The 288358-nt window shown below is 39.7% G+C and overlaps 1 protein-coding gene across 1 annotated transcript; it reads left to right on the forward strand.

Moving 5' to 3' along the window:
- Window positions 1-9268: 9268 nt before the first annotated feature.
- epha4b (eph receptor A4b) lies at window positions 9269-179741 on the forward strand. The gene is made up of 17 exons (XM_079818802.1): window positions 9269-9514; window positions 29821-29885; window positions 38675-39335; window positions 94597-94752; window positions 99841-100176; window positions 111071-111183; window positions 114572-114734; window positions 119239-119347; window positions 144665-144732; window positions 145025-145150; window positions 146726-146911; window positions 165469-165530; window positions 167798-168007; window positions 170305-170454; window positions 173126-173319; window positions 175465-175602; window positions 177007-179741. Exons 1-17 carry the CDS (start codon window positions 9421-9423, stop codon window positions 177104-177106), a joined length of 2931 nt encoding a protein of 976 aa, XP_079674928.1. The 5' UTR covers window positions 9269-9420; the 3' UTR covers window positions 177107-179741.
- The last annotated feature ends 108617 nt before the right edge of the window (window positions 179742-288358 follow it).

The raw sequence follows: 288358 nt of genomic DNA on the forward strand, positions 1-288358 counted from the left end.
GGCTGTCAATAGATTTAAAAAAAAAAAATTTGATTAATCATACTTTTGTTGTGCGATTAATCATGCTTAAATGCACACTTATCGTGAAATTAAGCATATGACATTTATCTCATTAAACACATTCATTTTGTCATAATTTGGTATATCCGAAGTAAACAATCAGATTGAAGGGTGATTCTCAATAAAACTGTATTTTCTGCAAGCTTCAAGGATCATTGGAGACTCTAAAAGGACACCAAATAACCAAATATAAGGAGTCCATATAATTCTATTATATAATAAATGTATACACACCTAAGCACCCATGAAAAAAACTCACAGTGTATAGACTTGGTCGGCATTACTGGGAACGCCCACAAAAACGTCATATCCACCATATGCCGTGGGGGAAAACACGCCATTAGAATGAATGCAGGCAGACCTTGTTAGACGCTTTATCTTTACTCTTTGTAATGATTACGATTTATATTTGCTTGGTGCAGTCCCAAAAAAGTTGCCATGTGGCGTTCTGCACCTCTAGTAAGTTAAAAAAAACCCTGATCTGAAGTTTTATTTTGCTAAATAAATAGACGGAGCCGTTCGTCAATTCCGAAAGCCTGCAATACGTCCATTACAATTAAACACTCTACATGATGCTGGTAATATTGTAAAGATTAAAAAAGAGATTTCATTAATTGCAATGGCAAAAGTTTGTTGAACAAAACGCCAATAAAGTCATACTTGTCACGGGACTCATTAAAGCAGTTTTTCACGATGAGCGATCACATAGCCACATAATGTGTGAGGTTATTAATGTACATAACATTCAAAAGTCTTCTTTATTTCATGATGGGAAGGGCTGGGCTGCTTGTGCTTCAAGCTGATAGTCACAATATATGTAGGACACATTTTCTCGTCAAAATGCAGCCACAAATATTACACAATATAATAGCTACTTCATAAATCACCCAGTCTTTTGATGAAGACGGTTGCTATAAAAAAGTTAATAAACAAACTTTGCTATTATCAGTAATTCTAATAATACTGTGACAGTGACATGTCTACTACAAATATCAATTTCATAGCACAAGACACATTTTATGATAATTTTTAAACGTTAAATGTATGTATTACATACTTTTAATCCATTACATTCAGGAACTCTGAATTAATGTCTTCATCGAAAGGATGGGTGATTTATGAAGTATGTCATACCTATATGGGGGTCAGCGGAGCAGCATGTATTTTGATGAGAAAATGACACTCTGGCCATTGATTCCGTTGGGTCGTTTATCAGTCACAGATACTGTACGGACAATCTGACCCAATATTGCTCAGTTTTTCTATAGATCATGCTCTGTCGAGCGGCAAAAGTGATTCTACACAGGCTAAACTGGGTTAACCCCATGCATTTACATTGTGGGGGAATGGACTGTTTTCCCCCACGTCGACTCCGCCCCCATGCCACGCCCCCAGCTATGACACGACGCCTATTGTGTGTGTACAGAGCAACTACAACGAGATTGTTTTAATTTTAGACGAGTCAAGCTGCGATACCAAACAGGACCACACGGAGATGCCAAAAACTCCTAAATCAACCACTTTATCTGCATAAACCTAAGATTACTAAACACAACAACATACACAAGACAAATCAAACATTATCCTTCCTAAGTGTGTGGAAAAAACGCAAATGTACTGAAATGTGTCTGTACATGAACGCAGCGTGCGATCAGTGATCAAGAGTGTGCGCATACACGGTTTGTTCTTTGTGCATCAATATAACAGACTCCCACGCACTTACTGTACGACTCCTTTACGTCACCAAAATTGCGCTCTTCAGAAACAATCACAGAATACAAAGGAGCTCGTGTTTTAAAGCAAATCACACTGGAACAAACAATTTACTAAAAACCCAATGTCAGTCTCTATTCTCTCTGATATCTCTGATGTAATCCGCCTGGCCTTCTTTACATTAGCGCTGTTTTGGACTGTTTGAATGATTTCGATTACTGGATCACTAAACACCTTCCCAGAGTTTAACGGTTTAAAATGGCCTGATTTAACCTGAAGCAGAATCGGGTTAAAGAGTTAGAGTGGACATTTCCTCCTACCAGGGTTACAGGTGCTTGTAGATGCTCAGTGTGATTGTGATAAACTCCCGACTTCTAAGATCATCTAAAGCCCCGTTTCCACCTAAATTTGTACCAGGATATATGTTGCAATACTGTCTGCAACAATAACAAGTATGGAGGATGGAAGCGCTGCTTTTGCTAGTTATGTATTGGTTTACTAAAGAGGTAATTAACAAAACGGCGGAAAAGAGACGAGCACTGATACTAAAGCGTATTCTGAAAGCTCGTAAAGCTAATTTTAAAATAAGACTACCAGCTTTTACGGACATTGACCGTGCGATTACTGAGACAATGCGCGCCATCGGACAGAAGGAGCAAGAGTGATATTTACTGAACGCGGAACGAACCTCACCAAAGACTTTTAAAAATGCCGGTAGAAATGAAATTCTGCGTGGAGTCAACCAATCAGCATGTTCAGCGCCCAAGTCCCACCCCCGAAAGTTCCTGAACTTTGAAAAAGTACTAGCTCACGAGCAGGGACGTTTGGAGGGGGAAATGCAGTCAAAACACACCGAGTACCACCCCAAAGTTCCTAGTTCCTGGGGAAAGTTTCTGCGGTGGAAACGCGGCTTAACTGCGTGAAGAAAATTATGTTAATGACGCAGCTTCACGAAGGCCTACTTCTGTAATTCATTTGCGTTAATTGCGTTAAATTATAACAGGTAAAGGATTTAAATTAATCGCATACTTTAACACGTTAACGTTGACAGCACTAGTATATTGAATTTGGTCTTTTAATATCACTGTCTCACTACATTAAAACTTACTACAAACCTGGTAAAATTTACTGCCGTGCAATGGAGGAAAGCCTTGTTTTGCCCTCCAGGTGGGCCTTCCTATAATGGTGTGACGTCACGTGAAAACTATGAATTGTAATGTAATTGATATGTTCAAAATATTAAAAAAAGTGTTCTATCAAACGATACCTACCTTTTGACTCTCCTTGCTATAATTTTGGAGTTATGAGCCTTTACTTTTGTGTGTGTCACTCAGAAAAAAACAACTCTAAAAATGCCTTCAGGGGCCTCATTTATAAACGTTGCATATGCACAAAAGAAGGCGTACGCCGCTCTCTACGCAATAATTGGTATTTATAAAAAGCAAACTTGACGGGAAAATGTACGGTCCTTCACGCAAGCTCTGACCCAGGCGTACGCACAAAAACGGGTGAAATGAGAAATGGCGACACATTCGGCAGATGGAAGAAACACGTGAAAGTGTGTGAAACTGTAGACCGTTGTGTAAAAGAAATGGCTATAGGCTACTGCCTCTCATAAATAACATGAAGACTTCACAAAGCAAGTCTTACAATTAACAGTCTACACAAACACCCGTTTGATCGATCTGCAGTGTAAAACAAACAAAATCAAACGAAAATTACAACAGAAATGCAAATGAACACATATTTGCAAAAAGAAAAGTGAAATAGCCTATGTTCTGCAATAATATTGGCATGTTATGCAATTAATCCTCATAAATAATATGGTAAACATAACGAAATAGCTAATGTACAAAACTGATATTCTCGTCAATGTGTCCGTCTGGCGGAACAGATATAGATGCAATTAGATAGACAGATAGATAGATAATTAGGGAGATATATAGATAGATATATAATAGATAGATAGATAGATAGATAGATAGATAGATAGATAGATAGATAGATAGATAGATAGATAGATAGATAGATAGATAGATAGATAGATAGATAGATAGATAGATAGATAGATAGATAGATAGATAGATATAGATAGATAGATAGATAGATAGATAGATAGATAGATAGATAGATAGATAGATAGATAGATAGATAGATAGATAGATAGATAGATAGATAGATAGATAGATAGATAGATAGATAGATAGATGTAGGCAAATAGATAGATAGATAGATAGATAGATAGATAGATAGATAGATAGATAGATAGATAGATAGATAGATAGATAGATAGATAGATAGATAGATAGATAGATAGATAGATAGATAGATAGATAGATAGATAGATAGATAGATAGATAGATATAGATAGATAGATAGATAGATAGATAGATAGATAGATAGATAGATAGATAGATAGATAGATAGATAGATAGATGTAGGCAAATAGATAGATAGATAGATAGATAGATAGATAGATAGATAGATAGATAGATAGATAGATAGATAGATAGATAGATAGATAGATAGATAGATAGATAGATAGATAGATAGATAGATAGATAGATAGATAGATAGATAGATAGATAGATAGATAGATAGATAGATAGATAGATAGATAGATAGATAGATAGATGTAGGCCTATTAATTGTCCAATGGGGAAAGTTGTTTTCATAGTAAAATTTCTTCATCAGCTACGGAATCATGGTATTCATGCATATACCTTTAGTTTTATTTTTGATAAAATAACGTATGACGTATATCTCAACCATTCAGAAAGCTGCAAGACATTACATTTGCACTGAACTATTTCCCATTTCCACGTAGATTATAACCGACATCTGTAGCTTGTCAGATGCAATTAAATGGATGGAAATAAAATGCCCCATCACAATGCGTAATGACGCACAATGGCTGATCTTGCGCTCTTAGAAGATGTGGCAAATGGAAGGATTCGGAGTGAACGCATCTTCAGACAGCAAGAAGACTTGCTGGCAAACGAGGACACACTCTGGCGATGGAGTGCTAGACGCTTTTTTGCCTCGACTTTGATGTCCGACCATTTCTTTTTTATTTCGGCCATGGTACGAGGTTGTGAGGCTACAGCATTTACGGCGTCTGCAACCTTTTGCCATTCAAGTGCCTTTTTGGCATTAGTAATGCCCACACTTTGCCCTCCAAAACAAAAATGTTCTCCTCTTTTCAACCTCGCCAATGATAACTTCTACTTCACATTGAGTGAAGTTAAGTTTTTTTCATTTCCTCTCTGTGTTTGCCATGATTTCGCAATCGATGAATATTAACTTGTGGGCGTTTCACAGACTATTTTTGGGCAACTATGGGCGTGACATGAAGCCGCAAAAGCTGCGCTACATTTAGAATTGATTGTGATTTATTAAGGGAAAACTGCTCGGGTTATGTATATAACCCTTGTTCCCTGAGATAGGGAACGAGCACTGCGTCGGAACGACGATTTGGGGACACTCTCTAAGCAACAGCGTATCTGAAGTCTGAATGAAACTATCCCAATCCTGATTTGTGTTGCGTCATGACGTAGCTATGACGGCATAACCGGAAGATACATAAGGGGAGCCAGCGCATAGTAAGGGCAATTATCGCGATGAAGCATGTTCCCTTTCGAGGGAACTCGCACTGCGTCGGAACGACGATTTGGGGAACGAGTACCTACTAGGCCACACCGAGGGTAGCGCCTGCCCTAGTGTGAAGCCGGAGACCGGGCACAGCTAGGACTGGAGCACCCTAGCGCCAGGCGTCGCAGGGAGGTGCAAACTATAAAACCTTATAAAGGTGTGTGGGGTAGCCCACCCAGCCGCCTCGCAGATGTCCTGCAGATGGACTCCGGAAAGGAGGGCCACCTAGGACGCCATGCCCCTGGTGGAATGTGCCCTCACGGCCATCGGTGAAGGCAGATGCGCACCTGATAGGCCGTGGCTATTGCCTGGACAATCCAGTTACTGATTGTCTGTGTAGATGCAGGCAGCCCCTTCTTGGGTGAACCGAAGCACACTAGTAGCTACTCAGATTTCCTCCACTGTGCAGACTTCTCCAGATATATTTTAAGGGCTCTGACCGGGCAGAGCAGGTGAAGTCTCCCTTCTTCCGCTGTCGCGTGAGGCGGAGGATGGAATGCCTGAAGAACCAAAGGCCTGACCACACTAGATGGTACCTTGGGCACGTAGCCCGCCCTAGGATGTAAGATGGCCTTTACTCCGCCAGGGGCAAACTCCAGGCAAGTCGCCGTAAGCGCCAAGGCCTGAAGGTCCCCCACTCTCCTCAGAGAAGTGATAGCTAAGAGAAAGGCAAACTTAAGGGTCAGGCTCTTTGGGTCAGCCGACTCTAGTGGCTCGAAGGGGGCCTCAGCCAATCCTTCAAGTACCACTGCCAGATCCGATTTTGGAGGAACTCCAGCACTGAAGCCACTGGGCAGTTAACTGGGTCCACCTCACGCTCCCTGCACCAAGTGGAAACTCCTCAGAGGGATCTGCCATGGAAGACCCGCCAGCAGAACTATGATGTCTGAGAACCAAACTCGATTCGGCCAACGCGGTGCCACCAGAAGCAGGCTGGCGCCTTGTCGACGAACCCTCTCCAGGACTCCCGGGAGCAGAGCGATCGGGGGAAATGCGTACAGACGCAGCCTCGGCCACGTCTGAACCATGGCATCTAGCCCCAGCGGACAACAATTTCCCTTGGGACCACAGGAGGATCTGATGCGCCAGTCTGTATAGAGGGCGCGACTTCAGACACCCCTGCCGATTGAGGTACGATACGACAGCTGTGTTGTCTGTTCGTACCAGGACATGGTGACCGCGGAGGTCCGGGAAAAAGCTCCTGAGAGCCTTGTAGACCGCCATCATCTCCAGGCAGTTTATGTGCCAGGAGGAATGACGGCCCTCCCACGGGCCCCTCGCAAAGCGGCCGTCCATGACCGCGTCCCAACCAGTGAGGGAGGCGTCTGTTGAAACGGATTTCCGGCAACAGGACGCTCCCAACACTGGCCCATGGGACAGAAACCAAGGTTTCTTCCATATGACTAGGGAACGTAGGCATTTACGCGTTACCCTGATCATACCCTGATCACTGCAGCGGGTGGTGAAAACTGCCCAGCGCATCACAGGGACTCCACTACCTGCCATCGAGCACATCCAGAGGAAACGCTGTCTGCATCGAGCTCGCAGCATCCTCAAGGACTCCTCTCACCCAGCCCACAGACTGTTTTCTCTCCTGCCCTCCGGCAGGCGTTTCAGGATCCACTGGACCAGGACCAGCAGACTAAAGAACAGTTTTTTCCCCAGAGCTGTCTCTTTATTGAACTCAAACCCCCGTTGATCCACTTCCCTCATAAACTGATAACTCTCCTACCTCACATCTTCCTTCACTTTGTTATTTGCACTACCGACTGTTTATCACAGTAACAACTGTTTACATATGCATCTTACACTGCCATATCTTAACTGGATTATGCTCATTTGCACTGCCGACTGTATTTATAGTACCAATGTTTACATTTGCATTTTTGCACTGTACTTCTAACTGTAATATGCAACCACTTTCCACTGCACTTTACACTTTTTTTTCCGGATAGCTCTGTCCATAATTTATTGCACTACCCTAATCCACTGCTATTCCTCATATTAGCCTAACATATTATTGTATACCTCTATCTGTAAAATTCTGTTATAGTAATAGCCATCTGTATATTGTATTCATAGTACATATTCACCTGTAAATTCTGTTTATAGTAATAGCCATCTGTATATTTATTCACTGTACATATTCACCTGTAAATTCAGTTCTGTTTATAGTAATAACGTCTCTCTATTTATACATATTTATACATATTCAGTACATATCCATGTCCTGCACTTACGCATCCATTGTATATCCTGCACTTGCTGCTATTGCACTTCTGGTTAGACCTAAACTGCATTTCGTTGCCTTGTACTTGTACTTGTGTAATGACAATAAAGTTGAATCTAATCTAATCTAATACGGAACGGATTCCCTCTGGGGGAAAACCCCTTGGTTTTCAGCCACCACTGTAGGGGTCGCATGTGCAGCAGGCCAAAAGGTATGCGCCATGTGCCCCAGCAACTTCTGAAAGTGCTTTACAGTGATGCTGTGGCCTAGACTTATTTCTGAGACCATCGCCAGTATGGTCTCAACTGGCACGGGAGACAATCAGGAGACAATCAGGATTGGGATAGTTTCATTCAGACTTCAGATACACTGTTGCTTAGGGAGTGTCCCCAAATCGTCGTTCCGACGCAGTGCGAGTTCCCTCGAAAGGGAACTGCGTAGGATGTGCGTGCGCACAGTTTTATAAATCCAAAAATTTCTGTGCGTACGCACGTCCTATGTTTCATCCGTACGCCACTTCTGACGCAAATCCTACGCAAAGTTTTATAAATGAGGCCCCAGGTCTTTAAAGGCGATTTTCTCAATATTTAGATTTTTTTGCACCCTCAGATTCCAGATTTTCAAAGAGCTGTATCTCGGCCAAATATTGTCCTATCCTAACAAACAAAGGAGTCCGAGAGCCTTGTCATGTCATTGATAGTGTTGCCATGATGAAACAGAGCTTAGTTATTCAGCTTTCAGATCTCAGAATCTCGATTTAAAAAAATTGACCCTTATGACTGGTTTTGTGGTCCAAGGTCACATTAACTGTATGTTGGTGCATGCATCTCTTCCACTCATGCAGTGCTGTTTCTAATGCCGTGTCTATTTAAACATTTCTCCTCCTAATCATCTCGCTATAATATAGCATTGTAGAATTCAAATGGGTCCGGTACGTTTTATATTGTGCGCCGGCTTGTGCGTATGATCCACTCTGTGCCTCTGGAATCGATTACCAATGGAATCGTTTCCTATCAAGTTCGCTATGTGGTTTTCACCATATATAAAATTGTAATATTGTGAACAAGTGACCGAATTCAGCCGCAGCTTCAGCATCTACTTGTAATGCAGTGGGTGGGACCATTCAGATTCTAGAGAGCATTTGATTGGAGAAGCTGAAGTGCAATGTGATGTCATCAAAATCATTGATCCATATTTGCGGAAGTGAAAGACTGTAAGTTTGAAATGCTAGGATATATCTTCTAAATGCTAATTGTATCATTGTTTTGGAGCACACTAGCTTATATATAACCGTAAGGCTAACATATTCACACTAAAAGCCAAAAAAAAAAAATTTTGATTTCATGGGACTTTAAATTATTGCATGTTTGCTTCATTTTGTCCAAATACGAGACGTTTTCTCTTTCCCGCCTACTATAGCTTACTTAAAAAAAACTTAAACTATCAAACAAAGTGTATGTACCTTAATAAGAAGTTTAAAGACACTCTAAAATGAACTTTGGCAGCTGTCATCGTCTGCGCTTCCTTCAGTTTCTGTGTGGCGGTTGAGATCTTTATCGAGCTCGCGCCTTTAAAAGCACCCGCGCGCCTCCCGCTGTCCTCCGTTTCCCTGGCAGCCCAGGATGATTGACACGCCGAGGCTAGTCCCGGACCCTCCCTCTCCTCTCTTCTCCTCCGCTCTCCTCTCCTCACTTGAGCTCTGATCGCGAGCCTCAGTAACTTTCTACAGCGAGAGGGATGCAGCGCGCGCTCAGCGCAGCCTGAAAATGGCAACCCTTTGGATTTATCCGTCCCTTCTTTTCTTTCTCTTTCCCTCCCTCACGCCGAGTCAAGCCTTACGGAATTACCCAGAGAATGAAGGTAAGAGGACTTTGTGTTTAACAAGTAAAGGATAGGGTTAATTAATGGCTGAGGTTTGCGGGAGACACAGTTTACTGAAGTGCGCTCTGGATGATGTGGTTCATATAAATCTTGCATAAGGTGGGAAGCAGAGAATAAAATAGCAAGTGCATGCGTTTTTACCTAGGCTTTAGTGAAATATTAGTGTACAACATGCCTGTCAAGTAGAACTCGCTCCTGAAGTGTTCCCGGTGGATTGCAGCTGGACGTTTATTATATTTTACATGCATGTGCCAGTGATTAATGAAAATGATGGCACATGATCACTAGTGTGACTTTTAAGAATTATTATCAATGCACATCTTTGCTATAGTTTGTTGTATGGAGAATATGAAAATCATTTTTAAATATTCAAAAATAAGCAGTAAACTATGGTTCCTCATATATTGGAAAGTCACTGAAAAAAGTGCAGCAATATTTAAAAAAACAATGGTTTGAATTTTAAATATTTAAAAAAACAATGGTTTGAATTTTAAATATTTAAAAAATAATCAGTAAACTATGGTTCCTCTTATATTGGAAAGTCACTGAAAAAAGTGCAACATATATATATATATATATATATATATATATATATATATATATATATATATATATATATATATATATATATATATATATATATATATATTTATATAATAGTTATGGTATTAGAAAGTTATTTAATGTTATATTAAAGTATACAAGTTATTTGAAAACATATCAACTTGCTATGGATTGTATAAAAATGAATAAAAGAAAATTAAGAACTTGACGTGAGTCGACTCCAGAATTGATGCATGTGTTGTGAGCAATGTGCCGTATGGCAAGCAGGATAGAGAGGACTGAAAGTCTCTATAAGCCTGCTCATTTATCAGTGACCATAAGGTGATTTGTTAATGGTGTGTGCATCTTTTCTGTATAGCAGTTTCAATGCACACAAGAAAAATCTGTTCCACAATCTGTTAAATAAATAAAAAAATCCTAAAATAGCCTACGAGTACCAGTTTCCTGCCACAAGAATGAAAACACACAGAACTGGCCAATTTAGCACTTTATTTGAAAATAAATGTAGAATTGTAATTTATGCTTATATTAGGTTATATTATAATTTTTTTATCTATGTGTGCCAGAGCTGTGAGTTGCAGCAAATATTTCAATATGGTTATTTGTCAAATGTGTGTGTGTGTGTGTGTGTGTGTGTGTATGCCAATCAGACCTAGCTTCTTTTTTGGCACAGCTTAGCCTTTAAATGTCAAATGTTGGAATTTGAGTTCAGGAAAATGCATCCTAGATAGACAATGAAGATAATGATTCCATCGAGATGGAGAGCTTTTGCGGTAATTTCCTATCCCGAGTAGAAGAGTGCAATAACTTTTGTTTTGGTCCTTTCAGTGAATTCAGTCAATTGAGATAAAAAATTAAATCTGCTTTTTGAATCGTGGAAGCATTTAGATTGCACCCATGCCAACCCTCAAAACCTGAGGAAAATGCCTTTTGTTAGAGGAAAATACATTTGAGTGGATGACGAAACAGTGGAACAGTTTTTAACAGTGGAAATAGGAGACAAATCATTTTGTGCCCAATAGAAGGACTAAATAGTGCTTTTCTAGTGGTTGGTGTCTCTGTGGCAGTCCGGTGACTGTGAACTGCTTTCATTCTCTCTCTCTCTTTCTCTCCCAGCAGGGCTTGTTCTTCTAGCCTCTTTCTTTCTTTATAATGCTTTCTGCTTTCTCCTGAACCTTCCCCTCTGTTATCGGCCTAATTGGCTGACTTTAGTCGACTGCCCCATGTCATGTTTTCGCAGTGGTATGTGTGTTTTTGTGTGTGTGAGCGGAGTGCGTAACCGCTCATCGAGTGGCTTCCAGCAGCAAAGCACGGTCTCTTCTGCTTTGTCTCTGTTATGCTCCACCGTGCTCTATGTGACTGTAAATAACGTCTTCTCATCTGGAGGACGCCCGCTGTGCTTGCTCGCCGAGCCGTAAGACTGACCAACGTTTGTTATTTTAAGCCGCAGTGGGAGAGCGGGTGCCATGTTACACTGGAGCAATGTGAACACAATGACACGGGAGTCATTTGCCACATATGGACCAAAATGTGGAAGTCATCTGAGGAGGAATGTGTGAGGTCAGGGGACAGTGCAGTAGCTAATGTGAACAGCAGAGGGTGTCTTGTAGCACTAGAATTCTTTTGTGAAGCTTTTGTTTTGTGGTGGTTCTTAGGACAATTTTAGGAAATAAACAAAAATGGGGCATGAACGGAAAAATCTGTTTTGATTTCACTCTATTGGACAGGGTTTTCAGATCTTAACGCTATTATGCTGAGACATCACAGGTGTGTTTTGCAGTTTTAACAAGCACACAACTGGACACAGATTCAAATTGTTCAAACCTAAATTTGCAATAAAATAAAGAAGAGCTCTAACAGCAGAGGGTTCATACCACCTGCTTGAGAAAAGATTAAATTGAGTCTGATCCGGGTTGGCGAGCTTAATTCGGTTTAATGGCTTAAAAAGAACATTTAATCTTTTTTGCTGAACCCCTGGAATGGTCATCGATTTTATGTTTTTTTCTTCTTCTTCTTTTGCTCTGGATTAGTATTCTACATCTGCCATGGGCTCTGATATTCCTCTCTCTTTCCTCCCTTCTAGTGAGTTTGGGTGACCTGTCCCTGTTGCATGCTTTCATTTACTGGGCAGCAGGATTAGTGGTTCAGCTTCCCCCCAGGGGAACAGAGTCTGTTTGTGAAGGAGCCTCTGTTCTCTGCCTTTTCTCCAGGTTTAAACAGTCTGGATTAGAGTGCCCCCATGGCCAAATGCCTCAGCTAAAACAAGCAAGAGAGAGACACAAAATATTTGTATGATATATTTGATTTGCTTACTGCAAGTCAAGATATTCTGAAATGTTATGAATTTAATATCTATCTATCTATCTATCTATCTATCTATCTATCTATCTATCTATCTATCTATCTATCTATCTATCTATCTATCTATCTATCTATCTATCTATCTATCTATCTATCTATCTATCTATCTATCTATCTATTTATCTATCTATCTATCTATCTATCTATCTATCTATCTATCTATCTATCTATCTATCTATCTATCTATCTATCTATCTATCTATCTATCTATCTATCTATCTATCTATCTATCTATCTAATCTTGGAGCTGTTGGATATATAGATAGACATCCATCTTATTTCTCTTTGCTGAACTTTAGTGGACATAATGGAGTTCTCAGTATTTTTTTAATCTCAGACTTTTTCTCAAATTTCTCTGGAGAAATAAAAAACAAACAAACACTGTAACAGTGTAACACTGTTACAACTACCCAGCATTTTAGAGTCTATAGAACAATAATATTAATGTGAATAGCACATCTCAGATAATCTTGTTTTGGAAAAAAAAATTAATAGAAATTAGTTTGTATTGAAATATGTGAATTTAGATTGATTCTGGTCTCATCTGGTTCCAAACAGGACATTATTTGTGTGTGTGTGTGTGTGTGTGTTAGCGTACAGTGAACAGAACCTCTATGGGCTCAGATGTTCTTTTGGGTCCATACATTCTTCAAATATCATCTTTTATGTTCTCCAGAACAAAGAAAGTCATGTTTGGAACGACATGAGGGTGAGTCATCATTACCGCTGACAGAATTGATCTAAATTTTTCCATTTTAATTTCCTTGAGATCTTTTTCGAAAACTCTTGACTACATGTATTTGAGATTAGAGCCTTTCTCATAGGAGACTATAGATCTATTTATTGATTATGCTTGTTTAACTATCTAATTGGAACGGGAATCATAATATATATTATTCTATGATTAATCACATCAGTGTAATTGGATTGCTTTTATCACCATCATTATTTTGTTCATGACCTTGAGCTGACGTAGGCATTGATCGGCCGCCCCACAGAACTGATTCACCTCTATTACTGGGATTACTGATGGCTTTGCGCTGTGGGTCGCACACCAATGTGCAATCATAAAAAAAAGACCTTTGAAGGCCTCTTAATTTCCCACCATACACACTATTATCACCAGAAACGACCAAAGGCTGAGGGCTAATGATTTTCTGGACGCACAATGGCTCAAGCCATATAATGGATTGCCAATAGTATTAGCAGTGAAATTAAAATCGGTGAAAAAAGGTAGGGGTAGACGTATAGTTATTGATTTTAGGACATCATCAGCCTTGAATTTTGCACAACGGCCTGCAAACAGCATGAATTGCCAGACTGCAGAATATAAAGAGATCATTTTACGTGATCAGTTATTTGTTTTGGATGAGCTTGGGTCGTTGTTTGGGGTTCTGTCTATTGTTTTTGTAAAGTAACCCTTCCTGTGACGTGCTGGGTTGGTGACCTATATTCACTAGGATGCCCCCTGTTCTGAGGGCACAAAGCATTGGCCTGTCAGCTACAACTACTTGTGTCTCCAACAAATGAGCTGAACTGTCCCCCCTTTTTAGCTCTCTTGCTCTTTCCTTTCGGTTTCTACAAATTAACGCCTCTGACACTCATGTTCAGCTACCGGTTCTCTCACTGGAAGCTCATTAGCAGGCTAGTCAACACAATGGAGCCCGACTCTAAACGTCACGCTGTGCGCTCCGCTCTCCCTGCGGTCTTGCTGGGTCCCAGTCTTGACCTTTTATTTGTTTTAATTGAATTCATCTGCCTGCCTTTGGCCTCGGATTCTCTCTCTCTTTTTTTGTGCGGTTTGGAGAGGCGATTGTGCTGGGAAAATCGCCGTCTTACCGCAGAACTAAACAAACAGCAGGGTTTTTCAATTTGCTCTGCTCTGTGTTATTGACCGGGTGAAATCTCTCACTGCCTCCGTCCCGTATGCTCCGAGTCTGTTTTCTGTTTGTCGGAGCTGATGGTGGGCTGTTTGCTCAGCTCGTCTGTGTGCTGGGTCAAACGACGGCTGCATTTACATTTCGATGCAATGCGACCTTGCCACCGACTTCTCCCCGCTCACCCGAGGAGCATCTTTTTTCACAAGCCAAAACCAACATCCTGCTCCGGACGGCCTGCTTCCTGGGTCACTCTGATATCACATGCTGTCTTTGTGACCTGATCCAGTCTTATGCGGTTCTTGAGACGGCACTTTAGACGGTCAACACACAGTGATAAAAGAGGTGTAATTTAAGTAATGCGCCTCTTAACTGGAAAATAATACAGCCTGGTCATGTTATAAAGATGGGGCAGCATTTTTTGTAGGGAAAATAGTTAAAGTGATACGATAATGTACCACAAAACTATTGGTGGTCACAAGTAAGTGCTCTGAAAATGGATGGAATGAGGTTTGTGAGAAGATAATGGTGAAAATTAATTCTCGTTTTCCTTTTCAGATTTAGGTTTTAATGTCATACGACCCACTTATACAACCACAATGTCACAGAACTACTGTGTCATTGGTCAAGAACTGAAAAATGTCATTTTGGTAATAATGTTTCTAAAGTGAAGTCATTTATTTTAATATTTAATTCAATTAAATTGGGCAGTTCCCTTTCGAAAGGGAACTCTCGCTGCGTCTAGCTGACGCTATGGGGAACGCCTCCAGCGTGACAGGTGTCTGAAGCTACTATCGAATCACGTCAATCCTATTGACCGACGACAACCCATGACGTCATCACTATGCGACCCGGAAGTATATAAGGGCGCTGTGCCAACACATACACATCTTTCTCGTCTTCAGGGACTGTCTGTTTGAAGTGCTATACGAGTTAAGGTAATACAAATTCATTATTTAATACACACAAGTGTGTATTTACTGCCTGGGATCAAGAGCATGCACAGTCAGTTCATTTGAAGTTGAATTTGTGTGTAAGTGTGAGCGGTTTTCAATCTGAGATCGCTCCACTCTAGTCTGGCTTTCTTCTTGAGGGAAGAGAGTTTGGCATCTGGGGCTGGATGATGCTGTTCCGCTCACGCTGAGGCTGAGCGCTGGCATGCATCATGGGTTCTCAGATGCAGCTCGCCGATCGTCGCGAGAGGTTATATTCCTCTCGAGCGATCTGGCGGCTAGCGAGACTAATCAGCAAGTGCTCTTAGGGATGGCTGGTGAGAGTGTATGATTCCTCTCAGCCACCCTGACCGTGTATGCTGAGCTGGTGAATGTTATGGAACACGCTGCAGGCAGGCTGCGGCTGCCATGTTGGCGCTTTAAGAGGAGAGATCGCTCGTGATAGATTGCACGATCAATTTCTCCTTGGCCATAAACCATCAGCTCAGATGAGCCTTCCATTCCTTCCTGATCTTCTTACAGAGATCGAGAGGGCATGGAAGAATCCATATTCAACCCGATGTTCATCGACATCAGCGTTTTAACTTCGCTGATGTCGAGGGGATATGGGAATATGGATATGTGTTGATGCTACCGACTGGCGAGGAAAGTTTGCGAACTTTTCTCGCGTGTTGTGGGCATCAACACTGAGAGCTCAAACTTTGCCATCCACCTTTCCAAATCACGTTGTGCTTTAATGGCAGGGCATACACGGCAGCAGGTCAGGCTGGTGCTGCTTTTCACACCATGGCGGTGTTTCAGGCGTACCAGGCAGATCTGCTGGGGGATCTCGATCAGGGGGTTAACCCCTGATGCGGTAGTCGAACTGCGCTGCACCACAGGTCTAACTCTCCGCGCCACCGAGCAAAGCAGCTGCCGCGATCGGCTGATCGTGGGCGGCGATGGTGGCCTAGGAGAGACATCTGTGGTTGAACTCGGCGGATAACGTGGAGAAAGTAAAGAGCTTTCTCCACGATTCACCGGTCTTGCCTTGCAAACTTTTCAATAAAAGTTTGGAGAGGCGAAGGCGCGTTCGGCAGCATTGAACCTGCTTACCGCTGAGATCCGGATCCGCGCCCAGGCAGGCGGGAGGGCCCGTCTTGGCCCGAGGGCTGGAGACAGGGCCAGAGTACCAGTATTGCTTTTTCTTGCGCCCTCTCATAGGAGTAGGTCGCAGAAGAGGCCGGTCTCCCGTAGGAGGAGGGATCCCTCATAGTGTTTCTTCATAGAGCGTTTCTCCAGGCGCTTCTTACATCAGGCCTGGGGCGGCCCGCCTTGGCTTGATCAGTGAGAGCGCCCCTTTCAGGCATGCAAGGGCGGTAGAACACCGCGGTCATATGAGAACCGTGTGGTGAGTCTTCGCTCTACACGCCGCAGGTGAGAGTGGTCTATTTTGTGTGATAACACTAAAATATGTATTTCTTACAGATCTTTGTTCCCTGTATAGAGTGTGGGTTTACGCAACCATTAGGAAGGAGGAGTTAACTGAAGTTCCCCCCTGTAGGTGGCTTATTGCAGCACCAGGAAATGGGCTGTGGAGGTGAGCGTGTTGGCTTTTCCTTGGTGGTCAAGATATCGCGAGGCAGGCCATCGCTCATGGTAGCATATGTATGTAATTAGGGCCTCCTCTCAGGGTGAGAGTGGTGTTTAGGCCGCCGCTCTTCTCTTTGAAATGTTTGCGGAATACTAAGCGGTAGCACACCCTTCTGGGAGAATGGAGTGTTTCTTTCTACCGCTTAGGGTTTTTACTATATGCCTTCGGTAAGCCACCGCAGTTTAGAGTAGTTGTCTCTCTCAGAGTGTTCGTTAGAGACTGATGCTGGAGCTTCAGTTGGGCATGTGGCCTAGGCTATGTTGATGAGGGAGCTGCATTGCTGAGGCACTGTCACCTCTGGCCGTTCACTTCGTGATTCTGAGCCTTTTGTACCATCCCTGTGGTAGCCTCCTCTCACTTGAGAGTCGTTTGGTCAAAGCAGTTATTAGTCAGCCAGTGGTCTAACTGTCAAGGGTTTCATAGCAGTCAGTTAAACTTGCTACCAGGTGGTAGGCCTCACCAGGCCTCCTTGGAGGCGAGTTCCTGAGTGGGATACTCGGGGAGCTAGCATGGCTTGCTATCAGGTAGTAGGCCTCTTCAAGCCTCCTTGAGGACAAGGGCCGATGTGTGATTTTGATATGGCTAGCCTGACGGCTATCAAGTGGTAGGCCTCGTCAGGCCTCCTTGGAGACGAGCCCCTAGGGTCTTTTTTACTCTCACATTGTGCAAAATGTTTGTTATCAGTTGGCAGGCCTTTGAAGCTAGGCCTCGCTGGAGGAGTGCTCTGAGTCTCAGTCACTTGACGGCTAGCACGGCTGAGTTAGTGCTAGCAGGTGGTAGGCCTCACTAGGCCTCCCTAGTAGGCTTGTGATCAGATAGAAGGCCTCATCAGGCTTCTTTTTGAGGGTGAGCTTCTGGAAGAGTTTTCCCAGGCAGCTAGCATGACTTGCTATCAAGGTAGGCCTCACCAGGCCTCCTGGGAGGGCAAGTATCGATGCAGGGCATCGTGAAAAAATAGCCCGGTTGGCTATCAGGGTATAGGCCACAAACTAAGCCTCCCTGACGGTCGGCTGTTAGGTGGAAGGCCTCAGTCAGGCCTCCCGGGAGGCGAGTACCGATGTGTGGGCATCGGGAGTATTCTAGCTTGGCAAGCTGTTCAGGTGGTAGGCCTTATCAGGCCTCCCCGAAGGCAGGTACCAATGTTTTGGCATCAAGGTAGAGCCTGCCTAGCTGGCTATCAGGTTGTAAAGAGCCATTACGCTCCCCTGAGGGTCGGCTGTCAAGTAGGCCTCAATAGGCCTCTTGATCAAGGCACATTATCAGTTGGAAGGCCTCGCCCAGGCCTCACTGGAGGAAGTACCGATGGTCACATCGGGACAACTGGCCTGCCGGCTAGCAGGTTGCAGGCCTCATCAGGCCTCCCTGAAGGCCTGTTGTAGTTGGAAGGCCTTAACCAGGTCTTTCCAAAGGCGAGCACCAGCGCACGGCGTCCAAGTCTACGCCCTAGCAGGCTAAACAGGTGGAAGGCTTTACAAAAGCCTCCCTGAAGGGGAGTGCCCAGGTCATGGTCACTGGATCAGTAGTATAAATTGCTATCTGACAGTAGGCCTGTACCGGGTTTATCCCAGAGGCCGGTAGTAGGCCTCATTAGGCCTCCCTAAGGGGTTCTTGGGGCCCACTCACTTGAGAAACAGTTAGGAACGAAGGAAACCTCAAACAGGTAGTAGGCCTCTCCAGGCCTCCCTAAAGGCTGGCTATCAGGTAGTAGGCCTCAATAGGCCTCCCTTGAGGGCGAGTTCCTGAGTCAGGATGCTCGGCTAGCCTGCGTAGCTTGACTGTCAGGTAGTAGGCCTTCATTTGGCCTCCTTGAGAAAACAAGTTCAGTTTTCCAGCCTTGACAGACAGCTTCAACTGTTATCAGGTGGCCCACGGGACCTCCCTAGATGTAACCTCAGCAGTAAGCATGCTTCGCTGGCAGGTGGTAGGCCTCTCTAGGCCTCCCTGAAGGTGAGCTTGAACGCTCTGTAAGTTGGCATATATTGCTGTTAGGTAGTAGGCCTCACTAGGCCTCCCTGAGGGTGGATTCCCGAGCCAGGATGCTCGGGTTGCCAGCATGGCGTGCTGTTAGGTAGTAGGCCTTTATAGGCCTCCCTGGGGGATAAACCTATTATCAGGTAGTAGGCCCACCGGGCCTCCTTGAAGGCGAAGTTCCCGAGGTAGGCACTTCTTGGTTACCAGTTCTCTGTCTTAGAACTGGTCATAGTTGGCCTACAGCTGGAGGTTACCCGCCAGGCAGGCTCAGCTGCTCCCCTCACTGAGGGTCGTCTATGAGCACACAGCCGCCTGAGCCTGGTCAGACGGTTGTAGGCCTCTCGTGAGGCCTCCCTGTTAGATCAGTCCGTAGGCCTTTTCGGCCTCCTTATTGCTTTGAAACACAAGCACCTGATAGATCCTTGATTGAGCAGGCAGACTCCCCTCGCTAGCAAGGGTTGTAAAGCGCTATGCTGAGTATTGCTCTCTTGGATAACCCGTCTCTGAGTTCCGGGCTGAGTAGGACTGCCAGTTTTCAGTCCCTTAGTTTGGATGCCTCCTGGGCACCATCCAGAGGCTCTGTCTCTGAACAGACAGGGTTGGCTAAACCGAAGTGTCCATAACTCTTAGGGCACCAGGTCAGGCCTCCCTGGTGGCATTCGGGAGAACTTGTTTCCCGAGTAGTGACTGGCTAGGGTTCCTTTGGGTCCCCTAGCCACATTCCCTTAAAGTGACCCCTTCTGTTGAAGTAGTGGTCTCGGGCCTTTGAGCAGTCTGGATAAGAACCTCACGCAGTTGCGTTAAGGTTCCGTTTAGATGTATAGCTTGGGCTATGACCGTAGGGAATGCTGTCGCTGACAGCCCAGTGTGACCTGAGGGAGTGGCTCAGGTTTTTTTTCAGTTGAATTTACTTGTGTTGACAGTGGTCACTGCCACTAGGCAGACACTCCCCTCAGCATGGCGGCGTTGGTATATCGTTCCCCATAGCGTCAGCTAGACGCAGCGAGAGTTCCCTTTCGAAAGGGAACGTTCTAAGGTTACGTATGTAACCTCTGTTCCCTGAGAACAGGGAACGAACGCTGCGTCGCTTTGCCATGCTTCAGGGCCAATCTGCCATACAGTCCCTTCAGACGAGAAGATGTGTATGTGTTGGCACAGCGCCCTTATATACTTCCGGGTCGCATAGTGATGACGTCATGGGTTGTCGTCGGTCAATAGGATTGACGTGATTCGATAGTAGCTTCAGACACCTGTCACGCTGGAGGCGTTCCCCATAGCGTCAGCTAGACGCAGCGTTCGTTCCCTGTTCTCAGGGAACAGAGGTTACATACGTAACCTTAGAACGTTCTAAAAATATATAAATTTTTTTTAACAATTTGGGCTACATCTGTTAAAGGGATAGTTTACCCAAAAATGATCATTTCATTTACTCACCCTCAAGTTGTTCTAAACCTGTATGAAATTCTTTCTTCTACTGAACACAAAGGAAGATATTTTGAAGAATGTCAGTAACAGGTAAAAGTTGATGGACCCCATTGACTTTTATAGTATTTTTTTCCCATACTGTGGAGGTCAATGTGGTCCATCAATTGTTTGGTTACCCATACTCTTCAAAATGTCCTCTTTTTGTTCAGCAGAAAAAATACATTAATACAGGTTTGGAAGAACTTGAGGGTGAGTAAATGCGTAATGTGTAACGGGTGAACTAGCCTATCCCTTTAAGCTAAATATTTATCTGAAATATTTACCTCATGCATTCATCACAAATCAGGGATACTCGGATTTGTGAATGGAATCAAACCTTTTCCATCTAGCAGCCAGGTCATTATGGGAATTTTTGTGGTCTTTTTGTTCAGTCCGTGTAGAGTCTGATGGCCAGTGGGAAATGGCAGAGGAAAATGAGAATGAAAGAGATGAAAAGGAGAGGAAAAGAGTGGTCATTGTCTGAGGGCTTCATTCTCCATGCACTCTCCAGGCCGGGGCTGATGTTGGCAGCACAATAGCAGGATGACCTGGCAGCTGATGGGGGAAAAAAGAGGCAGAATGGAGATGTGTTTGTGGGAAGGATTTGTATGCCAATGAGCTTTAGCCTGGACTGACTGAAAGTCTCTCTCTTTCTCTCTCAGTCACTCACACTCTTTTCTTTTCCAGCTTTCTCTCACTCTTTCCCTCCTGTGGCCAATTTGGTGCCGAGGGACTTGAGGATGCTGTCATTCAAAAATCTTGTCTTCTAAAGCTTTGTGTTCCCGTGACTCCAAGCTTTGTCCTCCTGTGTGATTGTCAGAGTGCATGTGTGTGCGTAAGCGAGTGTATTCAGTTTTCCTTCTCTCCTGTCCTCAGTTTTGTGTGTGTGTCAGTGCTTGTCTTGGTTTGCGGTGCTCTAAATAAATTCTAAAGTACTTTCATGGGACAAACAGTCAACATTGGTAATAATAGTAAAAATAGTTTCTTGAGCATATTAGAATATCACACTATCACAAGTTTTATATGCTGTTAATTTTGTTTAATGTACAATTAGTAAATATGGAAAATAGATCAAATATATAGAAAATATAAGTGTTAAGTACTAATGAAAACTGTAATAGAAAATTAAAGGGGTACTTCACCGCTGGAAAGATGAATGTGTATTTAAATTGGGTCATATGTATTAGAAATGTGATATTATTTTAGTAGTTGGTGCCTTCTAGACTGAGAAAAGCCAGAACATTTATTTTTGGCTCATATGGATGAAAGACAACAACTCCCAGAATGCACTTGCTTCGCTGCCTACGAGGCCACTCCCAAGCCACACCTACCGGTTTCATCACTTGCCCACCGCGGCACCGCCCCATGGTCGTTTTGATTTTTATAGTAATAAAAGCATTTAGTTCAGTTAGAGAACAGACACTACAATTAAAAACTGGACGTGTCTGTTCAATACAGCGTGAGCCGAACGAGAGTCGCAGCACAAACGCAGCAGGAGTCAGATTTAATTCATCACGAGAGCTAATAGCTGACAGACAAGATGATTGCCCAAGATTTGGTTTCAAAGTGAAATGTAAAAGCGCCTATTTAAGGGAGTTTGTCATTGTACCGTTTTGTTGTTGTGTTTTTCATCAAGAATAATAGGCTAATGAACCCACAATTCAAGCAACCCTCAACCCGAATTGGTTTTAATTGGTGCCCGAAACTAAAATGAGCATGGCCGCCTGGCATTCATTCACTGCCTCACAGTCATTCACGGTGCGTGTCCAGTCTGGCGTGTTTTCAGTTCATGCCTATGGAAGCTTAACTTTCATAGGAATTCATTGAGAACACTCGCTTTGCTTTGCTTTCAGTGGGCATTTACATTCTGTGAGTGAGATCCCACCCCTATGGACGGGTTGAAAACACGCGGAACTAACTCCTACTACTGGCTGTAGTCTCTAGCCTTTGGCCAAAAAAGCCTCCCATGACGCAAAATGACGATATTTGCGTCATCGTAGGCTTTTTTTCAGACATAAAATACATAAAACTCTCGTCTCTGGGGGGGGGGGCACGATCATTCGAATATACTACCTGGTTTCTAATGATACATAGCTTAATGCTAATCGCTGAAGTACCCCTTTAAGCATTGATATTATCTTTAATCAGGCAGATTAAAACGCTAACAGTGGTCAATACTGATATAGTCACTGATATATCAGGCGTCTTTATCTAATATGCTTTTATAGATCTCGGTCCAAGCCAGCTGCGAGTTTGGAAGAGGAAGCAGTCTTTTCCATATGCTTTTCTGACGACTTTGGCTCATTAGGGATGCAGCCCATGTTGCTGGTAGCTGCTCGCAGGTACACTGATTTGGCCCTCAGCAGTGATTATGTGCTCACTAATGTGCCATTGGCTGCCGAGTGACCCAGCGTGGAGAGGGCTGACCGAACCGCACTGACTCCAGCATTCCTTAATATCTTACTGGAGCAAGATGCACAAATCTTCAATTTCCCCCTTGCGGTACCCCTGTACCTCCCTGTTACCACGACAACACCATGGCCCCGGCCACTGAGAGCGGAACGAAAGACCTTAAGCACCATTGATGGCCTCATTCAGATGGAGAAATCCATCAGAGAGGATGAAAGGTGTGTGTGTGTGCACTTTTGTATTTCATCTGTATATAAACTTTGTTTTGAGACCTAATGTATTCTATAGGTAGGCTTTTGCAGTATATCTTTTGATCTTCATATCGATTCTGCTTTTCAGTAAGCAATCTATAGATTCATACCTGTGACAAATTGTGTGTTTTTTGGCTGCTGGCCTCATTGTGAAGTCGGGCGGCTCTGCCCAAGGTATTGGAAGAGATGGCAGGGCGTTTGATTGCTGGCAGGTAGATTAAAGCAGCTCTTCCGCCGGGATTAGAAAGCGAAAGAGGATGGAAGTGGAGATCACAGCCAGAGGAACACTGAGCTCTCCCCACTCAAAGCGTCTGGAATCACCTCTGGCCTGGACTCAAGCACTTCAACAGCAGGCGAGAGCATCATGGGGGATCTGGATAAAGAGAGAGAACGAGAATAATAAAAAGAACAGGCTTGGTGTTGGCTCAATTTTTGGATATGCGGATATGGCCAGTGATTGAGCGAGTGGAATTGAGTTTGCAGTGATGCCAGATGACAGCCAGAGAATTTAGTAGAAAGAATGAAGATTACAGAAGAATTCAAAGGCCTTGAATAATATTTATTGATATTAAAATAGATTTAAAAGATGTGCTTATCAAGGCTGCATTTTATACAAAATACAGTAAAAACTGTGATATTATGAAATGCTACCATTCAAATGTACTATTTTCTATTTTATTTTTTAATGTAATTCATTTCTGTGAGGGCAAAGCTGAATTTTCAGCAGACATTACTCCAGTCTTCAGTGTCACGTGATCCTTCAGAAATCATTCTGATATGCTGATTTGGTGTCCAAGAAACATTTCTTTTATTATCAATATTGAAAACAGTTCCACATTTTTGGGGGATTTTTTTCCGGGATTATTTGATGAATAGACAGTTCAAAATAGACAAAAAAATGTTTTGTCCAGCATGGGAGGCGGGCGTGCTAACAAGGATGCTAAAGACCGCAGCCTCTAACGTCAGTCGCTAGCACACCTCTTAAAGGTCCTCTGTGTAATATTTAGGAGGATCTATTGACAGAAATGCAATATAATATAACTATGTTTTCGATTTCTGGATTGGGAGGCGGGCGCGCTAACAAGGATCCTAGGCTCTAGCGCCACACTCTAAAAAATGCTGGGATAAAAATAACCCAATTTGGGTTGAAAATGGACTAACCCAGCATTTGGGTTGTTTTAAGCAAACATTTAACCAAACCGATGGGTTAAAACAACCCAACCGCTGGGTTAGTCCATTTTCAACCCAACTTGGGTTATTTTTAACCCAGCATTTTTTCGAGTGCAGTCGCTAGTGCTTGTTACAAATGCAGCCTTGCCGAATTAAAGGCACAATATCTGATTTTCACCACTAGAGGTTGCTTGTTCAAAACAAAGGCTTCGTTTGATGACCCCTTGATTTCGCGGGATCATGGGAGTTTTTCCCATGGGAGTGTCTTCACTTCTACAGTCGGTGGAAAAGAATCTGATGAGACTCGGGCAAAAAATCATATACATGGATGAGCTAATGTATTAAAGATACTGTAGTATGAAGCAGGGTGGGGCTGATAGCTTTCGGAGCGGAATGAGGCCGCTAGAGCAATTGCTAATGAGAGAAAAACGCGACACACGGCTCGAGAGCAGTGGAGCTTTTATTATGCCGCAGTAAACTAGATTGATAATAGGCATGGTAAAACCTGGTACTCGCGGTAAATCAAGAAAACGAGATTTAAACAATAAGACTAACTGTGTTGAGCTTTATAACAATGATTCGTTTTCTGTCAATGAATGTATCCAAACAGTTGCTCAACTGTCTAATAAAACACATAACATATTAAAGCGTCTTTGGTGTTTCCATGGTTTCTACAAAATAAAACCAGAAATCGAGGGTAGCGTGGGTATGATGCCATTGATAGGCGACACACAGACAGTCCATGTACTGGTTAAAATTCCTGGTTTCTTTGGATTTAAACATTCTTGGAAACATTTGGAATAATGCAAGTACACAATTATCTTAAAAATCTTACATATTGTGCCTTTTAAGTAAAAAAATAAAAAAACCTTACTGATTTCAAACATTTGAACAGTTGTTTTGTGTATAATATTATAATTGAATGAGACATACATAAATGTGCTTAAGTTAAATTCATTTAAATATGTGAAAAGAAAAAGAAGAAGAAAATGTGTATTAGCCATTTGTGACAAGCTACTATTTTAGCAATTCAAGTGCTGGTGTGGACTGCCCATTATCGTCCAATGTCGATAATCTCAAAATGCCCAAATGTCAGCCTGGCCTCTACGACTCATTTCATGTATATCAGACAATAACAAACATTTACCTCTCCCTATGTTTCTGCAGAGATTCACTAATGCAAGCGACTAAAAGTGCAACAGATCAATGGATTATGATAAAAGTGTTGTATTTAATGATTTATCACAATAAAATCCTGGAGTGGACTCTATCTCGTCTCTGGGGCGTCCTGTTCCAGTAACATGGTCCCATAGTCTTTCTGCTTTTCTTCCCCATGTGAAAACGCTGCCCACCGATGATAATCGATAAATGAGCATGCCTGTTTGAAACCAAACCCTGCGAAGAGCCCATGCAGTCTGCTCCGAGCAGACAACAGCAGTGATCATGGGAAAATTATTCACATGTTGTGTCGAGAGAAAACTTCATGTCGGCAGATATATCAGATCTCTTATCAGACACATCATACGCAAGGCAATGATAATGCGAGATGAGGCTGTGTTTTATTTGTCATAAGTGTGAGATGAGGCGAGATATGAATCTTACTGTAAAGTGTTTTGCTGGGTTTAATCTGGTATTGACATTGATGGTGTTTTGTGTCCGTTTTAATTGGATGATGAATATGAGCTGGGCTGCGACACAAATAGGCAAGTGAGAAGTCCAAGTCAAGTTAGAGTTACATGTGTTGAATGAATTCACTTCTCCAGGGACAGAGAAACAGAACGAGAAAAGAAGAGTGAGAGGGAATTGAAGAGAGAAAGAGAAAAGAAAGTATATGTCTGTCTATCTTTAAAGATCTATCTATGTAAATCAAGATAATCTGAATCTATCTATCTATCTATCTATCTATCTATCTATCTATCTATCTATCTATCTATCTATCTATCTATCTATCTATCTATCTATCTATCTATCTATCTATCTATCTATCTATCTATCTATCTATCTATCTATCTGTCTGTCTGTCCGTCCGTCCGTCCGTCCGTCCGTCCGTCCGTCCGTCCGTCCGTCCATCCATCCATCCATCCATCCATCCATCCATCCATCCATCCATCCATCCATCCATCCATCCATCCATCCATCCATCCATCCATCCATCCATCCATCCATCCATCCATCCATCCATCCATCCATCCATCCATCTATCTATCTATCTATCTATCTATCTATCTATCTATCTATCTATCTATCTATCTATCTATTGATCACTCTATCTATATGTATAGCTCTATCAATCGGTCGATCGCTCTATCTATATCTATAGCTCTATCAATCGGTCGATCGCTCTATCTATATCTATAGATCTATCTATAGATTGCTCTAACTGTCGCATTATCTATCGCTCTATCTATATCTATAGATCTATCTATCGATTGCTCTAACTGTCGCATTATCTATCGCTCTATCTAGATCAAGCGTTCTATCTATTTCTATCGCATCGCTCTATCTATCGATCGATCTATCTATTTATCTATATCTACAGCTCCATCGTTCTATCCATTGTTTTATCAATTGCTCTATCTATCGCTCTAACGCTATATCTATCGACATGACTACAACAATAAAACTTTGTCAAGGCAAAATTGTACCTTTGCTTTTCTAGAATTACTATTTTAGAGTTTCTTTGAATTTCAATTCATGCTAATTCCACTTCATTACATTCCATTTTGAGTTGTGTGTGTGTGAAGCCTCAGAGCAGAAGTGCGAGGTGTGGTGTCTAGTTAAATAAAGGTCTTTTTTTTGTTTCACCCCTCAGGCTTTATCAGCAGTTATTTGAGTAATTGATTATAACACTCATCAACCTGTGTTATCAGCATTATTGCTGCCTTCCTCTTTCCCCCTCTGCCATTTCAGAATTGTTTATCCTGCTTTAAAGCATCCAGATTAGTGGTTCTCATCCACACGGCGATTGTATTGGGTCAGTTTCAGCCCTCTATTAGCCGCTGTGCTATTAAATACATTAGTAATCAGTAGGTTTAACCAAACAGAGACCACAGAAAGGCTTTTTATCCGTTGTGTGTGCTTTTAAAGAGCGACCTTTCCTCAGCGAAAAGGGTACCTGTTCACTGAGCAAATGGCCTCAGCAAATACTCTGACACACTTTCGCTGCAACTTTATTTATTTACAAATGTCACCGTCACCGGGGCGTAATGTGTTGCATCAGGCGAAGGGCTCTTTAGAAAAGCGCTCCTCATCAATCCAGAGGATTTAGATGGAGGCTGGAGAGAGGAGGAGGAGGAGGAGGAGGGGAGATGAATATGGTTTATGGAGTGATTCAGTGAAGAACACTCTTTTTAGACTTTAGGCTATATATAGTTTCATTTCTATATAATATAATTTAATTTACTTTTTAATAGTTTACTCCAACTATTAAACTAAAATTTTGCATTCGGTCTTTATATATTTTTTTTACACTAAAACCAGTTCCAACTTACAGTATTTTTTCATCTTTTCTACCCATCTTTGGCCCTTAGAATTACTAAAAAAGCTATTTTGCTACTGTACCTTAATAATTATGATCAGCTAACCTCTTTGCATGTGAAATGAGTAATTTACATTCCCAGCTCGCTGTATAGTTGTTTGGACATCTTATGTGTGCTGTGCAGTATGCGAGGTAGAGCAGATCTCTCTCACCGCTTAAGGATTACAGTCAGTCTGCAGGAAAATATTTATGAAATATGACTCCATTAATCTTACACCAACACTGTACTGTCACTATAAATCAAACACACATCCTACTCCACCTCATACACAACGGCTAAGGATATACCTTCGTCATATTCTCATTCTTTTTACCTTTTGTTTGACCGAATCCAGTTAAAACATTGACTTTCGAGAGGGTGAAAGACAAAAGGCCATTAAACCACTTAAGATCAGCATGCCAATAACTTGCATGTCTGCTGATATGTCAAACACACTGTGCTCAGCATTTATTTATGCAAATATACTGAAGTATTGACTGGAAGAAGTGTCTGTCTGTCTATCTATTTATCTATCTGTTTATCCGTCTGTCTGTTGTTATTATATACATAGTATTTATGTGGGTAACACTTTACAATAAGGTTGTATGAGTTAACATTAGTTAATGCAATAGTTAACATGAACTAACCATGAACAACACCTCTGTTCAGCATTAGTAAATCTTTGTTAACGTTAGTTAATAAAAACATGGTTTGTTCATGTTAGTTCACAGTGCATTAACTAATGTTAACAAGATTTTAATAATACATTACTAAATGTTGAAATTAACATTAAAAAAGATGAATAAATGCTTTATAAGTGCAGTTCATTATTAGATCATGTTAACTAATGTAGTTAACTAATGTTAACTAATGAACTTTATTGTAAAGTTTTACCTTTATATGTATATATATTATTTAAAGTTGCAGTCAATGTGTACATTTTAGCGGCATCTAGAGGTGAGGTTGTGAATTGCAATCACCCACTGCTCACCCCTCCCTTTCGAAGCACATAGTGAAGCTACAGTGGCCGACACAGGACACAAATGACATAGTCGGAGAGAGCAGAGAGTGACTAGCGCTCTTTAGAGTAGTTTTTCCGTTTAGGGCTACTGTAGAAACATGGTGGCGCAAAATGCCGACTTCACTGTAAGGGGACCCGCTGTGTATGATGATTAAAATGGCTCATTCTTAGGTAATACAAACATAACGGTACATTATGTATAGTCTTTATACACCACTGAAAACATAGTCATGTATATTATATTGCATTTCTGTCAATAGATCCTCATAAATACTACCCACTGCACCTTTAAATGTATAATATAAATATATGAAATTTGAATGGTCATGTTTTAAATTCCGGTTTTGTTCATTTCAGTTCTGTGACGTCACTGCGATCAAATCTAGTGTTTTGATCATTTTGTCTTTTGATTCCATCTTTTAATTCATGAAATGTAGAATTTAAAACCTAAAACATGGTTTGCAGCTCTTTATCAAATATTTTCCTCAGTGTGAAACGTAACATCAGAGATGATTAAAAATTAAAAGCCGTCAATGCCAAAACCTAATTTTCCCTGGAATGTAGATCATAGCAGAAAAACACAGTTTGCCACCCTCCGTGCGTGGGGGAGAGAGGCTAGCATAAGAAATTAAATAGCCTCTTAGATGGTTTGTTGACCCATTCCCCTTGGCATATACACACATACTCATACATACTCCAGAAATGAAAATGAAAACCATCAATACAGCGATCGAGGGCAAACGCTGTTTTGATGGTAATGCTGTGTAAGACATGAATGTGTTTTTATTGATATATCTGATTTACAAAACAGCCTTTCCCTCGTAATGGGTTCCCAGCATTGGGTTTCGCCGCTGGATGAACGAGGGCATTGTGGGAGTGATTTAAACCGCGGGGCTAGACTCTCGTCCCTCAGGCTACGGACCTGATTGTCTGCAACTGCTCTGTGATTTACTTGCCAAATATGCAATCTCATCTAACCAGCTTGTTTTGCTCACAATATGTCACGAGGTTGAGTGAACTTTAACAAATCATTACTTTTTTCTCTCTCCCCCGTGTGCTCTTTTTCTTTCTCTACTCCTTTCTTTCTCTCTAGTTACATTGCTGGACACTATGTCTGCTCTGGGAGACCTTGGCTGGGAGGCCTACCCAGCTGAAGGGGTGAGTAACACAACCAATCAAAATCAAGACACAAACACACAAGCCCCCACAAACCTCTTTAATCAATTCTAAGTTTTGCAACCAGCCAAAATTTTGGTGCGTTTGTCTCAACGCTTGTTTTACACAAAATGTTTTGAACCGTGCAGGGACAACTTTTTAAAATTAAAATGAATCTGTGCTCTTGGGCTCCGACACACTTTTGAACCCCTCTAGCATATTTTTCCTATTTGAAACCCTCTTGCATATTTTTCCTTTTTTCATTAAAACATGCTTTTTCCTTGAGCAGAACTCTAAGTTATTAAGCCACGTTTGTACTGTACATTATAAGGTTATGATGTCGTCTTAAACATAACATCACTGATTTGACTATTGATTTTTTTCTTCTTGACAAAATGGAGTGCTGCAGGGATGAAGGATTTTTGTATGGAGGTTTGTTTTCACCACAGAATAAAAAATAAAAAAGGTAATTGCGACTTTTTATCTCACAATTCTGACTTTTTATCTCAGAATTGCGTGATATAAAGTTGCAATTGCGTGTTATAAAGTCAGAATTGTGAGACATAAACTCGCAATTCTGACTTTTTTTCTCACAATTGCAAGTTTATATCTCACAATTCTGACTTTATAACACACAATTGTGAATTATAAAGTCAGAATTGTGAGATATAAACTCAATTCGGAGAAAAAAAGTCAGAATTGCGAGTTTATGTCTCACAATTCTGATTTTATAACACGCAATTGCAACTTTATATCACGCAAATGTGAGATAAAAAGTCAGAATTGTGAGATAAAAAGTCACAATTACCTTTTTTATTTTTTATTCTGTGGTGAAAACAAACCTCCATACAAAAATCATTCATCCCTGCAGCACTCTTTTTTTCCTCAGAATTGGACTTTTTAACGCGCAATTGCAACTTTATATCACGCAATTCTAAGAAAATAAGTCAAAATTGCGAGATATAAACCCGCAATTGCGTGTTATAAAGTATTTAGGCATATATCTCGCAATTGTGAGAAAAAAATTCAGAATTGTGAGATGTAAACTCAATTGCGAGATAAAAAGTTGCAATTATCTTTTAAAATGTTTTATTCTGTGGTGCAAACAACCTTCCATATTTTTGTAAGCCAGTCCAGAAGTAAGAATCACACTGGTTCCTTCGACAAAAAGCCAGTAGGATTTTTTCATTGGCTTTAAGATTATTGCATAAAATGAGCTCTAATTTTTCAAGATAATCTTCAGCGCTTCTTTTACAGAAAACGGTTTGAACTGTAGAGGGACATCTTTTATGTAAAAAATATTTCCCCCCCTGCTAACAATTATCGGTAATCACACCATTGCATCTTAAATGTGCTGGAATTGCATATGGTTAGACCCGACCTACGCATATGTATGCATAGAGTGAATACAGCATACTTTGAGTCTATGTGAAAGGAAGGCTGTATGAGCACGTTCTGTAGTTCTTATAAATAGGAGCCACTGTTTTTTGCACATGCAAATTGTAGGATGTGGTGTCAAGGTCATCTGTGAAGTCTAGTGAGCTTATACCCATTTTCAGCCAAGAGGCATTCATGTTCGGCTTAACACCAACTTACCCGGTCGCTTACTTCCAATTTATTTGAGGAAGACGTCAAGATTAAGAGTCTCTAAAGCAGGAACACAATCCCCTGTGCCAGAGAACAGAAGAAGGAGCTGTTCTGTCTTTTTCGATGCACCCAAAGTGGTCTAAAAATAATCAAGTTTGCAAAAACCATGGTGAGCTTAAAAGAAAATCAATCTTGGGGATTTCACAGCTGCCTTTTAAATGATTTAATAGAGACGTCAGGAACTAGATCAGATTGCCCGTGCCCCACACGCGTATCTACGAGATGTGTCGTGTAGCAGCTAACTCTGGAGATGAACAGAAATTACAAATTATTTTAGTGCGACAGACATGTACTCCTCCCAAACCGAGAAATATTAGACTTGCATAACAGAGTATGGTGTTGCATAACAGGCTGATATGTTGTCAATAACCCAAACCCGCCACCTCTCCCTAAGAGAGCAGGTGAATACTGAATGACATTTCAAATCAGTCGTGGAAGACAAAGCAAACGCTGCAGAGCAAGATCCTCAAAACAGATGCATCCTGTAAATAGTTTTTCATATTTAATAGTCACAGTATTTCATTCAGGTCTCACACATTAAATATTAGCTTGAGTAAACGGCTTGGAGTGTTTGGATTTCTGTAGTGTGAGTGAGCATATCACCAGCTCCTCAGCAGGTTTTCTGTTTTCTTTAACCCTTAAACACATGCCTCGAGTCTTTAGTGACCCAGTTCGTCATTAACCCTCCTCCTCATTCATTTTTTTTAAAGTTAGACATCAACCTTCTTAGTATTCCTCAATCAATTCAATATAAAAATATAACAAGTAAATACAATTATAAAAGAATGCCTGTTTTCCCTTTCCCATTCCTATTCGCTAACGACGCAAGGTGTGTAACAGTCTAAGTATATTTTTTAATTGAATCTTTGAAGACCGAATAAGTGCAATTCACATTTATTCCACAAGGTGGCAATGTCTGATACACAATGATGTAGTGACGTTTCACTCATAGTTACCGCAGGCAGAAAACTAAATAATAGGAAGTATCATCAGCAAACCTTGAAATAGCTCAGTGATTTACTGCAGAGCAATACTGAACACAATCTAATATTAGTGTCCCTGTCACTTGATGGTGGTTCTGGTGAATAAGTGATCAAAAGATGTTGAAAATGATGGTTTTGAGAGTATGTTTGAGATCAAGAATATGAGCCAGATGCTGAATATATCAGGAGAGTATTATAGTACTGCGACCGATAGAGATCCATCTGTGTTAGATATAGATCTGGGTCACTAAAGACCCGAATATGTAATAATGATTGGTAAAACATTCATGCATTTAAGGGTTAACTGTGAATGCTTATTTCTGACTTTTTTACATTGTAGATTACATTTGTTATTGTATAACGCTAAAATAATTAAATGTATTTTGCACAAGATCCACAAATGCTAATAATTGTTTTTTTTTTGTTTTTTTTTGTATTAAAAATACGTTTTTCTTTAGCAGAACTCAAAATTAATAACCCATATATTTTACTGTACATTATTAACAAAAATCTTAATTGTTTTCAACCCATGTTTGGGTCAAATATGGACAAAACCAACCGTTGGTTTAAATTTTAAAATTAAAATGATTAAACCCAACAGTTGGGTTTGTCCAAATTTGACCCAAACATGGGTTGAAACAACCCAACAAGTTATGATGGAATCTTAAGCATCACATCACTTATTTGACTGTTGATTTTCTGTAAAGCTGCTTTGAAACAATATGTATTGTGAAAAATGCTACACAAATAATCTTGAAATTAATTGAATGTTTCTGAAATTATTGTTTTAGACAAAATAATGCTGCAGGGACAATGTATTTTTGTAGGCCAAACTGAAAGCTAGCATCACATCAACAAAAAGGATTACTAAAAAAAGTTCTGTGATCAACAAACGTTTATGATTCTTACACGTTTTGTTCATCAAGATATACTTCATAAATTACATTTTATGAATTTTAAAGCCTAAATAAATTGAAGTCGCAGGACTTCAACATCACCACCATTAAGCTTCCAGCAACTATTTCAATCTTTATTTAAAATCTACATGTTTGGAATTTTTTGTTAGAATAATTTGCAAGAGCATGAGTATAAACAACATCTTTGGTCCCATTTATCCACTTTTTAACCACAGACATTATTTAACCAAAAGACCCATTGACTTTGGAACAATTTGACTAGAAGTTCAAAAATGCTTAAAATGCTTTTAGGACTCATTCCTGCAGCACTCTATAATATATATATTTTTTTATATTTAGCTATTCATTTGAACTCTTTCCCTGCCATTGATGGAAATGTTCATCATTTATGAGACAACGCTTCCCCGCCATTGACACAGATTTCCGGCTTTCTTTTGTGTTTTTAAACTGTTATACGGTAGGGAGCACTATGACACGTCTTCTAAAAGAGTACATAATCTCCAGTTAAAAACACATGCAAAAAAGAAGAAGAAAGAAGCAATACTGTAACCAGATGTATATGTAAAAATAACGCAATCATCAACATTAGACAGCATATAAATCAAAACTGCCTAATGTTACAGAATGAAATGTCAACCCAGGACAAGCTATAGGACTTGATGGACTCTATCTACTCTATCTATGTTTTGATAATTGTTCTGAATCCGATCCAGGTGTAGTCTCTTTGACAATAATGTGATTTTCTTAGCCTTTTGCTCAAAATGTGCCTTTTTTATAAAGATTACCCACATTCAAGTGTTGATAAATATATATAAATATTTTTTTCTTTTTTTTTAAGCAATGGGTTGGTTCTTTCTTTTTATATATTGCATGTTCAGATATTCATACAACAAAATACATGGTGGTGGTGGCTGTCAATTTTCTTTTTTAAACGCTGCCGCGGAAAGAGTTAAGTTCGGCTAATGAAAAACGTCTTATTAAATGTATCTAAATGCTACATAAAAACAGCTTGTGCAAACGGAAACTTTGTAGATATCTCAATGCTTTCTTATTGTGTATTCAAAAGTATGTGCTTTCCCATCAGTAGACATCAACAGCTATTAAAGGGATAGTTCACCCAAAAATGAAAATTCTGTCATAATTTACTCACCCTCAAGTTGTTCCAAACCTGTATGAGTTTATTTGTTCTGCTGAACACAAAAGAAGATAGAGTGAAGATTGTTTGTAACCAAGCAGATAGGAAAAAAATACTATGGTAATAGTTGCTCTATCTGCTTTGTTACAAACATTCTTCTCTCTATCTTTTGTGTTCAGCAGAACAAAGAAACTCATACAGGTTTGGAACAACTTGAGGGTGAGTAAATGATGACAGAATTTTCATTTTTGGGTGAATTATCCCTTTAAATGGATAGTATTTCCCTTTTTATTTATTTTTTAATTTTACAGCAAACCTCTAACTACATTTATCCATTCATGATCAGTTTAAGAATCCAAATTTAGAGATTTTTGTTGCTGGAATGAGTGATACTCCTACATAGCTACAGTTCTGTGAGAGTCTCTTCCAATTAGCCCGTTTCCACATTACATCTGTTAAACTCTTCAGAGAACATTCCCCCCTCTCCTTGTACTGTTTACCTTAGATTCAGTGATAGTAGGAGTATCTTTGTTTTGCTGGTATTGCAGTTATTTAATGGGAGTGAACTGTAAGGCTAAATCAGGTCTCGCAGCTGCGGCTTGCGTTTCATACTTGGGGATTATCGCGGCAACCCGTGACCCACTGAACCCGCCAATGGTGCACCGTTGTGGAGCGGCTCACAGGAAAGCCAACGTGTTCCCAAAGCAGTCGCTTCACCTCCGCTGGATATTTACCTTACTGACTCGATCGGCTGCCACTTGACCCTCGCAGGTCAAGACTAATACAGCTTTCCCTGTCCCAGATGTGGAAGGTTTGTTTTGGATTGCCTCTCAAATAGCCATAGTCGTTTAGGTTATGTGTGCATGTCTGTTACTAAAATAGAAGGGAGCAATTCACCTAGAGTGATAGAAAACAGGTAGCCCTAATAACATGTCCTCCAAAAGGGGCCTTCTCCCCCCAAAAAACAGACGTTCTTTTAGGGATTTAAAGTCAATTGCATTTAAGTATCTTAAACTACCAGATGATTGTGGGCCTGCAATTAAGTTAAGCCAATGAAGGGCTAAGCAGTCCCCCTGATCTGACATACTTGCCTGGCTTCAAAGCGGCCATAGCCTGTGAAGGGTGACTGGGGAATGGAGTTAAGGTATTTCAGAAGAGACTCTAGGGGAAGCGGCCAGCTGGAGACGCTAATTAACAAGACGCCCACGTCACACTTATGACCGCTACGTTGATTGAGAGTGGCTAAGCTTTACCTCCTGTCCAAATAACCTGTTCTTTTCTTAACAATTGTGAGTGTGTGTTAAACTATCTGTACGTAGGCGGATTTATGAACGTTTCGGTGTATGCTTTTGCTAGAGGTTAGATAGTTTAGTTCACGAATATCAACTGCACATGGCCAATTTCCTTTGGACGGCTGTGCCCAATCGTGGCAATGTGTAACTAAATTGTTTATGTGCGTCTGGAGATCTGGGGTGTGTAACTTAACTCTTTAGACTTTTGTGTAACCACCCATCTGTGGTAAAATACTTCATGAATTCAGACAATGCATTTCCAAAGAAACTTTCCGTAGCAGTTGGGTTGAGGCAGACTCTTGAAAATAAATAAACAGAAAGGCATAAACCTACCTTTATCCCTACATAAATATTCCTTCAAATGTCGTAATTATTGCATTTGAAGGGAAAGAACGTACCCAAGACGTTTAGTGGCTGTCACTTTGATCTGTAATGTCCACCCATTCCCACCAGTCAGCATATGGCTCAGTTTAAAGCCAAACTGCTCAAACAATTGACCCTGAGCCTCTATCACTTTTTATTTTTTGAAGCTCTAAGCTAATGGCAATGTGTCATAAACGTTCTCATTGTCGCTATGACATCATGCCATGGCTGGCAAGTGATGTGCACTCCAGACTGTGCTGACACATGGTATAAAATACTTCAAATGCTATATGCGCTGATGTGGAAAATGGCTCTTTTGGAGACATTCTGATGTACTCTTTCTCCTTAATCATTTGCTTAAATGTGCACCCATATTCACTGCCAATCAGTTTAAGGGTTGTTAAAGGATTAGTTCACCCAAAAATGCTGTCATCATTTACTCACCCTTTTGTCATTCCAAACCCATTTGACTTTTTTTCTTTGGAACACAAAAGGAGATATTTTATGTACTCGTTGCTCTTTGCCATTATTGAGGACTGGAGCTTTTAAACTTTTAAAGGAAACGAAAGCGCCATTAAAATAATCAAATGATTATGCTGTCTCAAGTACATGATAGCTTTGCATGATGAACAGATTAAAAGTTGTTATTTACTCCAGTGATCTGTTAACTGTGTTAACTGGATCATTGAGTCAAATCATTCTGATTGGTTTTGTATGAACTAATACATTGAAAAGATCCTAATCAAAGAGTCCAACCCCAGCAAGCAATTTTGTGTTTAAAAGATATCTAATAGCTGTTCAAACACAGCCCTGACATCTAGGCTAAAACAAGGCAAAATTTGGGCTGTCAGTGAAAATGTAATAGACGTCTAACCATAGCCCAAGAATAGACTAGTCATCTAGAACATGAACATGTCCAAAAAATGAGACCAAACACCTTGCAATCACTGTTGACTTTGCTTACATGATGGAATATCATACATCTCGCAAGGTATTTTGGCAAAAACGACATGCAACCAAATTCAAGGTTATTTTGGCGAGAAGTAATAATAATAATAATTATAATAATAATACATTTTATTTGTACTGCACTTTACATTTGGAACAAATCTCAAAGTGCTACAGTTAAGATAATTTAAGAAGGATAAAATACTTATAGATTGAATAGTTAAAAGTCATAAGTTATTTTTTAAAAGTCTCAGTAGTTTGAGGTGCCCTCAGATGGTCGGGGAGGGCATTCCAAATCCGAGGAGCGGCAGAACAGAAAGCCCGATCACCCATAGTGCTGAGCTTTGTCTTGGGGAGAAGGAGGCGGTTTGAGTTTGTTGATCGAGTTGTAGTTGAAGTGAGAAGTGGGTTGCTCATAGCTGGACTATATTGGGTCTACAGTTAACCGAGATGGTGAAATGATGGCTATTGCTTGCTGGGACATAGCTACTTTCTGTTTCTCAGACATTAAGCCATTGTATCGCTTTAGGAAAATTGGAATATAGAGCACAAGTCATTATTGATCATTTTTATGATACTTGTATGGTGTTTTTGCATCCTTTTTGAGGCTTAAAAGCTCCAGTGTCCATTCACTGTAAATGGAAAAATCAGTGAGTACTCTCATTTTGTGTTGCACGGAAGAAAAAAGTCAAATGGGTTTGGAACAGCATGAGGGTGAGTAAAAGATGACAGAGTTTTTATTTTTGGGTGAACTAATCCTTCAAAAGAACACGGAGCTCTTTAAAAACTTTCTGTCTTCTTGCAGTGAATTGCTCCCATCATGCACTGATCAAGAAATCTCGAGAGGAAATGATGATGAATGCCTTGGAGTGGCAACTCAAGTGGTCAAGCAATGATTCCTGAATGCTTAGTATTTGAAGTCTAATACATTACACGTTGATTGATCAGAAGCTCGAATGAATCACTAAAATCATTTAGGACTGAGCCGGTGGTCCTCCAGCTCATCTCCGCTGCAAATTATACAGAGAAGGAATAGAATTTATTGAAGCAAATCAGAATCTTTTTTTCAGAACCAGCCGTTCAAGAAATTGCCCACCCCTCTAAGACTCCCTGGATGGTTTATTTTCTCTCCCTTTAAGGAGTGAAATGTTACTTATGCATGAAGTGTTCCAAATGAAGGAACCTTAGACAAGTGGAAGCAGATGGCAAGAGATGATGGGAGACGAGTCCCTTACACATACTCTATCGCTGCCTATGGAGACATACACACTCACACATATTAACCGAGGCATACTATGTGTTTCATAAGTGTACATGAAATAGAAATAATACATAGCAAATGTTTGCATAGTATACATAGAGAGTTCAGGGCTGGCAAACTTGCATCCTCACATATACAGTGTGATACCAAGCTGAATTGAAGCTTCTAAAACATAATAGGTTTTTGAAAAAAAAAAAGAAGCATTTTACACATTTTTGCAACGATAACAGTTGTTCTCTTTTGCAGTGGGAGGAAATCAGTGTGATGGATGAGAGGAACACCCCCATGCGCTCCTACCAGGTGTGTAATGTGATGGAGGCTAATCAGAACAACTGGCTACGCACGCGCCACATCCCACGAGATGGAGCGCAGCGCGTCTACATCGAGATTAAGTTCACCCTGCGTGACTGCAACAGTCTGCCTGGAGTCCCTGGCACCTGCAAAGAAACTTTCAATATGTACTACTACGAGTCCAACAACCCCAACCTGTGGTTCATCAAGGAGAGCCAGTACATAAAGATCGACACTATCGCAGCCGACGAGAGCTTCACGCAGACAGACGTGGGCGATCGCGTCATGAAGCTAAACACAGAAGTGAGGGACATCAGTAACCTGAGCAAGAAGGGTTTCTACCTGGCTTTCCAAGATGTTGGAGCCTGCATCGCTTTGGTGTCCCTGAGGGTCTTCTATAAGAAGTGTCCTCTTGCCGTTCTGAACTTGGCCCAGTTTCCCGACACGGTGACAGGGGGAGATTCGGCTTTGGTGGAGGTTAGGGGATCTTGTGTGAATGACTCTGAGGAGTTTGAGGCGCCGAGGATGTACTGCAGTGGAGATGGTGGATGGCTGGTGCCCATTGGACGCTGTGTCTGCAAGCCAGGCTTTGAAGAGAACAAGGACTACTGTCAGCGTGAGTTTTCTATGCAGCTTATTGTGTTTGTGTGTTGCCAACTTTAGAAATACAGTGGTGATAAAAAGTATTTAGACACTTCTGTACTCTCAAGTTACACTTTAAAATGTAGGGATGCACATGGTAAATTGGGACACTTTTCCCAGTCATCCCAATGGCAGTTGCCCTATTGTTTGGTTATCGGCCAATACTAAGTTTTATTCTTTATTGGTTGATATTAGATATATTTAATTGTGCGTGCATGCTCATTCCTACTATTTTACATGTAGATTACCTTGGCCATCATCTAAATCTCAAAATTAACAATATTTAATAACACTGTTAAATGTAATCTTAAATGTAGCAAATCTCAAAATCAGTATGTTTTTTCATACTGTAGATTATAATATTGTGATGCCTTAATTCACTTAGTATTCACGAGCATTTAAAACAAATGATTTTAGTTTTTTTGTATTTTATTTTTCATTTATTTAGACAAAATAGTACACATTCTAATATCCGCCATTTAACAGTTATCAGCCATAACATGATAATAATTTTCAGCTTATCAGTATTGGCCAACATTTTAATATTTGTGCATCCCTATTAATATGTTTGAATGTCATTGCATTCCATACAAAATATCAATCCGACTGGCATCTGCAAATGATGTTAGGCCAAACAGAACTAACCTTTCTCTTCTGTTTCATATACTTTTAAATGCATTGATTTGGCTACCGTGTTCAAATACTTTGAGGCCACTGTATAACAAAACCCAAATTTTTCTGACTTTATTAGGGGATTTATTGGTTAATATGGAATGTTCTGTAGTGATGAAACTGAGAAAAAATCCACAATCTGTTTGTTTAGCAGTTGCAGTCCCTTTGTTTGCTTCTGAAGTGAGCGTGTATTTGTGTATTTGTGAGCAAATGCAAATAAGTTTGCAATGAAAGTAGCTGAGGGCTTCAGTGACTTATTCAGATTCACTCTATGCCTTGTTTCCCTGTGTTGGGGAAGGTAGTTGTGCTCCAGGATACAAATTATTGAGACATAGCATTCCAAAGACTATCTGTTTTGTTTACTTGCTCTGCAAATCCATAGGCCTCCAGCAGACAGTCTTGCTTTTATTCAAGAGTGTGTTTGTGTGTGTGTGTGTGTGTGTGTGTGTGTGTGTGTGTGTGTGTGTGTGTGTGTGTGTGTGTGTGTGTGTGTGTGTGTGTGTGTGTGTGTGTGTGTGTGTGTGTGTGTGTGTGTGTGTGTGTGTGTGTGTGTGTGTATGTGTGTGTGTATGTGTGCATTCGTTAGATGAGTTTGTAGAAGTTTTCTCCAAAGAAGTCTAAGCCAGCTGTTGAATTAAATTATGTTCAAGTCTCCTTACTTTTTGCCTCACTTAAAGGTAGTGTAATACTAGCTCAAACCCCACATTCCGTGTCTAAAGGGTGTTCAGCACAACAATATTCGCAATAACTTTCTTATTTTATTTGAGCAAATACTACATTTTAAATAGCAATTTCATTATTCAAAGCAAGTTCATTATTCAAATGCTATATGATATATTTTAGAACAGTTCGTTTTTTATTCATTTATTTTTTGATCCGCTGGGATCAAACTAGCTTTAAATTATTCTTTTGCTGTTTAGATTTCTGCATAGCCTGCAAACACGTCGAAACATAAAAAAAGTAAATATCTTGCAACCTTAGATAGCTCGCACAGGTTCAAACCTCTCGTTGATTGAATTCTGCAAACTCCTACTGATCTTTATTTATTTGCATGTAGCATCATTATGCAGTGTACTTTCTTTTTTTAACCTTGAGCTCTCAGACGGCTTTGGAAAGTGAAGTGGAACTTAGTAAAACATGATGGGCACCTGTGAGTGTACTTCTGGGGCTGTTGTTCTCTTTCTTTGTGCGTTTGGCTGCTTCCCATCTAATGGTTGCTGAGGGGCTTCATGTTGTTTGCTAATAGGCAGGCTAGAGCAACACAGAGGAACCTGCTGAGGAGTTAATGACAACACCTTCATGATGAAACGCTAACAGACTTCATACTGATATCATCTCCATTTTTCTGTGTTAAATACATTGATTTTGTGCTTTTTTGCTCCGTTGCTATGGATATTGTCTTAGTTAGCTTAGTTTATGCTAATTTAAAGGTGCCAATATCTACTTCCTGATATTTGTGAATGAGAGTAGTGTGGTATTTTGTTGTTACATGACCGCTTGTTAAATTCTGCAAGTGGCATCCAGTTAAAATAACAGAATTTTTGGAATTAATATTTTTTGGAATCCCAGAGGATTAATCAAGATATTGATATTTGAATTGTTGATATTGCATCCAGATCATTTATCGCTCTAGATATGAATGGTCAAATTGAGAACATTGCATTCTAGGATAAAGCATCCTGCATAACATTACATTTACGCATTTGGCAGACGCTTTTATCCAAAGCGACTTACATTGCAATCAAGGTACACATTTTACATTTTATCAGTTCTTGCTTTCCCTGGGAATCGAACCCATGACCTTGGCATTGCTAACGCCATGCTCTACTGTTTGAGCTACAGGAAAGCATAGTTTTTCTCTGTTGGTATTGCAAAAATACCAATATGGTATTCCATTTCAATGCCCTCTAATTTCACAAAATGCATTAAAACCAAAAATACTGTTTTGAAACTAATGTGCCTGAAGTCAAATTCCAAATTCAGAAAGGCATGGAAAATGAATAACACATTCTACGGAGGTTGCTGCGGTAGTCGGTTACAGAACATCAGAAGAGAGTAGGGAGAGATGATTGACAGGACAACGGAACAGGTTTGCGCAACAGACCCTAAACGACATGTACATGTGATCGTGAAGTCCCATTTTAGGTTTCAGAAGGGTGTTTGCGAGCGCCCCCTTCTTCCCGACAGTCAAAGCGACGTTATATCGCGAAAATGCAGACTCGTTGGAAGACCGACGTATTTAGGGTGCCATTTGGGACAAAGTAAGTAGCAGCTCCCTGATGCCCACAAATTGTATAAAATATAACTATATAATTGTGAGAAAACGCAAAAGCAATGAAATACAGTATATATTTTTCCTTCACCATGTCCCTATAGGAGCTCCATAGAATCCGTTATCTCCTTTCCGAATTCGGCTTTGGGCACATCCCTATTTGAAACCTCCCATCCTTCTCATGCAGCAGGTCAAGGAATGGTCACTCTTTGCAAAATAATCTTATCAGAACGTGCCAATGTAATGAATTGCTTTCTGCCGGTCAATTAACCTTATTCAAGACAAAGCTAGCTGTATCTTTTCCGGTCGAATCATTCAATCAATCATGCGAGAGGTCAGTGGAAAAGAGAAATAGGAACTCACCGAAGGCCTTGCTAACAGGGCGCAATACTCAATAAATAGAGATTGACCGTGTTGAGCTATTTCTCAGTGTGGTGGTCCGCAGGCCGGCATGACGAAATGGCTAATCATGGAGGTCTATTGGCAGCACAAGGCCAGAGGTCGCCTAATATATGGCCTTATCCTTCATCTCAGGCAGTGAATTATAGCTAGATGTGTGTGGGTATGTGTAAGCACAGGCTTTTTTATTTTCACCATAGTAACTGCATTACACATCAGGCCGGCAGATGGCTTTTTATATTTAGTACATGAGTTATCCCTGTAAGCTCTGATTATATTGAGGATTTGTGAATGATCCTCCATCTGTATTAAGCTGACATGCTCTCTAGAAATGGTTTCTGCTAGTAGTACAATAGCTGCCTTGGAGACCATGCGGTTGTTTAATCGACAGGTAGAGAACTCACAGCTATTGGAAAGCTTAGCATGGGATTAGGAATCACGGATCTATTGCTTTGTGCCATAGGCCACTTTGGGTTAGCGTGGAGCCTTATCGTAGTGGTGGGAGATAATCGACCACGATAGAACAGCATAATTAGAAACTCGAATCATTTTCAGTTCTAGAAAAAAACAAAACATTTAAGGCTATAGTTCACTGAGGCCTTGTCCATACTAATATGTTTTTGTTTGTTTGGCCTTCCATCCATACTGAGACTGCATTTTTGTCCTGAGCTTTTTGAAAACGCTTTCCCAGGTGGATAAATTTGAAAAGGCTGCTGTGGTGTTAAAACTGAGGTATTTGAAATGTATCTGAGGCATTTTTAGACCGCTATTGTGCCTTTTATGTGCTATTCACTTTCACACTGTTGCTAAAGATGTGTAACTTTGTACAATCTCCATATCACAGTCCTGCAAATATTACAAAAAAATTTACTTGCATTTGCTGTCCCTTGGCAAAACATGAGAGCAGTTGCGTTTTAGAACAAGCATATTATGGTGAATGAGTGCGACCTGGACGCATCAGTCAATGGTGATATACTGTATTTTGTTAAATAAAGTGATCCTGCCAGAAGAATAGCATGGAAACTTTATTATGCCTGTTCCGTCTGTATCATCTCAGTGAGCTTTTATAAGGTTTAACACATGTAAAGTAAGGTGAATTGTGCATTTTCTGAAGGTGCAGTGTGGATGAGAAACTTTTAGAAAATGTTTGCAAACGAGCGTTATGGCACGAAAAGGCCGCTTTCAAATGTATCCAGATAAATGTAGATGTTGCCTTAAAATTCAGTCATTATTTACTCATCCTCATGTTGTTTTGCATAAGTTTGACAAAAATAACTGATAAAGTGTAAAGTGTCATCTTGGTAACACTTTATATATAATATACTATATACTTTTATATACTTATACATCATTTTATTCATCAATAATGCATTACATTGATCTAAAGTGACAGTAAAGACATGCATAATGTTACAAAACGCTTCTATTTCAAGTCAGTTCTTTGATTATTTGAATAAATTCATGATTTCCACTAAAATTATTAAGCAGCACACCCGTTTTAACATATTTTAGCATAATATAATGACTTCTGTAGGATCATGTGACACTGAAGACTGGAGTAATGTCCGCTGAAAATTCAGCTTTGGAAAATAAATTACATTTTAAAATATATTAAAATAGAAAATATTTATTTTAAATTGTGATTTGCAATATTACTGTTTTTACTGTTTTGGTCAAATAAATGCAGCCTAAGTGAGCATAATACATTTCATTCAAAAATGTTGAAAAGAGACTAATATGTACTAAAATATCTGAAAATCCCCTCCGCATTACCTCTCAAATCTCATGTGTTTGTGTGTTTTCAAATAGATCACAGAGACGCATCTCAAGTTTGAATGTGCAGGAATTTAAATGAGATTATTAGCAAACAATGACTTAAATTCCAGTCTTTTTGCTTTTATGATGCTTTTTTTCTTGCACTTGAAAACCGTTTGTCACTGTTAATTTCCGTTGTATGGAAAAGAGTAGTATGAGCATTCTGCTAAACGTCTCCTTTTTGTGCAACAGAAACTCATACAGAAACTCATGCAGGTTTGGAATTCCATTGAGGGTGCGTAAATTATGACAGAGTTTTCATTTTTGGGTGAACTAAGCAATTAGGTATGTGGGCAAGGATATTTAGAGTATTTAGAGAGCAGTGGGAGTGAAAGGATTGCAGTGTGAAATCCAGGGTTTTGTTGGTTGTGGACCAAGGTGAAATGTGTATTCACCTAAATGGCAAGCTTTATGATTGTTTTCGAGGACTTGAGTGAATGGCTAAATTTGAAAATATTGCTTGATTAATGCCCACATGGGCAGTTGGGTTAACTCTTCTGTACGGTTAGTAACCGAAAATGCTTTGAGCTGCTGATATTCTCAATGAGTCAGTGAAAGCAAAATGTGTTGGTTTCTCACATTTTCTCCTGTGTTTATGCCCAGGAGAGCCGAATCCACTCTCTCCTCTGAGCCAGCGCTCAGCAAACAAAAGGTCAGAGCCCTTGGAAAAGCGTGTCAGCTGCGCTGAATAGCCTCCGCGGTGAAACTGTCAGCAGGCTAATGTATTAAAATGAGGCTTTTTTGCTTGTCTTCTTTATGCAAGGAAGGTGCTAATGGACTCATTAGCCTGGCCCGCTCTGCCTCTGAAATGGCAGCCAGTTCTAATTACTGACATTTTCCATAGTGCTGTTTTTGTAATATCCGTGTTTTTCTTCAGCTGTTCCGTGGTTGAGTTTCGGTAATGGTCACCCCTCCTTCCCGACGCAGGCTCTAGCGACGCTCAGAGACCACTCAGGAGATGAGACTGCTCGTCCCTGTTTAAATATTCATTAGGACTCATGGATCCAACTGTCTCTGAGAAACGTGAATAAAAAAGGCTAAGTGCTTTCATTTAAAAAAGGCAACAAATAATGGAAAATGATGACATTCAATTAGGCTTGGCTACATGCTGCCCGTCAACACTTCTCATTTGGAAATCAGCAAGGAAGTCCATTTGAATGCTGATCAGCGTATGTTTGTTCAAGTCTGCGTTTTTTGACAGCCGTGCATAAATGTGTTTTAAAAGGTGCAAGCGTGTGTTGGGTTGAGCCGTGTTGTCCTCTGTCCCGGGGCAGAGAGGCAGGGTAGAGTGCTTGTACATTTCCATAGAGACCTCTGGATGTAGCACATTCCCTCTATGGTTTTCTCAGATGACGCATACGGTGTTGTTTATGAAATATTAATATCCTCGTAGCCATTATAAAAGTTTTTCATGCACTTTTTTGGGTATAATGACATTTATCAGAAATATGGCATGTCTGTGTACGTGGCCGGTGAGTAGATTGTGATATAGGGCACTGCTACAGTTTCAGCAGCCACTATATCGAGCAGAACTACATCAAATTATACTGCCTCCTTTAGTTTCGGATGATTAAATTAAGGTTTTATTATAATTGTTTAAATCACTTATACTTAACAGATCATTTTGTAGTAAAGGAACACTCAAACATTAAAACGTAGTCATTATTACCTCACCCTCATGCTAATTCAAACCTGTATAACAAAAAAAGTGTTTTATGAAAAAAATGATATATCGGTCACTCTTTTTCTATTAACTTACGATAAATCAGGACTAGAGGTTTCAAGATCCAAAAAGCATCATAAAATAAGGCAGTACGATGCAATATTCCAAATCTTCTGAAGTCATGCAATAGCTTTTAGTGAAAATTGATGCCGTTATTTAATGATAATCTTTTCATCAGACAAACTGTGACTGGATGATTGAGTCGGTGAGTTGAACTCAAGAACTGAATCAGTTTGTGAACTGATTCATTAAAAAGACTTTTCGTTAACAGTTCACAACTAGCCAAGTATCATAGAATTTCAGTAAATAATGACTTTTATTTCTCACGCAAAGCTATAGAGCAGTTCGGAACACTTTCATGATACATTTAAAGGTGCACTGTGTAAATGTTAGAGGCATCTAGCGGTGAGGTTTGCGAATTGCAACCGTCCACCGCTCACCCCTCTCTTTCGAAGAACATAGAGAAGCTACGGTGGCTGACACAGGACAAAGATGTCATCGACAGCAGAGAGTAGCTAGCGCTCTGTAGAGCAGTTTGTCCGTTTAAGGCTACTGTAGAAACATGGCGGCGCAAAATGGTGACTTCACTGTAAGGTGTATGCAGATAAAAATGGCTCATTCTAAGGTAATAAAAACATAACGGTTCATTATGTATAGTCTTTATACACCACTGAAAACATAGTTATGCACCTTTAAGGTGTTTTTTGGCATTATTGAAGCTTGAAAATCTCAGTCCCCATAGACAGAATAGACAGAATATTGTTCGAAAATTCATGTTTTGTTTTGTTTTTTTTTTCTGCAGAAAAGAGGATTTTAAATGGTGATTTTGAATGATATGAGGTCGAGTAAATAATGACACAATTAAAATGTTTGGGTGAACTATCCCTTTAAATGAATGGTATGAGAATTCGTCAGCAGTTTTACCAGGGATGTAAGACAGCAGGTCATCATTTACTAAGGCCAGCTTAACACACCTTGAATGCTGTTTTTATTATTGATTTCTTAATGCATATTTAATGCTGGATCGGATGTGGAATTTAGTGATTTGAATCGGCTGAAATATACTGAGATGCACTTAATGAGTTTACTGTAAATCTAAATCTTACCAGAACGGCCCATCTCCTGAAGCTCAGATGAGTTCTTGTCAACCAAGGCAGTGGTTTTTTCTTAGTGGTTCAACCTGTGTGCCTTTTTTTTTTTTACGTACGTGGCATTATGAAATGGGTTCTGGTCCATAACCTTCACACCCTTGTAGGTAATTAACATGCTCGGGCTGTGTCTTTAGTCTCATGAGAGCTCTCATTAGCACAGACCTCTTTCAGTGGGCTTCATTCACAGCGTTGGGGGTCATTCACAGCGATCTGATAAGAGCCGCCTGTTCTCAGGTCGGTTATTGTGTTGCTGCTGCCTGCTCTTATCAGCTGGATGAATAAGGCTGTTACTCTCTTGGTTTGAAGTGTTTAGGATGGGTAGACAGGGCTTATTTCTGTTGAGCTCTCACTGCCTATATGAATAGAAAAGTGGTCATTTGTCTCTGCATTATGTCATGTTGAAGGTAATCTCATAGAGCCAGACTTCTGAATATCAACAACGTCTGGGCCATATATCAGTACTGTACTGGTCATCGACTGATTTTAATTGAACATTTATTTGTATTAGTTGATATTGAATATCTAATTGAGCATTCTCATTTCCCCCCCTTATTTTTAGATTACTTTTGCTGTCATCTAATAATTTACTAACACTGTTAAAGGTGCTGTATGTAAGTTTTTGACTGCCCTAAAACATAAAAATACCAAAATTATGTTTGCAGATATTTAGGAAACATGCTGAGTTCACATACTCATTTCTCCAAAAAACAATGCTACAGCCAGTTATTTTACTTTGAAATGTGCGTTACGTGTCGGAATGTCTGTTTTTGTTTTGGTCTGTGCGATTACGCACGTTGCCAATTTATTAGGGCTGGGTATTGACACAAATTTCACAATTTTATTTGATTTCAATTCACAAGCTTCGATTTGATTCAATATTTATTATTTGGGATATTTATCAGGTACAATATATGGCAAATTTTCTCAAGGAAAACAATTATCTTAACTTGTAAACTATGGGAGTCAGTTGTAGCCTACTAGGCTACATTAACCTACTATAATATTGAAGGTAAAAATTAACTGATTTGTATACAAAAACTTAAATTGCACTTAATTTTCTTTTATAATGATAAAGTTGTATGAAATATAAACATTTAAATGGTGGCTGTCATAAAAACTTTCCAGATTTATACAAACATGCATTCAATATCAAAGAACATTTAAAATTATAATGAATATGTAGCCTAATATGATGCATATCCTCTCTGCATATCCTCTAGCTGACTAACGAGTTTATGGACACTGGATATGGTTTTTCTGAGGTAAATGTGACGTTACATGACATTGATTACAAGCTGTTTTACTGACGTCTTTCCGCGGTTGAAACACTGATTGAGCAATTGCATGAGACATCATACGGATTTCGGTAAGTTGTACTCCATCTTTTTACTAGGTCTGTAATCAACCAAAGAAAATCTTGGTCGACTGAAGTCCTGAAATTTCTGACTAAAAATCGATCGAAAGTCTGTGAAACAGGGGTGCTCTAAAAACACCCCCATTAGCAATTAGTGCTCTCCACCTGATGAAATGAACGCGGCGCGGCAAAACTGATGAAATGAACACGGCAAAACTAATGAAATGAACGCGGCCAAAAATCGACCAATCAGAATTTTGGTCGAGCCAGAACGTATCGAGTAATAAATCGACTAATCGACTGGGAGATTACAGCCCTACTTTTTACACACTTTCAGATGCTCCTTCATGTTTATTTTGCGTTGTAACTGGTATTAAATAAGATCAGAGATCACAGATTCTACCCGAACTAAAAAGCCTCAGTAGCCATCTCAAAACCTGCGGATAAATCAAAAATGCGGATAAATCAACTCATTACTTACAGTAAGTCTCCTCACCTTCTATTGTCAATTGTGCTCGTTCCTGTTGTGTGTCCTCAAACTGGCAACCTGTGAGTGTCGAGTCTGAGGAGGAGGGGGCGGGGAAAACACTGCAGTGAATTTGGACTGCAGTATCCATTTCAACCACTAGCTGTCATTCTTACATACAGCACCTTTAAATGTAATCTTAGCAACATGAATATCCATTTTTCATACTGTACATTGCAATTTTATGATGCCTAAATTATATTCTAGCATTTAAAATGATTGATTTAAATTTTTGGTGTTTTATTTTTTTAATTATCTAATTCTAATTATCTAATTAAAATGATTGATTTAAATTTTTGGTGTTTTATTTTTTTAGTTATCTAATTAATTTTGTCAAAATAGTATAGACTTTTAAGATCAGTTGTTTATCGATAACCAGCCATAACAACATTTTTTAAATTGGCTTATGTTATCAGTAATGGCCAGAATTTTAATTTTGGTGACAAAATTTCTAATTATCACAGACCAATATAATAGAAAATTAAACATTGTGATCCTAAAATAGTAAGAAATATCTAATATTATGTGCTGATTCTAGGTCATTAATTCAATTAGCAAAAAATGTAAAGCTCAAGCTTCAATTCAATGACATTCCAGACTTTTTTATACTGAATTTCCACCCAGATTCCCAGAACTTGCATAAAATCAACCAGTCAGATTGAGGCTTGGTGTTTTGAAAAAGCTCTTGCATCAGATGATCGGTGAAACTACTTTGCAGGAAACCACAATGAGATGTTTTTAGCTGGGTAGATATATTTATAATGAATGTTTTGGGCTGTTGCTGTGTACAATTTTTAGATTCTGTCAAATGTCACTTGTGTTTGTTTCTAATTTGACACAAGGCTGTGTATTTATAAGATACAGTCAGCATGTTATATGCAGACTTCCATGTTACCCAAGGTACTGATGTCGGATAGTGTCTCACTGATTAAACAAAATAACTGACTTGTACAAGTCCCTGTGCGCTGTCTAGATTTCAGCCATCCTTTCTTTCTCTCTAAGTAACCCTACACGTCCATGGCAAAAAATAACCTGATGTGTACTGTCACAGGGATTATATCATTACGAAATTGAGATTTGCTGTCAAAACACACCACTGGATACCTATCCTCAATTGCACTCATTGCACACTGTTTTGGTTCTGTCTCTTCCTCTCTTTCTTTTTTCTATCACGTCTTTGAGTTCATGTTTTTTTTTTCCCCTCCGTCTCTCTACCTGACCCCTGGAGGCCTGAAGCAGGCCATTCATGCTGTCTGCGTCTGCCACAACCAATTACAGTTCCAGCAGAGACCAGAGCAGCCCAGACACCTGTCATCTTCCACTCCTCTGTCCAGGAACCCAATATACTTTCTCTCTCCACTGACTCCCTCTAACTCCTCTACGACGTTGGCCGATCGCTCCTACTTAGACTCTTTCATTCCTTCTCTTCAGTTGGCATATTTAATTCCTCTCTGTTCCATTCTTATGCCCTTCAGTAAGTCCTGCTGTCTTGCACTCTTTTGGAAACTACATCATGATTTATTTCTCGTGCAGGATCCAGGAAAATGAATGGTATCAACGTGATACTTAAAAACGGGTGAACAGGTTAGACCGGTGAACAGGTCACATTGTGATATCAGGATCAAATCTCAATCTTTGTTTTTGATATGATAATTATATGTGAAGCATGACAAATAGAGCAATTCTGCATTCAGGTTTAACTACACAATTTAGTATGTGGGCATAACTTTGTACTGTACAACCCAGGCTCATTGGAAAAACATGCCTGTGGCAACGTTTCTGCAAAAATGCGACACTTTCAAAATGAAATGCCCAGTGAGTGGCACTAAAAGCAAGTTCAGTTTTATCTGAAACAGATGAATGTGAATCTGGCAATGTTTTATTCCTTTGGATGTTGTACATATCACGACAGTTCTGAATTGAAATGTCCGCTTAAAGGTTAATGCTATATAGCGTTTGAAAATCGTGTGCCACCTACACTAAACCCTAACAATTCCCGACTCCGAGAATGTTAACAGAAGAAAACATGATCTAAAAAAACATTTGCTGAAGCAATCCTGCCATTTTTGTTTGCTTCTACAAGTCTTTGAGCTCTTTTATCGTGACATGTGTAATGTTGTACCATGTGAACTACAGAGTAAGTCTGCTATGGAGCTGGTTTTGTGATGCAAATGTCAAAATGTATTAGTTTACAAATTATGCAGTATGGTGAAAGTGTTTAGAGGTCAAAACCAAGCGGGAACCTCCCCCAGTTTCTCTTGAAGCCAAAACGGAAGTGACTTAAACTGCAATTCATCGACTGGCCACTAGGGACAGGCTCCAGAAGGCAGCAGAATCTCATTGAGCCCCATGTTAAAACGCCCAACTTTACAGCAAAAAAAAATATGTTTACAGCCTGGTACAAATTGTGGTTTTGGTCTATACAGCTAATTTTGCCCTTCATGACAACTGTGAGGGGGTGAATTTTTTATAACTCATTAGTTTAAATTATATTAAGCCTTAAAGTTCTGCATAATTAAGGGCGGGGTCATTTGAGTGACAGGTGGATTGCCGCTGATGTCACTACTAGCCGTTTGTTTGCTGTCTGTTAGCTCCACCCACTCCACCTGTTAGCTCCTCTTTGCCCATTTTCAGTTATCCAGGGGTGACGCGCTGACAAGATGGCAACAGCCATACTTTAGGCTTCAGAAACACTCTTCAGAAACCTATGGTTGACGTCACGGGCACTAAGTCCATATTGTTTTTTTACAGTCTATGGTCATAACATAATATTGTACAAAGAACTGGGAAAATAAGTATTTATTAATCTATAATTTGCCCCTGTAGTCATAATCTTGTGTGAAAAGGAATACAAGTTGTTGCCGTTTATCTCAAAATGGAAATTGCAGTGATGTGTATGTATCACGTTTTTTGAGTTTTGCATATAGGTAGAGGCTTGTCTTTTCAATGAGCATGTGTTGAAAAAATAGCTATAAAACTAGTCATGTAACTGGTTTGTACATCCTTTGCACACCGAATTTGTTTCAGTAGTGCTAAAAAGCCTTGAGTTTTTGATAGGAGTTGAAAAAGAGAGAGAAATACTAAATTACCCAGTGTGTCCGTCCATTTATTCAGATCAAAACCACTTGAAGATGTGTCACTTCATATTTACGATTTCTGAACTCGAGTAGAAACTTCCCGGGGTGACTTACAGGCAGCATACACTGTAAAAAAATAAAAAATAAAGAAAAAAAAGACGAAAGAAAGTACATGCACTTCATGGGGTAACTATTAAATAAAGTAACTAGCAACAAATATTTAATATGACTGAATCAACTTGATTACATTAGGTTATACATAAGTAAAAAAATATATATATATTCTTTAACGGTTAGACCTTTCACTGCATGAAAAAAGGTGTATCCGGACCAGGATACTCCTGTATACACTGCTGAAATTCGGAAGAACCCAGGAGTATACTGGCCGGATAGGTCAAATTCCATGGATCCGTATATGTCCGTATACATCCGAAATGGTACCAAATCGGATGTATGTTGTGGCCGTATACTCCCATGCTACAGCCATTTGTTGCCATGGCAAATAATCCCATCAAGTTTTTCCCAGGAGACATTTTCACACCTCTAAACAGCTTTGCCTTCCACCCCCTATTGGTCCTTCATCTCAAACTGGATTGGTTGTTTTTTTTAAAACCACTCCCAAAACCCAGACTGCTATTGGATGACAGGACGCATTGAAAACCCAGTCAAGTGACTTTATTGGTTACTTCTAAGGCTAAGGGTGGGCTAGGTTTTGTAGCATAGGGACTTGATTGGTTATAGGCCAGCTATGCAGATTTTGCTCATTAATATATATATATATATATATATATATAAAAATAATCCCCTCTCCCTCCCAAAAGAAAAACACACACAAAACAATTTGAGAAAGTCTGAAATATTTATTAAAAAGGTATAAAAAAAAAAACACATTCTTAACAGCATTATAAAAGAACATTAAAACAATGGTGAAACAAAAACAAGTTAACTAAATGTATTTAAAAGGGATGCAAATGTAAAGGAACAAATGTAAAAATATAAACAGTCCAAAGAACATAAATATACGTTAAAATGAATTGGTAAAGAAACAAAAAGGGGAAAAAAAATGAACAAAATGCATTTAAAAGACAGAGATGTAAAGGAATAAAATACACAGTGAACATAAAAAGGAAAAGAATAAATATACAAATTAAACAATATAAAATGAGAACAATACATTTATAAGACAAAAAAAGTGTATATAAAATATATTAAAATACATATAAATATTCCAAGTAAACAATATAACCAAATAAAAAGAACAAAGAGCATTATAAACATACATTAAAATGAATGGGGGAAAAGATAAGTGAACAAAATGTTTCTAAAGGAAGGCGACGTAAAAGGAACAACAATACAAAACGTGGAGATCAAAAGCAACATGGACATCTAAAAAGGAACAAACATACAAAGTATACAATATAAAACGAGACAAAGAAATCTATAAATTAAAAAGTGTATATAAAATATATGTAAATGTTCTATATATGGGAACCAATAAAAGTATAAGTATATAAACATAGGAATAAAGAAAATATAAAATGGAACAATTGAATATTAAAATTATAATTATAAAATAATTGTGACCAACTCTAACACAATGTTGTTTGAGTTTTGAACATTTTTTCAAACTGGCATGATGGGCTGGTGATGTGACATGTAGTGTGGGTCAGTCTAGTCTGGTTTGTAGTAGCTAGCCTAACCAAGCCTTCCATCAACAACCATCTTCATCTTCATCAGGTCTATAGTTGCGGTCTTCCACAGGTTCTGTGTTGGTTTGTGCAACCCTGGACCTGGTCTCCAGCAACTGCAAAACATGACAGTAAATTAACCACTAAAACTCAGAGAGGAGTATAGTAACATTCTGGAGGGAAAAAGCTTAACCGGTTTCTTAACTTACCCGTCTCTTTCTCTGACGGTTCTGTGTGATGTTCTTCATAGTGTTTCTTTTCTGGGCCTTTTCAGACTGAGCCAAAGAATACTTCCTCAGCAAAGTCTCACAAAATAAAATACATCTTGAGACCTGCCAAATAATACATTAATAATATATAGTTAATGCCAATAAAAGTAAGTAAAACAATTCAATTAAAATGTATTTGTATAGCGCTTTTCACAATACATATTCAGGGTTTTTCCTGGGTCAAAAATGGTCTTCGGTGGTGGCTGACAGACATGGTCATCCATACACACACATACGCACGGTAAAAAAAAATACCCTACCCACATGATCTGCACGCGCAATACTGACAATAAATTTGAAATAAATTCAAAGAAAGTTTGTAACTTTTGCTTATCTTATTTTGATACCTTGATGTTTGTTTTTGTTCCTCATTTTTACACTATTTACTGATAATTGTTTTGGTAATCATATCAATATAAAAAAAATAGTATAAAAAAAAAATGAACAAATAGCCTAATTTTCTGCCATATACAATCAGCTAGCTAACAACAAATTTGTTCTGGGTTCACCTCACTCCAGTCTAAACTAAATGATTTTAGGCTATTTATTTTACTACACATTGTCCACATAAATAAGCTGAAAGACTGTTGATAATTAAAAATAATTCTTACCATCCACTCTTGCTAAAGTGGGTAAGCACACTTGTGTTCTCATTTCAGGTGTTGTTCTGAGTAAATGATTAAACTAATTTGTGAGTTCAGTGTTGGACAGATCAGTTCTAACCAGTCGTTAAAATGATTCGGTTCAAAGGAGTCATTAGGTGGCGAATCGGACATTAGCAGACGCGTTGTGTGTGAATCACGTCTTTAGAAAATCGCGAAAGATTTGTCAAGACACAGAAAACACTTCATAACCGGATAGGATTTGTTTCAAGTTTATTGAAAGTATGCTTTATGTCAGCTGGTCAGAGAATCAGTCAATGTTTTTTGAGCGCATTTCACACCCAGCGGTAATTAAAGGAAGACGTCTGATAGCGCCACGTGCAACATGGATTCGGTCTTCCGACCTTTTGATTTTGATTAACGTAATATGTGAAACATTAGAAAGCTAAGAATGCTTATTTTGAAGACAGAGAGCGTGCGAGCGGGAGGAGCTCACTGGTCGTTCTCTCTGTCACTCAGTTAACTCAAGTGCAGCAGTCCTCTACTACATCAATCATAAATCACAATAACTCAACAAATAAGGCTTTGGCGGGACAAAAATTTGTTTTGGCGGCCGGCAAAAAATGTTCAATGTAGGAAAAACCCTGATATTGTTTCAAAGCAACTTCACAGAAAATGCATGCGTCTACATTACAGAAAAAAACAGAGAACATTAAAATAATGACAACATTTTTAAGATTACCTTTTACACATTCAGGGTCAACATCTGTAAAAGTTCTTCAGGATCATGGATCCAAAACTTCTGGATCATGAGGGGGGAAGAAACATGCACACACACAAATGAATATTAATTTGTTTGATAAAACATTAATATTAATTATCAACTTACGGACATGGACTTGCAAAACATACTCACCAGGCCCATACAAAAACTTTACAGTAGATCCAAAATCCTGGTTTGCCTGTAATTCTTCAGAGTCCAAGGATGGTGTTTTCCTGTCCTCTCTGCAGAACAAGTGTAAGTTACATGATCTCAGATTATTCATTCCAAAGCTCTGTTACATTTTATGACAAGCTTGATCTTAAAACTAGCTGACAGTAGGGATGGGCATTATGACCATATAATTATACATACATGAGAAATTATATTTTACAATAACGATATCACAATATATTTATTTTGATGGATATTTTATTAAAATGCTACAGAATAATACTGCTTTAAAAGTCTTCACTGTATGATATTCAATTAATTAATATCACATGATTCTTAAAGAAGCAGAAGGTCTTCTCTATTCTTTTGTTTTATTAAAATGATGACAAAGCTGCAGCCCCTTTAAGAACGGATGCACAGAATGACACGCATCCGGGTTTCCCCACGTTAACTTGAACTGTTTAACGTACTTAAGACATAACTGACTGTTTAAATCAAGTGAATACCTCACATGACAAGGTTTCTGAGATAATTGTGTGCATTTTACAGAAAGATAATTGATTTCGGGATCGCCTGCTGTCTGAGAGAGGCTTATTTTAACACATGCATGTCCCGTTCATTATTCTACATTCATGCATGTTTCCTTGTCAAAATGTCAAAAAGTTTTAGTACAGTCAGTGCTGCGTTATATACGCTATATTCCCATTCCGCAATATAAAACGGTAATGTTAACGTTTACAGCAAAATCACTAACAATAGTCAGTATCATCAGATCGCCATAACACCCAGCCCTATCTTAACAATATTACAACAAAACACAGAAACAGAATATGTAAGTTAATCACGATTAGCATATGACTTTAATGCACTAACGTTATATATCTTGATAAGCAGTAGAAAAAATATAAAGGGGTTTACGTTACCTTCTGCCGTCTGCTGTCCGCCATTGGAAACTTAGTCTGTTCGTATTCATGTTTTTTCGTTCTCAGTCGACATCCCACAATCAAAATTCGTCCAAAATAAGATTTTAACAGGTTTAAAATGATCCATGCAATGCCATTAATGGACAGAAGAAGCCGTCCTGTTGAAGATTAGAAGCCGCGCGATCGCGTCGCGTCCCCGCGAGCCACGAGCAACGAGCAACTCCAACGGCAACGGGTGTATAATTCAAACTGAAGGCGCGCACTGTCATTGGTCAGATTTCTGGATGACGTTCAGATTGACCAATCACGCTCAAAAGAACACGGAAAGACAGCAAGTAGCCTTGCAAATATAGAAAAAAACTTGTTTAAAACAACAGTTAGAAAATGTGTATATTTATTTTTATTTGCTGTTATATTTAATGAATTGGTCAAATGTTGTTTTGTGGTGTGGGCAGAGGCCTGGAAGTTTCAACCTGTGCAGATTTGCAGTGCAGATTTGTACTCTTTAAAAACAATTATTGTTTGATATTTAGTTTGCTATATATTTTGTTATATTTGTATCCAGAATTGAATGTAAAACCAGTTTGAATGTAAAAATACACCTTCACTGTAAAACAGAAAATTAAAGTAAAATATCTTAATTTAAATAAGGAAAAATCTGTAAACTAATAGTGTTTTCTCTAAAACGTTTAATGTAAATTTCTGTGAAGTTTTTTAACTTTATTTGACTTAAGATATTTGACTTATTTTACGGTTTTTGTTTTGCAGCTGTAGCTGCGTTTTTTTTTAGGTTTTTATTCTTACAGTGTAAATATAAAACTAATAAGATTTACTTTAAAATGACAAAGAATAATGTTAAATTGTTAGTATGGACATAAACATAAACCTTTAATATAATGAGCTAAATATTGTATTACAGTTGTTAATTTACAGATATTGTTTGTAATTTTGCATGAATTTGTTATTTATGAAAACAGAAAAATAATACAGTGATGTTCCTGTATAAAAAAATGAGAATTACTGTAATTTGTCATTAATGATATAATCCTTAAAATAACAGTCAAGTTGTTTATTTAGATATTGTTTGTAATTTTACATTGTTTTAAACATAATTCAAAATTACAAGAAAATACTGTAAAAAACTGACGTTTTTTTCTGTAAAATTAGGATTATTTTTATTGGTTGCCTTATTTTTATTGGTAACCTTATTGGTTGCACCTACATCTATTGTGAGTGGTGGATTTCAAACCTCAAAACGCTCCTCTTTTGCAGCGTGTTAAAGTTAAGAATCTTGGAGTGACACTTTTTGTTAATAGTTGCAGAGCTGAAAGATCTGCTTGTGTTTCTGTGTTTCTTGAGCAAGTGAATCCCTGCTCTTTTTTATTCCATATTTTTATTTTGAGCATATCAGTTTTTGGTGTTTTTAAAACAAACTTTTTCATTTTCCACATTTCATCTCCTTTTTATTTAATTCTATTATTGCCTACAATTTGTAAAACTTTGCAAAAATTGTTTGGGGATAGTCTAAAATGTTTGGTTAATTATCCTTTGTTAATTCCATTACATTTCTTTGTTTATTTCATTACATATTCAGATTTTTTTGTGAACGTATATGTTCAGACAGGGTTTTTATTTTGTACTGTTTTTATAAAAAATATTTGATTTAGAGACTCTTTTCATGCAGGGGTTTTAAGGCCCTGACACACCATTCTGATGGTTTGGCCCAGACCCAGGCAACGTGAACCAACCCCACAGTCGGCTTTAGTCATTGCTAGTTCAGTTTAGTGTTTCAGGGCCTTAAGAATTATTTTTTCTGTGTAAAAAGCTTGTTTTCTGTAGCCTATAGTAGACCAGAGATAATTCTCAATCCTGAAGTGCTCCCCTGCCCCCCTCCTTCTGAGAACAGCCAGCACAAGTGTCAGTCATTAACATATGAAAGGTCTTCTTCACACCTAACAGTCTTCAGTCCTAGCACACCCAGCAGTGTTTCAGCTGTATATGTCCGTGAAATTTCACGGATTCCTGTATACGTCCGCATACGTGAGGTTTCCGGGTTTTTCTGGAAATATACTGTTCCGTGTTACTCTGATCCGCTTTTTCCCACATACATCCGGTAAACATCAAATTACACAGGAGTATACCATGCCCGGATAGTGCCGGATTTCAGTGTTTTCATGCAGTGTTTTTTATAGTGTAATGCTCCTCTGAGGAGATCTCTGGGGTATGTAGTGTCCGAACATTTCTGGCTGGGTCCAGCAGCAAACTGATTGGGTCAGTTTGTTGCAGATTTCCTAGATCTTTCTGTGCTATCATCGAAGTGACAGCAGAAAACAGATTCTGGCCGCTGGTGAAAGTACACCCTGGCTGATTGCCTGTGGGTCCCTCTTAGAAGCGATTAAGACCAGGCTGATTTGATTTCGCAGTAGGGAAAGTGGGTCATGGCTCTCAGTATTGAAAAAGCTGGTGAAGCTGGTCAACCAGCATCTTATTTGATAAAGTTTGTTAACTGAGGAACTTTAAAACTGTTAGTTTAAAGTCTGTTGAGGACACCAGCATCCAAAGACATATGCTGTGTAACCACCAATGTCGTTCTTTTCAGAAGGGAGGACAGACTAAGACAAAGATAAATTCTTCATCCTTTGTGTCTCTGCTCTCTTTAGTGTATTTTTGATCCCAAAAAGTATTTGGACACTGTCTGCATGTCAAACATTAGTGGATTATGTCCAGAGTTAATGTGATGAACGACACCTGCGGTTACTCTGCTTGGAGATCTGTGTGAACTGTGTGACTTCGTACATCCACTAAAAATCATAGTTGGTTAAAAGTCCTAGTTAGTTCTGAGAAATATTGTAGGTCTAGCTAGCATCATTTGGCTGCCAATTGTGTTAATTATGTCAGTAACACTCAAATGTATACTTTGTAACCATAGCTAAGTGTCTAAATATTTTTTGTGGAGAGGGTCCACAGGTCTGAGACCAAATTGACTGAATATTTTTTAACAATTTAAAATAAGGAAAACATTTTGACTCAAACTTAATAAAAGATGTTTAAGATTGTACACTATTTACTGTTATGTAAAAATATTAAAATTAATATTTTTAAATATAAATATAATATAACATAACATTACAAACATACATTTTTAGTTAGTAACATAGTCTATTAGATTATACATTTAATGTAATTTACTTATTAATTACTTTTAATATTTTTAGATTTTTTTCACTGATGAATAGGATAATTCTGTATCATATTTTTATTTATTTATTTAATTATTTATTTTTTGAAAAGAGGCACAATATAACATTGATTTTCATTGGAAGTGCGTGGAATGAAATATCCAACAAATTGGCCATAATTTATTTTAAAAGGCCTTCATTAAAGAAAAAAAAATGTTTTGTGGATTTCCCCCCCTGCAAAGTATTACCAACATTCTGTAACTGTAATACATAGGTCTGTCAAATTTTTTTCTCAGATATGTCCTCAATGAAGTTTTGATTGAATCTCTCAGAGGGGGATGACTCTTTGTAGCTCATAAGAAAAACAGACTTCATATTTTAAAAGAGAGCTCTATGTGATATATGAACTCATGGTGATATATGAACATGTTAGAAGTTAAAACAGATGTTATGAAAGGTTTTTCTTTAGTCCTGCAAAATGCATTTTAATCTTTTGGGGGGCATTTTTTATCGTCTTTTGGCAGATCATGTTCAAATAACCCCTCTTCCTCTCACCAGCGTGTCCTGTCATATATCAGTGGAGGTGTGTGTATGTGTGTGTGTTAAACCTGTATGTGTGGCAGGCAGCAGTCAGTCAAGACCCACCTGATCCCTGTTAAGTTCATCTGAAACAGCGGAGGATCTTTGAAGGTCAAGTGCTCCCTGAGCAGCTACATTATTCCTGAGCTCTCTCTCGTTCTTTCTTTCTTTCCTGTGGTAGAGGGTCAGTCAGAAGTCTGAGACCTCTCACTGAAAGAGAGCTCTTGAAGCTCTGTGTGCACATAAGGGCAATTTTACCTCATGCCAGATGTTTTGTAAAGGGGACTGATGGGTGATGTGGAACGACTCCTTGAATAACAATCTGGGGGCCGTTGCCAGCCCCCCTTTGCTCACATCTTCACAAAGCTTCAGTGTTACTCACTTCTGGCCTCAAATACACAGCTGCACCTCATTTTCAGACTACATCACCCTCTCTTCCTCCTCCTCCTCTTCTTATTCTCTCAGACTCTGAGCGAGTGAAAAGAGTAACATTTATTCCCCAGTATTTCAAGTCTAGGGGAAAAACAAGGCCAAAGAATGCGCGTAGCAGTAAATGGAAGTACAGTTGGAAAATCTAAGGTCCATATATAGATCGCCTTTTCCCCCATGGGACGATGCAGCCGTAATAATTGTGCAGAACACCACGGTTACATTCATAGCTCAATACATATTTTTGCTGTAATTGGGGACATCAGAGCTCATCTTTGCTTCGATGGGGTAATATTAAGGATTGTTATGATCCAGTGATACACACACACACCAGCACCAAAATGCAAATGATTTTGTAAGGTCAACATAAATCGCTGGTTGCAGCTAATTTTACTTTCGTAACCTGTATTTTCAACAGAAACGGGAAAACAATGCAGAGCAGGACTTTTATTCTTTGGTAATTGATTGGAACTATATTGGCAAAAGTTTTGGGACACCTGCCTTTACATGCACATGAACTTTTATGACATCCCATTCTTAATCCGTATGATTTAATATGCAGTTGGCCTACTCTTTGCAGCTATACCAGCTTCAACTCTTCTGGGAAGGCTTCCCACAAGGTTTAGGAGTGTGTTTATGGGAATTTTTGACCATTCTTCTAGAAGTGCATTTGTAAACTCAGGCACTGATGTTGGACGAGGCCTGGCTTGCAGTCTCCACTCTAATTCATCCCAAAGGTGTTCTATCGGATTGAGGTCAGGACTCTGTGCAGGCCAGTCAAGTTCTTCCACTCCAAACGCACTCATCCATGTCTTTATGGACCTTGCTTTGTGCACTGGAGTGCAGTCATGTTGGAACAGGAAGGGGCCATCCCCAAACTGTTCCCACAAAGTTGTGAGCATGAAATTGTCTAAAATGTCTTGGTATGCTGAAGCATTAAGAGTTCCTTTCACTGGAACTAAGGGGCCAAGCCCAACCCCTGAAAATCAACCCCCACACCATAACCCCCCCCCCTCCACCAAACTTTACACTGTGCACAATGCAGTCAGGCAAGTACCATTCTCCTGGTAACCGCCAAACCCAGACTCGTCCATCGGATTGCCAGACAAAGAAGTGTGATTCGTCACTCCAGAGACAACGTCCACACTGCTCTAGAGTCCAGTGGCAGCGTGCTTTATACCACTGCATCCGACGCTTTGCATTGCACTTGATGATGTAAGGCTTGGATGCAGCTGCTCGGCCATGGAAACCCATTCCATGAAGCTCTCTACACACTGTTCATGAGCTAATCAGAAGTCCACACAAAGTTTGGAGGTCTGTAGCTATTGACTGCAGAAAGTTGGCGACTTCTGCGCACTGTGGGCCTCAGCATGCGCTGACCCCGCTCTGTGATTTTATGTGGCCTACCACTTTGTGGCTGTGTTGCTGTTGTTCCCAATTGCTTCCACTTTGTTATAAAACCACTAACAGTTGACCGTGGAATATTTAGTACTGAGGAAATTTCCAGAATGAACTTATTGCACAGGTGGCAACCTATCACCACGCTTTAATTCACTGAGCTCCTGAGAGCGACCCATTCTTTCACAAATGTTTGTAGAAGCAGTCTGCATGCCTAGGTGCTTGATTTTATACACCTTTGGCCATGGAAGTGATTGGAACCAATTTTTTTGGCAATCGAGTGTATAGTCATTTTAAAATGGACATCCTATGTAACTTCAAATATTTATTTCTCATAGCCTAGGATAAAGAAATGACAGTAACAGGTTACTTTGTCCATAACGAATGTGTGTGTGTTCATGCAAAACATTCCTCTTATCTTGTAACAACTAGTTAACTTAACTGGTTTGCGTCTTTTGGTGTTTTTGTTTTTCTTTAATATAATTTTAAAGTAGATTTAAACTGCCCTTTTGCTTAGTAACTTTTTTTGCACATAACATATTGCACAGATCTACCCTTCAAAAAATTAACCATGGTTTTATTATTGTAAAAATGCATATTTTTTGCTGTATTGATTACCATTTGTAATTCACCACACAAATACCATAGTTAAACTATGGATTTGAAGCAAAACATTGGTTAATTTGAGGTTACCATGGAATAACTACAATAACCCTGTTTTATTTATTTATTATTATTAATATGATTGTTTTGGTTTTATTTGTTTTAAAACCATGGTTAATTTTTGATATATTCACTGTTTTCATAGCACCCGGCTGACTTTTGTTTGAAGGACAGCATTGGGCAGGATGTGGAATAGTGTGTTTTGTCAATAAAAAAAGATTTGGGCTTTTTATCTGATTAATCAATTAATCAAAAAAATAATCAACCAACTAATCGATTATCAAAATAATTGTTAGTTGCAGCGTTAGTGGGATTGCAGAAGAGAACAGATAAGCTGAAAGGGACAGAGGTGAAAAAGGATGGGAATATTGGAGTGTTGAAGTTATACATAAATTGGGTTGCATGTTGGGAGGCAGCTGCCATATTCCTGTAGGAAATGGAAAATTGACTACTCTGATCCGTGGCAATAAATTCCAGATGTGTTTGAATGTTGTCAGACCGACGGCCATGTCCGCGTTGACCTCTGTGCTGACAACAGCAATCACAGCCCTGAGAATTGGCGGCCGCTGTACGAACGAGTCCTGCTGTGGTGCTATGTTATCAATAATGCAAAGGCTCCGGTGCTTTCGCCTGCAGTCTGTTTCTCTCATAACCCAATTTGCACCTTAGATCTTTACTTTGCCTTCCTGGCGGCTGCAGCCTTTTGTCCTTTGTGAAGTGCGGTTGCTCTCAGCCTGCTCAGACATTGTCGCTCTTGCACTTAAGTTCAAGGACGCAGAGTCTCACAAAAGTTTCACAAAAATCTTCTGTGCTTTTGAGTGTCTGCCACTGCTGAAGTGTCTGTTGTTAAATAGATTGTATTATAGTTCTGTTATCAGACCAACATCACATACATGTAGCATGCTTGAACATTTTTGTGCGTTTCTTTTAAATGTGGTCTTGGCAGGAACAGAGCATGTGATATGAGATATGTGCATGTTTGATGTAATGGAGAGTGCAAGCAAGGTGATAAGTATCGCTCTGAATTGATTAGTCTGTCAGAGGAGGTAAAGATCTGCACCTGCTTCATCAAGCAACGCTTCACTCCCACAGATTTATAACAGCCACCCGCCCCCTCTGCCTGCCACCACACCACAGGAAAACCGACTCAGCAACCCTTCCGGAAACAACGGTTTCCGTGACCATTTATTGTATGAGCATTATAAGGAATATTTTTTGTGTATTTTCATGCTGAATTTGGCTGGTCTCCTATTCTCGCAGGGCCAGACTTTGTTCTAGGCCAGATCAGCTTCCTATAATTTGAGTTAAATCATTAAATTTTTATGTGATATTTAGAGGCCGGTAATTCTGAATTCGGTCATTTGAATTAGATTCGACATAAATAGTCACATTTCTGTGAGTGATTGCATAGAAAACACATTAGCTGAAATCACGTGAACATTTTGTCAGTACCAAAGTAATAGCATTCAAACGTGTGGGTTTTTAAAAATATTTTTTAAAAATATCTTATTTTCAACAAGCCCAAATTTATTTGATCAAAAAAAGAGTAAAAAAAAGTTATATATTTTAAAATGTATTTTATTCCTGCTATGGCAAAGCTGAATTTTCAGCATCATTACTCCAGTCTTCACTGTCACATGGTCCTTCAGAAATCATTCTAATATGCTGATTTGGTGCTCAAGAAACATCTTATCGACAGTTGTGCTGCTATTTTTGTGATAACCATAATGCATAATTTCAGGATTCTGTGACGAATAGAAAGGAATTAATTCCAAATTTGTAACATTTGTTTGTAACATGTAACATAACAAAATGTGTCAATTTGTAACGTTATAATGTCACTTTGTATCAATTTAATGCATCCTTGCTGAAGAAAATTATTCATTATTCCCCAAAAAAAAACTAAACAAACAACAACAAAAATCTTTTGATCAGATGTAACAATTATTTCACAGATTTTTAATAAAACTCTGAACATATTTGAGACCACTAATTTTGCTTGTTTTGCTACCAATTTCTCAATGGATCTCACCATTGGCAGGGCTCAAATCCGAGGGGCGGGATAAACGGTTGTCTTTCAAATTCCCTCTGCACTCAATAGGATAACGCTACAACCAACCAGAGCAACGAAGAAGGTGAAGCGGAGCTAGTTGAAAGATTAAACTTTCGCCGTATCCGGTTGGCAAAACTCCGAAGACAACTTCCTTTCTTAAGGCGAGACACTACAGGTGAATAGGGAATTTTTTTTAATTACAAGATATCACTGTGAAACTTCTCCAGTTTATTTATGGCATAAACCTAAGAAAAAAATGTATTACAAGTTTTGTGTAAATTAATGTTTTAATATGCAAATGAGGCCTTATATACTTAAATATACGCTCATTTGCATACTTTTCCAAAAACAAAATCTGGAAATTGAAAAGGACCATGTTTAAAATTCTTGGTTCTATTTGTTGACATGTTAGATGAGAGGGCTTTTACAGAGGGGATTCTGGATATCTTATTTTGTGCTTTAGTAAATTAGAGAATACTGACAATAGCCTTAAAAAAACAATTTTCGCCATGTTTTTTGGAGTTAAAAGACCTATAACTCAGGATAGGAATGATATATCAACAAATCCCTCTGTAAAAGCCTTCAGAATATAGTTGGTGCTTAGACCGCTGTTCGCCAGCTTCTTTGTTTACAAGTAGCACAGCAGAACCGCGGCAACTCTGCCGTCATTATCTTAAACCCGCCCACCGACTCTATACACAATGTGATTGGCCTGACCAGAGTTTGTTTTTTCCAGCTCGCAAGCCAACGGAGAGTTGCTAGACTACTCTGGCTGCAAATTAGATTTGCTGCCGCTAGGGTGCGTTTAGATTTCTAGGCTAACCAATTGCACAAATTTTGGCAAATCCAAGGATAAATCATTCTTCAAAAATGCAATTATAGCAGGCCGGTGGCACATACATGACTGTGCATGCAGACTGATTCTTGGGAGTTGCTTTTAGGCACTCTGATAGGAGTTTGCGATCTTTGTGTGCAGTATGCATCATATGTCCTATGCTAGAATGCATATGCTATAGTCAACCAGGTCTACCAGCAGCAATAACCAGCTCCTTAACAATTTTATTACACATCTCACTCTAAAAAATGCCAGGTTGTTTCCACCCATAGGTCAAATATGGACAAACCAGCTATTGGGTTTAAAAATGTAATAAAAAAAAATTTAACCAATGGTTCAGTTTGTCCATATTTGACCCAACCATGGGTTGAAACAACCAGTGCTATATCCAATTAGACCATCTTCAAGATGGTCCAAACTGGTGTAAGCTGTTATTTTTTGTTATCTGTTGAACAGTCTTCTCACAACCCAATTCATTCTTACTAAGGTATATGTAACTAAACAATGTGACATTTGGGGCCTCTGTGATGAAATTGAGCTTTGCATGATGGACGAGTTCCAAAGTTAGAATACGAGAGATTTGCTATTGATCCCTGCGGGGAGATTCAGTTTTACACCCTGAATGGGGAAAAAAAGTGAAAACAAAATCAATCCACGAAACCGTTGTGAAATATCACCAAGCCGGCAGCTGTAAGCATCTTTAATGTCCTAAATCTGATGTACCCTTTTACTTCACTAGCACAAACATGGGCTACCGGTTGTAATATCAAAGGGTGTTTTCTATCAGTACTCCCTGATAAGTGATTTGAAATCTCTGTAAACCGACCACCGCGGGGGTTAGTATTAGCAGTTATTAGCGTGCGGCATTTGAGAGGCGGTGAGCTAATCAGTGGTAATCGTAGCAGAGCAGTGTCTGTGTTCGCTGTTGCGATCTGTGGTCATACTGTGAGCAGAGCATGTTAGATGTGGTGTTGAACGGCTTCATTACACCGAGCTGCGAGTTGGACATCGCTGTACTAATTATAGAGAGAGCGGTTTTCTGTACCTGCCTTTGATCATGTTGTCGGCCAAAGCATGCTGTCATTCTGCTACTCTACACATGTTTTTTTTTTGCCATTTTATTGTTTTTAATAAACAGGAACATTTAGAAAGGATTACTTGAAATGATATAGAGACGTTAGGACAGATGTTACCGTCTTCATTTCACAGCGCTTGGCTGTTGCCTGGCATTTTTCACCTCACCTCAACTCTCACTGCTTTCTCACTAGCATAGTGGATGCATACAGTTGAATAACGGTGAGGTGGGAACACGGCACAAAAAGACTAAGTGGCCTACAGCCCGTCAGCACATCGTTTTGGTCTTCAAGCTACCTCCAGCCCTGTTTTATTTTAAGTTCATCTCTCTCAATAATTCATAACCTCCGTCCCAAGAGCGCACAGTAACATGTTCACAAGTCTCGTAGCCCCTTTATCAGCTGCACCATGCTGTTCATTCTACCCTCCCTCCGTCCTGTAGACAACTCTTTATTTATATGGCTACTGAGACGGTGATCACAGTGGTTGAATTAGGGTTGGACCTTTTCTTCAGATGAGATGTTAAATCGAGGTCCTGACTCTCTGTGGTCATTAAAATCCCAGGATGTCCTTAAAAAAAAGGGGGGTAGTGCTGAGAAAAGTGCTATATAAATGTAACTAAATAAAATTAATAAAATTATTATTATTATTATTCATTGTTTCTGCAGTATCTTATTCTCATCAAGGCTGCATTTATTTGATTAAAAAAATATATGGTAAAAACAGTATTATTCTGAAATATTTTATACATATATTTTTTTATTTTATATTTATATATTTTTTAACACTGATTTAGGAAGATGTCTTATTATTATTACTATTATTATTATTATTATTAAAAACAGTAATATGTAATATTTTTATGGAAACCATATAAAAAAAATTCCTAAATTATTTGATGAATAGAAAGTTCAAAAGAAGAACATTTCGTCACTTTTGGGCAGAAACCTTGTATCTCCAGATTTCAGTTTTTTTAAACATTTTATTTTTTATAAATCATTACTGTTGGTCATCATTTACTTCTCTGTGAGTTTTGCAAATATTTAAACAATGACAAGTATTAAACATAGCTTGTGATTAAACCTTGGAACTCCATTGGATGCTCAAATTGTCATTAAAACCTCATAACTCCACACGCCTCTATTGTGAATAAAGTGCCACATGCGGTTTGAACCATCTCTGCTTGTTTGCAATGCAAGGGTAAATAATGAGCTGGTTCTTTGAAAAAGTACAGTGTTATCAAGAAACACTATATATAAAGGCTAATGTTTTATGTATTTGGAGAGCTGAGAAGAGTGCCTTAGTCTAGCATTTGTCGTAGAGTCATAGCCAATACTGTCAATAAATAGCCTGTGTGAAGCACTTCATCTTTTATAACTGAGATTTTGGCCAAATGAGTGTGCACATAGCTGCAGTAAACTTCATGTATATATGTATATATTAAACTTGTGTGTTGATGAAAACATAATTTGATGCACTTGCTGCCTCAGATACGGCCATTCTAATGATGGACAAAACACGTCTGTCTGGAAACATTTTAACGGACACATCTGTCTTTTAAAGTTTCCACCCAACAGCAACGATTGATTTGAAATCGAAATTTTGTAACGTTATAAATGTTTTACTGTCACTTTTGATCAATTGATTGCACCCTTGCTTTCTGTATCATCTATATCTCATATATCTATCTACATTATATCTACATCTACCTTATCTATATATAGAGGCCGATATTTGCTTTGAAGCATTAGCTCCTGCTCAATAAATCATGGTAAGATCATTAGATGTGCAAAGACTATTTACAGTGGTTTTAATGACTTGGTGTCAGAGGGGTAGCTGAATGAACTTCACACCTGGTAACAACAGTCTTCAGACAGGAAGGCTTTTATATTAATGTCTGTATAAGTAAATAGGCTACTCTGAATACAATATCGTTGGATCTCTTGGATGGATTTGAAGTGTGGCATTTAAGTAAAGTAGAGACAGTTGTTTTTAGGCTTGACTTCTCCACTTGTAGATCATTCTATATTTTGAAGCTGATTGGGCTAGACGACATATACCATGGTTGGCAAGACTGCTTTACATCATTTACATGTGATTTCAACTATTATGTGTAGTTAATTGGTCAAAAAATAGTCACAAACTGTAATGAATCAGTGTTACAAATCGCCCCGCTTTGAATAAACATCTGACTGAATTTTTGTGGGGAAGGTTTCTGGAGGTTAGCCTATTTGAGTTTTATTAAGGTGCTAAGTTTACATAAAAAGTTCTTATTAGGTTAGGCCGATTCGGTTTGGTACAATAGGAGTTTTTATTATATTTTTTCTTTACTGCCATTTTAAGTAGCATTTAATGCCATTCAAGTATTGAATCTTGAATCATAACTTCTGCCTGAAGTGAGATGACTCAGGGTCATTTAAATGTATTCAGTGAAGGATTTTATAGAAATCCAACATCATTCAATTACTTCATATGAGGTTAACAAGGCATACAACATTATTTAAACAATCAAACAATGTACATTATGTGATCTTAGTGTATGAGTTTCCTCAAAGGTGACAGCTGATCTTTACCTTGTTTACTTGAAGATATGGATTGAAAGTTTTGTCTTTTCACCTGTCCTTCAATATCAAACTTTGCTGAATAGCCAGTTTATCTCTGCAATATAGTTACAATGCAAACAGGCTAGACATGACAAGGGTGTCAACTTTTTTTTTCTGGAATCGTAATCTCTCATAAAGAATCCTGGAAAGCTCCCTGGAGAGTTCCATGAGTCAAATCAGTCCAGGACAAAGCAGCCGCCCGCCACGGAGGGCGAGACCCGGATATTACTGTGCTTATCAACGAGGAAGAGCTCATCAGGGTTCATTTGTACTCTCAAAGAAACGAACACTAAAATCCCTATCAGCCAGATTTAAAAGGAGCGAGCTTTTCCTATTAATTCTGACAGAGAGAGCATATGCTTCATCTGAATCAGTATGCAGTTTTCAATCTGAAATCCATAACCTCCCATCTGAAGATGAAAGGAACAATGGCCCGCAGACAATCTGCCAGCTTTCGAGCTGGAGTTTGGTGGCGTGTGAATGAGTGAATAGGGATGAGATATTGTGTCAGGTCAGACCTGTTATCAGTGTTTTATAGTGTTTTCTCTCGCACAACGTATGCATGTGTGTGTTTCTGTGTGTCCGTCGAAAAAGAGGAAGCATCACTTGCCATGTGGACCTGGGGGTCAAATGAACAGAGCCAGGATGTTATTTGCAGAAACCTGATACCTTATAATGACAGCAGCCACACATTAATTTTACTCTGAATCTTGTGATTTCAGTTTCATCTACTTTTTTAACTGAGAGTGACAAAAGAGATGAAATAATAAGTGAGGAAAAGGAAGGCCTGGGTTCTCATGCTTACTTCGGCAAACACCCTAGTTCCCAAATGCTTTCTTTTGGAAATGAGTCATCATTAAAAGGGATACTTTATACAAATATGAAAAACATATATAATTTCAAGTCATAATTTTTCCTTCTTATGTCATTCCAAACTCGTATGACTTTCTTTCTTTCTTAAAGGGTTAGTTCACCCAAAAATGAAAATTCTGTCATTAATTACTCACCCTCATGTCGTTGGACACCCGTAAGACCTCCGTTCATATTCGGAACACAAATGAAGATATTTTAGTTGAAAGCTGATGGCTGAGAAAGGCTTCAGACAGGCCTCCATTGGCATTCAGTATATTGACACTTCCAAGATCCATGAAAGGCACTTAAAACGTTGTTACAAAGTCCATCTCACCACAGTGGATCTACAATAATTTTACGATGCGACGACAATAGTTTTTGTGCGAAAAAAAAAATCAAAATAACACCTTTAACCAGCTTGTTATTGCCTTCCGTGTGTGCCTCCACGACGCATGCGCGAGAATATGACGTAGCGCCGGCGTTCGGGAATCCATGAAATACACACTTTAACCCCATTTTGAGAACTACGCCGAGACCTAAAGCACGATCAATGTAGAATCCAACAGCTTAGACACGCACGTCTTCCTCTGCTCGTAAACAAATCGCTTCTGGGTCATATGTCCGAACGCCGGATCTGCGTCATATTCTCGCGCATGCGTCGTGGAGGCATACACGGAAGTCGAGAACAAGTTGGTTAAAGGTGTTATTTTGATTTTTTTTTGCGCACAAAAACTATTGTCGTCGCATCGTAAAATTATTGTAGAGCCACTGTGGTGAGATAGACTTTGTAACGACGTTTTAAGTGCCTTTCATGGATCTTGGAAGTGTCAATGTACTGAATGCCAATGGAGGCCTGTCTGAAGCCTTTCTCAGCCATCAGCTTTCAACTAAAATATCTTCATTTGTGTTCCGAATATGAACGGAGGTCTTACGGGTGTCCAACGACATGAGGGTGAGTAATGACAGAATTTTCATTTTTGGGTGAACTAACCCTTTAATTTGGTCCATATGATATGAGTCTTTATAATTCAAGTCTTTTGAAGCCATAAAATATTTTGTGAGGAACAGAAAGTTATTATGATTAAATATTATTGTTATTATTGAATAATATTAACCATTAAATGCATGACTGTTTCGCCAAACATTCTTACATATTCGGGTCTTTAGTGACCCGGATCTATATCTATCATGGATAGATCTCTACCTGTCACGATAATATATAAAACTCCGGATATTAGAGTAACAATTACAGAAGAATAAAATAAAGCAGTTACCTTTTGGAACCTTGGAAGGGTTCCGTTCGAGCTAGATATTTTATACCAGATGTTTTAATACCAACATCATTCACTGTCGTCGTCAGAGCTCATTTCCCAGTACATTCAGCATCTGGATCATATTCGCAATCTCACGCATATTCTCAAAACTCATTTTCAATGTCTTCAAAAAAAATATTTTGATCACTGACAGCTTCTTGACCAGATCCATCATCAAGTGACAGTGACACTAATATTTGATTGTGTTCAGTTCTTGCTGTGCAGTAAATCACTGAGCCATTAAAAATTTAGCAGATTATACTTATTATTGTTTCGTTTTCTGTCTGAAGTAACTATGAGTGAAACACCACTTCATCATTGCGTATCAGACATCGCCACCTTGTGGAATAAAGGTGAATTGCACTTATTTTGTCATTATAGATTCATTTATTATTGTGCAGAAAAAATATACGTACAATCTTACACACCTCGGGTCGTTATGGACCCTATACAATTTTGACAAAAAAAACTAGTGGAAAAACAGGCATTCAATTATAATTTTATTTTTTTTTCTCGTTATATTGTTTAAAATGTATTGATTGAGGAATACTAAGAAGGTTGATGTCTAACAAAAGGAATGAGGAGGATGGTACTGAATGACTCCCGGGTCGCTAACGACCCGAGGTATGCGTTTAAGTGTTAATTGATTTAAAAAAAAATGTGTATTATATATTGAATAGACATGTATAAAATATAACTATGCATGCAAGTATAAAATATATATTAAATGTTTATTCTCACAGAAAAAAATTACATAGTTGTTCTTTTTTTTAATACTACTTTACTTTTTTAGTTATCTTCTGTGAGTTTCTTTACTTTGTCATATATAAAAGTGCATACTGTTTTGAACATTGAATGACACTTTAAAACATTTGATCAGACCAAATGTGTTTCTCCTGGTTTCCCACTGAGCAGAGAATAAAATTATGCTAGTTCTTTAGAACTAGAAGCACAGTTTAGTTTGACTCTACTCTCCCAGTGAGAGATGTGAGGTTTGGAGAGCAGGGGGTTATTTGTATTTCTTCATGTCAGATATTTCACGCACAGAAGAGCTCAGAAGGAGGTTTCAGAGTGGTTGCAGAAAGCTGGGCCTGTCGTTTTATAGGCCTTTACTTAACTGGTGCTGAGTTTATCCTATAAATGGCACAGAGCGGGTAGTCTTGGCATTCCTCCATCTGAGAAAACGTTCATGTACTGAAAACTACTAAAACTTACATGGCAGTAAGGATGTGCAAAACTGCATACATATGTCACCGTTTGTGCATATCACTGTAGCGGTAGTAAAGCGCAGTTCGATGTTGGCATGCTTGTTTTAAGCACAGGAATTATATAGACTGTCCTTACCTGGCACGCCACGTTTTCCCCCCCGGAAAGGACTACGTTTGTGTGTGATTTGCATTTTGTGCTAGTTGCCGAAGACTGAGTTTCAAGACATATTATGTGCATGTTTACTTTGGTAAGGAAGCATCTGGTTGGGAGATAAATGTAAATGTAGAGAGAGAAAGAGAACGGTCTCCAGACAGCAGGCGCAGGGCTGTAGCACCTGCCGCAGCAACGTGAGTCCCAGCCTGCAGCGTTAAATATTTACTGCTCATTCTCACACATGACAACACAGATCACACAGCAAGCTCCCATCACTCTCTCTGCATCCCTCACTCCTGAATCATCCCTATCCTTGCTCTTCTTTTATCACTCTTTTTCTCTAGTAAGCTATTTCGGCAACACTTTACAACAAGGTCTCATTTGTTTACATGAACTAACAATGCTGCAACAAGCCTTTCAATTTAACGTTTTATTATTCTTCGTTTGGCAGTCAATGTCAATGACTAATAAAATAAGTGTTGGTTGTATTTCACATTTATTTATTTAGAAGAAGAAGAAATTAAAACAATATAAAAAAATATATAGTATTGGGCGTTATCTTTTTATACTATTACAATTGCTAGACTATTTTTGCATTGTGAATTTATGGCATTATTTTCTTGGCTTCAATAATTTCAAACACATTTTCCATTCAATTTTGTGATTAACATATTTTTTATTATTATTTGCTTTTATTATTAATAATAATAATAATAATAATAATAATAATAATAATAATAATAATAATAATAATAATAATAATAATAATAATAATAATAACAATAATACATATTAAAATATATTAATAAATTATATATTAATAATAACTGGAAAAAATCCAGGTAATCTCAAGCGGTAAATCAAGTAAAATAAATACATTGTATACTATATATATATATATATATATATATATATATATATATATATATATATATATATATATATATATATATATATATATATATATATATATATATATATATATATATATATATATATATATATATATATATATATATATATATATATATATATATATATATACAGTATATATAACTTGACTTAATCAACCTGAAGAAATGGCTCATATTTAACCCCTAAAAATCCCTAAATATTGAGATATTTTATAACACAAAAAATAAAATAATGAACAAAAATATCTAATGATATATTTTTGGCCATTGTGACATTACTTTCATGGCACACACATTTTCCTCTCATTATAAATTTGTATTATTAATTCCAGCAATGAGAATAATTTCACATTATTTTAATATATTTATTTTATTATATATATTTTTTTTTACAAGAAATGCAGGTATGCAAACTTTTTCGCAGAGCCTGAGGAAAATCTGTACTTGAGGGCAAGTTTGGCACTAAATTTCGTTGCTGACACTCATAAATTTTGTCTCTTGTTGTGCATGGTCCTTATGACTATATGCTTCTAGTATTCTTAGACGTTACAGCAGAACCAGCACATGCGGCTGTCCAGCACACAAACTCTTTATTCCTCGTCCTCTCTCTCATTTCTTTAGGCTCCGCTCCTGAACACATGCTGCGTCCAGCTATACACACATAAGCAGAAACGCAGCTGGGATTGATTTAGGGTTTGTTGTGTGTTTGGGTGATTATAGTGTCTGTAGGCATGCATGAAATTAGTGAGTGATTAGTGTGGCTCACTGCTGAGTATCTGGACCCAAGCTTTACTGGGACAGCAGAAAGGCTGAGACGCCCAGCTGGGATTTACCTCACTGAATTCCTTTCTCCTTCTCTGGAGCTTTTTTCTTTCATCCTCCATATTTCCCTCTCGCTGTCTTTTTTGAGCGTTGTCCCGTCTCCTTTCAAACAGTTGGATGCTCCTTCTATGTTTCCAGAGCACTTTGCAGAGAGTGTTTGGGGGGGAAAGGGGGATGAAACAGCAGGCCTTACTCAAAGCTTGTGCTTTTTTTAATCTTTTTTTTTTCTTCTTCCTAGCACGTTTAGCATTCGCATCAACATTTATGGGTAGTTTTGGGGATGGGAATGTCTTCAAAGATGGTGTGTGTGTGTGTATGTGTTTGCCTCCTGCTGTGGCTGTCTGTCAGACTGTGACCCTGACCCCTCCAGAGCTCCTGCACTAATATTTATTTAATTTCAAATGACCAGCACAATACCGAGAGGTCAAAGAGGAATAACAATCACAAACTGGCAGACGGAGACCAAAGCTTGAGCCCTGACTTCCTGTCTCTCCGTCTACATATCTGAAGATATCTCTTTTTTTTTCTTCTTCTTCTTCTTTTTTCAAGACATACTGCTTATCTGTTTGACTGATTGAAGTCTGGGCAGCTGGTCATGTTTTTGTATCGGTGAAAATGGTTTGGACTTTAAGCAATTTGTAATACTCACACACACACACTAAGTGTGTTACATGTGCATGTTTACACACTGTCCCATGTGCAGTGCATAACAGTACCTACAATAATTTTTGGTGGCCCTGTTGTGTGGCAGTTTTCCAGGTTAACTCCTTTAGTAACTAGCTTTGTTCAAGCCAAAAATATTATTTATAATGACTGAATCAACCGGACTATATAGGGTTTTTATGTAATGAAATGGCTCATATTTAAAGGTGCTGTATGTAAGTGTTTTGGCTGTACTAAAGCATAAAAATACCACAATATGTTTGCAGATATTTAGAAAACATGCTGAGTTCACATACTCGTTTCCCTGAAAAACAATGCTACAGCCAGTTATTTTTCTTTGAAATGTGCATTCCGTGTCGTAAAGTCTGTTTTTGTTTTGGTCTGTGCGATAAAACATGTTGCCAGTTTAACCAATGGTATTTCGACACCACAGGTTGCCAGTTGGTAGAAAACACAGCGTATTGCTGCCATGGAAGCCAGCAAACAAACTGGATCAGAGAACACAGAATCTACCCGACCTAAAAAGCCTCAGCATCCATCTTAAAAAATCTCTATGAATGGAAGCACATTAAAATGCAGATAAATCAATTAATCAACTTAAATTGTGTAAGTCTCCTTGCCTTCCGTTGTAAATTGCGCTCGTTCCTGTTGTGTGTCCTCAAACTGGCAACCAGTGTGAGTATCGAATCTGAGGAGGAGGGGCGAGGCAAGCAATATTTTGAATTTGGACTGCAGTACCCATTTCAACCACTAGCTGTCATTTTTACTTACAGCACCTTTAACAAATAATAAACTAAATAAAAGTATTATTTTAGTTTATAATATAAAATAATTAATAAAATTACTAAAATATATATTTTTGGACATATTGTTACATTATTTAAATGGAAAATAAACAATATCCTAGTAACACAAATTCTCATTATTTTAACAAATATTATTATTATTATAGCAATCAGAATAAGATTTTTTCCCATTACAGTATAGGTTACTGGGAATTAGCGGAGGGGTTTCAAATCTGATTAATTATGAAAATAATGTCAAAAATGCTGAAGATCTTTTGATTTTGGGATGAAATGAAATGTCTTGAGTGAGATGCACCCACGTGTAGTAATTAAGGATAATGCTATAATAAGGACATGATTCTGCGAAATCAACAAATCTAGAATGAATCATGAAAAGATAATGTTTCTTAGTACACATGTTCGAGAACAATTTGTACCTTGGTGCCACAAGTCGAAGCAGCAATGCCTCATCCACAAGCTGTCCCAGTGATTGATGGGAAATGAAGTTTTGTTGGAACATGATGTTGCCCTTCACTGATCTAAATAATCGGAAAGGGTTTACTCAGTTTTGGGAAGGTGCTCTGCTAAAATGGGGCAATGAAATCTCACTAAGATTTTGAGGTTAAAGTTTTTTTGTTTTTTTTTACATGCGCGCCTCTGCATCCAATACGCTTGTGTGCATGTTTGCTTGTTCATGTGTGAGAGTGCGAAGACTTGTGCATGTTTTGTCTATTACAATGTCACTCAAAGCTTGACCTGGGGAGTCTGGGATATTTCCATTCAGCCTCCTGGCTCACAGATGCTCAGTTTGGACACTTTGGGGGATAATCACCAGATTAATTCCTCTGACTTAATTGGGGATAAGGTGGGCAAAGGTCACAGATAACTGTTGTGTGAGTTTGTGAGTAAGAAGCAGTGATATCCATTCATAATTCAGCTAAATATAAATCATTCTTTCAGTAGTGTTTGTTGGTATTGCATTTTTAAATTTACTATTTGGGTTTGGAATCACTGATATAAAACCTAATAATAAGGGTCTGGAGAAACCCATTAAATCTCTATACAAATATTTGGTCACACTTTAGTTTGGGGAAAACATAGTCACTATTAACTATGTATTTTGCCTCAATAAACTCATAATCCACTGCTTATTAATAGTTAGGAAGGTAGTTGTTAAGTTTAGGTATGGGTAGGATTAAAGGTGCAGTGTGTAGTATTTATGAGGATCTATTGACAAAAATGCAATATAATATACATAACTATGTTTTCAGTGGTGTATAAAGACCTTACATAATGTATCGTTATGTTTTTATTCCCTTAGAATGAGCCATTTCTACCGTGGGTCCCCTTACAGTGAAATCGCCATTTTGCGCCGTCATGTTTCTACAGTAGCCCTAAATGGACAAACTTCTCTACAGAGCGCTAGACACTCTCTGCTCTCTCCGATGACGACATTTTTGTCCTGTGTCGGCCAACGTAGCTTATATGTAGAATATGGTACATATGTACATCAGTAAATTTTTTCAGCTCTAGAAAAAAGTTATTGTCCAGCTAAAGTAAGTTTTTGATTGATTAATTTCCGTTGTAAATAATCATTAGTTATTTACTTTGGGGCCACTTACACAACACCTTTTTCAATGAGTTTCAAAACTCTCAATGCGCTCCGGCCGCTCATCCGCACGGCAACAGCGTCCGGCGGCTAGAGAACACAAACCCCTGAAATAGTTTTGAAACGATACCATTATCATCTTAGTGTAAATTAAAAAAAAAAAAAAATGAGATGAAATGCATAAATTACTTCAGTACTATAAAAGTGGGTGGTCACTGTTGCGCTTTTACAAATGGTCTCATCTGATAATGGGCTTATATACATTTGCTTTTCTGTTCGCTCTCCTTTGCTACAGCTGATTGTTTCAGGTCTTCACTCTTTAACACCCCAAGACTGAACAGTTTTTTTCTTTTCTTTTACCAGCAATCTTTCCATTGACAGAGATAATTATTCAGTGACCCGTTTAGCTCAAAAAACAGCAGCCGACGAGATAAATGCATTTTGTTGAAGCAACTCCCGGGTGAATAACTGCCCTGTGCATGATTGTGGGCCGCCTGTAGCTATTACAGAGAAAAGCCCTTAGTTCAGCTCATCTGGAGCTCTGCTTGGCCTGGAATAGGGACATGTTGATTTTCTATTGATGCACTGCAGCGTTCAGGCTTAGCATGAAGAGGAGAGAGAAGAGTTTAAAGATGATTTTCAAAGAGTCTGTCCTCCCCTGGATGACACAAAATCAATATCGTAGATCAGGCCGCCAGCCCACTGCCCATCAGGTGAATGAAAATGGTGAGAGAGGAAGAATCTCTGGGTTTTTGTGAAGCCGTCAGCAGAGTTTCATGTTGAATTATGCACCTCTCCATTAAAGTATCTTGTTTAGTGTATTTTACTGCTATTTTACTATCGGCAATACCCGACTGTTTTTCTTTATGTGTGTGTGTAGTTCATGTAGCCTATACCCTACGTAATGGGGACAAAATGTCTCCACAAAGATGGTAAATTAGCAATATCTGAAATCTTTGTGTTTGTGGGGACTTTTTTTGGGGGGGGGGGCACATAGTATGTGTGTGTGTATGTTGGGTCAGGATTCACAAGATTACAAACACACACACACACACACACAAACATTCTGAATGTACATTCACAGAACTTTAATATACCAAGGCTGAATCTTTGACAAACATTAAAGGGTTAGTTCACCCAAAAATGAAAATTCTCCACGACGCATGCGCGAGAATATGACGCAGATCCGGCGTTCGGACACATGACCCAGAAGCGATTTGTTTACAAGCAGAGGAAGACGCGCGTATCTAAGCTGTTGAATTCTACATTGATCGTGCTTTAGGTCTCGGCGTAGTTCTCAAAATGGGGTTAGAGTGTCCATTTCATGGATTCCCGAACCCTGGCGCTATATTCTCGCGCATGCAACGTGGGGGCACACACGGAAGACAAGAACAAGTTGGATAAAGGTGTTATTTAGATTTTTTTTGCGCACAAAAACTATTGTCGTCGCATCGTAAAATTATTGTAGAGCCACTGTGGTGAGATGGACTTTGTAACGACGTTTTAAGTGCCTTCTATGGATCTTGGAAGTGTAAATGTACTGAATGCCAATGGAGGCCTATCTGAAGCCTTTCTCAGCCATCAGCTTTCAACAAAAATATCTTCATTTGTGTTCCGAATATGAACGGAGGTCTTACGGGTGTCGAACGACATGAGGGTGAGTAATTAATGACAGAATTTTCATTTTTGGGTGAACTAACCCTTTAATAAAGCAATATGAAGCAAAATCACAGGGGGAAAAAATATGTATTAGAAATCGTACTTGGAGGCATATTCTTTATTTTAATTAGTTAAATATTTATTAAATATTAGTTAAATATTTTTTTATTAATATAATTTATTAATTTTTCATTTATTTTTTATTAACATTTTCATTTATTATTAATTTCCATAATGCCATATAAAACAATGTATAATCAGTGGTATGATCGCTTGTAGGTCTGCACATATTTATAAGGTGTGATACGTTTAAAAAAAAAAGCATTATGAACATTTATTTCTTTACTAAATGTATAATATTTTATATTCTAAACTATTGGTGCATCCCAATTCGGATACTATCCGTCCTAAATAGTAATCGAAAATAGAATTAGTATGTCCCAAATCGTAGTATGTTGTAATCCAAAGATAACCGGATGGTCTACTATTTCCAGTTAGATTTCGAAGTGTGGTGCTGCGTTCCAGTTCATTTTTTATTATGCCCTTCACTTGCTAACTTCCCTCCGCCTTGTTCACTCGGATGTGCGTCATTGCTTACGTTGCATGAGTGCCGACTACTGGCGGAACCTTTGCAATGGGCTGAACTGGAATGTCCTAAGCCCTTGACCACTTGGAATCCACTATGGAGTTGATTTATTATTTATTTTTTTATTTGACAAAATTGATTAATGCAGCATATATATGTATATAGGTGTGTTTGGGTTGTTTTAAATGTTTTTTAAAAATAATTAAAATATCACAGTGTTGTTTGTGGTGGGGGAGTGAGGGTCTGTCCATATAAAATCCCTCGTCCACTTCACGAAGTGGAACACACTTAAAAATGGCGGCAGGGATTCCCCCGAGGGGAAGTGCTTAGGGAAGTTCGCAAGTATGTGTCTAAAACTGGAATGGATCGCAGCATAGATCGCCGCGCACTCTAACGGCTGATATTGCCCACAACCCATTGTGAGTTGGATTAAAACTACAAACACGGATAAAAGATGTTAAAAAACTACAGACATGATGGATGTGCAAGTCCGACGGATAAGTAGAGAGGGTTAGGTAAAGAGACTTGAGTGATCAATTATCAGTATTTAACCTGACAAAAGATATTTATTCAATGTTATCCACATTATATTTCACCTGCAGCAGCATTGTGAACTTTTGTAATGAAACGTGAACCTTTAAATGCATCATTATATTTAAACTACAAACACATGAGAAGAGTCTCTGCATTAAAGACCCACAAATGGCAGATCAACGTGCTAACTACATTTCTCTCCAATACGGTAGGGAATTAAAGTATATGTGGCGATGGTTGACAGGGCAGTTTAAACAGAGACGGGATGCACGTAACTAAGCGACAGGGTCAGTTAAAGATGACGAAGTAGTATGGCTCAAAGCTTGCATACTATTTTACATACTTTTAGGTCGTAGTATAAGTAGGCGAATTGGGACGCAGCATATATATTGATATTTATTTTAAAATGAAATAGTAACTGATACAATTATTATTATAGGTATCATTAGTAATAAAAGCAATTTAATTATATATATTAATTGTAATTAAATGTAGTATTTATATTTTATACATTTATGTCTATATTTATATAAAGACCACTTGAATATGGCTGTGTGTGTGTCCCCCTCATCTGAGGTTAGATGAGTCATGGTGTCTGAGCTGTCCTCTTCTCAGCTGATTGGCAGACTGCCGTCTCTCCCTCCGAGAGAAGCTGAAGGAGGGAAACAGGGAGCGGGAATGAGGAGGAGAGAGCAAGGAGGAGCGGCGTGGGGATTTGGTTTGCTTCAGTGCTTATTAGGATTTAGCCCTGATTTGGGCTCTTACGAAGGCACTCAGGTTGCATTTAGCCAAGCTGTAAATGTCTCCATTTGGCCTCCAGAGCTTTAGCTCAGTGCTCGCTAACCAGGCAAAACATTTCAGGTCACAGTTTTCTTTTATGTAACCCCCGAGGAGAGCTTATAACCCTGGTGGGGTAACAGCTGTAGACAATATACAGCTCAGAAGTTTCCAGAAGGCACAATAAGAGCTGATAAGAGCCCGGATGATTTTAGAAATTAATTGAGAGTGTGACTAGGCATACATGCTGTTAAATTAAGGAAGAGGTTTTTTTTTTTTACATGTATTTATTTATATTTTACTTTATTTTATTTGTTTCTATTTTGCAACACCTTGAAACATCCAATCAGAATTCTCAGGCATTTATGGATCCCTATTAAAGGAATAGTTCAGCCCCCCAAAAAATGAAAATTCTGTTACTCACCCTCCTGTTGTGCCAAACCGGTAAGACTTTCTTTCTTCTGTGGAGCACAAAATATTTTTATTTTATTTTCCTTTTTGCTTGAACTATCACATTAATACGTGTTTATAAAACAGATAGGTATGTTTCTGAATTTCTGATTGGATGAGCTGTGTAAAATCTAAGCACACATTAGCTGAATTTTGATGAACTATCCCTTTAGTGGACTTTTTAGTGGACAGTTTTTCATGGCCCAATACAGAGAAGCACCCTAAAAGCCGAGGTGTGTGAACAGCTAATTGTGTTTGTTCTAGGTTGTTAGGTTCTATGTCCCGGCACAGGAAGTGCAGATAATTATGTTGTCGCTACAGCGGTCCACCACATGCACGGTATTGTTCCGAAACGTTAACGCCACATCTGTCATAGGCATCAAAAGCCGCGAGGAAAACAAAGCGATTTGGTTTTACATCTCACTCCCCTACGCCACCCTCATTCCTGCAGAGAGATATCCGTCTGCTCCTTTGTCTGCCAGATACACTCTACTCTTTCATGACAAATGAGGCCTGTCATTGTTTAGAGCCCTTCAGGAACAGCTCCTTATGTCAATGTCCAACTCTAATACGTTCGGGGAATGGTTTTATGAAATCATAAACAGTAAATGGAGATGCAGGTAGAGGCCCGGCAGTGAAGGCGACTGCCAGCGAATGACAAAAAGAGTTCCTGGAAATCTAACACTAGCCGGCACTGAAATTGAATCTCTTTATCTCTCCGACGTTTATTAGAGGCAGGAACAATTGTCTGCCATGTTTTTCATATCCTGAGATTTGAATGTGATTTGCGCCGAGCCTGGCTGATACAGTCCTGTTGTTTCTTCTTAAATAACATTAGAACCTGTGTTGCATTGCCTTTTGAAAGATATCAGTGAATAAGCCGTCTTTTCATTAGAGCTCAGAGGTTGTGCTTAAGTGCATTGTGCGCCATGATCAGATAGTTGTAATGGCCTGACCCGTGTTTCCTCTGTATATGGTATAGTAAAATGTGGAGGAAGTTATGAGGAAGTGGTTGTGTTTATGTGCTGGATGTCCTCGACCCCTACAGTGGCCCCTCAGGCTTTAAGACAAGTCAAATCCTATTATCTCCCACCCTGTGTCTATTGAATCTTTCCGTATTGAAATTCAATAGAGAGCCCGTGCGTAATCCCATAGAAACATTCTGCTTAAGGGAGGGGATTATTAAATGAGAGAGTTATCTTAAAAATGACATTGCCCTGACGACCACAGTGGCCAATCACGTCTCTCTCTCTCTCTCTCTCTCTCTCTCTCTCTCTCTCTCTCCGGGCTATGAGAAGATATTCAGAGTGGCATTTTATATAAATTATTATGCAGTGTGTATGCTATGCAGTATGCACAATATAAAAATGCAAGGAAAGGGGGGCTGACCTATAACGTGCCAGATTGTATAGTATATAATAGGGGTGTAACGGTACTCTGTAAAAAAATCCAACCATCCAGCCGTTCTCCAGCACGCACTTGCTCTGCGGTTCATCTTAAATCTGACGACGCATCTATGGCTTGTTGTAAAAAAAAAACAATGCCTAAAACACAGACAGATCTCCTCTAATGTATCCAAAATTGCATACTTCCCTACTATATAGTAGGTGTAAAACAGTATGTGACAAGAGACAAGAGATGTCCGAATTCACAGTATACGCATAAAAAAGTAAGCCAAAAGTATCCGGATGACCTACTACTCCTATGACCTTCGGTGAGATTCTGAAATGGGCATACGATTATCACTTTACTATCCCATGAGGCCATGGGAGAGGATTTGTGAATGGATGTGACGCGACTGACGCTGGTAGGTCACGTGATAATGACAACATGGCGAATGTAGTACATCCAGATTACACTCATACTACACACACTCATAGTTTTTTAGCAGTCGTGAAGTTATAACTTCAAAATAAGTACCTGTTTAAGAGAGTATGCGATTTCGGATGCAGCCTATGTTTCTGTCATGGAAACGCTCCGCATGCGTTTCACGTGAAGGTAAATCTATTGGTATCATCACAGTTCTTCAGGTGCTGGTGTGTACAGTTCAGAAGGAGAAAAGCCACTGATAGAGTCACTGCCTGCATCATATAAATCTCCTACATGGGAACATTCTGGCTTCCCAATACGTTACAACAGTGATGGGCAAAACAGTCACTCTTTGTAAACTTGGTTCGATTCAAGTGCCATGTGCTCTAATATGACCAGTCATTTACGCCCAGGTGTTGATAGAGTGCGAGTGCAGGTGAGACTGAAACAGCACATGTGTTTAAACAGATCTCAGTTCTAATTCGGACAGGCACAAATCAATAACGAAAGCGCTAGGCAGGGCTTGACAATAAGGACTACCCGATGGCCCAGGGCCAGCCTGAAAGATGCTCAGTTGACGCTCAGTTTACGGAACCAGTGCTGCATTGTTTTTAAACCTTGTCAATTGAATCATTCAAGAGAAAGAAGATGAGAAAAGGAACTCACACGCACTGTATGAGGAGTTTTATGTGCGCACACATCCAAATTGTGTGCTCGGAAAGCCACATGAATCCTAAATTGAATTAGCTTTTAAGCCTTATTAAGCTTAAACGGACTAATTCACGCAAAAATTGTCAACATGCTGGCAAGTATCCTAGTAAACATAGTCGTATGTCTTAAATGACCGTAAAAAGTTGAGAAAACAACAAGTGTAGAGGATCACTATATTGGATTTGTGCATTATGTCTTAATTAAAGTGACAGCAGCCTAATATTCCGGCTTTATTTAATTTATACAGTGAAGATTATATGCAGTGCTATTTTACATTTGATTACTTTATTTAATTTCTGTACCTGGAAACTACTGTTAGACCTACCTGAAAAACCTGAAAAACACTGTTTATTTTATTGATATATTTGCTCTATTGTATTTTTTGTGTTATTGCTTGTAGTTTGATTGTTTGTTCTTATGTTCTTTATTTTTCCTGAACATATACTGAAACCATGAGAATGTCTATTACTCTGCAGACTAGTAAATAGAGAAAACAGTGTCAAATATTTCACAAGTATAGCAGATTTCAGATGTGACGATTCGATTACATCGACTTTGTCATTTCCAGTGTGGGTGTGTAGAGAAAGGCTTATCTTAAGCCCTGTATAGAGTGTCTTCTTCCATTTTCTTTCCCCGTGTGTTTGTGGGCAATCAGATGGACCCTCACCCTCCACCATGAGAGTGATGTGCACGTCCTGATATCATATGATGCAGTAACACCAGCTCTTAGAGCTCCGTCTGTGAGTCTCCACACAGCCTTATCACACACAGACCAGGAAGCAACTCACTGCTGGCGATTACCTACCTTTTGTCTGTGTGTGGCTGTGTGTGTGTGTGTGTGTGTGTGTACTCCAGTAATGATGTCATCCTCCAGGATGTAATTCACAGTTATCTCAGAGTGTGTGATTTCTATTTCTCTGCCTGAGGTAGCGAGAGACACAGAGACACCTCTGCTGGTATATTCTCTCTCACACACACTTGTTTAGCCCGGGGACCAGGTATTGCTCTCTCAGGATGTGATTGTATTTCATATGAATTTCACACTTGTTGGGGAAAAAAAACCCTAGCATATCCTAGACTGTTGTGGAAAGAGTTTGACTGAAACATCCATATTCTACAGAGGTTTTAGACACGTTTGCTCAGCTAGCCATCGGATTGCTGCTGCTTATTTTCCACGTTTACCTTTCAGCAGCAATTATCTTGTTATAAAAACAGCTACGTCCAATCCTACATTATTTGATTCAGGGTACGTGTCATACATTGTTAATCTCAGGTAAACTCATGAGAGTTTAGCGATTAGTTTAACGGGACAAATTGAGGAAAGCAGAGGCCAAAAAAATTGGCTGAGGTGTGCATTCTCTTGTCTTCCCCATGCAAATAAGATTGTCTTTATTAATGCTGATGCGAGGTAGCTTTTGCGAACACCGTTATTGAGGAAGCGTGGGTCGTGCTCGGCACCAGAGCACTGTTTACTTACTGTCATTCCTTTATAAAGACAAACGCCGACTGATGCATTATGTATGAGCACTGCGACGGCTCTGGGGTTTGTAATTTTCTGTCTTGCGAATTTGTTCTCTACCCGAACAAAGGCCAGTAATTGAAAAACGCACACCTCTGCTTTGACGTCTGATTGGATAAAGAGGGATGTTGTTGAAATCTGTTCTGCCTGTTTACTGCTGTGATAGCCAATTAGCACGGGGAAAATTTGTTTAGATTATAATCAGTGATACATCGATGCGATGTGACAGCGTTGCAGTCGGCTAACCCAAACGGGTCATACTTCATCAGAGGCGTACGTTGGTTGTCGGGTCCAGTTTGGCTTCTATATAAGAGATGGAGGAAGTGAATCAGGATATGTAGATGAAAAGTGAACTCATAAATGGAGAATTATTCATTTTGTAATTGATTACTCACTTGACTGTTGACTATGATATCAGTACTGCTGAGATCAGACATTTCTTGTTCATTAAATGGATGCATACTTAACATAAATCCTGCTTTATTTCTTTTCCTTCTCTCGTATTTTCTCTCTTTTTTTTTTTCCTTTTCCCCCCAAGCATTATTATAACACAGCACGCAATTATCGAACATCATAAAATGCTCTCGCCGTAAAATATTTGAGCAATGCCGTAATCAAATTCCACGGATGACCGCTGCTCGGTAAATTAAAATGACGATTAAGTTTGTCTCATAAACAATGCTGTCTCACAAGTGGATCGTTTTCATCAGCTCTCACCTCCCCAAAGCATCGCGTTTTCTCTGCTCTTATGTTCAGGAATCATATCTAAAAGCTATTGATTGCCATAAACAAAGAGTGGGAGTCAGATGGGTATGAATTTTTAATGGGGCAAACCTCATGGAGATATCCGAGATGTAGATTTCTTTAGCGTTCGTTCTCCTTGCCTTTTGATTTACTATCCGAGTTAGAGCGCATGCTGTTGGGAGGAGCGGGAACAGTGCTTCACGTTTTTCTCAGACTTACCGCTGTAGTCAGAATACTTAAATATTGAAAAAATCTCTCTGATGTGATGCATGACGACTGGGCTGTCTTATACAAGAAGCATAGACGTGGATTTGGCGGTCCCAGGTGTACCACCTCAATTCTTGAAATGTTAGGTAGCGGTCCATACTAATGCATCTAATGCATACATCTCAAGTGATACAAGTTGTAGTTTTCATTATCATTCAAGGTTCATATCAAGTATGTCTAAATTGTAACTTATTTCACTGTTAAGAACAATGCGAGGAACATTAATTTGTATCATTAATGTTGTAGTGTTGACTACAGTAGATTTAGGCAGTCGTTCGGTTTTTTGTTCATGGTATCACAATGTTGATGGCTTTTTGGGTCTTTCTGCCTCTCTTGGGATGTTCAGCCTCTCACAGGATCTTCTCTCAAACTCTGGCCCACTATATATGGACACACACATCTGGTTCCATATCTTTGTGGGCACTCTCCATGGACGTAATGGTTTCTATACTGCACAAAATGTATATTCTATCCCCCTAGACTAACACTAACCCTAACCCTACACTTTGAACCCTAACCCTCAAAATAATTAATTGGTTTGAGTTGGACAAACTCAAATTAAACAAATTAGTTCAGTCAAATGAGTATTTAGCACTTTCTTTTCTTTCATGTTCACAGAACTGATTTATTTTAAATAAACTGACCGGTTTCATTGTTTTGAGTTTTATGAAATTATTTATTTTAATTTAGATGAACTTTTTAACTGAAACTGGGCTAGGATTTCTATTTCCCGGGCATGCTTTGCCCATGGCACTCGAAAGGGAGAGTAAATGCTAAAATTAAATGTTTTTTTTGTGTGTGTGTGTGTGTGTGTGTGTGTAAGATTAATGTTAAGTGGGAGATTTAGTAGTGATTGATGTTTTCGTATGCTAATGTAGAAGAGTTTATGTTAATGTGGGTTTTTGGAGAGTTACCATCATGGTGACAAGTGGTGCATGCGGCTTGGTTTGAGAGCAAGTATGTTAAATGCTTTATATTGCTGCACTCATTCAGCAAGTGCTATACCATGCTATTGTTAACATGTTAACAAGTTAGCATTTTAGTTTTCTGAAATAGCTTGTTATAGCTAGCTAAGTTTATACTAATAGAAAGGTTCACATCGAGGTTACATGAAAATTTTAAGTTAAATGTATGAATTAGTGTACTCAAACAGTTCAAGTAAAGAACAAATGTACAAGTACAAAATACAAATCTGACAGTTCTTCTTACTTAAACTTTGTATTTCTTAACTTAAAAATTTGAGGCAACAGATTGCCAACTTGCCGAGTTTTGCCAACTTATTGGGTTTACAGTGTACCCATAACAGAAAACGTTCTGCATTTTTACATTAAAGCTACACTGTGTAACTTTTTTTGTTTATTCTTAGCTAAAAACACTTAGTTCTTTAAAAAATATATGTGCTCATTAATGTATATTTACTTCTTTCAAGTAATAAAGTATTCTCGTAAGTTTATAATATGCCATTGAAAATACATACGGTAATGGGTTCGAATGCCGGTCGCCATGTTGCCCCTCCATCTTGAAAGTACATCAGCCAAAGAGGGACATACCCGTGAATTCAAGCTTCGCCTTTCGCGTTTTAACACTCGATGGCACCGTGTCGAATGTGGACGAGGTCGAACTGGAAGCCATATTAATCTTGGACTAAATCGGCCACCGTAGGAGTTAAAACGAAATCGGAATTGAGAGGAAGAGAAACTGATATTCACTGGATGGTCATATACCTTTTCACAACTAGATGGGGGAAAATATCACACAGTGTAGCTTAAAAAAAAAAAAAACGAATTCTGTATGATTTATAAGCTTGTTTCCTCATGTGGACCTCAATTTAGGTCCCCACGGTGACATGAGTCCCCATGAGTCAGTTTATCCCACCAGGATAAAAATACATTAACACACATACGCACACACTTTTTCTCTCTAATACTTTCAAAGTTCACTGCAAGTAAAAATCTTAAAGCTAAAAAGAAGTTTATTCTTTAGTGCTTGCTTGTTTTACTCCTTTTAATATTATAAATGTATTATTAATTAATTATTTTTAAAGCACTGCGGGGCATTGTAAATTGTATAAAACTCTCTAGTAGACAAGTATTGGATAGTCAGCCATTCTGACCCTTTCGCTTTCACCGACATGGAAATTCTGCTGTTGGGAAGAATTTTACTCAAACAGTACTTATGTCTTTAATTCTGTCAAACATTACTATTCAAATAAACATCAGGCTTCCCTGAGCCTCATGACTCCAATATGAGCAATTTCCAGTGTTTCACTCTTTGCTTGAAATTATTTGTATTGAATATAATTTGGGTTTGGCTGAATGAACGAATTATGACTATTCCATCTTCAGCCCAGTCATATTATTTTCACTGCTTGAGTTCAGCACATACAACTGAAATGGTTGCGGTAAAGCTGCGCCTTTGAAAGTCATCTAAACAGATGCTGGAGGTCATAGACTTCTTCTCTCAGAAACACTTTGAAAAACTTTCAAAGATTGTTACGCGGAAGGGAATTTCCTGTGGCCGTAAGGGCCTATGTGTGTTTGGTCAGGCTGCCTGGGAGTTCTGATATACCGCTGTGGACCAGTGCCAGGAAAGAACAGCCAGGCAAACCTCATCAGCAGGCCAAAACTCTCCAGTACAGCGGCACGGTGCCCAGCCTTCACCCCAGACGCTCCGCTTCTGATTAGGCTTTCTAAGAGCAGAGCCCTACTCATCTCTTTTTCTCTCTCTATCCTTCTCTTTCCAGCCACTACGGCCCAACAAAAGGCCCACCACACTCAAGACTAACACACTCTTGAACCTAATTTGAATCTGTTTGTTTGGACTATTTAGGAGGCCATGAAATGTCCCATTTGGCTGACTTTTCATTTGAATAAGAAAAATGAAATGGGATGGTGTGGTGTAGTGTAGTGGTTAAGACTCCACGGGTGGTATTTGGTTGCTGATTCAATCCCTTCTTCCCCTGCCTATTTAGTTGTAGTCTAATAAAATTAATATGTTTTTGTAGCTCAGCAGGTAAAGCATGGTGCTATCAATGCTATGGTTTTGTAGTGCTTTGCTAATAGGTTTAGCCACCAGTGCATCAGCTCTATGAACATGTTCAGTGACAAGTATTGATTCAAGTTACTGGGATCAAAGTTCTAGAAGGCATGTGTAGAAGGAACAAAAAAAGGGTTTAGCCATATCTTAGTGGTTAGCACCAGTGTCACCATTTTAATTAAATATTTTACTCAATCGTGTGGTGAAATTATAGACATCTTTCTAGTGGTGTAGAACTTCTGTCATTTCATCCGCATAAACGGTTCTGGGTAGATAATTATAAATTGCAGTCCATTGCAGATTACATTTCATGATGGAAACTAGTTAGTAATGTAATCTATTACCTGACAAATTTTAGGTAATATAATCTAGACTACTTTTTGCAATATATATAAGCAATAGGCTGATTTAGAAAGGATTAGTGAGAATCAATAAATTATGAATAATTTACTGCCATTTTGTGAATATTAATATATTAATATATTAGTAATCATGTAATCAATAAAAATATCTGTACTCTGATAATGAATACTTTAAAATGTAATGTAGTCTAATTACAAGTATACCATTTTGATTATGTAATACATATAACCAGTTACTACTACCCAGCACTGCGCATAAACCCCTCCCCTTTTTTACTAAGACTATAAGCTCGCATTCAGATCTGCCTCCATCCAATCAACCAACGACCTGATGGATACCCTCAAGTCCATCCAAATTTTTATAATCCATTTTAATCTTAAGTCATTATACAGAAGAAAAGATTGCTAAAAGTTTGCTGCTTCTGTTTCGTCGTGACTTTAAAGTAGTTAAACTCTTTTAAAAAGTAGTTAGCTATTAGTATTTTTGATAAAAAAAAGTAACTAACATACTGTTGTGTCCATGTGTGAATTGTATTAGGACTACTATTTTGAAATAGTGTTGTAAGGAAGTGTTGTGTAATGACGTAATGTATGGAGAATGGAAGTGATGAGTAAAACAAGATGGATGAAGTTCGCTACTGTCTCCTGTCACATAAATTTATGGGGGAAATTTTTTAATTTATAATTGGGGAATAAATATTTAATTGGTTATATAATTAGATATATTGTGTAATCAGAGCAGTATAAGGGGCCATTTACACAACAGTGTTTTCAACAAAAAATGTACAACTTTTTATGCGTTTTGGCCATTCATTTACATGACAATGGCATTGTGGGGTAGCCTGGTCCTACCAGACTCTCGTTCATTTCATTTGTACAGAGAGTCTGGCCACTCTCCATTGACAAGCATTAACTTCCTTGAAGGGGGGTACTCTGTTGAAGTTTAAAACTATTGGATCTTCCCAGAGCCACTCTGGATCTGCCATAACCAATCGCTAACGTTTGGTCGTGACGTATGTCATCACAAACCGCTGAATCCGCATTATTTGAGGGGACAGCCATTTGTAGTGGTGTTCGAAACCATAGTAGACGTTATTGAGTGCACTCATTCAATCCAACATTGCACCGCAATAACGAGTGTACAGCCGATGTACACTCAACGGCTGTTCGACTTCACGCACTCGTTTTCATTCACTCCTTCAAGTGAACTACATTAGTGGATAACGTAGGGAATAGTGATTGAGGGTTTAGGCGGTGATCTCAGATTCAGCCTATGTCTCAAACTAGCGCACGACATCAACGTCAACGTTATCAGCCGCTGATTGGACCGGTTAAAATTTGACCGGAGAAAACCAGAGAATATACCGCAATCCCAGACGTAGTACTGAAGGAAAATGAAAATTGAGCGGAAGTACGTAGGAGGGCGGAGCCAGGCTAGTTTTGGGGGCCTGAAACCGCAAGTTTTGAAAAAAGCAAGTTTTTGAAAACAATACCATTATTGTCTCCATGTAAACTACAAAAACGTAAATTTGTGAAAAAGGTGACGTCATGCGCATGCGTATTACATGTTCAGTTTTTCTTTACAAAGTGACCTCGCTAACTACTAGTCTGGCGTGAATAATACAGTGTTTTTAATAGTTCTCGCTGATCCGTGTGAACGCGGACAGTTTTGACTTAGTTTTTGTTAATTTATGACGGTTTTAGTACATCAGTGTCATGTAAACGTACCCTAAATCTAAATTCTCAATAGACAAAATCCCAGCCAACTTTTTATTATGTGTCATAAATAGATAAGAAAAGCTGGTGACAGTTTTCATTTCATGCTGACTTTAAGTCATTTTGCTTCTCAAGTAAATGCATCTAGATGAAAGTTGGATATCAGAAAAAAAAAACTGAGTAAGAAAATATATTTTTGCAGTGTAGTTACTCTCCAACACTATTTAGCACAAATACTTTGATATGTTGAGCTGTTCGTGCAGAATGTACACGTTTCAAATGTAAAAAAAAATATCCTGATGACCCCCATGATAAATCAAAGAAACAGTGGACACTTGTGAAAGTTACACTTTGTATTTCTATAAAAAAAAAAAAATTCTAAGGAAAAGCAAGACAGCAGCAAATGATGTGAGAATGTATAGGAACCAAGATGGAGATTGGATCATGGCGGTGCAGGGTTAGCCTGCCGCTCTTTGCCTGGTGTGGATTTATGGGCGAGCAGGGGAGCTGCAGGCCTTGATTAAATCTGTGACCTTCACCACTCACACAGGCAATCAAGGCGAGGATAAATTCATCATTGCATTGATCCATCAATTGAATTGCGTTTCCGACACTAGCGATGGCTTGACCTCGGCGGCCGGCAGGATTGTCTAATTTGCTCGCGGTGCAGATTGCTAACGCTCTTGCCTTAACTGCACCATGAATTTACGTCTCTACCCCTGAGACGCGCCATCACGAACCACCTCCCTCCCACCAACATCCCCTCGACGAGTGGCAAGCAGCAAAGCAATCAAATAAATATGCCCTTTCCAATTCATTAACATTCACACGGGCCTCCAAATTTACATACATTAGAATATGCAGAAGCCCTTTGTGGTGTTTTTTTATTGGCGCCTTGAGCTAGAGTGAGGCTAACACTATGCTAAAGGCCTACTCGCCACCTTCTTCTACTCTTCTACCCGCTCCATCTTTCAAGACTGTGTTTGTGTGAACACTTTGCATTTGTAATTGAGTAAAAGGCTGAATTCCTCCTCACGTATCTCAACGGCTCCTTAGAGGGGCCGAGAAATTGGGTCATCCATTGGGGCTCTGAGGCAAACAAATGAATGTGAGAGGCAGATGTGAAAAAGATGGAAAGGAGACAGTGCGAGATAAATAGAGAAGAGGAACCGAGCTGTTTTCCCCCTCAGAAATGGACACATTTTGAGAGGAGAGTCAGGTTCTCCGGTTTGTAAACATAATCATGGTGTACTCTGAGGCAGGGAAATGTTGGAATTTGAATCCAGGTCTCAAGGATGTGTTTTGGTTTTGCGAAGTCCTTTAGGGACGCTCTGCTACAAGAAACTATTTGTAATTCCTGCACTCGGGCTCGTTTTTCTGCGATGGTTATTTAAGTCCGTGTTGACTGACCCATTTTTACAGAACACTGGATGTTGTAACGGCTCCAAAAAAGAAGAAAGGGATGTCTATTTACAGCTGAAGTGTGTACTTGTGCCACTGGCAAACAGAATTACAAAAACAATAACTGTTTTTAATCAGGTTGATCAAAGGTTGTATGCCAAATTATTAGTTCCGCTATAAACTCATCCTATTAGCTTCTGATGGCTGCTGGTTTAACATGGTTTTTCTGCTGGTCAAAGCTGGATCATTTGTGGACATTAGAGGTTAATCTGGAATACCACTTTAGTCAGTCTTGTAGATCATCTTTAAAAATTGTCTACCGTAAGCTGGTATGATGGTTTTGTTTTGTTTTGTTTTGTTTTGTTTTGTTTTGTTTTGTTTTGTTTTGTTTTGTTTTGTTTTGTTTTGTTTTGTTTTGTTTTGTTTTGTTTTGTTTTGTTTTGTTTTGTTTTGTTTTGTTTTGTTTTGTTTTGTTTTGTTTTGTTTTGTTTTGTTTTTTGTTTTGTTTTGTTTTGTTTTGTTTTGTTTTGTTGTTTGTTTTGACATGGTTTGTTTTGTCATGTTTTGTTTTGGCATGTTTGTTTTAGAGAAGAAACAAACATGTTGCCTCTCTTCTGTTTTTTTTGTGTTTTGTTTTGTTAAGCTTAAAGACTTGTTTTGTTTTTTGGTTTGCTTCATTTTGTTTTGGTTAGCTTTGTTTTGCTTTGCTTTGTTTTACTTTGCTTTGCTTTGTTTTGCTTTTGTATTGTTTCATTTTGTATTTTTTTAAGCTGATATGACGTGTTTTGCTTTGCTTTGTTTTGTTTTGCTTTGTGTTGTTTCATTTTGTGTTTTTTTTTATTTTTTAGGATTGTATGGCATGTGTTGCTTTGCTTTGCTTTGATTTGTTTAGCTTTGCATTGTTTCATTTTGTGTTTTATTTTATTTTGCTTTGCTTTGCTTTTGCTTTGCTTTGTTTTGCTTTGTATTGTTTCATTTTGTGTTTTGTTTTATTTTTTTAAGCGGGTATAACTTGTGTTATTTTGTTTTTCGATTTGTTTCATATTGTTTTGTTTAATGTAATTAATAGGAGTGCTCTGTAAAGCTGTATGTCTAACCTTTGAGTCTTCTTGTTTCTGTTTTGCAGCCTGCAGGTCAGGCACCTACAAGGCCTCTTCCATGGATGCCTACTGCACCAAGTGTCCTCCTCACAGTTTCTCCCATCAGGAGGAAGCCTCAGAGTGTTCCTGCGAGAAGGGATTTTACAGAGCTGACATGGACCCGCGGTCAATGGCCTGCACCCGTGAGTGATCCAGTACTACAACCATAAATCTATGTTAGGTAGATCATGCATGAATGTTGATAGGGTGGAGGAGTTAAAGAAATCCAGAGAAATCCGTGGATGGATGAACTAATGGAAAGAGGGATGAATGGATAGGTGGAGCTTATTATGAATGCATGAATGTACAGTATAAGTATATGGATAAATAGATTGATGTGTGGATGGTTGAACTGATGGAAAAATGGGTAAATGGAAAGGTGGATGCATGGATGGATAAAATGATGGAAAGTTGGTTGAATGGATAGCTCTAATTATGCATGCATGGATGGATGGATGGATGGATGGACAGATGGATTGATAAATGAATGGGTGGGGGACAGATAGTTTATAAGAGAAGGCTGTTTTCCTTATTTATTCTTATAGACTGGGCTCAGTACATTTTCACCTTCATCACTGTCTCATCATCATACATCACGTCAGATTGGACGTTTAGCTCTGCGTTTACAAGGCTGGTGAGGTCACCTTATATAGACCGAGAGAGTGAGTCATTACCTATATATATATCTGTGTGTGTGCTCTGGGTTGAGGGGTGGAAGAAAGAGAGAAAGAGGGAAAGAAAGAGAGAAATGAAAAAGAAATAAAGGAGAGAGAAAGAACTAATCTCATAAGACAGATCCTAATTAAAGGACTCATTCATCTGATAAGGCAAATCATGCATGCAGCTAAACATATGGATCTACTTAATGACCTTCAGTTGTAGTACATCACACACACACTTACACACAAACTCACCTCCAACCCCACACACTCTCACTCTCACTCTCACACACACACACACTCTCACACACACACACACACACACACACACACACACACACACACGCGCACACACACACACACACACACACACACACACACACACACACACACACACACACACACACACACACACACACACACACACACACACACACACACTGCTTACTTAATGTAATGATAAAATAAATTAGGGCAACAGCAGTGAAATGAGACTATTTACTGTATATGAAAATCATGTGCCAGGAAATAAAAATGATGTGCTAATGTGATTACTAAGAAACCAGCTGTAAATCACACACATGAATATAATTCACATCCTAGCTTATGCACGTCATTTTTGTCAAATTATGTTGATTAACTTTTGTTGTTTTGTTTTGAAAATGACCAAAGACATTACATAACATAGTAAGGGTAAAAAAGAAACAGAAATATACAAAAACCCAAGCCAAAAAAATGAACAAACATAGAATGTGTAGTGCAAAAGATATTTCCCATCCTTTCAAATACTACAAAATAAATACACCAAAACCAAAGATAATCATAGAGTGTGTAGTGCAAAAATATTCTCAGCCTTTCAGTATATGACAATAATAAATTATATTAATAATGTTAATAGTAATAATATGAGTTAATGATAGTAATAATAATTAAACAGGAGAGAGAGAGAGAGAGAGAGAGAGAGAGAGAAAGAGAGAGAGAGAGAGAGAGAGAGAGAGAGAGAGAGAGAGAGAGAGAGAGAGAGAGAGAGAGAGAGAGAGAGAGAGAGAGAGAGAGAGAGAGAGAGAGAGAGAGATAATTAACATAGTGTTTCAATCCAGCACTTTATGCATAATCTAAAATATTTGGGAAACCAGTTTGAAAACAGTCATAATGCCTTATGCTCACCAAGGCTACATTTAATCAAAAATACAGTAAAAACTAATATATTTTAAAATATATTTTACTCCTGTGATGGCAAAGCAGATTTTTTTTAGCAGCCATTACTCCAGTCTTCAGTCACATGATCCTTCAGAAACCATTGAAATGTGGTGTTTTTAAGAAACATGTAGAATTATTAATGTTGACAACATTAATTTGTTGCTGCTTAAAGGAGCAGTGTGTAATATTAATGAGGATCTATTGACAGAAACAATGTTTTCAGTGGTGTCTAAATACCTGAAATAATGAACTGTTATGTTTATTTTTACCTTTAGAATGAGCCATTTACTTACACCGTGGGTCCCCTTACAGTGAAGTCGCCATTTTGCGCCGCCATGTTTCTACAGTAGCCCTAAACGGACAAACTGCTCTACAGAGCTCTAGCTACTCTCTGCTGTCTCAGACGACATCTTTGTCATGTGTCGGCCACCGTAGCTTATGTGCTTCGAAAGAGAGGGATGTGCGGTGGGCAGTTGCAGTTTGCAACCTCATTGCTAGAAGCTGCAACAATTTACACACTGCACCTTTAATATATTTGTGGAATTTTTTTCAGGTTTCTTTGATTAACAGAGAGTTCAGCATGTATTTGAAACATAAACCTTTTTTGTTTATTCACACAAAGTTGAACTTAACTTAGCCTCTTTTTTTAAACCCTTAAAAAAACACTCTTTTCTCCCAGTGACTGGGGATAAACTTTAGGCTGTGCAACATGTAGACTTCATCCACTGGTGACCGCAAACACACACATACATACACTGATCTGTGTCCCAAAGGAACCCTCCCTTTCCACCAGCTAGTAGATCTGGTGAAATGTCATCACCACAGACATTTGAACTCCTCCACCCTGATCCCTCGTTTCTTCTGCTTCATTTACTCTCTCTATCCGGAAACTCTCTTACAGACTCTTCAAACCCTTTGAGCAGTGGAAGCAACCTTCACTTTCTAAGAAAAGAGATGAGCGGGTTTGATTACTGGGGCTTTGCAAAAACAATGTATGTCCTTGTGGAATATGTGCATTGGCGGATCTACCTATCTTACTCTCTTTTCTTTTGGCTTTATTTTCCTGTTTTCATCTCACACACTCGTATGAGAACCTATTTCAATGAGCAGACACCCTGCTGAACAGAGTAGTGTGAAAAAACTTTTAGTTGTGCGTAGTTGCAGGTTTAGCAGACTGTTAAAGAAAATACCCCATGGCAGCACTATCCAGCCCACTACAACCTGCTCAGACCCTCCTCTCATTATCATGCCCTCCTTCGATGGCCTCGGATGAATGCTATCCCTAATGCACTGCAGCAAGGCAATATGGGAAGCAAAACAGCACCAGAGAACCCCTAGGTTTTACTTCATATTTATTTGCTTCTTGTTGTCTCAGTTGGTGTGCTTGCTTTAGAGAGAGTGCGGCACAGTATGGGTTTTCCTGTTTCTTGTTGGCAAAAATTTAAAGATAAGTGCAGAATTTGCTCAACTGTAAGGGCTGTTTTAGGAGAATTTCTCGCTAGATTTGGCATCGACATAAAGTCATTATTTTTAGATGTTTAATTGTTAATATAATAAAAAAAGAATAGAGGTACGTACAAATGAAATGTTTAAGATTATAGGAATTTATCTCTTCGTTTCTATGGAGAAATGTAATGATGTTGATAGTAATTGATTTATATTTTATATTTGTAATATTTATTAATTATAAGAAATCTAATAATATTTAAATAAAATATATACACAAATTAAGTGTTTACGATTATAAGGATTTTATGTCAATTTCTATTGAGAAATTGAACAATATTGATTTAAAATTTTAACTGAACAATAGTAATTCATTTGTTTGTATATTTATTATAATTTATAATAGAAATAGAAATATTTAATATTTAAATATAAAAAGATATGCACAAATAAGATGTTTTCAATTATAGAGATTTGTATACCAATTTCTAAAGAGAAATGTAATGTTTTTTTGTTTTGTTTTGTTTTTACTTCTGAAACACAACTGCTCAATAGCAAACTCAACTTTGTTTTGTAAATGCATAAATGCGATTTACATAAGACTTGTGATCTGCCAGTCTAGCACAAGGAACAAACACTGGGCCAAATATTATGTTAGTATTAGCTATATTACCTAGGGACAAATGAATCCTGAGCTCACGCAAAGCTTTAAACTACATGCCGCACAATGAATCTCATTTACATCGTATCTAAGCTTTGGTTTTATGATGAGCGGATTTGCCGGATATTGAGTATTGAGATATTGCACATGTGGCATCGACTAACCTCACACACAAACAAGCAGCTGTGTTTCCCACGTATGCACGTCTGTTTCACACACATGCTACTGCAGCAAGTTTATTCATCTCACAGACCAATTTTTTCATAACACGTGCAACATTATTTTGAACTGTACAGGCCTGGAATCTGAGCCAAAATAGCCCTCATCAAAATATCCTTTGATCCAAGGCCATAACCATGCCTTGAACATTGAACATTGGGGGACCAATTTTTAATTCTTTATAAAGCATAAAGAAACAGAACAGTGAACGAAATTCTAGGTCTAATTCTAGTTGGGAAATAATCCTTTTGGGACTATTTGCAATTGCAAATAATATTTGCATTAATATGCGTCAAATATATTGTTAGTCTCGAGATTCTTCCCGTTAGTGAATAAATACATAGATCCGCTGGTAATATTTTAATTCCCCAGTGGTCTGGTGGTAGAATTTTTGTAAACGTGTCGAAGGTTACAGGTTCTATTCCGCCCTCATATAGTTTTTTTTTTTCAAAGATGTTCAAGGATTGTATATTAAGAGCATGGACATGTGCATTTTGTTTTGTGATTTCCCCAGAAAGAAGAGAGTCCCCGCAATGGCATTAAGCGATAGATTGACGCGCTCGTCTGTGAATGAGCCAAAAGAGAACGTAAACCCCGCCTACTTTGATTTGATTGGCCATCCCAATCATTTTTGACATTGACGAACGCCGTTATACCTGAGGCAGACCAGACTAAAAATATAACCTTTAAACCTTTTTGTCATCCTAACATACAGAGCGCTGTGTAACGGAGTGCAGGACTCAGGAGAGCACTGCAAGAATTTCAAATATTGGGGGGGACAATTTGGCCATTTCTAATTATTGGGGGGGACTTGTCCCCCTCAACGTCTATGGTGGTTACGGCCCTGCTTTGATCATAAATCAACACCATTAGGTATTTAGGTATCAGAAGTGGTTTGTAAACCTTATTTGGCAAACTTGAGAACTTGAGACCTAGTTAAGTTTAATTTACTAGCTCATTCTGATTATGATTCTAAGAAACACTAAGTTCTAGAATTCCCTGAATTAAACTGAATTAAAGCATTTTTTTTTCTTTTTCTCTCCTAGGGCCTCCATCTGCACCTGAGAACCCCATCTCCACCCTAAACGACACCTCTGTGACACTTGAGTGGAGTCCTCCGAGAGACAGTGGCGGGCGAGGAGACGTCACATACAGCGTCCACTGCAGGAAATGTGCCGCCGACAGCAAGACATGCAGCCCCTGCAGCAACAACGTCCATTTCGTACCTAGACAGTTTGGTCTTTCAATCCCTAAAGTGTTGATCACGGATCTGCTGTCCAACACCAACTACACCTTCAGCATAGAGGCGGTGAATGGAGTGTCCGATCTGAGCCCGACCCCTAAACAACAAGTCACTGTCAACATCACCACCAGTCAGACAGGTAGATTGCGTCTCTGTTCCATTGTACAAGCTTTGTATCAGTAGAAACCCGGTAGTATATTCGAATGACCGTGCTGCCCTCCCTCATGTCCCCCTGAGACGAGAGATTTCAGTATTTTTTGACTGAAAAAAAAACTCAGATGACGCAAAAATCATCGGAGGCTTTTTTGGCCTGAGGCTAGAGACTACAGCCAGTAGTAGGAGCTAGCTCCGCATGTTTTCAACCCGCCCATAGGGGGTGGGATCTCACTCACAAAATGTAAATGCGCACAGCCGCTTGGGCATTCATAACGGAGCGATGCGGAGCAAAGCAAGTGTTTTAAATTAATTCCTATGAAAGTTAAAGCTTCCATAGACATGAACTGAAAACGTGCCAGACTGGACACGCACCATGAATGACTGTGCAGCCGTGAATGAATGACATTGCAGCCATGAATGAATGCCCATGCAGCCGTGCTCATTTAAGTCTAGTTTTAGAATTAGCGCCAATTCGGGGGCCCAAATCTTCTGGGATCATCTTGTCTGTCAGCTCCTTGCTCTCGTGATGAATGAAATCTGACTCCTGCTGCGTTTGTGCTGCGACTCTCGTTCGGCTCACGCTCTATTGAGCAGACACGTCCAGTTTTTAATTGTAGTGTCTGTTCTCTAACTGAACGTCTTGGTTACGTATGTAACCCTCGTTCCCTGAAGGAGGGAACGGAGACGCCACGTCGGAGTACCGACGAATAGGAATCTCGCTCGCGAGAGCCAATCTACTTCGAGTGTAACTAAACGAGCCAATGCACATTGGCATGCAATGATTGCACCAGGTGCTCATGCCACGCCGCGCGGGTATAAATGAGACACAGGTGATTGCATCAAATCAGCCTTTTGCTGAGGAGCCGGGTAGGTAGACAGGCACCCCAGCAGGGTACAGAGGACATGGCGACGGGACGTGGCGTCTCCGTTCCCTCCTTCAGGGAACGAGGGTTACATACGTAACCGAGACGTTCCCATTCAGTCGGTCACTCTCGACGCCACGTCGGAGTACCGACGAATAGGAATCCCTACCAAAGCGCCATGGCTTCTGCCCCCATCCAGTGCCCTGTGTGAGCCACCTGAGCTCTCTTACCTGATGAGACGGGGCTCACACCGGGAAGTCCATCACTGCTGTTCCGCATGACCCGCTCAGTGATTATTGGATAACACTGGGAAAGCGTGCCCTAGAGAAGGGAATGCTGCGGAGCCCACATCGTACCCCGAAGGAGTTATGTGGAGTACAATGCTGAGCCGTAGCCCGCAAGGAGAAGGGGGCTCAGTCCCACTGCAGGGAAGGCTCTCCCAAGGGAAAGACACGGGCTTCCCGTAGGAGCGACCGTGGAAGAAATATGGGATCCCCGCAGGGTCACTCATATGGCCCAAGCCCAATACCGGTTCTCAAGGATTCAGCGGCAAGGGGCCTGATGCCAGACGTTCCGCCACGTCCGGCACCGAGGGCGGTGGAGGACTCACAGAGTTTGCTTCTGGAGAATATAAGCGCCGTAGCGCAGCAAGCCGACAAGAGCCGGGGCCTCTCAGTGCTTCTACCCGTTTGAGGTGAGAACACAGGAGGAGACCGGCTCTACACGTAGGCTATAGAATCTAGCGAACGTGTTGGGTGTCGCCCAGCCCGCAGCTCTACAGATGTCTGACAGCGAGGCGCCACGTGCCAGCGCCCAGGAGGATGCAACACTTCTAGTAGAGTGTGCTCGCACCCTGAGCGGACAGGGCACACCTTGTGCTTGGTAAGCCAAGGTGATGGCATCCACTATCCAGTGGGCCATCCTCTGCTTGGAGACAGCCTTTCCCTTCTGCTGGCCTCTGTGACAGACAAAGAGCTGATCTGAGGTTCTGAAGCTTTGAGTTCTATCCACGTAAACCCGCAGAGCGCGGACGGGACAGAGCAAAGCTAGGGCTGGGTCTGCCTCCTCCGGGGGCAGCGCTTGCAGGTTCACCACCTGGTCCCTGAAGGGAGTGGTAGGAACCTTGGGCACATAGCCAGGCCGGGGTCTCAACACCACGTGGGTATCACCCGGCCCGAACTCTAGGCACGATTCGTCGACCGAAAATGCCTGCAGGTCCCCTACCCTCTTGATGGAGGCCAATGCAGCCAACAGCGAAGTCTTCATTGACAGAATCTTTAGCTCTGCTGACTGCAAAGGCTCAAATGGGGCATTCTGAAATGCTCGGAGCACCAGAGCAAGATCCCAAGAGGGTATGGAGGGGGGGCGAGGAGGATTTAACCGTCTCGCCCCCCTAAGGAACCTGACGACCAGGTCGTGCTTCCCAACCGTCTTACCTTCTACATGGTCGTGATAGGCGGATATTGCAGCAACATAAACCTTGAGGGTGGAGGGCGACAGCCTACGCTCCAACCCCTGTTGCAGGAAGGAAAGCACAGACGCGATCGAACATCTTCGGGGGTCTTCTCGGCGAGAAGAACACCACTCGACGAACAGGTTCCACTTCAAGGCGTAAGCCTGTCTTGTAGACGGTGCTCGTGCCGAAGTGATGGTGTTAACTACCTCTTGGGGTAAGTCACCTAGAACCTCCGCGTCCCGTCCAGGGGCCAGACATGAAGCTTCCACAGGTCTGGACGCGGGTGCCAAAGGGTGCCCCGTCTCTGAGTCAGAAGGTCCTTCCTCAGAGGAATCGGCCAAGGAGGGGCTGTCGCGAGGAGCATAAGTTCTGGAAACCAGGTCCGGTTGGGCCAGTACGGCGCCACCAGCAGGACCTGCTCCTCGTCCTCCCTGACCTTGCACAGAGTCTGTGCAAGTAGGCTCACTGGGGGAAACGCATATTTGCGCAGCCCCTGGGGCCAGCTGTGCGCCAGGGCATCCGTGCCGAGTGTACCCTCGGTCAGCGAATAGAACCACTGGCAGTGGGACGTTTCTGGGGAGGCAAACAGGTCGACCTGTGTCACCCCGAACTGTCTCCAAACCAGCTGAACCACCTGGGGGTGGAGTCGCCACTCGCCTGGGAGCGCAGCTCGTGAAAGCTCGTCGGCCACACGGTTGTGCACACCAGGAACATGAATGGCCCGAAGTGACCTCAGACACTTCTGACTCCAGAGGAGGAGATGGCGGGCGAGTTGCGACATGCGACGGGAGCGCAGACCACCTTGTCGGTTGATATACGCAACGGTCGCAGTGTTGTCCATGCGGACCAGTACATCTTTGCCCCGTAACCACGCTTTGAGGCGGCTCAGAGCAAGATGCACTGCTAGCAACTCGAGGCAATTGATATGCCAATGCAGGTGCGGGCCCGTCCAAACCCCTGACACTGCATGCCCGTTGTACGTGGCTCCCCAGCCCATGGCAGAGGCATCCGTGAAAACCACAGCGTGCCTGGACACCTGTTCCAGGGGCACTCCGGCCCGAAGGAACGAGGGGTCTGACCATGGACTGAAGGACTGGCGGCAGGCCGGTGTGATGCTCACCCGGTGAGTGCCGCGTTGCCACGCCCATCTCGGGACTCGGCCGTGTAGCCAATGCTGAAGCGGTCTCATATGAAGCAGGCCGAGCGGTGTTACTGCCGCAGCGGCCGCCATATGCCCCAGGAGCCTCTGAAACTGTTTCAGTGGAACCGCCATCCTGCCTTGAAACGTGTTCAGGCAACTCAGCATCGACTGGACACGCTCCTCCGTGAGGCGGGCTGTCTGTTCGAACGAATCCAACTCCATACCGAGAAAAGAGATCCTCTGCACGGGGGCGAGTTTGCTCTTTTCCCAGTTGACCCGAAGACCCAACTGGCTGAGGTGTCTGAGCACCAGGTCCCTGTGTTCGCACAACTGATCCTTGGACTGTGCTAGAATGAGCCAGTCGTCGAGATAGTTGAGGATGCGAACGCCCTGTTCTCTCATGGGCACAAGGGCCCCCTCCGTGACTTTCGTGAAGACACGGGGGGACAGGGACAGCCCGAAGGGCAGGACTCTGTACTGATATGCTCGACCCTCGAACGCAAAGCGCAGAAACGGCCTGTGTCGAGGAAGAATCGAGACATGAAAGTACGCATCCTTCAGGTCGATCGCTGCAAACCAATCCTGGGGACGGATGCATTCGAAAATGCGTTTCTGCGTGAGCATCTTGAACGGTAGCTTGTGGAGGCTCCGATTCAGGACTCGCAGGTCCAAGATTGGCCGTAACCCACCGGTTTTCTTGGGTACAATGAAGTACGGGCTGTAGAAGCCGGTCTTCATATCGGCTGGAGGGACCGGCTCTATCGCGTCCTTCGCCAGTAGGACAGCGATTTCCGCACGCAGGACATGGGCATCTGCAGCATTCACCGAGGTGAAGCGGACGCCCTTGAACCTGGGGGGGCGCCGGGCGAACTGAATCGCATAGCCGAGCCTGATGGTCCGAATGAGCCAGCGAGACGGACTGGGGAGCTCTAGCCAGGCTCGCAGAGACCGTGCAAGCAGGACCATAGGGACCACCGGCGCACCCACGGTGGGGCAGCGAGGTGGAATGCAGGTACCGGGCTGGGGCGGCTGTCTCGTGGAGGCGGCCCGCAGCGAGGTGAGAGTGTGCTGTGCAACACTTACCTGATTCCACAGGTGGGCAGGAGGAACGTGAGGAGGTCGTCCACTGCTGCCCGCTGGCGAAGGGGGAGGATGAGTGTGGTCCGGCGTTTGACCGGCCACAACTCTCCGAGCCCCCTGAGGACCCAGAGATGGAGGAAACTGCTCTTTTATTGAAAATTTGGGTACCAGAACAGAAACAAAACGGAACACAAAATTCTCCTCCCGGCCCTCCTCCGGGGGATGGTCACCGTCTCCAGAAGAGCAGTCCTCCCCATCTCCGGGTCGCCCGTCTCAGGGCCGCTTGCCCTTGCCCCTGCCTTTGCCACCTCTCTTGGCAGGAGCCTGGACGGGCTGGGCGGCCTGCTTGCGCCCGGCTCCACGACGTCGCTTGGGTGGAGGCTGCTGCTGCGACGCGGGAGCGGAGGCAGACGCAGGCGGCCGCCCTCGGCGACGAGCAGACTGAGGTGCTGCCGGCGGCGGGGTGGAGACAGCAGCTGACCGCCGTGGCAGGATGTGACTGATGGCCTCAGTCTGCTTCTGTGCGGCCGAGAACTGCTGGGCGAAGTTCTGGACCGCGTCGCCGAAGAGGCCGGTCTGGGAGACGGGGGAGTTAAGGAACCTGATCTTGTCGGTCTCCCTCATGTCTGCCAGACACAGCCAGAGATGGCGTTCCTGGACCACCATAGTGGACATCGCACGACCCACGGCCCGCGCCGTAACCTTCGTCGCACGAAGCGCGAGGTCCGTTGCGGTTCTCAGTTCTTGGAGAACTGCGGGATCGTGCAGGTTCTTCAGTGCCTGGGCCTGATGAACCTGCAACAACGCCATAGCGTGTAAGGCGGAGCCTGCCTCTCCACAAGCCTGGTAGGCCTTTCCGATCAGATCGGACGAGTACCTACAGGCTCGGGAGGGGAGACACGGGTTCCCCCTGGATGTGGAGTTAGGGCACAGTTGCATAGCAACGGCCCGTTCCACGGGAGGAACCTGCGTGTAACCCTTTGCAGGTCCGCCATCGAGGGTGGTGAGGGAGGAGGATCCACTGGGCCGGTTTCGGGCAGTAAAAGGTGCCGTCCACGACCTAGTGAGCTCCTCGTGCACCTCCGGGAAGAAAGGAACCGGGGTGGGGCGCTGAGAACCAGCACGGGCCACCCCGAGAAACCAATCATCCAACCTCGAAGGTTCGGGACACGGTGGAGGGTTCCACACGAGCCCGATCTTCTCGGCGGCCCGGGAAAGCATGGCCATCATCTCCGGATCCGTATCGGGCACAGCGGATCTTCCCGAAGGAGCCCCCTGCGCCGACACGTCATCTCCAGAGAAGTCTGACCCTCCCTCCGATGCAGCGATGGACATCTGATCATCAGGGGGAGCCCCGAAGGATACGGATGGTGCACATCTCGAGGACGGCCCACCACGTTCCGACGGCAGCTCTGCTGGCTGCGGAGTGCGTGAGGGATGAGGGTTCCCCGGGGGTTGGTTCCCTGGGGGAAGCTCGCTCACCGTAACCCTCAAATCACCCGTGCTACTGCCTGAAGTAACCCTCTGTGGAGGGTTAGATCGAGGCAGAGGCACGGGGACTCCACCCCTTGCGAGATGGAGTCTAGACCGCAACTCCGAGATGGTCATGTTCCCGCAGTGAGAACATGAGTCATCCACCAACGCTGCCTCAGCGTGCTGAACGCCCAAACACGAGATACAGCGCTGGTGACCATCCCTTGGTGACAGGTAACCACCGCATCCAGAAACACACAGATAGAATGTCATCTTGAAAAAGACGCAAGCTCTATCTGTGTTTGCTCTTTCAGAAGGACGCTCTCCTTGGTGCTGAAGCACGCAGGGGGCGGGGTCGCGGCGACACAGTCAGGGGGTGGGTGCAGCCTGACGTGCGCGCTCTCTCACACGAAGGCGCTCTCTTACCAGCCGTAAGAACGGCTTTTCAGCGCTCTCCACCTAGCGCACCGAACCAGCTGTGAGAACAGCATTTGTGATTGCTCTAAACAAACAACACAGAGAGATGATCCGAAAACCACGCGACCGCTGCTGTGCCGTCACACCAACACCGACTGAAGAGATCGCTTCCGAAAGGCGGCTTCCGTCTTCAGTCAGGACTGCGAAGTAGTGAGTGATATCTGGCATTACCATCTACCACCCGGCTCCGAAGCAAAAGGTTGATTTGATGCAATCACCTGTGTCTCATTTATACCCGCGCGGCGTGGCATGAGCACCTGGTGCAATCATTGCATGCCAATGTGCATTGGCTCGTTTAGTTACACTCGAAGTAGATTGGCTCTCGCGAGCGAGATTCCTATTCGTCGGTACTCCGACGTGGCGTCGAGAGTGACCGACTGAATGGGAACTAAATGCTTTTATTACTATAAAAATCTAAACGACCGTGGGGCGGTGCCACGGTGGGCAAGTGATGAAACCGGTAGGCGTGGCTTGGGAGTGGCCTCGTAGGGCAGCGAAGCAAGTGCATACTGGGAGTTGTTGTTCTTTCATCCACATGAGCCAAAAATACATTTTCTGGCTTTTCTTAGTCTAGAAGGCACCAAATTCTAAAATAATTTCACATTTTTACTACATAAATGACCCAATTTAAATACACATTCATCTTTCCAGCGGTGAAGTATATCTTTTTGTTGCATTGTGCTTGGTAGCCCCACACACAGTGAAATCTGATTGGTTCAAAATCTAGCATCAAGTATGTTCTGATTGTCTGAAATTGTCACTTTGTTCAACATTTTGCCTCCAGTGAGGACTGATAAATGATTCAACGCTCAGACGTTGTGTTGTCTCGGACCTGGTTTGGATGCGATGTTACACTTTGAATGCCAAAGCCGGTGCAATGCTACACGCTGATAAACAGAAAACCAACATACCTGAGGCAATTGTTTTTTTCTGTGAAGAGGTCCTCATTAGATTTCCGTAAAACAAAGCACGCTCCAAATATGATTTTTGTAGTCAATGTGTGTGAGTCTATTATTCAAGAGAGGTAAACAAGATCTCTTTTTTTCAGTTTCCCCCCCTTTCTTATTCAAAATGTTATGCATCCCGAACCTTTATGCTGACAGTGAAGGTTATCTTTTTTTATTCAATGAGATGTCTCAAAACTCTCCAGTGTTTGACAGCCCTTGTGTCTAGTGTGTGTTTTTGCGTTTGTGAGCCGGTCTTTGTGATGCATCATATTGTGCCGTATTTTCCCTGCTCTGCTCAAGGTCCCAGAATTGAATAACAGCCAAAGTAACGGTTCAGTACAGCCAGAGGGTTGTTGTTCGACCAGATTCCCGTTTGCAGATTCCCATCTCTCTCTAACACACACAACCTCTGTGAAGTTCATAAGTTCATAGGTTTCTAAATGCTCTAAATAATACATGTCATCAAATATGTTGTCTGCAGTCAGGATTCATTCTCTGGTGCTAAAATGGGGTGAAGACACAACTGCCCTCGTAACTTCCTGTCTCACACCCCTGACGGGCCGACAAGGGTCATCAGGGCAGGCATGTTCTCATTAAATGTGTGTTTGTGAATGTGTATATGGTGGTATTGGGCTTGTGTAAGGCTCGGCTGAGGTATTAAATATGTATGAAGCTGGTCGGGCTGTAGAGGGAGGCTCTTGAGCAGAACGGGCACATGCTGAGAGAGAAGTGCTTAGTGTCAGAACAGGGTCAAAGATCCCAATGATTTATACATTCAGCCACGTCAAACGGTGAACCAACCCTAATCTGAATATTGTATAGTTTAGAGCAGTTTAGGAATGAATTCTGCTCATAATATTTCGCATTTAATGGCACCCTCTTAAGAATAAAACTTTTACAAAAAAAAAGATTTTTTTGCATGTAGGCTGATGCAATGGAAGAAAGTTTTTTAAATGCCACAAGCAAGGTTTTTTCATTTATTTATTTTATAATTTGTTACTTTCTATTTCTTTAGACAACTAAGTACTGTAGTTTCTATGTACTAGTATTTACTACAAATAACCTTAAACAAGTCAAAAACCCTATATAAAGAATCAGAAATAAATGATCATAAAAATTAACTTTTTTACCTTTACTTATATTGTGTAGCTGTAAAATAAAAATATATTTAAGATTAATAATCAAATGGCCAGAGTGGGAAATTGCTACCTCCCAAATACAGTTGCTTTTATGTATTTATTCTATGAAGATCAATACAATCGTAAGATTATGGTTCTCAAATTATATTAGCAATTAATTAATTATTAAATATTTCCATAATTGTAATAATTGCTCATTATTTCTATATTATATAATAATGATAATAATAAGTATGAAATATTTTAGAAATGAAAAGTATATACACAACCTTTCAACAGTTTGAACAGTTAAAATAAAACCCAATTAAAACAGTAATATTGTGAAATATTATTACAATTTAACAACTGTTTTCTATTTGAATAAAATTTAAAATGTAATTTATTCCTGTGATGGCAAAGCTACATTTTCAGCATCACTACTCCAGTCTTTAGTGTCACATGATCCTTCAGAAATCATTTGAAAATGCTGATTTGGTGCACAAGAAACATTTCTTATTATTGTCAAAGTAGAAAACAGTTGTGCTGCTTAATATTCAGTGACACTTTTTTTTCCCTCCAGGATTCTTTGATAAACTGAAAGTTTTAAATGACAACATTTATTTGAAATAAACATTTACTGTAACTTCAATTTAATGCATCCTTTTTGAATAAAAATACTACGTTAGAAAAATCTGACCCTAAACTTTTAAATGGATTTTAATATCCATTATAAATACACAAAAAAAAAGGTTCTATATGGCACCAAAATGTTTCTTGGCTCGTAATCACAGGGGAACCTTTTTAAGTGCTATATAGCACCAATTGTGGTGCTTCAGTGGTTCTTCACAGGTTCTTTGATTAAGGTGCTTTATAGCACCTCTGAAGAACCGCTGAAGAACCACTGATGCACCAAAATTGGTGCTAGCACTTACTTAAAAAGGTATGATTACCCTATGATTACGAGCCAAGAACCATTTTGGTGCCATATAGAACCTTTTTTTTATTTATTAGAGTGAATAGTTACCAGATCCATCAATTACAAAAAAGTTAATTCACAGAAAAGCTTGTATACGTGTTGGAAAAAGTACTTGCAGAAAGTTTTCTGTGATGGGTAGGCTTAGGGTTTTTGCAGTATAAAAATTATTGGGCCCTATTTTAAAGATCTAAGCGCATGGTCTAAAGCGCACGGAGCAAGTGAATAAACTTTTGCAATTTTAACGACGGAGAAAATGTTCAGCGCCCCTGGCGCATGGTCTATAAGGGTTGTCCCTGTTCTCTTAATGAGTCATGGGAGTGTTATGGGCATAACGTGCAATAAATCGTCATTACTGCAAATAGGTAGGCTAATTCTGATACATGCAATGACTATTCATTATGACATGTAGGCATTTTTATATTTATGTACACAATAATAATCTTTTACATTTTAATCCTTTCATTTTTTTCATATTTAAACATGTTTGTGTGTTGTTCCTGTAATAAGCAGAGTGTACGCACGCTGTGCACCCACCTAGACGCATATTACTAACGCGCTCTATAAAAAACAAAAACAAAATATTGCAGCATTGACTTCAGATTTCAGTTGCCTCAAAATAGCAAAGCACCAACAATGCGTCTGAACACACCTCGTTTTCAGACCAGCACGTCCATGGGCGCACAAATAAGCGCAAATGCATTTGCTATTTTAACAACGTGGCGCAGGATGTGAAAATGATAACTGCCGCATTGCGCCGGGTGTATGATTGTGTCTAGGGAAAGTCCCTATAAAACATGAACACACAACGTGTGTGTATGTGTGTGTACAGTTGTATGTCTGGTGTAATTTTGAAGGATGTTCACAGATCTCAGAGCACAGAAGAGGTGAAGGACACCAGGAGAATTTACCTCCAACCATCTGACCAAATATCAGACCCGCTGTCTCTGCTGCCCCCCCCCCCCCCCCCCTGTTCTCATTCTCTTTCTCTGTCCGTCCTGCTGTAGTGAGAGATGAAGGGACAGGAGAGAGACACCGAGAAGGTGTTAGACTGGAGTGTAATTACCTGCTGTTGTGTGGCTCCCCTTTGTCTCTCTTTAGACAAAGATTTCCCAGCACTTGTGTCTACGTGTGTAAAGCACTCTCGAGTGTGTCAGAGGACCTTGAGCTCTCAGTGGTTTTGTTTTGTAGCAATATAAGTGTAACTGGAATTAAATCATGTGGGTCAGAAAGCTGCGACTTGAGCCATTTTACCATTTGTGAATGCACATCATCTAATTATGGCTCTTCTCTCTCTCTCTCTCTCTCTCTCTCTCTCACACATTGTCTCTCTGTCTCACTGTTTGCAGTAAATGTGATCCTGAAAGAGAGAAAGAGTAAAGACAGCATCACACTGGCCTGGCAGGGACCTGACAGACCAAACGGAGTCATAGTGGAATATGAAGTCATCTACTATGAGAAGGTACATCTCATCTCCTCTGCTCTTCTTCTCTCCTCTTTTACGTCCATCAGCTCTACTCTAACAAGCTGACCTCTCTTCCTCATACGCAGATTACACACATGCTTCTTTGACCTCCATTAAATGCTGTAACGATTGCAGTTGTCCAGGCAGCCCTGGCATGTGTAATTGAGGGCTGAAGCATCATCGTGCCTTTGGGAATGAAAGCAATCAGTAGACCCTGTACGCCACAGCCGACTGCTCACACATACACATAGCTCTTTAATTATAAAGGGAGAATGAAACCAGGGCTGACGTCACCGATCAAAGAGAATAGCTTCACAGTAACACACCTGTATACTTAGACACACACATCCATGCACACAGTTATTAATTAAGTAATAAAACCAACGCTTCGTCCCAATTCACATACTATCCGTACTAAATAGTATTCAAAAAAATTATTAGTATGTCCCAAATTGTAGTATGTTGAAAAGAGTATTCCAAAGATTCCCGGATGGTCTACTATCTCTGGTCAGAATTCGAAATGTGCAGATCTAACGGCTGATATTGCCCACAACCCATTGCGAGATGGACGAGGATTCGATTAGAACTACAAATGCGGATACAAAGTGGTAATAAACTACAAACATGGCGGTTATGCGAGTCCGACGGTTAAGTAGAGAGGGTTAGATAAAGGGGTTTGAGTGGTCAGTTATCAGTATTTAACCTGACGAAAAGATATTTATTCAATATTATCCACATTATATTTCACCTGCTGCAGCATTTTGAACTTTTGTAATGATACATTTGGCCATTAATTTTTAAATGCATCATTATATTTAAACTGCAAACACATGAATCTCTGCATTAAAGACCCACGAACCCACGTACTACTACATTTCTATATATATATATACCCGATACGGTAGGCACGGGATGCACGTAACTAAGCAACAGAGTCCGTTATAGATGACGAAGTAGTAGGTCCAAAAGCTTGTATACTCTTCTGCTACACACTCATAACATAACTATATAGTTTTCTTCCCAAAAAGAGTACATACTTTTAGGTCGTAGTATAAATAGGCGAATTGGGACGCAGCCCAAAGCTTTGTGGGATAGAGATATAATCCATAAATGAATACCAATATTTTTTGTTTTGTTTTGTTTTGTTTGTTTGTTTTATTTTTTTGTTTTGTTTTGTTTTGTTTTGTTTTGTTTTGTTTTGTTTTGTTTTGTTTATATATTTTTATTTTCATTCATTTATTTATTGTATTTTTTTAAATATATTTTTCATTATTATTTTTTTATTTAGTTTAGTTTAGTTCTGTTTAGTTTTTTGTTGTTGTTTATTTATTTATTTATTTATTCATTCATTAATTTATTTAGAGAATATCTTCACTGCAACACACCTGCATACATAGATGCCCCTTTCCCTAAACCTACCCATCACAGGAGATTGTGCAGTTTACTTTCTGTGAAAAAAACCTTGTTCTGTGTGATTTATAAGCATTTTGAAAAGTGATGACATGGGGAACGTCCTCATATTTCACCCTCTTTTTGTAATACCTATGTCATACCCATGTCATTATACACATTTGTGTCCTGTTATTTCACAAAAACATGCCCACACACACACACACACACACACACACACACACACACACACACACACACACACACACACACACACACACACACACACACACACACACACATACTAAAGGAGAACATGCATTTTTTATATATTTTATTTATTTCTAATATTTTATGTAATACATAAACTAAAATATGAATTATTTTCACTTCTATCCCTAACATCCTAATTTTAATTGTTCTCATTAAATTAAATATAATCTCTTCTAAGAGCTATTCATAACCATTCAAAGCATACTGTCTGCTGTTGACTTGCAAAAGGTTTTTTATATATCAATCCTGCACAGATGCAATCGTTTGACCCAGTCTAGTCTGGCACACATGCTGGTTGCTGTGCGATTATGGGATGTCAGCTCAGACTGAATGCCAGGATGGGTGTCTGGCATCGGAGATCGTGTGGTTCATGCTGTGTTTGTTGGAACTGGAATGGTCCCACGCTCTCACACACAAACCTGTTCTGCCCTTGTTCATTCTGGGCGTGGTGGACAGGGACCAAGTCTTTCCCAGAACCCATTTGGTTATGGGATGCTCTTTAATATTTGGAAAACATGTATTCGTTTTGAAGGGGTGTTTTGGCTGCAATGCTGATCTGATTCAGTGACTTGTAGCTGATTTCTCAGAAATATCCATTTCAATATCAAATTCTAGGTTTAGATTATCAATTTATAGGATCATATTGCAAGATATTTTTAGATTTGCATAGCCTTTTTAGACTTGAATAGCTTGAATGCAGGTAGCTTAAGATAATCAGCCAAATGTAAATTAAATGATTATCCAGACTGCAGACTGTAAGACAAAGTCAGCCAATCATATCCAAACTAGCGATTTCAGCCATTTTTGTGTACAATATGCCTGTGAAATGTTAGCTGGCAGTTTAGGTAATTACTATAAAAAATTAATCAACACACTGAATTCATAGACCCACATTCACACACCACTGCAGATGTCTGACTTATGCAACTATAATCACACCAATAAGCATGTCAAACAGTGAAAATTAAAGCCCTGGCCTGGCCTGGTCTGTTAGCACCCCAGCATCTGCCTCTCTAAAATGACTCAAAATATGACGCCTGCTGGCTACAGTGTTAACATGCTGCTGAAATAATATCCTTCATTAATCCTCTTATGTTCTATTCTACTGCACAGACTCGAAATTCAACACTGCCACCCTGCCGTTTACTTTAAAAAGCTTTAACAAGTATATTACAGATTGAATTGTTAACATTGTTTGCATAGCATCACATTTCATATTGATTATTAAACATGTTCGTCAAGTTTAAACAGTTTGTCAAGATTAGACTACAGTTAAAAATGTGGGGTCAGTAAGATTTATTTTGTTCTGCTAGGATGCATTGAATTGACTTTGTTACAAAATATGTATTTCAATAATTAGCACAACTAATACCAAATCGTCATATTAGGATGATTTCTGAAGGATCACGTGACTGAAGACTGGGGTAATGATGCTGAAAATTCTGCTTTGCCATCACATGAATGTATTACATTTTATGTTATTTTGTTATTTTAAATCAAATATTTTTGATCAAATAAATGCAGCCTTGGTGAGCATAAAAACATTTTCTTTCAAAAACATTTAAACTTTTAGTAACATTTTCCAAATTACCATTACATTTCGACTGGGACACTGTGCAAGTCTAAATGTACCACCATTTTCTGTCCTCTATCTTTAAATCCAACCAAACAAAACAATTTCACTTTGAGTGAATGTGAACGTTGTTGTGTTTTTCTGTTCCAGAACCAAAGAGACCAGAACTACACAGTTCTGAAAACCAAAGCCCACATGATGACAGTGGAGGGCCTGAAGCCAGGCACCACCTATGTGTTCAGAGTCAGGGCGCGCACTGACGGAGGCTACGGCAGCTACGGTGGAGAGATAGAGCTGGAGACCAGTCATGAAGGTAATGTTTTTAGTCTTTTCTTAATGGTTTCATTTTTCTCTTTCCTTTCTGGGACTTATTCTCTTTCTTTGATCCACTCTGTTGATAGTTCATTAGTGGCATGCCGCAAATCTTTGGGGAGCCCACCGCAAACCAGCACTAATAGCATAATAGTGATACTATGTTGGGAAATATAACTCCTTTTTTTAAAATATTGTCTTTATTATGCCTTTTCTTTGTGTCAGTGCCATAATTTTAGTTATTTGTAGACATAGACAACTATTATTTAAATATACTGCTTCAACAGTTCCATTGGGGCGGCAGTGGCTCAGTGGTTCATGTAGGTTGTCTACAAACCGGAAGGTTGGTTGTTCAATCCCTGGTTCCACCTGACCAAGTGTCGAGGTGTCCATGAGCAAGACACCTAACCCAAGCTGCCCCCGACGAGCTGGATGGCACCTTGCATGGCTGACACTGCTGTCGGTGTATGAATGGGTGAATATGAGGCAATATGTGAAGCGCTTTGGATGGCCATGGGTCTGTTGAATGCGCTATATAAATGCAGTCCATTTACCATTCAAAAGTTTGGGGTCAGTAGGATTTTATAAAATTATATTTATAAAAAAAAAAAAAATAAAAATAAAAAAAAATATATATATATATATATATATATATATATATATATATATATATATATATATATATATATATATATAAAATAACTGTTATATTTGTTATACTGTTATATATTTTTTTATTTTAACATATTTTAGGGCTTGCACGATATATCGTTTTAGCATCGATAACGCGACGTGTGCATACTCGATAGTCACTTCGCAGGATGTGCGATGTCAAGTATAGGGATCGTATTGATTCATACGGACCAGGCACTATGGTTCGAAATGTGACTCTCAGATTAATTGCAAAGTTTAACCAGAGCGGAAGTTTATCATGTGCACGTGTTTTAGGTCCTGTCAGTTTAATCCTTAAATGCATACCTCGGGTCTTTAGCGACCCCGGACGTCATTCACTACCCTCGTCCTCATTCATTTTTTAAGTTAGACATCAACCTTCTTAGTATTCCTCAATCAATTCATTATAAACAATATCACAAGAAAAAAATATATAAAATTATTAAATAATGCCTGTTTTTCCATAATTTTTTTGTAAAAATTGTATTGGGTCGCTAAGGACCCGATGTGTGTAAGATTGTACGTGTATTTTTTTTTTTCTGCACAATAATAATTGAATCTTTAATGATGGAATAGGTGCAATTCACCTTTATTCCAGAAGGTGGCAATGTCTGATACACAATGACGAAGTGACGTTTCACTCAGTTACAACAGACTTAAAACGAAACAATAATAAGTATAATCTGCAAAACTTGAAATTGCTCAGTGATTTACTGCACAGCAAGAACTGACGCAATCAAATATGAGTGTCACTGTCACTTGATGGTGGATCTGGTGAAGAAGCTGTCAGTGATCAAAATATTGATTTTGAATGTTGAAAATTACCGTTTTGAGAATGTGTTTGAGATAGCGAATATGAGCCAGATGCTGAATGTACTGGGAAATTATGTAAGAATGATTGGCGAAACAGTCATTTAAGGGTTAAACATTCAGGAACAATCAGAAACTTGTGCGCTGTTTTCTGTTTACAACTGAATTCCGTTCTCTTCCGCCTCTATTTGTGCTTATATGGACACATACATGCAAAATAATGTCAAAATTCTTGTCTCTGTTAGTATCCTCGTAAACACAGTTGCTTATAGATTACGTGAATGTCAATAATTGAGAAAGAAAACAGATGCGTATCATTTTATTGGATCCGTGCATTCAGTCTTAAACTGACAGCAGCCTCATATCCCTGCTGCTTTTCATGTCATTAATGCTATTTAAACAACACAATACAAAGAGAAAATCACTTTTGTAGCTTTAAGAAATATTAATATTTACTTTAAACAGTGAAGACTATGCAGTGTTATTTTAGATTTGATTATTGAATTTCTGTCTGAATACTGTTAGACATAAAGCACTGTTTATTTCATTTGTATCTTTGTTCTATTGTATTTATAAATGCTTGTAATTTGTTTATTATTTTACTTCATTATTATTTACAAAATCACCTCAATTATTCTAAAATAATTCATTATTTCCAAATAGAGCTACTCAAGTCATCGGGTGAAATTATTTTCATATTGCAATATACATCACAGAAAAACAAAATATTGCAATGTCAGTTGTTTTTTTCCAATATCGTGCAGCCCTAATATATTTGTATAAAAAGTTATTTATTCCTGTATTGGCAAAGCTGAATTTTCAGCAGCCGCTAATCCAGTTTTCAGTGTTGATCCTTGGTGCTGATTTGGTGCTCAAAAACATAATTTCCAATGTAGAAAACTCATAACGGCATCCCACACCCATACACCAGTGTCTTTAATATACTCTTTCCATTGTTGAGCAGATGCTGGGTTTTCAGGGCACTTCTCTGGGTTTAATATGGTGAACTGGTGTGTGACTTATTTACCAAACCTCCTGCTTATGCTCCCTGGGAGGTGAGCATGTGTGTGTCGCCCGTGTCTCATGAGGACAAACGAAGCTGTGTTGAGCTGACCTGTGTCTCTTTGATGGAGATCAAAGAATGGTGGCACATTTTAAAAGGCTCTGGGGCATACGGTAAACACAGAGACCTTGTGGTATATGCGCCTCATTTAAAGCACGTTACGGCCCAGCGAGTGTCTCTGGAAGCATATCACAGAGCTCAGCCGACCTGATCTGCCAAGCTGAAAGTTAACAGAGTCCAGTATAATTGCTCTTTTAATTATATAAGAAATGCTTAAGCCTTCGGCTCACGGTGACATTCATAAACCGCTTACGCCGTGAGCATTAGTTCATACGATACACATCAGAGCAGAACACACAGTACTGTAAGCAGTATATGCATTGAGTCTGATAATGTAGAAACATTTTCCCCTAAAATCCCTTTATGGAACCATTAGCTAGAAGCTAGAAAGGTTATTATAGTTTGATTCTTTTTTTTTTTTTTTTAATTAATTTTTAGTTTTGGTTTTCTTGTAATTATTACAGAGTTCTATAATTGTAATATTTGTAATAGGTTAAATGAATAGGCTAAATTAATAATAACAGCATTATTAATATCTGGTGGCATTTTCATGTTTAATGCAGTTTGGTTGTAAAGGTTTCCAGTTTTTCTAGTTTTCAATATAAATCAAAATCGCATCCAAAATAAAAGTTTGTGTTTACATTATATATGTGTGATGTGTACTATGTATAATTATTATGTATATTTGAATACACACAGATTAGTAGTATAGACCCAGCTCCCAACCCAACTTTGAGAATAGATTAACGAATAGAAATAAATAGAAAAACTATTTTTTTAATCGCCCGATAAGAGTCTCACGTTAACGCAGCACGTTAACGCCGATAACGGCCCAAAACTAATATATACAGTATATATATATATATATATATATATATATATATATATATATATATATATATATATATATATATATATATATATATATATATATATATATATATACACACCTGCGTGTGACTTGAATCCTGCTTTCCACTTCTACTAATCCTGTTCCTTCTGTTCTCCACATCCTTTCCTTTCTGTTCTCTATGTCCTTTCCTGTCATGTCTCCCACTGTCCCTGTCAAAATATAAAAATCTTGGTACGATCATATAGCTGTGAGAAATTCATATTTAGCATATTGCTTAGCTGATTTCGTGCATCTGTTCCTGTCTCAGTGAGTTGCGATCTCTTTCTGTATGTGGTGCATAACAGAGATTGTTGAATGAAGTTGAGTGGAATTCTAAATCAATTCCTGTTGCTGGAGATATTCATTTTCCTGAAAGAGGTGGTTACTCATGCGTTGCCGGGCTTGATAAATTATGTATTTGTTTTGAGTAATGAGTCGATTGCGGCAGCATAAAATCCATATACTCGCCGTGAAACTTTCAAACCGGGCCTGTTATTCCCTCTGTTAACATACCTATTTGGATGCCATGCGTAAATTAGAAAATTGACTCCCGTCTTCACCTACATATTTAGTGGCCAAATGCAGCTGGTTATGTTTTTTTGGTTTTGTTTTTTGAAGGGAAGAAAAGCAAAGCTAAATATGTAACCCTCTTTGAGGTGTAAGAGACCACATACTTGATGATGATATGTTCAAAGGTTCTCCATGAAATATGTTACATTACTTGTTATAAGATTTTTACAACCAACATCACAATACTGCAAAAAGTCAACTTTTAAATACAAGCCTAGTTAAAACAAACCTGTGGTAAAAACAGCAGGTTAAAGTTACAGTATTGTAATAATAAAATAATTTTTTTCCTTAGCTGATCACATGCCCGAGTAGCTTTCTTGTGGGTTTTGATTAGGCCAGAGGAACTCATTGTGCTCTCAAAAATAGAATCAATCTCAGCAGAACATGAGGGTTAACATTGACACAAACGTGTCTCTTCTTCTCTTTCTCCCTCTTCAGATATGCTGGCCATTGGGGACCCTAACCAGTCCACAATCCTTGCTGTGTCCATAGCCGGTGGCATTGTGCTCCTTATCTTCCTGGTGGCGTGTTTTGTAGTGAGCGGACGGTAAGAACGGACTTCCTTTTAACATCATCTGACCTTTGCTTGAGTCGTTCTGTCCTTCTGAACCGCCTTTGAGGAAGAAGTCCTGGTCTCGAGGGCTGATATTACAGAGCAAAATAAAATGCTTCTGTTCGTTAGATCTGAGAGCTGCTGTCAAATGGCGATTTTACAAGAAATTGAACCTTGAATTAGAAAATGAAGTGTGGATTCTTCCATGGCAAAGCTTTTAAAAGAGCTAGAACAGGCACTCGGTGAGGTGTGTCTTATAGGCTCCTAAAAACCAAAGCGTTTGAAATTGAAGTCTGAGGAGACATTTTGCACAGCATCTCTGCTATTCAAACAATAGCTGAAGCGGAAAAGACGGTGCAGTCAGTTGGATGAGACGTACTGAGCCTATAAATTAATGCTGATAATAAATATACTCTGACTGAATTAAATAGCGGTTTCTTTCTCGAACAAAGCTCGCCCGAAGTCTCTAAAAACATTAGTATTGATCTGAGGTGATTGCCTATCATGCTGAGTGCCCTATTCAGTATTGACTAGAAAAGACCCATGTTTGCCTGCTGAGAGCATGTAGAAATGCACATAATGGATTCCTGTGGAACAAATAATTAATCTCAAACCACTCAACTATAAACCAAAACAATAAATATGTAAGACTGGAATATGCCAGACCTTGTAGTAGGGCAGAGGAAGTGGTGTACTGGAGCGGTTCTCGCCAGGTTCTACCCACAAGCCAGAGCAGCTTCATGCATTATGCATTTGATCTCATGCCTCAGTCTGGAGTGAAAGCTGGAAAAACAGAATGCATTTACGGTGTCGATTGGTGCTCCTCAGATAAAGAAACAGCAAGTTGAGTGCAAGTTCAAGACTGTGAACTCCAAGAAGACACATGAAGGACACATACTGTAGAAGAGGAAGACCAAGGTGGTGGTGGACAGAAAAGGAGAAGGATGGTAAATTAGTGAAGACGACTATAGTCTCATGGTTTTTTTTTTCCAATTACAAGACAACTTCTCTGAGAAGAGTTTAGCGTGCCGACAGTTTTGTTGTCTTTTGTGTACTGTTTTAGAGACGTTGCTCTAAATTCCTCTCATTTTGAAGCACTGTAAGAAATTCAGCGCCTTGAACAATACATTTCAGGACAATTACTGTCAGATATCAAATTGTCTGCTTTGAGCAATGTTCCTGTCAGTGCTTATCCGTAGGCTTTGTTTTGTCAATTTGTCAAGGTAAACATAGCTCAACTTGACTGGTAGACATGACCATAGGCCAGCCTAACTAAACAGAGCTTACATAAGAAAAATTACCCCCAGTTTTACAGACAAGGCTTAACCCTTAAAGACAGAGACAGCCGCCTGGCTAAAAATAACTATTGTTCTAAAATGTGTAATAACTTTTAAACTGCTAATCCAATCTGTATGCTGTAAAATGAGGAGAATCTCAGCTTTTCAGAAGGATCAAATTTCTCGCAATTTATCATTCAGAGGCTCCGTAGTGAACGTGGATGCGTCATCAAAATCTGCAGCACTGATTCGTCAAGGAAGCGTGTGTGGGTTGTTCCCCTGAGCCAAACAGAAACGAGTGTTGATCATTAGTCCCACCCCGCCGTGCCCAGATTCATTGAAACTGTCATCAACTCAACTCTTTTGGACCACCAATCACATGTTTTCTCTAAAAAAAGAAGAAAAAAAAAACACAACGTGAAAGTGGTCGTATTTGCGTCCATGACAATTGCACTTAGTCCACTGGAGGCAAGTGTGCAGAACCCAAGTGTAGTTTATTCAAAATGATCCAAACCATAAAACAAAGACTTGGCAAAAACAAACTAAGACTTGACTCATGAACAGACTTGACTCATGAACAGACATGACTTGACTCATGACTTGACTCTGTTCACTTAATTTTTCAACTAAACATCGAAATAAATCTAATTAATAAACTAAATTAACCATTTAAACTAAATTACTGATCGAATTATTGATCTAAAGCCCACACTGTCACTGTATGATAATTGAAATGAACTGATGACATCAGCGTTTTTTCCAGAATGGCTATACAGCTGAATAAAATTATGCTGCATTATTTCCCTGTTTAACACTGTAAAGCTGCTTTGAAACAATCTACATTGTTAAAAGCGCTATATAAATAAAGTTGACTTGACTTGACTTGACATGAACAGACTTGACTCATGAACAGACTTGACTCATGAACAGACTTGACTCATGAACAGACTTGACTCATGAACAGACTTGACTCATGAACACTCACCAACAACAGGTTACAACATAATTCAACACTAGACAAGGACCCATGGCAAACATGAGGGCTTAAATACACAAGGACTAATGACTAGACAAGGGACACCTGTGAACAATGATTAAACAATGAACCAATGAGAACATGACAACAGAACACATGACAAGAGAGCACATGGCAGGATCACATAAGGGAAAGGGAATCACATGACAAACCAGGAAAACATGACAGTGAACATGATAAACTAAGAACTTGAAACAAATCCAAAACACACTGTGACAACAATAAACCGAAATAAATGCATGCAGAGCACTCTCTCGCAGCACAGCAGACAAAAGTCAGTATATTTCTCTATTTGCATTTAGTTTGTGTTTTACATGATTTTCACTTAGTATATTTTCCTCAATTTGTATTTGAGAAGATTATTTGCATCATTTGTTCATTTACACTCAGTATATTTTATTGCACGGTTTGTTGTCACAACTTATTACATTGTTTGCATTTGTTGTTCATGTTCAAATGATAATATATTTCTCTGAAGAAAAATGTTTGCTGAAGTGTTCTGTTATTGTATAACAATTGTTCTATTTTCTTTACTCCCTGAACTTTTTTGGACACATCTACATAGTCAGTAAATAAAATACACCCGTTTTCACTCAAAAACGCCTAGAATAATATCATAATAAATGGCTATAACTTGCTGAGGGATTGTTACATGTAGACAACATTTAATCTGGAAGTCTAAAACGACCAAGTCTAACTTTCTAAAGGAAAAAAAAAATCCAAACTTCATGAAGTTCTGTTTGAGTTCACAGTTAAAACAGCAAATTTTTGCTGCCATTTTTTTCTTAAAATTCTGTTTATTGAATCCATTCTCAGACTAAATAAATGTAAAATTGGGACTTCAAATGAGCTATATGGAAACTGTTTAAAATGATATATGGCACTTGATGCTAACTGCTAGAATGGGTGAGAAAAACAAAGAAAAGTAGAGACAAGTCAGGCACCCCAAAAATGTTCTAGGTCTCTCAGGGTTAGTCCCATACTAAAATGCATTGACATAAATTCAGTGGCATTGTTTTGTCTCAAAATGCACATCAGTAATGATTTTTTCTCGGGCATGTTTATAAAAGCTTGTCCTAATTGAACTCAGACTTAATCCTATCTTAGTATAAGCCCTGTCTGTGAAACCGGGCCTTAGAGAACAAGTCATTTAGACATACTGTAGTAATATCGGTGCGTTTACAAGCACCCTCATAATGCAATTATAATGGGATTTTGACAATATTGAGATTAATCTTAATCACCTTAATCGCATTATTACCGTTCTGACCAAAGTGTGCATGTGCGCGGACGTACACGGATGCTGAGTGTTCTTTACACAACTTCATGAATGAACTCCATGACGTTATTCTGAAGTTTTCTCTTCTCAAAATCGCTAAACTCAACTCGCGAACACAACTCGCTGCACAGTCTCTGCTCCGTATCTTCATCCAGACGGTGCAAAGAACGCGACGGTAGGCAAACCCGGCATTGCGATGTTCGTCACAGGGCCAAATAATATCCAGTACATCCATAACAGCGTATTTTGAATTTGATGTGAGTAGATTAAAACAATGGCCGTTAACATGAATACTGTATGCCTATCTGAGTGTGGTATAACCATACTTATTCGCGAATAATCAGAATAAAGAAAATTGCATGTAAACTGGAGTGATGAGTTCTGCTCATGTCATGTAAACATCTTACTGCGATTAAGACCGTACTCTGGTTATTAGATATAATCGCATTATTGGTGCACATGTAAACGTAGTTAAAAAAAGCTAGACTCGCTCTGCTGTAGCATATTGCAGATACTCAGTCCTTCCCACAAATTTGTTGATGCCAAATGTTTTTTTCTCTTATTATTCCACTGTGCAGGTTTGCTAGAAGATTATTTCTTTGGCAACAGGCCTCAGGCGTAAGTCTCCACTCTAACACAACTCTCTGACATGCTATAGAAAGATTATGCAAACCGTACTGTTCTTTAGAGAGAAATCTGAGAGGTCTCAGTAACCCCTGCAGGCCAGCTGTATGTCATTGAGGAGAACCATTGGCTTACTTTCAAACACTGAGAATAGTTTCAATTCATGCTGCTCATGATTTCAAGGCGAGATATCAAACAACATAATCACCTTTCCACAACTCATGTCTTGCTCTATGCAAATCCCACTTGACCTATCGAGTACATTTTGTTTCCTCTTACCATTTGGCTTTTATAGCTGCCAACATCCATCTTTTTTGTACGAATCACATTGCAAAGAAAGAAAGAATGACCGAACCAATGAACGAACATTAATTAACTAACAAACAAATGAGCGAACAAACCGTAACAGAGTGGTTGATTAGACGTTCAGGATTCATCTGTATTACCTTAGTGTTTTCTATCTCTATTCCCCATACTCTTCTTCTCTCTCTGACTCTTTCTCTTTTTCTGTCCGTAAGAACATGAGCAGTATTTTGCTACGGCTACAGCACCGTTAGCATATTTTTCTACCGTTGATGATTTCACCTGGCTCACAGGGATAATGCATAATTTAGAGATTTTAACATCAGCATTGCCTGCTCCACCGCTATAATACTTGCACATTAGTTGCAGCCTACAAGAAAGTCTGAGGCTGGGATTTATGCTTTATTATAATTGTTTGAAATACAGCAAATTAGCGTCATTCCCCTACTTGAATGAAAACATTAGCATACCATAAAAATGCATGTTTCTAATCGGCCATACAGTCAAATAGAAATAAAGTTTTAGTTGGAGCCATTAGTACAAAAGCGATTATTTTCTCTTCTCTCCAGTCTCTTTACATTTTTGTGTGAATAAAGTAGTAACTGGGATCAAAATAAGTAAATAAATAAAGAATGCTATTTTAATTTGCTTGTTCAGTGCACAAGGGACTTGCATTGGCCGAAAGAATACAGAATATTGATGGTCTTATATATGGACAACAGGAAAAACTGGCATGTGGTACAGCAGACAGATGGTGTTCAGTCATCAAATTCGTACAATTTATTATTTTTTTAGCTCTGTTTCCCTAAAAAGCTATTAAAACACAGCAGGTGGGTGCTAACGGCTGGGAAACTCCTGCAAATTTAGCTCTTGGACTTATCGAACATCACTGCTGCTCTCATCATTGCCAGACAATTATTTTTGTTTTATGAGAAAGTTGGAAAATCTATTTTACTCCCACGTCTAACTCGCTCTATCCTTTAGGATTATCTCTTTTAAGCTGTATCCTCAGTGGAGCGTCTAATTATTTGGCGTGCACGCCACACATGCCAATATTTGTCTTTTTAATTACATTTTTAATATTTTCTGCTGCACGCAAATCAAGCACGCACATTATTTTTTTGAATAAATATCAATAGCTAGTATTTTTTTTAATATTGAATAAATGAATTATCTGAATGGCTCTATTATGGTGAACTGTTTAAATGTTTCAAATCATATAATAAATGTTATTGGCCTACAAAGAATATGGAACATCTGAATATTGTTCATTACTCAGTAGATCCTGCTTCTTAGACACTTTTGGAATAAATTAATCATGATTTACCTCAAATAAAGCATTGCTACAAGGGGTTCAGTAACTGTAAAACTTTGCATGATGCTGCTAAAAACTATATTTGCACTTCCAGTTAATTGTGCATGTCCGTTCTAGAGAAAACAAATTGGGATTTTAATTTCTAAAGCAGCCATATTGAGCATCTTGATTTTTTCCCATTAATTTTTTATACAAATAAAGTGCCTGCTCCTCCTTAAAAAATGTGTTTTGACTCTTTTGTCAGATACAGTCTGCTTATCATCATATCAAGGTGAAATTGAGATTCTACAAGAGATCTTTCTCTTAATTCCTTGATGATGCAAGTGTGGCACAGATGTATTTGTCTGTGTAATAAAAGATGAAGTGCACAGGAAGATTTTCAAGCCGATCTAATCAGAGAGAAGAAGCTCTTTGTCAATGATATGTTATCTTCGAAGCATCTGCTAAACGCCTTGGGTTATTCTTAAAACTTAATGATGACAGGAAAGTGTGCTTCATACACTCAGCCACTCTCATGCGAGTAGAACGTTTCTCCCAAGAACCTAAAGCTGAGAGCACTTTATGCTCTCAAACATGTTTTCGATAATTTTCTTCCTCCTATTATCTGTTGAACAGGTTGTTACGCTGCCATGTTCATAATGGACTTCTGCATAAAATGTTCGGTTTTACCTCTAGTGTGCTCGCATATAGCAACATCGAAGTGACATCTTTGATTGGCCAAATGGCACCAATGTAATAAATGTTTGGCTTTTTGTTTTTCTACCCCGGTACAAATGCATCTGTGCCGCTAACAGACTCACCAAAGCGCCTCTCTGCGCCTGCAATTGTAGCACAACAGACATAATGATGTTTTAGAGCCAAAACTGCTTATAAACTGAAGAGCGGTCCCATTTTAAAAGCTGGAGCCTTCTCGATGCATTCTCATTTACACACACATGTGCGAACACATACACACACATACTTCTCACGTTCATCCAGAGGTGTAATGGTTCTCCCATCCTCTTAACGTGATGGACTGGCCTCTCACCGCAATATACTCGCTGTGTGTAAAAGCACTCTTTGGCAGCAGCGTCGGCCCTATAATTGTTTCTATAGGATGGACGGCACTATAGCTCAGTTCATTTTGAGCGGTGCGATTTGAGTAGCGACTGAAATATCGCGCAGTCAGCATAAAAGAGAAGTAAACACTGAGATAATGAAAGCAAAGCAAGCTGCTGCCTGTCAAGCACAATTATACAGGAAGGGAATCTTAAACCTTTTACTGGGAAAGAGGTGACAGGCCTGTTTGTGTGGCTGGAGCTTTAAGTCTTGGAGGAAAAGAGTGTACATTTCCAAGTGCTGTATAGTACTTTGCTAGACCAACAAAAAGTTATAGCATTCGAAGGTTTTAGCGTTAGAAATGGTTATGATTGGTTTTCAGAGCCAGTGGTGATTAATTATTATTTGGATTTATATAGTGCTTTCATATATTTTAGGTTCTTTTTTTTCAAACGAAAGTCACATTTAGTTTAGGACATAAAAAAAAAAATGTATTCTGATTATTATTATTCTGATTATTATTATTATTATTATTATTATTATTATTATTATTATTCTGATTATTATTATTATTAATATTATTATTTTTTGTACTTTTAATAATACTTTTTAAAGAAATGTATGTAGGTTATAACATTCAAAATTATTATTATTATTATTATTATTATTCAGTTTTATATAGTGCTTTTATCTATTTTATTTTTATTTTTTTCAAAAGAAAGTTGTGTTTAGTTTAGGACATTTCTTGTCTTCTTCTTTGCGCTTGGCCCTGGTATTGCTGCTTGCAGCTATATTTATTATTGTTGTTGTTGTTGTTGTTGTTGTTGTTGTTGTTGTTTTCATTATTATTATTGTTATTATTTAAAGTAGTTGTGGTATTTATTATTATTATTATTATTATTATTATTATTATTATTATTATTATTATTATTATTATTATTATTATTATTATTATTATTATTATTATGTTTTATGTTTTATATAGTGCTTTTATCTATTTTTTTAAAAAAGAAAGTCAGGTTTAGTTTAGGACATTCGACATGTTGTTATTATTATTATTATTGTTATTATTATTATTATTATTATTATTATTATTATTATTATTATTATTATTATTATTATTATTATTATTATTATTATTATTATTTGTGCTTTTAATACTTGTTTTAAAGAAAGTCGGTGTGGTTATAACATTAGAAATACACTACTACTACTACTAATAATAATAGTTATTATTATTATTAATATTATTATTATTATTATTATTAATGTGTATTTTTTTAAGAATTAAGATTGCTTAACATAAATGAATAATTTTCAATTAAAAGTCAACCAAAATGAACTTGCTGTCACGTTTAGTCTCATTTAGACCATCGTTTTTCACAAAAAACAAAGGCATACACTTGATGCCCTTTCATTTTCTCTGGGCCGATTAGCAAATGAGAGTTTTATTATGTTCACGGCCCCTGCCGTGATTAGGGCGACACTAGTAATCATGTCAGAGGTCAGACTCCTTAATTAATTGGATTCTGACTGCTGTACTGAATCAAACTAATAAAAAGCGGCTCTCAAAAACAGGATCATTATCACCTTAATTTTCTATCCTGCATTCTCAATTACCGTAATGAATCGCTCACAAATGAGATGTTGCTCCACACCTATCAGAAACACATCCTGGAATTTAGCACATATCTCCATTTAATCTCTTCACTTCACTAATAATGACTTTGGCTGGAGTAAATCTTTTTTTAAAACAGCAAGCGCAGGCCTTGGAGGTCTGCCAGGTCTCCTTCAGCAGAGAAAGGAGCCAAGAGCAAGTAGCTTAAAGAAATGAGGGATCAAGAGACAAGGGACGAGCATTTTGTTTCACATCCATTCGGGCTATCTGTTATTGCGTGATAATGTAATGACCGCATGGTGCAGCACCGACGGCTCCTGTGAGCTGGAGCCGTGGGTGTTGCCGATTGCCATTAATCTGAAGAGCCACTCCGCGTGATGAAAGCATTAGGGAGGCATTTCTCTGTCCGTCTCCATCTTATTAGCACTGTGGCAAACACACCGAATGATTAGAAATCGCCTGATCTTTGAAAAAAGCCTGTCGTTTATGCTAATCAGCCTTCTGATGGCCACTGCGGGCCAAAACGCTCCCTCACCAAAAATATGGAGCATTGCAGAGCCTCTCTGTGCATCTTTCAGCTTCATTGTCAATTTCTGAGACTCATTTGACACTGTGTAGTGTAGATGTAAATTCTCTTTTGTTCTGCATTGCATGTGGCATAGATATAAAGCCCAGAAACAAATCCGATCCGTGTTTCTCTCCCTTTCTCTTTATTGGTGTGACAGTAGTGAACAAAGGATTCAGAACAAAGTGCTGTCATTTGTTGAATTTCTTCATTACCGAATGTTGACGAGATCATTCACGTAATTTTCTTTTTTGTTCATTGGTAATAGAGGCCCTTCAAAGTCGTTTACTTTGATTCTAACTTCAAACACGGCCACTGCCGTCTAATATGAATTATAGCGAAAGTGTTTTAGACGCCGTCAAATGTTGACAACATATAAATGCAACTTATAATGCAGCAATCTTCAAAATAACAGTTCTTTAGTGTTATTTGCAGTACCTTAGCTTCAACTCTTCTTTTAAAACATAGTTTTTCTCGGTACATTTCAGTTATATGGGCTGTATAGATCTTTAAAGATTAGAAAAAGAAGGTTATTGATGTGAAATTGTAGTTTCTTTAGATCAACATATTCACCCATTATTCCCTCGTGTCGTTCCAAACCTGTATTTCTTTCTTCTGTTAGACACAAAAGAAGAGATTTTGAAAAATGTCCTCTTTTTTTGTTTCAAAGCAACACTGGACCCATTGACTTCCATTGTTTGAGTAAAATGAAACATTCTTGAAAAATGAAATGTCCTTTGTTTAGGAAGAAAGCCAACTTTTTACGCAACACAGAACCTAAAATGCAGATTTCAAGAACCTATAATATCCCATCAAGGACGTTTTGAATCTCTAAAGTGCTATATATCCCATGTAACTTAATACAGTGAAAATGTATGCTTCATAAGAAGAGTTGAACCTAAGGTGCTGCAAAGAACCATCAAAGAATCTGTATTGTGACGTGTTTACGTTTCAGACAATGTCAAGTGTTAAAGGGTTAGTTCACCCAAAAATGAAAAGTATCGCATGGTTTACTCACCCTCAAGCCATCCTAGGTGTATATGACTTTCTTCTTTCAGCCACAATTGGAGTTATAGTAAAAAATACCCTGGCTCTTCCAAGCTTTATAAAGGGAGTGAATGGTGCCTTTTTTTTTGAAGAACAAAAAAGCATATCCATCCATCATTAAAGTAATCCACAGGGGGTTAAAGGAGCACAACACTTTTTAAAAATAGGCTCATTTTCCTACTCCCCTAGAGTTGTGAGTTGTGATGGACTCCACCTTCCTCTCGTCCATCCGGATGCCACTGTGATCTATGTGGTATCCCAGGAAGGAAACGTTTGCTTGGTAGAAAGAACACTTTTCGGCCTTGAGGAACAGATGGAACTGACGTAGACGGTTGAGGACCTCCGCAACGTGTTGGCGATGTTCGGCCTGGCTCCGGGAGTAGATGAGGATGTCGCTAGGACGAATCGATGGAGAAACTCCCGGACCACCTCATGGATGAAATCCTGGAATACGGAGGGGGCGTTTACCAATCCATACGGCATGACGAGGTATTCATAGTGTCCAGTAGGGGTAATAAAGGCAGTCTTCCACTCGTCCCCCTCACGTATCCGGATGAGATTGTACGCGCTGCGGAGGTCCAACTTGGTGAACACAGTGGCACCACGGAGATGTTCGAGGGCTGCTGGGACGAGAGGAAGGGGATGCCGGAACTTAACAGTGATTTTGTTGAGGGAACGATAATCGATGCATGGCCGCAAGCCTCCGTCCTTTTTTGCCACAAAGAAGAAGCTGGATGCAGCAGGGGAAGTAGACGGCCTGATGTAACCTTGGGCGAGGGCTTCCTGGATGTATTCCTCCATGGCCTTCTCCTCCGGGATGGATAGTGGGTATATCTTACCCCTTGGTACTGGTTCACCCGGAAGCAGGTCGATGGCACAGTCCCATGGCCGGTGTGGAGGCAGCTTGGAAGCCCGTTGCGGGCAGAAGACATCGCTGAAGGGGGCGTAACACTTGGGGACATCGACAGAGCGTTGTTCAACTGGACTTTCGATGGATGTGGCACAGAGAGTCAGATCAGGTCAGATCATGAGGATGGAAGAGGAAGTTCAGTTAGACATTGAGAGAAGCAAGTGTCGCCCCACTTCAGGATTTCGCCCGTCTTCCAGGAGATGGTAGGGTTGTGCTGCTCCAACCAGGGGCGCCCCAGAACCACGTCAGCAGTCGAATCCTCCAGAACCAGCATGTGAGCCTCTTCCCGGTGTAAAAGCCCTACTTGGAGAGTGACTGGTCCAGCCACGGTATGGACGTGCTTGCGACTGAGGGGTCTTCCGGTTATTGAGCTGATCCTGTAGGTGGTCGGAGACGGAGTGGTCTTGAGGCGTAACTGGCGGCAGATGGCACCAGAGAGGAAGTTGCCGGCTGACCCCGAGTCGAGGAGCGCGACCACTGAAAGGGAGACATTAGCGGCAGTAAGGGTGACGACAGTGGTGAGTGGTTTCATTTTATGATCAGCAGGAATAATGGCACTCACCATGGGTCGCGGAGGTCGTGTGGGGCATGCAGCTATGACATGCCCAGGCTCACCACAATACAGGCAGAGACGTTGGGTCAGCCGCACCCAATACTGCAATACCGCACCCTGTTGTGACCAGATGGAATCGGCCCACATTAATGCTTTGCCGCTGAGCTGAGAGATAATGAAGGCGATCTTGGAAGTGTCGCTCGGGTACAAGTGCGGCTGCATCTCCAGGACCAGTGTGCATTGCAGCAGGAAGCCGCTGCAATTCTCCGCCGATCCTGAGTAGGGCGCCGGTTTGGCCATGGGACTAGCATACGGAGGTAGTGAAGGAGGGTTGTTGACAGATGGGTTAGTGTTCGCTGGTGCAGGTGAATGAACAGTAACTGGAGTGGGTTGTGGAGGAAATGTACGCCGAAGCGCATCTACCAATTCCTGGAATGGATCCGGTTGGCTCATACTGGGTCTTCGGTATGGTCCGGTCTTCTGTTACAAGTACACAGGAGGCAGACACAGATGTTAACAGGTAAGGGTAGTTTATTAGACCACAGTAGAGCAGGTGTTGTGGAGCAGGTGAGTAAACCGGTTGTTGGTAGATTAGAAGGTGATACGAGAGAGAGAGATACTGTCTTTTGTTTTGTAGATGGAAGGACGCTGGAGCCTGGAGGTCGCTGGAGACTGGAGATCGTTGGAGACTGTAGACCGCTGGAGTACTGAGGGACGGACAGGAACACACCCACACAGCAGACAAGGAACACGGAAGGAAGGAGACACGCTGGAGACAGGTAAGTATCAGTAGTAGAGTCCTTTAGGTAAGCATAGCCTGAAGTATATGCGAACGAGACCGGACGTGGAGTGCTGTGTGGTTGTGAGTCTTGTAGTGCTGGTGATGAGTGTGGTGATGAGGTGCAGGTGATGGTGATCAGTACTCTGGGGAAGGAGTGCGCTGTGATTGGTGGAGGGTGGAACCTGACGTGTCTGTGACACTAACCCAGCAATTGGGTTGTTTTAACCCAGCAATTGGATTGTTTTAAGCAAACATTCAACCCAACCACTGGGTTAAAACAACCCAATTGCTGGGTTAGTCCATTTTCAGTTTGGGGAATTCAGGCTTGCGAAAGAGCTCCATTTCCACAGCGACCGGTTCCAGTTGTACTTTCGGCTCTAGGGGGAAGCAAACTTATATTATATATTATAAAGCTCTGGAAATTTCGACACACAGTATTAGCTGTTCATCCATTTTGCTTTCTGCGCTTATTTGGATGCCCCGTTTCTATTGGCCGCGCAGGTAATCGTCACAAAGCCCAGTGGTGAAAGTTGAACTATTTTGAACTTTTACCAACTCTTACCAACGGTGTGTAGCGTTTCCATTGTCGCCTTCTGTCTGAAATGCCCATAATTCATGATCAGTGTTTTGTTTTGCTCTGTCCTCTGCGCTTCCACATTCGTCAAAACATTATGCGGCAGGTCAGAGTTCACTTTACCGCCGGAACTTAACTTGCGTACGGAAGCCAGTGAATATAGTTTATAAAGTAAAACATATAAATATATTTCTCAAAAAACGCACCGCTTCACTTCAGAAGACCTTTATTAACCCCCTGGAGCTGTGAGGATTACTTTTATGATGAATGTATATTCTTTTTTGGGCTTCAAAAAAATGGCACCATTCCCTCCCATTATCAACCCTGGAAGATATTTAATATAACTCTGATTGTGTTTGGCTGAAAGAAGAAAGTCATATACACCTATGGCTTGAGGGTTAAGTAAATTATGGGATAATTTTCATTTTTGGGTGACTAACCCTTTGAAACGTCTGAAACGTTATTGTATAATTCAAATTAGACTACAGGGGTCGTGTTTCTGAAATCATGACAGCATTTTAATTTTGGGTTAACTATTTAAAATGCCAGAACTGTATGTTCTTCTGTGGCACTGCTGTGAAAACCTCCTTTTGAAACCGTCATTTAAGAATAAAAATTCTCTCAGGCTGAAAAAGTTTCTTTTCAAATTAATATTTTTAAGAGTGTTCCAAGGAGTATTTTTGAATAGAGCCGCCCATAGAAAAATGCCCAAAAATGCTGAAACCTTTTCAGAATTCAAGCGTAGCTGCATGAATTAGCTGTAGACATTTTGCAGACCTGCAAAGGTCACTTTGTCTCCTACGCTTCTTTAGTTTTCGCATTAATAAAAAATCCACACATCACCTTGACCACAGCAGTTTTGTGTCATCAGCACGAGCGTTTATCTCAAGGTCACATGCTTATTGTCAAATGCAAGGCTAAGGTTGGTCACCTCCCATTTTAATGCGGTAGAAAACACAAGGTAATCAAACAAGCAATTAAGCGTTATGGGAGGAAATAACTTCATGCTGTGCCCTTTGCAGGCTCCTTTCAGGTTTTACAGCTCTTGCCCAGTCCAGACGCGCGCCAAACAGGAAGTCAACATTTAAGACCGCCTGCCATTCATCACTCTGAGATGAGGAGAATGTTTTAAGGGTGGAACGTAACAGTAGAGAAGGTCAGAGTAGAGGTCAGATGTGTGTATTTTGCAGAAGCCTTCGATAAACATCCATGTTCGTTTAAATAAAAATCAAGTTTAAAAAGGAAGTTTTCATTTCAAGTTTACAATAAACTGACTGATTTTTCAAAGGGTCATAACTTTGACCAAACAGTCACTGATTACTCTTTAGCGAATGGCTTACTTGATGCCGGCTCTCTTGCTCCCATTTCTAAGGCGGTCCATTTTGTGTTTGTAAAATGAGACGCCGGATGAATTAAACCAGATGAGGTGATCGTAATTCAACACACTGCTGGAGCGTGAGGGTAAGGGCAGCGGCAGTCATGGGAATATCTGAACCATTTTTTTTTTTCACCTAATTGCAAGTCAGTTAGAAACAGTTGGCAAGGACATGTGGCAAGGGAGGCTTTAATGGAGATGAATGGAATGCCAGGAGGATAGAGGAGAACCCTGACCCGTCCTCCTATTTCTGTAGTCCGCTTGCACCAAACCGTCTCTATCAGAGCCGTTGAAAAACAGAGTTGCGTCATGCTTTGATCTCGCCACCACGTGGTTCATGGAGCTCTCAATAGTTCCAAACAACTCCATGCTGTCAATCTCTTTGAATGTGTTTAAGCAGTATAGACAGCAGTTTAACTATATTTGCAGCAACATTTTTAGGCTGCTTTGCCTCAGCAGTCTAACTGCGCTTGTCAATATCAAATAAACAAAGAAGGCGGGTCTTGTTCACAAAAGACGAGTGCGAAAGAGTGTGGTGGTAATCAGCTAAACGTTTAGTATTTGTGATACTTTTAGTTATAGTTATATTTTTGTGATAGAAATGTTCAAAAACAGACAGTGGTATCAAGTGATGCAATTCAACTTTTTATGAAATTTTGCGTTTTGAATTGAACATATCGTGTCATGATTCATGTAAGTCATAACTGAATGTGACGAGGCAAGAACTGTTTTGTGTTTTTTACATAAGACATTAGACATAAAAATAAGTGTATGAATACAAATTTGTGCATATTTTTCCTCATCCTTCCCTTATTATTTTAAGTTAATTTTGCCTTTTTTTTTTAAACAAGTGTTCTGAAATTGACTGGATTCAAGGAGTTTTGTGCTTTCAATTGAAAAAAGTAACAAATCCTTCCCTCGTGGGTCAATTTGACCTCCTTAGGCATGAATGGAATATGACCTGAAAATGCTCAAAATTCAAAACTAAAAATGCTAAAACTTTACCAAAAAAACTGACCCAGCGGAACAGCTCATTTGCTCCAGATTGAGCTACAGGATATCATTTTTTTTCCTCACAAGAGGTCGGCAAAAAAAAAAAGTGAGATATTTTGAACTGAATTAAAAGGGCTATGCATGAAATTGAGAAATTAAGATGAAAGAATGTGAAGAATGCACTTAAATTATTATTTATTGATCATGTATTAATAAAATCTAGTAATGTATATGTTAATAAAATAAAACTATATATAAAATAAAACTAAATTAAATAAAATAAGCTTTCTGGACAAAACATTTTTTCATGGGTTTTCATTTTGACCCATTTTCATTTTCATTTTGACCCATGAGCGATGGATTTGTTACAAAGTGCGAACGAGGAATGAGGGTTTTAAAATAAAATACAAATATTATTTGTAATATTAATATAATATAATATAATATAAAATAATATAATATAATATAATATAATATAATATAATATAATATAATATAATATAATATAATATAATATAATATAATATAATATAATATAATATAATATAATATAATTATAATATAATATAATATAATATAATATAATATAATATAATATTATTCCCACCCCTGTCTGACAGTCGGTGAATGCAAGCAAATATTGAATTTAACCCAAGACAGAAGTTTAAAATAGTGTTACATAAAACAAGGCCACCAATTGCATTCAACAAAACTTTTTATTATATCATATATCCGGTGATGCGCTAGATGTGTTATTCCTTGAATGGGCAGTCTTCATAGAAACTCATTCGACCTCCTACTGGGAGAGAAAGATATCAGAAAGACTAACAACTGTTAAAATATGACAACTAGCATCTGGTTATGGTAGCTATTGAAATGCTGTGCATGTTATACAACTGCAATTATAGTCTAACTCTCTATTATCTAACGATAAACATTAACGATAATGCACTACATAAAATACCACTAATGGCTAGATTCCTGAGAGGTCAACTAATGTGTTGAAATTTCAAAAATTGCAGTAATTCCGTCAACTTACCTGTATGTGCTTGAGAAACACTGAAATGAATGAGGTTCAATGCTGGAACTACTGGTTGTTTGGAACTATTGGTTGCTCCACGACATGCGTTACTTCCGCATTCCTCAGTTCCAGTGTTGGAAGGTAACACATTACAAGTAACTTGAGCTATGTAATCAGATTACTTATTTCAAGTAACTAGTAAAGTAACGCATTACTTTTAAATTTACAACAAAGTCTACTTTTTCAAATAAGTAACGCAAGTTACTTTGTTTTTCCATTTATTGACTGACAGATCTTCTGTCCCCATGTTGAGGGAAATCATGAGTAAATGCAGAGTAAGTGCAGAGTACAGTTGTGTGTAAACATGATGGATAGTAGTTTTAGAATAAATGTGAGCAAACCTCATCTCACCTGCAAAAAAAGATTTAGTATTACTCAACATTAATAAAAATATAATATAATATGCAATCTCAGAATATTCCAAAAACCTGCAATCATTAAATATGTTAAATTACACAAATATACTTTATATATTTAATCTCACTTTATTAACCAATGCCTTTGTTGCTGACCTTCGATTATCCACTTTTATTTTGCGCGCACTCTACTGTGCAGGCTTGAATTTACATTTCCTTCAGCCTGAGGCTTATTCATTTCACTTTTGGTGTGAAAGGGCCTTTACATTTGCCAAAAATATATATATTTGTTTGCTGTAATTAAAAAACAAACAAGCAAGCCCAGTCTAGGTAAGAAAAAGTAATGCAAAAGTAATGTACTTAGTTACATAAAAAGTAACTAAGTAACGCAATTAGTTACTTTTTTAGGGGGTAACACAATATTGTAAAGGATTACATTTAAAAGTAACTTTCCCCAACACTGCTCAGTTCCTATCGAAGTATATGGGAGTGTCATTACTTGAAGGTTTTTGTCAAGGTTGAGAAGTTCCTTTGCATCTTTCCAGCCTTTGAACTTCCATTAGATTCACATTTCAATTTGAGACTGTTTGGTTTCAAAGCCTTCCCTTTACATCCATATTTACTCAGTTTAAAGGTATCAAACTTTATTTTAAAGGCGGCTCGGTGTAAAAACCCATCTGACGGCGAGTAGAAAGTTTCCTTTCGTTTGATCACGCCACTGTCTTTGTCTGACCGGCGTTCTTGATCCTAAAGAGATTCTGTTTTGAGGAGAGCCGTTTTTCACACCAGGCATCTCGCAGAGATGGGGGAATCAAAAAGTGTCTTAGTCAGCTCGCCGCTCAGAGCAGGGGCTGATGGGAATGGGCTCTACAGCTCTAGGGTTCCTGTTACAGTGGATCACTTTCTCCCCAAGTCTCATTTCAATAGTGTTAGTATGCTGCAGCCCAACAGAGCGCTCCGAGCAGAAAGTACACTGTCAGCACAATCATCAGCCCCTGCTCCGACTCAAGCCCTCAAAGAGTGTCAAGACGTAGACGTGAAAGTATTGCGAGAGAGATGAAGGGAAAGGAGAAACGATGGCGATGGAAGTTCTAAAAAGTGAAAAGGTCAGATAAGAGAGAAGAATAATGTGTTGGTTACTAATGTAAGGAGGGAACAAGACGTTACGTCAAAGCGACTGACGAATTGGGCTCTCAGGCGAGATCCCAATTTGTCAGTCGTTCTGATGTAATGTCGAATGTGACTGACTGATGGGGAACTGAAGTGGTGTTGTGCGACATGCATAAAATGGCAAACATACCATACTGTATATAAGCTGTTTTATTCCTATTATTTTGTTGCCATTTTTTTCTATATCTTTTTTTTTTGTTTTTTTTTTAATGCATGTACTCTACCGTTTAAAAGTTTGGGGTCTGTAAGATTTTTTTATTTTTAAAAGAAATCTCTTGTTACCAAGGCTGCATTTATTAGATAAAAAATGCAGTAATATTGTGAAATAATATTACAAAATATTATTAAAAAATTACGTTTTAATATATTTAAAAAAAAAAATTGTATGATGGCAAAGTTGAATTTCAGCAGCCCCCAGTCTTCAGTGTCACATGATCCTTCAGAAATCATTCTAGTTTGCTGTTTTTCTACTCAAAATACATTTCATCATGTTGAAAACAGTTGTGCTGTTTAATATTTTTTTTTCGGGATTCTTTGATGAATAGCAGGTTTCAAAAGAAAAGCATGTTTATATGGTATTTTGTAACATTATAAACATTTTTATTGTTACTTTTGATCAGTCTAATTCATCCTTGTGGAATATAAAATTAATAATGTCTTAAAAAAAATTATATATATATATATATATTATATATATATACTGATTTGAATACCACTTTTATTATACTTTTGTGGAATACGTTTTGGAAAGAGAGTGGCCAGAATATAGTTTTTTTATTGCAGAATTCCATTTTTTGTGTCCCATGGAAGAAAGAAAGTCATACTGGTTTGGAATGGCATTAGAGAGAATAAAGGATGACAGAATTTGCATATTTAGGTGAGCTATTATTTATAGAAGCAATAGTATACGGTCTGCAGGACAGAAATCTGGAAGCCGTCATGAAAAACGGTGCTCATGTGACAGCATATTAGACCAGGAAGGTAAATTGATATGTAAATTGAGTGTGCGACTCAGAGAATAAGGAAATATGAACCTGAAATGTGCTAGACCTTCACATAGAGCGAGAACAGCTCCCCCCCCCCCTTCCCGTCAGCAAAGTACAATAGCGATCCCAGGCAAACCGAACATCTCATATCCGTCTCCTCTGTGGGGCAGAATGTTCTGGAGAAAGAGAGCGAGAGTGCATTAGGCAACACAAAGTGATTTGTCCTCATGGTGTTCAGGTCGTACTGAGAGAGCAGAGGCCTTGCTGAACAAAGGCAAGCAGCGCTTACTCATTTATTGGAGGAACACTGGAAGATTGGAGTCGTTCATCAGGATGATGCTCGTTGCTTTGTTCGTCAAGGAGAGACGTTTTGTCAATACAGGATGCTCTTTTTCTCATTAGATTCCTGAGAGGCCTGTCAGCCATACAGACATACAGTGAGAACAGCTTCATAAGATTTGTGGTCCTCAATATCCGCATACACACTCTGTGTAATGGAAATCTATCTATCTATCTATCTATCTATCTATCTATCTATCTATCTATCTATCTATCTATCTATCTATCTATCTATCTATCTATCTATCTATCTATCTATCTATCTATCTATCTATCTATCTATCTATCTATCTATCTATCTATCTATCTATCTATCTATCTATCTATCTATCTATCTATCTATCTATCTATCTATCTATCTATCTATCTATCTATCTATCTATCTATCTATCTATCTATCTGTTTGTCCGTTTCTCTGTCTGTCTGTCTTTCTATCTATCATCCATCCATCCATCCATCCATCCATCCATTGTCTGTCCGTCCGTCCGTCCGTCCGTCCGTCCGTCCGTCCGTCCGTCCGTCTGTCTGTCTGTCTGTCTGTCTGTCTGTCTGTCTGTCTGTCTGTCTGTCTGTCTATCTATCTATCTATCTATCTATCTATCTATCTATCTATCTATCTATCTATCTATCTATCTATCTGTTTGTCCGTTTCTCTGTCTGTCTGTCTTTCTATCTATCATCCATCCATCCATCCATCCATCCATCCATCCATTGTCTGTCCGTCCGTCCGTCCGTCCGTCTATCTATCTATCTATCTATCTATCTATCTATCTATCTATCTATCTATCTATCTATCTATCTATCTATCTATCTATCTATCTATCTATCTATCTATCTATCTATCTATCTATCTATCTATCTATCTATCTATCTATCTATCTATCTATCATCTATCTATCTATCTATCTATCTATCTATCTATCTATCTATCTATCTATCTATCTATCTATCTATCTATCTATCTATCTATCATCTATCTATCTATCTATCTATCTATCTATCTATCTATCTATCTATCTATCTATCTATCTATCTATCTATTAGGGGTGTAACAGTACACAAAACTGACGGTTCGGTACGTACCTCGGTTTTGAAGTCACGGTTTGGTACGGGTTTGGTACAGCAGTTTTACAAAATTGCTTTTTATTTATTTTTATTAAACAGTGGTTTACTGGAAAAAAGTGTCTGTCCTTAAATTAATTCAATTATAACTAAAAGTTTAATTAAAAGATAATGATGTAAACTATATAGGGAGCCCTTACTTGCACATTAATATTAAAGGTTAACAACAGAGCCCAAACTATTAGCCTAAATTCAGTTGCTATTTATCTTATAATAATCAACACTCAAATAACATTATACGCAAACATGTAAACTTCACATAAGGCAGTTTTTGCAATAACTTCTAAATCTAATTATAATATTGATTTCTCTCCAATTCGTTGTTGAAATATAATCATTTATACACAGGTTTATTTAAACATACATGAAATAATCAAGTCATCAATAACAGGTTAAGTAGAATATAATAAATGAATACATATAGGCTAATATAGTGCATATATTTAGTGAAAGAGTTGATTTCTTTAGTGAATAAAATTCTGTGGACACTGAATGACTGCCTGAGGTAAATGTGATGCTACATGACATTGTTTAGTTTACAAGCAGTTATATTGAGGTCTTTCCACCTTTGAAACACTGATTGAGCGATTACACCACATATGATACGTGACAGTAAGTTGTAATGTATCCTCAACATACCTTCAGATGCTCATTCATGTTTATTCTTTAGGAAGAGATGATCGATCGCGTTCACAGATGATCGTGTTCACGTGCACGTCACGGCCGCTTATAGGCTACTGACGCGTCAACAGTGATCAGTCACGCCACAATAAAGAGCGTCAAAACGGCATTTGTCGTTTGAATTTCGTGATAAAAATTAATTTTCGGAATAATTAATATGTTTGTGTGGGAACAAGGATCGAAGTATGTTACGCAATTAAAACAAGCCTACTGTTAAATGTTAAAGATTGCATTCGGAAACCGTTTGGTACACGTGTGCACCAAACCGAAAGCCCTGTACAGAAACGGTTCGGTACGAATACGTGTAACGTTACACCCCTACTATCTATCTGTCTATCTATCTATCTATCTATCTATCTATCTATCTATCTATCTATCTATCTATCTATCTATCTATCTATCTATCTATCTATCTATCTATCTATCTATCTATCTATCTATCTATCTATCTATCTATCTATCTATCTATCTATCTATCTATCTATCTATCTATCTATCTATCTATCTATCTATCTATCTATCTATCATCTATCTATCTGTCTGTCTGTCTGTCTGTCTGTCTGTCTGTCTGTCTGTCTGTCTGTCTGTCTATCTGTCTGTCTGTCTGTCTGTCTGTCTGTCTGTCTGTCTGTCTGTCTGTCTATGTCTGTCTATGTCTGTCTGTCTGTCTTTCAAAACACAAGACTCATGACAAACTATAAAATGACATCTGACAAACTAACACACCTTTATTTCAGAAAGTGAGATGTTAGAGTGCTGCATATGTAATGTTGTACTTTCAAGCCTCTGTAAATGGATGATGGTATTGGATTATAATCAGCCCCAACAAAACATTAGAAAATCGAATGCAAATTCGTTTTCACAATATGCACACACACAGTATTTTGGTGTGCACTTGTCACTTTCCTGACAGGGTAGCTGAGTGCTGTCATAATAAACAGATGTTATATTCGCTGATAGTTTCCCATTTGTCAGATTGCATTCATGATACAACATGAGAAAGTTACGATCTTAATGAATGACGTGTTTTCTAGTTTTGATGACCTTCACCTTCGCTTCTTGTTTATTTGCCACATTTGTATCCCTTTTTTTTTTCTTCGTTCTCCTTGACATCAATGAGAAGATGGGTCGAGGTTTCCACAGTTACACACACACGCACAGGGGGATCCATCCGTCCAGCCAATTAGTGCCATTTACATGATGACAAGCTTGTGTTTGATTCAGCCAAATAAAATCAGCATCAAGCCGAAGTGATGGAGCATGATGAACACTGGCAATTGGTTCTACTATGTGGTGTACACACATGTATGTGTGTGTGTGAGTGAGTGAGTTGTACTTGCCAAAGACAGAATCATTCAAACTCTTCTCTGCCACGCAATCACAGCTTCAGCCTGCCAACTCGCCATGGCTGGGCTCCTGTGACCCTGGCATGGGCGGCCCCTCTCCTCATCATTACTGCCAAATTAAAAGCCAGAAGCCTCCAGCTCATCTGTCTCCCTTCTGCCGGCTCTTATCACAAGCTTGGCCGCTCCCTCGCCGTGCCGAACGGAGAGCACGCTTATTACGGAAGCCTTGGAACTCGCCCCAAACTAATTATAATCAAAAGATGATTTTAAAATGTACTAGTCCTTGATTGTAATGAGAGAGTTCTACATTTCTTCTCAGATTAGCTGTCATGAGTGATTCTTACTTTGAGACAAATTACCGAGGGGAGTTTATGGGCACAGGAACAGGGGAGAAGAGAACCTGAAGAAAGGAAACGTAATTCCCTCATAGCTTCTCTCATTAAAGCTTAATGCTGTTTGCAAAGGAGCATAAAAGATTAGGCAGTTACATGTGGGAAGTTGCGGAGGCTGATTCGGTTCAAGAAGATCTTCCGTCAAGCATCCTTATGACCTGCTGTAAGGTGCAAAGGAAAATAAATGGGATTCTAGACAAACTCAATGGCAAGTCAGTTCATTCGGCATTCATATTGGTAACACCTCCAACAGCAATTTTCTAGTCATAAAAAAGTATTGCTCCTATAACTAATTGAATGGGGAAATATTTGTATTGTCTCTGATACACGGCACCAGGACTGAACATATAATAATATAATAAACATTTAATAATATTTATGTTTTGTAATTATTTATATTATTATTGCAATTAATTGTTGAATGTTTATTTTATGTAATGTTATTCATTTTTTTTAATTACTGGCACCTTATTTTTAAAAAATATTAGTGCTGGGAATCGATTAAAAAATAACTAATTAATCAAATTTTTTTCTGTAATTAATCGTGATTAATCGCAAGTTTTTAATATTTTAAGTTTTTAATATTTTGATATTGCAATAATTTCAGTTACTCTCCAAATTAACGTAGAAACTATTTAAAGACAGTATATTTTAAATATGTGTTGTAATGGCATCTTTTTATGAATGAAGGCCAGTATCACTGATACTAATGTCTCTATGAAACATTAATGACGTTACATTACAGTATAACTGAAAGTTCCCAATTTCAACATTTATTAGGCTTTAAAAAAAACTACTTTTAATTTAAGTGAACTTAAAACAATTTTTACATAAACCCATTATTATAAATGTTATTTTTACCTGTGGCCTTCCCTGTTAAACATATACAGAAATATAATAGTTATCAAACACCTTTCTTAACTGCATACATAACAAATGAAAAATAGATTAATCATCATTAAAGCTACAATTTTCTCTGTTCCCGTTGTTCTTTGATGAACATTAATGACAGGCATCATCAGTGCTCCTGTCACTTTAAGAACGGCCGCTGACGATGAACTCTTTAAGTTAATTTAAGACGTTATGTAACAAATTTAAGACTCCTAATATGAGAATACTCAAAATTCTCGGTGTTGTTGTTATTGTTTGTTCAAGAGCAAAAGACAACTCGATGTGAGCAGGAGACTGACGCGAGTCTGTCTGTGCGTCGAGTGTGTGTGTGTGTGTCAGAGTGTCCCTCGATTAGCTGACATGAGACGCAGCCACACAGACAGGACATTGACATACAGCGCATTTTCTTGTGTCTTGTCGCGCTTGGAAGCATTTACATGAAAAGGAGCGTGATCATGTAACGCTAGGCAAAAATGGATATAAAAACGGACGCTGCGTTATTTGCGTTAAATATTTTTAATGCGTTAAGCTGAAAAAATGACGCGTTCATTTGCCCAGCCCTAAAACTTATATACCTTTTTTAAACCTTATTTCACAAGGGAATTTAAAGCTTGTGTTTAGTCTCATATTCAAGCTTCACAGACACCAAGTCACACGTGTTCACTTGAAATATGAAACGGCTATTATTATGTAATTTCATTACCATGTACCTTCAGGAGACATGCTTCAGGGGACTTTTTTTGCGTAAACGGCAACTGCAATTAGTTGACAAATGACTGCGAGGGGGGCTGTTATTTTGCAGTGATGTTTAAAATGTTCCAGGAGTTTATACTGGGTATGTTGCACTGTGTTGCTGTAGGCGAAGGCAGACGGTTTCAGAATCATACCCACGGAGACCCAGAACACCAGTGGGTATTTTTAGACCTTCCAACATGCCCTCAGAGACTACTCACAGATGTGCTAGTGTGCTCAACACACACACAAACTTTTATCAGGGCATACACTTATTCAAACTCTCTTTTGAACACTTGTATTCATGTTTTAGGTGGCATACTGAATTCTAACAAATTCACACTTAATTAAAGGCGGCATGAAAAGGAAGTTTGGATAGTCTTTCCTTCCCTATTGTTATGTATATCCGAGTGATTTCGACCTTCTGGAATTGATTGGATCGTAGGAAGTTGGGCGTTACTAACTAAATGGAAGCAGATCTGAATGCCAGTTTGCAGTCAGTCATGGAGAATATTTAGTCCCACCCTCCGCCGAGACACGTCATGAAGAGAGCAGATGTCGTTTGGAAGGGGAGGGGAAGTTCATGTTTTTGATTAAAGATTACTAGTGCACATGAATTAAAAAAGAATTATAATAATAATGTGCATGGGTAAATCATTAACAATAAACACTGCAACATTCTGTAAAAAAATTGAATCGTCAAATGTGATTTCATGGTGACTTTAAGGCCGTATATACAGACTGGGAAACAGTGATTAATGTTACAGCTGAGTCTATTATATGAAGGAAACTTCATCTCCTTCAGCAGCATGGAAATAATCGTAATCTTTTCCTCACTCTCATAGAGTCCTGAATGGCAATTTTATGGCTGGTTTATAAAATATACCTTTTTATAGGTGATGTTTTTATCTTTTTTATGCGTTTCAGACATTGTGGCTACATCAAAGCGAAGCAAGATCCAGATGAAGAAAAAATGCAGTTTCAGAACGGGAGAGGTACGGAAAAATTGCTCGCACACAAACACACAAAACACTCATACATAATGGATTGTCAAAACAAATGGTTGTTTTTAGAGGTAACATAAATGTAAAAGGTCTCTCTTCCAGCCTCTGAGAGTGGAGTATAAATCAAAAACTCTCATGCTCAACCTCACTGTGGAGTTTATCTTTTCCAACTTTTTTAGGAGACTGTTCGGGTTTATAGTCCAGTCGTGTCTTGGCATTCATTTGGAATCAAAATCCATGTGTGAAAATCATGTGTAATCTTTTTTTTCTTTTCTTATTGCAGTGAAACTGCCAGGAAGCAGGACGTACATTCACCCCCATACCTATGAGGACCCAAATCAAGCCGTCCGAGATTTTGCAAAGGAAATCGATGCCTCTACTATACGTATTGAGAGAGTTATAGGTGCAGGTGAGAGTCGTAATCTTCTGTAGACCAAATTGTGGAAATAAAATCAGTTTGAGTCACATTATACAAATCGTGTCAAGGGAGCTACTTACATACTGGGGTTGTTCACTGCATAAAGCCTTTTTTTCTGAATGTTTTTGAGGAGTAAGTGCAGTTCTTTGCTAATGTATGTCAAAGAATAGAGATTTGTATTTGAGCCCTGATTATACGACGTCTGCCGACTGTAATCCTCGCACACAAAGCTGCTGTTTGAAATACTGACCTGTTAATACCGCATATCTCTGCGTCTGAACTAGGCTTTGAAATCTCATTTTCCTCTGCGTATGGTTTCTCTGTGAGTGAATGTCTGCTTCTCCGACATTTTTTCTCCCTTTATCCTGCTTCTTTCATTCTTTCTCTTTCTCGTTTTCTCTTTCTCCTCATCTGGCTGCAATTGTGCGCAATCGAGTTCTTTAGGGCTTTTAGGAGATCTGAATTAAACGATACCATGGAGAAATGTTGTTAGATTCTTTGTGTGAGAACAGGACACACGTTTAACCTAGACGTGTTTGGCTGAGATGTTATCCAGCATATAGCACAGCTTTCCCCAAACTCCCTCTGTGTCAATTCAACACTTCTGACATTCTGCACAGTTTTCTGGAAAACCTGATTCTGGTTGGTCAGTAGTTAAATTCTGCAGAGACTATATGGATGGATGGATGGATGGATGGATGGATGGCTGGCTGGCTGGCTGGATGGATGGATGGATGGATGGATGGATGGATGGATGGATGGATGGATGGATGGATGGATGGATGGATGGATGGATGGATGGATGGATGGATGGATGGATGGATGGACGGACGGACGGATGAGATGGGTGGATGGATGGATGGATGGATGGATGGATGGATGGATGGATGGATGGATGGATGGATGGATGGATAGATAGATAGATAGATAGATAGATAGATAGATAGATAGATAGATAGATAGATAGATAGATAGATAGATAGATAGATAGATAGATAGATAGATAGATAGATAGATAGATAGATAGATAGATAGATAGATAGATAGATAGATGATGGATGGATGGATGGATGGATGGATGGATGGATGGATGGATGGATGGATGGATGGATGGATAGATAGATAGATAGATAGATAGATAGATAGATAGATAGATAGATAGATAGATAGATAGATAGATAGATAGATAGATAGATAGATAGATAGATAGATAGATAGATAGATAGATAGATAGATAGATAGATAGATAGATAGATAGATAGATAGATAGATAGATAGATGAACAGAAATATTAATAATTTGTTGCAGTTTAAGCAAGATGTGCATATTCATAATGTTCATTATTGCAAAATTAACCCCTTCAGGGAGTAAACATTCACCATTTCGCCATTTCAGAAGAAAGTCAGATTTTCTGAACTTGAGCTTTATACACTAACATGAGCAAGTGACAGTTGTGAAATCAGTGTCCAAAGTCAGTCAAGTGGATATTTTTTATGCATATTTCCTTCAAAAACCTGCCATAGTCTGACACTAATGTGCTGATGGTAGCCGTGTGTTGTTCCCCAGGTGAGTTTGGTGAGGTTTGCAGTGGCCGTCTGAAGCTCCCCAGCAAGAGAGAAATCTACGTGGCCATCAAAAGTCTGAAGGCAGGATACTCGGAGAAGCAGAGGCGGGACTTCCTGAGCGAGGCCAGCATCATGGGCCAGTTCGACCACCCCAACATCATCCGACTGGAGGGAGTCGTCACCAGATGTAAGTGACTGAACATGTACCTTCGTGTTCACCTTCACCCAAAGGCTTTGAAAATGATAGACTGAAACGTTTTCAAGTATGTAAACATACGCTTCATTGTAAACACTGAGGGGAAAATAAGCTGTTTCGGAAATAGTTTTGCAGGTTTTCAATTGCACACTTGAGTCCATTGCTCAGTGCGTGGTGTGACAAAATATGATTATTGTGACTACACCGACAACCTTTTCCGCCACAGCGGTCACAGAGTGTTTTCATGGCGTTGTGATTAAGAGCCAGATGGAGGTGTGCTGTATACGCACTGATGTGCTCAGCCTTGGGGAGGACAGAAACAGAGCTCGACTGTTCCACCTGAATGGATCTGTTGAGTTGGATCTGACCACACAAGAGGATTGGAAGACAAAGACTCGCTACAGCAGATGTACTGCAGAGCAAGCCTAGAGTCTCGGTTAAAGCATGACTAAACATCCCATCTGTAAATGTACCTGTTAAAGGGATAGTTCGCCTAAAAACGAAAATTAGCCCATGATTTACTCACCCTCAAGTCATCCTTGGTGTATATGACATTCTTGTTTCAGGTGAATACAGTCGGAGAAACTGTAGCTTTATAATGGCAGTGAACGGCTTTTTTTGTTTTGAAGTGCATCTATCCATTCTATCTTTACAAACTGTAATCTCTAACTTCCGCTAACTGTCGTACGCGTGTTCACGAGAGACTGGCGTTCCAGCGTATGACGTAGCACTCAGGCGTAGCATAAGTTCCAATTACATAGAGGATAGAGCAAAACAAAACTTGGTTCTCACGAGAACTAGCATATTCTCATAGGAGAGTCCTACATCATACACTGGAACGCCAGTCTCTTGTGAACGCGTGTACGACAGTTAGTTGAAGTTAGAGATTACAGTTTGTAAAGGTTTACATTTTTTTACACAAACACATCGCTTCGCTTCAGAAGGCCTTTATTAACCACCCGGAGCCGTGTGGAGCAGTTTTATGATGGATAGATGCACTTTTATGGACCTCGAAACAGAAACAAAATTTTTTTTTCAATTTTTTTATATAACTCCGATTTAATTTATCTGAAAGAAGAGTGTCATATACACCTAGGATGACTTGAGGGTGAGTAAATCATGGGCTTATTTTCATTTTTGGGTGAACTATCCCTTTAACTGTTTACTTACCCTTCATTAGGGAATGTTTGGCTTCTTGAACACTTTTCAATAAGAAATTGTTATGGCCCTTTCAAACCGGACGCGTAACGGAAAAGCGAAGCAGAAAACTAATATTTTGCGTCAAAACCATTTACATCAGCCGCAACAGGAATTTGCGATGTCTGTGACATTTCAGAGCTCCAACATTCCAAAACATGCGCGGTGACAGCTGAGAAAACATGGACACTTCCTCATTCAGTGAATATGAGCTTTTCATTTTATTTAAAAGACCGAAAAGAAGGTTTTGGGTGCACCCAGTCTTAAAAGGGTGGTTGCATGCGATTTCACTTTATTAACTTTAGTTAGTGTGTAATGTTGCTGCTTGAGCATAAACAGTATCTGCAAAGTTACAGCGCTGAAAGTTCAATGGAAACGGAGATATTGTCTTTTAAAGTTATGGCAGTTTATTGCCTACAAAAACGGCCGGTTTGGACTACAACAAGCTTCTTCCCGGGTTGTTGACATCATAAACCCTTGCTATTAACATAAACACTGCCCCCGCGAACACGCAACAAAATGGGCGAGGCCACGTCGCAGTCATTACGAAAGAGAGAGAGCTGCTGCAGAACTACAAACTATATTTGGCCATCTAACCGATCTAAGACCATTGGGTTTTTCGGAGGGATGGGCTTCATAGAAGCAAGAAGAAAATACTGCGTAAAAAAAAAAAGAAGTATTAAGACATGTTATACTGCTCCCCATAAACACAACCAAGCCTAGAAAAAAAACACGGAACCACCCCTTTAAAGAACAGAGAGTCTGAAGGGGGAGTATGCTAATCTTGTACAGGAGATAAAACTTTATCATGGCCGGTTCCGCACTTACTTTCAAATGTCCGTGGGATAATTTGAGGAGCTCCTCCAGAGACAGTAGCAGCGCATCTGATGAGATAAACTACACACTTCAGGGAACCAATCGATCCGGAGCTGCTGTGTTTCCAGTTGAGTCACAATGTAAACATTCAAGTGCCACAGACATACGGACCGAAACACATTCACTTTCCATAGTCGCGGACACAATTAATGTTAGGTTCGAAAAAAATCTACGAGTTTTAACTCAAAAGGTTATGTTATCGCTGTCTGTAGCCTACAGTGGGCAAACACAGCTGCATCTGTACAGCTGTAAACACAACTACAGCTGTAATCTCGTGAGAAATGCCATACCTGGCAAGGGTTAATGTTGATTGAATAGCTAATGACATCAAATGGACATTTCGTGACCTTTGTTTCATTGTATGTGACTGGTTTAAGCCTTTTCTGTCGCTGCGAGTGTTAAAAAAATCGTCATCGAAGCGAAAAAAATAAACACAGTTTTTTCACCGTAGCACATTCACAGCTGATCAACAAAAAAAAAATTGCGTCAAGTGTGAAAGGACCTTTATGCAGAACGTTAATATTATGTTAAAATAATATTAAGTGAACCTAAGTATTCAACTGTTTTTTTTTTTCAATTTGGCACGCAACTCGTTCTGCATTGCTTGTTCAAGGACAGTTATTTAGTTTGTTGAGAAAAGGTTCTGCTGTTACTCTGCAATTTATTTTCACTTGGTTGATGATGCATTTTTTGTCTTTTACCAAAAGGCAAACCCCCAAAACACCCTAGCAAAAGTATAGGAACCAGTGTTATTTTAGTATCGTTGAAATACTATAGTTTTTAATAATATTTTTGAATGTTTTTTTTTTATTCTTCACCATTTTCTTCATTAAATAAATGTAAAACTCTATACTCTAAAAAATGCTGGGTTAAAAAATAACCCAAGTTGGGTTGAAAATGGACTAACCCAGCAATTGGGTTGTTTTAACCCAGCGGTTGGGTTAAATGTTTGCTTAAAACAACCCAATTGCTGGGTTAGTCCATTTTCAACCCAACTTGGGTTATTTTTAACCCAGCATTTTTTAGAGTGTAGTATCTTGAGTAGAATGTCAAATATTGTTGGCTTTTAAACATTAGAAGTTGCAGCAACATAAAGAGCATTACAAAGCAACATTCTTACAACATTGTTAATGCAAATGTTGTCAGGAATATTATACTAACCTTTAAATAGCATTATAGTCACATTAAAAGAAATACACATTTTAATATGCTTGCAACCCAAAATAAATTGTTTAGAACATTATACAGTCAAACCAAAAATTATTCAGACACCAGATATAATTTGTTACTAGTGGGTGCAGGGCACTATAGTTCATTTATGTAAGTGAGGATAGCAAAATAAAGTAAACTGTGACATATTATACACCAAAATTCTTCACACAGTGGACTACCAGTAAAATTATCCAGACACTTTGACCTGACCATGTTTTGCTTAAGTGTATTTTCTTTCATTTTCTTTAACTCGTTCTGCATTGTTTGTTCAAGGACAGTTATTTAGTTTGTTGAGAAAAGGTTCTGCTGTTATTCTGCAATTTATTTTCACTTGGTTGATGATGCATTTTTTGCCTTTTACCAAAAGGCAAACACCCAAAACACCCTAGCAAAAGTAAAGGTACCAGTGTTATTTTAGTATCGTTGAAATACTATAGTTTTATATCTACACCAGATATAATTTGTTACTAGTAGGTGCAGGGCACTATAGTTCATTTATGTAAGTGAGGATAGCAAAATAAAGTAAACTGTGACATATTATACCCCAAAATTCTTCATACAGTGGACAACCAGTAAAATTATCCAGACACTTTGACCTGACCATGTTTTGCTTAAGTGTATTTTCTTTAATTGCTACTGCGACCTTTTACACCACAGACTGAACAAAATGAAGCATTGCTTGGTAATTTGTTGACCTAAATTGGTATTATCTAATTGTGTACTTAAGCTGACAGCTGATTGGTTGATTGTAATCCATTACATACCTTCTTTCTATCAAAGTTATCTGACATTGTCAAGATGAATTTCTTGTCATATTTTATTACCATTTACTAAACTATAGCTAATAAACTGTGATAATGTGTGAAAATGTGGAAGGTGTCTGAATACATTTTGGTTTGACTGTACATATGTTATCTAGGAACTTTTATGTGAGGCCACTTTCTTCTTGCGTTAAATATTATTTGTGTTTGTTTTCCCTTTTATTGCTTGTTTCTCCAATCTTCGACTGCCGTTTTGCACGTATATGTTTGTGGCCTATTGCCGTTGTCTAAATTGGATCTTAATCGCAGACAGAGATAGACTTACACTGGGTTATATGTGTTGGGAGCCTTTAAGAGTCTCATTATCTCATCAGTAATGGGGGAGAGCTTATCGAAGAACTTCAGCTTTCACCAGACGCCAAACAAAAACCCTTTCTTTCAAGTGTCATTATGACTGAACCGACGTCTGCGGCTCTCCACACTACCTATAGAGCACAACAATGAGAGTATGCATATTTATGACTTCATGAATATTAATAATTTAAATAGTTAATTGGATGTGTTTTAAGTGTCATAAATATTCAGCAGCGCACATACGAACAGCGAAGTCTCGACATTTCTTATTCATTTTTCGCTCTGTTCTCTCTAATGCGGAATGCTAATTTTGACCTTTTGTTAGCATTGGTTTGTGCAGTTTACAGAACTATTTTCTGCGTAAATCGAGTTTGCTTTTCATTTTGAAAAGGCAGACGCTGCCTAATTGCCTGTCTTCCAGTTATAAGTGGTGTATTTATGTTCTGAGCAAATATCAGGGGCTCAGGGTTAAAGCTCAGTTCAGTATCTCTCGGAGCACACAGACTATTCGGAAGAACAAAGTAGCGGTTTAAGTGAGAGTAATGCATTCAACATTGGGCTGCACTTTGACCTCTGTCTTCATGGAATAGAGCGGTCCTCTGTCGGAATCTAAAAAAAGCCTACTTTTGACGGGGTAAAAGAGAGTTTAGAGGAAGATGTAGAGGGAAACTATGAGACATTCTTAGAAACAAGCATGAGGGGTTATAAATGGACACCGCTTATTTGTTTACTAATTTTAAAATCTTGAAGATGTGTGCCTTGTAAAAAAAAATGTGTTTACACTAATTACAGTGTAAATACTGTGTAATACATTTAATTGCTAAGTAATATTGGTCCATTTCCCATAGTTGCATATTTGCTTATTAGTTGCTTCATATTACTAGGATATTGGCTGTTTATTAGTACTTATAAAGCACATATTAATGTCTGATGCATGACCACATTCTGCATCCCTAATCCTACCCAATACCTATATTTAACAACTACCTTATTAACTATTAATAAGCAGTAATTAGGAGTTTATTGAGGCAAAAGTTGTGGTTAATAGTTAGTATTAGTGAGAATTTAACCCTAAACTAAAGTATGGCTGTTCTATTATTTAACTGCATGTGCTTAGTGCTAGTGTTATAATAAGGTCTTGGTTTAGGGTTAGTTGCCTATAATTATGCATAATTTACTGTTATCACTACAGTAAGTACATGTAACATGTAACAAGGACACTGTAAAATAAAGTGTTACCAAAATATATATTTTCTTGGGGACGTTACATTTTATTTGGAAGACTCCTTATTACAGTGTAATTACAATGTAAGTACAGTGTAATACATTTAATTGCTAAGTAATATTGGTCCATTTCTCACTACTAGTTGCTTATTAGCATGCATATTATTAGGATATTGGCTGTATATTAGTACCTATAAAGCAAATATTAATGCCTTATTCAGCATGACCATATTCTACATCCCTAATCCTACCCAATACCTAAACTTAACAACTACCTTATTAACAATTAATAAGTAGAAATTTAGGAGTTTATTGAGGCAAAAGTCGTAGTTAATAGGTAGTTAATTGTGAGAATTGGACCCTAAACTAAAGTCTGACTGTAATATTAATTTTAACAACATGTACTTGGACACGTGTTAGGATAAGGGTTTGTTTTAGGGTTATTTGCATTTAATTATGCTTTATTTAACATATGTAACAAGGACATATGTATAATTAAGAATTTCCTTTTTAATTACAACTTCTCTGATTAAGCTATTTGACATTCTTACATATAAAAGTTGAATTTACACTTTTGTGTAAGATATTATTTTTGTGATAATTTGTAATTTGTCTTAGGGAATATACTTAAATATATAAATTTTAACTAAGCATATTACAGATTCTGAAAGGGTAAAGTGATAGTCATGTCACTGTCCATATGGCCGCATGTATTCTGGCCTTGGGGGTTGTGAATAGTTGCACGTATGACAGCGTAGAAAGGCAATTTCACAGATCACTGCTCAGCAGGTCAGTGGCTGCAGGGCCGAGGAGAGGGCAAGGGAACAGCAGGGACAGCTCGCTAACCTTTAACTCCAAACAGTTATTCAAAACATCCATTTCTAACAGCTCTCAGCATTAAAATCCTTCCATTTTGGACTGAAAAGAAACCTTAAAAAAAACTGAAATATGCAGGGTGTCTCAATATATCACTGCACGATCATTCATAAGCTTCTTCACAATTCATAAATGAGTCATTATTTTTATTCATTTCCAGGAAATATTTAAAATAATTTTTGTAGTGAATACATGTTCTTTTGTTTTTGCTCAGCTCTAAAATATTTCATAAAATATTGAATTGGCACACAGACTCTTTGGACGAACAAAGTAACGATTTGAGTGAAAGCAATGCATTTTGCACTTTGACCTGCAGCCTCTAAAAAAAATCCTTGTAGGATTCTGTTTAAAAATCCAGTAATCTCAAACATCTACAAAAGTAATGGAAAAAATGGAAGTTAATTTGTAAACCCTGGCATGGTTCTTGTAACCTGATTGAAAACACTCACAAAAGGCTTTCCCTTGCGTCATTTTGACCCAAAACAAATTCACTAAATAAGTGGTTTTGGAGTTGACTTTTGTCTCACTTGAACCAAGAATACACAAAAACAAATTTGAATGGATTCGAGTAGTTTATGTGGTTGAAATTAAAAAAAAGTAACAAATCCTTCCCTCACGTGTAAATTTTGACCCCCTTAGGAATGAATGGAATGCGAGGAATGCTTCAATATACTTACAAAAACTTAAACAATGCTCAAAATAAAAACTAAAAATGCTACAACTTTACAAAAAACATATTGTATAATGTCTATTGTCCACATGTTATTATATTTTTCTACAAGAGGTCGGCAGAGACACCCAAACTGACCCAATATGAGCAATTTTGAGCTGATTTGAGCTGTTTTTTGCATGTAATGGAGAGTTCATTTGAAGTTGAAAGAATGTGAAGAATGTGCTTAAATTATATTTCTTGATAAAATCTAGAAATTTAAAGGTGCATAAAATAAAAATCTCCAAAATAATGCATAAAAAATAGAAAAAAAAAAATATTATAAAAACGAAATGATATAAGCTTTCTGGACAAAAAAAAAGTATAATTGTAGGGCTTTCGGGCCATTTTGACCCGCAAGGGAAAGATTTGTTATAGGATGCGAGGAGAGGATGAAGATAATAAAATGTATTTTGCTACAAAAATGAAATTAAAAATGCTGTGCAGGAACTTCTGGGAACACTTGAATGATGAGTTGGTGAATCAAGTTTTAACTGGTTTATTGAATAAACAGGGCTGCCGCCAAATAGTCAACTAAACATTAGTCGATGAGAAAAGACTTAGTCAACCAATATCATTTAGTCAGTCGCGAAAAAAAACAAAAACAAAAAAACATTAATTGGCGAAGTGACAGTCTGTGACGGACAGATTATTAACACAGCTGGTCCATGTGGTAATTATGTTGGGTAAGAAATCCAAACATTTGCCTATCATTCATGGGCCTCAAACATGTCATTTGAAATATGCAAGTAGTAGCCTAACGTTAGCCAGTTTACATGGCCACGCGCTAATTAATGTTAACCTAGATAAATGTGCACTATTATTAGGGACATATTCAAGCGTTTGTACAGAGTAGGGACGTGGCTGGTTAAATTAGTACCGGACGAGTTTAACTTAACCTGCATTTCTCTCTATAGGCACATCCATTATACATAGTTAAGGCCTTGATATACTCATGGCAAAATATTTTTCTGTTCTTAATTTAGGGGTAAAACAAAGTTCGAAATATGTGACCAGCGATATACTGTATATATCTGACGCCGCCCACATTGCTGAGTGTGCCGTTTAGATGAACATGTAAATATGTGCTGCGTGCTTTCCTCTCAATAACAAAATAAACACAACAAAATGGAAAAAACAGCAAGCATTTTTTTAATAAAGCATAACAAAAACATCTGATCATAGCAACGTAGATATGTTTGCAGGAGCTCTGGAGTTTGTCACTCTAGTCGTCACGTCACGTTTATTTATATAGCACTTTATACAATAGTTTGCTTAAAATCAAGCAGCTTTGCCATATTAAACATGAAAAACAGTGTCAGTGTCTCATTTCATAAGAAGTACAACTTAATTTTCTACTGTAAAGCAGCTGTCCAGTGTGTTCATGTTTTCACTCGCGGAGGTCTGACCTCTACAGACTGAACAGGCCAAATGAACCGGAAAATATTTCAAGGTGAAAGAGGCGGAGCCTCCACACACACCTACCTATTACATAATCGCCACGGACCAATGGTAGTACAAAGGTGTTTACCAGCCAGAGCAAACTTTTCTGGAAAGTTCGCTTTAGCAAGCTGTTTCGAACTGCTCAAACGAAGTTCGTTTTGGCCTGATTTTGTTCGAAATGACATCACATTAGTTCGTTCTTCAATTTTGCTTGAAGTATATCAGAATTTAACCCAGAAATTGGGTTGTTTTAAGCAAACATTTAACCCAACCGCTGGATTAAAACAACCCATTCACTGGGTTAAAACAACCCAACCGCTGGGTTTGTCCATTTTCAACCCAACTTGGGTTATTTTTAACCCAGCATTTTTTAGAGTGTAGTTTGTTAACAATTATTAAAATGTTCCATACAGACACATTCATAATCATTACTTTTGCCAGTATTCTGCAGCAAGCTTTATTCATATTTGAATAGGCTGATTATTATTATTATTATTATTATTGTGGTTTAGTATTTTTCACAATGTAGAACAATGTTTGCAATGTTACAGGCTATAATACTGAGGCCATTTTCCAAAACGATTCTGGCCTCCCAATGTTATCTTTCAGGGATCATTTTAGCAATGTACACAAAGACGCTTTTGTAAATGTAGTTTTTATTGTATTTTTTTTTTTTCTGCTTGTGGGCTCTCTGATCAACAAATCCAAAACAGAGGCCCAATCAACAGCACTTTATCAGAATAATGTTCCAAACGCTCCCTCTCGCTGTGATTGCTTCCATTGTTATGTAGATGGTGGGACTAAAAGAAAGCTTTGGAAATAGCCCTTTTAATTGCTATCTCGTCATTTGTCAGAAAAGTTATGATGATTCCGTATCTTTCATTTCCTCCTTTATGTGCCAACAATCGCCTAATCTGGAAGCATTCAATTTGGAGGAGGCTATCATCTCCTCTCATCGGGCTCTTTCCACCGCAAAGGATTTTCCTCCTAACGAAGTGGCTGCTATTTCGAGAAAGCATTCATTAAAACCGCCGCTCTTTTGTTTAGGGGACAATGAAAGTTTAAAGCCCAAAGTTTAAACTCTTGTGTTAAATTACGTTAACTCTTGTGGTAGATTAAGGGCTGCGATGTACCTCGGGGTCTCTTCTGTGCTGTTCTTGCCAACAAAGAGGACTTGGAAAGCAACTCTAAGTTGCTAAGTACATCATGTGTCATTTAGTTAAAACACCATTTGGAAAATCAATAAGATTGTAAAGTTGAAGAACAGCGCCTTTTGTTCTTTTTGTTCATAATCGTAGCAGGATGACACAAAGTGGGCCGTCGGGGCATCAACCTGGTCAATATCTCTTTATTCCTATAAGTTAGTACCTTGTATATCAAAGCCCAGGAATATACGGAGATATGAGTTCTGCGGTTCCCACAGTAACCGCTGTCGAAATAAAACCTCTTTAATGGGGGTGTAAAATCAATACTCTATTTGCAATAGGGGTTCTCGCGCTATGGGTGAGCCAGCATTGAGAATGAGCCAATCTGCTTGCCTGATTTGAGCTTGTTAAGGGGTGTCACTGCTTGGGGTCCTGATGGGACGACTGCAGGCCAAATGTAAAACCTCTTGTGTGCCGCTCTGCACACAAACATATGTTTATACACATGCACTCAAGCTGGTGCGCCTCCCTCCCCATACGCAATTACACAATCCGCCTCGTATCTGATGTCACAAAGCAATTTTTTATCGCCTACACACACTCACTGTGAATGTCAAATCACCTGCAACAAAGGTCTGTTTCCTTTAATGATTATCCTACAGTCCTGGTTAGAACTAAATCACAGGGGCATTGCATTACACAGATGAGGTGTTATGTGATATTGATTACCGAGTTTGTTGCAGGTATTAATTTTTTATTTTTTTGTACCGAACCTGCAATACAAACATGTAGGTCATAGGGACTCCACTGGGAATAGATTTATCCAGCAATTTTCCCCGGTAAGTACGTATAGAGTTCAAGAGATTCTGTGCAAAATGCCTTTGACAGCCGCGTGCTGTGACAGCTTTATCTAAGTGGATATGGTTTTTAAAACTCTGTCCTAGATATCACAACACATGTAGACCTGGATCCATGCTGTTATCTTCACCAGAGACAATGACAGCTTAATCTTTATTTCGGGCCTTTATAGTCACATTTACATTTTACATTTACTCATTTATCAGACTCTTTTATCTAAGTCGACGACAGTGCAACAACACAAGCAATTCATAATTTTTGTGTGTCTTCAAAAGTCTTTACTGTCACTTTTAAACAACTGAATCAAGAGAAATACATATTAAAAAGAATAAACGACTTTTCATAACTTCTTTTATTCCTAAAAGTTTGTTTTTAACACATAATAGCATCATGTGATCACTGTAAGAAAAACAATCCATAGAAAAGGACTTAATTCTTAAACACAACAGAAAAGAATGCAATGCGTAATTCAAAATACGGGGAAAAAACTGTAAAGCTTTATTTTACAGTGTCCTAATAACATGTTACATGTAGTTACTGTAGTAATAACTATAAATTATGCATAATTACCAACATGTCCTCCAACCAATACGCCTAAATAGGTCATTTGTCACTTCCCTGAAATACAACCCATAGGAGCGTTTACTAAAGTTGTGCCCCTATCGACAACAGGACACTTTCATTTTAATGCTTTCTTTCCTTTTATTTGCTTCATATTTCAGGTTTTGCGTAGCTCAATTGATAGAGCATTGCAAAATACAACATCTTGTAATCATGTGATCATGCAATCGTGGGTTCGATCCCAGGGAACGCATGTGCTCATAAAGTGTATAAATCACTGGGTAGGTTTAGGGGTGGAGTGGGTGTAGTTGTTAATAAAAAACAGTTTTTTGCTAAATGGAAATATGACAAATGGTGATAAAAAGTCCACACATTGCATTTAAATAAACTCGCATTTCATGACGACAGACGTAACACGACACTGTCACTATTTTTTACGCCAGCTAGAGGGCGGATGACTTTAAAACGTAAATAAAGGTCGTAATAAGGTGCATGAAAAATTACCTATAGAGAGTTTTTGGAGGACAGTCTGATAATTACATGCAACTAACCCTAAAGTAAGTACTATTACTATTACTAATTACTATTACGCAGTACTTAAATGTATTATTACACTGTAACACAGACACCTTAAAATAGTGTAACCGACAAAAGGCAATACAGGATATTCCCTTGTATTAACACAAAACATTGTCTCCTGAAGAATAATTTGCACACCTGCCCTAACTGTATTTAGTGTTACCTTCAGGGTTTTTTGATCTTCACAGTATGTAAATCTGTAGCTCTGTTGAAACGTTGAAGCTCTGTACCTGAGGCCACACTTAGTAAGCCACCAGTAACATCAACTGCTAATTCACTCCCGCACACACAGAGCTCATTGTAGATGGCTGCTATTCCAGCCACGCAGGGTTCACGAAGGGTTAAACACATTCGTCTCTTTGTAGAAACAAAGCAGAAAGAGAAGAACAGGTCTTGAGGGTGAAATCACAGAGATATGCCTGCCCTCTGTTCATAAGACATGTGATGCTAATGCAGGAAGCCCTCAATGAGCTCTATTGTGCGCTTTTGAGATAGCGAGCACACGACTCCTCCGGATGGAGATGCTTGTGTGTGCTTGTGGTTGTGCCGTAACCTTTTTGTAACTCGTCAGGAAAATATGCCTCATCAGATGTCCAGATGATCGCTTGATAACGCATGAATTAGAGGGGAAATTAAAAAAAAATCCCCTCAAGGTTGCCAGAGATTAATGTCAAGAGCGAGTCTTTCAGAGCTGTTTCCGAAGAGCTCATAATAAGGAGTGTTTTATTAGTTAAACGCCTGCTGTAATCATGGCTGGCGGTTGTTTTAGCTCTTAAACCCACGTACAAAATCAACACTAGGTGACCTTTCAAAAAGATTTGCCAGAGCTGTTTTATTACCATAGATTTAGTACAAAGTTTAGTCAAGCCTTTAGTATGAAATTAATTTTCTTGGTAAATTCCAGCTTTTGAAACCAATTCCGATCTGGAGGACACCCGCGTTAGAGATTTGATATTTGTTAAAGGCACGTACGTGATCTTGTTAAATCCTCACATCTGCCCTTGTGGTGTTTAACTGCACGTCCATCTCGCGTTTTCTCTCTCTGGGCTCGGCTGTAGGCTGTTACTCTGAGGTCAGGGCCCCGGGAGGCTGCCGTAAGCTTCTCTGATCGGATCCACTGCCTCGGCCACCCGCCCTTTCAGGATCAATGCCAGTTGCCGCTTCAACTGTCTTTCTGATAAAGTGGTCACACACACACACACACACACACACACATAGTGACATCAGATTGCCACCCGTCGCCGTGCCATTCCCAGAACACAGTGCGCCGTGGTCCGTTCCCTCTCTTTCTCTTTCTGCGGCTGACAGCTACATTAGTCTCCCTCTGAAAAGTAAAAGGAATTGCATTTTTTCCTCCCTTTTTTCGGATGAGACATGGGGGGTTAGGTTTGGGGGTGTCTTGAAAGGCATTTATCTCAGTGAGATAGTTATTTAATTTCAGGTGATGTATAACCAGCCAGTTGCCGTGGTGATGCTCAGAGGGGGGTGATCAAACCTGTTTTTCACAAACTCATAGAGGCATATATATATATATATATATATATATATATATATATATATATATATATATATATATATATATATATATATATATATATATATATATATATATATATATATATATATATATATATATATATATATATATACAGTATATGACTAGAGCACATATCTCAGTATTCCAGAGTGAAGAGGTCCGGAATATAAGTCATTTATCAGCACTGACACAGCTAGTGTTTACACGTCCCTGAGAGAGAGAGGAACAACAGCCCACAACTGAGCGCTTAAACACTGATACACTGACACACATTCTGTGTACTCATATGTTTTTTGGAGTAGTAACTGAGGACTTTTTTTTTTAACAAAAAATGCCATTTGACACATTTTTACCCCCTGATTTATTTACCACAGCCATTTTGCATCAATGTTGTTATTGTTAAAGGTCCTGTTTTTCCTGATTTTTTGAAGCTTTGATTGTGTTTACTGTGTGCAATATAACATGTGTTCATGTTTCGCGTGTAAAAAATCACAGTATTTTTCACACAATTTACGTATACCGCTGTTTTCACCGTCCTAAAAACGGCTTGAGGATTTCCTTATTCTATGAAGTCCCTCCTTCAGAAATACGTAACGAGTTCTGATTGTGCCAGCGGTTCCCGTGTTGTGACTCGACAGCAGCTTAGCGCACGTTGCCCGGAAAGGTCACGCCTCTTACCATAACGGGGAGATGCATGCGCTCAAAGTACAGCATCCCTGAAGGCCAAACAAAGGTGATTTGACTCCGGGATGAAAATAACAGCGTCTGGACGACATGGCGACAAGCACACTACAAACGCAACCGAAAGCAACACTTCCTCTTCTCCACGTGGGAGAGCAACAAGACCACACCCCCTTTTTTGCGTATTCTTGTGGGCGGAGGTTAGTCGACAAACTGTTCTACTGACGTCATTAAAGCAGGATGTACAGGGATTTAGTCCAAACCGGCCGTTCGCTGTAGGGTTTGAAAGGGAACTTCTGTTAAATAAAATATCTCGCTTGGCACTGAACTTTGAGCTTTATAATTTTACAGGTATTATTTATGCTCTAACAGCAACATTACACACTAACTAAAGTTTGAAAAATGGGATCACGAAGAACAGGACCTTTAACTTAACTAATTAAAACTAAACCATATTCAATCATTGAGATTAAGCTGAAATAAAATATATATGAAATTAGTTTTCTAGACAAAAACACGTGAGTGCAGTGGTATCAATAAATAGTTAAATTGCCTTTTTGTCTCGCGTGTCCTTTTATGTTGCTTGCCCCCTTCCCAACGAGCACTTTCATTGTATTTTGTATGTATTGGTGTGTGTGGTGTTGTTATGGTGGCGGCGTGGGGTGTGTTGATCGTTAGTGAAGGCCCTGACTGAAACCCCATGGTACGCTACTGGAAATAAGCAGAGTGTACGCGCGTTGTGCACCCGCCTATAGGCACATGTTACTAACACTCATTTTAAATAACACAAAAAATACGCAAAAATCAATGGTGCAGTCATTTTCAGCTGCCTCAAAATAGCAACGCGCCAACAATGCACCTGAACACACCTAGTTTTCAGACCAGCACGCCTATGGGCGAACAGATGAGCGCGAGTACATTAACTATTAAACAATGTGACGCTGTAAGTGAAAATGATAACTGTGTTGGGCTGAAACTAGCAAAAAACACTTGCGAAGCGTGTGGCGTGTGTATGATAGGCCTCAACTAAAACCCTTAAAAAACGAAGACCATTTGCTAAGCTCCACCCTCGTTCGTTGATAACCGCAATAAACAGAAGATTTCAGTGAACAATGTTATTTTCAGTAATATACTGGACAGGATATAATTCTGGACTGGAATGAACTGTGACACTGCATATAATTTTTATCTGCGTTATATGTAAATTGTTAAATAAAGGAAAGGAAAAAATATACTTGTATTCTCTCTGGGTACCCTGTTTCACATTTTAACACACAAACACACACACACACACACACACACACACACACACACACACACACACACACACACATATATATATATATATATATATATATATATATATATATATATATATATATATATATATATATATATATATATATATATATATATATATATATATATATATATATATATATTATAACCTTAAAATTTTGGTTAAAACCATCAAAACACTAGCCTGACAAGCCAGACCCACATTAAGATGTTGGGTCTGCAAACTCACCATTGACAGGGCTCAATCCGAGGGGCGGGATAAACGTTTGTCTTTCAAATTCCCTCTGCATGCAATTGGATAGCGCCATGGGCGCCAACCAACCAGAGCAAAGAAGAAGGTGAAGCCGAGCTAACGCTAGTTGATAGACTTTCGGCGTATCCGGTAGGCAAAACTTCGAACATATCTTCTTTTCTTGAGAATGACTTCAGTGCCGTTCTTTGTTCTTTTCTCAAAGAAAAGCTTAACTCCAAGTCTTCCAGAATTGCGGCCAAAGCCGATTCAAAAGACCGCTGTTTGTCAGCTTCTTTGTTTACGAGTAGCACGCAGAACCTCCGAAACTCTGCCGTGACGTGCCGTCATTATGTTAAGCCCGCCCACCGACTCTACACACGCTGTGATTGGCCTGACCAGAGTTTGGTTTTTCCAGCTCTCAGGTCTACCGAGAGTTGCTAGACTACACTCGCGGCAAAATAAATGTTCTGCCGCTAGGGTGCGTCTAGATTTCTAGGCTATCAAAACACAGGACCTTACATTAAAAAAGAGCAAAAGCTTGACTGTGAAAATGCGGAAAGCATAAAAGATAATTTGTTTTTCTGGTGTACGGTTATCAACCAATTAAAATCATTTAGACCTTTTTCTGAAATTTTTTCTAAGCTTGTTTTAATATTGTGTAATATAGAAAATATAATTCAATAACACATTTTATTTGCTTAAGGGAATGTTTATAATTTATGCTTGTATCTCATCTGGGTGCTAACATCATAACCTCTTTCCTGCTATCTGAAGCACTGGATGCCCACTTAGCATTCAGTGTCTGTATTATGTACCTATAAGCCTCCTCTGTGGAGACCTACTTATGCTTGGCGTAGGTTTATACACTGTGCTGATATGCCCCTTTAACAAGGGCAAGCATGGTGTACATCACCAGAATCATACACACCGACTAATCAACAGGCACATTTGACACGGTCGTTTTACCCCAGCGGTCACGTTTTGATTCGTTCCGTCAAATCTGTACATGGACATTTCTGTCAAATGAAACGAAGGTTGCTAAATGGTGAACTCTCTGTGACCTGTGAATGATGTATTTAGGTCAGATGATTGAGAGCGATATGACAGAGCTTGTTAACCGAGACTCGACAAGGCACTGGAAAATTTTTCTGTTTATTTCACTCTGTCGCTTTATTTCAGATATCAGGTTGCAGATGATGCCCTGAAGTACATTGGTGGCAGCCGAAGTATAACTTATGTCTATTAGTGGTGGGAGTGCGTTTGTAAATCTCTTCCAAAAACTAGTTTGCTGCATTGTTGCCTAATATCTACAGAAGCAATACCTTGTAAGTGGGCATTCATGTATGCCTTCTTTTGTTAAAAAACACTTAATGGTATTGAAAAGAAGAGTTTGTCGTTTGAATATGCTAGTCTGTATGTAAATATGCTTATCCCACACACAGATTCATCTGATTGGTTGGTTAAAAAAACGTGCAGTTTGAATCTCGGCGACACTCACATTTGATTCCAACAGTGGCCACCCACATTTTCAATGGCCATATTATTGCAAACATTTTTCCCATTCATATAATATGTCTTTGTTAAAGGATTATAATCCATAAACCAGCCAGCTCTGAGGTGAATGACAACATTATAAACTTTGATTTGATACAAAAAGTATTTGAAAAGGGTACATACTGTGTACTGAACCATTTTAATGAGGGAAAGAACTACAATCCCACAAAGCATTGTAAATGACATAATCAAATAACAAAATGACAGATAAATATAAAACTATGGATTTAAAGCATAGCGAGGCTGACTATTACATCTTTTCATTGAGTTATTTTGGCATGATTTGCTTGTTTTGATTCTGATGGAGATTTATTTGCAGAATCATGTGTAATGTAGTTTTTAGCCAGGAATTCTGTTATTTTACTGGCAGCTTCAAAAAAAGCATATATTATCGATTAACAACTTTGTAGCTCACAGTAGTTCTGTTTTTAAAGGTTTGTAAGTTATCCGTTAAACAGTTTCTCTATGGAGAAAATGAACGGGTTTGTTTACTTGCACAGGTTGTTCATTTGGACCACAACGTGAAAATACAGTTTGGCATTAGCACATTGCTAAGCTAACATGTTGATCTAGTAGAATAAGAATCTCCAACAATAAATAGAAACACAAAAATTGAGTGAAATAGTGATGGAACTAATGAAATGTATCTCCACATCTACTTTTTGGATTAGTTAGCTAGCTGGCATACAATGCTTAGCATTTGGCTAACATGAGCTATCTTAAAAGAAGCAGCATTCTTTTGGATCCTTTGTGTCGGAAGTGCAATTAAAATGCTGTAAGCAGCTCTTTAGGTTTTTTAATCAATTACATGAACTTACAAATGTAGAATGTTACAATTACATTAATACTTGTCCAATTTGTTCATGGTTGTAGTGAGAGGGTGGTTGTGGTGTGTTGAGTTGACTGATTAATGCTGTTTTCTTAGTTTGGGGTCTGGAGCTTTGCCTCAGTCATTTGTAAAACAAACGTTGTGTTCTTTTAGCGTAAAACTGTCGAGATTACAGGAGATCTTCCTCTCGCTACCTGCCACCCATCCCTGCTCATGCCCACCACAACAGGTGCTGTGCCCTCCCATCGGCTCTCATTGACTGTCCTGCCCGCCCATCATGGCAACAAAGCTCTCTAATTGGTTCTCAGTGGATTAGCCGGGGTTAATTAACTGCTGTCTTTGATGGTGGAAGGCTCTGATGAAGGTCTGTCATGCTGAATAATGGGTCTGCACGGGAAAGAGGCAGAGTGTGGCCAGGGTTTAGTCTCCTCTCTTCTCTCCTTCATTCCTGTGTTTCAGCATCTCAGCTATAAAGGATTAATGACACCATTACCATGATTTATTTCTGTGTGGATTTGTGTAGAATCATCAATCTGTTGGGACATTTTATGTTTTTTCCCTTCCATCTAGGCTGATGGTAAATCTTGTATTTTTGTCTTTTTTTCTTCTTTATGTCTACAGGCAAGCCCGTGATGATTATTACAGAGTACATGGAGAATGGATCGTTGGATACTTTCCTGAAGGTGAGGAAGGCAAAACGCCCATGGCACAAGTCCACACCGATATTCACATGCCATTTAAGATGCTGCCTTACATTTAATTACCTACAGCCAATAAACGAGCATCGCTCAAGGGTATAAGCCACGGATACCTCCCTGAAAGTCTATTACTGAAGGGAAATTAAGCATGGAATGGATGCCTGGTCGAGGCAGCACGGATTCAGTTGCGTACTGTCCATTAGGGCTCTCGTATCTTGTCTGTTGTACAGCGAACGTGCCAAGGTTATTAGAGTTTGACTTTTTCAAATTTGCAATACTATTTTATTAGTAGAATAAGTCGACATGAAGTTGTAAAGTTACTTATAGTCAGTAGAATGTTGAAATACAGTGTTACCCGTCTTTGTTTTAGTAAACGATAATAACACTTGAGCGTGTATTTGAGTGAACGTGTTGCGAATGTGTTTTGTACAGAGACAGGAAGTGAGTAAATGAATTCGGTAGATTTATAATAAGGTTACGCTCGCTCCGCCAAGCTGCCATAACGTCTCCTCCGCAATCCTCACTAATTTATTATCGCCTTTGTCACCCAGCGGATCAGGCCATGAAGTTTTATTACGCACAGAACAGATACGTTTTCCTTTAAGTCAGGACTCTTTTTAATTGCCTACACTTTGAGAAAATGAAAATGAAATCTAACACCCCCCCACCCCTAAAAAAGGGCCTGTCTGAGACTTTCGATCTTTCTGCAGCGTACATAATGAATCCCATAAATACCCCCTTAGCCCACATAAAAAGCTAATATAATTATGGGGTCGGTTTTATGGCTAATAGCTCATAGTTCGGCCACCCAGCTACATGTGTTTAATTAGAAGACAGATCAGTTAAGCATCACTTACTAGTAGAAAAACAAATTATTTCTCTCCGTCTCTATATCTGCCTCTCTCTGCTCTTCCTGTAAGTAGTGTGGCTTCTGACAGTAGATTGATAACAACCAGTTGATCAGGCCGGACGATCAATCAGCGGCCACATTTCACAAAACACAGCGTAATTAACTTACCCACATTATGATGCATGAAACACTATACGAGAGCATGTTTCTGATTGATATTGCTCGGTGGTACAAAAGTGGGGTTTTAACAAGATTAGTATACTGGCCTGATATGGAGATTAAGACATTCGGCTAATTGCTTATTGCGAAGATTGTTTTTGAGGCAAAATGGATGTCCGAGCTCTTTTGTTTAGCTAACAGAAGCACCAAATCCAGATGGTTTTACATTAATAAAGGCCTGTCAACATTATAGCAATTATGGCAGAAAGAGCTGTAAAACCAGAGGTCAGAGTCTTTTGCATAATGAATCAGATCTCAGGGCAAAACCAATGGAACTGTGAAAATGGAGTGTTTGAGAAATTCTTGACTGAATAATGTAATGTAGAAATTTTATATATATATATTAGGGCTGTCAAAAGATTAATCGCGATTAATCGCATCCAAAATAAAAGTTTGTGTTTACATAATATATGTGTGTGTACTCTGTTAATTATTATTTATATATAAATACACACACAAGCATGCATATATTTAAGAAAAAAAATATTATTTTTATATATAAAACATTTATATTTATATATATTATAGATTATATAAATGTATATACAGTATATACATGCAAATATTTCTTAAATATATACACGAATTGGTAGATACTGACCTCTGCAGACCGGGAACACCCCACAAGAGCTGCAGTTTTGGAGATGCTCTGACCCAGTCGTCTAGCCAATTTGGCCCTTGTCAAACTCGCTCAAATCCTTACGCTTGCCCATTTTTCCTGCTTTGAGGACAACATGTTCACTTGCTGCCTAATATATCCCACCCACTAACAGGTGCCGTGATGAAGAGATCATCAGTGGTCACTTCACCGGTCATAATGTTATGCCTGGTCAGTGTATATATATATATATATATATATATATATATACTCACACACTATTAATATGATATATAAATAATATATAATAATAAAATAATAATAACAATTTAACATTAAAGATTTGTCAAATAAAAAAAAATTGTTGTTAGTTCATGATACCTGATGTTAACAAATTGTAAAGCGTTACCAACCTACTTATAGTTGTCTTTGCATGTAAATAAAGTTTCCAGTTAGAACCACAATAAGTGTTGCATCCTGCTGCCACAGGAGAACAGTTTTAAGTTATTCAAACCTTTGTTTTCACAGTGTACATTACCTGTAAAATCTATAAAAACTAACATGTGTTGTCACTTTCTCTTGCAGAAACACGATGGGCAGTTTACGGTCATCCAGCTGGTAGGGATGATGCGTGGTATCGCTTCAGGAATGAAGTATCTGTCTGACATGAGCTACGTCCACCGTGACCTGGCGGCACGCAACATCCTGGTGAACAGTAACCTGGTGTGCAAAGTGTCCGACTTTGGCCTGTCCAGAGTGCTAGAGGACGACCCTGAAGCTGCTTACACCACACGGGTAAAGCACCTTTCTCCCATCAAGGTTATATTAGATCCTGGAGTGAGTCATCATCAATTTTACAAAAAGGAAGAACTAAATTCATGTTGTTTTTTGTTTTGCAACATCTTGCTTGCGGTATAAATTTGAGCAGTTGCTGTATATGTAGTGGTTTTTCAGAGCTAGCGTTCATCTTCTTCTATTTTTTTTTGCTAAAACAGTAAATCTGACAAAATCCTTAGACCTTATTTAAGAAATATTGATTGAAATGTCTCTGTTCTGAATAGAGAAAGAGACGTCTCTGAAGTTCTTTGAAATTGTTTGATTGTGTGAATGAACTAAGGTGAGACCCAGAGAGAAAGAGACATGAGCTGTTTGAGAAGTGAGTTGGCTTTCTCAGGGGTCAGTTTCTCTGTCCACCCAGCATGTATTAATTACATCCGTTTCTGACAGGACAGCCGTCTCCAAACCCCCTACACTCATTCCTCTAGCGCACTCTGTCCTTCTCAGATCCATAATTGGTGAGCACCCTGTGGATGCGTATGAAGGCCAAGGGCAAGAGAGGGACGCTAGGCTGTGTGTGTGTTTGTGTAGGCGTCGGTGTCCACTCGGGTGGACAAAGCATAGACTCAGCAGGAGAATCTGTTGTCACATGCACACAAGGGAGGGAGGTGCGTGTACAACCCTGAACGGACCCCTGCAGATTGCCTTTTGATGTTCGTGTGTGCACGTCTGAGGCAAAATGTGTGTTTCACACAGGGAGGAACTCTTAAAATATAAGTGGCTCTGACATTCAATGCCCCGTGCCCCGTTGCTTCAAGTCCTGAAATCATGAACAGACAAAACCCTCCAGGCCACGCGAGGCAGCCGTTTATGCGCCGTGACTTTATATAATTAAAAAATTGTAAAGATCGCTTTTTGAAATTCTCTTTAAATGATTTTACCCCATGGGCCCTTCTGCCGTTCTTTGGCACTCTTGTCACGTATGTCTATATAGAGTACAACCAGTTTGTCTTTTGTTTGACTTTGACTGTAGAGATTAACTACAAACTACTGCAGCTTTTTAAAAAGGCATTTAGGGAAATAAAAACCCAGCAATAGTACTGGAAGAGGAAAGACAAACGTTGTATCTATTCTGCTGTTTGTTTAAGGGGTGTTTCTATAACTATCAGAGAATGAAATCTCTTTAAACTAAATTTTCACACTCTCATTCATTTTATTAGTGTACTAACAATCTCCAACAGTGCAGAATTCAGTTATTTTTTTATCATGGAAATTACACCGCATTGTCATTTCAGCTACATCTCAGATTATATGTTGTGTTTAATATTTTTTTTTGTGGTGGAAATGACAATGATGGAAATACAATTTTAACATTTTTGTAATAAAAAGGTCGACTCCGTCTTGCTACACCAAGGTTAATTTCATAACTAGCATTTTATGTGTAAAGTTTGGGGTAAATAATATATTTCTTTTTAAATGTTTTTGAAATAGGTCTCCTATTCTCACCGAGGCTGCATGCATTTATTTGCTCAAAAATACAGTAAAAACAATAATATTGTGAATTATTACAATTGAAAATAACTTTTAATAGTTTTAATAGAGCAGCCATTACTTCAGTCTTCAGTGTCACATGATTGTTCATAAATCATTCTAATATTATGATTTGGTGCTCAAGAAACATTTCTTATTATTATCAATGTGACAACATGGTTATGCTGCTTAATATTTTTGTGGAAACTGACACTTTTATTCCCAGAATCCTTTGATAGAATGTTCAAAAGAACAGCATTTATTTGAAATAGAAATCTTTTGTTACATTGAACATGTATTTTCTGTCACTTTGACCATTTTAATATGTCCTTGCTGAATAAAAGTATTAATTTATTTAAAAAAAAAAGAAAAGAAAAATGTTCGCCCCAAACTTTTAACTTTTGAATGGTAGTGTATATTTTTTATGATTTTTTTTTTTTACATAATTTGACAAGCTTCCTTGGAAATTACGCACAGTAAAAACCTGTCATATTTAATCTCAAGCTCTTACACTGTTATCTCTTTGGTAACCAAATACACACATTTTTGAGAAAGCTTCTTTGGTGTGGTGGAAATTATACCACAAATGTGGGACAATGTAAATAATAATAAAAAAAAATACTTCAATCATTTTAAAACAATAAATTATATATCTATATCTAAAAAAAATTCCCAAAACAGTGACCTATAAGACCTTTATATACTGCAGCAAAACAAAATTAAAATCCCTGGGATATGAAAGTACCTGATTTTAAAGAAACACCATCTTTTTATTTTCTTTTTAGGGTGGAAAAATTCCCATTCGATGGACGGCCCCTGAGGCTATAGCGTACAGGAAGTTCACCTCAGCAAGTGACGTTTGGAGTTATGGCATCGTCATGTGGGAGGTGATCTCATATGGAGAGCGGCCTTATTGGGAGATGTCTAATCAAGACGTAAGTGTCCTTGAGAAACTGGAAACAGTCATGTTCTCGTGTGTATTGTTTAAATTGAAATCTGCTCCACTAATATCTAATATCTCCACTAATATCATTTCCATTGAAGCCTCTCGGGGGGGGGGGGCATAGTCTCCAAGCAATGTGTCCTTGCAAGTAAAATCTTCCTGCGGTGATGTCTGTATAGAAACTGCTCGAATGACAATGGTTTTTAGGAGCCTCATAAACGAGAGCTGTCCAGCTGCTCCTGCCTTTAATACAAGCCAGTTAAACACACTTCATCCCTCACTGCTGTATTATGCTAACAGTTTCTGACTTCTCCCTTTATTACCATCAGAGGAAATGTCAGAGAAATCTTGAAGACCTTCAGGGCACCGCTGCTGATAATGATTTAGATCTTCTGTTCTCATTCTAAAAAAAAGAATGTTTCATGTCTAAAAGAAAACAGTTAATTTGATTTAAGAACATGAAGTGGCAGAGAACAGGAGCTGTTTTAACCATAGCAATGAGTTATAGTCATATAGGAGATGTCTCGTACCACTGAATTGTAGTCCGTCTGCTGTTACATGCCTCAGTTATAGGTCCCAATGTTTTACGCCATGCAATAGACAATAGTTCATTCAGATAAAGTAATATATAAATGTAAATGGGATGTTCTTTACATTAATATACCATGTACTGTATATTACTAAACTTAATTTTCCACTAAAATACAATGATAGTATACCAGGTGCTGTGTCGTCAAAAGAAGAAAAGGAAAGAAAGATTCAGAAAGATACTTACAATTGAAAAAGATCCCATATTAATTTAGCATGGTTTTATAGCAACAATAACAACAGCAATGACACAACACACAAGTGCTTCATACCGTAGCAACTATATTACTGTATTTTACTTGTCAAATTTTTTATTTTATGTGACTGAATGAAGTTACAGTAAACACAGTTAACAAGAGACAAATGCAGTAGAAACAAAGTCCCTTTAAGACAAGTCATTTCACTCGGCGGCCATCTTTGAAACACCTCTCGGGCATGCGAATGTAGCTCCTATCTCTTTCAATGGGGAAACATCAAATTCTCCAAAATTGTTCGTCAAGATTACGATTACACTTCATATTTGAATTCAACAATGAAATCTAACAACAATTGTCTCATAAATTTTGTTTCTAAATGCTTGAATCATGCTATTGCGCATGCACAATCCTAAACGCGAACATTCAGAACACTCAGAACACTGCTTGTTTCTATAGCAACTGGAGCTTGCAGTGACGCAATTACTTTACAAATCAATGATTGGCTCTTTCATTTTAGAAGATGGGGCTTCATAAGTAATCGGGAGTGCACCGTCTTAAAGTCTTTGGTTGAAATATGTCCTTATGGTTACACACTGGTAATTTTATGTAAATCGGAAAACGTACTGGTAATTTTCTGCAAGGACGTTAACTGTTAAGTTTACAGACATTTCCTTTAACTGTGCGTTCACACCAGACGCGACATGCACAAATAAATCGTGCTATTTGCGCGTAGTTGGACGCTTGAACATTTTGAGTATATTCACTTCATTCACGCGTGACATTCACTTCACAACAGATGCAAAAATGCGTCATTGGAGGGGCTTCTGCCAGCCGGCTCGCCTCTTTGCGAAATGGCTGACATGGATTGTTTTAAAATATGGCGAATAAGCTAAATTTGCCAGCTTTAACTAGCTTGTAGTCTCAATAGCCTATGTAAAGCTCAAATTGAGTAAAGAGCATTTTTTACAACTTACCAGACTGTCCGACCACCTCACTCACTTTCTTCCAAGCAAGATCCTTTTATTCTTGTTTCTATAAAGTACAAAGATGTATCGTACAGCTCCGGGTATCCACATATGATATTGTCCTCATTGTTGTCACTACTAGAGCAAGCTCCTGATTGGGTAACGCAACGCGAATATGCGCTAAAGTTCTGATTTTTCAACTTGCCCGATTCGCGCGAATCACGCGTTTCGTGCGTCAAGTGGCCGAAACGCTCCATTCGCGGCATGTCATTCGCGCCGCCGCATTTGCGCGGATCGCGCCGCAGAATGTCTACTCATGTCTTTGCATTGACTTAACATGTATATAACTCGCGCTTAACGCTTCATTAGCATCTGGTGTGAACGCACCATAAGGGCCAGAATTATTAAATGGCAAATTAGCCTCAGATCACAATTCCAAAAACATGCAGATGGGAGTGGAAAGTTCTGTGTGTATTCTACTCACGGCACACAAATTAACTATCGGATAATTTCCATAATGACCAATGCAATCTACCAAGAGCAGCACAAATTAGCATCTGGCTTTTTTGGACTGTAAATAATGCCGCAAATACCAGTACATTGACTAGTGCAAACTTTAGTAAATCACCTTGCATGATTCATTTAAATAGTCTCCTCCCATAAATTTTGTATCTAAAAGGGAAAGTCAATGCATATGCAATAAGATCAGCCGCAAAAATAACCCTCTCCACGCCTTTTCAGCGTTAGTTTTTCACTGCGAAAAAGATAGTTTGCGCTGGCGCAAGCTGTTAGTAAACTTAACACTTAACATGGTACAATGGGTCCTATTTTTATGGACTTTTCTTAGAGTGCAGTGTTATGTTTTGTTCTTTGTGCATTGTATTATATTTTGATGCATTTGCCTCTGTTTCAGGTGATTAAAGCTATAGATGAGGGTTACAGGCTGCCCGCTCCGATGGACTGCCCCGTGGTCCTCCACCAGCTGATGTTGGACTGCTGGGAGAAGACTAGAAGCGAGCGGCCCAAATTTGGGCAGATTGTCAACAATCTTGACAAACTCATCCGCAACCCCAACAGTCTGAAAGAGCTCGCCAACAGCTCAGTCTGGTGAGGAACTGATTACTTTTCACACTGTACTTAACAGTGCATTAAGGCCACTTTTTGACCCCGGGTTAAGTGATGGTTACGGTGCAATAAATCATCTTGTTTTCCTGTAAAAATATCTGAACATCCTTTAAACGAGATACATTGAACATAAGATAATATACACTAAACTTAAAACATTTTTTTTTAAAGGAATTATTACTTTTATGCAATGATGCATTAAATTGATAAAAGGAGACAGTAAAGACATTTATAATGTTAGAAAAGATTTCTATTTCAAATAAGTGCAGTCACCATAGATTTCTGAAAAAAATATATTGTGTTATTAAGCAGCACAACTGGTTTCAACATTGATAGTAATAAAAAAAAAAATCTTCAGCACCAAATCAACATATTATAGTGATGAAGTAAATTAAGCTTTGGGGTCACTGGAATAAATTACATTTTAAAATATAAAACATTTATTTTATGTTAACAATATTTAATAATATTACTGTATTTTTGATCAAATAAATGCAGCCTTGGTGAGCATAAAAATAAAATTTCTTACCAACCCCAAGCTTTTGAATGGTAGTGTACATTTGCAAGGGAAGTGCGTAAAATATTAAAGCTTATTTTCAGAGCATATATCTTTATTTTTCTATATTTATTTTTCTTAAGGGAAAGATTTCAATTAATTTAACATTAGTGTCTGAGGTAGGTTAAAAGAGACACTCAAAGAGGTCACACTCATCACTAAATATGCAAATTAGAAAACTACCCCAAGAGTTTCCTAATGTAAAAATGTGTACAAAAACTAGTATGATCAGTATAAGACATGGATCCAGATAACCCAAGATTTTGTTAACTCAGGGTTACAAAAGACTGTTGTTGAACCATTTATTAATAATGTTTAACAATGATAAAGTGGTGGAAACATGAAACACAAAGAGCAACACCAGTTTAAACCAAAGGATTGTCTCTTTTAAAGTGACGTACAGATAAAACATTTAAAAGCCACAAAAACAAATCCCTAACGGCTCAAATAAATCCAGAGAAAATCCAATCCAGCTTTCCTTTGTCTGCCCCATGAACTCTCAAATCTTTCGTTTAATGTGAGACAACAAGCTGATAAACTCCATATCATCTAATATAACCAAACCTAGTGTCACTGATCCTTTTCCAGCAGACATCCATCTCGCAGCTTTGTAAAAAGTCGTTGGCGTATAGATAGCCTGAACCCTATTGTAAAACCTGACATGAGACAGAGCGCAGACTCTCCCCTCCACCTGCGGTTTATCAGGAGCGCTGGAGACGGAGAGGCAGAGTTCACATTACAGCCGTAAAGCTAGTGAGTCAGAGCCCTTTTAGAGATATATACGCTTCCTCAAGCCCATCACAGTCTCTCTGATTACAGCCCAACCTGCCAGTCATTTTATCCCTCTGTGTCCAAAGAGGACAAAGAAGAACGAGGCCGTTAAATACATCCCATGTCTGAGATTGAATTGACCCCCGGTTTTCACTCAAACGCTGCTGTCACTCAGCAGTGTGAGCCTAACCCGTCTGTCATGAAGAGCTGAAAGGGAACACAATGGGTTTTAACCTCAACTGCAACTCTTTAACTTTTATCCTCTTCTCATGAAATTACTTAAAGGGATAGTTCACCCCCAAAATTTTGTCTTTACTTACTCACCCACATGTTGTTCCAAACCTGAGTTTCTTTCTTCTGTTGAACACAAAAGAAGATATTTTGAGGAATGTCGGTAACCAGACAGTTAACGGTAGCCATCGGCTTCCATAGTATGGGAAAAAAAAGAAGAAAGAAACTCATACAGGTTTGGAACAACATGAGGGTGAGTAAATGATGACAACATTTTTTGGGTGAACTATCCCTTTAAGATATCGACTCTCACAAGGAAGTGCAAGGAAATTCTTGGATCAACTTGCTTTGTTGGTCCTGAAAAATTGCTATCATTATACTCAGAGACAGAGACAAATGACAGAGATTGATTAGATTTTTGTTAACTGTAGGCCTAAAGTTGAAGCCTTAACACTATAACCTACAATTCCAAAGACGATTTATTATGCAAGAGCAGTTTTCCAGCTCTGTACTCACTTCTTTAGCATTGAACCAGACCACAATTGAAACAAATTTAATTTCCTTTCCAGGGAAGACCCCACCACCCCAGAGTTCAGCGTGAGTACGGTGGACGAATGGCTAGATGCCGTCAATATGGGCCAGTACAAGGACAACTTCGCCAGCGCGGGCTACGTTTCTCTAGATTCCATACTGTACATCAGCTTGTGGTAAGTTTTTGTATAAAGGCTCACATCTTGGCAAGTGTACAAAGTTTAATTTTTTATTTTTTTTATTTTATTTCAATGTATGGGGTGAATTTTTTTCCCTGAAAGAAAATAATTATTTTCTTTTATTTTTTATTTTATTTTTATATTTATTTATTGCAAATAAATTATTTTCTTTTTTCTTTTATTTTCTTCTATTCATCAAATAATTCGGGAAATGTATTAAATGTATTAAGGTTTCAAAAATATTTTCAACGTTTATAATGTCACTTAAGCATCAAATGAACATATTTGAATGATGAAAATGCAGCTTTGTCAATTCAGATGCAATAAATGTCATAAATGTCAAAGTTTGTATTAATAATAGCGCTGCCCACAAAGAATTCTCTTTTGGTTATACAATTGTGCTCCACATTGCAGTATATTAAACATTAAATAGGTTCTGATTACTGTAAACCCCCAGCCCCCTTCTCTGTAAGGCAAACCAATTACTCGGAAACTTGATATGAGACATCAGAGAAAAATAACATTACTAGAAGGGGTTTTTCACAGTGATACCATAGAAGAACCTGTTTCTCAACCAGTGAACAGTTCTTAAAAGAACCATGTAAAGAACATTGTAATAATCTAAAGAACCCTTTTCCTAGACTGGGTAAACCCATCCTGATCTGCCGGCGATTTGATTTCGCCCTGCAACTCAGTCTGGAAACCTGTACATTAATTTCTACTGCTTCTGTTACACTTTGCGGGAACCAATCACAGACTGGATTAACCACCTGGTGGCAATTGGTGGGTTTAACACAATGACGGATAGAGAAGCGATGGGTCGTTGCCATAGACCGTAAATAAATACGGGTGCTTGCCCGTTGATCATGCCTCTTGTGGTCTGATTGGTTGAAGGACTATCCAATTGCATACAGAGTCATTTGAATTATGCCCGTTTATCACGCCTCTTGGGGTCTGATTGGTTGAAGGACTATCCAGTTGCATACAGAGCCTTTTGAATTATGCCCGTTGATCACGCCTCTTGTGGTCTGATTGGTTGAAGGACTATCCAATTGCGTGCAGAGTCATTTAATTTATGCTTGTTTATCACGCCTCTTGTGCAGTAGACAATACATAGCAGACTCCCCAGACCAATGTCCACTCTTAAATTGAGCCTGGTCTGGTGATAGCCAGACAACCCTTTTCCACTATTAAAAAAAAACCTTTGCGCAATGGAAAGATTCCATGGATGTTAAAGGTTCTTCATGGAACCATCAATACCAATAAAGAACCTTTACTTTTAAGAGTGTACTCTTAAATATAGTGTCATCTAATTAATTTTTCTACAACCAAACTACAAATAAACTGTATTCAGTAAGCATTACACGATTTCTTGATACTTTTTTGTCCCTCCTTCCTTAGTGAGTTAAGCAAGATGGGTGTGACTCTGGTGGGGCACCAAAAGAAGATTCTCTCCGCCGTCCAGAGTTTTCACGCACAGGGGGCTCACGTGCAGGTATAACAAGCCTTCTCCACCGCCTGAGAGCGTACAGACTGAGAGAGTTAACAACTGCTCCCACTACAGTCCCTATCAGCCGCTTCACCGTACAGTTCCCACCCTGGATGTTTCCGCATACGACCTTTTTGTCAGCGCTCTGGCTTCCGTCCATGCACGTCCGAGCTTCCTACGAGCAGAGGGACACATAGAGACTGATCTACAATCGCGAAGGCCACGGCGAATCAGATATGAAGTATGGTTATTAAACAAAAAAGACACACAAAAAAAGGAACAATAATACATTAGGGAGAATTCACAGCTTGTGTTTTACAGTTTTGCATTTCATATGTGATGTTTTGCATATCAATGGTCGGACTATTCATGAAAATAAGGGTTATTGTTTCTTTTTATCACATCCGTGTTTGGGATATCAGTTCGGTTTATCTACATCCACTATAAGCCACAGTACCATAACAGAAGATGTTTATAGTATATTTATTTTGTCATAATTGAGGCAATGATCGAGCACCGATGGATTCAGGTCGCAGAATCCAATATTCAGGCGGAAGACGGCAGAAGTTTGCGTTCCACCAGCAAAGATGGCTTCCGCAACGACGAAGGAGAAGTCTGAGGCCAACGCAGGATGGCAAGATAAGAGCGTTATATTCTATTTAGCTGAGAAATAACTGCTCTTCACTCATCACCGTGTTACTCATGCGACACGCGTTTAAATAAGAAACCGTTTGACTTCCAGATATAATAAAAATTGAAATGTGATTTCTGTCCATTCGCCACACACTGCAGCGAAAACAACTTTGAAACATAATTTGCATCATTATAGCGTGTGCACCACGTGCACCACGTTCGCATCGTCTTTGCGTTTACACTCGTAGTGCGTGACGACATATACTATTGTACTATAGTGTATAAAATGTACAGTGTTGATTTAAAAAAAGAAGACAAAACCGAAAAAACACGAGAAAACCTAGAATGTTTGTAATGATGTGCTTTTATTTAGTATGAAGAGGAGGAAGCGGCCGTGTGGTGGCGTCATCACCGCTGCGATAATAACTCATCTCTGGAATGTAGCATGGATCCTAAGCTTCATCTTTGATTGACAGGTGACAGTGACTGCAGTTTTTTCACTCAAGTGGTGTCCTTAGCTGCTTGACTTTAGATGCCTTATTAACTGTGCAGTTCTCTCTCTTTTTCTCGTCCTCCCCTTAGAAATGATATCATGAAGTATAATGTACATAGTATTTATCATTGCGTCACTGAGAAGCTGGAGCTCGATATTAAAGACAGGCTCATCATGTTTACCGTTGTTTTAGTCTGCTGTTTGTGGAAACGCATTCGATTTCATGTGTGGAGAGGTTTTAATAAATCTATTGGGCTGAACTAAATTCCTCATGCTAACTTTACTGAGACTGATTTGCTGCACTGTATATTTTTGTACTAGTGAGGTTGTTCTGTAAAGTCAAAGTCTACCTGTTTTATTTAAATATATATGAGACATAAATACAGGATGGTACTGAGCGATAATCATATTCCAGATCATTTCAAACTTTGATTTATTTTATGTCATCATTTGTTTCGATGCTTCAGCACAACACTGTAACTAAACGCAAGAGCTACTCGGAATCTGTCGGGTTTCTGGAAAATTTTGCTGAAAGGATTTGAATATGCTAAAAAAAAAAGGGAATTATGAGTAAAATAATTCCGAGTGGCTTTTACTAAGCACACACAACCACAGTTCCTTAAATTTTTTAAGTAAAATCCATCATCATCTGTCATGTACAGTATAACTGGATAATTTGCATAAACGCTGAAAATCTATATACTTATACCATGTTTAAAATGTTGAAATATTTAGTTTCCCTAATTAAAACGTCAAAAACAGAACATTTAAAAATGCAAATCATACCGATACTCTAAATGGGTCACTTCTATTGCACTTTTCTTTCATTTTGCATATTTTAACAAGAGAAAAACACGCTTCCTTAAACAAGTGATTATGCATTTAGATGAATTTGTTTGTTCTATTCTGAGATGAGTTAATGAACCTACTCTTAATCTGAGATTTCAATATGTAAAATAATTGCAGAAGGCCAAAAATTCATTTTTGAATCTAAAATGAAATCTATTCAAATCTGTCTAGGGAGGCAATATGCTGAATTGGCGCAATTGGCTGCACAAAATCCCGTTGAAACAATAAAATCATAGTATTGATGATGATGATGCTGATGATAACGGCAATATTAATAACCAATAATAAAACAAAAGCTCAAATTTTTACTACTGCAACATAAACGTTCCCGTTTTGCAAATACAGCCAATAGGCTATTTACTGTATCTGCTCACCAATGAATCAAAGCAGGTGGTTTTGTGACTAAACAGTGTTAGAAGGATGTGGAATGTTGTTAATATGATAGAAGATGATAGATGAACATTGCTTATAAAATTGTTGTCTTTTGTTCTGCCCCGGCTCTGTACATGTGTTTGGGCTGATCCTTTGTGAATGATCTCTGTTCTTTTGTAAGCTATGTGCCCATCATCTCTTCACACACTGCAGGTTTCTATGAGCTCGCAAAAAAGGGTGTACGCATTGAGGTTCTTCATGTCGCTGTAATAAATGCTAATATTTTTAATTTCTCACCTGAAGCTTTGGCATCTCTTTTCCTTCTTCTCTTAATGCACAAACGGGTCTTTGGCATATGTACAGACACCATGGGACACAATTGTTTTGAGACAAATGTTTTTAAACATTATCACTGACAATGACAATGCACACTATGCAATTCACGATGATGTATAATGAATTACACATCCAAAATACTGTAATATGCCCTATTTTAAATTATTTGAAATAATCCGAAAAAAACACAATATACATCATGAGTGTAAACTGACCATGTAGTTTGACTTATTTAAATATTTTAAAGGCTTTATGAATCACAAAAAATATTGTAATTAGATAATATGCCAAAAGTATTGGGACACCCCTCCAAATCATTCAGGTGTTCCAATCACTTCCATGGCCAAAGGTGTATAAAATCAAACACCTAGGCATGCAGACTGCTTCTACAAACATTTGTGAAAGAATGGGTCGCTCTCAGAAGCTCAGTGAATTCAAGCGTGGTACCGTGATAAGTTGCCACCTGTGCAATAAGTTCATTCTGGAAATTTCCTCACTACTAAATATTCCACGGTCAACTGTTAGTGGTATTATAACAAAGTGGAAGCAATTGGGAACAACAGCAACTCATCCACAAAGTGGTAGGCCACGTAAAATCACAGAACGTGCAGAAGTCACCAAATTTCTGCAGAGTTTGGTGGATGGGGGGTTATGTTGTGGGGTTGTTTTTCAGGGGCTGGGCTTGGCCCCTTAGTTCCAGTGAAAGGAACTCTTAATGCTTCAGCATACCAAGACATTTTGGACAATTTCATGCTCCCAACTTTGTGGGAACAGTTTGGGGATGGCCCCTTCCTGTTCCAACATGACTGCGCACCAGTGACTTGACTGGCCTGTACAGAGTCCTGACCTCAACCCGATAGAACACCTTTGGGATGAATTAGAGCGGAGACTGTGAGCCAGGCCTTCTCATCCAACATCAGTGCCTGACCTCACAAATGTGCTTCTAGAAGAATGGTCAAAAATTCCCATAAACACACTCCAAAACCTTGTGGAAAGCTTTGCCAGAAGAGTTGAAGCTGTTATTGCTGGAAAGGGTGGGCCAACTCCATATTAAACCCTACGGATTAAGAATGGGATGTCATTAAAGTGCATGTATATGTAAAGGCAGGCGTCCCAAAACTTTTGGCAATATAGTGAATATTATGGGGAGCCAAACAGGATTATATGTAAATCGTGAATATATAAATGTAAATCTGAATATATAGTTATAACTCTGAATGTATAATTACAAATCTGAATATGTAAATGAAACCAGGAGAAACATTGTGCCATGAACAAACAAGTTATAAAAGTCTTTTCAATCCACAAATCACCAATATTCACCATTTAATGTAGCAACGCTAACTGTAGTATTGTGGCAGAAATTGTCAAATGTTTTTACATTATTTATTTCAGGGTTGGTACGACCTTTTGAGAATGAAATACAAGCACTTTTCAAGGACTTTCACATGCTCAAGGACATCAAACTTTTTTATTTTACTACCCAATTTTAATGTTGTTTTTAATGGGATGATTTGTGAAACTAAAAGTTTAAAGATGTAGAACAACTGAAATTTTGTGGCAAACAAACACTTTTATTAAATAAATAAAAAAATCCACCATTACCAGTAGATGGCGGCAGGACTTGTTGGGATGGCAGCACTTGTTGACTTATTAGCCATTTCCACTCCCTAATTTATCCCTAGAATTTCTTCAAATTGTGACTAAATAACACAGAAAGCAATTCAAGAGTGTTCCTTTTAAAATCACTGAAGCTGTCGGTCAGTTCAGATACTACAGAAGAACAATGGTACAGAGTAGAATATAAAAAATGTCCCTATAAAAAGGAGGTTTTTGCACATTAATGTTGTTAATACAAATTAATTTTATCTCAATTCAAGCTGTTATATATATTTTATTTTTATTTCTTCTTTGTGCCACTTATATTCTTTGTGCTACTGTATATTATATAAATGTACAGTAAGTGGCACAAAGAAGAAATAAATATAAAAACATTCCATAGAGCATCCTAATGAGGCTGTAACTGCAAAAGTTCTGCAAAAAGTATTTTTATTTATGAGCGCTTAATGTTAATCAAAACAGGGCCTTTTTGACCTGCATGCTGTGCCGGAGACGGATGTCATATTCTCCAGAGAGCGAGAGAATGGGTCAGAGAAGGTCAGCTTTTAAAAGCACTCCTGCCTCTCTTCTCACTCTATGTTATGGCCATTACAACCAATCCCCACTCTCTTTTTCTCTCCTTTGTCTTTCTGTGCATTATACAGCACACACACACACAGATCATATGGAACACATAGTCATTTTTCAGCCATCATTAGTATGGCAGGCGGACAGATTTATGGGCAGCCTGTAGGGCCACAATAATACAATCAGCAGGCAAGACAGTTCAGATGAACATTACGGACTGTTTTTCAAACAAATCATATTGCGTTACAGAAGTTCAAACAGTACACAAATCATCTCTAACAGTCCGCTTTTGCCATAGCGGACTCATTTCTCGTCAGAACAAGCCTTTCTGCTGCAGTGCCTCAGCTGAGAACAGAAAGAAATGGAAGTAGTTTCTCCATTTAATGAGTATTACATGGGCGTTTGTGTTCCCATTACACAATGATAAAAACACAGTGTTTATAGAGTAGACAAATCACAAGGATGGGAAGTGTTCTTGTTAAACAAAAATATTATAAGCAGCATGGTCTTTTTATTTTGCGTGTCACAGTGAGCGTGCGCAGGGCCATCGCGAAATATGTGTGTGTGGGGCGATCGTTCATGGCCATTTTTACAAGGGGCAGGGGTCAGTTTTCCAACGCTTCTGTCCGAACCCTCCGGAGGTCTGAGTGGATCTATATCGCACCATCCAGACTCGGGCTCCTGTGTTCTTTTAATGCCTTCTGCACTCACATTAAGAGACACCTAAGCCCCTGTCTGACAGCATGACTGAGAGGGGTAATTAGGCTAAACACCCTCGGGACGCGCTACAATGTGCGTGTGTGTTACAGAGAGAGTGCGTAAAAGTGAATTTGTTGGGTTAGTGTGTTTCTGCATTTGTTCAGAGTGAATCTGTGCAATGTACGAGTTTGTGCACGTGCCCGACAACCCCATCCGTCATAGTTTGGCCTTTCGAGCCTTCTTCGCCACACCATATAACCTTTTCAAATTATGTCAATGTGTATTTCAAAATGAATCAATATGTCATACTGTGGCCGATTGTTCACATCTGCTAATATATGGACATGGGCCTAATTTCTGGTTTGGTAAAATGACACATTATCAAGGGGTGATCCATCACAGCATCCTAAATGACAGCCGGTCATCCTTTCTGCCCTGCTTACTGGTGTCATATGATTGCTTAATATGGTGAACATGACAAAGAGAGATTGAAGAGGATTCAATTTGGGTCACGTGACTGGATGGCGCGACTGTCCGGGAACCGATCCGTTCCCACCGCGCTCTCTCTTGGATGTGTTTAACTGGAAAGCACTTAATACATTAAGCTTGGACACATATTTCTTGAATGCTAATTCAAAGCCACTCCAATCCAATCCGAGAATAAAATAGCTAGGTAAATGAGGAAATAAATTTGAATTACTCTAGATTACTTCCTTTTTACTCTTAGTTGTGGCACAGTGGCTGTTTTTTTTTTAATCTGTCACGTAATCCTCCTGGTTGATTAGCGTTGACATTTAGCATTAGCTCCCAGTGCGCCCGGCCTTTACTTTCATTAAAACAAAAACAAAACATTCCCATTTGCCATCTTCACACTACAGCGAATGGCAAAAAGGTCACACACCGTAGCACTTTGATCAGTACGAAAATCCTAAAGCAAGCCTAGTATGCTAGTTCCCTTGTCATGCTAGCTCACAGTGCCTGAGCCTAAACTGACAGTGTTTTACATGTCAGCCTGTGACTGCTGAACCTACACAGCTAATGCTGTTTGAACAGATGTTGTTTTTCATAAAAATACGTAATACATGTCAGTCTACTTTTCTGTGTCACTCACTCCTTGTAAACCAAATCGCATTTGTTGCTCGGTGAGAAAAACCCCAGCTGTTTTTACTCACATATTGAGATTCTTGGGGAACATGTGATTGGGCGACAGTCCTCCGTGTTTAATATGATCCGGCTCCTCACTGAGCTATTGTTTGACTGTGGTAGAGGATGAGCCACAGGAAGTGTGGGAGAATTTCAGCTCACAAAGGGGATCTTCACGTTTAACTAGATTAGTCCAGCCGTCATCCTAATCCACTTCAGCAAAACACATCTATAGGGACGGCTTACTTACAAACAGCGCTGTCGTGGCTGTTGTAGAAGTGTTCAGCGATGGCCCTGTGAATGGTGTTTTTGAAGATTGTACAGTTAGACCATTGTAAGCGGCTTTATTAAAATTGAAAATCAGCCACACTGGGACACAATGAATGGTTCATGAATTTGCATTTTCAATAGGGGCTTTCCTGTAGCTTCTGAACCGCAACCATAAAACAATTTTCTATATTACGCCCCAAAGTAATATCTTAGTCCTTAAATAGTGGTGCTGTCTAGTGGTTAAACATCTGCTTAGGTTATCAAAAGACTAGGCTTTCACCACTGCCCTTGAGCAAGACACATAATCACTTTCTTTCCTTTTTTTAAATTTAAATAAGCAAATATATTTATAATGTTTTGGGTAATGGTATATGGCTTTTATTGTGCAGTGGGGAGAACTTGGGGGCATTTATTGTACACTACAATACAATTCATAAGGTGCTTCAAATAAATTCATTCATTTTCAATACATTATTTATTTATTTAATTATGCTGGAGAGCCAATCACTTGTCCAAATTATAAAAAAAAATAAAAAAATAAAATAAAATAAAATAACATAAGCTAAAATAAAATAAAATAAAATAATACTTTATTACTTTGGAGATGGTGGTCCAGTGGGTTAAACCACTGAACTGATACGCAGAAGGTTGCTGGTTCTATCCCAGCGGTCACCACCAGTGTGTCCTTGAGCAAGGCACTTTACTCCACGTTGCTCCAGAGGGATTGTCCCTGTATTAAGTGCACTGTAAGTCGCTTTGGATAAAAGCGTCTGTCAAATGCATAAATGTAAATGTAAATGTAAATGTACTTTAAAAACTACAAGCCAAGGTGCTACTGACTGGCTTAGCTATAGCAAACAGTGAGAAAAGTAAAAAAATATTAGTAATGCAGTAATATAATGTTTTATTATTAACAGAATGATAAAATAATATTATTCAATAATAGAATAATAATATTGAATGTTTTTGTTTTTACAAAACAGTTACCAAAAAAAAAAAGTGTCATTCTTTCGCTACAAAATAGTCCCAAACATTACAGAAAGAACAAAAATAACAAATACAATTTAGCAAGGGAGCTATTCACTGATATGGTGAACAAAGTTTTTACAACATCATGGGAATATAATATGGTTCAAATGCTGTACTGACAAATAACATCCAGGACCTGGAACTATACATTTTATCATGTCTAATATTGCTATCATTACATTTACATTTATGCATTTATAGACGCATTTATCCAATGCGACTTACAAAAGAGGAACAGAAGCAGATTTTATGGAATACCAACATATCGGGACTCTGCACATCCATCACTTTTCCATGCACGATCAGCTGTTGCGTTTGACAGTAGAGATGTTACTTCACAGACGGCAGATGTTAATTAGAGCCTGTTGGAACAGATGCCCGTCTATCAGCCTGCTAGAAAACCATTCTACCATGATTACAGCATCACTCACCGAAAAGTCTAACTTCACAGACTTATGTACTGATGAATCAGCACCTCTTATTCTACAACCACACTTATTTTAGTCAGGAAGTCTTCAAAATACCTCAGGAAAGTCTCGAAGAAAGTCAAATGACCTTGGCTTGTACACTAAGGTCCTGTTTACACCTGGTATTAAGCTGCATTGCTAACACTTTTGTTGGTTGTTAGCATGCATATTACTCGGATATTGGCTGTTTATTATTACTTATAAAGCACATATTAATGCCTTGATATTCTACATACCTTGATATTCTACTTAAATTAATCCTACCCAATACCTAATTAGGAGTAATTAGGAGTTTATTGAGTCATAAACAAATAGTGAAGTCATACTATTAGTATCAAAAGTCATAGTTAATAGTGAGAATTAGATGAGGGAGACACACTGTTTACACCTGGTGTTTTAATCCCTCTCTTTTGTCCACTTTCAACCACTTCTGTCCTGATTTCTTCGAGGGGAGGGTCTATAGGTGTGTAAATGTATCTTTTCTTCAGATCTTTCGATATAATGAACAAAATAAGCTTCCGCAAGTTTTGGAACGCACCCAGAGACGATGGAAAAAGACATGGAGAGCAGCAGCTTTCGTTTCTTCTCTGACAGCTGCAAGATCACGTCGAACACTGTGAGTGTGTGTTAGAAATCAGGATGGATGATAGAACATTGTGTTTGGTACGTTTTTTCGTCTTTAAACCAAACTTGGGTCTTTAGCCTACAAAGCTTAAATCACGCCTGGCCAGCCCGCTTCCCATAATGGTTACGCATTAGGTCAGTATGTTTTGCAGCTGCTCAACAAAAATTGACAAAAAAAGCTTGTGTAATTTACATATGAACACGCCCGGAGACGCCGGAAAAACATGGGGAGAACAGCAACTTTCGTTTCTGCTCTGACAGCCGCAACATATGTTTTTTTGTCTTTGAACCAAACTTGAGTCTCTAGCCAATAAAGTTTATGTTTACTCATTAGGTCAGTAGGCAGAGTTTATTTGGCTGTTCGAACACATTCGATCACATGAGCGTTTACACTACGAAAGCAATCGAATGCGTTTTTGACTACCTCTGGAAGTGGTCGAAAGTGGATAAGCGGAAAACGTTTTAGACCCCGTTTACATAAACGTCCTCTTGTGATCTAATTGACCAAAACGCATCTTAACACCAGGTGTTAACAGTGCCTTTGACCGATGCATTTTGGTCAATCAGATCATAAGTGGACGATGCTAAATACAGGTGTAAACAGGGTCTGAAACGTTTTCAGCTTGTCCACTTTCGACCACTTCCAGAGGAAGTCGAAAACGCATTCAAACTAATTGCTTTTGTAGTGTAAACACTCATGTGATCGAATGTGTTCGAACTACTGGGAAGCACACTAGCCAGTCGTTTTTGTTTGTTTGTTTAAAAGCAGAGGGTCTGCTATTTCTTTTGATATATTGCATGCTCAGATATTCATACAACAAAATATCTATGGGCCATTACATTTTTGTGAAAATGATCAAAATCCCTGGCCTTTTTTAAACTTTTTTTTTTTTTAAACGCTGGCGGGGAAAGAGTTAAACTTTGTCGAATGGAGACCCAAGTTTTGTTTGAAGACAAAAAACATGTTGTCTCAACATTCCTGATTTCGAACACACACTCATCGATTTCGGCATGGTCTTGCGGCTGTCAGAGCAGAAACAAAAGTTGCTGTTGTCCGCATGTTTTTCCGACGTCTCCAGGCACTTTCATATGTAAATTGCGCAAGCTTATTTTGTCCATTAGTTCAAAAGATCTGAAAAAAACATATTAAAAAATACATTTATAGACCTTCTCTGAAATCAGGAGAGAAGTGATTGAAAGACAAAAGAGACGGATTAAAACACCAGGTGTAAACGGGTATGTGTCTCCCTCATCTACTTGTGATCCGATAGACCAAATGCATTTTAATACCAGGTGTAATACCGAATATACTGTAGTTGATGCTGTTTTGCATCTCACTTTAATTAAACAGTTCATGCAACCGCCTCTTGCTGTGCTTGTTTACATTCCAAGTTAATGCATTTTCATGGAATTTTAATTTGTCTTTCAAAGCATTTCCTGCTTCCATTTTCATTAGCTATCAAAGTTCCTAATTCAGTTTGAAAAGTGAGTATGGCGCTTTAAATTGTATTACATGCATGGGCCGCATCATGCCCGCTTTGATCAGCGCTACAGTGAGATGCACGCTCAATACTGTTGACCCATGCAGGAAAGAATGCGCTCGTTGCATTCTGCCATGCCAGAAGAATAATAGAAGAAAGGGGAGAGCTGTCACCATCTATGCTATGTGTTGTCCTTGCTTTCCACCAGCACCGGGCAGGATGCCAGTATTCCCATTGTGAGTGTTATAGGGAACCGCTCAATAACATTTGGTTGACTTTCCTCTTTCAAAAAGGGCATTATTTTGGGGGTTTTGTGGGGAGTTGGTGCATCGCACAGGAAATTTCTCTCCAGCTAGTGCTCAGTGGAGGTCTGGATTTCCTCTAACCCTCTGCAGATGTGCTGTTCTTTGGTGCACAGCTGGCACTCGTTTCTAGAAGAGTCGCCTCTGCCGGTTGCAGTTGATTGTGGAGTGAAAAATGAGCGTCGGTCCTGTCTTTTTCGTGGCGTGCTACAGAAACATAGTGCCACATCTTGCAAACGTTAAATCGCAGAATACCCCATCTGAGTGCTGGAAAAGAGATATTAGAGAAAAGATTATGGTGGATGATGCCATTGTGTGAGCTCAGGGAAATCTAGACTTACTGCCTGATGGGCTTTTGGCCATGATGATCTCTACCACACACAGACACCGCTCTGATCCAATTCTATTACCGTCTCGCAGTCTGGGACTCATTTTTCAACTTTTCTGGCTAAAAATTGCCCAGAAAGAGGCCATCAGACTGACATGTAAAGTTTATATATATATTGACATTTGGGGACATTTAAATCTCCTCTGAAACAACCTAAGAGGTAAGATGAATATATAATACATTTATTAACTTTTTGGTTTTTTTTTTTACTGTGTAGTTAATGCATTAGTTATCATGAACAATGTTTGCAAACTTATATAAACAAGTTTATGCATTCATAAAGGGAATCTACCTGACAGTGATATATTATCTTATCCCCTGTTTCTAAGCAACATATGTGTGCAATTAGATTACTTAGATGAGTATACAGCACATTTATGAAGAATTCCCTTGATCATTTGTTTGCATTAACATTCCATTGCATTTATGCATTTGGCAGACGCTTTTCCATTCCAGGTATAAATATATTTTTTCAGTTCCATGATGTGTTGCACTCTTACAAATTAAAGGGATAGTACACCCCAAAATGAAATTTTTGTCATCCCTTACTCGACCTCAAATTGTTCCAAATCTGTACAAGTTTCTTTCTTTTATTGAACACAAAATAAGATATTTTAACGAATGGTGGTAACCAACTGATGGTAGACATTGACTTTTTTTTCTACGATGGAAATCAATGGCTGCCGTCAACTTTTTGACTACCAACATCCTTTAAAATATATTCTTTTGTGTTCAAAATAAGAGAGAAACTCATACATGTTTGGAACAACTTGTTGTGGGTGAGTAAGTGATGACAAAATGTTGGGTAAACTATCCCTTTTAGGTTCCAAACGGGAGGGTTTTGCAGTGATGCCTATAGAAGAACCATTTTTGGTTCCCCAAAAAACCTTTCAGTGAGAAGTTCTTAAATTTGCTACTTTTTACTACCAAGTGTGAAAAACATTTTAATAATCTAACGAGTCATTTCCCAATTTTAAGAACCTTTTGGGCAATAGAAAGGCTGCATGGTTTTTAATGTTTCTTCATGAAACCCAAGAAATCAATAAATACCTTGATAAGTGTAGTGCTATCAGCTGAGCTACAGCAACTGAGTTTGTCACACAAAAAAGAGTTTATTTCCACACAGAAAATGCCTCAAACTAGCTGTGTGAACATTTTTAGCAGGTCAAAAAGCCCAACTGCAATCACAAGATTTAGCTGAGCGGAGAACGAGCTTGTTTAATCACACTGTTCTCCCCAAACTTGGGTTACAACCATGGGACTGATACCTCAGTGAGCATTGATTACCCCGGCACACTAAAACACTTGTCCCTCCTGCATCACTGCATGTACAAGAAAAAATGAAAAAGCAATTGAAAGATTGAAAGTGGAAACGTAGTTCTGTAGTTGTGATATGTCATAGAAAATGCACACAAGTCTGATTCCTCTCTCAGCAGAAGATAGAACGAGAAGCAAACTTAGGCTGCAGATGAGAGAGAGAGAGAGAGAGAGAGAGAGAGAGGGGGTACTTCTAGTACTCTGGTACTATAATGATGAGTGATTGGAGGAAAAGATGATCTGGTACGTTGGACTAGCAGAAGTGGAGAGATGAGTATACTCATGGACGGAGATGAAAGATGATGATGGAGGGCTCTCTCACACACACACACACACACACACACACACACACACACACACACACACACACACACACACACACACACACACACACACACACACACACACACACACACACACCTCACAGCAGAGAAAATAACTGCACTGCTACATTAAACACCATTCGGCGCTGATAATTTGATCTGATACATTATAGTACATGCAGCATACATTCTGTATTTGATTCTGACAGTTATATGAAGCTAGATCTGCGTCACAGCTGAAGTGTAAAATGTGGAAAAACATTGAGGGCCCTATCTTACACCCGGCGCAATGCGACGCCAGGCGCGACTCAAGTGTTTTTTGCTAGTTTCAGCCCGACGCAGTTATCAATTTCCCATCCAGCACCAAATTGTTTAAATAGCAAATGCACTCGCGCATGGACGTGCTGGTCTGGTCTGAAAGCGAGGTGTGTTCAGGTGCATTGTTGGCGCATTGCTATTTTGAGGCAACTGAAAAACGACACTGACCAACAAAACACCTGGTCAATAGGGCAGTATTTTTTTTTGTTATTTAAAGGGCGGGTTAGTAATATGTGCCGGGTGCACAACGTGAGTACTCTGCTTATTACACACACTTGGACGCGCAGCAACACACAAACATTTTTAAATATTAAAAATAAAAGGATTCCTCTCTGGAGAAGCATTTAGTCTTTCTGCTTGCAAATTCCACCATGTAAATAGCGAATCCACCATGGTGCAAGCACAACTGGCTTTTAAAGGGAATGGGAGATGACACTCTTATTGGTTTATTGCACGTTACACCCATGACTCATTAAGAGACTAGGTACAACTGTAACCCCTCCTGTTTAAACCGCCCGCTCTAAGCAGGACTCAAACCCGGGTCTGCCGGCATGAGAGTCGGACGCTCTAACAAGGAGGCTAAAGGCTGCAACCTCCAGAGTCAGTCTCTAGAGCATCTCTTGAGATCAGATGAGTGAGGTTTACTCACACAGTAACTTCTAGCTGGCATCCATTACACTCACCCCCCTAAACCTTACTCCCATCCAGGTCATGACACCAATGTAACACCTCCTGTTCGAACCGCCCGCTAAGCGGGACTCAAACCTGGGTTCGCCAGAATGAGAGTCCGACGCTCTAACAAAGAGGCCAAAGTCTGCAACCCCTAGCATCAGTCGCTAGAGCATCTCTTGAGAGTGAGGTTTACTCACACAGCAACTACTAGCTGGCCTCCATTACACAACCCTTTTGGACCATGTGTCTGGTGCTCCGACCGCTTTTTCTGTCATTAAACTACCAAGATTCGGACACATACGTGCACCTGTGCCATGCGCTCAGATCATTAAAATAGGGCCCTATATGTTCAGATGAAACCTAAACAGAGTTTCTTTGTTGGTCTTAAGTAATTTGGTTTAACTAGCCCGACCAAGCTGATAAAAGCCCAAACCCTTCTAAAACCATCAAAATAGACCAGTCTAAATGGCTAAGCCAGAACTGAGAGACCGGCTAACCACTTTATTATATATTTTTTCTCTATTTTTTTTTTTGTGATCATGATTTTGTATGATTGTTCAGTTTCGTAAAGTGGTCATTTAGCAAAATGACAAAGCTGTTCTTTTATTACAAACAAAATGGACTGTGAGTATCACCAGATGATCATGAATTATTCATTTATTTACACTGCTTGTCTAATAAAATTGGTTGACCTGAACTAACTTTTGAGGTGAGCACACACAATTCTATATAGATGGGTGAGTAAATAATGATAGAACCATTTTTCAGTGATCTTTTCTTGCCAGTCCTTCATATTAATAAAAAATGACATCCTTCTCAATATATATATATATATATATATATATATATATATATATATATATATATATATATATATATATATATATATATATATATATATATATATATATATATATATATATATATTTTTTTTTTTTTTTTTTTTTATCTTCACAGAAAGGTACTATACATTCGTCTATAATGAAAATGGTGGACCTGAATTCAGTGTTATAAAATATAGTATATATATATATATATATATATATATATATATATATATATATATATATAAAACATCCAGCTGATCAATTCCTGTAACCCTTAAATGAAAACTGACTTTCTCCTCAATATCTTTCTCTCCTAATCAACTGTAAATCCAAAGCATTTTAGATCAATGAGGTCAATTCCAGTTTGAAAAGAAGGGATGGGTGAGTTGCCAGTGAAATGTGAACTTCTCCGCCCACATTCACTCCCAATCCAATCCCATTTCCAGAAGACTGCAGTCCATCCACAGCCCATTTCCACCTGCCATGCGGCAGAAGAGGGGAACAGGCACTGGGGGCTTGATCAATTTGACTCAGCCACGCCCACCCTGGAATGGAGTAATCTCTGGCCAACTGTGCAATCGAACAGCGCTGTCAGTCAAACCGGTCTCTGACACTTACCAAAAGTAGTTAAGATAATGAAAAATCCACCCCCTCCAACTGAAATAGACCCAAACACAAACAACAGCGCGTGAAAACGGCAGTGACGAGGGAAAACATCTTGAACAATGCAATTACTGGAACAAAACAAAAAATAAATACATTTTACACAATGTGCTTCAGTTTGCTGAGGCATCCAGTCACAAAGGAAAATAAAACACTTTAGAAGGCTTCAGGGCTGCGAGTTGAAAGACTATAGATACTCAGGAGAGATCAGACTAGAAGACAGCAAAATGTTTCTGGATTTCCATTCAATGCCCCTAATTACACAATTTATGATTCTCCTGAGGACCTCAAGGGCTCCTAAATAAAAGAAACAATTACAAACATGCAAACAGAAAAGGCATAATTGCGGCTGTGACTATGCCACGCTGCCACAAGACGTTTCGTTTGACTGAACTCTGTCCTCAAGTGACTGGCTCCTTAAAGCTGTTGCTTTGCTTTAGATTACGCTATCGTCTGAAGTACTGTTTGACAAAATTACGCTGGTTTAGATTGCTTGAAAAGAACCATTTGAGAAAAGAAAAGGTCCTGTTGAAAGGACCAGCATACTTTTTGGTCGCTGGTATCATAGGTATTCAAAAGTGATGTTATGAATACATAGACATTTGCGCATGCTAAAACATAGAAAATAGACATATATGGATGTAGCCAACATCTAAAAATCTAAAACGTATTAATGTATGCACAGCTTTAGAAACATTACACCGGTTAAGAGTTTGGAAACATAAAAAAAAAATGTATATACGTTTTTGAAAGAAGTCTCTTCGACTCACCAAGGCTTTTTGAGGTATATTATTTAGGTTATAAATTATCCATTTACATTATATCAAATTACATATTTCTTTATAAATAATTTAAAATATTTTGTGGAATTTATTTGCACAAATTGGCTATGCTAGTCCACCAGCAGCAAACTAGTCTGAACTATAATAATAATAAAATATTAATAAAAGGAAAACATGCAACCCTCGGTTAAGTTCCTCTGGGAAGGACGCATGAAGCATGCATGCGAAAAGAATTTTATGACTCCAATTTATCTTGAAACAAGTGTTTGTGAAATGTAAAAACTGTAGCACGGCACCAGAAACTCAATTGCATCAATAAACACACTTTGTTCCAGTGCTAGAAACTATAAAACGTTTTACACTTGAAATAATGAACTAATATACTAGAACTCCCTCTCCTCATGCTATGAGAGTTCTTTGTTTTTGGTTAAAGACTGTTTTATTACTCTTGGACATATCTGGATGTGTTTACATTTGAGGAACCGATACCACACAAATCAAATCGCGCAATAAAACTGTCCACCACACAAGAAGTGATTCAGCTCAATTTCTGTTTCAGATCAGCTAGTTTTACTCGCATTCAAACACACACAATTAGAAATCCTCCTATAGATTATTGAGAATGACGTCACTCGGGACTAAATTTCCTGTTCAGTTTCCCGCTCGCGCAAACACTTGTTTTCAGATTAAAAAAAGGCAAATCAATATCCTGTGAACATATGGCTGTCAGTGGTTGCATACACAGTGTGCAAACTCCAAAGTGAGGTGCTGGATCGTGAAGGCATGAAACTGCAGCATCTGTAAGACATCATGTCGGGAATGGTTAGACGTGCAATAAAGGGCCATCACGTGCCCTCTGGAAAAGAAAACCAGATCGAAGACGGAGGCAAAGCAGAGTCTTTGGGGTAGACCACTTCAGTCAAGCCCTAGATGGGACCTACTCATTAATTTTAGTACTTAAGCATTTTGTTTTCCCAGCATTGCTGTTTCAGCTTATTTATTTACTTTCCCTCCAAATGGAGGGTTCTGAGAATAGACAAGCACACCACCAGCTAAGAGAAACGCAGCATGTCCATTATGTGTGCGCATTTGAGCGTGTATGTTTGCTGACAGGGTTTTAGAGCCAGGTGGTTTTGCCAGGAGTTCAATTGTTGTCTGAATGAGAAATGTTTGTATGTAGTGCTGAGATTAACAGCACCCAGGTCTTTGTCACGGGAAACAGGAAAATTGCTGTGTGTTGTTTCTTATATGTCTGAGGAAACATGAGGGAGGGAGGAAGTTGTTGTGCTGGCATGATAACATCAGCTTCAGGACTGTAACATGCTGAAGCAGTTGAAATAGAAATGACGACCGATTCTGTTCTTTCATGATAACCAGCAGTCAGATGAGACATAGGGGCTGAGCCTTATCAAAAATGGCTTACACTAGTTTACAGTGTATTTGTTACATGTTACATGGACTTACTACAGTAATAACAGTAAATTATGCATAATTACAAACTACTTTCCTTATACCAAACCCTACTCCTTAGCCTTAACCCTATATAGTAAGTGCATGTTGTTAATTAATATTACTCAGTACTTAATTGCATAATTACACAATAGGGCTGCACAATTCATCGAAATCGAACCGCAATCGCGATTTGGCTTATGTGCGATTATGAAAGCGTAAAGGCTGCGATTTTAATCAAATAAATCTATGCACAGCGTGTTAGTGAAGAAAGTCTCTGTGATCAGTAGTAAATGCTGCTCCGCCTGAAAGACTGCGAGTTTGAGTCGCTTATAACGTCTTAAGACACGAAACGATCGGTTTCTACGAGAAACCGAACTGTATTTATGCTATTATTTCACCTCATATCAGACGAATGTCATCAGCTCTCCAGACCGCCAGCAGCTGAACAAAAGATTCTCCCCCAGTGGAGTGGCCCTGCTGCCATCTCCGTGAAAGAATTTCCCATCCCTGAGCCGTCCGCATCAGGAGCGCCACTTGGCCTGGCATTTAGCGGGGCGCGGGGCGGCCTGGGCGGACTGGGGCCCCTTCCTCCGGGTGAAGGCTGCTGCTGGGGCCGGGCGGGAGGGGCAGGAGCCTTAGGAGGGCACCCTCGGCGGCGAGCAGGCTGAGCCGACTGTGCCGGCGGCTGGGTGGAGGCAGCAGCTGGCTGCCAGGGCAGTATATGTTTTATAGCCTCAGTCTGCTTCTGGGCAGTTGAAAACTGTTGGGCAAAGCTTTCAACCGTACCACCGAAGAGGCCAGCCTGGGATATGGGGGCATCGAGGAAGCGTGTTCGCTCGCTGTCCCGCATATCAGCCAGGTTTAGCCACAGGTGTAGTCTGTGGTCTGTAGTCTGTAGTTTAGCCGAGTCATCATCCTCGGAGGACTCGAGCCCACCTTGTGATGCGGCGACCGACATTGCATCATGGGTTGCGGTGCGCTAGAGGGGGGTGTGGCCCGAGGCATGAGTGTCGGGGCTTGTTCCACACTCTCACCCTCAGGTCACCTTGGCCACCAGCCAAAGTACCGCCTCTCGTGGAGACGGTAGATTAGGGTGTGGCAGAGGGGACTCTCACTTCTTTACGAAGATCCTCAAGTCTCGACCGTAGCACCGCGATGGTCATGTTCCCACAGTGGGAATATGACGCATCCACAAACGCTGCCTGGGTATGCTGAAAGCCCAAGCATACCAGACAGTGATTGTGCCCATCAGAAGACGATAACAACCGGCCGCACTCAGAAGTGCACAGGCAAGACATCCTGAAAAGAACGTGCCACGTGCAAGCTCTTTTGTGAGAGGAAGCTTCGCAGTGACGCCGAAGCGCCCAGGGAAACACACACCAGCTGTCTAGCAGACCACTGCGCAGATCAGCAGGTAGGAAGCATGTGATCGCAGGAACGTGCCATAGACACCAACGCCACTGGAAAGCTGCTCGTGTCGAAGGCTGACAAAGACTCAGTTAGCAGGCTTGAAGAAGTGAAGAGATGCTCTTGGCTCCAAAGCAGAAACATAATGCGATGTTGCCAGCGTTCTTCCTTATATACCCACGTTGTGGGGCGGTGTTACGCATGCAAATTCCGCATGCCCATGGCATTGGCACTACCATTGGCCGTTGTTAGACTCCTCGAAGGTAATTGGCTTCTAAGCAAAACCCCCATTCGTTATGTCGTAGTGACTGAACGAAAGGGAACTCAAATACACCATATCTTGCTGCAGTCGTGTTTATTGTCGTCATGTTTAATCAAAGCATTTCTTTAAAGTATAATTTGTATTATTATTATTATTATTGTATTTTTATATGTATTCTCACATACTCTATTTTTATTTTTTAATAATGAAAATGTTATTGTAATAGGAATATTTCTTATTTTGTTAAATATTTTTTAGCAATAATAAAAATCATAATTATTATTAGTCATATTACTATATAAACACAAAATGTTATATACACACTTTTCATTTGGAATTTTTTTTGTTTAAATCGCATTTTAAATCACAATCGCAATTTTAACCAGAATAATCGCAATTCGATATTTTCCCGTATATCAGCCCTATTAAACAGTATAGGACATCTTAAAATAAAATGTAACCCAAAAATGTATTCAAAATGAACATAACAAAGGATGAAATGTTTGACTCATTTGACCTATTATATGCATAAGAAGAGACGCTTTTGAATGAACGAACGAATGAACGAACAAATTAACTAACAAATCACAACAAAGCAGCTTTGACATTCTGCTAAATAACTATCTATCATCTATCTGTCTATCTATCTATCTATCTATCTATCTATCTATCTATCTATCTATCTATCTATCTATCTATCTATCTATCTATCTATCTATCTATCTATCTATCTATCTATCTATCTATCTATCTATCTATCTATCTATCTATCTATCTATCTATCTATCTATCTATCTATCTATCTATCTATCTATCTGCTCACCTGGGGTGCGTCCCGTACAACGACGTAACTCACTGCTTAACTACTACGTTGCATCGTTGAAGAAATCAACTAGCCAGTCACGACTGTTTCCCGAAACTGTATTGTCGCAAATCTGTCATTCAACCACATTGGTTAATGATGTCACACAGGTGGTGGAGTAATAACTGCTTTTACCGTAATTAATTATTTTGAGATCGAATTCATGCTAGATTGTTTACTATAAATTATGGACATGGCACCTGAGGACAAATTCTTATTTTATTTTGCTTTATTTCCAGATTCAATCATTGGCTAGAGCACGTACGCACTCTTCAAAAAATGGTGCTTTATATCTCTTGACAAACTAAAAGACATAAATAACATTTATATGTATTCGAAATAAAATATATAGATTGTACTAAATGTCAGCTTGCTTATTTTGCTCAAGATAAGGATTTATTAAGTCTACATGTTGAAGGGTAACTTCAGTGATTTAGCATTAAGCTTTGTATCAGTAGAAACCCCGTAGTATATTTAACTTATGGTACTTTCCCCCCTCATATCCCCCTGAGACGAGAGAATTCTCAATAATTGTATTCGTCATTTTGCGTCATCTGAGGATTTTTGGCCAGAGTCTAAAAACTACAGCCAGTAGAAGGAGCTGTTCCACATGTATTCAACCCGCCCACAGGGGAGAGATCTCACGCACAGAATGTAAATGTGCTCGGCTCGGCCTCGGGCATTCATAACGCAGAGCAAAGTAAGTGTTTCAACTTTTCAATGAATTCCAATCAAAGTTTAGCTTCTATATGCCATCAGAAAATGCGCCAGACTGGACACGCGCTGAGAATGACAGCCGCACTGACCTCAGCTCTGCTCAGCTCTTACTTCCCTCTCGTGCTGAATGAAATCTGACTCCTGCAGCTGCGTTTGTCCTGTGACTTTCGTTCGGCTCACTCACACTTTATTGAAAAGACACGTTCAGTTTTTACTTGTAGTGTTTATTCTCTAACTGAACAAAATTATTGTATTATTATGAAGATCGTAGGGCAGCGAAGCAAGTGCATTCTGGGAGTCGTTGTCTTTAATCCACATGAGCAAAATTGTTGCTGCATACCCCTTTGGCACTGGGTAGTTGCGCCCCTGGATGCTTTTGGGAAACGCATCCCTGATTGGTGTAAATATCACCATCTCGCCACTGTGTGCCTTAGGAATACTTAACCGAAAATGAAAATCATTTACTCACCCTTGTGTGATTCAAACCCTGACACGCTGGTTAAAAGACAAGTGAGTACCAATGAAATGTTACACAAAAGAAAAAAGTCATTTAGGTTGAAATATTATAGGGTGAGTGAATGATGATCAACTTTCAGTTGAACTATCCTTGTAAATCTAGTTACATTACATTTTTTGAGAAGATTTCATCTTTGCTTTAGTACAACGTTTTCAAGATATGTAGGTCACTGAGACAGGCACACAAACATAAACATAAATCTCTTTCTCCCTCTCTCTCTCTATTATTCTACTCGCTGCATCTTATCCTGAGTCAGCTATATCGTCTCTCTTTTCCATTATATTCTCCACTGAGTCCTGTATTGCCTAGAGCAATAAAGTTTTTCAACTGTACAACCTCCCCAAAAAGCCTCCTCTCTGGGTCCAGAGGTCTCCGGCAGCCCTGAGCGTGCCCGAGGCCACTGCATGTCCTTAAGATTTCCATAAAGACTCGTACCATTAAAGCTTAAGAGCATTAATGCTTATTGTGATCAAAGACAGCTAACGCATTTAAAAGTCAATGACTCATGGTCATAACGTACAATATATCTTAAAGATGTAAGTTTCTCGAGTTACCAACAGAATATTTATTGTCTGCAAATCAATACGGAAGATATTTCACAGTTTATGAGAATACAGTATGGTCTCACGTCTTCCAAATACTTTAATAGTTTTGGACCGTGCACAACACACATTAGCCTCACAGACGGACATCTATAGTTGCTGGATACATGCCATGCGATTATACAAAGGGAATACAGTAATGTGCATTTCAGTGTTGAAACTGGAGATGTTTCTTTACAAAAACAGCCAAGTGTCAGGCACAGAGATCACAGGGCTGTTGAATTACAGCAAATGCTGAGCAAAAATACAGAGGAAATGAATTCAGCGTGTTGTGCTGCTGTAAAATGGCATGTGTTTGCCATTACTGAAAGCTGTGATTGTATCAGATCTGAACAATCTCTCAGATTGACTATTTCCTGCTTATATTAGAGTGTATGGTCGTCATTATCTTTTTTTAGGTCACATTTTTAGATGTGTTCTTTTTCCTTTAGTTTTTTCGGTTATCTCGGCTGCTGTGAACAAAAATGTCACAAGCTGTTGACTAAAGCGGATGCACTGTTGCTTTCTGAAAAATCGAAATCAATAACCAATTTAAGGCAGCACTGCATTAAACTCTAAGTGTGTTTTTTGTGCCTGTTAAGGATGAATAAAGATCAACCACAGGTTACGGATAGTTCCAAAAAACTCACATTGGAAATGTCAACATGTGGCTTTGAATTTCATTACTTTTCACACTGCAGCTGAGAATTTTTTTTTTCTCTTGCTTCAAGTGTGTTTGCAAGTTTGCATGAATAGCATAAATATTACAGACATTTATAAAAACCCAATAGCGAACAAAAATTATTGAGAAGTTAAATGAATGTAATTTATTTTAAGAACTTGATGAAAACATTTGATGTTGTGGTATTCAAGTGAAATGTTTAAATAGAAAAAAAATTCTGAGAGGAAAGTTATTTAAAGTCCTCATGAAATCAAAATTGATCTTATTTACTTTAGGGTGAACAATTACTCCGTGCAAGTTAATACACAGAAAAAAATTGTTTGCCGTGGTAATCTTTAATCAAAATCTGAAAAGTAACGTCCGGTCTGGAATGGCGTTCCCTTTCCGATGATGGCAGTTTGACGGCTTGGGTTTGAATATCCTTACCCACTCCCCTCCAACCGTTAGTTTGCTATGAGCGAGAGATGGAGAGGAAAAAGTGCTGAAGTAAAACCCTGCCCTCTATTTAATATTCAGTTTCACTTGGAAATTGAAATAAAATCAGTTACAACTTCCAGTTCACTGGGACTTTAAAGGAAAGTAGGCGATTTTCGGAGAGGCTAGCAATAGCGGGTTAGCTCTGAAAGCATAAGATCCCACCCTCCCTTCAGAGAGTCTCCAAAAGCCATGCCACCCCCAAAACATATGAAAGTGAACAGCAGGGAGTAAACAAAAGTGATATAGGAATGATACTTCCTATTCTTTTTTTTTCTGCCAGCGGTAACTAACGTCACTTCTCATTCAAAAAATTAATGAGGAGGAGGGTAGTGAATGATGTCCTGAGGAATGCGTTTAAGGGTTAACCTTGGCTTCAATATTACAGTAGCTAATGTAGTACCAACTGACAACCATGTATAGTTTACAGCAGGGGTCTCCAAACTCAGTCCTGGAGGGCCGCTGTCCTGCAGAGTTTCGCTCCAACCCCAATTAAACACACCTTAACCAGCTAATCAGTGTCTAAAGCCCCGTTTCCACCGAAATTACCCGGAACCATTTGTACCAGAAACTTTTTTTACGGGAACTTTTTCCCCCCAGACCTGCTCCTGTCTGCGTTTCCAATGCGGCCTAAAGTACTGTGAAGATTAGGCAAATTAGTCCGATGATGTAGGACTGCGCGCGGCTGCTCCTCCCAGTCAGCGACGGACAGTAATAATTTTTGCGCGACACTGTCTGTGACAGTAACAAGTGGAGGAGATTCAAGCTGTGCTGCTTTTGCTGGTTATGTATTGATTTACTAAAGAGGTAATTAACAAAACGGCGGAAAAGAGACGAGCAATGATACTAAAGCGTATTCTGAAAGCTTCTAAAGCTAGATTTAAAATAGGACAACGTAGGTTATTATCAGCTATTACTAGGGTTGTGTACCGAAACCCGGTGGCAATATGGCACCAGTACCTTTATAGCCGGTATGTACCGGACCGAATCAGAACGCAGATCTCGGTGCCTCATTTCGCCAGAGACAGACAAGCTCAGCGATCGTCACATATCACAACTATTCAGTGTTTTTAAACACATAATGTTTAATTTAGGTTTCAGACATGTAAATGCTGTAAAAAGTAGCTACTAGCAAAAAATACACACTGGTGTCTATGGAAGCGGCAAAAACAATCCTTTCAGACAGTTATAACTTACGTGTTTTATTCACATCAGACACACATTATATAGTGACTATATAGTTTACTCTATTCTTCTCCCAGTTCACCGGTCACTTACTTTCATGTATTTTGTGAGACGTGAATGAATTTACGTTATGTAAATCCGACAGATCCGATTCTCTGAGGCGCAAACTAACATGGCGCCGCCCATTGCGCAGTATAGATCAACTAATCCACATTTACTCACACATACTTGAAAATCAGATAGTTCATGACATAGTTAGCAAGTTTGTGAATATGTTGAATAAAAAAGAAAAAACGAAATAAATCCGATACAGCTGAGCTGTATTGCGGTTGCTGTGTGTCATGTGAGAAGCATGACGCGTCTCCATGGAAACAATAAGGTGACGTGTTCTAAAATATTTAGCCAGAGAATATGGTCATATTTCTGCAAAATAAAGCTGAAACTTGAAGCTGGTTTGTAGCAGACCAAGAATACAGACGACTGCTGTTATTACTGTAACTGTTATTTAGAGTTAAATTAGGCCTATTGTAGTTGGGTTAGGTGGCTTTAGTTTTACTGTGAATTTGTTAAGTAAATTGTGTTTTGTATTTATTTAAATTTATATATTTAAGTATACTTTAAACTTGTAATAAATTGTTCAATTTAAATAATTAAAAAATTCTATAAAAAGCCATTCTTTAAATCTCATCCACCTCGTTTTGTGGCTCTTTTTTTTAAGTATCGGTTCAGGCACCGTTTAGGCACTGGTACCGTTTTAAAAGTATCGGTTTGGCACCGGTATCGAAAAAAACCCAAACGATACCCAACCCTAGCTATTACGGACATTGACCGTGAGATTGCTGAGACGAACACGCGCCATCAGACAGAAAGAGCAAGACTGATATTTACTGAACGAGAACGAACCTCGCAAAAAATGCTGCGTGAGCTTAACCAATCAGCATGTTCAGCGACCAAGTCCCACCTCCGAAAGTTCCTGAACTTTGAAAAAGTACTACCTCGGGAGCAGGGCCATTTGGAGGGGGAAATATTTACCCGGAACTTCATTTAGACTCTGGTTCATGCAGTCAAAACACACCAAGGACCACCCCAAAGTTCCTAGTTCCTGGGGAAAGTTCGCACGGTGGAAACGTGGCTTGCCTTGTAGGGCTAAACTCTCGGCTAAACTCTAACTAGGGTTGGAGCTAAACTCTGCAGGACAGTGGCCCTCCAGGACCGAGTTTGGAGACCCCTGGTTTACAGCATTAGTTGAGAGATTTTTTTTTCCTCGAGAAAATTTGCCATGCACTGCATCTGATATATATCCAAAATAATCTTTATCGAATCGAATTTAATCGAAATTGTAATCGAATCAAAACGAAAGCTTGTGAATAGAAATCGAAACGATCGTAAAATTTGTGTCAATACCAAGCCAAGACTAGCTGACAGGCAGGTAGGACATTCTATTGTCTCGGAATATGGCATTTAATGGTCCTACGCCTTCCACAGATGGTATAAATACACTTAACCACTTAACTTAGTGATTGCTATCAGGATGTGAAGATACTTTCAACCAGTATAACAAAAACATTTTTTTGAAGCAAATCACCTAATCTTGTAGCCTGGATGCCAGCCGAACTTAGCCCCCCCACAACATTTTGAGGTCGGACAATCAAATTGTCAGGCCGGGCTTTATACGATGATGGACAGATGATCAACAGTAACGTAATCATCCACGTCACCAAAGAGCGCTTGGGTTGAATTCGTTCTAATCCTAAACGGAGAACTTGTTCGTATATGCATTCACCTTTACTATTTCTCTCAAAAATGATGATCGTGTTGGTAAGTACCCCGTCCATCCTTAAGTTATTTTTACAACACAGGCAAAGATCGTTTACACTCATCTTCTTCTTCTACTTCTTCCAGCGTGCGTGCAGTTGAGTTCTGTTGACAACTATGCGTCGCTCAACATACGTCACTTACTCCGTTGCTCTGATTGGTTGTAGGTCTATCCAATTGAGTGCAGAGGCATTTTCTTTCCTGGTTCAGTTGAAACGTCCCATAATCACAGCCCAACGGAGCAGTCAGTCTAATATTCTGACTAGAATCTGAGTATGATGACGTCAGGCTACCTACCTTGCCTTTAACCATTCAAATGAGTGATTCATTTGACCATTCAAATTAATTGTCAAGGTCTAAATAAGAACATATTCATTGTTGGACGAGAGCTTTCCTGATCTAATGATGCCTGGTTTCGGCACTTCGGGAGGAAAATTAAGCACTGCAAGTTAAAACATTTTTTGAACATTCACCCTCCCCTTTCCAGACACTTAAACGTATAACACCTTGTTTAAAAATCTGCTGAATAGTGTTTTGTGACTTGCAGCATCCACTTGATGAAACTTTGAGGACCACAGGGCTTAACAAGCGCTCGTGTAGCAGTGTTTGACAAATTCCGTTTGATTCAGGAAATTAAATGAACCCTTAATTAGTGCCTCCCTGCGCTAAGGGCAAACTAACGGAGCAGTAAAAAGCTCAGGCCCAAGGACAGCCTGAATTTCCCATATTCCGCCCTTGACATTCCCTTTACCTGCTCATTTTTGCTCCAGCGCCACCTTAAGAGCTACCAACTGCTTTGATTACCTTCGATAATGCAATCAAGGCTTAAATCTGAGTGCTTAGCCTTGGACAACAAGGCTTGTTTGACTTTGGTTTCAAGGGCGAATTGTACATGCTTGCACTTCTGAGGAAAAACATCAGCTTATGTGTGAGTTTCATATCTGACTTTTTCCACACAAGGCCTGTCTCGATACAGTCAGTCAGTGTAGACAGCAGACATCTCCTCCTCTGCCCCCGATATGTCAACAGTAAGTACCCCGTCATGAATGCTGTGTCACTTCAGGCTAACACATCTGTCACATCAAACATAGCTTGATATTCTGGTATATCAGAGACCTGGCTGCTTGACTTAGACTGGTTTATGTGGACGTTTTTTCAAACATCAGCATGGTTTTGGAAACTGAAAAAATGAGGGAAGATACAGTGCGGTATAAAAATGAACACATTTACAGACTCACGCTTACCGTTTTGTGACAACACATTATATAACATCTCTCTTGGCTTTTCAAAAAACATTTTTTAAGGAGATCTGCAAAGGACATGCTAAGATACTATATATCACATGATTAGAAACCCTCCTAAGAGAGATCTAGAGCATCAGTCAGAGTGTTAAATGCTTTTTGCCAGTCTTTAAACTCATTTAACCTTTGACCTTTTGCCAATGATGAGATTACCATAATCAATCCTATTGATCTATGGCTAAGGGGTTAAATTAATTTGGGCCATCAATGGATACAGTTAGTGACAATATGGTTAGGCATTTGATGTGTTTGGTCTTCGTGTGGGCTAAACTTAACCTTTAACAATTAATTTCCTTATTTATATAGCAATTCAATAGCTTCAATAAGTAGCAAATCATTAACCCTGTAAGGCCTGACCTATGAAATAATAGTCTTTGTTCATTAAAAGTAATAGATTTGTTTTAATGGTACAGTTTATTGGAACCTTTTACAAAAAAGATTTTGTCTTTATCATAGATATTCCAATAGTATGATATAGTGAGAATATAAAGCTCATATTCGATGAGAAAGGCCCGAAATGAGCAAAAATATGCAATTTGGTGCAGTTGCTGATATTCATATCTCCAAAAAGTAAGATGAAATTCTGATTGCTTGTAGTATAAATCAATGAGATCTTTATAACAGTACAGCACATAAAATTCATATTAATATCCAGCCTGATCTCATGGCAATTTGAATATATTTTACGAGGTTGGAAATTCGTACAAATTTGTATGACCGCAGTCGATTTTTGCTAATTCATGTGAATTCGTATGAATGTCCTCCCCCTAACCCCGCCCCTAAACCGACCCATCACTGGGACAAATCATACAAATCCGTACAAATTAAGTCGTACAAATTCGTAAGAATTACCCACCTTGTAAAATACGAATGAATTGATGGTGATATAGCATTGTAATATCAGTTGCCACTCTATTATCCCAATAATATATCTTAGTAAGATTATATTAAAATGCTTAGTTTTATGAACAAAGCTCTGTAGTTTTAATTGTGGGGGGCAAAACATATAATGCAATGCAACATAATGAGAATTGAGAGATGAAATCCCTCAAAAGCCTGTTGTATCATATTTGATACTCATATTTTAACATAATTGTTTCAAAAAAATTATGTATTGATCATCCAGTAAACCAAAGTTGATTCAGTCCAGTGTTTGTCTTGAAATACAACTAACATGTGTTAGTAGTTCAACTAACAACTTATGTTTACTTTATTAAACTCGTAAAAAGTAAAGATTTCATAGCAAAATGACACATGTACCACAAACCTATATTAGAATCATTCTAAAAGTCTTTTTACTTGCTAAAAAGTATATAAAATATCAACCAGATGTAGTAAATTATGTACAGCAGCAAAGTTTAGATCATGTTGATAATTTAGAGGAAATTTTGATAAATGTATATGATGCAGTAGGCTATAGGGTTAATAAAATGGCTCCAAACCCATGTCCTTTGGCAGTGGATGCACAATAGCATCTGGATGAAGAAATATCTGCAAATATTAAATGATGAATAAATGAAAAAAAATGAATGAACGATGGTATCATTTTCATTAGAAGCATTTTTAATTGAGTGCAGGGAGCTATTTGCTTTGCTGGGCTGCTGTGTGTTTGGAGCACCACGTCAAAGTCAATTAAATAAGAGGACACCTCACAGCTGTGATGCAGATGAGTATACGTCTCACGTGCCTGCCGAAATATGGCAAGAACAGCCGAGAGTAATGCTGCGAAAGAAATGAATGCTTATACAGCAAGGCGTTTTTACACAAAGACACATGCATTTATATGAGATTATAAACTCAGGATACACGTACTCATCAAATAATGTCCAACCTTGAATACACAAAGACATCAGCTACAGTAAAAGAAGACTTGGAGCTGGCTGACACATAATAAATCTGTGTGTTTACGAGTTCACAGAACAGGTTTTTCTATTCCCCTGTGCAACTTTTGCATTGTTTTTCAAAGTAAACACGCTCTAGATTGACGTCTTTAACTGTTGCACTAGGGTCTCACGTCTTTTGCAGCGCCTGCGTACGACACAGCATTCTAAAAACACGCCGCTCAAGTTAAAATAAGTTAAACTTAAAAGACACGTCTCGAGAGCTTGCAGCTTTTCCCCATTTCAAATGCAAAGTAAAAACATGTTCAGTATTAACCAACTCTCAGGGGCCATTCACACAGAACACATTTTTCCATTTCACTGCACTACTTTTGCATTGTTTTTAAACATATTGTAAACCTGCACTAGACGAACGTATTTTAACCGCTGTGCTGGTGTTTTTTCATTCCACTGACCTCGCATTTTTTACAGCAAAAAAAACTTTTTTTGTATTTTTTTTTAGAAAGTTTCATTGTTTTTCAATGTAAACTCGCTCTAGACGGACTTCTATAACCGCTGTGCTCGCGTCTCGCATTATTTGCAGCGTCTCCCCAAAGCCACTAGAAGGCAAGCCTACAACCTTAAAGGGTAACTAAACCCCAGAGACAGAGGGGATGAACCGAGGGCGGGACTGAGCGGAGGGCGTGCACCAGAGACCCGCGGTGACGGATTGATTGACAGCTGTCTGACTCGCGCGTCGCAAAGATGGAGAATGACTGGAGTGACGCCAGTAGCTTTGCAACAGAGCGGTCATTCTCCCCCACCTTCACCTGAAGTGGAGGGGGGTGAATTGTCTGTAGACACAGACCCAGAGCCTTATCAATGCGAGCCGCTGGCTCAAACTGCGTTAACTCCCAATGCCGACGATGCTAGTGTAGCAGCTGCGCAAGAGAGAATGAACAGTCAAATCCTTATACTGAATGCCACTAAAAATAGATCAGATACATACGATGTATTTTCATTCAAATGAACTGAATCAATAAGCAGCGCAGGACCAATAAATTCAAACCTAATAGCCTATTATAAACAGATTTCCTCAAAAAAAAGTTAGACTATATACGCCAGCATGTTACTGTATTGTTGTTCGTTACCGGGGCAACCACTTGCGTGTCAGGGTTTGAAAATGCGTCTCATGTATGAAAATGATCTCACAACATGACGGGCGGATCGCAATATCGCAAGAAGCAAGAAAAGCCTGACGTGTACTGACAACTGCATTATTTTACCGCATTTTCTTCATTACAATGTTAAAGCAAGTGTCAAGTAAGTTTCATTCATAATGTTTCTATTTCATATAACATGAGAGTTTATACTGGAGTGAAGCCGTTCTCATCATAAGATTGGGGAAAACATTTCTGAGGGCGTGGTGAGCTCGTGCCAGGGGCGTGGGTAGTGAGCCGTTGGAAGCATAGATATACATAATAAAGGCTAGATGTCTCGTCCGCGCAGCTGGCCAATGGAGGTCGACGTCTTGTCACAGGCAGCTCGCTCACTTGAAACATTGTTTTCATGGTGCTTGCACTTTTTAAATAACCATAACTTGCTAAATTTTCTACTGATTTTCAAACTGTTTCGTTTGTTATAAACGTCAGAGATGTAGTTATGACACTGCATACTTATAAAAAATTATTCATAATTTCTTCAAGCATCCATAATTATAGTCACGTTAATAACGTTTGTAAAAAAAACAAACCATTTGTAAATCCGTCAAGATTTCAGTGAGATAAGAGTATTTGTGTCCATGTAGATCACTCGCCTTACATCAGGCACCACAGAGCCCTGCCTGTGACAAGATGGCCACCGGTGATGACGTCAGAGACTCCGCCGTAAGACATCTAGCCTTTATTATGTATATCTATGGTTGGAAGAACCATCCTTCACAAGGACCTACAACGTCCAATAGGAAAATTCAACTGCAGTAGCCACCATTCAACCATAAGAGGGCAGCACTTAGACGGTTTTACACCATATATTATAGAATTAAAACACTTTATACCCAAATGTCAAAACATTTACTCAAATCAATGAACAGCATTAATAAAGCCACAGTCTTGCAGATCATTAACTAAAAAAAGTTGGTTTAGGGTTTAACTGAGAAAAGTGTAACACCTGCTAACGCTGCGATACACATGAAATGAGACAAGAGTCCATTTTTAATGGATGTCAGTGGAGAAGAGGCTTCACAATGCTGAATCACACTTTTGTGAGGAAATAGCTTATCAATAAATTAATTGGCAGCCCATTGGCTAATCTTCAACGTTTGCTATTAAAAATGTGTATTGGATTGATCTATTTATAGAGTTTACACCGAAAAAAATGCTGTTTTATAATAGAAGTCAGGTAGGATTACGTTTACGGAACTTCTCATTCATGGTATCCGCAAACAGTGATTGACTGTCACAACTCAATGACGTGAAGGCTGTAATGTGATTGGTCATCAAGGCACACGTGATGCAAGTTAGTTAAAAAGGCGTCTCTAGACCATGTGCTTTTTTGTTCCACTGGCCTGCATCTTTTATCTTTTAATCTGTGTGAACCAGCCCTTGGAAAAAAGGTTCACAAAAAGGTGCGGGGGCAACTATTTTTTAAAATAGGCTCATTTTCCACCGTTTTCGAATCCATTCAGCCGAGCTCTGGCGGTAACACTTTTAGCATATCTTAGCATAGATCATTGAATTTGATTAGACCATTAGCATCTCGCCCAAAAAATGACCATAGAGTTTCAATATTTTTCCTAAGGCCGACGGAAAATGAAAAGTTGCGATTTTCTAGGCCGATATGGCTAAGGAACTATACTTTCATTCCTGCGTAATAATCAAGGAACTCTACTGCCGTACCATGGGTGCAGCAGGCGCAATGATATGACAAAAATGACAAGAAATAATGGACAAACAAAACTACAAAAGTGAGAGTATAAAAAAGGAATTTCATTTCTATAGCTATTCCATAACTGTAAATACCCAAATGTAGGTCCATACAGGTGCGCTAACACCAAAAGTATGAATTTAACTACCTATGGGAATGATATTGTTATTTATTTTAGATGTGTCGTCCCATGTGGCAATCCTATGTTGCCCTAAAAGGAAATATTTAAAACAGAGTCTATTTTTATTCAGTTATTTGTGCACAGGTCCATTTTCATGGCTAAGCTTTAAGGTTGAAAATCAATAATGATATCCAAGAGATTCCACAGAAAAGAGGGCTGAAATTCGATCAGGTATCCTCAAAAGTGCGCTTCTGACGCGAAGCCTTGAAATCTGCTTTGGCCATCCATCATGCTTTGCGCTACATAAGACATTACAGCGTGACCAAAAGCGAAAGACAAAGATAAAAGGGGGGGAAAAGTAAAAAGAAAACCCAGAAGCCTTTTATAATCAATATCCATTTCCAACAGCTGTCACCTTGTTCTTTGGAGCAACTTTCCAAAGTTGTGCATTAGCAAATTGATAGGCTAATACCAAATAAAATATCACCTTGAACCCAAATGCCTGCATTAATCTTCATTTAGAGAGCTGTGCTCAGAACAGCCTGTTTCTCCACGTTCACTCATAAATAAAAGCTTCATAGACCATGCTCAGCAGAGCCAGTGACATCTTGGTAAAAGAGAAAGAAAAGAGTCCTAAAATGTAGATATTCATTTACATAAATTTACATTTTAAAATCTACTGTAAAAAGATTTCACAGCAGTCTTTAAATGCATTAACATTTTGAGTGATGTGTTACATACCCATGGTGATGGAACACTAACTCCGCCCACTTACGTCTGCAGTTGTTATTGTACATATTTTACATCTGATATAGCTTTGTATAAGCAATGCTATATTAGATACTGAATACAAGATACTGATACAAGAAGCTAAACTCGTGCGGCGCCGTCAAAAGAGATCACTGCAGCTACTGATTATATATTGTTCATTGCTTTTCTTTTTTTTTTAAATGGGAGGGTGGCTCTTGACATTAACGTTATTCGACTTATTCATCAAGTTAAAGACGTCACTGTTGTTTCCGAGGAACAGCAAGTCACTACATTTTGATTAAATATTACAAAATCAAGCCATGCTGTTCTTTGGAATACCATACACCAATGTATCACAATAAGACTAGGAGCATGCACATAATTAGGGTTGTTGTGGTTTCCGGTTGACTTTAAGGGAAGCTAATAGAGACAAAATACTGAATCATGATAAAATAAACGAATGGTCAGTGGTCTATAAAAACATTTCAAAATTCTTGTACAAAGGCCGGTATGGTTCTAATCATTGAAGCACATCTCGTCCAGCTATGAGGTCATAAAGCACTATGCTGAATGCCCACACGCACACTCCGCCATTAGCAAGTGCCTTCCTACTCTCACAAAACAAATTATTTTTCCATCTACGACTGAGAGCTAACAGGGGAATAAACACATCAATAGACGGTGCGGCTATCTGTCAGTCGGCTCCTACAGCTTGACAGAGTGGAGTCAGGGTACCGAGGCAATAATGGCATCTTAATGAAATACATGACAGGCTAGACCACAAAGGAATTATGCTTACATTTAAGAATACTTTTCAGAATTAGATTCTAATAATGCTCTTGAGTTTCATATTATCTAACAGATGCATGCCAGTATCATTTCAAAGCACTAAACTTGAGCATTGAACATGAACAGAATCAAACTCAAAAGAACGACTTCACCAGAAATTACAGAATGAGTTTAAATTGAAAAATATTTTTTGGGAAATTGATGTTTTCAATATAAAAATATTTTTGGGGGTATGTGAGATTCTTTAAATGTCTCTTATGCTTACAAGGGTCGCATTTATTTGATCAAACTACAGTAAAATAACTGTTCCCTTTCAGTCGGTCACGTTCGACGTACGTCGGAACTGACCGACGAATTGGGATCTGATCTCAGAGACCAATCTACTTCGAGTGTATTAAAAACGAGCCAATGGAGATTGGCATGCGATCCACGCATTCCACGCACTGCCCCGCAGCGCGGGTATAAATAAGGAAGTGGAATGCTTGATCATTGCTTTCTACTTCGGAGCCGAACAGTGAATGCTTCCTGTTTCTACGAAGAGTGTTTCCAAGACGAGTCTCGTGAGAGGATCTGCTGCTTCCAGTGCGGGTGTGACGGCGCGTCAGCGAGTGCCGCTTCAGACGGAGATCAGCTGTTGGTTCGCTGGGAGTTTCCCATTCTGAGTGCACACACAGGCTTGCACCTTTGTACTGTGTGGTGCCGCGGTCATCTCCCTGAGTGCTTCAGCACATAAAAGAGCAGTTTTCCTTTCTAAAAGAGCAACACGGTTTGACCCTGCGTCTTTTTCAAGATGTCATTCAAACCGTGTGTTTCTGGATGCGGTCGACATCTGTCCCCAGCTGACGGTCACATTCGTTGTCTCACGTGTTTGGGCGTTCAGCACGCTGAGGCTGCGTTCGTGAATGACTCATGTTCCCATTGCGGGAACATGACCATCGCAGTTTTACGGTCCAGACTCCATTACCTCGAAAGAGGCGGAGCACCATTGCGCATCCCCCGATCTAGTGGTCCTCCCGCTGCAAAGCAGAGGGCTGCTACTTTGGCTGATGGCCTTGGTGGGGACCTGAGGGTTACTGTGAGGGCTTCCCCGACGGGTCAAATGGCTCCTCGGGTGGTGCGCCGGTGGAGCTTCCAGAAGAGCGCGCTGGCCTCCCCCGGGAGGTCCCAGGCGTTTCTTTTGGGGCTCCGGCTGAGGACATGCTGTCGATTGCAGCATCGGGGGACGAGCTAATGGGCTCTGAGGATGAAGATTCGGCTGCGCTGCCCCCTTCGGGTGTGACAGCGTTGCCCGAGTCCGACCCAGAGCTTACGGCTATGCTTTCCCGGGCCGCCGCGAGTGTCGGGCTCGAGTGGAACCCTCCACCGTGTCCCGAACCCTCGCGGTTGGACGATTGGTTTCTCGGGACGGCCCGTGCTGGTTCTCAGCGCCCCGCCCCGGTTCCTTTCTTCCCGGAAGTGCATCAGGAGATCACGAAATCGTGGGTAGCGCCTTACAACGCTCGCTCACGGTCGACTGACTCCTCCGTCCTCACTACCCTCGATGGTGGTGCGGCTAAGGGCTACGTGGGAATCCCCCCAGTCGAGCGGTCTGTGGCGATGCAGCTGTGTCCCAAGACCGCTGCAGACTGGCGGGGTGCCCCGCGTCTCCCCTCCCGGGCGTGTAAGTTCTCGTCCGGTCTCACGGGCAGGGCTTACACCGCCTGTGGGGAAGCCGCATCATCTCTGCATGCCATGGCGCTCCTGCAGGTCCACCAGGCCAAAGCGCTAAAGGAATTGCACGAGGGTAGTTCTGACCAGGGTGTTATGCAGGAACTGCGTGCGGCGACTGACCTCGCTCTCCGGGCGACGAAAGTCACTGCACGCTCCCTGGGTCGGGCGATGTCCACACTAGTGGTCCAGGAACGCCACCTGTGGCTGAACCTGGCAGACATACGTGATTCCGACAAGGTCCGGTTTCTCAACGCCCCTGTCTGTCAGGCCTGCCTCTTCGGCGACGCCATCGAGAGCTTCGCCCAGCAGTTCTCGGTGGCCCCGAAGCAGACGGAGGCCATCAAAAACATCCTGCCCTGACAACCCGCTGCTGCCTCCACCCAGTCGTCGTCGGCAGCACCTCCGCCTGCTCGTCGCCGAGGGCGTCCCCCTGCGTCCGCCTCCGCCCCAAGCAGCAGTCTCCACCGGGAAAGCAGGGTGCCGGACGTAAGGGAGGCGCCCAACCCGCTCAGGGCCCCGCTAAACCAGCCGGCAAGCGCAAGGGGAAGCGGCCCTGAGACAGGCAGCCCAGGGAAGACGGGAGCTGCTCTGAGGGAGATGATGTCCGCATCCTTCTCCCACCCCCCGGAGGAGGACCGGGGGGCTCTGACTGGTTTAACATTTAACGTCCAGCGGTACCCACATTTTCAATAAAAGAGCAGTTTCTATTTTCCCTGGGCCCCAAGAGGGCCAGGTTGGCAGTGCGCGACGCCCCCGGGCCTTGCCACTCCTTTCCTCCCCTCTCCCCCTCGCCAGGGGGCAGCAGTGTGGGCACCGAGAACGCCCCCGGGCCTTCTCACCCACACTCTGCCCCACCCTGGAATATTCAGACAACACTCCGGGCCACCTCCGGGCCTCCCGAGTCGGGTCTGTCTATTCCACTTCGCTGCCCCACCCCGGGTACGTCTGTGGTGCCGTTGGTCCCGCTTGTACGGTCTCTGGGGGCTTGGCTTCAGCTCCCCAGGCCGTCTCGCTGGCTCATCCGTACCATCAGACTCAGCTACGCGATTCAGTTCGCTCGCCGGCCTCCCAAGTACAGGGGCATCCTCTTCACCTCCGTGCGGAGCAGCGATGCCCAGGTCTTGCGGTCAGAGATCGATGTCCTACTGGCGAAGGACGCGGTCGAGCCGGTTCCTCCAGCCGATATGAAGGCGGGGTTCTACAGCCCCTACTTCATTGTACCCAAGAAAGGGGGTGGGTTACGGCCAATCTTGGACCTGCGTATCCTGAATCGGGCCCTGCACAAGCTCCCGTTCCGGATGCTAACGCAGAAACGCATTTTCGAATGCATCCGTCCCCAAGATTGGTTCGCAGCGATCGACCTGAAGGACGCGTACTTTCATGTCTCTATCCTTCCTCGACACAGACCGTTCCTACGTTTTGCGAGGGGAAGGCATATCAGTACAAAGTTTTGCCCTTCGGGCTGTCCCTGTCGCCTCGCGTCTTCACGAAAGTCGCAGAGGCAGCCATTGTTCCGCTCAGAGAACGCTGCGTTCGCGTCCTCAACTATCTCGACGACTGGCTTATACTCGCCCAGTCTCGGGAGCAGTTGTGCGAACACAGGGACATGGTGCTCAGTCACCTCAGCCTGTTGGGCCTTCGGGTCAACCGAGAGAAGAGCAAACTCTGTCCCACGCAGAGGATCTCTTATCTCGGTATGGAGCTGGATTCGGTCAGCCAGACTGCACGCCTCACGGAAGAGCGTGTCCGGTCGGTGTTGAACTGCTTGAATTCGTTCAAGAACAGGACGGCGGTCCCACTGAAATTTTTTCAGAGGCTCCTGGGGCATATGGCATCTGCAGCCGCGGTAACGCCGCTCGGATTGCTTCATATGAGACCGCTTCAACCCTGGCTCCATGGCAGAGTCCCGAGGTGGGCGTGGCAGAGCGGCCAGTACCGGGTCCTAGTGACTCCTTACTGCCGCCAAACTTTCAGCCCATGGTCCGACGCTTCGTTTCTCCGGGCCAGGGTGCCCTTAGAACAAGTGTCCAGGCATGCTGTGCTCTTCACGGATGCCTCCTCCACGGGCTGGGGGGCCACGTACAATGGGCATGCAGTTTCAGGTCTGTGGATGGGACCTCAATTGCATTGGCATATCAATTGCCTCGAGTTGTTAGCGGTACACTTGGCACTGCGCCGCCTCAAGGGGCCGCTACGTGGCAAGCATGTACTGGTCCGTACGGACAGCACTGCGGCCGTTGCGTACATCAACCGTCAGGGTGGTCTACGCTCCCGTTGCATGTTCCAACTCGCCCGCCACCTCCTCCTTTGGAGTCAGAAGCATCTGAGGTCGCTTTGTGCCATTCACATCCCAGGTGCGCTGAACCAGACAGCCGACAAGCTCTCTCGCCAGTCGACACCTCCGGGGGAGTGGCGACTCCATCCCCAGGCGGTCCAGCTGATATGGGACCTCTTCGGAGCCGCACAGGTAGACCTGTTTGCCTCTCCGGACTCGACCCATTGCCAGTGGTACTATTCCCTGACCGGGGGCACCCTCGGCACGGATGCACTGGCGCACAGCTGGCCCCGGGACCTGCGCAAATATGCGTTTCCCCCAGTGAGCCTTCTTGCACAGACCCTGTGCAAGGTCAGGGAGGACGAGGAGCAGGTCTTGTTAGTTGCGCCCTACTGGCCCAACCGGACCTGGTTCCCAGAACTAACTCTCCTCGCAACAGCCCCTCCTTGGCCGATCCCCCTGAGGAGGGACCTTTCTTCTCAGGGACGGGGCACTCTATGGCACCCGCGTCCAGACCTCTGGAAACTCCATGTTTGGTCCCTGGACAGGACGCGGAGGTTCTAGGTGGTCTACCACAGGAGGCAGACCCAGCCCAGGCTTTGTTATGTCCCGTCCGCGCTCTCCGCGCTTACGTCGACTGGACTCAAAGCTTTTCGGAGGCCAGCAGAAGGGAAAGGCTGTCTCCAAGCAGAGGTTAGCCCACTGGATAGTGGATGCTATCGTCTTGGCTTACCAGTCCCAAGATGTGCCTTGCCCGTTCGGGTTGCGAGCACACTCAACAAGGAGTGTTGCTTCTTCCTGGGCGCTGGCTCAAGGCGCCTCGCTGACAGATATATGTAGAGCTGTGGGCTGGGCGACACCTAACACGTTTGCTAGATTCTATAGCCTCCGTGTAGAGCCGGTATCTTCCCGCATCCTCGCCCCCAGTGGCCAGTAGCGCTAAGTGCCCGTTCTAAGTGTCGGCTTGCAACGCCACTCCCGCCCTCTGGGCCGGATACGTGCGTCTATTTTCTCCAGTTGTGTTCCCCGGAAACGGCTAACCCTGTCAAGCTCCTCCGTCACCCCTGCGGTGCCAGACGTTGCGGCCGTCTGACGCCAGGCCTGCACCCTTATGCTTGTGAAACGTGTGTGTAGGCTGGGTTCCATATGTAGCGGTCCCCTCACGGCTACCCCATATGTGTATTCTTCCACGGTACCAGCTACCCTACTCGGCTAGCCCCGTGTCTTTCCCTTGACAGAGCCCGCTCTGTCGTCTCTGGGCGTGTTCTTTCCCCCCTGGGACCAGGCTGGAACCACCCCAGAGACTGCCATATGTTGCACTACCCTGCCAGGTTAGTCCTTATGTGTTTTCTGCCACCTAGCCTTCTGCGAAGGACGTGGCTCCGCAGCGTTACATCTCCCGAGACGGGCACGCTTTCCCAGCGTTATCCAATAGTCACACTGAGTGGGTCTTGCAGAAACAGCAGTGACTTACCTCCCTGCTTGGAGCCCTGACTTCTGTACCATCTAAGACGGTCCAGTGCGCTCAAGCAGGACGCTGGAAGGGCCAGCGCCCTGGCGTTTTGGTAGGGATCCCAATTCGTCGGTCAGTTCCGACGTACGTCGAACGTGACCGACTGAAAGGGAACGTCTCGGTTACGTATGTAACCCTCGTTCCCTGAAGGAGGGAACGGAGACGTACGTCCCGTCGCCAGGTGCTGTGCTTCCGATAGGGGGCCGAGTCACTATTTCGGCTCCTCAGCAGAAAAAAGCAATGATCAAGCATTCCACTTCCTTATTTATACCCGCGCTGCGGGGCGGTGCGTGGAATGCGTGGATCGCATGCCAATCTCCATTGGCTCGTTTTTAATACACTCGAAGTAGATTGGTCTCTGAGATCAGATCCCAATTCGTCGGTCAGTTCCGACGTACGTCTCCGTTCCCTCCTTCAGGGAACGAGGGTTACATACGTAACCGAGACGTTTTCTCATTTAATATATTTTAAAATGTAACTTATTTGTGTGATGATAAAACTGAATTTTTAGCATCATTACTAAATTGTCATTACTAAACATTACTAATTGTCTTCAGTGTCACATGATCATTCAGAAATCATTCTAATATGCTGATTTGGTGCTCAAGAAACATTTCTTGTATTTATCAAAATCTACTTGATGGCTGATACAAGTACATCATGATCAATCTTTATTCCAGGGCATGAAATAAATGTCAACAATGTAGATGCAAAACTGTGTGAAATGACATTTTTGAATATTTCAAGTATTCAAACGTACCTTTAATTAAACAGTCACCCAAATATGAACATACAACTATGAAATTATGCACTCAGATTTTGTGGGCGCCAAACATAATAAATCTGCTGCTTTTTATTTAAAAGCAAAAGCTGTAGATGTTGCAGGACTGTTGAGTACATAAAGTGTGTGTGATTTGACTGACTTTTAAGAGTGGCTAACAGACATGCAGAGATCAAAATATTGATGAAAGAAGACACCATGTAGTTACAGATGTGATTAGATTTCTACAGGGATCACAGGGTTAACATACTCTGTGCTGTAAATAACTTACAATACTATTTAAAAAAAAGTCAGATCCTCCACTTAACAGTTCCAGAAAGCACATTCACAAAACCCAGGGCCAGTCCTCACACTTTTCACTCCAATTTGCTAAGGCCATTGCCAAGCTGTGTCTAGGGACCAAGACCAACACATCATAGAGACTCAGAAAAAGTCCAATAAGCAGGATGCAACCACCATCAACTACTCTGAAACCACATTGCAACATGCTAACGAGTTGCCACATTTCGTAGCATTGTAACAACAACCTAGCAGTATAAGGTGCCGTTTACACAGTGTTAATTTCATCACCTATTTTTTTTTTATTTAGTTTTATTCTTAGTCCTGTGTCTAATGTAGCCTACTTTTTAGTTTAGTTATTATGGGACAACCTTGTCCTGTTTTTGTTTAGTCAAATTTAGATCAGAAATTAGATTAGGTGGTTTAGAAAAACCACTTCTTACAATCCGAGTGAAATTTAAATTGTATTTGGCCAATTCATTCCGATTGACGTGGGTTACATGTGATCTTTTTTATTCTATCTACTAGTCCGATTACAATCGGATTATTAGGGTCCATGTAAACGCATCTACTGAGAAGGTTTCATCACAGATTTAGTTACAGAAAACAGCGCAAGCGGCTCATGACAGAACACAAACCGACTAAATGACACTTTCATTTAAGCAGAAAATCTCAAATGGAGATGGCTAAACTGCAGAATACTTGTTTATTTTAGTCTCGTCTTCTTTTGTCAACGATATTGCATGTTGATATAGTCACAGTTATAGTTTAATGACGTTGGTGTCGTCTTGTTATCGTCTTTTTTCATAACATTTTCCGTCATAGATATTTAACGGAATTAACACTAATTTAACTTAAAACGTTTTATTCGTTTTGGCCGTTCATTTACACAACAATGATGGTTTGGGGTCCTGAAAACGCAAACTTTTGAAAGTACCCGTTTTTTAAACCGATACCATTATCATCTCCATATAAACTACAAAAACTCGAATTTATGAAAACAGTGCCGTCATGCGCATGCATATGACGTGTTGTCGATAGGCGCATAGTTTTTCTTTACAAAGTGATATCGCAGACTACTGGCCTGGCATGCTTAATACAAAGGATCTGTGTTAGCCCCGCCCACAACATTTGAGGTCGGGAAGTTCGGTCTAGACTTGATCCGTTGTGCAGCAACTATTCTAGAAACCAGAGCTGTTCGGACCAATCAAATTGTCAGGGCGGGCTTTATACGATGATGGACAGATGATCAACAGTAACGTAATCATCCACGTCACCAAAGAGCGCTTGGGTTGAATTTGTTCACTAAATGGAGAACTTGTTCGTATGTGCATTCACACTGCAAAAATGCTTTTCTAATTTAGTATTTTTGTCTCGTTTCTAGTCTAAATATCTAAAAATTCTTAAATCAAGATGCATTCACTAGATAAGTAAAATGACAAGATATTTTTTCTTGTTTTCTGAGAAAAAAAACCCAAATGAAGTGAGTTTTTGCTTGAAACAAGTACAATTATCTGTCCATGGGGTAAGAAAAATAAGCTTGTTTCTGTTTGAAATCTTGTCTTTTTAATCTTGAAACAAGCTTATTTTTCTTACTCCATGGACAGATAATTGTACTTGTTTCAAGCAAAAACTCACTTCTTTACTATTTCTCTCAAAAATGATGATCGTGTTGGTAAGTACTCCATGTATCCTTAAATTATTTTTAATTATTTGTTTTTAATTTATTTGTAATAAAATCATTACAAAAATATTCTATATTATATTTTTTTATATAATTAAAACAATTATTTTATTTTAAAACACTTTTGATCATGGTGCCACTGCTAGAGAAAACACTAATTTTTGTAATTTTGGCTCAAAAATGTACTGGCCTTTCTAACATCCCCATATGACTACCTTAGTCTCCCCTACACATAAAACACAAACTCACAGTCCAGTAGATGTATATCATTTTGAAGTGTGTCATCCAGAAAAAGAAAAGTCTCAAAACTTAAAAACCACAAAGCTAAAAACAGTAATGTTTGGTGGTCTTGGCAGGCAGCTCTCCTGGTGTTTCTCGGCAGAGCTGGAAAGAGGTTTGGACTCCTCTGCATGTGAGCTTCCATGACAGATTCTCAAATGAGAGCCAAACACATTTATCAACGGTTCATTTGACACTGATTACTCTCCGAGGGCTGTCCACTACACTTGCCTGTTAAAAAGTGAGCAGGGTCCTGGAGGTCAAAAGCAGTCTCTTATTGCCAGCCCACATAATCAAATCTGACAGAAATTTTCCCGGTAGACAGCGAGGGGACCGGTCCATCATAAAGGGGTGAAACAGAGGTATAGTGTGGAAAACCACGCCAATAGATGAGTGTTCACACTCCAAATCACTTTCCTCTGTCAGTAGCACCTGAAATGGTGATTGATTGTAAAGATATTGAATTACATTAAGAATGTTGAAGGAAAATGAATATATACAATCTGTTCTACAACTGGCTTGATCAGGATAGGGAAAACACAGATTTCATGTTCCATCTTTTGAAAACCATATGAAATACATCACAGTCATAAAACATACATAAAATCATCAAAATAAATCAGGCACAACTTGCCATATGGGCCATTGAGTCTACCATACTCGATCCAGCTTAAGCTGCAGCTCCTGCCAAAAAAACGTACTATTTTCTTTAGCCATGATTAAGCAGTTAGTAACCGATGTTAAATAATCGTTCTTGACCTCAAATCAAATCCCATCAATCTTGAGATATTACAGTCTAGATGATCTCTGCACTACAAACCCTGTTTTACACCATTAAGCAAAACCCAACCCACCATTTGCGGAAAAGGTATTTGGCCAGAGATGTGCTGCAAAAAATGTCCTCTGGGGTTAAAACACATCATACACACCATTAGTTTCCATTGTAGATAGTTTGCATAAAAATGTTCTGCTGGTCAGGACCCTTCAGCTTCACTATTTAAAGCACAGGGTACCCATTTAGAGTAATTTTCAGACGCACAGGGTACTCCATTGATTTAAATAAGAAACCTTTGGCGTCAACAGATGGGAATAATCGGCGTGATTAAATTGTCAACTCTTTACAATAAGGTTCATTAGTTAACATGAACTAATAATGAACTGCACTTATAAAGCATTTATTTATCTTTGTTAATGTTCATTTCAACATTTACTAATGCATTATTAAAATCTTGTTAACATTAGTTAATGCACTGTCAACTAACATTTATATTAACCAACGTTAACAAAGATGAACAAATACAGAAACAAATGTATTGTTAATGGTTAGTTCATGTTAGTTAATACATTAACTAATATTTACTAATGAAACCTTATTGTAAAGTGTTACCATTAAAACATATATTGGGTTATGATTTTGCCATTATGACATGTTGTGGTGGGATTTTTAATTCAATCAGCCAACATAATTTTATTTACATTTATTTTATTTTTTTATTTACGCTATTTTGAACAGGTAACCAAACCCCATCCCTAAACCTACCCATGTGTGTATTATATTATATATATTATAATATATTAAAAAAAAGTACAAATATTCCAAGTGTTCTGAGGCCAAACTATTGATTTGTGAGATGAAAATCCCCAAAAGTGATCAGCATCATTTAAATGAGATATGACTGAGTGCGTGCGAACGTTCACACAACGGCGGGATTTCAGTGATTAATTTCAGAACTCTGTTTTTTACATAAAGATATCGAATTACTTCAAAAGACTTGGAATGCAACATGAGTTAATACTATTATACTGTTTTTGGTCCGTTTTTGCAATAAATACCTGTGACTGTACTTTTATTTGCCTGTTACGTGTTTTATATTGTTTAGAAGTGGTTAGGTTTAGATTAGGAGTGGGGTACGTTGCTATCAAATATAAAAGTAGCCTATAAATATTAATAAAATCACGTCTACTTTTACAAATGCAATGAATTAAATGTCTTGATCTGATGCATTAGGCAACTGAAATCAATGGAGTACCCTGCGCGTCGGAAAATTACGCTAAAAAGTGACGCAGAGGGGTCCTGATCAAGCGTCAAGATGCGATGAGTTGGGAGTGATAACGTGTTGCTCAGACACCTCAACGGTAAGGATTTTTTTGCTACAAGCCCATATACCCATATACATGGGTTTACTTAAATCGGTTGGTTGATTTTAGTGACAAAACTGTGCAAACCATGTAGTTCAAAATCGCTAAAATTGATTACAGCACCTGTAGGGCACAAAAACCAAAGATGAACAAATGTAAGATTTATTTATTATTCAGTAATCTGACCAATTGAAACAAAAAATAGAGCTAAGGAAGCACCAAAAAATGAGCACCTTTTCCATCGCATTCATAAAACCAGTGACAAAGTGGGTGATGGATATATTAATCAACACAAATGTCACATCTGTCCATAGTCAGCTGACACGGCTCAGCTGAGCTGAAACATGAGGCTGGGATACCGTCAGGGTCACAATGACAATATTTGTGAAACATAAGAACACCCAAAGGCATTCTTTCTCTCTCTTCTCCTCCCATCATCCTCTATCACTCTTTCTCTCCTCCTACCTCTCATAAGGTCACAAGAGACTTTGCATCTTTGAAATGTTAGCGTCTGTCTCCAATCTGCCATTACCAGTGGACAGACACCTCTGCTGTCACAGCAGAGACTCATGGGACATTTACGCCCTTTCACCCACAAGGCCACAATCAATTACACAGCTGACAGAGGACAAAGACTGTTTAAAGTCTTCGATAGCGTGTGATCTCCAGCATGTATCAGGTGAATGATACACATCTAAATACTTAAGGAAAAGGCACAGGAAATGACTTTTAAAGAGCAATCTGTTGTGTTGAGCATGAGAACACAAGAGCATCAATATGGAGCCCTGCTGTGGAGTGAGCCAGGACGGCTGTATGGATCCGTTATTGAAATCTAGCCAAGCTGTCAATGTGCTAGCTAAAGCAGGTGCCTGGCGCGCAACACAGATGCTGTGTTCTCCACATTAGCATCTCTTTGTTGGTGGAACGGCATCACAATAGGCTGGAGGGAGGTCAGGTGAAGATCAAGTATTGAGCCATTAAAGTTGAGCTTGTCTGCTCATTAGGCCAAATAAAGAGGGAAGGCGAAGTAAACATATTTATAGGATGCTCTGCAGGACAACCAGCACCCAACGAAGGTAGAGGATGCATTAACCGAAAGAAGTGGAGCCTTCGATATTGATTTCAACTAGCCAAGTTTCTTTATGAAAGAAGATCTGTGTCCAAGAGTAAGACTGTTTTAACTGTCTCGAAAGTACGATCTATTTCGATTGATCCTCCCCTATCAGCTTACGGTCTTGGATATGATTTCGGAAAGACAGGGACAAAGACAAGTGTTTGGCGAGTCCATCAGCCGGCAGCAAATTAGCACAACTTACAAATTTTGAAACTTGGACATATTTTATAGTGCATCAAGAACACATTGGGCCCTATTTTAACAATCTGAGTGCATGGTCTGAAGCGCATGGCGCAGGTGCACTTAGGGCGTACCCACTTTTGCTAGTTAAATGACGGAAAAAAAAACAGTCCAAAAGGGTTGTACCTAGTCTCTTAATGAGTCATGGGTGTGTTTTGGGTGTAACATGCAATAAACGAATCAGAGTTTCATCTCCCGTTCCCTTTAAAAGCTAGTTGTGCTTGCACCATGACGGATTCACTATTTACATTTGCGAGTGGAAAGACTGAACGCTTCTCCAGAGAGGATATGTGTTTGCGCGTTGTGCACCGCCTAAAGGCGCATATTACTAATGCGTCCTTTAAATAATACAAAAAATACTGCGATATTGACAAGGTTTTTTGTCGGTCAATGGCGCAATCACTTTACATTTACATTTATGCATTAAGCAGACGCTTTTATCCAAAGCGACTTACAACTTGGGAGTACAGGAAGTAATTGGTCATGAAGAGTCGAGTAAGCGCAACAAGTGCCTGAAATACTGAGTCTGTGTACATTGCTCAGTGTAGCAGGCTAGAGTAGGGAGGGAAAAAGGGTAGAAAGAGGAAAATACCTTTTTTTTATGAGGTTAAGTGCTCCCGGAAGAGATTAGTTTTTAGTTGACTTTTGAATGTTGTCAATGATTCTGCGTTTCGGATGGCGGTGGGAAGAACATTCCACCAGCTGGGAACGTTGAATGAAAATTTTCTGGAAAGGGATTTTTTGCCTCTCTTTTTTGCCTCTCTGCGACTTTCAGTTACTTCAAAATAGCAGCGCCAACAATGCGCCTGAACACACCTCGTTTTCAGACCAGCACGTCCATGGGCACACAGATGGCCACGAGTGCATTTGCAATGATTCTGCGTTTCGTATGGCGGTGGGAAAATCGTTCCACCAGCTGGGAACGTTGAATGAAAATGTTCTGGAAAGGGATGTTCTCAAAATAGCAACGTGCCAGCAATGCGCCTGAACACACCTCGTTTTCAAACCAGCACGTCCATGGGCACACAGATGGCCGCGAGTGCATTTGCAACGATTCTGCATTTCGGATGGTGGTGGGAAGATCGTTCCACCAGCTGGGAACGTTGAATGAAAATGTTCTGGAAAGGGATTTTTTAAATCAAACATTGACATGTATTAAAGGAAGACATCCAATGAAAATTATGTCATCATCATCATCCAAACATATAGGTAATATTGTCAAGAATGTTGATTATACTTCCTATTGACTTCAATTGTATTTGTTCTTCTTACAATGGAAGTCAATGGGAACCTAAACTGTCTCATCAACGGAATATCATCTTTTGTATTTAGAAAGAAACCCATACAGATTTGGAATGACATAAAACATTATTGGGTTTAATATTAGAGCTACACAGATACAATAATGTGCAAAATTCTTAATGCTGTAAATGCAAAAAGAACAGCATTATTTACAAGTCTAACACATGAAACAAACACAGAGACAAATATTGTATTTTACCATATTACGAAGTGACAAGAATTTCACCTTCCATAATCCTCAAAGAGTGTATACTGCCTCTGAAAACTTTGCAAAACTTCTTTCTCACTGGATTGGTTTAAGTTAAGTGAACCCAACCTTTGTGAAAAGCAATGACAAGGTTTCATAAGTGAGCAGCATTCAACAGTAATTGGTTTCAAGATGATGCTTTTATAAAATGAGCACACAGAGATACATTTGATATCTCAACAGTATTTATTTTTAGCATCTTGTTAGCATGGTTCTTTTTTCCTTTTCTTTGCTTTTATATATCTTGGATATGAAAGCAATAAGCGAAGTGGCTCAGCTGCCTGAACTTGCACTTGCTTTGCAGCTTTTCACTATCCGATTATAGCATTTTTGTCAAGCATCATCTCTTTCTCTTACCCAAGCACAGAAACACATAAACAAACATACAGCATAGTGCACTAACTATGATTACATCAAAAATGGTGGTTTACTGGCACCTAATTAAAACAAATATGGTTTATATTATTGCCTGTCATCATGAAGTTAATAAATCCTGATGGATGGATAAAGTCAGTTTGAAACAGGGACATGGCACAAAAGAGTTTGTTCAGTTCCCCTCCATGCGTCAATGTTACTCTTACATGCTAAGCCAGAGTTTCTGGAATCAATTTATTTTTTTGGAATAAACTCTAAAGAATAAATCCACCCATTGAGAGGAGATGAAGTGGAAGAATCAGAGAACGCTATAAGCAATTTGAACCCATTTAAACTTTAGGATGTGTGTGGTTTGGACACCATGTTCCTTTTCACTTTTTTTTTTTATAGTGTAATTCTGTTTCCTGTTTCGGGTGCTTTAGAGTTTGCATAAATTAATGAAGTATAAATATAAATACAAACACATGCATGTATATATTTAGTTTTTTTAATATTTATATATAAAATATGTATATAAATATTAATATGTATGTAAATTATATCAATATATATACAGTATATACATGCAAATATTGCTTTTATATATATATATATATATATATATATATATATATATATATATATATAACAAAAAATTAACTCTAATAATAAAAACTTGCATATTTTAACAGACATGTCATATTATGAATCAATAAACATATTTAAATTAATATTTAAATAAACACAATTCATTAATTAGTTAGTTAAAGGAATAAATAAAACAATACAATTGTATAAAACAAATATTTATGTAATAAACTGACCAACAACAAGACAAGGTCATATGCTTTGACAGACACATTATAATCCACACATCTGTGCGACAAACAAATAAGCCGCTTACCACACAGAAATATTAATTACTGTCATGACTGTTGTCTGACTTTTATTTGGGTGGTCTGAACAAATCCCCCATCTCTAGGCAGTAAATTGCATGTGCCACAGATACATATCAGACCTAGAATGTTCCGCACAGGATGAGTGACAGCAAGGTAAACAAAGTGTGGCACAGATCAGCACCGTGCAAAATCACTTTCAGACTGATCTGAATTCATTGGGCTGTCCGTGGGGATAGCATCATTCACGTGGCAAAAACACCATGAAACTCAACAGATGCCTCTCTAGAATATCACTCACATATTCACTTCACTTATTTTATTTATTCACCTTTTCAACCTCCTGTTTTCTTTATCTTTCATCTAATTTTCACTTAATTCAAATTATTTATCAAAAAGTATCATACAATGGTCTGCAATTAATCCATCCAGTGTTAACCACGTTGCTACAGTTCACAAGTTTGTGTGCCCATATAATCTTAGTGAAAGTGGTAAACAGATTTGGCTTGCTGTCTGCTATAGAGGGGCTCGGAGAGGATATTATACCCGAGCTCCGATTGCCACCCTATAACAGGCAAAATTTTACAAAAAAGGAGGGGCAGGGGAGGAGGAGGGATGCTGCAAGAACTAACAACGTGAAGAGGTAAGCTACTGGTTTTATACTAATTGGAAGATTAGAGCGTACTCGTCCCGAAATTGTGTTTAATAACTGCACTAACAGCAACATGTTTTGTATCAGTAATAACCACCCATTATCTCTGGTTTTAACTCTGATCATCATTAACTGGAATAGAAGTACCTATTTGTACACTATTGAAAGCATAATTTATAGAAACTGTTTAAAGGCCAGATAATTCGAGTCATTTCCTTGAACAAGAGAGACATACAATTTTGGGCTCATTTCACAGACGGGCAAAATGAACAGATTGGAGAGGACCATTTTCAAATGAATAGACCCCATCGTCGCCCTTTCTCTTACATTATTCAGAAAGAGAAATTCACAAACATAACCTGCTAGTCCCAAAACATAACACCTTTCTGAATATTTCATCATAGGCTGGGGGTCTCAGAGATAGCCATGAAAAGAAACGACTTCGGTCAGCTGGGAAAAAATGTATAATGTCACATCAATTCTGTCACTGAAACTTGTGAATGTAAGAATCTCATTCAAGCATTGAATCCCGGAGCATTGAATCTGGGTAATATGAAATCCATTATTTACATTTAAGTTACATCTTCCTCCAGTCATAATTGTAGACACCTACAATCTTTTTTTTTTGTACTGAGAACATTGGTTTTCCACCAGAGGGAGAGTTTTTGGAGCTAGAGGATATTGAACATTGTTTAGCTACTCAGACCCCATACTGTGAGCTCTGGAGGTTTGGGTTTCAGCGTCAATTAGAGGCTTTGTCAACAGATGAGGCCTTTTACTTCCACAAATGTCAGCTATTTTCTCATGGGGTCTTTACATGAAAACGAAATGCTGGGGCTAATTATGTTAAATAGATATGATATTCACATATTACTGCTCTGCAATCTCCTTATAAGGATTGCATTGCTGTTATAGAAATGAATACATAAGTGCAGTGAATAAACTGCAAAGAGATTGATGCACAAAATAAAATAAAATAAAATAAAATAAATAAAATAAAATAAAATAAAATAAAATAAAATAAAATAAAATAAAATAAAATAAAATAAAATAAAATAAAATAAAATAAAATAAAATAAAATAAAATAAAATAAAATAATCATAGCTCTCCACCAATAAACTGTCACTGAACATTTTAATTAAGGTTAAACAATGACATTATTTTATTTGGAGATTAAGTTGATTAGCTAACAACATTGTTCTTTTTATCAAGGAAAGGTAATAAATGGTTTTAATTAGGATGTAAAAAAATGTAAATAAGATTATATAAAGTAATTTATATCACATTTATATTCATTAATATCAATTTTGTATACATAAAATAAAATAAAATAAATTACATTTCACATGTTAAGAGCTCTCCACCAATAAACTGTCATTGAAAAAAAAAAGAAATAATTTTATTTGGAGATAAACAGTGTTATTTTATCAAGGAAAGGGAATAAATGGTTTTAATTAGGATGTAATATATATATATATATATATATATATATATATATATATATATATATATATATATATATATATATATATATATATATATATATATATATATATATATATATATATATATATATATATATATATATATATATATTGCATCCTATATAGGCCTAAAGTTTTAAAGTATATATATAAGTATATATATATATATTACTGAGTGCCTCTTTAAGGCAAATGAAGGGAAATCAATCAAATTTAATTGAATATTTCTTATGCAATTTAATTGAATAATTGATTAATGATTGTTCTATTATTCAATTAAATTACATAATGATTATTCAATTCAACTTGATGGAATTTTACTATTAATTCAATTGTGTAAATCTTTTTTTTGACTTTTAACTCCGTCCATGGGCATCATAGGCCCTTTTTCAGGGGGCTTCAGCATGATTTTTAGCATTTTTGCTTCAGTTAGCAGTCAAGTGCGAAAAATATCTGTAGCTAAACTAAACATTTCATATTTGACAGCTACTTTAGGTCAGAACTGTAAATGACAAAAATAATCAGGTAAACTAATAAACATTTGTGTAATTTCGCCATTTTTAATTGAAAATAGGCCTATGTAATGTGATTCATAATGTAGGCATAAGATAAGATAATGATTAATGTGTACATGTTGTAAATTAATATAATTCCATTTTTAGCCTTCAGTAAAATAAAAAAGCTCAGCTTTAGTTATGAATTTAGTTATGAATGTGTGCACATTGTGAATTAATTTAATAAATTAGTTACCTGGCTTTCCTGGTATAGCCTTCTTCAGTAAATTAACATGTCTATGAAAATTATTCATAAAACACAAATATCAGTTGGCCATATGTTTACTCTCTTCACTGACATGATGGAAAAATGGAAAAACTATATCAGTCAAAGTTCAGCTTTAGGAGGGGAAGAGACAGGGCAAGATAAAAACAAAGAGAGCTTTGGAGATGAGGAGAGACAAATAATTTACTGCCCACTGACTTGGTTTTAAAGCTATTGTTGTCTAATTTTTTGGCCTTCAGAACATCTTAAAATGCACATCAGAGAAATAAAAAAATGATCGGGGGAGCATGCCCCCCAACTCACATTTGGGACCTTGGTGACTTTAAAACCCTGCCTACTATATTTCTGGGTACGATTAAGAGATGTAGAATATGGTCATGCAGAATAAGGCATTAATATGTGCCTTTATAAGTACTAATAAACAGAAAACATTCTAGTATTATGCATGCTAATAAGCAACTTAATAGTCAGAAATGGACACTAAACTAAATTCACCTTTTTTTCCCATACTCTCATTGGGGACTGAGCCCCCCTAAAATTAAGATCCTAGAATCGCCCCTGACTCCGTCCTAACAAAGATGCTGCTCTGTGGTCAAGAGCGGTTTTGGTCATTGCTGCAGCCATGGAAGCATTCTGTTTCAGCCTCATCTTCAAATGGAGACATGTTTCTAAAGGTCATATTGCACATACTTGATTGCAAAGCAAAGATAGCCATCACTAAAAGACACCTAGACAGCTCACAAAGAGGTACTCAGACACCGATCAGATGGCTTTAACAGAGAAAGTAGGCTCCAATGACCACCCAGACCACCCAAACTGGCCACACAAGTGCTGTGACTGCCAATGGAAAAGTGATATTCTACCCATATCCAATGAACGCTCAATGCTGACTGGACACTTTGAGGTCTCCACGTCTCCTGGATCTCCTCTCTGTCTCAAAGGCTGACAATCAATATAATGGACAATGACATTTAAAGAGAAGTTTCTGACTCCACCATAGGTTAGTGGTAAAAACAGACGTTTTTAAGTATGTCAAGAAATGAAGGAAAAAAAGCTCTGGATTTAAAAAAATAATAATAATAAACATACAGAATGTCACAAGTCCCTAGAAAAAGAGAGAAGAGCTGTGATGTGATGTGACAATACATTGTAATGGTTAAATTGACCTGTTTACTGTTTGTTGCCTGATAAATGGCAGAAAATTACAGCACATATACTTCTCAGAATCCCAACGCAGAGAGCTTTTATCCTGTAATGAGAAAAAATTAGACTTCGCATGTGGCATATTTTCCAATATGCATTTGCCACGGCCATTACTCACACGCTAACATCAAGACAAATAAAACAATTACCCATCTGTAATTAGTTTTCACAGCACAACTCAAGTTGCCATCATTTTAAACACTAATAGTGTCACCACCGCGCATGGCTGGGGTTCAGGCAAAACATTTATTATGGAAGGTCATCATTTTAAAATCTCGTTAGCTGTACCTATGGGCCTGAAGGTCAGGATCTACTCGAAGTTGTGTTATGTATGACAGTGGAGCCAGCCAACTCCCCCCTTCCTGTTCTCTGCCTCACTTTAAGCTGTCATAATTTTGAATTAGGCTGAGACGTATCATCATCCTGGTAATATTTCATATGTGCCATCACATGCAGCCAAGAGGCAATAAACAAAGCAATTACAAAGGCCTGCTCCTGCAAAACAAACCTGCCCCCATCCTTGCCGGCCTCAATTTCTCTATTTGGTAATTCACATGAATATTTTAAATGTCATCAAACCTGTGTCACACATCCATAAACACCATAGATGGATACAAGCATACTCACACATTTGGTTTTCTGTAACAGCATTCTTTCCATTAACTTCCATTGTTTAAATGCTAAGCTAATGATATTTTCTATAGACTCTTAAAAAATAAACAGTGATGCCACGGAACTATAATTTTGGGTTCCCGAAAGTACATTTCATTTCCACAATTCTTAAAAGAACCAGTTATTAGTGTGATGAACATTTTAAAAATCTGAAGTGTTTTTTTTTTTTTTGTAGGCTACTATAAAGGTCCTTTTGTTCAATGGAAATTTACATGGATGTTAAACCCCGGGACACAACAAAGCCGACAACTTAGCTTTGCAAGTCTAAACGGTATAAGACTATTCTAATTTTACTTCTTCTTACCTGTGTGTTCCTGGATGAAATTTTTAACAGCTATTAACATGAGTGAGTGGAAATAAAGTGATCAGCAGGATTTATATTCAAAAGGGTAAGAAGGTGATAGTTTGTTTATGGATTGTGTATCTGCAGTTTACAGCGTCGGTTTCCCTTTCTGAATGATGAATATAGACAAATATATCTGCAGAAATAGACCATTTCAACACAGTCGGTTTTCATCAGCGCTAGTTCTTTGGCGTTGGTTTGTTGTGTCCACCTTAAAGGTTCTTCTTGGACCATAAAAGCCAATAGGCTACTGAATGCTTGCTGCAAGATATTAATTATGTAAATAAGTTAGCCTATCTGAGTCGTTTTTTGGGGTTTAATATTTCATTCTGATATTATGTATCGTAATTCTATATTTTCTTAATATTAGTTATGTGTTTATTTTATTTGGAGATATTATTTTTGCCCGCTTGAAGTCATTATGCCTAAAGAGACTTTTATTCTGAAATGCGGCTTCCCGGAAAGGCAGAAGATCGCGGATACAATGAACAACACGGTCACGGAGGTAAAATAGAGAAATAGGGGCTTTTTAAAGTTAATTTAAGACATTTTGTTGCTGTTTGTTTTATTTTCGGATTATTTGTGTATTTTTCATCTTGGGCTGGTTGAAAAGTGCACACGCTCTTATGGTGTTGAGGTGTATTATTATGGAGTTAAACAGCATTGCGTGAGGCTGCATCCTTGTAATTTCGGACTTATTACAAAAAACTGAACAATGTATTAAAGCTGATATGTGACAAAGTGAACTGCAAACAAGCTAAACAAAACCCAGAAGCAAAAACCCAGACGTTTTTATAAGCTGTTGACCCAAAAAACGAGCGTTTAAGGACAAAAAAGTGTATTCAGGCCATTGAGACAGAGCGCTATAGGTCATTTTACACTGATAACTACGGCGACTAGAGGGGAATGTAATCAACGAGAGGAAATATCATATATAAAACGGACATTTGGATATTTGACTTAACAGTGACAAAATGTTTACTGCACACATACACATACTGAGACATACTGAGTGTCAGGATCCCAAAATTGACCCATTCATCCTGCTGAAGCGTCACTTCGTATTGCCTGTATCCACTTTTATCTTCTTAAACGCTCGTTTTTTTGGGTCGACAGCTTATAAAAACTTATTTCTGTGTTTTTTAGCTTGTTTGCTGTACACCTTGTCACATATCAGCTTTTAGACATTGTTCTGTTTTTTGTTAGAAGTCCGAAATGACAATGAGGCAGCCTCCCGCAATGCAAAGTCAATGGAGAGCGTTGGATTGTTAGGAGGTTGTTCATATTTGGAGGCTCCCAAAAAGGGCAACTCCTGACACACACACTTTGCAGACAGACATAAGCCAAAAAACTACCACTGTAGTCTATGCTTCATTACCCTTAAGCAAAGAAAATGTCCCTATGTGATCAATATATAAATGATTATTTACTAATATATCATAACGTATGTCATTTTATATTCATCAATACACTTCATAATATATAGATATGCGATCAGATATGGTAGGCTACTGCATGTAATATTTTGCAGATATTTACTCATGCATTATAAACGCACATATATAGAGAATGTATAATGTAGTATACAATGGTTACCCAAAAAAATCACACATATGTATACATGCATATAACATGTAGTAATGCTATTTTTGTCTTCATTTCTAAATATTTTATATGTATCAATTTATATGTATCAATATATAGCCATACATGGTCAATGCATTTTGCAATTTATTGAAAAATATAAGCACTAGTTTCCCATTTATGGAAATGTATTATGTAATATATCACACTTTATTTTGCAGTATATTCACATATATTTTGGTAATGCATACAAATGTGGGTGATGGAAGTTTGAATTTAGCTACCCTAAGTGTCCCATCTCTGACTGTCCCAAATCATAAAAGTTACAAAAAGAAAGAAAAGGAATTCTACATCAATGTCCCAACTAACTCTCCTTCAACCCAAGTATCATCAAACATTTCACTTTTTACACTGAAGATCTCTTTCTCTAATCCTCTGATCTGACTTTGTCTCCTCATTCATTCAGGAGGTGATGTCTCGGCTCTGTGTACACTGAACAGCTCCTGCAGGATCTCACCATCTGTTCTGCTGTTGACTCAGTCTTCAGCTGAGGTATGGCCATGTTTACTGAGTGAGCGCTCACTCACAGGCGGCCAGACCTGCACACAAAGCAAATCTTTCTCTCTTCAGCTGGTCACCTTAATTTTATTACAAAAATATTCACTTCATTAAATCAATCAAACCTTATTGATTAGAGAGACAGTCCGCCCAAAGCATGTCATCTTTTATGTCATGTCATTCCAAACTTGTATGACTTGTTCTTCTGTGGACCATTTGATGACCATTGACTTCCATTATCAGAATTTCCAGTTTTGGGTGAACTAACTAACTAAACGCTCACACACACGCTATCTTTGTGGGGACTCTCCGTAGGCGTAATGGTTTTTATACTGTTCAAACTGTATATTCTATTCCCCTACACTAACTCTACCCCTAAACCTACCCGTCACACAAAAACTTTCTGCATTTTTACATTTTCAACAAAAGTCCAAAATTGGAGATAGTGGTCCAGTGGGTTAAACCACTGAACTGATATGCAGAAGGTTGCTGGTTCGATCCCAGCAGTCACCACCAGTGTTCCTTTTCTTTTCTACTCCATGTTGCTCCAGGGGGATTGTCCCTGTAATAAGGGCACTGTATGTCGCTTTGGATAAAAGTGTCTGCCAAATGCATGCATAAATGTAAGTCATTCATGATTTTTAAGCTGTTTTTCTTACGGGGACCTCAATTTAGATCCCCACAGTGACACGAGTCACCATAAGGGGTTTTATTGGGACTTTTCATAGACTTTTTTTTACTGTACAAACTGTATTCTATCCACACGGCTCTGGGTGGGGTTAATAAAGGCCTTCTGAAGTGAATCGGTGGGTTTTTGTAAGAAAAGTATGAATATTTAAAACTTTATAAAGTAAAATATCTAGCGTCCACCAGACCACCTCTCGCAGTTCAAAACGCTTAAAGGGTAACTAAACGTCTCGGTTACGTATGTAACCCTCGTTCCCTGAAGGAGGGAACGGAGACGTACGTCGGAACTGACCGACGAAATTGGGATCTGTTTCAGAGACCAATCTACTTCGAGTGTATTAAAAACGAGCCAATGGACATTGGCATGCGGTGCACGCATTCCACGCACCGCCCCGCATTGCGGGTATAAATACGGAAGTGGAAGTACCGCATATTGTTTTCAACTGAGGAGCCGAGAAGAGTGGCTCGGGCCTTCAGCTGAAGCACAGCACCTGGCGACGGGACGTACGTCTCCGTTCCCTCCTTCAGGGAACGAGGGTTACATACGTAACCGAGACGTTCCCTTTCAGTCGGTCACGTTCGACGTACGTCGGAACTGACCGACGAAATTGAGATCCCTACCAAAACGCCAGGGATGCTGGCCCTTCCAGCGCCCTGCCTGAGCTCGCTGGACCACTCCTAAGTTGGAGTGGGAGTCAGGGCTCCCGGCAGGGAAGGACAGTCACTGCTGTTCCTGCAAGACCCACTCAGCGTGACTATTGGATAACGCTGGGAAAGCGTGCCCGTCTCGGGAGATGGTACGCTGCGGAGCCACATCCTTCAATGGAAGGAGAGGTGGAAATACGCATCAGGACTAACCTAACCTAGGGTAGTGCAACTATGGAAAATCTCTGGGGTGGACCCAACCTGATCCCAGGGGGGGAAGAACACATCCCAGAGATGACAGAGCGGGCTCTGTCGAGGGAAGACACGGGGCTAACCGAGCAGGGTAGCAGATACCGTGGAGAATACACATATGGGGTAGCCGTGAGGGGACCGCAACATATGGAACCCAGCCTACACACACGTTCCACAAGCATACGGGTGCAGGCCTGGCGCCAGACGGCCGCAACGTCTGGCACCGCAGGGGTGACGGAGGAACTCACAGGGTTAGCCGTTTCCGGGGAACACAACTGGAGCAAGAATAGACGCACGTATCCGGCCCGGAGGCGGGAGTGGCGTTGCAAGCCGACACTAGAACGGGTACTTAGCGCTACTGGCCCTGGGGGGCGAGGATGCGGGAAGATACCGGCTCTACACGGAGGCTATAAAATCTAGCGAACGTGTTAGGTGTCGCCCAGCCCGCAGCTCTACAATGTCTGTCAGCGAGGCACCTTGAGCCAGCGCCCAGGATGAAGCAACACTCCTTGTTGAGTGTGCTCGCACCCCGAACGGGCAAGGTACGTCTTGGGACTGGTAAGCCAAGACAATGGCATCCACTATCCAGTGGGCCAACCTCTGCTTGGAGACAGCCTTTCCCTTCTGCTGACCTCCGTAACAGACGAAGAGCTGCTGTGAGGATCTGAAGCTTTGAGTCCGGTCAACGTAAGCGCGAAGAGCGCGGACGGGACATAACAAAGCTAGGGCTGGGTCTGCCTCCTCCGAAGGCAGCGCTTGCAGGTTCACTACCTGGTCCCGGAAGGGAGTGGTAGGAACCTTGGGCACATATCCAGGCCGGGGTCTCAGGACAACGTGAGAGTTGGCCGGCCCGAATTCTAGGCACGATTCGTCGACCGAAAGCGCATGCAGGTCCCCCACCCTCTTGATTGAGGCCAATGCGGTCAGGAGGACTGTCTTCATGGACAGGATTTTTAGCTCGACTGACTGCAAAGGCTCAAATGGAGGACCCTGGAGTGCTCTAAGCACCAGGGCTAAGTCCCAAGAGGGTAACGAGGTAGAACGAGGAGGATTTAGTCTCCTCGCACCTCTGAGGAACCTGACGATTAAGTCGTGCTTACCAATGGATTTACCATCTACTGCATCGTGATACGCCGCTATTGCAGCGACGTACACTTTGAGGGTGGAGGGTGACAGCCGCCGCTCCAACCCATCCTGCAGGAAGGAAAGCACAACATTAATCGAACACTTCCGGGGGTCTTCCTGGCGGGAAGAGCACCAAACGACGAACAGATTCCACTTCAGAGCATAGAGGGGGCTCTAGCTGAAGCGATGGTATCTACCACAGCTTGTGGTAGGCCATCTAGAACCTCCGCGTCCCGTCCAGGGACCAGACATGGAGTTTCCAGAGGTCTGGACGCGGGTGCCATAGAGTGCTCCGTCCCTGAGAAAGAAGGTCCTTCCTCAGGGGAATCGGCCAGGGAGGGGCTGTCGCGAGGAGTGTAAGTTCGGGGAACCAGGTCCGGTTGGGCCAATAGGGCGCAACTAACAAGACCTGCTCCTCGTCCTCCCTGACCTTGCACAGAGTCTGTGCAAGAAGGCTCACTGGGGGAAACGCATATTTGCGTAGGTCCCGGGGCCAGCTGTGCGCCAGTGCATCTATGCCTAAGGTACCTCCGGTCAGGGAGTAGTACCACTGGCAATGGGTCGACTCCGGGGAAGCGAACAGGTCTACCTGTGCAACCCCGAAGTGGTCCCATATCAGCTGGACGCTCCGGGGGTGGAGTCGCCATTCGCCCGGAGGTGTCGACTGACGAGAGAGCTCGTCGGCTGTCTGGTTCAGCGCACCTGGGATGTGAATAGCACGAAGTGACCTCACAAACTTCTGACTCCACAGGAGGAGATGGCGGGCGAGCCGGAGCATGCAACGGGAGCGTAGACCACCCTGTCGGTTGATGTACGCAACGGCCGCAGTGCTGTCCGAACGGACCAGTATGTGCTTGCCCCGAAGCGGTTTCTTGAACCGGGCCAGGGCAAGACGTACCGCCAGTAACTCTAGGCAATTGATATGCCAACGCAGTTGGGGCCCCGTCCACAGACCCGAAACTGCGTGCCCGTTGTACGTGGCCCCCCAGCCCGTGGATGAGGCATCCGTGAAGACCACAGCATGCCTCGACACCTGTTCTAGGGACACTCCGGCCCGGAGAAACGAGGGGTCTGACCACGGACTGAAGGTTTGGCGACAGTAAGGAGTAACTAGGACCCGGTACTGACCGCTCTGCCACGCCCATCTCGGGACTCGATCGTGTAACCAGCGTTGAAGCGGCCTCATATGAAGCAATCCGAGCGGCGTTACCGCGGCTGCGGATGCCATATGCCCCAGGAGCCTCTGAAAAAGTTTCAGTGGGGCCGCTGTCCTGCCATTGAACGTATTCAAGCAGTTCAACACGGACCGGACGCGCTCTGGAGTGAGGCGCGCTGTCCGGCTGACCGAATCCAGCTCCATACCGAGATAAGAGATCCTCTGCGCGGGGCAGAGTTTGCTCTTCTCTCGGTTGACCCGAAGTCCCAACAGGCTGAGGTGACTGAGCACCATGTCCCTGTGTTCACACAACTGCTCTCGAGACTGGGCGAGTATGAGCCAGTCGTCAAGATAGTTGAGTAAGCGAACGCCGCGTTCTCTGAGCGGAACAATGGCTGCCTCGACGACCTTCGTGAAGACGCGAGGCGACAGGGACAGCCCGAAGGGCAAGACTTTGTACTGATATGCCCTCCCCTCGAACGCAACGCGCAGGAACGGTCTGTGTCGAGGAAGGATAGAGACATGAAAGTACGCGTCCTTCAGGTCGATCGCTGCGAACCAATCTCGGGGACGGATGCATTGGAAAATGCGTTTCTGCGTTAACATTTTGAACGGAAGCTTGTGCAGGGCCCGATTCAGAATACGCAGGTCCAAGATTGGTCTTAACCCACCCCCTTTCTTGGGTACAATGAAGTAGGGGCTGTAGAACCCCGACCTCATATCGGCAGGAGGAACCGGCTCGACCGCGCCCTTCGCCAGCAGGACATCGATCTCGGACCGCAAGACATGGGCATCGCTGCTCCGCACGGAGGTGAAGAGGATGCCCCTGTACTTGGGAGGCCGGCGTGCGAATTGAATCGCATAGCCGAGTCTGATGGTACGGATGAGCCAGCGAGACGGCCTGGGGAGACCTAGCCAGGCCCCCAGAGACCGAACTAGCGGGATCAACAGCACCACAGACGTACCCGGGGTGAGGCAGCGAGGTGGAGTATTCAGACCCGACTCGGGAGGCCCGGAGGCGGCCCGGAGTGTTGCCTGAATACTCCAGGTGGGGCAGAGAGTGGGTGAGAAGGCCCGGGGGCGTCCTCGGTGCCCAATCTGCTGCCGCCTGGCGAGGGGTGAGAGGGGAGGAAAGGAGTGGCAAGGCCCGGGGGCGTCGCACACTGCCAACCTGTCCCTCTCTGGGCTCAGGGAGGGAAGAACTGCTCTGAGAATGTGGGTACCGGGGAGCCAGCGGCAGGACCGAAACCAAAAAAATATTCTCCCCCCGGTCCTCCTCCGGGGGAGGGAGGGGTGCGGACACCGTCTCCCAGAGCAATTCCTCTCTCGCTGGGCTGCCCGTTTCAGGGTTGCTTGCCCTTGTGCTTGCTAGCAGGCTCGCGGGACCCTGGACGGGTTGGGCACCTCCCTTGCGCCCGGCCACCTGCTGCCTGGGTGGAGGCGGACGCAGGGTGACAAGCAGAAGTCCCGGCGGGACTTTTATTATGACACGGTCACCGGCGCCACTTCCTCTTTTCCAGTCATGAGTATGAGGTAACGCATTAGATATATCTGAGTGTGTTGAAAAGGAAGTTATGACGTTCGCTGGTCGGCTGCTATGACACTTATTCACACTGCAGTGAGAGTAAAGCTTTTCCGCTAAATAAAACCGGAAACAGTAACGCAGATATGACGCAATTGACAGGCGACTCCCTCAAACGCATAGCTCACACGTCCCGGTTCCTTGGTTAAAATAGCAATTTATCACGATTTACAAATAGTTGGAAACATTTGGGATATTCTAAGTACTCAACTGAACAAAATATATAACACTGGCCTAGTGGTTTTTGGATATTTTACTGCAAAAATCTTACATAGTTCACCTTTTATATAAATGCGCGATCAGTCGACTAATCACTTAAATGAACGACTAGAAAAATCTTTAGTCGAAGGCAACACACACACACACACACACACACACACACACACACACACACACACACACACACACACACACACACACACACACACACACACACACACACACACACACACACACACACATGTTTGTTTTTGTGAAATGTGAGGACATTCCATAGGCGTAATGGTTTTTATACCGTACAAACCGTATTTTCTATCCCCTTACACTGCACCTGCCCCTAAACCTAGCCCTCACAGGAGACTGTGCAGTTCACTTTCTGTGAAAAAAACCTTGTTCTGTGTGATTTATAAGCATTTTGAAAAGTGAGGACATGGGGAACGTCCTCATATTTCACCCTCTTTTTGTAATACCTATGTCATACCCATGTCATTATACACATTTGTGTCCTGATATTTCACGAAAACATGCCACACACACACACACACACACACACACACACACACACACACACACACACACACACACACACACACACACACACACACACACACACACTTGAGTAACAGCCACATATACAAGATTTGGCTAGTATTGGTTAGTCTTAGTATTTCAAAATGTGAACTAGTGTTCCAACAGCCAGTAAATCAATTCAAATTAACCTTTTGAGGATGCAGGTGATCGAATGTTGGGACCAGCTGATCCTGCAATCAAAGCTTTTGTGGTCAGAACACCAGTTTGGCCCCAGTCTGCTGAGGGACCTCTCTGACAGGGGCTTAACGCCCACAATGTCTCCCCTGTAGTGTAGCGTGGGCGTCTTGATCTATGTTCAGATATCGATTCAGCATTCAGGCCGTGTTCTGATCTGGTCTTTCTGATGGGTATTTAAGAGTCTCAGAGGCGTTTAGAGAACAAAACAAACCGGAGGAGAGGGGATTTTATCGGCTACCCTTAGCAATAAATAAATAAATAACACAAGAAGAGAACAGAACCTGAGGGAGACACTGTTGCTGGTAAACACTAATATTTCGGTAGACTTGCCTATCCCTCTTTCGCTTTAAACTACTGGAAGGTATGATTGTTTTGGCTAAGGACCGATCCACATCCATATGTTGAACACCTTGTGTTCGATTTTTCTTCATGCTGTTTGATGGAGATGCTATATTTGACAGTTTTTCGTCACCCTGGTGGGCTGGTTAAGACCTTTTGCATCAGGATTTAATGAGAAAATCTCACCCCTCAATCACGTCCAGCCTCCCATGAGGAGAGGGAAGGTCAGTTTCGGGATGCGTTCTGGCCTGTTTATTCGCATCATTAAAACAGGGCCACAATTAAAAGCCTCCTGCGGGAAATTTCAGACAGGCAAAAAACACATCAGACGTTGATGGACGGATTCACGCTGTGCCCGTCTGGGCAAGTTCAGCGTCTCATGTGAAACGCCTTCGGCAAACTTGTTTTCTCTTGTACTACTGTCCAAAAAAATAAAATAAATTGGCCACACTTGAGGAAGTTATTTTTTTCCTTTTTTTTAATATTTGTTCCACCACGTAAAAGAAAAACAAAATAATATTATTATTATTATTATTATTATTATTATTATGTAAACGCACTTGGTGACACCAACTCAAAAATGTACTAATAGAGTAAAGTACTGCTTGTTTCAAACATTTTGCTTATTAGCATGGAGACAAAGATATCAGTAAGGCTGCAATCAACAATCTAAGGCTGAATTGTAGTTTCGCCCCCTTGAAATGTTAAAAAGTGCTCAGTATGAATGTCTGTAGCTTCTGTAATTTTCAGCATTTTACTTTATTGCCATCTCTTTGGTTTGTTTGCTATTACAAAGACACTACCATATCTGGTCACATTTAGTGATATCAGCTAAACTCCCCTTTCCAAATTCCAGGATCAATATGAATATGCAGCATTCCAAAAACAGCAGACATACAGCATACCTGCTATATTTGTATATGTTGCCATTACAATTTTACCTGTTTCTGTATTACAATAGAATCGGATATGGGCAGGACTTAAATCAGTAGAATGTTAAAACTAACCTTTTACATGTAAATATTATACTTATAGTTTCAATACAGCAAATACACGATATATACACTGTAAAAAATGCTGGGTTAAAAACAACCCAAGTTGGGTTGAAAATGGACAAACCCAGCAATTGGGTTGTTTTAAACCAGTGAATGGGTTGTTTTAATCCAGCGATTGGGTTAAATGTTTGCTTAAACAACCCAATCGCTGGGTTAATTCATAAATGCTATAATGAAACAAGATCAAATAATTTGTTTAAAAAAATATAAAAAACTAAAAGGATTAAAATGATACATTCTAAAAATATCCTTTCAACTGAGACGTTTCTGACCAAAACTAACTAAAATTATTAAAATCAACTGAAAGTAAGCTAAAATAAAATGGAAACAAATATTACTTGAAAAACGTATACTTTATTAAAGAACTTCAATGACATTTAGAAAGGTTGCCTGATAAATTAAGCTTAAATTGCAATGCTAAAACTGTAAAAAAAAAAAATAATAATAATAATTGTATTACTAATACAATTGTATAACTTACACTGATAGAAACATTTAAGATAAATAGAAATAATTTAAAAACAATAAAATGATAAAGCACATAAAAAGAAAAAGAACATTTAAATATGAAAGCTGATTCCAAATATTTATAAACACTATAATGGTATATACATATCAAAATAACACACGGCCAAAATTATTAGAACACCTGACAGATCTGAAAATATTTACCTTTTTTTGCCTCCAAAACATGATTTAATTTCATTATGTTCATGAAGCATGCAGATGGTGCTCTGGCCATCACATATCAGATGAAGTGAGTCGTGCTGTTTTTATCCAATTTTTAACTTATAAGATTTTTGTAATATTTGGTATGTCCACCTTTTGCAGCAATTACAGCAGCACATCTCTCTGGCATAGTGTTGATATATTTCCTCTGAGAATTTCAACACTAATGTTATCCCATGCCTTCTGCAACTGAAGCCAAAGGCTTTCCTTTGAATGTACAATAGATCTGTCCAGTATATTTTCCAACTCGCCCCAAATGTGCTCGATGGGGTTGAGGTCCGGACTTTGAGGGGTCCAGTCCATCATTTTCAATGTTCCGGCAGATACCTTCCGTCGCAGGTAGTTCCGGCAATAGTTCGAAGAATGTTTCGGGTCATTGTCCTCTTGGAAAATAAATCCAGGCCCAATAAGACGACTCCCAGATGCCAAGTGTTCTAATAATTTTGGCCACCACTGTATAAAGAAAATGTCGAGAGAATAGAATAGAACAGTTTAATATTACTTTTGTCAAGTAGGAGATCAAGAATATTGCTCAGATTTATACAAGTATTTAAAAGTCTTCCACCTGCACATCCTGCAGCAAACAGACACAAATATTTACAGTCAGTGGAAATTCTGTTTGATTACTATAGGTTTATATTAATTCCACCGGGATCAGCTGTACCAATCTCTGGAAACGAGGAACTAGATTATCAAAATTATCCACTTGATTATACAGCACCTGCAGCCATTGCAATAAGACGCCACTCCAAACTCTTTTCAACAGGCTCATTCATTAGTATCATTCACCGTTGTCAATGCGCGTGACAAAGCGTGTCCTTTATTATTTGAAAGTGCCACCTACTGATATACTGTATACTAGGATGCTGATGCTAAAAATGACAGTGAAATAGTGATAAATGCAGGAGTGAAACGGTAAGGATGCTATAATGCAAAGGTCTATTGCTTTGAATAAGCAGCCAATCACAGACACTCCATCTTCATAATCTGTCATCCTTACGACATCAGAGGCCTTTATAATGGAGTGAGCGATGGTTGATAGAGTGCACGGGCAGACTGAATTTAAGCCCTCACCTCAATGAGAGTGTTAGTGGCTTCATCCGCCACAGACCTGTTATACCTAATAGCATGTTAGAGCTGAGAACCTGCATCCAATCAATGGCCTATCAACCTCTGATTGGGCCCCCATACACAGCAGGGCCAGCCACAACATAATCACGACCCCGGGTAGAAGATGTTTGGGTCACTGGAGTGGGAAAACAAACAGCAAATCAAAGCTGGCCTTCCTTCCCCGTCTATTTCATTTTAATTTGCATCTTCAAACAAAAGTCCTCCATTAGACTCCCGCCGCAATGCCCTTATGCAGCAACCGGTAAGATGCAGGATTGAGTGTTCTGTGTGTTTCTGCAGCAAGATTTCCTGTTCTCTCTGCATTTTCATCTCCCCCGGGGTAATTATGGGATGTTCGGGGCTGCGCCCTTGTCCTCAGGCAAGCTGGTGTCTTGAATTGTTAGGATCACAGGCTTGAGAAGTCATTACGCTCTGATCAATGGCATTCTCTGAAGGGCTGTGGACACAGTTGTGGTGTGAGCTGTGTGATTAACACCAGCTCATCACAAAGCTCAAAGGACTCAACACACAAATTAACATGAAGGCGAGAGTGGCTGCAACCGTAAATTAAGGCAGGCCGAGGGAAACGCATAAAGAAGTTATGCTTAATGGTGTTTATGAAAGCAGGCCCACACAGAGAGGACATCCCAGCAGACAGTGGTCAATAAGAGGTAAACAACACCTACAAGTACCAAGAAAAAACACACACACAAACTGATATAAAAACCAAAAAAACGAATGGAAAGAGAAACCCTGCTGTGCATATCATACATTTTTAAAGACCAGATCAGGAAACTCGATTAAAGGCCAGAAATTAATATCTAGATCATTCATGTTATGCAGTGTAATGTCCCATCATAACGTCTTATTTAATGACTAAATATTAGTAGGCATAGAGTTGTTGTGTATTTCATATTATCACAATTCATTCAACAGGGTACATTTTAAATAAAGAAAATACAATTCCAGGTTTCAGTTTAGTTTTCTTATATTGTGGGATTTTTAGCCAACTTTAGATCCTTAATTAAATTAACGTTAATTAACCCTTGATAAATATAACTTAAGTTACTTCAATTAAATATATATATGTAACATTCGAAAGGTTCTGCATACGAGGAATTACTCATATCACATTCAATTGTGATATGGGTCAAACTAATTTTCCTTTATACTTTCCCGTTGAAAGGCGAGGCCGGGCATAAAGGGTTTTATTTTTATATGATGAAAAGGCTGTTTTAATAATCCATTACTAGTGATGGGTTGTTTGATGGATCACAGCAGCTTCACGCTCAGTGAATGCAGGTGTGTGTACAGACAAGAAGACCTACACATTCACCCAGCATCCTTCAGGACTCAGAAGCTCCCCACTAAATATAGTACATCTCCCAGATCTCTGCTGCCCTTGAGGACTCAGACAAGTAGGCCAGGAGGAGAAAAATGGGGCGGCTTTGTGGTTGGATATGCAGCAAATTCAGAGTATCAATAATAGATGCCACAGTATCTAAAAATAAAATTTCACCTACAATACACCTACAATGTATAGGAAGACATCAAAGAGTTTTTTTTTTTTCATGTGAAGACTCGGAAACATTCCAAACATCCTTTCTTTCCCAATAACATGGCTTACAGTTGAAACTGTTTGTTAACATACAGAGAAACAAGCCAGAGAGGATACCATATTTAGTTTGACAAAATTGAGACTCTGAGGAATGGAAGCACAGTCTGTTCAATATGTTGTACTTTCTCAAGGTCCTGGGCCATATAACCTGCATTTTTGGAAATTGCTGGGTCACTGGAGATTTGTGGCAAGACATACACTATACATACAAGCATGTTGAGGCGCACAGTGCGCAGAAATCGACAACTTTCTGCAGAGTCAAAAGCTACAGACCTTCATATTAGCTCAAGAACAGTGTATAGAGAGCTTCATTGAATGGGTTTCCATGGCAGAGCAGCTGCATCCAAACCTTACATCACCAAGTGCAATGCAAAGCGTCGGATGAAGTGGTGTAATGCACGCTGCCACTGGACTCTAGAGCAGTGGAGACGTGTTCTCTGGAGTGACGAATCACGCTTCTCTGTCCGGCAACCCTCTGTCTGGGTTTGGCGGTTGCCAGGAGAACGGAACTTGCCTGACTGCATTGTGCCAAGTGTAAAGTAGAGTTGTTCCGATTCTGATACTAGTATCGGAAATATCACCGATACCACAACAAATTCTGGCATCGGTATTGGTGAGTACTTGAACCCATGTACCGATCCGATACCATTTTCTTAAACAACACCTAGTTATTATGACCGCTAGCTTTGCCTAACTGTTGCACAGTTCTTCTTCGCTGCTCAGAATGCATTGCAAACGCAGGAAGTTGTGCTGTGTTGCCACAAGCAAGCAGAGAAGAAGAAATGAAAAACGTTAGCAGTATGCCCGCTGTTTAGCAGTATTTAGTCTCATAAATAATAATAAATAATATTACTGTCAAATGCATGTCAGATAATAAAAAAAACTGTAATAAATACAGTAGTTCACTGTATGTATTTTTTTTAGGGATAAGTCTGAAGCACACCATAAAATAATTCTAGCAATTCATACAGGGCCAGTAGTATATACAGCTGTATATGAGGAGCTCTTTTCCAAAACGCTATAAATCCATTTCAATAGTTTTCAGGAAAAAAATAGTTTTTTTTTACCTAGACCCACACATTTTGTGAATATTCAATTTATCCTGTTAAAATGTTTTTTTTTGGCTCAGTCTGAACATGTTGAACAATGATTATTAAATCAAACAACAATATTGTTGATGATAAATTCAAAGTTAATAAAAAAAAATTTCAAAACGCTATAAATCCATTCATTTTTTTTCAAAACGCTATAAATCCATCAATTTCTTTATTTATTTATGGTTTTTCTTTAAAAAAAAAAAAAAAAACAACATCAAGAGAACATGCAACATATAATCAGGGACTCATAAATTAATATAAATTATTGATAATAATGATAACAATATTATCATATCACAATTGTTCAAAGTTATTTAGTAATACATATTCAACATAAATATAAAACATATAATATACATCTAAATATAAAACATATAATACACATAAAAATACAGTCATTTTTAGTAAAGTGTAAAACCTGTAACAAATAGGACCAACTTGTCCACTACATATGCATGAAAAAAAACGAATTATTATATTCAATATTCAACAATGCATTTAATAGTGCATACAGTAAAGTGTCTAACCTGTAAAACAGTAGGACCATTGTCTGCTATACATTTTTTAAAATCACAGTGTGTGTGTGAGAGTGAGTGTGAGTGAATGCGTGCGAATGCTAGCGTGCTTATGGTCCTGGACTTTCGGACGCTTCCTTGTCACTTGCGTGATGTCCATGAGATGAAGAATGGCGTGATCCTGTTCAACCTTGTTTGGTTTTTCATAAAAATAATTGAAATTTATCCTCAGATCGTCCGGCGACAGCCTCTCGGCCTGACAGAAACCTTTGGCAGCAGCTTTGTGTTGATATCTCACTGTTGTTATCAACGCGCTACCTGAGTGACGAAACTTCTTTTTTTGTTGTTTTTTGTGATTTTCTTTGTCCAGTCGGCGTTTTCTACCCCCAGGTGTAGGTCTCACTTGCTCATCAAGGCCATCAAAAGTGTTATCAGAGTTTAAAGCACTCATTTTTATGAATGAATGAACGTAAACAAACAGCTGTTCAGAGTGCCGCCCTGTTGGATTACGTAGAACGCTTATCGAATTCTGATTCGTCGAGAGGATATATCGTGTTTTGGCTAAAAATAGGTTCGGCGTTTATCGCACTTTGGAAAGAAACTGCATCTTGCTGTACATTTTAAACAAGGAAATATAGCGATTTGGCATTAAATGTTAATGGAGCAGTGAATAGGTTCAGTACACAGGAAAATGACATGATAAACTAATTTTTTTTTTAAATGCCGTTTATCGCGTTTTGGAAAAGAGCTCTTCATATACAGATACACACCCAGGTATCGGATCAGTACTCGGTATCGGCCGATACCCTGAGCCCAGGTACCGGAATCGGTATCGGGAAGGGAAAAACGGTATCGGAACATCTCTAGTGTAAAGTTTGGTGGAGGGGTATTATGGTTTTGGGTTGTTTTTCACCCCTAGCATACCAAGACATTTTGGACAATTTCATGCCCCAACTTTGTGGGAACAGTTTGAGGATGGCCCCTTCCAGATCCAACATGACTGCGCACCAGTGCACAAAGCAAGGTCCATAAAAACATGGGAGCCAGGCCTTTCCGTCCAACATCGGTGCCTGACCTTGCAAATGCGCTTCTAGAAGAATGGTCAAAAATTGCCATAAACACACTCCTAAACCTCGTGAAAAGCCTCCCCAGAACAGTGAAAGCTGTTGTACCTGCAAAGGGTGGGTCAACTCCATATTAAACCCTACGGATTAAGAATGGGATGTCATTAAAGTTCATGTGCATGTAAAGGCAGATGTCCCAAAACTTTTAGTAATATAGTGTATTTTGAAGGTTTCATTTACTAATCAAATAATATAGCTTCTACTGTGAATAAGATGGGTTTTTTTATGCTTTAATATCTACAAATAAACACTTTTAAAATCACAACAGCTCTATCCACAAAAAAACATGGAAACATGGCATTTAAAAAAATGTTTTTTTATTTTGTACAAAATAAAATAGATTATTTTTTGCATGATTTACTGGTGCTATGTATTTTATTATACTTCGCTTTTCATGCTGTCAGCTTAGCAAAATGTTAAAACTATCAAAACTGCTTCAGTTAATTGAAAAAAAAAATTGCTTATTATGAGGTTCCATGGTTAACGATGCCTGTATAGGCACCAAGGCAGCTCATAATGTTTTGGAACAGTTTTGAGTTTGGAAAAAAAATAATCCTAAATAAAGCATAAAGCGCTCAACAACAAGTAGGCTATATCATTTATAACCGTGGGAGATTTGCTCTGCTCTTTTTCCCACTCAAGCCTTGATCCCATCCGATGTTGCACAGAATAATCTGGCCTCACCTGGACGTGATGTAGCATCTGTGATTGGCTGATGCAATTACACCAACAGCTCGCTCTCATAGCCTGAAGAGAGTCTGATGCCTGTTGTTAAGGGTGATGAGCTTTAGCTCGTAGACATACAGCTGCATCTGCCTCCCTTCCCCTCCATCAAACTCAAGTGGGTCTTGATTCTTTTAACGTCCCGTGGCTCTGGATTCAATCAGAGGTTCTCTTTGCTCCAGGCTCTCTTGAAGCGGTCAGTTCTTAATGTTGTTTGTCTTAAACCATCCTAAATCATGGTGGGAAAATACAAAGCAGGTCACCTTGACGCTTTGTTGTAGCATGAGGTATTTTTCATGATATCCTGTCTAATATCTGTCTTGGCTGAGATAATTAGCCCATTAACGTTAATTAATCCGTGTAGTGATGAGAACACGGGCACACCTCATCTCCCGTGGATCATTGGTAAGTTAATCAACCGCTGATTTTCAAGCCTGTGTAAATATCACTCAGAACAGCAGCTTCGCCTGCAATCTGGGCTAACGCACTCCTTCTGTCTTTGTAATTGACAAACAAATGCAAATACCCTCATCCCCACATGAGGCCTCTATATTTGGGGAGGCGCATTAATAGGCGTTTCTCTCGAGTTTTGTCTTGAATGATCCGCATGAACTTCAGGTCAAACTGAGTTTTTTTTTTTATTGAAAACAGATTGAGGGAAAAGCTTTATGCCTGTTGAGTCGCTGTTTATTTTCTTTAATCACTGGCATAAAGACTAATTAAACTTCAGTTATTGAATGCGCAGCATCCAATAAAGCGAAAACTCGGCTCAGCAAGAGAGCAATTATATCTCAAATCTAACTGAGTTGCTCACTCCTGTCCGTGACAAACCAGCTGGATCTGTAAGTGAAGAAAAACGTTCCGCTTCCGATGGAAATTAATGCCTGACATTTTTGCTTTGAGCGTCGGGTGTAGCGTTCATTGTAAAGAATAGTGATTATGATTGCGAGGATAAAAATAATACGTGAGGATATGTGAATCCCTGACATTAAATAGTCTCTTCAGCACATTGTGAGCTGAGGATCGGGCTAATAATTGGATGGAGAAATGCGGGGGTAAAATATAACAGATGTATGATCACGTCTTTAACCATGATGAGAATAACCACCCACCCGTTTGATGAGGTACCTGAGGAAGATTACAGGGAGCAGAACTGAGAAAAATTTATTATTAAACACTGAAGAGAAAGACAAGGAGAGAACTTGAGATATTATAAGGACAGAAAACACCTACACAAAGCCAATTTGACCACTTGCTAATTATCTCACACTAGACCTATGGTCCAAAACAAGGTAAAACTTTCAACAGTAAAAATAAGCTCAGGCAGATATTCGTTTTTAACTCCTCCATCCATCTCTGTCTAGTTATCTATTCACTGATCAATCAACCAGTTAATCAATCTATTGATCTGCATGTTAATTTGCCTCACGTTTGATAGTTTGACAGAAAAATTACTCTTCCATCTCACAAATAAAGGGATAGTTCACCAATTGTCATTTACTCACCCTCATGTCAATCCAAACCTGTATGACTTTATTTGTTCTGTGGAAGAAGGTAAAAGAAGATATTTTACTCTTTCCCTGCCATTGACGGAAATGTCCAGCTTTCCATGTATTCACTGGCACATATGCGCATCTTCTGTTAGAGTACTGAATCTCTGGATCAAACACATGCGAAAAAGAAGCATAAACAAGCACAATACAAACAGGGTCTCTGTTTGTATTGTGGGGTTGGTGGACATCTCATCACTGCCCAATTCGTCCACCCCGAACCATGGTGAGTGTCATCCATTTGGAGTCAGTAAATATGAAACCACTCACTACCAAAGTAATTATTACTGCCTCTTATGTCTCTCTATCAGTATACGCCCTCCTCGACTCTGGGTCAGCTGGGAACTTTATCTCCGATTCCCTCTGCCGCCAGCTCAACCTCCAGAAGAGATCCACCGAGACCCATTACAAAGTCCAATCGATAATCGGCAAACCCCTCAACAAAAAACATGTCAGTTTCTCCATGGGACCCATGCATTTGCAAGTAGGCCAGTGGCACACAGAGTCCATTTCCTTCCTGGTTCTGGAGAATTCCACTCTTTTTATATTACTTCATTCTGGTTGTGAGTCTCTGTTCCGTAACAGCGATAGCATATGTAAGCAGATGTATATGTAAAATAACACGATTGCCAACATAAAACAGCAATTGTCGTCAAAACTGCCTAATATTACCGAAATGTCAACCCCGGACGAGTTATAGGACTGTGAAACTTTGGGGGTGTTGATGGACTCCATCTACTCCATCTCCATTTACTTATTATCTATCTAAAATAACACGTTCAGATATTCATATAATATTCTGGGGGCCATGAAAGTTTTGTGAAAATGATCAAAACTGCTGGTAACTTTTAAAAAAAAAATGGTGGGGAAAGAGTTAAAAAAATCTATTGGTGCATCTGAAATTGCATACCCTCTAAGTACTGCATTTGTATGTGAATTTTCTTTGTGACTGTTAAAAAGGTGTGTTCTATGGGTAATATGAATGAAATTCTGACTTACTGCATCCATCATGTTGTTACTGTCACATGACCAGCGCCAGTTGACTCGCTTTACTGCCATTTATAAATCATCTGCCGTGGCCTCATGGGATAGTAAAGTGCCCATTGAATGCGCACTCCAGAATCTCGGCGGAAGTAGTAGGTCATCTGGGTACTTTTCGACTACATTTTTTTTTTTTTTTTTTAAATATGTATTCGGACATACTAATTTTTAGAATAGTGTTTTTTGCATAGTGTATAGTAGAGGGAAGTATTCGATTTTGTACGTAGTTATGTGTACGTAGTGAAGATTCTTCAAAATATATTATTTTGTGTTCCACAGAATAGAGAAAGTCATACAGGTTTGGAACGTCATGAGTGTGAGTAAATGATAACCGGATTTTCATTTTGGGGGTGCATTATTCCTTTAAGATGCTAAAACAAGGGGTCAATGCTTAGCAAGTTAGCATGACCCAGTTAGCCCCTACTGGTGGACTACACCATCTGATGGAATAAAACCTTTTGCAAGCAGCTAAACTAACTAAAATAAATAATAATAATAATAATACAAATAAACAACTTAACATGACAGGTCAGGATAGGTGCTAGGGTTTGGGATTGTGTAAGTTCTTGCAGCACTATCAGCTAATCAGTGACATCATTATTCACATGGCATTTATTCAAGAACTAAGTGCCTTTGAGCAAAGATGGCAGATTTCCAATCATATACGTACATTTTCAGTCGAACAACAGCTGAACAACTGCTTTTAAGATAAACGGTAATGCCAACTGATAGCTTTCTCTAGGTTTTATAGATCTCCTTGTGTTAAACATCCACTTGAGTCTTGTAGTTGTCATCCTGACCTACTCAGAACTGCATTGAGCATGATCTATTTTCGCTCCCATGAAAGCTTATTATCTGGGCAAGATTTGTCTCAGATAGTCAGGATATAATGTACAAACTGAGGTTGGATTATGAAATCTGAGACAAAATTTACAACAACAAAAAAAAGGGAGGAGGTTTCAGAAAATCTTAATGGCATTTGGGTTGCTTATGATTAACTGTAATCATCTGTCACTTAACTTAATGAAATTGATGATCAAGATTTATGAAGCGCTGTCATTTGCAGCCAACTGCAGCGCAGCTGAAAACACTCTGTTAGGTCCAGGTGCATGAAATGCCTACATGTGATACTATAGTAATTGTGAGTGAACATTCCTGCTGAATATTCCCAAGAGCAAAACTACATCCTGTTGTTGGTTTTTCCGCAATACCTTTTAATTCCTTAAAAGACTGCAGGCAAACAAAGCATAGGGGTTATAGTAACACATTTAGACGTCTGCTGCTATTATAAAGCAGCACATTACATTAATTGCGTGGTGACGTTGTGTCATAATGAACAGTGTGTGTTGTCTCCCTCAGTCAGACGGCAGTGGAAAGAACAGGGTGACAGTATGCAAAGCTCACTTAACAGTCTGCGACCCACTCAACATTTTTATTTGCAGACCCATCCATCAAGTGGATGAATAATTCATACCTGCAGCCCTTTTACTGCCCGTTGAAGAAAGATTGCTTCCATTTTTATTTCTTTCTTTTCTCCTTTTCTTGCTCACACCGTTCTGTGCTTTCCAATTAAATTAAGGGCAGTGCAGCACTAAATCTAGTGTGCTGGAGTGTGTACATGACAATTAGAGACTGTGAGTCAGGCCACTGGTGGGGCGAAGAGAGAATGACACCGGAGGGAATTCAGAACAATTAGCCAGCCGCCCAGCGCAAAAGATACATTTGTAATTAAAGCCCCTTTGCCTGTCTTAGGCCAGTAACTAGGGTAGGTAGGTCTGGATTTAGAGACACACAGAGCCGTGGGCAGTAATACTGGGAGCAAATATTTCACACCCAAGAGGGAGGTAAGCACTATTTAATATATCTCCGTTTGTGAAACACTTTTGACAGCGGATGCTTTTGCTTTAGGCAATGTGAGACGCACTTTTAGATGTCATGACTTGTAAACTGATACTAAATTGACTGTAAAATGCAGACCAACCGCTTATTTTTACGCTTATTCATCCAAATGCACTGCCTTTGATTCTTACAGAAAAACATAAATGTAATCCTCTCTTTTTGTTTACTCTCTCTCTCTCTTTTTTATCAGTTTCAAAGGCACAGTCTAGCCTCAGTATAACTACTACTGGGAACGATATAGCATAGTATTTAACTATCTATGCTGGTAATCAATAGGTTATAGGTCATCCTGGCTTCATTATCTATTCATTAGAACATGTTGTTGTATGTTAACTTCAATTTTATTGTATATTCTACTATATTCTACTATATATATCTACTATATTTCCCTCAGACCCACTGTGTAAAAACGCCATCAACATAAATGACAAGTAATACAATTAAATGGATACAATATATACGTTAAAAACATCACAGAACATGAATATTATTAACTGCCAACAATATGCAAACAAGATAGCAGCAGTTGTAAAAGTGCCTCATGCATTAAATGATCAAATGTGTGTGCGCATGTGTGTGAATGCATGTGCGTGGTTTTTAGAGGGTAGAATGAACTGAAACGCACGATATGGACAGCATCTAAGTATTTACATGCACTACCATTCAATGATTGTTTCAGGAAGATTTTAGTAATACTTTTACTCAACAAGAATGCAGTACATTGATCAAAAGTGACAGTAAGGGCATTTACAATGTAAGATTTCTATTTCAAATAAATGCTGTTCTTTTGAAAAGTTTGGAAAAAGGTTTCCACAAAATTATTAAGCAGCACAACTGTTTTCAAGATTGATCATAAAAAAAAATGATTCAGCATTCAGATATTTGAAGGATCATGTGACACTGAAGACTTGCTCATATGTAATGATGAACATTTCAGTGTCCATCCAAAACTATGTGAATGTGCATGTGCTATAATCACACGTTATGTATGGATACCTATGATTCAAGTGACAATTTGTGATCCATGAGCAATCACCACTGTGCCCCTGAGTAAGACACTTAACCCCCGGTCGCTCCAGCGGGACTGTTCCTTTGATAAATTCACTCTAAATCACTTTGCTGAAAGCGCTTGCTAAATGACTTCTAACTACAAATCTTATGGAGTCTTTGCAACTTTAAATATGTAATTACAGCAACACAAAACAAAATAGAAACAATATAGATTTCCAAATACAGTTGTAAGAAAAAGTATGTGAACCACTTGCAGAATCTGTGAAAATGTGAATAATTTTAACAAAATGTGTAATTTTTTATTTAGTAAATGTTTACATATAGTCAACAAGACAAAAAAATTGCTGAATTTATTAAAATGACCCGTTCAAAAGTTTATGAACCATTGATTCTTAATACGTGTGTGTCGTTACCTGGATGATCCACGGCTGTTTTTTGTTTTTGTTTTGTGATGGTTGTTCATGAGTCCACTGTTTGTCCTGAGCAGTTAAACTGACCTACGTTCTTCAGAAAAATCCTCCAGGTCCTGCAAATTCATTAGTTTTGGTGTGAAAACTTTGAACAGGATGAAGATTTCTTATTTTGTTTAAATATCTTTTTTTTTTTTTCATTTAGTACTGCCCTACAGAAGCAACAGAAGATTCTTACATGTTTCCTGGAGGACAAATTAAGTACAATTTACTTAAGGGGCAGTTGTGGCCTAATGGTTAGAGAGTCGGACTTGTAATAGACCATAAAAAAATATGGACGACGCGACTTCATTGACTTCCGCTGACCAGAGTTGAAGCTTTCGTAGGCCCGTACACGGCGCTGACATCTTGGGACAGAGTCTGTGCAGTAGCGATCTCGGGACTGGAGTTGCGCAGTAGAGAGCAGGAAGTAGAGGCGTGATTATCAAAAGCCCGCCCACACTCTCACAGATGTATAACAATTCTTTATGATGGTGTGAAAGAAACAGTTATGGAAATGTAGATATTAAACCTAAAGCTCCAATCTCCTTCCAAAAATCCCGAAAAAAGTCTGTTAGTGCCTCAGTGACAACTTCACTCAGAGAAGCCGTCAATCTCTGCTGTCAATCATGACGTCACACACCCCGTTTTTATAGCATCAAATAACAAACTAAAACTAAACTTATTTAAAAAACGAACACTTGAAATTAAATCATCGTGATAAAAACTGCCTAAAATGACAGAAACCATCTTTAGCAAACAATTATTTGAAGTGTAATTTAATTGTTTAGTGTGTCTCGCGTCCATTCTAATACATGGAGGGGCGGGGGTTAGGAGCTATACTGGGAGCAGCCACTGGGGGGTGATCGAGGTGTGGAGGCTTCAGTTTCTGAGAGGAGTGCAGGCTTGCTTGTAACCCTAAGGTTGCGGGTTCGAGTCTCAGGTCCGGCAGGAATTGTTGGTGGGAGGAGTGAATATCCAGCGCTCTCCTCCACCTTCAATACCACGACTGAGGTGAGACCCTTGAGCAAGGCACCGAACCCCCAACTGCTTCCCGGGCACCACAGCTCTGGGTGTGTGTTCACTACTGTGTGTGTAGGTTGGATGGGTTAAATGCAGAGCACAAATTCCAAGTATGGGTAACCGTCACTTCTCTTCACTTCACCTTGATCTTTAAATTCATAAAGTTTTCACCCCCATGCCTCTTAATGCATCATGTTTCCTTCTGGAGCATCAGTGAATGTTTGAACCTTTTTTAAATAGTAATGTATGAGTCCCTTAATTGTCCTCAATGTACAAGATGGATCTCAAAATCAAACAGTCACTGCTGGAAAGGGTTCAAATACGCAAAAAATGCTGGAAAACTGAAGAATGTGCAGGACCTGGAGGATTTTTCTGATGAACATTGGACAGTTTAACTGCTCAGGACAAACAAGGGACTCAAGAACAACCATCACAAAACAAAAAAAACAGCCGTGGATCATCCAGGTAACAACACAGTATTGAGAATCAATGGTTCATAAACTTTTGAACGGGTCATTTTAATAAATTCAGTTTTTTTTTTGTCTTGTGGACTATATGTAAACATCTTTTATGTAAAATATCTTATTCAGGACAGTACTAAATAAAAAAATAACATGCATTTTGTATGATCTCTCTTTAGTTAAAATTATTCACATTTTCGCAGATTCTGCAAGCAGTTCACATACTTTTTCTATCAACTGTATGCATTCACCATCCATTCTTCAGTCAACTGGGATGTTCTGCCCCAAACCCATGCACTCTATTTACCCACTCCATGCCAATATTTGCCATAGCTCAAACAAACAAAGCAATTTTCTACAATATCGCAGTAACAGTGTTAAAGGGATAGTTCACCCAAAAATGAAAATTACCCCATGATTTACTTACCCTCAAGCCATCCTAGGTGCATATGACATTCTTCTTTCAGACGAATACAATCAGAGTTATATTAAAAAATATGCTGGCTTTGCCAAGCTTTATAATGGCAGTGAATGGCAGCCCAGAATTTGAAGCTCAAAAAAGTGCATCCATCCATTATGTATAGGTCTGCCGGAAGCTATATATTTTACTTTATAAAGTTTTATATTTTTCTTACACAAACCCATCAATTCACTTCAGAAGGCCTTTATTACCCAACCGCCCCCCCATACCGAAAGTTGCAAATGCACATTTTAACATAATACAGTTATAAAGCATAACATAAACACTTTTAGGTTACCTCATCGTATTAATGGACAAAAGTAGAAGAAGTGTAAGTGCCTATGAAGCAAAGATGGCAACATCCAGGTCACATATACTTATTGGGCCGCATGCACCAGCAGTGCAACTGCCATTGAGATGAATGGGAATGCTAACGGATAACTCTCTCCTGGTATATTAGACCTCCTTTCTCTGGATAGAGTTCTCCAGAATCCTGCAGCTGCTCTTGGAAATCACTAAGATTCTCTTTGAACAGGAGGCAGCTTCATCCAAAGTTTCAGAGATATTCTGCCAGCATCAGCAACTAAGAAGCAGTGGAAATATATATTATTTTGCAACTGGATATTGACAGGCTAAAAAGTAATATAACCATTTAAACCTTGAAAAGCCAAGTTAAAATTCCAGATTCTCATCATTGTTACTGTGTCCCTGCGGTGAGTCACTTACTTTCTGCTACTGGGTAACTTTAACTGTCCTTGTGCTCTGAACCTTTTCTCTGTCTTTCTGTGGGGTTGGAGGATAAATATTTAAGAAACCAGATATTGGGTAGCAATCTGGTAAAGTGGGGTCAAAAATTGCTACACAAACTAATACATGTGCAATTGAGAGAGAGACATCGTAAAAGGGCTCATTCGGTTTTGAAGTATTTACTCTTTCTGATGACTTTTTCCTGAGATGTGCCTCACCATGGAGACGATGACAGAAGGGAACAGGATAAGAGCACTTGCGCTGCCCACACTGCACTGCAATCACAACAGAATGTGCTTCTATTGAGCTCCTTCAATTAAAGTGCCTAGTGTATTGTTAATAACAGAACAACTGAAGGAATAGAAATAGAGTGACACGTGAAAAAAAGTTTTACTATACTTTTATTTCTATAAGACTTATGGGGAATTCACTAAGAATGAATTGCAGACAGCTTTATTTACTCACTAAAGGATAACCAGACAACGTGCAAACATGTCCCAAATTTTCCCAGTCAACCATAGATTGTGGAGGGTGTAGCAAACTACCACAATTTGTTGTACAACCCCAAAACAGAAAAAGTTGGGACAGTATGGAAAACGCAAATTAAAGGGGTGGTAAAACACATTCTTTTGAAGGCTTGACTGTGTTTGTGGGGTGCACTGTAACATGTGTTCATGCTTCGTTTAAAAAAAAATTGCCTTATTTTTCATATATTTGACCTTTATTCTACACTGCTCTGTCCCTCCTTGTAAAACGGTCTGATGCTTTCCGGGTTGTATGAAGCCAGTCCCTCAAAAATACGCGATGGGCTCAGATTGGTTAGCTGGCCCAGTGTGTTGTGATTCGCTAAACGCCTAGTGCACGTATGTCGGAAACGTCACGCCCCTTACCTTTATCGGAGGCTGTGCTTTGGTCAGTGTTAGAAACAACGGCGTCAATAAAACCATACCAATCTGAGCCCGAATCAGACCCAGAACATTTGAGTGAAGATGATCGAGCAGAACCTGTTCAGTCCTCAAGAGTAAAGACTGCGGATCTATAATGATCGCTACTGAATGGCACTTTAACTTTTGTATTTTTAGAACGATTATAGCCAAATATCTGTCACAAGAACTAACCCAAAACGAACACTAAGCACTGGCTTTAACTAGTAAGTTAGCCAAATCACACACAGAAGCATGTTTAGCATGCCTGTAGATAAACAATACATAAAAGCTCTAATCAAAGAATAATTTACTCTAATGCCAGGTTCGCTGTTGAGATTATAACGTTAGTGTTTGTAACGTTAGGTGTTCGTCGGATAACGTTAAGTATGAATGAGCATTTAACAGACTGGTTTGCAGAACAGCGTTGTCATCTGTTTACTTGCTACAACCTATTACAGGAAAACACATCGATGAAAAATAAATCAGACTTACAGGTTGTGGCCCGTGAACAGCTTCTGTTTGTAAATCCAGCTTTCAGGACAAGCCGTTGTGCATATCCTGTATTGAACTCGCGAAGTTTGTGGAAGTTTGTGTTGTCCTCCGTGAAATGTGCAGCGCGCGCGTCGTGCATCCACGCACCGGCAGTGTTTTTTTCACGCAGCTGACGTTGTGCAAATCTGGCATTGAAATCGCGAAGACGGTGGATGTTCTCCTCCGTGGATGTGCTGCAGGGGCCGCGCGCGCCTGATTCCCCGCTGACTCAAACACACGTGCATATAACATGCTGTATGTTAAACGCTCTGCAACGCACCCCCGTCCCAAGGAAGGCTGAACAGAGCAAGTACCCCAGACCTGCAATCCGGATGAATATAAAAGCGTTTCCTTGGCATCGCGGCAACAACACTCCAGCCTACTATACCACAACAGCGCCGCGATACAAAATGGCCTCACCCCCCCTTATTTAATATTCTCGGAGGAGGGGTTTATGTAAATATTGAGCCTGTTGATGTCACCAACCCTGGAGGAATGTCTGTAGTCGCCTACTGGCCGTTTGCTGTAGTTCTTAGAAACTGATTTCTTTAAAAGCAAATATCTCCCTTTGCTTTAAACTTTGAACGTTGTAACTTTGCAGATGTTGTTTATGCTCAAGCAGCAACATTACACGTTAGCTAAAGTTAGAATAGTGAAATCGTGGTTTACCACCCCTTTAAAAAAAAAGAAGTGATTTCTAAATTTACTTTGACTTGTATTTCATTGCAGACAATATGAAAAAAAAATATTTCATGTTTTGTCTGGTCAACTTCATGTCATTTGTAAATATGCATCCTTTCCTGTCATTCAGACCTGCAACACATTTAAAAAAAAGTTGGGACAGTAAAGCATTTACCACTTTGTAATGTTGCAATTCCTTTTCACAACACTTAAAAGACGTTTAGGGACTGAAGACATCAAGTGATGAAGTGTTTCAGGTGTAATTTTGTCCCATTCTTCCTGCAAACAAGTCTTAAGGTGGGCAACAGTACGGGGTCTTCATTGTCGCATTTTGCGCTTCAAAATGCGCCACACATTCTCTATTGGAGACAGGTCGGGACTGCAGGCAGGCCAGTCAAGTACCCGTACCCTCTTCCTCCGCAGCCAGGACTTTGCAATGTGTGCAGAATGTGATTTTGCATTGTCTTGTTGAAATATGCATGGACGTCCCTGGAAAAGATGTCTTCTTGAAGGCAGCATATTATGCTCCAAAATCTCTATGTACTTTTCAGCATTAATGGTGCCTTCACAGAAGTGCAAGTTACCTTTGCCAAGGGCACTGACACAACCCCATACCATGACAGACCCTGGGTTTTGGACTTGTTGCTGGTAACAGTCTGGATGATCCTTTTCTTCTTTGGTCCGGAGCACACGGCGTCCATTCCTCCCAAAAAATACCTCAAATACTGATTCATCTGACCACAGTACACGTTTCCACTGTGTGATGGTCCATCCCAGATGCCTCCGAGCCCAGAGAAGTCGACGGCGCATCTGGACACTGTTAACATAGGGCTTCCTTTTGGCACAGTACAGTTTTAACTGGCATTTGTGGATGTAACTACGTATTGTGGTACTTGACAAAGGTTTGCCAAAGTAGTCCTGAGCCCATGTGGTGATATCGCTTATAGATGAATGACGATTATTGATGCAGTGCCGCCTGAGGGATCGGAGATCACGGTTGTTCAGCTTAGGCTTGCGCCCTTGTCCTTTACGCACTGAAATTCCTCCAGATTCCTTGAATCTTTTAATTATGTTATGCACTGTTGAATGTGAAATATCCAAATCTCTTCCTATCTTTCTTTGAGGAACATTGTTTTTAAACATTTCAATAATTTTCTCACGTATTTGTTGGCAAACTGGCGATCCTCGGCCCATCTTTGCTCCTAAAGGATTAGACCTTTCTTGGATGCTGCTTTTGTACCAAATCATAATTACAATCACCTGTTGACATCACCTGTTTCAAATCACATCATTATTTAACCATTTTACCTCATTACTAGCGCTAAATTGCTCCTGTCCCAACTTTTTTTGAAATGTGTTGCAGGTCTGAATGATAGGAAAGGATGCATATTTACAAATGACATGAAGTTGACCAGACAAAACATGAAATATTTTGTGTTCATATTGTCTGCAATGAAATACAAGTCAAAGTACATTTAGAAATCACTTCTTTTTTTTTATTTGCGTTTTTCATACTGTCCCAACTTTTTCTGATTTGGGGTTGTACTTTACTGTTCAGCATCGTGCAAACCACTTGTAATGCACTACTGTAGTCCACGCCACGTGTCTGGATATGTGGCCAGTAATAATATTTTGTGAGAATTTTTTTATTTAATTTAAATCCATTTTACATTCTCAAAAAAGTGTGTAATGTAATGTAATATAATATAATAGACCGATCAGGCAAAACACTAATATTGTGTTGGTCCTTTAAGATTCTTTAAATCCTTTATGTTCCGAGGTGGGGCTTCCATGGATCGGACTTCTTTGTTCAGCACATCCCACAGATGCTCGATTGGATTGAGATCTGGGGAATTTGGAGGCCAAGTCAACACCTCAAACTCGTTGTGCTTCTCAAACCATTCCTGAACCATTTTTGCTTTGTGGCAGGGCGCATTACCCTGCTGAAAGAGGCCACAGCCACCAGGGAATACCGTTTCCATAAGAGGGTGCACATGGTCTGCAACAATGCTTAGGTAAGTGGTGCATGTCAAAGTAACGTCCACATTGATGGCAGGACCCAAGGTTTCCCAGCAGGACATTGCCCAAGGAATCACACTGCCTCCGCTGGCTTGCCTTCTTCTCATAGTGCCATGTGTTCCCCAGGTAAACGACGCACACGCACCCAGCCTTCCACGTGATGTAAAAGAAAACATGATTCGTCAGACCAGGCCACCTTCTTCCCTTGCTCTGTGGTCCAGTTCTGATGCTCACATGCCCACTGTTGGCACTTTCGTGGTGGACAGGGGTCAGCATTGGCACCCTGCTTCGTGCTGGCTTTGCAGCCCCATACGCAACAAACTGCAATGCACTGTGTATTCTGACACCTTTCTATCAGAACCAGCATTAACTTATTGTGCAATTTGAGCTACAGCTCGTCTGTTTGATCGGACCACATGGGCCAGCCTTCGCTCCCTACGTGCATCAATGATCCATGGCCGCCCATGACCCAGTCGCCGGTTCACCACTGTTCCTTCCGTGCACTTTTGAAAGATACTGACCACTGCAGACCGTGAACACCCCACAAGAGCTGCAGTTTTGGAGATGCTCTGACCTAGTTGTCTAGCCATCACAATTTGGCCCTTGTCAAACTCACTCAAATCCTTACGCTTGTCCATTTTTCCTGCTTCTTACACATCAACTTTGAGGACAAAATGTTCACTTGCTGCCTAATATATCCCACCCACTAACATGTTCCGTGATGAAGAGATAATACTAAAAACAAGACTAAAAAAACATCTCTTTATATGCCTTACATATAAAACTTTTATTTTATTTTTTTTCCAATTAAATTATTGTTAGGCTGCATTAGCTAGGTCAGACGGAACCGGGAACACTTCCCATAACACCTGATGTACTTGTTACATCATAAAAAGAATGACATCTACGCTAATGGTAGTCTCTCTGGTTATCCCAAGGTATACTGCAGTCAGCCGGATCCCGGCCGTATCCAGATCAGATGGACCTGCACCCACATGACCAACGCATGACCCTGAAGTGTCTGCAGAGACCATGTCAATTAGACTCCCCCTGAAATTGCCTCATCGACACGGCATCCTCAATAAACCTATCTCTGGCGTGATGACTCTGATCTTTCGAATATTTCTATTTAATAATTGGTTAATCAACATGTCATTCTCAATAAACCCGTCTCCGGCATGATGACTCCGATCTTTTGAATGTTCCTATTTTATAATTGTTTAATTAACATGTCATCCTCAATAAACCTGTCTCCGGCGTGATGACTCCAATCTTTCGAATATTTCGATACAATATGACCTCTGACCTGTAAAGTTGCCAGAATAATATTCATACACTGTTTGTTAATTGGCCAGAGGAGAACTGGCACCCCAACTGAGCCTGGTTTCTCCCAAGGTTTATTTTTCTCCATTATGCCACCTGATGGAGTTTTGGTTCCTTGCCACTGACACCTTTGGCTTGGCTTGCTCAGTTGGGGACACAAAATTTTCAACTAAATATCCAAATTATTTTAATTAATAAACTAAATTAAATACATCAACTAAATTACTGATCTGCCCACATTGTCACTGTATGATAATTGAAATGAGCTAGATGACAACACCGTTTTCTCCAGAGCGGCTGTACAGCCGAATCAAATTCTGTTGCATTATTTTCCTGTTTAACACTGTGAAGCTGCTTTGAAACAATCTGCATTGTAAAAAGCGCTTTATAAATAAAGTTGACTTGATAATCAGTGCTATTCACTTCAACTGTCATAATGTTATGCCTGATCGGTATATAATATAATATAATATAATATAATGAATATATCATTTTAAGATATGTCAGTGCAAGTTGCTTTCAGTTAAGACTGCTCAAACATACATTTTAGTCTAGGATTAGCCTTAAACCTTGTCTGTGAAACCGGGCAAATGTAATATAATAATATATGTGAATTTTATGATTACAACAAAAGAAATGAACAGCCCCACATAAACAATCCAACTGATCAATATCTTGTGCACTCTCATTAACATGATTACAAGCACTTACTGTTACACTGAACACAATATTTCATGGATTTTAATAATGAGACACTTTTTTTTTATTCTGCCAGTCAAGCTGTTCGTCCACAGAGGAGACAGAAAGAGAGAGAGAGAGAGAGAGAGAGAGAGAGAGAGAGAGAGAGAGAGAGAGAGAGAGAGAGAGAGAGAAGCAGAATCATACTTGAAACTGAATGGCCTGTTAGTGAAACCTGAATCCAAATGAAGCAATTATAAAAAAAAAGGTCAGAGATTGTTTTTCTTTTTTTATTCAAACATTTCTTCAGACTAGGAGGGGGTTGGGAGGGCAGAACAGTGAGCCTTGATCATTGAGGTTACACAGGCAGCACATGACAATTACCTCCCAAAAGTTTAGGGGGCTAATATCTACTGTGACATTTTGCAGAGGGGGGTTTTAATGAAGTGTACATTTCTTGCTCACAATCACACATTTGGACAGGGTTGCTGATGTATTTTTGTGAAAGTGACAGTTGTAATTACTGAGGGAAAAAAAAGTTTGAGGACAAACTTCAAGGAACTCTGGGAGGTCAGTGGAGGTGCTGTGCACAATGGAAACCTGATTGGGTTTCATTACCATAGGGATGGATGAGGTCTCTAACCGAGGTTCCAGAAAGGTCCCCCAACTAGAAGATAATTGACTGAAATGGCATTCAGATATTTTAACCTGAGGTAGCTCTGTCAGGTAAAGAATGTCAGTTTCCTAATAAAGTGATTTAATGCTTATGGGTCCTTACTCAGACCAGTGAGAGATTGTTAACTGACTTTAATAGAGTCTAATCCACAAGCAAGTATTGCAACAAAACTAGAATGATCCAGTTATAATCAACAAAGCAGTCTACACTGCAAGTGCACAATGTAGACAGTGTAGCAGTTTACAGTGCGCTTTCAGAAATTCTCCACCTCCCCCAGCTCCACCTGTATAGATCTGCTTCCAGTAATTCATGTATGCTATATTGTACAACAGAACATGTCTTACTTGCTCACATAAGCATGTCTTGTATCAACAGCAGCAGCAGATCTATTCTGCCAAGACCAAACACATAACATTGTCATATCCATTATCATGACAAACACTCAGAAAGTTGTCATGACTGAACCTGGGTGATCTACTTTTGTCATGTTGCGTCACTCTCTTGCAGTGTAGACACAGCCTCAATTTCGAGGCTTTATGAGTAAGGGTCAAAGCAATAGCAAATCATGGAATAATTGGCCCATTGTAGTCAATAAATGTATCCCCTAAAGGGCATATTGCAGGTTAGAGACCCCAGTGAGTCAATGTATAGAAAAATAATGTAGGAACTAGATTTTCTTTAAAATATTCTTATAAAGACGCTACTAAGGCTTTTGGAGTCGTTTTTGTGAGACAATTTTACTTCAGCATCTAAAAATGCCAAAACCAGAAGTGACGTAGAGAGTGCTGTGAATTTCAACGATAGGAAAACAATGGATCGCAATGACAGTTTGGACGCTGAGGAACTTATAAATGTTTATTAATACTCATATGGCAGACCACAGCTATACAATTATGACACACAATTAGGGACAGGCCAGGATTAGACAGAACAACTGATACTTACCAATAACAGAAAATAATAAGCTTTGACCATCAGGCATAAGTCACACTCGTTAATATCCATCCACACTAAACGTTATATATGTTAGTGGTTTCTCATCACAACGGATTTTGTTGTTAGCAAATGTTTAAAAAAACAAGAACCTATATGAAACAAGATTTACGGCGCTCAGTTCACGTTTTCTTCGAGCTGACCGTGACCGTCACATTCAGACAGTATAGTGTTATTGTATGTTTCATGTTATCCTTTATTCATTAATTCTGTGTTATGGGTTTATTTTGTGCCGATTCACCAATAGTGAGAGGATGTATATGACGTTATGAGTATGTATTATACATTATATTTATTATATATTTTCTTATACAAATATTTACATTACCAGCACATAATTCCAAACTTTTTTGAAAAGTGGGAGACTGCATGCATTTGTGTTAATGTACATACTTTGTATTCATCAATGTTGAAATTGATTCACGTAAAAACAACGGCAAATAAGCATTGCGTGTGGATGTTTATTCATTTAATATCATCCTTTACATGAGTATTATAATGTTGAATCCATCATATCGCTGGGATGATAATCCTCTGGTCTTAAGTGAACACTATACACACCGCCGCGTGTTTCAAACAGAGGTGGACGGTAACTAATACATTTACTTGAGTACTGTACTTAAGTACACTTTTTGAGTATTTGTACTTTCCTTGAGTAGTATTTTTTCTGGAAACTTATGACTTTTACTTCACTACATTTGAAAGACAAATATCGTACTTTTTACTCCACTACATTTCTAACAAGGCCCTCGAAGTAGAAAGTCGTAGCCGCTTTGAAAGACAGTGGATGATTTGTTTCCTTCTTTAAAACATGATTGTTTTTTTTTTTTGTTTTTTTTTTGCAGACAGCCTATCAGTAATCACTCTTGTAGGATCACATGAAATTCAATGATTTCCAAGTATTTTTTGAACACAAATCAATTGATGGCAATTGGCAGTTCCCAGAAGGTGGCAGTTCCCAGACGCAGTGCGCGCAACCATGGCCATACTTAAAAGTTAAAATTCAGAAGAGCAGACGTAGATAATTCTGAAAAAGTGTGACGACACGAAAGTACACACAGAAAGCTTAAAAAAAATAAAAAAAAAGCTTAAAATCTTATTATAGTCAAAAGACTGACTAAAACTAAATCCAAATTTGCTGTCAAAATGAACACTGGTATGAGTATGATTGGTCAAATAATTTTTATAGATTTACCCGCCAAGTTAACCAAGTTACCCGCATAGGTAACGTTCGACAATGATGTTAGTTAGCATGCAAAAACGTAGTTGGGCTAATAATGTTAACTTAAGTCCTTTCAGAAATATGTTTTTACATAATCCTGTCAAATAAACACAATGTAGGAACCTTTCTTTTCTATTATGAATTTGACTTTGATATGAGCTTTGTAACTTTTAAGCAAGTATTTAAATGAGTTCAAGGTATGCTAGCATGTTAGATGGAGCATGACTGGCTTGAACCACCATGATGGAGCAGCGTGCTTTCATACAACAATGCAACAATAATAAAACAATGCGTTTACTTTTACTTTTGTTACTTTTAAAAGCAAGTACTTCTGTACTTTTACTTAAGTGACCTTAAGTACTTTTACTTGTAATGGAGTAATATTTAACCAATAGTATTTTTACTTTTACTCAAGTAATGGAGTTGTGTACTTTGTCCACCTCTGGTTTCAATGCAGATGCAGAAGTGAAGTCCCGTCTCTTCACCTGCACAAAACGCCACCATGCAGGTTTTTCTAACTTTTTTTTAGGAAACCTGTGGACTCGATGTCCTGACAGGCTGGACACAATAATTTACCATGACAATGATAAATTGAAATAGAAAAACTACCGAAAATACACAGACTCGTACTGAATACCAACCTATTCTGCACTGAGCCAATGCAGAGCCCGGCAAATGACTCCCTCTCGTGACGTGATGTTGAAAAAAAAAGGTTTTTTTACAAACTGCCAATGAAACGGCCACTTTATCTACTAAATTTGTGCTCATGTCTTTTTAAAACATTTTAAATCCTGCATTACCTTTTCATATGGTATTTTCAAACAAGGTTATATATTCATAAAAAAAAAAAAAAATTACCTGCAATATGCCCTTTAAAACGTATATTTGATCACCAAAATGGCATATTTAAAGGTTTTTTATTTATTTATTCATGCCTTAAACTAGCTTGAATGTAACTACACCCTTGCTTCATTTAGTATAACCATGACCATAAATATGCAAATTAGCCCCGCCTCCACTCACTCGCACCAGCTCAGAATACCTGATCTACTTGGCCAACTTTACTGAGGTAAACGCTGTACAATGGCAAGTGGAAATACTGGTTTGATTCAGCCATATATGTTTGAACCAGAAACTGATTCAGAAGATAATGTGTCGCAAACCATGTTCCTGTCTACCACCTCAGAGTCAGACAAATGCCTTCTAAAAATCAGCATGCTTAGAAACGCTTTGAACAACTTAGAATGTCAGTGGAGAAAGGCATATAGTTCCTTGTTACATTGTAATAGTTATATATATATATATATATATATATATATATATATATATATATATATATATATATACTGTAAAGGTTGCACGCTCCCGCAACCTTTACAGTAGTGTGGTGGTAGGATAAATATACATAGTCTGTATTAGCTTACCTGCTGATCGTGTAGTTTGAAAACTCGCGCGGCTAATCGCTGTGCTGTGTGCAGGCTGCGTGATAGCGCTGAAAAGTAAACTCCGCCTACCGATCCACCTCCGCCAAAAAAAATAAAAATAAAAAAATACTTTTTGTAATATTGTTAGTGGTAAAATGGTATATAAGCATATTGTTATTTATTCAAATATTTATAATAATAGTAATACATATTATTTACTTACCAGGGAGGGGCACGTTACATTTTGAGACAAAAGGTACACCCTTGCTTAACCCCCCCCCCCCCCCCCCCCTCCCCCCTGGTTATTTATTTTTTGAGACTGTCTTTGGTTCACTGCAGTTTTAAGGAGAAAATACTTATGAATTTGTATGGTTAGTCTGAAAGAATATTAAAAACACCACACAGACATAAACAACATTAAATTTACTTTTCACCCCCTTTTCACCAAAGGAGTTGGTGTTCTGTGCAATGGCACAGAATGCTACAAATTGACATTTAATAGAACAAAAATCATTTCAAAGCTTTAGATATGACAGTAAAATAGCAAAATAATACCGCAATATTCTTTTACTGAATGTACCCGTCTCACAAAAAAAAGTCGGTGGTTGATGATTTACATCAGTACACGAAAAGATCTTCACCCCATTTTCTTTTTACCAGGCACAGCGTTGTAATCTAAAGTATTCTGTGAATGAGGGCAGGCTCTGACAGATGTGTCTGACAGATGTCACAGCCTCAATCTGTCTTCAGTGTCATACCGCACTACCCATCACTCTCGCAGAAAACACCAACGATGGGCTCATGTGAACAACAGAAACTGCACACTGGAAAAATCGTGCACATTTGATGAATAATTTATCATTTTTAATTAGACTTTGTATTTTATAAAGTAACAAAACATAGAGTGTACATGTATCAATCAATTAAAGTCAAACAGAAAAAAAAAATGTCCTGAGGTCCTGTGCACACTGTGTTTAGGGGGAGTGGCCATAGTCCTTGCACATGAATATTTAATTATGTAGGCCCAAGGGGCCTGTGAGGGGTGATGAGGGCAGTAAATAGATATTGTTGTTAATTAATAGTGGTTATAGTTGTATTTACAGTTATTTTCAGTGAGTAATATGTTTTGTGTTAAATCATTGTTTTGACAAGTCATCTTCTAAACAAGAAACTAAAAACTAATGGAAAACTTAACATAAGGTACATTATATAAAAGTAAATACTCTGGTTTCATTAGTACCTGCAAGTCCCAAAAAGTTTTGAATTAAATCATGCCGCTATATCTGAATTTTGATGCAAAATGCATTTAAATGAATGAAACATTAAACAGCCCATCAGCATCTGCTATTCAATTGTCCCAAAAAAATTGTGGGCATTAAATGTATATCTAAATTTTGTTGTAATATGCATTTAAATGAATGAAACATTAAACACTGGTGGTAGATTACAGAGTTTATTCTGAAGTGAACACGGTTATATGTATGTTGGATTTGCTCAATTTACTGAAGTTGATAGAAAAATAATGAGCATGTCAACTCACACAAATCTGTAAAATAAAGCCATGTTGTTTAAAAACAGTGTTTAAAAACAAGATGTTGTATCATCAGCTGGAAACCCTCACAAATAAAATACCAGCAAAATAACACCACTGAGTTATTTCCTTATGGGAGAAAAGATCACAAAATGAGCAAGGGCTAATATATAGCATGCTGCACGCTTGGTGCGCCACGGAACAAAGGAAGCTCATTGAAGGAATAATAAAATACTCTCCTGTTTCCTCTTAAATGGCATGTCAGGGTGACAGATTACTCTTAAGCAGTGCACACACATACACACGCACACACATGTTCGCATTAAGCTCATGCATGGTAATTTCCTGCATGCTGCTCAATGCTCATACCTTTACACCGCTGCAACAGGGGACAGTGACAGTGATCTATAGACCAAATTAACTCTCTTTACAATCTCTTTCCCCTGCTTTCTGCCACTTACATGCACAGAGCAGACTTTGACCTCTGCTGTGACACTCAAGGACATATGTCCCTCCCTTCCTCTCTTTTTTTCCTTCACCAGCTTCTTCCTTCCTCAAGAAAGATGGATAACGCTGCCTTGCGCCAACACTCAGAGAGATAGAAGGATGGATGAACAAGACTTTGGTGCTGTTTCGCCACTTTCAACTGTCAACACACATTACTCATGCCGACACCCTCATTTAGGCTCATCGGACACAATGAGCAGCTTAGGAGGGCAGGATCCAAAACCCGTAAGCGGAATAAAATGAAACAAACACACTGTTTGGACAGTTGGCGCCACTTACTCAATGCCAGACTCTTTGGAACTGACTGATTGCTGGTGAACAGGCAGGCAGCTGTGGACAAAATGAGCACCGGAGGGCTGGCTATAAGAGACCGGGAGATTGTTCTTGGTGAGATATTGACAAAGCACCAAGTTGTCATTACAGCATTGCTGTCCATCAGGAAAATGCTTATTGACTCCAATTTTGCTGTGCCAACCAAGGAGCCAAGGTTTGATCAGATAGCATGTGCAACGAAGGCAAGCTAGTAAGAGCTGTGCATGTAATAACGCTATAGCCTGCAGTCTGTAGTTACTACCTCACATGCCGGAGACGCTGGTTACAATCCCACTTGGAGTAGGACGGGGTACATTTGGGTCCGTGACCCTGATGGGAGTGAGGTGAGAGTAACAGAGGTAAACTAGTGAGAGCTGTACGTGTAACCCTCACTACACTGGCCTCAAGAGGCATGCTAGAGACTGACGCTAGAGACTGAGGTTTAGGGAGGTCAGTGTAACAGCAGCAAGCTAGTGAGAGCTGTACGTGTAAACCTCACTCCACTGGCCTCAAGAAGCATGCTAGCGATTGACACTATAGCCTGCGGTCTGTAGCGTCCTTGTAGTGTCCATTCATTTGGTGTTGTGACCCTGATGGGAGGGAGGTTTGTGCAAGTAAATCTCACTCCCTTGGCCTCAAGAGGCACGCTAGAGACTGATGCTAGAGACTGAGGTTTAGAGAGGTCAGTGTAACAGAAGCTAGCTAGTGAAAGCTGTATGTGTAAACCTCACTCCACTGGCCTCAAGAAGTGCGCTAGTGATTGACGCTATAACCTGCAGTCTGTAGCATCCTTGTTAGCACACCCGCCTCACATGCCGGAGACACTGGTTTGATTCCCACTCAGAGCAGGTCGAGTAGGACCGGGTACATTTGGTGCTGTGACCCAGATGGGGGTGAGGTTTGTGCGAGTAAACCTCACTCCCCTGGCCTCAAGAGGCACGCTAGAGACTGACGCTAGAGACTGACGCTAGAGACTGCATTCTGTAGCGTCCTTGTTGGCGCAACCCGCATCCCATGCCGGAGACACCGGTTTGAATCCCACTCTGAGCTGGTTGAGTAGGACCGGGTGCATTTGGTGCCGTGACCCAGATGGGAGTGAGGTTTAGGGAGGTGAGTGTAACAGAGGCAAGCTAGTAAGAACTGTGCGTGTAAACCTCACTCCACTGGCCTCAAGAGGCACACTAGCGACTGACGCTAGTTACTGCATTCTGTAGCGTCCTTGTTAGTCCACCCGTATCCCGTGCCAAGATGATGGTTCCAATCCCACTTGGAGTAGGACCGGGTACATTTGGTGCCGTGACCCGGATGGGAGTGTAACAGAGGCAAGCTAGTGAGAGCGGTGCGAGTAAACCTGACTCCCCTGACCTCAAGAGGCACGCTAGAAACTGCGGTCTTTAGCATCCTTGTTAGCGCGCCTGCCTCCCATGCCAGAGATCCTGGTTTGAATGCCGCTCGGACGGTGATGGGAATAACGGCGTTACAGATAAACGGCGTTACTAACGGAATTATTTTTTTCAGTAACGAGTAATCAAACAAATTACTGTTTCTCCCGTTACAACGCCGTTAGCGTTACTGAGGAAAAAAAATGCGGCGTTAGTCGCGTTACTATAATTGAGCTCACTGAAGCGCTTTTCATCCGAACAGGCTCTCTGTCAGTCGGACCTGCAACTTGTGTGTGTGTGCGCGCGCACCAGCCATGCGTGTTGGGGGTGGGTGCGGTGGTACACATAACTGATGATTATTGGTGGGTGGGAGACAAGGTTGAAGTTGATAGGTTGAGTTCACACCTATTTTTTTCATGGTCTTTGGTTCACAGACACACACACACACACACACACACACACACACCTATGACGCACACGCATATGCACATTCAGCGATGGTCCAACGACTTCAAAGGTAGCGTTCGCAAATTGGAAGTATAAGCGCTACTTTTCCCTCGTTGAGGTGAAAGGTAAGAATATTTAAGTAACGTGCAACTTATGCCCAGGAAGAAAGAGTCTCTCCACGCCGGTGGCAAGTGATTCTGAAGCGCCTCACATCATCATATGCCACAAAATTAGTGGCTAAAAACCCAGGTGATAACGTGAGCTCCACTACCAAAGGAAAGTATAGTACTGATAATATTTACACAATATTTACACTATAGTAGGCCTACTGATAATATTTACAACAATGCATTGAATTTGATAGGTGTCTCTCACATTGTCCCACAGTAACATTACAATAGTGTACATTAATGTACAATGTTTTATAATAATAATTTATTCTATTTAGTGTCCAATTCATTCATTTAACATATCTAATATTGGGGGCATCCAAGTTATTTGACATATTTGAACATTTGGAGAAAAAAAAAAAAAGTAACGCAGTAATTACTTTCCCTGGTAATTAGTTACTTTTATCATGATGTAACTCAGTTACTAACTCAGTTACTATTTGTAAGAAGTAACTAGTAACTGTAACTAATTACTTTTTTTAAGTAACGTGCCCAACACTGCGCTCGGAGTAGGTTGGGTAGGACCAGTTACACATGATCCCTTAATCATTTGTCTACAAATTAAGCACAAATGCTGTATATAGATCAAAAGTGTCAGTAAAGAAATGTATAATACAAATATATTTGTATTTATTCTTTTAAACTTTCTATTCAAACATGGTTTCCACAAAACTATTAAGCAGCACAACTTTTTTCAACACTGATAAGGCTGAAGTAATGAAGCTTAAAATTCAGATTTGCCATCACAGAAATAAATTACATTTGAATATGTTTTAAATAGAAAAAAAGTTATTTTAAATTGTAAAAATATTTCAGATTTTTACTGTGGTTTTGATCAAATAAATGCAGAAATCTTGCCAACCCCAAGCTCTTGAACGCTACTGCATACTGCTAATATTTTATTATATGACATAAAATGTTTTACCAGTGCCCGTTTCTTTTTATTAGGGCTCATTAAAGCGTGAAATTGACTTTTTTTCCCCTGTCTGCTGCCGTTCACACCTGAGGATAGTTGCTAGTGAAGGGCTTGGGGACTGTGCGTGTTCTTGTGGTGCCATAATCTGATCATCAGCATTCAGCTTATGCTGATGCCACTTAGTTTAATACTTTGCAATTTAATACAATGAAATACATACTTAGCCTAAGTGTGGCTTAAGTGATCAAATACTTTTTGGGCTATTGTATACTACAAGAGACTACCAGGAAAAGAGGAGGAGAAGAAAAGGATACAATTTAAAACAGAATTTCCTGTTTGAGCACCACAGCTCGACATGTCTGAATCATGTGGGCCACTACGCCACAGCTCCCTCCAGCATGTCATAGATTCTAAAATGATTTTTAAAATTACATTTTAAGTCAGCATCTCTTCAAGAACAATTTAATGTTCAATTCCTGTCAGTTTCTAGAGTATGTCATAAAATAAAAACTACAATATCACTGACAAATCACATACTGCAGGTGCTGTTTGGTTGATGTGAGCCATCAGAAATGAGCCTATAAACATGAATGTGACTGTCCATCCTTTAGAGTCCACTGGACAGGGCTATTTCTCCTTACTATTATCATTCAACTTTTGGTCTCTTATTATGGCTACGGATGTTGATGACCCTTTGCTGTAGCAGACATCATCAATAAAGCGCTCTATCCTCCTCTGTGGAAAATTCTGCCTGAAATAGATTCAGAAATGATGGTTGGACTAGTCTGAAATTCAATGCCTTGGGTCTTTACATGATGGCAGTGTGTGTACATGATATGTGAGGATGTGCGCAGCACCAACCATTGTACTGTCTGTCATAAGAAGTCTGTGCAGAGTGAGTGATGGACATTCATCCCAATATCAATTGAGAAAGCAATATGGGTGCAACACCTGTGTCCACAACGCTATAAACTTTAGATGCTTCAGTCTGAGACAACAGAAGAATATAAACCTGGCATGGACACTGTCTTCTCTGCACCGTATAAAGCAAATCTTGATTTCTGTGATCAGTATTTTTGCCTTGTTTTCCAGTCAAAACAATATATACGTACACTTATTTATTGCCTGCATTTACTTCCAGATAACAAGACTTGTTTCTCAGAACATCCAAAAACATTCTGAGAAACATGTTCTTGTTTCTCAGAACATCCAGAACATTTTTTTGTCTCATTTTAAGCATAAACCTTGAAGGGGTTATGAACTAAGAAATACAATTTTCCTTGAGCTTTTGACATATAAGATGCCATCATACTATAAGAATATCCTGTAAGTTTCAGAACTGAAAACATCCTTGTTAGTGCAAAAACTGTTTTTATTGTTAATAAGCCCAGATAACAACTCATTGTGGAATGTGCATATAAATAGACGAAGATGAAAAAAAAGAAAATCAACACCTACTTCATCATTGTAACTTTGGCCCCGCCCACTGGCGTGTTAGTGAGATGACGAGGATAGAAGATTCAGGACTAAAAATATCATTACCTTCCAAAGGATGCCAATGCTAGGAATTTGGTTATTCATTTTCAACAATGTTAATGTATCAGTTGAGCTTTATTTATTTGTATTCGATACATTTAACTGTAGATTATTTTGTAAATTAGTCGCCATTTCGGCGCAGATTTTGCAAACAGACTTTTACGATATGGACTAGTTATGATGAAAGCATTCGTTAGTGTGCAGAAATTGAGTTGCAATGACGAGATCACTGCATTCATGCGCTCAACATGTCTGTGATCGGCTACAATGCTCATCACTGCAATATTTCATGCCATAATCTAAATATAATGCCATAAATCTAAATTCAATGCTATAATATACACTTTTCACGATTAGTTAACATGGACAGCTATAATAGTAAAAACGTGCTAAAAGTCTTGGAGAGAGTTAAACGTCATTTATTTCATATACAAAGATGTTATCCAATCACAACAGTGGGCGTTTACACCGTCTCACAGCAGACACGCCCCTTCAAACAGAATGTTGGCCTCGGAACACTTGGAATTTTGTACTTTTTGAATAAATTGTGGCTGCAGTCGTATCTGCCTGTTATGACACATCTGAATATGGTGCCAAAGGTTTCTCATTGAAATCAATGGAGTACGGGTCATCGAAAAACGGCGCTAAAGGGGTACCCCGTGCGTTAAAAAGTGACGCTGAAGGGAACTGACCAAGTGTCATTATGTGACAAATATGAGTGAGACTGTGTTGAAGAAAAATTATTCCAAATATTTCAGATATTTTCAATTAGATAATTTTCTTAAAACTCATCCTCAGGGTGATCCAAACCATGATTTATTTTCTTTGTAAATGTCAAGCAAATGACACAAAAATGGATGCGAAAGCACAATAAGAATTCTCAAAAATAATGACAGTTTTAATTTGGGAGAAAATGTGTACTGTATATCCATAACACAAAATGATAGTTTAATCACATGTTATAAATGCAGATTTATTTATTTTTTGGCAATTTAACCTTGCCCCCAAAAATGCATGCACAAACACAGAGGATGTGTGAGGGATAATAAGCATTGTTTATGGCAGTTTACTGCTGTCTGTTTTTCATGCTGAAACAAGCACTGTTATTTTTTGACATTGAAACTCTTGCCATGGTAATAACTGTCATCACTTGTGGTGTCCAGGAAGAAAAATGAGGCGTGCAAAAAGACCCCGCATTGTGTGACAGACAGTTTCCTTACAATTTCCTTCCATAAAATCACCCTGTCATATGGCTTGTTCCTCTTGTGAGGGCGGTGACAGAACATCTCTGCTAAAGATAGAGGGGTTAAAGGAGCTGACGGCGGGGAAGAACATCAGAGAGGCCATTGCAGATGGAAAAAGAGAGAAAGGGTGAGAGAGACAAACAGTTTGATTGACAGCTTCAAGTATCTGCTTGTCAAGACCTTCTGGATGTGTCATAGGAAGAAACCCCTTATTCCCTATCTAAAATTGCTTAGTGCCAAATAGGTGTGCCAGGCATATGAAGTATGTAATTTATTAAAGCAGACCAAAATGTGGTCTATTACAATATTGCGTTTCTTTAGTTCACAAAATGAAAGAGCTTTCTTCCAAATCTTCTGAGACGCTTTAAGTGATGTCACCCTCATGTCGCTCCAAACCTGTCTTTCTTTCTTCTGTTGAACACAAAACGAGATATTCCAAACAAATGTTTTTGTCCATACAATAAAAGTAAATGGGGTCCAAAAAAACACCCCACTGTATTTCATTGTATAGAAAAAAATAACAGTAAATCTGAGGTGTGCAATTTTTTCAATGTTAACATACTATAAAGTGGTGCAGGAATGAGTTCTAAAACCTAGAAACGAGTTAGCATTTTTAAACTTGCTGTGTGTGTTTTTTGGGGGGGTAAATAATGGCACAAAACACCAGTAAATTGACGAGCGCAAATCTTAGGAAATCACCTTGGATAATTTATTTAAATACTCTCCTATAACTTTTGTGTCTGAAAGGGAAACTCCGACAAATGCATATGCAATAAGGTCAGCCGCAAAAATAACCCTGTCCACTTTTCAGAGCTAATTTTTCACTGCGTGACGTTAGAAAAACTTGACAGTAGTTTTTTCATTTTATTATTTAGTGTTTTTAAAGAGGGTTTGTGCTGTTGCAAGCTGTTAGTAAATCTTGCCCTAAATGTCATCACATTAAACAGGTAAACTCATCTAATCACTAGTTCGCTTTTAGAGCCTTGTTTGCTTTTGCAAACTATTAGATCTAAAACTTTTAGATTTTAAGTTAAAAGGATTGAAAGAGTTGTCGGAAGCTTGGTGGTGGTGAAGTCACGAGACCATGTTGTAGTTAGTTTATAGCCTAACTTTAATCGGGAGATTGCATTTAGGATTCAACATTAATAAAAGTTCTGTTCATTTGTGAAGATTGATGATGAAAAAAAATGCAGTATCATACACATATGTAGATAACAGTGCTTATTTTCTGCAATTATTCCAAGGTCAATGAAAAAAATCCTATTGGTTTTTTGTCGAGGGATGCTAACTTCCGGGTTGGCCTACAAAAATATGCCATCCCTGCGCCACTCTATTGTCTCCCAAGTAAAGTGGTTATTCACCAAAACAATCTAAAAACCCTTAACCCTGATCCTACGCAGAATATGTTGAAAGAGCTTACAAAAATGTGTTTTTACACACTGAGGACTGATAGAAATTATTGTCTGTAGTCTGTACAGTTAAAAACAACCCTGAAAATTCCTTTAAAAGAATGAAAATTGATGTCCCTCACACTCTGTATGCATTCAATACCTTTACAAAACTGTAAATAAGAATTCAAATGAGATGCCTGCCATCATATTATAAATGGTTAGGTCTCCTGTATACAGTAAACCACATGGCATTTTATGTCTAATACTTAATAAGAATATTTGTCCATTTGTTTCTGTCTATATTTGTTGTGTGTATTGGCATTTGTGGAGTGCATCCTAGTTTGTTACACATAGGCTATTGATTGCCACCACAATTACTGAGCTGAAGGCAGGACACAGTGTAAAACATATTTCAGAGAATGAGTTTTTATACAAAACTTGTTATTCCCCCAGGACAGTAACAGTAAAGCTGCTTTGAAACAATATGTACTGTATAAAGCACTGTAAATAAATGTCACAACTCTTGGAGACTCATGCCACATGCTTCGCTGCCGCTGCCATGAAAAAAGACTTAATTTTACTAAAGGACATTTAATTACTGTTTTCATGTTGGTATATGAAAATGATATTAACATGAAGCTAAACAATTAACTCACTTAACCTTGGTTTGATTGCTCCAATTCCACCGTACTAACGCTGCCTCCGCAGGTCTTTTCACATTGCATTTTTTAAATCAGAAATCCATTGCATGTGCATCATCAATATGCACAGTACCAGCATCTGTTAACCACTGTATCTACACGGCGACTCTAGAGAAGATGTCACTTTCATTGAGTTATCAAAGTATTTTTCCCTTGGGATTTACCACCACAACGTCACAAGCACATGCATTTGTCTTCCACAGAGGTAAAAAAATACGAGCTGATCTTCAAAAGCAATTTAGGCAACAACAAGAAAAATTGTCAAACTTAGTTTGCCTTATTAGTGGCATGAAACAATCCTGGTTCTGCTGGTAAATTGAGGCAAATCTCATTTAGAGTTTAAAACAAACTAAGGCGTAAAAATATGTCTTTCCCTCGGAAAGTTTCTAATTACTGAAGTGTAATTAATTCTAATGAATTCTTCTATAAGCGAATGGAATTCGCAATTTGGTTGCAGGTGGTGACCTGGTTAGCCATTCACACTTCTCTGTCTGGGTTTCGTTAGGTGGCTAGACAAGGCTGTTGTAGCTAAATAATTTACTACAGAAGTAATAGCGTGGTCACAGGCCATCCCTGCAGAGCCAGTGTGCAATGCCTGCCAAACACAAAAACCAAGGTCAAAAAGAAACAGTAGAGCCAAGTTATGTGCCTTTTCTTATTAGATCCGAGGGTAAATCTCTGCCGAAAAGTCAATGTTAAAATAATAAAAACCAATGTCACTGACAGCAATCAAATGCAAATGAAGTCTAAATGAAATATTCAGTCATTTTAATAAGTCATGCTTGGTTTCTACATGAAAAACCCACTTCACATTCCCATTATTGCATATTCTCTGTGGTTTCATATCACTTTTTGCATAATCTCAAATACAAAAGACCTCTTTAAAGAGCCATTACAGAATATTTACTGTGTCCTTCAGTGGTTAATTGACTCCAGTGTGTAGTGCTATCCTGGGGCCGTCACGTTATGTAATATTGAGGAGCCGCACACAGGAGGGTTGTCGCCCTGCAGGCTTTAGTGCTGGTGATGAGACAAAGCGGCACTGAACTTCCACTGAACCTTGGGTGAATCTGAGGTCAGACGCAGCGTCACGTCGTCCCCACTTACCAACCAGACACACACGTTTGGCAAAACTACGAGCACCGCACAGACGGAGCCGCCTCTGGGTGACTTCCTGTGACAAACAAAGTTTTGTGTTGACATTGTGTGATGAATTGTTGATTAAGATAGCAATGTTTTATTCATTTGTGGTGCCTTATTAACCGAATTTACTGTAGTTGCGTGATCCCATCCACTGAACACAGCTGATCTCAGGGGAGCCAATTAAAGAAGTAGATCATGATGAGGTTTATCCGAGAGATTATTTGGTATATGTTTATTGGGAATATGACTACTATGCACCAGTCCCCCCCCCCACCCCCCCCCCCCCTGACCTCACTGTGAATATAAATATCAACTCTGAAACCTTTTAATAATGCATGTGAGGATATTGGATTGCTTGACTTTTTTCACTTGATTCTTGAAGCCTTTTTAATACATTCTAATACTTTTTTGAACATCTCTAAGAAGAATCAGTCGAATAGCAATCGTAGCCAAATCATTTGTTTGTTTGCTTTCAACCTAAAAGTTTATTAAGGAATGCCCACAATAAAGACTGTAGAAAAAAAGTGTATATTGGTGTCTTTGTTTTCTGTACAAATATAAACATTCTTACAATTAGATACATTTACTTTGCCAGAAAAGACATTTAGGGCAAGATTTACTAACAGCTTGCGCCAGAGCGTAAAAAATGGCGTTACAAAACTACTGTCAGGATTTACTAAAGACATGCTGTGAGAAATTAGCGGTAAAAGGGAATGGAAAGGGTTATTTTTGCGACTGACCTTATTGCATATGCATTTGTAGGAGTTTCCCTTTCAGATGCAAAATTTATGGGATGAGAGTATTTAAATGAATCATGCAAGGTGATTTCCCAAGATTTGCGCTCATCAATTTTCTGGTATTTGCGCCATTATTTACAGCCCAAAAAAACAGCCCACTCCCATTTCTGCTTTTTTTGGAATTGTGCTCTCTCGCTAATTTGCCCTGTTAGTAAATCTAGCCCTAAGACTTTAAGCACACAACTCACCAAATTTAGTGTTAATATCTTGGGAAAAAAAAAGTAAAGATTCAAAAGACTGAATCATAGAAGCATAAAAAAAGACTGAAGTATATCATTCTTTCAATGTTAAAATGCTTTATTAGCCAACTGTGTTCTGTTCGGTTTCACTAATGGTGCATAAATGAAACACTTAGCTTACATGATTGTTAAAATGTTTCAAGGGCAATTTCTTACCTGTTTCTTTTTTTAAATGTCCTATTGTTTTTAATGACACGAAAGTGATCTTTTCAATGAAGGAGAATAAAAGAAAGACATTCAAAGTAACTTAACTTATATCTTCTGTGGAAGTCTCAGGCCAAAAATTTTTCATCCAATCATTGTAATGATACGATGCGCTATCTGCCTGTCAACATTTCCAACCCGATCTCACAGCAATTTGTACGTATTTTACGAGGTGGCTTATTCGTACGAATTTGTACAACCTCATTAATACGATTTTTGCTAAATCACACGTATTTGACCAGTTGGTCAATTTGTATGATTTCATACAAATTACCTACTCATAACCCCATCGCTAAAACCTACCCATCACTGCAGTATAGACAAATCATATGAATTCATACAAGTGAGGTTGTACGAATTCATACGAATTAGCCACCTCGTACAAATACGTACGAATTGGTCGTGAGATAGCGTTGGTATTTTAATATTTCCACGCACCTGCTCGCGCAGACATCACACGTCATCAGCGCGTTCCTTAAGGCTATGCAGAGTTGTAGACAGACAGTCACTGAACGTCACACAGCATCCGCCTTTTACAGTTCCTCCTGAACCAAAACAACGAGCTTATGCTGCATTCACGTAGCCTGACAAGCCAGACCCACATAAAAGAGGTTGGGTCTGGGAACTCACCATTGGCAGGGCTCAATTGGAGGGGCGGGATAAACGGTTGTCTTTCAAATTCCCTCTGTTTCGCCGTATCCAGTCGGTAAAACTCAGAACACATATTCCTTTCTTAAGAATGACTTCAGTGCCATTCTTTGTTCTTTTCTCAAAGAAAAGCTTAACTCAAAGTCTTCCAGAGTCGCGGCCAAAGCCAATTCGAAAGACCGCTGTTTGCCAGCTTCATTGTTTACAAGTAGCACTCGGAACCGCGTCAACTGCCGTCATTATGTTAAGCCCGACCACCGACATCTATACATGATGTGATTGGCCTGACCAGAGTTTGGTTTTTCCAACTCGCACGCCAACGGAGAGTTGCTAGACTACCCTGGCTGCAAATTAGGCTTGCGTCTAGATTTCTAGGCTAGCATCCACGCCATGTCTTAAACGTAATTACGAAATGGGAACCTGTAATGTTTTACTGGGAGCTGTTCTTGTCCTCAGACTCGGATTTATGCGTTTCAACCAAGCGGCAACCTCCCGCAGTTTCTCTTGAAGCCAATACGGAAGTGCCTTAAACTGCAATTCATCGACTGGCCACTAGGGACAGGCTCCAGTAGAGGGAGCAGAATCTCATTGAGCCCCATGTTAAAATGGCCAACTTTACAACTTTATTTTTTTTTAACTCATTCGTTTACATTATATAAAGCATTAAAAGTTCTGCATAATTAAGGGCGTGGCCACTTCGAGTGAAACACTGTAAAAAAATTTTTTTGGAAAAATGACAATTAATCATTAAATATTGGCCCAATAAATTACTTCCAAATAATTATCCCCATGCAAAAAGATGCATTGTACTAATCATAGCTTAAGGTCTTAACTCAAAATTAAAATTATATATTTACCGAACATATTTAATTGTGCTAAGTCAATCTATGAAGTCGAAGTGAAAAATCCGTTCGTGTGGAGATTTCAAATGCGGAGCGAAGCCGAACCAGCAGGTGCTGAAGACCGAAACAGACATTCAAAAGAGAATAGAAAGATATTCATCTCACAAAGACGTTGGTGAGTATTTAGCACTGACATTATTCTACAGAGTTTTGCTTTATGACCCGGTATGAAGTTTAAAAGACATTTTGTAGAATCACGAGTTCATGCATTCATTGGTTTCATGCGTGTTTTCTCGTTTACTCTAAGGGTAGCCAATAGTTTTATTTTCCTCATGTCTTATATATCTAAAATGATAGGTAATAAGTAAATTAAGTCAATTGTGTGATATATGCGGCATGCGACCGTTGAACATGGTGCCGGAGATTGCATTTGGCGTCGGCCTCTTTCATGGCTTAAGTTATTGCCTTTTAATATCAAACACGTCAAGCTCGATTTTCTTATTCATCCATTCATTCGTCTCATCCTCATTATATAATGAAGTAACATCTGTTCTGTCATTTGCCAGGTGTGATGCAGGGAAACTTTGCCATTAATGTTAGTTTTTGTTTTTATTTGCAGGTTTTTAGCTTGCAGTGCCGTGTTTTCTTCACCACTTTAAGACATCCTGTTATGCAGAAGACTTCTTGAATATTCAGAGTTTTCCTTATTGAAAATAAGGTATTTTCACCAAATATCCTGTGTTGGAATTTACTTGTTAATAAAGTAATGTGATAAAATGTCAACCCTGTTGTCTGTGTTCTGAATTTTGCTTAATATATTTATGTTTTTAGTCATTTTTGTCTTTTGGGACAGTGAGAAATAAACAATTGTTACTACAATTTAAAATATTTAATTGGACCAACCTCACAGTTTCACTGTAAAACATTTCTCCAATTCAAAATTTTCTAGTGAGCGATCACATCTAAATTTTTTTTTTAAATCGGTCACTAGAAAATTTTTAATTGGAGAGGCCTGACATTTTTTACAGTGTTGGTAAATTACATTTTTCCATTGGCTCAACATATTATTTCTAATTGAGCCCATGTTAACAGGCTGTTGCCACAATTGATAAAATTCAATTCACAGAAATTCAATTTGGCCAATTGAAAAATTTAGATGTGATCGCTCACTAGAAAATGTTGAATTGGAGAGGCCTTAAATTTTTTACAGTGCAGGTGGATAGCCATTTATCTGCTGTCTGTTAGTCATCGCGTCACTTAAGCTCCGCCCACGTCCCGCCTTTTTGCCCATTTTCTGTTATCCGGGAGTGACGCGCAACGGCCATCTTGTCCATACTTTGTGCTTCAGAACGGCTCATCAGAATCCTATGGGTGACGTCACGGACACTACATCCATATTTTTTTACAGTCTATGGTTTCAACACTATCAATGCCGACATGAGCTGCAGCAGTCAGGTGGTACAACTAGAGCTCTGTAAGTTGTTTATGTTCATTATTATTGTATTGTTATGTGCTTTGAGACATGATGTAATTTAACAGCGTCTCTCATGAAGCTTTGCAAACTCTGCTCTGGCTGAGCGCGTTCATGTATTTTGAGTGGCTTTGGTGACGCTCTCATGCATCCAACGCTAGTTTGCGGTTGCTAACCTCTCCGAAATTGCCAATCCTACCTTTTTAAACATCTGTTCGATAACAGATCAGCTGATATCTAAATGTCATCACACTGCACATACTTATCACTATTCAGAATTAATTCAGTCATTTTCGGATTAGAGAAAAAAAATCTAAATATCATCCTTAGAAAATGTGCAATGTGACTAGTCTGCACATCAAAGAACAGAGCTCAATAAAATAAAGTCATTTCAAAAGAATGTACTAGGGGGTAAGCATTGAAAAAGATAAGCTCTCTCTTTTTTTTGAAGGCTGGGTATCAAGTCTCTCCACGGTATCAATAAACAGACAGAGAATGCTTTTAAGGGGAGACAAAACACTTTCTCCATTACAGTTCACCTTTGTGGTTCAGGAAGAGTATTTACAAAGCATGTAGAAGAATTACAAATGGAATGCCTAGAATGTCTGTGAGGAAAGAAAAAGCTTCAATATACCTTTTTTCCTGTATTGATTCAGAAGACACAAATGCAGTAATGAAAATATGCTTGTACAACTTTGGATCTGCTCTAATCAGTGTGTGTGAATGAGGATGTTGACAACACATTTCGTCACATTTATACTGTCTGAAAGACCCAGAGGACACTGCAGAAACATTAGAACACTGAGATGATATGGAATTGTGACCAACAATCACTAGGACAGGACAGTTCTAATGGAGCTACAGTCTCCATCTGGAGTCCATCCCCTTTGGAGTCTGTAATATGTTTTAAATGCTATTGAAAGAAGTCTCTTATGCTCACCAAGGCTGCATTTATTTTACCCAAAAAACAGTAAAAAAAAAAAAAACAATATTGTGAAATATTAATTTAAAATATTTTAAAATGTAACTTCTTTCTGTCTTCCCGTGGGCCCACCACTCACGGGAGGGACCGTAAGGGGCCGGTGCAAAGCGAATCGGGCAGCAGTCGGAGGCGGGGGCCTAGACGACCCGATCCCTGGACACGGAAACTGGCTCTTGGGACATGGAATGTCACCTCGCTGGCGGGGAAAGAGCCTGAGCTTGTGCGTGAGGTTGAGAGGTTCCGACTAGAGATAGTCGGAATCACCTCCACGCATGGCTTGGGCTCTGGAACCACACTCCTCGAGAGGGGATGGACTCTTTACCACTCTGGAGTTGCCCATGGTGAGAGGCGGCGGGCTGGTGTGGGTTTGCTTATAGCCCCCCAGCTCTGCTGCCATGTGTTGGAGTTTACCCCGGTGAACGAGAGGGTCGTTTCCCTGCGGCTTCGGCTCGGGGATAGGTCTCTCACTGTCGTTTGTGCCTATGGGCCGAACGGCAGTGCGGAGTACCCGGCCTTCTTGGTGTCCCTGGGAGGGGTGCTGGAAAGTGCTCCGACTGGGGACTCCGTCGTTCTACTGGGGGACTTCAACGCCCACGTGGGCAATGACAGTGAAACCTGGAGGGGCGTGATTGGGAGGAACGGCCCCCCTGATCTGAACCCGAGTGGTGTTCAGTTATTGGACTTCTGTGCTAGTTACAGTTTGTCCATAACGAACACCATGTTCAAGCATAAGGGTGTCCATCAGTGCACATGGCACCAGGACACCCTAGGTCGTAGGTCAATGATCGACTTTGTGGTCGTTTCATCTGATCTGCGGCCGTATGTCTTGGACACTCGGGTGAAGAGAGGGGCGGAGCTGTCAACTGATCACCACCTGGTGGTGAGTTGGATCCGATGGCGGGGGAGGAAGCTGGATAGACTCGGAAGACCCAAACGTACTGTGAGGGTCTGCTGGGAACGTTTGGCCGAGTCTCCTGTCAGAGAGATCTTCAACTCCTGCCTCCGGCAGAGCTTCGACCGGATCCCGAGGGAGGCTGGAGATATTGAGTCCGAGTGGACCATGTTCTCCACCTCCATTGTCAAAGCGGCTGCTCGGAGCTGTGGACGCAAGGTCTCCGGTGCCTGTCGAGGCGGCAATCCCCGAACCCGGTGGTGGACACCGGAAGTAAGGGATGCCGTCAAGCTGAAGAAGGAGTCCTATCGGGCCTGGCTGGCTTGTGGGACTCCTGAGGCAGCTGACAGGTACCGACAGGCTAAACGGACTGCAGCCCGGGTGGTCGTGGAGGCAAAAACTCGGGCCTGGGAGGAGTTCGGTGAGGCCATGGAAAAAGACTATCGGCTGGCCTCGAAGAGATTCTGGCAAACCGTCCGGCGCCTCAGGAGGGGGAAGCAGTGCCCTACCAACGCTGTTTACAGTGGCGATGGGCGGCTGTTGACCTCGACTGGGGATGTTGTCGGACGGTGGAAGGAATACTTCGAGGATCTCCTCAATCCCGCCGTCACGTCTTCCATTGAGGAAGCAGAGGCTGGGGGCTCAGAGGAGGACTCGTCCATCACCCGGGCTGAAGTCACCGAGGTGGTCAAGAAACTCCTCGGTGGCAAGGCACCGGGGGTGGATGAGATCCGCCCTGAGTACCTCAAGTCTCTGGATGTTGTGGGGCTGTCTTGGCTGACACGCCTCTGCAGCATCGCGTGGCGGTCGGGGACAGTGCCTCTGGGATGGCAGACCGGGGTGGTGGTCCCTCTTTTTAAGAAGGGGGACCGGAGGGTGTGTTCCAACTATAGGGGGATCACACTTCTCAGCCTCCCCGGGAAAGTCTATGCCAGGGTACTGGAGAGGAGAATCCGGCCGATAGTGGAACCTCGGATTCAGGAGGAACAGTGTGGTTTTCGTCCTGGTCGCGGAACACTGGACCAGCTCTATACCCTCTACAGGGTGCTGGAGGGTTCATGGGAGTTTGCCCAACCAGTCCACATTTGTTTTGTGGATTTGGAGAAGGCATTCGACTGTGTCCCTCGCGGCATCCTGTGGAGGGTGCTGGGGGAGTATGGGGTCCGGGGTCCTTTGCTGAGGGCTGTCCGGTCCCTGTATGACCGAAGCAGGAGTTTGGTCCGCATTGCCGGCAGTAAGTCAGACTTGTTCCCGGTGCATGTTGGACTCCGGCAGGGCTGCCCTTTGTCGCCGGTTCTGTTCATAATTTTTATGGACAGAATTTCTAGGCGCAGCCAAGGGCCGGAGGGTGTCAGGTTTGGGGACCACATGGTTTCGTCTCTGCTCTTTGCGGATGACGTTGTCGTGTTGGCCCCTTCTAACCAGGACCTTCAGCATGCATTGGGACGGTTTGCAGCCGAGTGTGAAGTGGCTGGGATGGGGATCAGCACCTCCAAATCCGAGGCCATGGTCCTCAGTCGGAAAAGGGTGGCTTGCCCACTCCAGGTTGGTGGAGAGTTCCTGCCCCAAGTGGAGGAGTTTAAGTATCTAGGGGTCTTGTTCACGAGTGAGGGGAGGATGGAACGGGAGATTGACAGACGGATCGGTGCAGCTTCTGCAGTAATGCGGTCGATGTACCGGTCTGTCGTGGTGAAGAAAGAGCTAAGCCGTAAGGCGAAGCTCTCGATTTACCGGTCAATCTACGTTCCTACTCTCACCTATGGTCATGAGCTTTGGGTCATGACCGAAAGGACAAGATCCCGGATACAGGCGGCCGAAATGAGCTTTCTCCGCAGGGTGGCTGGGCGCTCCCTTAGAGATAGGGTGAGGAGCTCAGTCACTCGGGAGGAACTCGGAGTAGAGCCGCTGCTCCTCCACATCGAGAGGGGACAGCTGAGGTGGCTCGGGCATCTGTTCCGGATGCCTCCTGAACGCCTTCCCGGGAAGGTGTTTCGGGCATGTCCAACCGGGAGGAGGCCCCGGGGAAGACCGAGGACATGCTGGAGGGATTATGTCTCCCGGCTGGCCTTGGAACGCCTCGGTGTCCCCCCGGAAGAGCTAGAGGAAGTGTCTAGGGAGAGGGAAGTCTGGGCATCTCGGCTTAGACTGCTGCCCCCGCGACCCGGCCCCGGATAAGCGGAAGAAGATGGATGGATGGACTTCTTTCTGTGATTCTATATTATGATGATTTGCTGCTTGAGAAACAATTCTTATTAGTCATGTTGAAAACAGATTTGTTGCTTATTTTTGTGGAAACCATGATACATATTTTTCAGGATTCTTTCATGAATAAATATAAATGAAAAAAAAAAAATCTGTTTTGCAATTAGGGAAAGGGAAAGTTGGTAAAACAATATGTCAATGGTACAAGTGTATCCCCTCTAAACCAGAATATGGTTGCTCGCTTTACTGCTTCATTATTAGTGCAAGCCACAAAATACACACATACTAGCAAAATCTCTCACGCAAATTTACCCACGAATGACAAGAAATTTCCAGCCCTTCTTTAAGGCATTAGCAGGAAAGTGGTAGAGTTGTGAATTAAGTGGGGAAAAAATCAATGATGCAGGACAGGACTAAAATTACTCTGTGTTCCTTATTAACATTAAAGTTACTCGAGAGAGAAAAGCATCATGCTGTTCTCTTGCACTGTAAGGACTGAGGACATATAATACACTGACATGCTTTAGTTGCCCATGCAGGCATGAGTACAGCTCATCACAATGGCCCTTCAGTGTGTCGAACACCTCAGAGGCCAAGTTAGCAATCTGTCTTCAGCTACCCCTGCAACATCCACTCTGATTCCCTGACTGCTTCCTATATCGCCTATAGCACAATGGGAACCGGCGAGGAGCTGTCGGGTAGCATATCAATCCCTCCCATCCTCTGCAGAGAAGCTCGGGCTCCATTAAGATGCAGTGAAGGACTCCACTCCTGAGCCAGGGCGGGGGCCTTCTCTGTTTGGTATTCATCTACCTGCAGAGCTATCAATTCAGGTCTTTCAGCGCAGGGCTCAGACGTGTCATCAGGGGATGTTGTTCTCGCCTATTGGTTGCCGCAGGTTCGCAGGGCCCTGGTTAATGCCGCTAAAAGCATTAACTCTAATAGATTCCAGCGATAAAGGCAAGAGGGCGGTTTGATGATGATTGACTTCTTCGGTAATGAAAATCTGACGCTACCGAGAGTGGAGCGGCCCTACGGAAGAGGTTTAAGAATTGTGGCTGATGCCACAAAAGTAAATGAGAAGAAAGGGGAAAAGAAAAAAATGAAAGAATGAGAGGTATGGGATTAGAAAACACTTTGGGTACATAAATGGTGTGCAGGGATGCAATGTTTTATCAAAAAATATATGACTTTACAATAGCTAACAAGCAAGAGCTAAATGACTTTTGTGTCACATGAGACATTTGATGAGTGGCCGATTAATGAGAAATAGTTCATGGTTTAACTACAATTCACCCCAAAATGAAAATCTGTCATCATTTACTCACCCTCATGTCATTCAAAAAGTTTATGAATTTCTTTCTTTTTTTGTTTTGTCCGTACAATGAAAGTCACTGGGGTCAAAAACAACACTGGATTACAATGATAGAATAGAATAGAATAGAATAGAATAGAATAGAATAGAATAGAATAGAATAGAATAGAATAGAATAGAATAGAATAGAATAGAATAGAATAGAAATTAAATATTGCCAAAAACAAGACACAAGCATTAATTTATTAAATTAAACATTAAATATTTAAAACAGAAGCTTGCAACACACTAAAAATATCAAAACTTACAGTATTATATAAGAGAATTACTGGTATGAATGACTATGAAATTAAATTAAAATTCAGAAATACTGTTCTTATTGTTATAACTGTTTTGGACTATTTTGACTATTTAGGATTTTATTATATATCTTTTGCAAAGTTTTGAGCAAGAGACCACAGACATCATAAGCTGGCTTTGATGTAACAGTCAGAAGTTATTTAAACTACACTATATTGCCAAAAGTATTGGGACAATCATTGAATTTGGGTGTTCCAATCACTTCCATGGCCACAGGTTTATAAAATCAAGCATCTGATAAAACTCTGC

Source organism: Gobio gobio, assembly GCF_949357685.1.
Source record: "Gobio gobio genome assembly, chromosome: 6".
Lineage (NCBI taxonomy): Eukaryota > Metazoa > Chordata > Actinopteri > Cypriniformes > Gobionidae > Gobio > Gobio gobio.

What these genes read in the sequence shown, in the direction of transcription:
- epha4b (XM_079818802.1), top strand. Translation starts at nt 9,421, where the DNA reads ATGGCAACCCTTTGGATTTATCCGTCCCTTCTTTTCTTTCTCTTTCCC. An exon ending in GCAGTTTCAGAACGGGAGAG is followed by an intron (nt 144,733 to 145,024) that starts GTACGGAAAAAT and finishes TTCTTATTGCAG; the next exon opens with TGAAACTGCCAGGAAGCAGG. An exon ending in CTCGCCAACAGCTCAGTCTG is followed by an intron (nt 173,320 to 175,464) that starts GTGAGGAACTGA and finishes TTTCCTTTCCAG; the next exon opens with GGAAGACCCCACCACCCCAG.